At 43.1% G+C, this 288358-nt stretch overlaps 10 protein-coding genes across 21 annotated transcripts in view; 5 read left to right on the top strand and 5 right to left on the bottom strand.

Moving 5' to 3' along the window:
• The window catches only part of LOC308233070 (solute carrier family 12 member 7-like), a gene marked incomplete at both ends in the record, with an annotated part of 55541 nt that extends 26771 nt beyond the window's left edge, over window positions 1–28770 (top strand). The window contains 18 exons of one of the 2 annotated variants that reach the window (XM_080639630.1): window positions 1–167; window positions 1238–1336; window positions 2014–2071; window positions 3825–3999; window positions 6254–6372; window positions 7559–7657; window positions 9540–9659; window positions 11759–11863; window positions 13762–13930; window positions 16394–16589; window positions 16910–17079; window positions 17194–17325; window positions 19023–19130; window positions 21681–21797; window positions 23972–24153; window positions 25602–25616; window positions 28080–28213; window positions 28679–28770. The exon at window positions 1–167 is cut by the window's left edge and continues 1 nt beyond it. In XM_080639630.1, coding sequence (XP_080495756.1) covers window positions 1–167; window positions 1238–1336; window positions 2014–2071; window positions 3825–3999; window positions 6254–6372; window positions 7559–7657; window positions 9540–9659; window positions 11759–11863; window positions 13762–13930; window positions 16394–16589; window positions 16910–17079; window positions 17194–17325; window positions 19023–19130; window positions 21681–21797; window positions 23972–24153; window positions 25602–25616; window positions 28080–28213; window positions 28679–28770 — 2257 coding nt within the window. The remainder of the gene's footprint in view (window positions 168–1237; window positions 1337–2013; window positions 2072–3824; window positions 4000–6253; window positions 6373–7558; window positions 7658–9539; window positions 9660–11758; window positions 11864–13761; window positions 13931–16393; window positions 16590–16909; window positions 17080–17193; window positions 17326–19022; window positions 19131–21680; window positions 21798–23971; window positions 24154–25601; window positions 25617–28079; window positions 28214–28678) is intronic. The other variant, XM_080639631.1, reaches the window with a different exon arrangement.
• A 4356-nt stretch (window positions 28771–33126) lies between these two features.
• LZTFL1 (leucine zipper transcription factor like 1) lies at window positions 33127–41947 on the top strand. The gene is made up of 9 exons (XM_080610875.1): window positions 33127–33218; window positions 33779–33973; window positions 34450–34510; window positions 35330–35398; window positions 36883–36948; window positions 37073–37150; window positions 39430–39603; window positions 40261–40364; window positions 41162–41947. Exons 1-9 carry the CDS (start codon window positions 33142–33144, stop codon window positions 41178–41180), a joined length of 843 nt encoding a protein of 280 aa, XP_080467001.1. The 5' UTR covers window positions 33127–33141; the 3' UTR covers window positions 41181–41947.
• Window positions 41948–46471: 4524 nt separating this feature from the next.
• SLC6A20 (solute carrier family 6 member 20) lies at window positions 46472–61078 on the top strand (the record flags this gene model as incomplete). Its single annotated transcript, XM_080610331.1, has 11 exons — window positions 46472–46592; window positions 50572–50712; window positions 51859–51950; window positions 52560–52787; window positions 54040–54150; window positions 54712–54953; window positions 56763–56925; window positions 57358–57562; window positions 58551–58710; window positions 59656–59821; window positions 60929–61078. 11 exons carry the CDS (start codon window positions 46472–46474, stop codon window positions 61076–61078), a joined length of 1779 nt encoding a protein of 592 aa, XP_080466457.1.
• A 1252-nt stretch (window positions 61079–62330) lies between these two features.
• Window positions 62331–69655, bottom strand: SNRPD1 (small nuclear ribonucleoprotein D1 polypeptide). 3 transcript variants are annotated; one of them, XM_080610168.1, is made up of 5 exons: window positions 69029–69171; window positions 68215–68519; window positions 67593–67669; window positions 64598–64789; window positions 62331–62502 (listed from the first exon to the last, which is right to left on the bottom strand). In XM_080610168.1, the coding sequence occupies exons 2-5, from the start codon at window positions 68226–68228 to the stop codon at window positions 62426–62428; spliced, it is 360 nt and encodes a 119-aa protein (XP_080466294.1). In that variant the 5' UTR covers window positions 68229–68519; window positions 69029–69171; the 3' UTR covers window positions 62331–62425. The 3 variants fall into 3 exon arrangements, with proteins under 3 accessions (XP_080466294.1, XP_080466295.1, XP_080466293.1); XM_080610169.1 differs by having other exon boundaries at window positions 68215–68516; XM_080610167.1 differs by lacking the exons at window positions 68215–68519; window positions 69029–69171 and adding an exon at window positions 69559–69655.
• SACM1L (SAC1 like phosphatidylinositide phosphatase) lies at window positions 68533–100474 on the bottom strand. The gene is made up of 20 exons (XM_080610166.1): window positions 100275–100474; window positions 93066–93163; window positions 91409–91483; window positions 88798–88925; window positions 87636–87785; window positions 85308–85367; window positions 83222–83255; window positions 80325–80426; window positions 79482–79567; window positions 79215–79301; window positions 78696–78764; window positions 78499–78578; window positions 76457–76555; window positions 73882–74020; window positions 73588–73657; window positions 73421–73493; window positions 72899–72992; window positions 72727–72819; window positions 71995–72052; window positions 68533–71306 (listed from the first exon to the last, which is right to left on the bottom strand). Exons 1-20 carry the CDS (start codon window positions 100325–100327, stop codon window positions 71170–71172), a joined length of 1785 nt encoding a protein of 594 aa, XP_080466292.1. The 5' UTR covers window positions 100328–100474; the 3' UTR covers window positions 68533–71169.
• A 4889-nt stretch (window positions 100475–105363) lies between these two features.
• LIMD1 (LIM domain containing 1) lies at window positions 105364–134112 on the bottom strand (the record flags this gene model as incomplete). 2 transcript variants are annotated; one of them, XM_080611121.1, is made up of 8 exons in its annotated part: window positions 105364–107573; window positions 108486–108554; window positions 109412–109463; window positions 110488–110618; window positions 112054–112116; window positions 113221–113288; window positions 123133–123234; window positions 133065–134112. In XM_080611121.1, the coding sequence occupies 8 exons, from the start codon at window positions 134110–134112 to the stop codon at window positions 107436–107438; spliced, it is 1671 nt and encodes a 556-aa protein (XP_080467247.1). In that variant the 3' UTR covers window positions 105364–107435. The 2 variants fall into 2 exon arrangements, with proteins under 2 accessions (XP_080467247.1, XP_080467248.1); XM_080611122.1 differs by lacking the exon at window positions 112054–112116.
• An 8118-nt stretch (window positions 134113–142230) lies between these two features.
• LARS2 (leucyl-tRNA synthetase 2, mitochondrial) lies at window positions 142231–203803 on the bottom strand. Of its 8 annotated transcripts, none has more exons than XM_080611391.1 (21): window positions 203619–203803; window positions 200651–200901; window positions 198906–199034; window positions 196137–196228; window positions 193128–193188; window positions 190105–190194; window positions 188609–188752; window positions 181764–181871; window positions 180131–180290; window positions 177069–177173; window positions 174127–174242; window positions 172886–173169; window positions 171426–171548; window positions 169025–169162; window positions 162610–162713; window positions 161273–161455; window positions 159701–159870; window positions 158539–158616; window positions 156276–156387; window positions 148460–148587; window positions 142231–142521 (listed from the first exon to the last, which is right to left on the bottom strand). In XM_080611391.1, exons 2-21 carry the CDS (start codon window positions 200882–200884, stop codon window positions 142342–142344), a joined length of 2739 nt encoding a protein of 912 aa, XP_080467517.1. In that variant the 5' UTR covers window positions 200885–200901; window positions 203619–203803; the 3' UTR covers window positions 142231–142341. The 8 variants fall into 8 exon arrangements, 7 of the variants coding, with proteins under 7 accessions (XP_080467517.1, XP_080467520.1, XP_080467519.1 ...); XM_080611394.1 differs by having other exon boundaries at window positions 171426–171524; XM_080611393.1 differs by lacking the exon at window positions 203619–203803 and adding an exon at window positions 203378–203596.
• Window positions 203804–205627: 1824 nt separating this feature from the next.
• Window positions 205628–213470, top strand: STAG3 (STAG3 cohesin complex component; the record flags this gene model as incomplete). The annotated part of the gene is made up of 28 exons (XM_080611268.1): window positions 205628–205678; window positions 205788–205884; window positions 205964–206040; window positions 206112–206316; window positions 206395–206546; window positions 206621–206694; window positions 206791–206914; window positions 206981–207079; window positions 207160–207239; window positions 207324–207431; window positions 207943–208042; window positions 208124–208235; window positions 208650–208753; window positions 208840–208929; window positions 209041–209130; window positions 209423–209623; window positions 209912–209994; window positions 210241–210328; window positions 210409–210489; window positions 210595–210687; window positions 210760–210940; window positions 211046–211173; window positions 211261–211362; window positions 211743–211888; window positions 211970–212098; window positions 212275–212459; window positions 212573–212760; window positions 213411–213470. Exons 3-28 carry the CDS (start codon window positions 205981–205983, stop codon window positions 213468–213470), a joined length of 3063 nt encoding a protein of 1020 aa, XP_080467394.1. The 5' UTR covers window positions 205628–205678; window positions 205788–205884; window positions 205964–205980.
• Window positions 213471–216054: 2584 nt separating this feature from the next.
• Window positions 216055–219978, bottom strand: ASTE1 (asteroid homolog 1; the record flags this gene model as incomplete). The annotated part of the gene is made up of 4 exons (XM_080610349.1): window positions 216055–216361; window positions 216648–216843; window positions 217870–217983; window positions 218985–219978. The coding sequence occupies 4 exons, from the start codon at window positions 219976–219978 to the stop codon at window positions 216061–216063; spliced, it is 1605 nt and encodes a 534-aa protein (XP_080466475.1). The 3' UTR covers window positions 216055–216060.
• Window positions 219979–223689: 3711 nt separating this feature from the next.
• Window positions 223690–287258, top strand: NEK11 (NIMA related kinase 11; the record flags this gene model as incomplete). Its single annotated transcript, XM_080610513.1, has 15 exons — window positions 223690–223859; window positions 237186–237351; window positions 242837–242955; window positions 247722–247786; window positions 248604–248730; window positions 252924–253073; window positions 253157–253235; window positions 253753–253838; window positions 258214–258333; window positions 260386–260479; window positions 261304–261439; window positions 270360–270484; window positions 272516–272576; window positions 274894–274990; window positions 287054–287258. The coding sequence occupies 15 exons, from the start codon at window positions 223690–223692 to the stop codon at window positions 287256–287258; spliced, it is 1800 nt and encodes a 599-aa protein (XP_080466639.1).
• Window positions 287259–288358: the final 1100 nt, after the last annotated feature.

Here is a 288358-nt window from a genome sequence, read left to right as displayed (position 1 = left end):
TAATCTGTGGAGTACCTATACAGAAAAAGGATCAATAGTTGAGAAAAAAGATCAGCCATCAGTTGCTGGATCAGAAGATACAAAAATGGGTGGACTCCCTTATGTTTTTACAGACATCATGACCTACTTCACAATGCTTGTAGGGATTTATTTCCCATCTGTGACAGGTAGATACAACTTTTCTTCTTGAATGAGGATGTGTACTTACAGCTGGAAAAAAAGATTAAATGTGTGTGTGTGTATGTTTACTGATGACATGTGATATTGCTAGTCTGTGCGTCCAAGTTTTATGTAGCCAGAACTCTCTGGTGCTAGAAAGAAATAGTTAGCAGCTGGTTATTTTAGGCAAGTATAGGACATAAACAAAGCATCAGTTTAAGTGCTATTTTCTGTGTCTGGAATGAAAACGAAAGCTCCATGTGTTACTCAGTGCTTAATTAAAAGAAGATGCATACCTTTATTATATTTTAAACTTCAAATGGATGACAGAACAGTTGAGTATTAAGATGATTGTTTCAGGTATTCAGGTCGTGGTCATATCTGATCCTACAGTTAGGATTTCATTGCATGGAGTCTGACAATGCCTTTGCATTGGAATGTCTTGACATTAACTTCCATGGTTTTGCCTCCAACAGTGGTCAGGAAGTGCTAGGAAAGATGGCAGAATTAGTCATTTGTTGTATGATTTTTCCTTCCTGTCTCAGGATGTGTTCAGAAACATCTTTTTCTCCTGTTAGCTTCAAATAGGGATGTGTACATGTGATGTCCTTAACCACTCTTGTACTTCCTGCCTGCTCCTTTCTTTTTTTTTCCCTATACTTTTGTATATAGTTTATTGATTATGTATGTTCTGTTTAGTAGAAAGCTAATGCATTCGGTCACACTGGCTAAAATTGTTAAATCCCTATTAGTTTATAAGTTATTTTTCTAACTCCTTGGTATTTCCTCATTTAAAAAATGATTCTGAAGTTATATTTGAAAGTAATTCTTATTTTATTTTATCTGTCGCTTTCCTGAGCTTTCTGGAATTTGTTCAGTCAACAATGGATGGTAACACAGATTTCTGATTAAATGAATGTATAAATGGGGGGTTTGTCCAGGATTACGCATTTCTGAAGCCTGCTTCCTTGGTAATGATGTGTTAAATCAGGCTTAAAGTTAAATGCTCCCATTCTATTATTGACATGGAGGTAGTATTAATTGGTTTTATGACATATAAACTTGGTCTCTTTTTAAGGTATTATGGCAGGTTCAAACAGATCTGGAGATCTTAAGGATGCTCAGAAATCTATTCCTACTGGAACAATTTTGGCTATTTCAACTACGTCTTTTATTTGTATCCTTTATGCTGTGACTTTTCTTTTTTCCTAGTGTGCATTCCGTAGGTATAACAGGACTTTTCATTGAAAAGTTCTTAGCTGCCTGAGTATAAAATGAAGGAAATCTAAATGGAAAAGAAATTGTCTAAAATGCAGATATTAGAAATAAGTATTTTTAAAGTAGCTCAGATTTTATGTCTATAGACAAATGTTTCTGTATATTTCTGTATTCTAGTAGTGCTTTGAATTTCAAGATAGAGCATACTTTTAGTGAAGTGATACAGAAGTTTTTATCATTGTGTTTCAGCTGGCAGATTGCTTGGTTGTGATACTCTGTATGACCAGTGAAAAATCATAAAGCAAGCTACCAGCAATAGAAATGTAGTCCTTCAATACCTAGAAGACAAAAATGCCCATTTGCATGAGAAAATATCTGTTCTGTTACATGGCACATGAACTGGTGACTTCCATTACTCCAAATGCAATCATAGAGAATCTAAGCCAAAAGGTTGTAGCAGAGAAGAATTAAAAAAACAAATACCACAAAACAACCAGAACAAATAAACCAACAACAAAAAAAACCCCACTTCATTATCATGGACACTTTAATTTCATCCCCAAGTGAAAAATGATGGTGTTTCTTTTTCTGTCTCTGATTATTTACAGTGCTATCTTCCTTCAGTCTCAGTAATAGATCTCTCCTGTATAGTCTTGTTTGGTGCCTGTATAGAAGGTGTAATATTAAGAGATAAGTAAGTCGTATTCAACCTCTAATTTTACAGAGAGTATGTGTGATCATGGGTTATGTTAATAGGACTTATTAATGGCTCTTATGGGAAATATCTATGTGAAGTATATTGCTTAAGTCAAAACTGGAGGGAAAGTCTATCTGTTAAACTGAAATGGCTGCAAGAACTGGTCAGGTTATTGGACTGTATCCCTTCAAGAAGCAGAAACAGAATCTAAGATAGAATCATAGAATGGTTTGGGTTGGAAAGGACCTTAAGATCATCCAGTTCCAACCCCCTGCCATGGGCAGGGACATCTCACACTAGACCAGGTTGCTCCAAGCCCTGTCCAACCTGGCCCTGAGTGCTGCCAGGGATGGGGCAGCCACAGCTTCTCTGGGCATCCTATGCCAGCACCTCAGCACCCTCACAGGGAAGAACTTCTGCCTTGTATGTAACCTGAATAAATGTTTGAATTCTGAAGATAAATGTTTGAAGTGGAACTGGCCCTAATAAGATGTCCTTGAGAAAGAAAATCGTAGTTAGTATTTGTAGAGCTGATGGGTGCGGGTAAGGGCAGTGGTACTACTTTGGGAGGACTAATATGCACCTGAGGGACAAAGGCAGAAAAAGACTTTTTTGAGATGAAAGGGAGAGTTCGAGAGAGAGGCTGCAGAGCACCATCAGGCCCAGGATTTCCTCTGGATGTAAAGGTATTTTTTGTTTTGAAGTATCAGTTGCAGATCAGGAGTCATGTCAGTTTTCATCCATGTTATTGCCTGAGGTTATTTGAGGCACAATATGAAGCATGAAGGGAATAAATGTAATGGAGATAAGCATGAACAGAATCTCCAGATTTTGATGAATTTCTCCCTTAGGAGAAGTTGAGTAGAGTAAGATGAATCTGTTGGCAGGTTTCACATATTTTGCTTTGCTGGTGTCTGGTTCTCTTTTCTGCTAAGGCCCAAGTTTGCACTGAATCCATGATCTTTCACATACAGTGCTGCCAGTTCTTTTTTGGCTGGAATCTGGTCTAACAGTAAAACATACGGATTTTGGTCTGGTTTAAAGACTGGGAGTTTTTTGGGTTTTTTTTCGCTACTGATTGCATATCTGCCATAGGAAAATGTAGGTCATAAATCTTTCACTGTTTGTCTTTCATCCTTTCTAGTGGTTCCTACCCTGTGTTTCATTAAAAAAACACAGGCAATAGAATATGAATTCAATAGAATTTGGTTAAGCATGAATGTGCAGCTTGCTTTATATACTCATTTAAAAACTGCATCAGGTAGCATGACAGAAGACATGTGCATAATTTGAGATGGTGGTATCTCATAGGTTCTCTATGTTCATACATCAGTGTCACACGCCTTCAAAAGGAAAGGTCAATACTATGTTTTGCAAATCTTCTGCTTATGCCCTAGGGTATATCTGATCTGTAGATCAGACTTCTGCAGTCTGGTTCCTAGCAGTCACGAGGATCTAAAGGATGCATATGTAAATACTTATGCTGTTGGTGTTAGTTCTGTAGTCTGCCAAGATACCTGATAATTTTTGCTGCATGTCTGCCTGGAGGCATCGATTATGTTTTCTTTAAACCAGCAGAATAAAGAGAGTTTGCTTGGTTGAGAAAGCTTATAGTACACAATATAACATGGTGTTTATTGATGAAAAATGCTGTTGTCCAAAAAAGGTTGAAATGTGCATGATGAAGCCATACTAGAAGTTGGTTTAATGCTTACTGATGCTTTTTCTTCTTTCTTCCACCCCTTTCAAGGTTTGGAGAAGCAGTTAATGGAAATCTAGTGGTGGGTACCCTAGCCTGGCCTTCTCCATGGGTCATTGTCATCGGTTCATTCTTTTCAACCTGTGGTGCTGGTCTCCAGAGTCTCACCGGTGCGCCTCGGCTGTTACAGGCCATTGCAAGAGATGGCATTGTGCCCTTTATCCAAGTGAGATTTATGGTTTTTTCTTCAAATACAGCTTATATTATGGCAAATGAGGCATTACTTCTGCTGTTCCTGTAGAACTGTGAGGAAGAAGTTTGGAGCTCAGTTCTAATTGTGAACAATAATAGAACGAGCTATTGTAGGACAAAGTTTGAACGGGGATGTTTCTGTGCAATCACATTTAATTATTTTTGTTCTTATATGTGAAATATAATGGCTCAAAACTGAGAATACAAGTTTTCTATAGTGATAATATATAATATAGTAAATGAACTGAAAAGCAACTATCAAACTGAACTTCTTGACTTCAGGCTGTATTTACAACTTGTTTTTGTGAACAGCATTGATTTAATCTCGTTATGGAACTGCATGATAACTTTGTATCATAGAGATTCAATTTTAGTTTTTATTCATTTTTGTAAGCTGAATGAAGTCAACAATGATGTAACACGAGAAGTGTGTCCCGTGGCTCTGAACATTCAGATTGTTCCAGTATTTCTGTGTGTGTTTTAACAATGAATAAATTGAATTTGTCTCAAAGGAAGTTAAGGGAGCTGTTAAACAGAAGAAAAGGGAGCCCTTGCTCAAAGATATTTAACACAATTGCTGGGCAGCATCTGCAAAAACTAGACAACTAGACTTGAGTTAAAATAAATGAAATTCCAAAAGATAACAATGTCTAGAGGGCAAAGCTGTGATTTCTGTTGATGGAGCTTGGAGTTTGAAAGCTTACCTCGAATTGCCAAGAATAGCCAACAGTTGCACAGCACAATGATAATCTGCCAAGAACAGGTTCAAGTATAAGAAAATGGGATTATATCTGAGTAACTCTGATTTGGTTTGGGGTTTTTTTAAAACAGAATTAGGGGACAGTTGTCAAATTTAGCACAGAGAAAGAAATCACAGATAGTGCAGAAAGTAGCTAGGGCTGAATTTAGGAGAATAGGCTGTTCTGTGTGGAGAGAGTCCTGAAGATGACTTGAAGCACTTGTTTGGTTTATATCATTATTTGATACCTATGTTATGTGACCAAACTTACGTTTGAGGATCGCCTACTTTACCCACACTTGCCTCTGGTGTCTCGAACAGATGTGTCCTTGAGGTCACTGTCTCACATCTGAGGTCAGTGTAGTATGTTGCATTAAAAATGAGCTATTATACTTGGTGACTAACTTAAGACTCTATTCAGGGATATCTGTAATCTATCTTCAGTGAGGGCTAGGTATAGAATAGGAGCAGCTTGATTTGGTTCCTGAGCTTGAGGGAAGCCTACAACAAGTCAACATATTAATGTCCTGAAACCAGGACAGTTGGGTTGTATGGAGAAAGACGAACGAGGAATTGCGTTTTTGTCTGAAGTAATTTGGTACTTGGTGAGGGGGTGACTGTGTGATTCTGTCTTATCAGAGTCAGATTTGAAAGGAGTGAAGAATAGGAAGGAAAAACTTAATGCTGTTTGGGAAGCGAAGGAAAGGGAACCAAGGAGAAGCAGGATGTTGCAAGACTTGAAAAAGTGCTTGCAGTTTTGGAGTGATACAGCTGCTGCATGAATTAAGGAATGAATGCAAGGAGATTAATATAGGGGCAAAAAAAATGGCCTTTTAGTATAAGGGAAGGAAGACTGTATGATAGGAATCTAAGGAAAGAAGACAGTATGCAGAATGAGTGAGGCAAAGAACCTAGACATTTGGAAAGGAAGCCGTTATGGAAAATGGGATTGAAGAGAATAAATACAGCTGGAACTTGAGGTGAGGCAGTTTGCCACCTATCACCAGTATAGCTGGATAGAATTCTCCCCAGTGGAAATTACCACATGCAAAATGATGTTTGGTAGGCTCTGTGCAGGATCATAGGCTTAAATAAATCCTCTTTCAAGATCAGTATTTGTGTTTGTAAGTACTGAGTTGATGCCTCTTCTGTATACTGCAGTAAATACTGCCCTCAACTATATTAGCTTTTTGTAGACTAAGCATGAGTCTCTGATGCACGTTGGTTTTAAGTTACTTAAGTTTATTTCAACAGCAACTGCAGCAGTATTTTAATGCTACAGTCATTGCTTATTTAAGTAGTAATTTTCGTATTAGAAATGTATGGTTTTGCACTTTTGTTTGTGACTTTCTTGTAGTACAGATTGCTTCATTTTTAACCAGTGACTTTTTTTGGTTGCAGTTAGGGTTAGTTTGCAATCTGCACCATATTTCATACCTGCATAATGAACAGCTTTCCCTAATCTTACTGTTTACTTGAATTGAACTAGGTATTTGGTCATGGAAAAGCAAATGGAGAACCAACGTGGGCTCTACTCCTCACTGCTGGTATTTGTGAAATAGGAATTTTGATAGCGTCATTGGACAGTGTAGCACCAATTCTTTCAATGTAAGTATCAGTGTGGTGTTTTGTCGTCTTAAGTTAAATAGTGCTTTGTTTTTAAATAGGTACCAGTTTTTCTGTTTGAAATAATACATGTTAGACTTTGTTTTCTAACAAGTTATATTCCTGTTTGATCCTCGAGGAAATATGAAACAACAGAATGGCTGGAACTGATTTCTGAGACACAAAAACCTTGTTGCATGACAGAGTTCTTGAATGCTAGTAAAAATAAATCAACTTTGAAAAAACTGTATTTTAAAATAAAAGTCCTGTTACTGTAGTTCAAGTGCATCTAACAGACACAGACAAAACAATTTAATGTTTTTAGGTAGGAACTGAACTTTGTTTTACTGACTTAGCCTTGGAAGTTTATCCCATGTGTCATGGGTTGACCCTTGTGGACTGCTCAGCAACACACATCTGCTTGCCTGATGATCCCCCAGTGTGATGGGGGAGAGAATCAGAAGGGTGAAAGTGGGAAAACTCATGGGTTGAGATAAAGACAGCTTAATGGGTAAGGAAGAAGCTCCGGGCACAAGCAAAGCAAAAGAAGGAATTCAGTTCACAATCAATAGGTGGGTGTGTTGCTATGACAAGGAAGGTGGTCACCATGTGTAACTGTTACTTGGGAAAGCAAACAGCATGAACTCCAAATGTGTCCCCCTTCTTCCTCCTTTCCTTCCTTAGCTCTTACTGCTGAGCACAAGGTCATACAGTATTGAATATCCCTTTGGTTAGTTGTGGCCAGCTTTGTCCCTTCCCCTACACTGTTTGCTGGCAGGGCGGCAAGAAAAACAGAGAAGGCCTTGATGCTGTGTAATCGCTGCTCAGCAACAGCTGCAACATCCCTGTGTTATCAGCACTGTTTTGGTTATAAATCCAGAACGTAGCTCGATAAGAGCTACTGTGAAGAAAATAAACTATCCCAGCCAGAACCTGTGCACTGTGATTGTCAGTTGTTTGCTGTGCTTTCTCCAAAGTCTTTGTTTGAGGCTCTCTGTTATGCTAATACCATCTTTTGAGGCCCAGTATTAACTTAATCTACATGTTGTGTTCTATTTGCCACTGAAAACACAGTGTACAAGTCCCTACCCTTTTTTGGTTTGTGTTCAGCCATTTAATGCAAATCTATCTAGTTAATTTCCTATTGGAAAATGCTTTTTGTTCCCTGCTTTTTTTTTTGTCTTAACAGGTTTTTCCTCATGTGCTATATGTTTGTAAATCTGGCTTGTGCAGTTCAGACGCTTTTACGCACTCCCAACTGGAGACCTCGTTTCAAGTATTACCACTGGTAGGGAATATCCCTTCGTTCAGAAGAGTTAAAACTAATTCTGCAGCCCCAAATTGTTGATTTTCCTTCAGTAATAAAGCAAAGCCTCCTTTCTAACTTCAATGAGTTATGGTTCATGCACTGAAAGCACTTTAATAGCAACATTGTTTTCATGTGGATTTTTAGCTTAAATTCAAAGTAACAGTAAGTAAGCAATAGGAGGAGTGTGTTTTGAAACAGGAATAGGGCTAGTAATAGCTGTGATCATGAAAGATGTGGCTAATTGTAGAGGTTTTGGGAAGGGGCTGCAGGATGACATTTAATATTGCTTATAAGCCAAGAGATGTTATGTGTATGTGAGAATGAAGATGAAAAAGTATATAGCCTGTCTTTAATATTGAGGAAGGTTAATACAACGAAATGACATGGGTTTGCCCTGAAAAAATCCTTTCAAATATGCTCAGTAGGCACTTAGTAGTTTGGCATCAAAACCTCCAGGTATATCATGCCTGTATATCATGCCTGTTTCCCAGTCTATCACTGCAAACACCTAGTAGCAGTTGCAACATCAGGAAGGAAAATGGGGGATTGTTGTCTTTTGGGTTTTTTGGGGGGGCTTGAATTTTGTTTGTTTCAGGGGTTTGTTTTGTTGGGCTTTTTTGTCTTTGTTCCACCTCTCCTGCGTAATCTGGTTGTGGCAGAAGTACAGCAAGTGGTGCAGAGTAGCTTAAAAGCTAATGCAGGTGGATACGATGGAGGGTGGCAAGAGGTACAGGGCAGACCATGGTGGGGCAGGAAAAAGAAGAGGGTTGTGAGATGTCAGCAGCAGAGTTTGTAACCTTTTGGCAATAATTCTTTCTGATATTCTTCCCAAAGAAATCAGTGAGCCAACTGATTTGCTGGGTGACTGTGGCATTGCTTCCAGCCAAAGCTGGTATCGGGATGCTTGGCCAGTATTGGGATGGGGCTTTATTCTTATGCGTGAGAGTCTTAGGTTGGCTAAGTCAAGCATGTAAGAGCAGCTGTTCTTTTAGATGCTGATGTCTTCAGAAAAGGTAGAAAGCATTTCTTAGGTTTAAACCTGGATGCATTTTACCTTAATACTTGTATGGTACTAAAGAAGCAAACCAAAGGTACTAAACAAAAGATGGGTCTGTTGACACTCTGTCACAACAGTGAAAGCTAGTGGAAATCAGGTGAAATTCAGTCTAGGGTGTCATATGTGACTGAAAGCATTCATGAAACAGTCCATTTCTAAGCTGATTTACATCTATCTTGAATAATAATGTGGGCAAACCAGGCATGTAAAATTTAATCTGGAGATGCTTCTGTAATTCTTTCAGCTTACAGTTCCTCTTTATAGCCTTTGAAAGATTGTTTTCTGTATTGTCGTCCACTGTCCCGTGTCCTTGCCTAAGAGACAGGCCACAACAGAAGTGGAGAATATAATTAACGAGTAAAATGTAGTTCAAACTAATCAACTATTTTTGCTGGCAGTAACATAATGTTGTTTAGTATTGCTTGAGTACTTTTTTTTTAGCTTAAATTCAAAATAACTTTAAATAAGTGGTAGAAGTGTGTTTTGAAACAGAACTTGTTTGGAGGTACCAATAGAGTTTCAGAATCATAGAAGTGACAAATGTAGTAACACTGTTGTTATATCTAGTTCAATTGTATTAATTATGCTACAAAAGGTTCAGAGTGTTTTGGGGGCTTTTAAATATGTGTAAACTGAAATGGGGATAATGTATTTGTATTTACATTGTAGCTATGAAATGGCCTTTGAAGAAGAAAGGCCATTTAGTTATGGAAGGCTTTTAGTTATGGAAGTTAAGTAAGAAATTGACTTTGTGGAACATTTGCATGCCTCTTTAAAAAAATGGAAAAAAATGGTTTCTTTTAGGACTCTCTCATTCCTGGGGATGAGTTTATGTCTTGCCTTGATGTTCATTTGCTCTTGGTACTATGCTTTGATTGCCATGCTAATCGCAGGATGTATATACAAATACATAGAATATAGAGGGTAAGACCATATATCTTATTTATTCTATATTTAATATCTTTAACATTCAGCAGAAAGCACTTTTGTATAAAGTAGATACAACTGAAGTAATAGAATTAAGAGTATTCCTTGAAACAAGGTGCAATCCTGTCTCTATGAAGGGCTGTAAGTTTTCAGGTTCTCATTTCTCTGGAAGTTCTGTTCCAAACTTCTTGACAGCCAGAAATAATGAAAATAAGAACCAGTAAGTCTGGGAAAATCTCATTTGCGTGGAGATTAGGGTGTAATGTTTTAATGCTGCAGGAACATCACCTTTTAATATCAAACAGCAACATACAGAACTGTTACCTTCTTGTTAATTGATGCTAAAGCCCATAAATGCTCCTCTTTTGTGTGGACTTTAGCCCACTTTTTAGGTTGAATCATACCAAACAATCCAGAGCACCCACCAAAAATTAACTATTCTCTGAAGGCTTAGATTGTCCGTAAATCGGAGCATACTTTGCATTATATGCCTTTGGCAAGGGGCACTTACAGAGCCACACCTGTAAGTAACACTGTGTTACTTAAGCAGGAGACTTAAAGAACGTGCCGAGTTCATAAAGAAAGAAAACCCAACCAAAAAAAAGACCAACCAACCAACATATCCAAACCCTGGTGGTGATTATGATCAGTAATGTGTGCACTTTCCCTTTCTAAGGAAAGACACCCAATGCTGAAAGATTCTAGTCAAGAAAAATAGTAAGGTCTTGGAGCAGGAAATTGAAGTGAGGCCAGTTTTGGTGTGCGATTAAGGACAGGTCTTAAGTGGATCAGCGGGTATAAACTGCTCCAGCTTGTGGGTTCTCCATCTTTTAATAGCTCCATTTCGAGATTAGATGCTTTCCTGGATTGTGACAGCTCCGTTTACTGAGTCAGTCATAAGGAAATTAATTTGCCTATTTTAACCAGGAAGTTGGATCAGAGGGTAACAGCTCTGCTTGTGTGTGTCTATGTGGGCATGCACATATATCAATGTCATACGTATGTGTATACGGATTTGTATACAGACTCTATAAGTGTTGCGCACAGGCAGCACATCTACCCTGGAAAAAAAGATGCTTTTTTGCAGAAACTTACCTTCTTTTCTCCCTGCCTTTGCAAATGTAGGGGCTGATTTGACAGGGGGGAGAGACTTGCCCTGATATGTTCTAGAAACTGCTGCCCGGGAAAAACCTGGGCTTTGATTTGGATTTTTAGATAACTAAGTAAAAGAAACTTAGGTGATTGTGCTCTCTGTCAGGCTACATTTTAATTGCCACATTGTTTTTAATAGCTTTTGAATTCAGTTTGGCTTATTTCACCTAATTTTGAAAAAGGGCTAGAGGTGACAAAGTTCAGGGTGAATTCATGAATGGAAACAAGAGGGAAGACAAGGCAGATGGACCCCTTGCGTAGTAGAATCCTCAGAAAAGAAAACTGTGTTAGCCTAACAGTCCTTTCTTATTTGGTCTCTACATGACATCTAGCATAGCTTTGTATTGGGAGAAAGAGGAGTGGAAAATGCAGGGAGATTGCAAGTGATCAGGAATGCAGATGAAGCCTTAGGCTCATCTGGGAGACAACCTGGGAAGAAAAAGATGTGGAGAAAGCGGTATTGGTGGTGTTGGGGAAAGATATAACACGCTAATCCGTACAAAACCAAGATTCACTTATTCATTCTGCTGCTTTAAAACAGTTCCTTTGAAGTAAGGGACTTGGGATTGGATTAGATGACCTTTGAAGGTCCCTTCCAACCCAGACTATTCTATGATTCTGTGTAGCCCTCACTTATTCATTCTAGTGCGTAAAAGCAACTTAAGTAGCCTCGTGATTACAAATAAATCTTTAGAAATATGAATAAAATAAACCATAATCAATATTAGTAACAATTAATAAGTAGTTCTCTTGAAGGGACCTGACACTACTTCATCTTGCTTAGTCTTCATTCTTGATTTAAATCTGCAAGATGAGAGTTTTTTTCATGTATTCACACACAAAAGTGTTAATTTTTCATGTCCATTTTCCCTAACATGGGAAAATGTACTTAATCTGTATAAATAAATGGGACCCTCTTAATTGAATCTCTTTGCACCCCAAAGAGCGGAAAAAGAATGGGGTGATGGAATCCGAGGACTGTCTCTGAATGCAGCTCGCTATGCATTGCTTCGTGTTGAAGATGGTCCTCCTCACACCAAGAACTGGAGGTAAGCCCTATGCCTTCCACAGTCACATAAGTCTCAAAATAAGGAAATCTATCGGGACTATTGCTGTTAAAGCTAATGCCAAAGTGAAATTCATCATTAAAATAGTGTTTAAACTTGGGCATGGCAATGATGTCATTGCAATAGTATTACTGTTTACTACAATAGTAATTAACTTTGCTGGGAATATGGGCAAACTAAGGTGAACTTAAATCCATGTGGTGTTAACAGAGCTTTTGAAAGTGCAGAAGAACTTTGATTATGTATAGATTTTCAGATTCAAAGCAACAGTTACCATTGAGTCCCACTGTCTCTGGAGAAGAAACTGCAATTCCATAAGTGTTTTGGGTAGCTTTATTTCCTTTTTATTCTATGAATTTTCCCTCTGAAATACATTGTATAAATGTACAAAGGACCCATTATTTGTTTAAATTATTTTTTGTGGCAGTCTCTTTCTACGTCGCTTCATTTAATAGCAATGCTTTCTTAATTTCTTAGATATCATTTAAACAAAATCTCATGTTTGCTCTCCATTTGTGTGTAATGGGGTCAAATGTCCACTACTGTTCTTGCAAGATATTCTTTTTACTTGTTAAACTATCCATTTTCTCAAAGCCAACACAAAAAACTACTTGGCATTTAGGAACAAAAGGACATTTGCAAATTGTCACCTCTGGTGAATAGAGTGCAGGTCAGGAGAACCTGATCGGTGGAACACACAAAAAAGAAATGGTCCCTAAAAGTGGTGCTTTAATCATTATCACTGCTCTGCGATAGCATCCCTGGGTGCATACACATGCGATGTTCTGTTGCCCATCGGTGTAACAGTGTTATTTACCATTTATTGTGGGGTTCCTGATCGTAAGGAGTTACTGTGGAATACATGAATCACTGCTGTTAGATCTGCATCTGAACTGGACCTCCTTGTTATGCCTTTAACTGTGCTGGTTCTGAGGCAGGACAGGAAAATAATAAAATGTTAATTTGGAAAAAGTAAGCAGGTTAGATATTGATTAAAGGAAACAGAATTCATCCTCATCAGGTACACAGTTGGTACTGAACTTGGGGTGCTATCAGTACAGGTATGACTGTCCTTTTGGAAGGACCTATGCAGGTTGAAGACTGGATCAACAAGAACATCATGAACATCCAGGAGGACAAGTGCCAAGTCCGGTACCTGGGACAGGCTTGTCCAATGCAATGGTACAAGGCTGGGAACCTGCTCTGGTAAAAAGGACCGGTGGTCCCCCGTAGGTAGTAAGCCAGCAGTGTTCTTTGGCAGTGCCATGCTGGACTGCATCAACAGTAGCATAGCTAGTATATTGGAAAGTAAATATATTGGGAAAACTAACTAGTAAACATCCGTTACCAAGGAGAAGGTACTGAGAAGATGGGTTCAGACTCCTTATAGACACATACGGTGGGAGAAGGAGAAAACATGATAAAATGGAAAAAGAAAAAAGAATTAAAATTGAGGTGATGCTAATTAAGCAGGGAAGAGGTTACTCAGTGGTGATAACATCTCTTTCTTTGGAGGCTTTCAAAATGCACCTGGATGGAGCAGTAAACAGTCTGGTGTGCATTCAGTGTTTAACCGTGTTTAAGCAGCAGGTTGCACTAGAGGACCTTGTAAGGGTGATAATTTTGATTCAGTAATGTTCTTGGTTCTTTAAGGGAGCTCCTCAGCAGGCTGGTACAGTGGCTTATGCAGGCATTCTGCACCCGAAGAGTTGCTGATATTGCGAGTTATGAATTCTTTGGTCTATAGTTTAACGTTTTCTGTTGAACTGAGCACTATATCTGCATTTCATTAGTTGATAATTCTAATTTTCCAATCCTTTCTTGCTTTTCTACATGTATTTGTGTGTGATTAACTTACTTTTATTTTTATTTTTTGGCAGACCTCAACTTTTGGTCTTGTTAAACTTGGATAGTGAGCAGTTGGTGAAACATCCTAGATTGCTTTCTTTCACCTCTCAGCTGAAGGCTGGTAAAGGACTGACTATTGTGGGCTCTGTGCTTCAGGGAATCTACTTGGATAAATGTACAGAAACCCAGAAAGCTGAAGAGGTATGTACAAGACAGCTTGCAAACACTTGGAACTTCCATTAGTATTTAAATGTTTCATCTGGATAACTTGTATCTTAGAACAGACTTATGACATATTGGATAAGCCAGCAAGTTTTACCCTCAGCACAATCAATGATTATATATACAAAATAGGTTGGTGTATGTAGCAAAAACCAAAGAAGTGATAGATTTTTAACAAATTATACGGAAACTGATTTATTTAATAAAAAAAATAACATTTATCTGACAGATGCAGATGTCATAATTTCATCCTCTGGATGATATGATTTTCTACATTGTCCTAGAAATACATAGCAGAGCTAGGATTAGGAGCGGTCTTTACTGGAATCCTACTCTGCTGCTTAACCATAAACAACATCCTCCTTGAAATCCTTTACTTTTTCTCCTTTTTTTTTTTTAGTTTCCCATTTATTCTGTATCTCCAGAAAAGGTAGGATGAGGTAGGGAAAAATAGTAAGTCGTCATATGATTTAAGGTGACCTCTAACTGTGCTTAAAACACACTGAATCTGAATGTTTCTTTCTGTTCCTTTCCCCCTGATAACTTCTCTGTATTTGACTGGACTGCCCAGTTGGAAATAGAAACCCAGTTTTTATGGGAAGCCCTTAAAAATACCTCAATTTTAATTAGTCCCCTTAAGGAAAAAGGGAAGTTAATAGATTGAGCTTCTGAAGACCTGTTGTTCATTCAGCTTGGTCTTTCAACGCAAAGCAAGTTTCCCTTTGTGTTTAGTCTTAAACAACCTGTGTACTACATTGTTTAATCCAGTATCGGGTGAATTCAGTATAGGTAATTGTATTTGCTTACCTGTGCAAACTCTCTTGGCTTTATGGAGTGGGGAAACATTTTTAGAAAATACCATGTTTCATGTATTTTATTGAATGCTATTGAAAACTCCATTGCCTTTAGAAAACTAGGATAAAGCCTACTCCAGAAGTAGGCTTTGATTGCCACTATATCTTCCAAAAACAGTGAATATCTTCAGTCTTGTTGAAAAGAATATCAGTTGAAATGCCTGCTGTTTTGATCCAAGTCATCTTCAAAGCTGTGTAAAAATGCCTGTGATTTATTCAAATAGATGAGTATTTGAAACGGACTTAAAAAGCTAACTGCCCTGTTTCCTCCCAGCTTTCTGTTGGGTTTTATTTTCTCCCTCTTGGTATTTGGACTAGTCCCAAGTGGCTTTTAAAACAACAAAGTAGGAAGATATACTACTATCACATGAAAAGGCTCCAAGAGAGCATGGAAACAGTCTAGCAATGTTAGACTGTGAAAGTAATTGTTATTAAGCTGTTGTTATCAACATGCATGAGTAGAAAACAAGACTGAGCATACAATGAGGCCAGTGAAAATCTTTAAACAGAAAGTGCTTACCCATGGGGAGCTGAAGTAGTGTTACCTGTAGCTGGCTTAACTTGGTATCAACTACATGGTTGAGAAAGGAAACAACAACGAATTTAAGACACACCTAATCCCCAGGTTCGCTAGAAAGTCAGACCTTGGTGTTAAGATCAAGGAAACTATTGCTTTTGAAATAGGAATGAAGATGACATGTAAAAGTTTGGTTTTGGAAAATTTCAACTAGAAAAGGCTTCTACCAGAGTTGTAGGAAATCAAGATTCTTTTTCATTCACAGCTTTTGGTTTTGTTTTAAAAAGAAAAAAAAGCATCTTTTAAATGAGCAAAGCGCTCCTATTTAAACCGATACGTGCTCACAGGTACTGTTTGCACAGGCCTGTTAGCTTTGCTGCCAAATTCTCTGAAGACTTCTTTTTCTTCTTTTAAAGATGTGCCATGAAAACAGTAAATTCCAAAGCTGAGGTTCCCTACTCAACCTCGATACCATTTTGAGTGCTACTTTTAAATTACTTCTGTGTCTGTATGTTTGTCTGTGTTTAAATGAGTCTCATACTGAAATTAAGTCGGTGTGGGAGATTTAATCTGGTCAGTTTATCGTCATTATTCAGACAGTGATTCCAGCTGTCTCCTGCACATCTGTTTACCATGTTGGGAGCCACTATAGAACTGGCCTCCTACTGTCAAAATGTTTTAAGGAGCTTTGGCAGTCTCTTCTTCTAAAGCCCTTGGCATCACATTTTTCCTAACCCTTCCAATTCCAAAAGGAAGGACTTGCTATTCCATACCTGAGGTCAGTCAGCAGTTTTGACTTTACCTGAAGCAGTGTCATTTATCTTTGTCAATGTGTTTTTATTCATATCTTCTTTGGGAAATAGAAGGCTGAATAATTAAAGTAATGAAAATCCTGTGTGTGGTGTTTTGGGTTTTACTTGTCACAGAATCATGTTCATTCTCTTGGAATTAGCAGTTTCTTAATGTTGGTTGTACACTGCAGCTAATGATGTGTTCTTACTTAGTGCTGTTATGGTGTTTATTACCAGTGTTGCTGACTGTATTTCCCCACGTGTAATCTTCCTTTGGCAGAATGTTAAGGCCTTAATGGGAGTAGAAAAGACTAAAGGCTTTTGCCAGATTGTGGTGTCTCCTAATTACAGAGATGGAATATCCTATTTGATTCAGTCGGCCGGGCTAGGAGGGATGAAGCACAACACTGTCCTGATGGCATGGCCACAGTCATGGAAGCAGACAGAAAATCGTTTCTCATGGAAAAATTTTGTTGGTATGTGTTTATTGATTTTCTCCTATGCATTTGTACTACAACTGTGTAACTAATCTATTTGCTGTGTGGAGATGTGATGCACAGCGTCCAGTATTGAATATTTCTCCACATCTGATATCATGTGGTGCTGGTTTTCTCAGCCCTCAGTCTCTTCAGCCTTTGCTTTTCTTCTTGTTCTCCTAAGCATATTAGTCACTAAACCCAGGGTGTTCCTGTTCCAGCAGAATCTGGGAGAATTTAAGCTTCTGTATTTAAAACAAAGCAAGAGCTGCAAATGAAAACCAGAAGTTCTCAATCAGATATCTTGTTTTCCCTTGCAGATACTGTCCGTGAAACAACAGCAGCTCAGCAAGCACTGCTGGTGGCAAAAAACATTGACTTATTCCCAACAAATCAAGAACGTTTTACTGAAGGGAACATAGATGTGTGGTGGATTGTTCATGACGGTGGTATGCTGATGTTACTGCCTTTCCTCCTTCGGCAGCACAAGGCAAGGACAACAGAAAATAGCTGTTGTTTCATTTTCTAGCAATGAATGGTATCATCTTGATAGTTAAGTATGGTGATAGCAATCACACATTGTTGTAAACTCTCTTTTTGATAGGTTTGGAGGAAATGTAAAATGCGTATCTTCACTGTCGCGCAAATGGATGATAATAGCATTCAAATGAAGAAGGATCTTCAGATGTTCTTATATCATCTTAGACTGAATGCTGAAGTGGAAGTTGTTGAAATGGTATGTTACTGCCTATCTTTCTTTAGGTGCAATGGAGACTCAACTTGTGAATTCTGTGATTCGTTGAAAATGGATTTAGCATTTTTGAAACTAAGAGATGTTAGCCCAAAAGAAAAGGGAAAGATTGCAGCCTCACTAAGAACAATGAGTTTTAAAGCCAAGATTACCTTACCGTGTCACAATGCTAGTGTAAGTTTAAATGGTTTTGTCAAGTAGAGTTGAGCCATTTTGATGTGTTAATGCCCATTTTATTTATCAGATAGTTCATTCAGTAAGAAAAAAGCTTGTTTTTTTAGCATGGAAGGCTGAATGTGCTTAAAGTAATAAGCCATAACTTCCAGCATGAGAGAGAATGAACATACCCCTCTTTCCAACTGCTGTATGAATATCTCTCTGGAATAAGGAATCCCAAAGCCCCCATGGAGCGTATGTCTGTTGTTTTCAGCATTGCCAGCCTCAGACCACGCCAGACAGCAAGACAATGTAGCTAGAAATCCACAGATCAAATAGTGACAAAATTGATTTTATAACAGTTTTTCCTTTATAAATGCTGGCCATAAACTGCTAAAGAGAAAGGACTAAAGCTGTAGTCTGCCTAGACACACTTTTCTTGGCAACAGAGGAAAAGCTTCATTTCCAGTATCCAAACGTGATAATGTCCAAAGTAAGCCAAAAAAAAACCTCTTTAAAACTCATTCTGAAGTGGGATGGAGATGGGTCCACTGGTTCAAAACTTCTGTTACCACCAGTTCCTAGGGAAAAGAAAAGCCCTATCAAGAAGGTTTATCATGCTGCTCAGCCATAAAGCAGATTTTAAGAATAGTTAAAATTACTTATAGAAGAAAAGTTACTTGGAAAAAATGTGGATAGGATTTTGAGCGAGGATGTAAGATAAATGCTTTCTTTATTTCACTTTTTGTTTTGCTTAGAATACTGAATATAAAAGACTAAAATGCTGTGTCATGTGCAGGTGAAAGATAGTGAGCAGAGTGCCCTAAAAAAGGCTCACCCATGGTTGGATTTTGAGCAGAAGGACAGTATAGGAAGCACAGTTTATTCTTTTCTTATTAGGCTTGCATTTAACCCTGAGAATCTTCCAAAAGATGAGACGTGTCACAAGTCAGTGACAGTTCAGATGATTGCTATAGATGTTTACACTGTTTTTTAGCTTTGAGCTGATGTGAGAATATATGCCAGAGTTTCTTCATAAAAGCTTCTATTTGCACGTTTCTCACTGGGGAAAGGATGATGTGTTGCTTTGGCTCTAGATAGTTTGTAAGGAAACAACTCTGTGCATATGCTCATGAGGCAGCAATGCAGACCCAGTGAAAAGAAGCACTTTCAACCCTTCCTCATTTCTGCAGCCTACTTGGAACACAACAGTGTAAAGTCTGCCCTGAGTACCTCAAATTTAGCTGAAAATCATACTGATATTGGTATAGTTCATAGAATCATAGAATCATAGAATAGTTAGGGTTGGAAAGGACCTTAAGATCATCTAGTTCCAACATTGCTGTTTGAAGAAGTTTCAAGAATGAGGACAGAAATGATTGGTCAATGGCATGCTTGGGATTACTCTGATGCTGTAAATACATCCAGGGCTGAACGAATGCAGGACTGAATGTGGTACATTGAGTAAATGTTCTTTTGAGTAGTACTTTTCTCCTGATGTTTCTAAATGCCAATCTCTCTTGCAGTTTGAAAATGACATTTCTGCGTTCACCTATGAGAAAACATTGATGATGGAACAGCGATCTCAGATGCTAAAACAGATGCAGCTGTCAAAGAATGAAAGGGAAAGAGAGGTAGGGGCTTGGCCTTGGCAAGATGTTCTGTGATAAATCTGAAAGTATTTCTTGGCCGTGGCTTCTAATCAGCTGCTTCTGCTGCTCCCCTGCCATTACTAGTCACTGGTGGTATTTTGCACGTTGTAGTCGCAAGCTTCATGCACCTGTATACTAGTGAATATTTTAATATTAATTTATTTTAAAGCTTTTTTCTTTCTTTCTTTCTTCTTTTTTTTCTTCTACCTTCTCATTTATCCCGTTAACTATGCCATTATCAACACTTTTTGAATGATGTAAAAGGTATTGAATGCTTTGGCTTTTGTATCACTTAGTGACTTCCCTCCCCATGCCAAATAAGAGATTTCTCCTGTGTTTAACTGGATTCATAAAATAACTAGAATTTTGTCTTGTGTATTTTTTTTTTTTTTCTGTCTACTGATAATTGTAATTTATTTTAGGTTTGTTTGGTTTTGGGGGTTTTAATTCTCTCCTTATTTGTTCCTTTTTTCCATTTCACCATATTTTTTTAAGGTTTGTAAGGATTCCTTGTGTTGCTACAACAATGTGCTGCTCTAAATCCTCTTTCTTCTCTTCTGCATTATGGTAGTTTTCTCTTGATTTCAGCCTGCCTCACATCGTTTTAGTAAAACACAAGGTCTCCTGTACTCCTTACTCAGTGTTTTTAAGGTTTTCCTCATTTCTTTATCGAATACTAGTATTTTACCAGTGGAGTTTAAGTGATTAGTCAATCTACAGTAGCCTTTAAAGGGTTTAACTTCCTCATGAATGCTTTATGAGTAGCCCAAGGACCTAAAGCTCTGTAGTCTATAGCATATAAATTGTAGTGGAGACAAGAATTTATTCTCAGCTCTGTGAGTTGGTTGGGATCTGCACTACTGCAGAGTGCAGTTTGCTTGGAAGTCTTAATTTCTTTCTTTTCCCCTTACCATGTTGGGTTTGGTTGGTTGGGTTTTTATTACTCATTTTTATCTGAATGTAGCCATCATCATTATAGCTTCAGCTTGTTCCTCCGTATCAGACAGGGTAAAATATGAATGTTCAAAATACCATTGAATTTCTTTCATGTTCTGAAGTAAAATCCTTTATAATTCCGAGAACACCTAGTACTTATTTCCTGCCTTATCCAAAAATAAAAGCTCTATCCGTGTGGTGTTTCTGATTGGGTATATTAATCTGCCTCTTTCTTTCATATGTTCATCAGAAAATGTTTAGTCATGCCTTCACCTCTGGAGCTACAAATTGAGTGTAGGCACTCAGTGTGCCAGGCCTTTTCTTAATCTGATCATCTTTTACATGAGTCAAGCCATCCCCTCTGGCTTTATGATGACCTCAAAAACATTTCTGTCATTAGTATCACTAGTTCAAATCAGCTTTGCTTTTGTTTTCATTATTTGTCTCCAGACAATCAAATATAACCCTGATAGTGCAACTGTGAATTGTGCTTGTAGTTTTGTTTCCTGTTAACACCTAGATTAGTATTTTAACCTCACTTTTGTGCCTGTACCTCTTCAAACAAGGTTCAAACCTTCGCAAAGAGGAGAATTTGGTTTTGTACAGCATTCTTTTGCTGTTTCCCTCATAGGTATGCTCTTATCCCTGAAGCATCACCCCTCACTCTCCTCTTTTCCATCACTTTTTAAAACGGAACTTTATTTGATCCTGCCCCTGGGCTTTCCTGTGGAGCTGAGGCATGGGGGCTCGTTGGATTTTTTTGTTTCCTTTTTTGAGAAACTTGGTTTAGGTGCTTCTATTCAAGTGTAAATATAACACATGCAAACTGCAAAACCTGAAGGCTTAGGTGCAACTGCCAAACATTTACTGGTTTTTGACTTTGACAATAGCACCGCAAAGATGAAAGAAAATGTACAGCCTCATTCACTTCCTTACTGCCCTTCCTGGTCGCTGTTGGCTTCCTTCTCTGGCTTGTCCTGACTAGTTGGGCCAGGCAATGATGTTGTTGGAACTGTGAGAAGGTGGCAGTCTTCCTCCCACCACTTGGTGTTGGGATGTGCAGCGCAACTGCGGTCGTGCAGATTGCTGCTGCCAGGTAAGATTGGCAGAAATGCGGGTGCATGTATTGTGTATTATTCACAATAATAGTTTGTGAATCACTGTTTGGAAAATACATCAGTGTTCAGAGTTGGAAAGCAGCTGTCTCATCTGCTTAAATGTTTTTTCATACTTCCAATTGTAACTGAATAAAATCAATTTATCTGAATCATCACATATGTGCAGGGATGTGACCCTCACAAACATGAATAGTTGAGGTTTCCATATAGACTAAAGGATTTAATTCACTTCCCATTTTTACAAACCTCTGTAAGCAAACTTCATAACTATCTGCTGAACATTTCAGAAAATGTCCCATAGTATATATAAACAAATGGCATGTTTATGAAAACAAAGCAAGTTTAGAACAAGCTATGATACCAAATGTCATCTATTTAAATGAAGACAATTTTTATTTTGAATAATATCATCATTTGCTCTTTTCTGTAGACTGGGTTTTGGGGGGTTTTCTGGTCATTGGTAACCTTTTTGTCCCAGATTCAGAGCATCACTGATGAGTCTCGAGGCTCAATCAGAAGAAAAAGCTACTCCAGTCCACAGTCCATTGGGCAAGATGCGGAGGCACTGCTGACTAATGATTGTCGAGAGGAGGAGGTAGCTGGATATGTTACTGGCTAGATAGATTTTCCCATTGCAACACTTGAAGTGCCACTATTGCAAACTGAACTACAAATTAACAACTTGATCACTCATTGTTTTGGAAAAGTTCTTCATAAATTTAAATTCTATTATTTTTCTAAATTCATTATCTTACCCTATATATTGTTCTCTAGATTATGCTTTTGCAACATGGATTATGTCCTCTTTTTCTCATGCTTACTTCCCATATGAGAAACACTTCTGGGAGTGCCTGTTTCTCTCAAGAGCCAGAAGCAAATTGTTTCCCTTCCTTCTATCTCTTAAAAGTTTTAACAGTGGTTGTTTGGTTAATAAGTATGTTTCATACTTCCACAAAGCATTGCCTTCCCTTATAGTTCCTGGTTTGAAGTACTTAAGCTTCTCTGAGACCTTATATATATATCTGCTAGGGCTTTTTAAGGAGATTTCCATGCTTATGGACAAGCCATTGTTAATCCACAAATGTCATTACTGCTTTCTGCATAGTGAGTTGGAAAGGAAATGGACTGATGTGATCAATGGTTTTAGCGTGCACTTGAAGTGTTGCTCTTATCTAAAGGTGTGTTAGCCTAGTTTGTAGAAATGCTGTATGCCTTTCTGTTTCCCTTTCTTTGTGAAGTGTGAGAAGAACATGCTGTATTTCATGCAATTAATTTGGTATCAAAATAGCACTAACAAAAATGTGCCCTTGTAGTCTTTGCATTTTTATAAGTGTGTGCTGTAGCTCCAGAATTTCTCCTGGCTTTTCTGTCTTTATAAAAATGGCAAGCTGTCTTTCTTTGAAGCCTACTTGTACTGGACTCACCTTCCAGTTATTAGTTTGACATTTTAGCTCATTGGATACTGCTGTATGGCACATCAGATACCTGCATGTGTTTATTAGCTTTGTCATTCTCATGGTAGAACTGTATTTACAGTAACTTCTCATTCATAGTCTTGACTCATGATTTAATCTTCTGGGGAGATATGTAAACCATCAAAAGAAATTGAGATATATGTAAACCTCAGAATTTAACTTTAGGATTTGAGAATCCTTAGGGATAGGGAATGGGGAAATTATTTAGGAGAAATACAGAAGCTCCTGGGTATTTAAGAAGAGCTGCAATTAGAGTTTGTGAAGCAGTAGGGGAATCACTGTTCAGAGATAGAAGGTAGTTTTGTCATCTGCTTTGATTTTAGTCATGCTTTTGACTGTGATCTGAATGAAACTGATTCTTCTAAATCATCACCTATGGAGGGACATGACCATCACTAACGTGTGGTTGAGGTTCCCAAATGAAACTGGAGCTTCAACTCGGGATTTAAGAAGTCTCTGAAGAGACTTCCTAACTGCTAAAGATCTCGAAAAGCCCAAGCAAATGAAAAAACAACCACCTCCCAAAATAGAACACCCCAAAACACGAAACAATCCTCCCGTATACCAATTCACTTATTTAAGAGTCTAAGGTACTGCATTTGTGTTGCTTTTGGTGGAAATAAAGAAGCCTATGGACAAAGGCAAGTAAGTAAATAATGTCTTCAAATATTCCTTCCTTCTTTCCTCAAGAGGAGTAAGGGGGATGCAAAACAGGGAACGCAGGAGTTTGTATGCATGCGGGAACAACAGTACTATGTTCTTAAACCTGTGATTTGAGTTTCTGCTGTTCTGAGGGCTATCTCTTTAGAAGGCCGCTTCGTGATTACATTGATTGGCTTTTTTTCTGTAATATGCACTTGCATGCATAAGTAATCTAGTGGAAGGTAGCGAGCCTGCAATTTGGCCAGTCTAATGTTGTGTTACTGGGGTCATGCTGGTAGTTCAGCTGAAGTCGTGTGAAATGGAAAACATTTAGGACAGTAGCTGAGAAAATAACAGTGTAACTGAAAAAGCTTCCATGGCAAAACCCCCAGTGTTAATAAAGTACTCTTTGGCTGGATTAGCCTCATTCCAGTTCATTACAAAATAACATCCCAGCCCAAACGTAATCTTGCAGTTTCATTTCATGCTGAAGTCAAAGCAGTGTGTTAGTTGTTCACAAAGTGAGGTGCCTTTTTTCTGTACTGCCTTCTATTCCACTGCTATGAAATCACTTTTCAGCATGTTAATACCGTGTAATCTACAAATGCTCTTTGTGGCTGAATCTTGGGGTGATGGTTTGTTTTGTGGCCAGGCTCAGCTGATCCATGACAGAAACACTGCCTCGCACTCAGCTCCAGCAGTCAAAGAAAGCATGGCTGCTGCTGCGCCAGAAAAAGTGCACATGACCTGGACTAAAGAGAAGTTTGTAGCTGAAAAGCATAAAAACAAAGATTCAAATGCATCTGGCTTTAAGGATATTTTCAACATGAAACCGTAAGTATACACGTGATGTCTGGAGTTTTCTATTTGACTGAGTGTGGGGGTTTTGGTGTTTAAGAGATTCTGGTTTATTTAAAGTTGAGTATAAATATGATCTTTCCATGCACTACACTTAAATGCCATCTTCATGAAACTAGCATGGAATTGGGTGGAACAGCAATGACTGTAAAGAGCCATTCACCAAAATGTGGTGAATGAAGCTTAAATGACGGACTTCAAGCTCTAAACTCAACTTCTGGATTGTTCCAGAAAGCATATATGTTAAAATATTTAATAGCTTTTGGTTCTCTCTCTTCCTGTGAGAGATAAATAGTAGATAATAATAATGATAAATTATTATTAGTAGTAATAGTACTAATAATAGTAGATATTATTTATCTAGTAGATATAGTAGTAGATATAATAGTAGATATTATCTACTAAAATAGTAGATAATAATAATGATAAATTATTATCTACTACTAATAATTAAAAAGTAGTAGTAATAGTAGTAATATAGGAGTAATAATAATAATAATAATGGTGATAATAATTTTAAACTGTATATCATTTCCCTGTCTCTATTATTGTGTTGTATTGGGGTGGAGGGCGTACCAAAGAAGCGGATAGATTCTTTCAAGACATTTAGCTTATGTTCTCGGTTTTGAGTGGAGTTTTTGGGGGTTGGTTTTTTGTTTTGGTTTTTGTTTAAAAGATGTTCAGTCCTCATCCTGTAAATGAAAGCAAGATTAAACTTGTGCTTATATGTATGTCTTTTTATGTTTCCTGTTGAAATATTCCTCAATGTCTTTTCTTTAAAGAGAAGTCACTTAATAGATAACAGCTACTGCCTTTGTCAAGCCTAATGTAGCAGACACAAAACCAGTGACAGAAAGACATCAGCTTGATTGCTGCTTCATGCTGTGTTCAAGCACATACACGTACGCGTTTTCTCTGACTTCTAGGAGAATGCAGTTAAAAGCATGGCCTAGACTAGCAAAACTGTGGATGTCAATGGAAATTTTAATATTTAATGGAAACAGTTCTTAAATCTAGAATTTGCACACAGAAGATACACCTAGAATCAGCCCCTTAGAATCCTAAGTTGTTCTGTGGGTTTGCTCCGAGCTCTTTACAAACTGTGTACCTTCTGCAAATTCCAGACATCATCCTCCCATCTTCCTTCTGCTCTAAAGCACGGTTTTTGTTCTGGGCTGCATTATACTTGAATTCTTGAGGGAAAAGGGGGGGGGTGTGTCGAAGTGTTAATATCTTGGAAATACTATTATTTCTTTAGAATTGTGCAAGACACAGACTTCAGATGTTTTAAATTCACTATATGTGGTTGGGGGTGGGAATTACGTTTCCAACTTGGTGTGCCTGTACAACATGTTGTTGAATTAGAAACATACCTGATGCCATAAATATATTTTTTCCTGTTCATTTGCTTCCCTTCCACGTAGAGAATGGGGAAATCTGTAAGTCTGAATTTCATTTCACTTAAGCAGCATAGGCTGTGTTCCCTGGTTCTTGTGGTCCTGTCCATTGTATGTGTGTTTCCTAAATCATAATTTGCAGTATGTGTATAGTTTTGTACCTTGTTTTATACACTGCGATTTAGAATTTATCACTGAAAAATACTCATCATGACCTGTTAATGTTCTCTTCTAAATATTACCCACTTTTTGTTCAAGGTAAGTCACAGAACATGTATTTTACTTTCTGTAAGAATGTAGAACTTGAGAGTACTCCTTTGCACCAGTATATTAATGAGTTTTCTAATTAACTACATTAAAAATCATGGTTTTCTTGTTCTGGGAAAATGCTCCCCATTGTGAAATAACTACTGGGACAATAAGGATAAATTTGTTCCCAAAGGGAATTTTCATGTTTCATCATATGCCAGTTCTTGCCTCCCTTCTACTAACCCGTGCATGTGTAGAAATAACTGGAGTTCAGATGAATACTGGGTATGACAGCATACAGAAATGGGACACTACAGCTCTCTGTTCTTGGGTGGAACTGACTTGTGACTGCTCTGCTTCTTTTCAGAGCCCAATGTTATCTTCATTTTGTCTGTTCAGTAAGTTGAGCTTCTCATGAAAACTGAGCTTACTTTGTGTCCCGTGTGTGATTTCAGTTCTGCCACTACTTGAAGGATGAATTAAGTTAGTCAGCCTTGGTTCATGTTGCGCTTTTAGGCTCAGTTTGATCTTTTACTTCGGTGCTGAATTCTTGCCCACTCCATTGCAAATTTACACCCCTTATACTTCCTCTGCATTTTGTCTTTAATTTAACGGTGTTTCTACTTTAATAGTTACACACCTCTTCAGTCATACACTCTTGCCTCACTCTTCATAGTTGTTCTTTGGTCTTTTCAAGCTGCTGTTCTGCTTCTGAAAAACTGAGCTTCAAGTACTCTTTTGTTCATAGCATGGTTTCGGTACAGTTCGTTTTCAGAACAGATGGCCGCTGGGAAAAAACCCAGCAAACAGGACTTAGGAGAACACAAGTTGCTCCCATCGTTCTCCATCTTTCTCAGCACCCTGTGTTTGAATGAACCTGTATCTAGCTGTTGTTCTCAACTCCACACTTACCTATAAAACCTGAGGGTAGCCTCACGCCGCTATAAGATTCTAGAACTAAGTGTAGCCCCCTGAAATGATCTCTTGTAGTAGCAGAACAAAGTTGGGCATTTCCTTTTGAAGTTTGGGCCTCCTAAATGTTTTTCTTTTGGGAAGAGAGCTCTCAATTAGTTCTGGTTTTTGCTTTAGCTGATCCAGTGCTGGGATTTGTGCTGTAATTTTGATTGCTGTTAGTGGAGTTCATAAGATGCCAGCTTTGATCAGCTGCTTCAAAGGTCTTGTATTCTTCTGCTATTAGCCTGCCTGTTCTCTGCTATAGGACAGTGTGTGAGCCTAGCTGAGCAGGGTACAGTTGCGCTTTTAACTGAGAGACTACTAACTAGTGTGCCAAAATACTGCATATTATAGAGTGATACTTGTATCAACATACCAGTATCTCCATTTTTGAGAAGGGCTGTCACCCCGTTTCCAAGGTTCCCTTTAAAATGACACCTGTGAAAATCTACTTTTGGGCAGTGGGTCTTCTGGATCCACTTAGGTAGAGTCTGTATATTCTTGTTGTACTGTAGCATATGACTCATTTCCAGTCTTAGCTAGATTTACATAGGTAGCAGTTTCTCAGGAACTCTAAGGAAACTGTTCTTTTGTTCTGAAGAGTGACTAAACCATCCAAGGTTGGCCCTAAAATATGGAAATCTCTGAAGTCCTAACAGTTTCTTCCTCTTGAATGCAAATCTGTGATATTTGTGAGCACAAGAAACAGCATAGTTAATACTGATAGTGTAAGGGGAGAGGCTCAGATTCAGTTCATTCCTTGCTACCTTACTCAAGACATAAGAACTATTAATTTCATCAATTCTGTGCTGTTTCTGAATTGTCTTTACCAGGCTTATAGGAATCTGGTAATGTCTCCAAAGGAGCGTGAGGGAAATCTTGTATTGTACAACATACATAATCTTTCCAGTGCATTCCTTTAATTCCTTTGTTTGGAATTTCCTGTACAAATCCAGTTACTTTTTATATATAGTTTAATAAGCTGGACTAAATTTTGCTTCATTGTTGCAAAAGATCGCTGACAATGGGAAGAATTGTGCATTTTGGCAATGTGCTTCGAATTGCTTGAATTTCAGAGTTAAATGTTCTTTTCAAATGTTAAAAAAGAACAAACCCAAAAAACCGTCTTTTAAACCTCAGTATTGCATTTCTTATAATTTATTTTGAATGTGTAAAAATACTGGTGTCCATGAAAGCAGCTTATTCTGTGTGCATATAGATGAAACTTATAAATCTGAATACATAACATATAATTCAAATACATATTGTGGAAATACTTAAAAATGTTTGTTTGCACGCTAGGAATCAGTCCAATGTGAGAAGAATGCACACCGCTGTGAAGCTCAATGGAGTAGTGCTTAATAAATCACAGCATGCTCAGCTAGTCCTCCTGAATATGCCTGGACCTCCCAAAAACAGAAAAGGGGATGAAAACTGTATCCTCTGCTACACTGCTTCCGTATTTCTTGACATTTGCAATTTGATTTTTATGCCTGTGCCATTGTCTGTTTGTTAGGATAACCATTGGTAACCATGGTGAGCATAAGCTTGCCTTTAAGAAGGCAACTTTTGATTCCACAGTTTTAAGAAGTGTTGATGATCGGGGAGGTGGGGATTGAGTCAATGAGAAGCATTCCTAAACATTGAACTTCATTTAAAATCTCTCTTTTCATCTTTTGTGTAGGTGAGTAGGGCAGAACTAGAACTTTCACTCCAATTAAGCCTCATTTCCACTTGAGCGAGCAGGTGGATTATGTTATGGGACAGTAAAGGGTGACACAAGAAAACTCCTTCAGGAAATTGTTGAGCTTGATTTTTGCATTATATATCTGACTTTGAAAGATATCGGTGGCTTTCTTGTTTCTTTCCTGAATAAATTCCTTGACTTAATGATATTCCAGACATGGAGTTTTTAGAAGTTCTGACAGAAGGTCTGGATAGAGTTCTCCTGGTCCGAGGCAGTGGACGTGAAGTGATCACCATTTATTCTTAACCTGTTTGCTCATTTTGGTCAAATACCCCCCAAATGAGAAAACAAAGATCTTTGCCACAGTTGGAGCAGCTTCATTAAGAGTTCTAGTGCATTGAAAATTACCTGCAAGCTGAATCTTCTGATGATGTGTTCTGGTTTATTGGTTTTTTCTGTTAAAAGGTTATATTTAAATTATATTTTAAGAAGATAGGCTTATGTAGAAAATATTTCTGTAGTGAATGAAAAACGGTGGCTGGGTTAGAATATTCACACGTAGCATATTCTGGCACTTGTTAAACTGTGGTGAAACACAGGAAAAATTAATGCAGTGCTCTGTTTAAACATCTAGAAATGCAAGCAGTTTTTGATTGGTCTAATCTTTGTTCTGCATCGAAACAAAAGGGAAAGATTTTAGGAGGAGTTAGCTTCCTCCTTTACCAAAATGCTGCTATGTTGCTTCTGTTGGGACTAGTCCTGGCCCAGGAAACTTCAGTCAGAAATACAACCAACCACTCAAACACGTATATTATGTGCATAGAGTGTTTCCCTGAAGTTCATGATTTGCCACACTTGTTTTAAATAACATTTCTCTTTTTAAAGTACTTTGGTAGGTGAAGCCTCCCAATGACAGTAATAGTAAATTGGCAAGTTGTGTGGGGTTTCTTCATGAGCTACTAGCGGTTATAGTATATATATATATATATATATTGCATAACTACACCAGTGAAACCGGAAAGCATCCAACTCGCAGGAAGGCTGTGGTACAGTAACTCTGCCTGGCTGCAGTCGTGATTGTAACAGTCGATAAACCACAGCAAGTTGGTTAATGAAGTGCAGTCTCTTGTTTTCAAATATGTATATTTTGAAAATGTCCTATGTACGTGCTGCTGTTGAAAATAAAATCTGCTTTTCTGAACTGATGGAGCCCGTAAGTGTGCTTCATTTGAACTTGTTGAACAATTTTGTGTAAATGCTCAACAGAAACTTTAATGCTTCTGTCGGAATTCTGCCTCTTTTTGGACACTATTAAGTTTTCTAAATGTTGTTTAAAACCTAAAGGGGGGGTTATTTTGAGTATTGGAAGATGTTTCTATTCTAAAAAGAATGGTTTTATTTAAGCATATATAAACTATTCTTTTATAGTACAGTCGACACCTCTGTTACTCAGACTACGATAGCAGGGCCCAAATACCCAGCTAGGCTCACGTCCAGTGCTTTTATCATAGCTCTCTTGGGCAAAGCAAAACAAAGTTATAAACAGCAACAGCTGAAAGCAGCCCATTACCTGCCTCTGCAGTTTGATGCACATCAACAGAAGGAACACAGAAAGATAATCAGATGAGCTATTGAACTTCAGATGGTTCACAAACACTGCTGGGACACACTAAAAGGCAATTGGAAAGGCATGCTGAACACCAGAAGGCACTGGGTGTAGGTTTAGTCTTAAGGGTAGGTTTAGGTTTATGTATAAGCACTCATAGGTACCTTGGGAGCACACCAAAGTCCTCCAAGGCCCTTGGGTACAACAAAAGACACATGAAGGCCCTGCTGCCTGACCAAGGAGGCATTGGAAGATTTGCACAGCATATGAAGAAGTACATGAGAAGACATTCTCAGACCACTGGGGAGAAAAATGTAGTCAGACACCTCTGGTGCAGTCCAAACGGCTCTTTGTTTTTCCTGTAACACATTAAAAGGCACCTAAGAGGTCCCTGGTGCAGGGCCATATGCAGGCATTCATAGACAACTGTGCTTGGCTCTTGGTAAGAGTAATGGTAAGGATTCAGTTTAGGGTTAGGCACTCAAAGGCTGCTACAGGTGGGGTCTTTGACTGGTTTCCTTTGGTGATTTTGGTTTGGGGTTGTGTTTATTGTTCAGTTTGGAGTTTTTTTAATGGCTTTGGGGTTCAACTGTTTCAAACCAAGGTTGGGAAAGTTGGGGGGGGGTTACTGGCTGTTAAAAATGCATCTGTTTAACAGTAATTCCATAAAGTTTTAGTGCTGAAATGCCTTGAAGATGAGAGCCTTTATGAGATAAGATGGCCTGATTCTGTGAGGTAAATGTTTCTTATTCATTGTTCCTTTTAAAGAACTGATCAACAATGAGATGTCATTGGTTTAGCCCTGAAGAATCCTTTTGAATATGCTCATTAGGCATTTCACTAGTTTGGCACCGAAACCTCTGAATATATTGTGCCTGTCTCCCAGTCTGTCACTGCAAACGCCTAGTAGTAGTAGTTGCAACATCAAGAAGGAAAATAGGGAATTGCTGTCTTTTTGGGTTTGCTGGGGCTTTGGGGGGATTATACTTTACCTATTGCTAACACCGATGTCTCATCCCTAACACATGAAAATGTGTATTCAGCCTCAAATTTCTCTCACAGCTCTGTTAGCACTCACTGTTCTTTCTCTCTATAACCGTCTGCTAGGTTAGGGTTGGTTAGATTAGGTTTAGGGGTTAGGGTTAATGTTAAAGTAAGGGTTAGGGGTTGGGGGGGGATAGGGTAAAGGCTAGGGTTACCTTGGGTTTAAGCCATTAGGGTTATGATTAGGGGTAGAGTTAAGGTTAGGTGGGGTTTAGGTTTAGCCAGTAGGGCTAGGGTTAATGTTAGGGGTTTACTGTAAAGGTTAGGTTAGGTTCAGGGTGAAAGTTTGGGTTTAAGCTGTTAGGGTTATGATTAGGGGTTAGGGTTAATGCTAAGGGTTAAGGGGTTCAATTTAGTGTTATGGTGAGGGTTTGGGTTTAAACCGTTACGATTGGGGTTTAGGGGTTACGGGTTAAAGTCAGGGTTACAGGCTGGGTTGTAGGTTCGCCGAGCGGGTGGGGCGAGTCACGTGAGCGATCCGCCGCCAATCGGAGCGCAGCTCGGGCCCTCGCGAGGCTTCGTTCTCCATGGCAACCGTCAGCCCGTAGGCCGCGGTCCGGGCGCCGGTGGAGGGGCTGCCATGGTGAGTACCGGAGCCTCCGGGCTCTGTCGCTCGGGGCACCGCAGCGCTGCAGCCGGGGGAAGCCGCTTCGCGTTGCCGTGGCCCGGCCCTGTGGGCAGGGAGGCCGCCCGTCGTCGTGCGGGAGCCGATCATAGCGGGCTGCTGCCGCCGCCGTGACCCGTGTTGGGCCTTGCAGAGAGCAGTGGGGCTGGGGATGTTGCAGGATCCAGCGCCCCGGCTCGGAGATCACGAGTGACTCTGGCCTGCGTTTATGTATTTATTTATGAGTTTAATTTCTTTTGTGGTGCTTTCTGTGTTGTGAGGTGTCAGCACTGGTGATGGCATGTCTTCCCTTCCATCTGCAACGAGCGGAAACCATTTATCTAAAGAACAGCCAGCAACAGCAAAGGAAACATTAGTTGAGCTTTTCATATGATTTCACGTTTGCAAGATGTGGAACACTGTGGGAGCCATCAGACTTGAAACCACGTTGTGAGAGCTTGTTTTATCTACTGCTGTTGGTGTCTCCTACACTGCCTTTAATTTCCAGGCAGTCAAGATCGGTGCTCAGGTTCTCAGTGGTGTTCTTCCAGTATTGCATTTGCAGTGGAGCAACCCTGTGCAGTTGGATTAACAAGGACAAGGTGCTAAGGTTAACTGCCTGAGTTGCTACATGCTGTCTCCAACACCAGCAATACTAACTACTAATACTATAGTCAATAAAATGGACTTCACCTTTGGTTGCCTCAGCTCTGCAGGGACTCTAGTCATAAACTCACATTCATGCCCTCTTGTGCTGCCTGCATGAGTGAGATTTATTCTAATAACATTGGCCATGCCAATACTCCCTCTTTTGAAATAGAGACGTACATAGAAAGGCCAGTTAGCCAGGTATAAAACCACTTCCATCTAATTTGACCTGGGGATGTTTTTGCTTCTTGGCAATAGGCTATTCAGAAACAAGTTCAACTTACCACTTTAGATTGTATGGGAAGCCTCAAGATTTTACATATAAACTGACACGGAAGCGTAACATACTTTCCCGTGTGGTTTTGTTAGTACCTCTATTAATGATACATCATTTAGCTACATTATGTACTCATAACAGAAAGACAAATTTATCCAAGAGCTTTCCGTCCACTACAGTCCTTCTGGTTCTGATCCCCTGATTGTGTCTCTGTCTGATTTTGTATGACTTTCCTGAGGGTACTGGTCACTTGAGGCCCTAATTCCATGTACTGGTGCTTTTAAAGGGGGAGCAATTATGTGAGGTATATATAAGGATTACATGTATGAAAATATGGTTGTTTTTTACTGTGCTAGCTAATGTGCATAAAGACTAGTCAGAAGGCAAGTTTCCATAATGGTTTTGCTCCTATTTACTTAGTGTATGTTCATCTTATATCCTTGTCCACAGGCAGAGCTAGGCCTTAATGAGCACCACCAGAATGAAGTCATCACCTACATGCGCTTTGCTCGTTTCAAGCGCAGCCTGTGTCTCAAGACAGTGGATTCTTGTTTTCAGAACCTTAAGGACAGCAGGTACCATGGGGGGTACTTCTGAAGAATAAGCCAAAATGTGCTAGCAACAGGTGCAGGCTTAAATGCTTAATGGGGTGAATTTTCTCTGCTTACGCTTGTATAATGCTCTTAGTGAGGAAGAAAGACCCAATAATGTTCCAAATGTTACAAATCAGTTTTAAAAGGACTTGTTCGGAATCTTAGGAATTAACGTAGATATTGTCAGCATGCCATTGCTTTACATTTTGCTTCTGATGTCTAAAGTTGATGCAAGCCTGCAGCAGAAGTACTAATAGAATAGAACAGAATCATAGAAATCTCTATTACTTCTGTGGCGGGCTTACATCAACTTTAGACATCAGAAGCAAGATGTAATGTCATATTGGTGATTGTAATGTTTCCAAGAGAAAATTTAAGTGCAACAACCAGTTAATAGTGCCATGGTCATTGTATAACTAATAGTGGATATTTTCAGCAGGACATTGCAATAGATAAGGTTGATATCTGTATAGTGAGGTCTCGTAACAATGCAAAACTGTTAACCTTTATTGAACATGACTCATCTTGACTCTTCTGTTTAGACTTGTTGAGGAGACCTTCACAGTCGATGAGGTGACAGACATGCTGGATGGACTGCAGACTGTTGTACACAGTGAAGTGGAGTCAGAGCTCATAAACACAACTTACACCAATGTGTTAGTTCTGCGGCAGATCTTTTCGCAGGCTGAGAAATGGTACCTGAAGCTACAGACAGACGTCTCTGAACTGGAGAATCGGTAACATATATTAGGCTGTACAGAATACCTTTCAGTAATTAGAAAACTTCAAAGTGTTGATTATTCACATTCTTTTCCTAACCATAGAAACCAATTCTTTTACATTGTATCAATGATAAGTCTTCCATCTATATAGTATCTTGATACACAATAATTTCACATTTGTTAGGAAGATGTTTTTACTGGTAATACTTGAATTAATCAGTTAAAGAGCAAGTGATAGGATTTGATTAAAACCCTTTTGTTTTCTGAGTAGATTATATTTTAATCAAGGGTGCTAAATCGTATGGTTCTAATGCATATACCATGCCATTTCATGACATGATCTGTTGCATTTACTGTATGTGCATAGGTTCATTCTGTACTTGTAACGAGAATCTTACATGCAATAAAGAGCATAGCATCAGCATAGTAAAATGTGTTTCATAACATAGTTCTTCTAGTAAATAATTGCCTTCCTTCTTTTTCTTTTCAAGAGAATTATTGGAGCAGGTTGCTGAGTTTGAAAAGTCAGAATTTGTATCTTCGAACAAGAAGGTAGACTTTTATTTTAATTAAATCATAATCATGTCAGGTGGAGTCATGGCAGGTGTTGAAAATACTTAGTACTGGCTCCTTGTGCTTCAGAGAGAAAAAACTAAACACAAATAAAGCCACCTTTTTCAAAATAAATAATCTTTGAAAGTCTCCAAAAAGTGGCATTTTGCAGTCCGGCACCAATGCTCACACTGAATTGCCTTGGCTGCTTCCAGATTGTGGGTTCTGCACATCCAGGGCATGCCTCATAATCCTCATCCCAAAATCAGGCAGACTAGGGATGTGTTGGAGCATCTCATTCCCTTGGAACTGGGACATTTACTTGCCACAGCATGGAATCAAGAGCTGAGAAGACTCCTCAGTAGAGCTGTGACTCTAATTTATCTTGCATGATTATGGTTGCACCTTACTTGGTTTGTAGTGTAAAGGTTAATTACATATTTAGTTAAGATATATTATATTTGAACACTTGAAACACTGTTTGGAGCTGCGTAAATATTTTGGACTTATAATCGCTCAAGTATTTTTTCCATTTTCCTTACTCCTTTTTCTTTTAGTTGCTGCAGCATTGGTAGTCTTTTGTAAATTGAGTTTTGCAACCCTTTTATGTCTCTGTGCATTGTTTTTGTTTAGCTTTAGCTGAAAGTGCAGAATATAACTTTGGAGCCAAGAATCTGGTAAAAAAATGAACTAACAAAAAGTGGTTTACAAAAGAAAGCCAAACTGACTGTCAGTAGTTGTTTTAGAGATTACAGACGTACCTTTCTTCCTCTTAGAAATCTGTATAATTTACATTTTTAACCTTTATTATTTCTTTAGCCCAGCACAGACCTCGTTAGACCAAAACTGGCTCCATTAAATGAAGGTGGGACAGAGCTGCTAAACAAGGTAAGAACTTGTCTGTTTCTGCAGTTGTGATCAATGACCATTCTGCTTATTCAGCTGGACTGAGTAGCTGTACAGCAATATCCTTATAACATGCCTGTTGCTGTATAGGTGTCAAGGCACTATACCCCAGAATGTAAATGAAAATGCTACTAAATTAATAAATATTATAAAGCATCTGAAATTTATTGTGTGCTTATGGTCTCTAACATGTATTGCAATATTGACCTTCCTTTTGAAATGACATTTTGGCCTTTAAAATTATTCGGTTTTCCATTTAATGAGGTAAATTAGTAGAAACCAGTGTTCAGTTTATTCTATTCAGTTGGCTGGCTTTCCAACAAGGAAGTAAGTTAGGATATGTAGCTGGCTGAAATAATCCAGTTATTAAACATTTTCTGTATCGCTCTAAGTCAATCTTATTACATTCAGTCTTTTTTCTTTTGTGAGTTGGTTAAATTCCTCCTAAAGAAACAAGCATTTGAAGAATTTGGAATTGACTAGTTTCGAAAACATCTCATTTCCCGCTTGCTAAAGATTTTCATAGTTCCAAAACACATTCTACTATTTAGGGTTATCAATAGTTTTTATTAGGTATTTAACTTGTTTGGTTCAACTGAACTTTCTTCAAATGCCACACTTCTTACAATACACTTCTAATTTATGAGCAGACAAGATATTTAGCGAGGAGTTGTGTTTTCTGTCTTCCAGCCTGCATTACCAAAATGATCCATTAACATAATTAAAGCGGTCAAGAATTCAGATTTGTATTTCACTTCTAGATCAATGTAGTTCCCTTTCAAAAATAATTTCAAAAGCTGTTTCAGAACAGTTTATGTGGAATTTGTGCATCTGATGGCTTTTTTCTTTCCCTTAAAAAATAACTCAAAGTTATATGGTGACTTTACTCTGACTGATAAAATATGGTTATCTCCTGTGACACAGAACATGTTCAAGAACTATGTAGATGAGGCCCTCAGCGATATGCTTTAGTGGTGTTCTTGGCAGTTCTGGGGTGATGGTTGGACTTGATGATCTTAAAGGCTTTTTCCAGCCTAGTTGATTCTATGAGACACAGTAACACGGTATTTGCCTCTTTTCAACAGGAACTAAATAAATATTTACTTACTGGTTGATTGAAAACATAAATGATGAGCAGCAATGAGACTTGTCTCTCTGAATATGCAATTTTCTTTATTTAATCTTGATACTAACAAGATTTTAAACTTGCAAATCTCAGTTCAGTAAAGCATATGACACGTTTAAGTAAGCAGCCCTATATATTACAGTGCAATTGGAGACTTCCATTTTTGCTGACTGAGGCAGAAAACATAATAAATAAATGGATTGCTGATTTCTGATGAAGGCTGTTTTGATAAGTTTTGGAGCTTTCCTAAGCTATGAAGTGTGTTTTCTTACCTGCAGTGTTTGGAATATTCAAAATGGCATGAGTATTCACAAACTTCTTTTCATTCATTAACCCAAAGATAGTTGCTTCTCTCCAAGAAGAAAATGAAAAATTGAAGACCAGACTCAAGACCATAGAAACACAGGTAAATTGGATACTTAATTCAGTTTACATATTCAGAATTATCTAAATGAGAATCCCATGGTTATTATTCTTATGTTTTCAATTAAAATATGTTTCGGAGGTTTTACATTTTCAATGTATCACAGGCTACGGCTGCACTCGATGAGAAGGCCAAGCTAGAGAAGTTACTGAAGGATTTACAGATGATCCAAGGTGATCAAAAGGTACATATAATTAAGATTTCCCCCACTACCACGGCTGTTTAACACAACTGTTGCCTGTACATCTAAGAAGTTGGTCTGTATGGTGTGTTTCTTTTCTGGCAAATACAAAAGTTCAAGTTAGTCTTGCAGTGCTCCTGCTGAATTTGTCTGTTCCTGCTGATCTGTCAGTCAACAGATAATCCAGAATGTTAGTTGATGTTATGACATGTATTTTGTGTCCCATAGACCATGATAAATTATGATCAGAAAGCATCATTCCAGTTACTATCAGGAAGTAGTATTGCAGAGTTCATATTCTCAGGGGTGATAATTGTATTAACAGACAAAATGTATTTCTGTTTGTTTCTTCCCATTTTACTAATGAAAGAATCGTATCTGATCTGGTTTTTATAGCAACAATAAAACACTAATTCTTTCAAGCACTTGTTACACTTGGCATGGACAAGACAGACTTGTGGTTCTCAGCTCAGGCTTTAAAAACCTGAATACTTATATGGAAGTATCCAGTGTCCTATATTCTTAAGCATCAACTGAAGCTTTGCTGCAGATGAGTCAGATGGCAAATACTTGATTTTACATAGTTCTGCCCATATCAACATACAGTCAAAATGGCTTCACCTTTATTTTTACTACTTGAGGTTATTGTTTCTTGTAAATGAGGATTCAAACATGGTGAGTTGCTGCTGCAGGGAAAAAGCCCAAAACATAAGCTAGAAGACTGCAGGTTGACATGGATAAATCTATTCAGGACACACAGTACTGGTTTAAGTTTGTACCTTTATTTTGTCAATAATATGAATTTTCTAATTAGAAGTTTGTTGATGTGTGGTTTTTTCCCCTGAAATTTAAAGCATTTAAGTTTGAATTTTTAACAAAATTAGAACATTTTAATCCCATCATTTTGAGAAATTGACTTTTTGAAGTTGCCACAGTATTTCCAGATTTGGAAGTGAAGTTCCGAGATCATAAAACATTTCCACTTCAGTTTTCATATTTTAATCCTGATTTCTTTTTATTTTGCTTTCTAACTGGTTTATGGTATGTACTTGGCTTTCTTAATATGTTGTAATTTTATCTAGTTACTTTCAAAATCTGCATTCAATCATATTATTTATTAGGAAACTTGATTTAGAAGTCATGGAAAATATTTTCTCTGTCTGTTTTGTTAAGCCTTAAATTATTACAGGTTTAAAATATTAAAGGGGTTCATTAAATCCTGGCCAGTCGTGAGTGTAGTTTTAAAAGAAGAAAATCTCATCCTATTTTGTGGTTAAACATTAATTGGCCTCAATGTCAGGGCTGCTGGGTATCATTAGCTTTCATGTCCTAATTTGCTGCTTCTTCAGCTCTTACATATTCTGTCTACAGGCATATATACGTATATTGATGAAACTAGCTAGTAAGCAAAGTAAGCTTTTCTTCTGTAGAGGTATTATTATCAACTGGGTTCCTATGCTCAAATCTTATCCTCCACACAGAATGAGCAGACCTTGCTTAGTTTTAGTTTTGTGTTCTTTTTAAGGTGCTACTGGTTCAGCCTCATCCTTAGTATGACACGTTTGGGAGTTTGAAGCTGAGCTTTTGAACCTGAGAGGGGTTTTGTTCTTTGGTTTTTTTAATGGAAATCCATAGAACAGTTACATGAATATAATGTTTTATGACCCAGAACTGATGGCCAGAAGAGCGTGGATTGTTTCTTTTCACAAGGAAACAGGAAGGTTGCTTCATAAGCAACAGTGGAGGCTCTTTTTATGATGCATGTGAGAACAGTGCAGTATTGGTACCTGATTGATGATAGTACAAGCCTTAACACTTTCGTCCTTTCCTACCTGTACTACACCAATGGCTTTTCAGATGCCTGTGATACTTTACTAAGTAATTTCTCATTATATATTTCATCCTGTGGCTTCACCTAATTCCTAAAGAAGTGAAGTAGAAGAACTTGAAATCTCAGCTTGGCAGAGAAGACATTCCAGCCATCTCTAAAATGCATTGATTAACAATTTTTTAAAGTTCTAAATTAGTAAGTGCTTTAACTATTTTTCTTTATTTTAGTTAAAGCACTTTGAATTTAAGCTTTACAGGAATAACTTGAACATAATTATTAACAATGAATACGTACCCACTTTATGTGGATTTTTGCACTTGACATTTGATTTTGAAATAAAATATTTGTATTTCATTTCATTTTATTATTTATTTTTTATAAAATTATAATTTTTTGACATTTTATTTCTTCTCTGGCATTTGACACATAATAAATATTTCTTCTGTTGAAGACTAATGCAAACCAGGATATCACTGAGCTGGAGAATAAAGTGGCAGCTTTGAAATGCCAGTTTGAGAAGACTTTGAGTGACTCAACTGCAAACCAAAAGTTCTTGGAAGAGGACTTGGTGACAACGAAACATGACTTGCTGAAGGTTCGGGATCAGCTATCCACAGCTGAAAAGGTTAGCATGTTGTAATGTAAAGATGAGATCCTTGCTCACATTTTAACTAACTAGTAGTTTAACAAGCATACGCTACAGGATGCAGAGTTCACTGAGTCACACTTGTGCCTGTGTATTTTTGTTATTTCAGTGGAAAACCACATTATAAAATAACAAAACCACAACTAACTGCGTGATTACAACTAGATGAATCATAGAATCACAGAATGGTTTACGTTGGAAGGGACTGAAGATCATCCAGTTCCAATCCCCTGCCACGGGCAGGGACACCTTCCACTAGAGCAGGTTGCTCCAAGCCCCATCCAACCTGGCCTTGAATGCTGCCAGGGATGGAGCAGCCACAGCTTGTGTGGGCACCCTGTTCTTAAAGGGGTACTTAAAAATTTCCCCTTTTTTCTGCTAAGGAATTTTGGAATGAAAAGTGTAGCCCCAGTCTGCAGAAGATTTTTAGTCTGATTTAATTAGAAAATCAAGTTTCTGTTTCTCTGTCTCTCCCAGTAACCTCATTTGAATCTACTAGCCGACCTCATCTAAATTTGACTGAATTAGAGAAACCGCTGGCTTGAAACTTGAGGAGGAAAAGAAAGTTATTTTTTAAGAAAGAATGTTAGCCTGGGTTTCAGAAGATGTAAATAATGTGTTGATGTTATTATGTAGGAACTGGAGAAGAAATTTCAGCAAACAGCTGCCTATCGCAACATGAAAGAGATTCTCACTAAGAAGAATGAACAGATAAAGGATCTACGTAAAAAGCTTTCCAAGTAAGTGGTGCTGTTCTGTCCCAACAGGATCCTGGTTCTAGATCCATGTTCTGCTCCCATTTGTTTTTTATTAATGTGAAGCTGTCTTCAAAACAGACTATAAATTTTCCCTTAAAATCACTTCTAGTAGGCTGTTCCCTGATTTTTGGCCAGCCAGTCCTTTTAATGCATGTTAGGTCAACAGGACCGATGTGTGCAACAGCAGCTACAGTGTAGCAAATAATGGGAGAATTTAGTATGGAGAGGATGCAGAATACTCAGGGGTGTAGTAGATAAGCCCCCCAGCTGCTACACACAGAGATATAGATGGAGATGTACCAGGTGCTTTGGCATTATCTTATTTCTTCCACATTTGTTTATGGGAATGAGAAGTCTGCAGGGATAAACCTCTATTGAGTAAAGAAAGATGCAGCCTGGACATTACATTGTGTTGAAGGCTTGCGTTCTGCAAGTGTCAAGTGAACTTTGGCAACGTGGATACTTAGACCTAGGCTGTAGGAGGACAGAGGTGGAACTTAAAACTTCCATTTAAATTTCTGTCTGGAGTTTGAGATTTGTGGAGAGGTTCCTGGTCATTCCCCCATTCTGCTGCTTGGTAAACTGGCCCATTCTAACAGGAGAAAATAGTCCATACTATTTTGTGACTTAGTCTGCTCTAAGTCACACACTTGGCCTTGATAGGAATGTGTCACTAGTGGGAATAGTTTATTCCTTGGGTTTAATACTTTCTTCAGAGACAAAATGTCTCTAGGGTGTTTTCTGCTGTTTTAATGATGTATTTTGTTTTTAATCTTCAGATACGAGCCAGATGACTGAAACACCAGAACCATCTGATCTCTCAGAAGCTGCCATAGAAAGAAAAAGTAGACTGAGATTATTTTTCAGTGATTTTTGGGTTGAATAGTATATTTTTTGCTTCTAGTGCTTAAAACAACTTTGTATTAATACTTAGTGACACACTCCTACCTTACTTCCTTGTAAACGTTCGATTTACAGGTTTCTATAACCTGATTAGGTTCTGTAGTCATGTTGTTCACCATTGACATTCCTTGAGAAATAGCGAAGAGGAGCTTATTGAAGAACTGAGATCATTCCCTACGAAGAAAGTTTATTTTTGTTAAGAAAAGGAGAAAAAAAGGGGGAAGAAAAAAAAAAAAAAAAGAGGCATTAGGATTTCTTGCTGTCTCTGAGGTAGAAACTCAGTTACTTGTCTATAGTTAACGTAGCCATGAAGTGGCATTATCTGTGCAAATTCCAACAGTGGAAGTAAAAAGGAGGAGGAAAAAAAATGGAACGTGCTGATGGTCAGTAACATTTTGCTAGAGAGTGTTCATTAGATAGTGAGGTAAATATGCTTTCTAGTGGAAACTCTGGGCCCTTTCAAATAGAGACACTAACTGAAGTTAGGCTTTTTCACTTGAACTTAATTGAAACAAATGTGAACATCAGAAGGCAGGTTCTGATTTTGCCAGTATTCTTAATGTTAAGATGATAATCTGAAACACATAGGAAGGTTGCTAATGGAGCAACTTTCTTGGGAAATAAGTTATTTTGGATGTCTTCATCTCCTTTCTTAATGTGACCTCACCAGAAAACAGCTTACTTCTCCCAAGTATTTTACTTGTAATCCTCTGCCTTGCGTTTATTTGGCAGCCTCTTAGTAGTGCATTCTACTTGTTCATCTGTCCCTGTTCATATGTATGTTGTATTCTATTACAAATAAAAACATCATGTTTTCTAACATTTGGTCCTTAAGGAGCTGGTTTCTATACGAATGTTTTGTATAGTTTTCTTTTTAATATCTGTAGAAGGGAGCAGCCACTCAGTGAAGAATCTTCCTAGAAGCATGAACGTGTAAAATACATATCCGTGCACAAAGCCACACCACATCAAACAGCTGTGAAGAAGTGTACCAGTGGCAGGGCTGGGAAAAGGATGCTGTAGGTGCGTGCATTGTCTCAGGAGCTGCTTGAACTGAAAGGGATCATTTTTCCTTGTTTTTTCTCAATGGGGAAACCTGTTAAGATTGCTCAAGCAGTGATGCCCCACTCCCATCTGCCATACACTTGCAGGCTGTAATTTCTTGTGTTTTCCTTCTTCCTCCACTGGTCAAGCAAGGTTGGTTTGGGATAAAGGCCTGTGTGCAGCATGGTATGTTGCTGCAGCGCAATAGTAGGTCTTTATGGGGTGGCAGTCCTTCTGCAGTGTCGGTTAAACTCATGAAAGGTAGTATTTTGCCCCTTGTAAGGTCACTAAAATGTTAAGTTCTAATAGGAATGTACTTAAATAATGGCTAAATAAAGGTCTTGTGTGGAGCTCTTGATGGAAACCAGATCATCTGTCAAAGAGGATATACCTGTCTAGACCTGAAGTATTATACAGTAACAATTCTCTTTTTGTTGAGCGAGGTACAGTATTTTGCCACAGTCATCTGCCAGGCTCTTAGATTTCAATCCAGCCACAATGCTCTTAAGATTCCTCAGTTTGATTTCCCTTTTCTGGTATTATCAAGGATGGCTCTTGGCTTTTGTGATACCAAACGCCTTCAGACCACCGTGAAGTGATTCTTAATGCCTCAGGAAGAAAACATGAATCACCTTGGGGTGGCAGGTGGCTGAATGGATCAAGCTTTAAAAAGCTGAATCTGTGTAGGAGGATGTGCCTTTTAAAATGTATTAAAAGAATAACTTAATGTAATTTGAAAGGAAGTTTGTATGTGAGCAGGTAAGGATTGTTATCATCATTATTACTGTATTTCCAAATGGCTTTGAGCAGATAATATGCCCATTGGGGTTACCCTGTGACTGTTAACTTTGACAGTGTCCTAGTGATTCCTGCGCTGCTCTGCCTGCCGTCAGACTCTCCCTGAAGGCACCTACAGCAGCCCTCCTTATCCGAGTCTCCTCGCAGACGTATCCTGAAGCGTCAGGCAGCCTGTTTGGAGCCAGCTCTTCACCAGATGAAGGTGAGCAGATCCACACCGTTCTGTTTCAGCGGACTTCGTATCTGGAGGCGTTACTTTTAATTATCATTTTTAGGAACCTGTTAATTAACTCTGTCCGTGTTGAGTCTCGGTGACACCGGTGCAGGACTGACAGGGCAGCTCACGGCTGACTGCTGCTGGTGAACAGGAGAGCTGCCCAGAGACCTCCCCAAACGGCAGGCAAGCTTTAACGAAGCACGAACTGGCAGAAGACAGAGACATGCCTGAATAGGCCGGGTATCTCTTTCATTTTAGTGAGGTGCCAGTGTGTGACTCTTCTTTGGCACAGGTGGGATCTGAGCTCTGTGTGATTCTGTGAATCAGAGCTGTGTTGGGTTCGCCTTCATGGAGGGAGTACCCTCAATGACCACACCATCAGAAGAGGGATACAGGTGTGGTGCTTAAGAAAAGCAAGGAATGTAAGAAGAGGACCTCTTCTCAGGCATGCCTTTCTTGGGAAGCTGAGGTAATGCAAATCACTTTTAAGGTAGTTAAGAGGCTGGAAATGACTTCAGGGTACATGCCTTAAGGGCATCATCTGCAGTTTGGAACTAAGAAGCAAGTAGCAGTGATGAGCTGGAAGGAATAATTGCAATCTTGATAACTGCTTAGAGGAGTAACTGTAATTGCTGATTGCACGGAGCAATCACGCACAGTTGTCGTGGCCTGTGAGGTGTTGAAGGTCTGGAAATTCAGCTGGATTCTTTCTTTCTCCTCAAGTAAGGAAATATGGAGCTTAGAATAGCAACTGTGAACAGTGAATCCAAACAGCAAAAACATACATGGGAGCTTCTAATCTGCTTCCCTTGATAACATCACTGAACATTTGCATAGGCTGCAGAGACTCCTTCATCACTTCCCTTTGGTGCTCATCTAACATGCTAACAGCCAGCGTGTTTCCATTTGGAAGCAAGTGCCTCCAGGAATGGCAGATACCGAACACCAGAGCTGACACCCCATAGTAGTTTGTGATCCCAGCTGCTTATGAGACCAGCATTTGTGAGAGAGGAAGGATTCATTTCATTGCACCTGAACTTCCTGATCTGGCCTGACCCGAGCTGAGGACACCACCCCTCTCTGCCTGCACAGCTTCCCCAGTCCATTAGTAACCTAGCTTGAAATATAATGGGAAGGAGGTACAGAGGCAAGGAAATGTTTAACTTGATTATGCTCATCAGTGGCAGTAATCTGTTCACACAGAAGCATCCCCAGTGCTCATGATGTGCTGTTTTTTAAGGCTGTCCTGCCTGCAAGTTGCTAAATGCTCTAAGTTATTTATAAGCACCATTTGTAATAAATCCCACAAGCAGTGATTTGCATTTAACTTCCTCATCATTTGCAATAGCTTTCATGGTGTGGGACAGCTGACACATCTGTAGCTTTTCAGTGAGTTGTACAGCTCGTGGGTCTAAAACCACCTTGGGTTTTTCCTTCCAGCAGAATTTGGGGTTACCCATGAGACATTTCCAGCTAGCCCTTAGGTGGCATGCTGCAGTTCTGCAGGCAAGACAACAACTGCTAGGATGTTGTCACAAGCTCCCTCGAAACAGTGCTCTGGAAGGGTTTGGCAAACCCTGATGTTTTCATCCATTTCTAGCAGTGTTAAGACACACCGTGAAGAATGGATTCACTTATGGAGAATGAATTCAGTTATGGAGAATGGATTCACTTATGGGAGATGCATGAACCTCTCATAGTCCCTTCTCCTATCATGCAAAAAGGTGGCATCCCACGTTGTCACTGTTATTACAGGTGGTCAGCAAGTCCCCCAGCGGGGTTCTGCTGGTCTCAGCAACCTGCACGACATCCTCAGGAGCTTGGGCTTGCGTCCAAATGCCCCACAGCAGGGATTTGCACTCGCAGCCGGATGCCTCAGCTCTGCCAGTATCTGTGGGATGCTGGAGCAACACACATGGAGCAAGTCCCTGGCGCTGGAGGAGTGAGGCTGACAGAAGCTGAGTGAGTCTTATTTGGCACCTGAAAGGTGCCCAGTGCTGGCCTGAGACTAAACCAATACATTTAGACCGAGGAAGGAAGCTGAGTCCTTGGACTTGTTCAGCCCCTTTTTATTCCTACAGATGCTGCTGGCAGCCTCCTTCACTGGGAGACCTGTGTGAAGTGGTTGAGCTCAAAGTGTACCTTGGCAAGGACCCAAGCACACAGGGTTCATGTTCAGACCTGACACCTCAGTGTGCGTTCAGATGACCCAAAGGCCTCCGAGGTCCTTCTGCCTCCACAACGGGCCACAGACACCTTTTCCCAGTGGCCTTTGTGCGTATTTGGTCCTTCCTGCTTGAAAGTGTTTTAAAAGAGCAGCTCCTCAGAAAAGTCCATCTGCAGCAGTGGGGTTTGAGCATGAAGGTGAGTGAAAAGAGCCAGGGCTGTTTCACGCTCTCTCACACACAGAGCATGTAGAGGGAGGGTAAAATTCCCAGGGGATCAAACTGAAGTGTTGTTCTCAAGGCTGCAGCAGGCTGGGGATGTGCACGGCTGATGATAGGAATTGCCTCATGGCCACTTCTGGAACTGGAGAGCATGCTGGGCTGGTTGGGGTGAGCATCAGAGGCAATGGGATGCCCAAGGAGACCTGTTCAGGGTAAGGAACACTGGGAATAAAAGGCAGCTCTGACAGCCACGAAGTCCAGTCCTAAAGGTGTGGGAACCCCTTTCCTGTGCTACCAAGTCCAGGCTGGTGCCTCACACATGTGAATGCCCCTCCTAAGGGAGAGGGTCCTGTGGGGAGGAATGTCCCATTTCCACAAGCAGACTGCAGCCCCAGTGTTATTGCTTCCCAGTGTCAAGTTGGTGTGCGAGCTGATCAAAATCCCTGGGCTCACATCCTTCCCAGAAATGCCAGTCAAACCCCAAGCAGCTATTCACCCAAAGTACCAATATTATAGTCCTCTGTGTGTCTATAATCTATTTACCAGCATTCCTACTTCAGTATGTGCCTGTTAATAAGATTAGTAATTAAAAAGCTTGATAGGAATTGGCAAGCAGAGCAAGGGGAGCCTTTCCCTCCCCTCCAAGCCGGGCTGGCGTGGAGTTTGAGGCAGGGCTGGCAGAGTACCTAGAGGAGTGAAGGCAGGAAGGCTTGGCTGGAACCTCTGCCCGCAAGCAGGCAATGGAGAAATCCCGGCCGCTATGGGACAATCCCCTGCAGTTTGTTTTTGCTTGCATTTCCTACGCCGTGGGGCTGGGCAACGTGTGGAGGTTTCCATACCTATGTCAGATGTATGGAGGAGGTGAGTGTGGTTTATGTTTCTTGCTTCCCTTCAGGCAGAGTGTGGCAAGCTTTAAATCCCAAAGGATGCTGTCTGTGCTAACATCCTATCCACTTGGCAGGGCCCAGGGCAGAGGAGGAGGTCAGGCTTTTTGTTGGTGTGCAATCTCTTCTATTGCTGCTTTGGTTTAGCTATTGTCTAGCCTAAGAGATCCAGCCCAACACAGCAACACACGTTTCCTAGAAGTGCAATGAAGTGGGAAGGCCTGTGTTTTCTAAAAGGATGGAGGTAGAATGAGAGATGTGGGACCACATGATATTAATTTCTTACTTTCTTGCCCCATTGAACCACCCTGAAGGCATCAGAAACTAGTTCAGTCCCTTGTAGCTTCAGGTGTGGGCACTTGGAACATATTGGGAAGGGGAGATGCTTACACTAATTTAACTTAAGGAACAGGTTTATCATTTTGAGTTTCTGTCATGACTGCGTTGTCTTTTATACAAAGCCTTCATTTAGGAGGTGATAACTTGGCTGCAAATCTGCCTTGAACTTGGCTGAAACTCCTTACTCAACAGGGGTTCCACAGCTAATGCCTCCTGGGAAGCACTGAAAACAAAGGGTAATTCTGTTGAGGCTCCGAAAGAAAAACCCTTTGGAAGTTTATCTTCCTCCTAGGTCCAAACTGGAGAGAGACGATGTCTGTATCATACAGCAGCAAGAGATGTCCTTCCTTAGAAATCAAAAGTCAGTTAATTAGATTAAACACCAACGCTAATAACCTCTTCTAGCATACAGCTACCACTGCTTCATACTCATGTTTTGAAGAATCCTTATAGAGAGCCTCTCTTTATAAGACATCCCAGTTTTCTGCTGCTTCTCACACTACATCTGTTGCCACAGTGTTGGACCCATCTCAGTCGTGCATTAAGTGACGTGATGAGCATCTGCTCGTTTGCTTTTGGTCTGCTTCTGCCTTTTCTTCCTTTGAGGATGAAGCATGCTGAGTTATTTAAGTGGTTTTTGCTTGTTTTGTGCTTGTTTTGTTGGCTTGTAGCTTCCTTCTAAATGCACATGTGGTGGTAGGGGTTGGGTCATGCTGGGTTTGGAAAAGCCAGCACCAGGGCTGCATCAGAGCTGCTCTGTGGGATCTGATCAGGAAAAGCCAGGTAATACAGTGGGTGAAGTTACAGTAGAAGCTAGATGCTACAGTGGGTGAAGCTTTCTAAGATGTTTCAGATAGCAGAAATGATAGCCGTGATGCAATTCCAGGTGTGTTACTCCTCTACATAGATGCTTTCAAGGATGAAGACTTCAAGTCTCACAGTGAAGTCCACCACAAAGCTTAAAATGCAGGTGTTTCTGTACACAGCCAAACTGCACGTGATGGGTTCACCAGCAGCATGGGTTCACCATGGCAGGCACCAAAAGTCAGGCACGGGGAGGCTTTGCATGGTTTAGGCTTAGCAGCCATCAGCAGTGGTGAAAAGTCTGTGATGTAACCAAAACTGGGCCACTTGATTAACCTGGGGAAAGAAAAGGGTAAATTAACCCTAATGTTTTCTGAACAGCATGTTTTTATAGGGATAGCTCCTCCTCTGTTTTATGCTCCCTGGTTAAATTCCCAGGGGAGAGCAGCTCTCCCTCCCGTGAAGCCAAAGCTCCTGACAGCAGGCTTTGCTTTTCCTGTTTTTCACTGCCTTCTGGCAAAGGATTCCAAGCATCAGGACAAAACATCATTTCAGGAGCTCAAAAGCTGGCTATGCCTGGCACTGGGCTTAGGGGGGATGCCAGCAACTGCTCGTTTGGCATCTTCCTTGCAGAAAAGCACAGAGCCAGTCCTTGTCCTGCCCAGCAGAGCGGTAAACCCCTTATCACTGATGATACCCAAACAGGGTATTTGCAGACCTTACAACCTCCTGCCTTTCTGTTCATCAGCAGATTACCTCTTCCTCACTGCTGCACTCCAGAGAGCTCGACCTGAGCAGAGCAGGGGGTTCAGACCTCATAGGTGCAGTTAAGTCTGCCCATGAGCAGGCTGGGCCAGGCTGGAATGGGATGGGTTTGCAGCACGATGGGTGCTCAGCAGTGCTCAGCAAGGAAGCCCTTGGGTACCAGGAGGGATGCTGAGCAGAGGCAATGGTGCCTCTGGCCAAGCCCAGTGCCATGATCAGGCCTGGGGCACACTCTACATGGGCCAAGTGCAGGGGGCTGGCCTGTGGGCTGGTTTTTCAGGTGGCTGGTACCATAGGGAGCAACACTGGGTGTAAGTGAACAAGGAGGTCACAGCAGATAAAGAGCTGGTTCATATGGCTGCCCTGAGGCACTTGCATGAGGCATTTTGGTTCTACCCTTTAGGAAAAGTAACAGGATGAGGGGCTTGGAACTAGATGAACTCTAAGGTCTCTTCCAACCCTAACCATTAGAATAGACATCAGGAATGAATTCTTCCCTGTGAGGGTGCTGAGGCGCTGGCACAGGGTGCCCAGAGAAGCTGTGGCTGCCCCATCCCTGGCAGTGTTCAAGGCCAGGTTAGACACAGGGGCTTGGAGCAACCTGGTCTGGTGTGAGGTGTCCCTGCCTATGGCAGGGGCTTGGAACTGGATGAGCTTTAAGGTCCTTTCCAACCCAAACCATTCTGGGATTCCATATCTGCATGTAAAGAGGGTGCAGAGCAAAGGGCAGGAGGTTCAGCCTGAGCCCTCCTAGATGCAGGGGGACGTTGGGGTGAAGAACAAGCCTGAAGGCACTTCTCCTTCCAAGGTGCCAAAGCCAACACTGTCCATGTAGCAACACTGCTGGGAGGGCCTAAGCCTGACCCCCCCATGGTACACAGCAAATCTCCCTTCGGTGGCTGCCGGGGCAGCTCGCACCCGGCCGGGCCAGAGGGGCTGTGCGAGCTCTTAACCCTCTGACGGCTCCCTTGCGGCACAGGAAGTTATCTAACAGGGTAACAAAGGGGTTGTTAATAACGGGAGAGCCAGGAGGGGGGAAATTAATTCCCAGAATAAACAGGATTATTGCCCAGTGTTTATTCCCAGCTCTCTGCCCCAGTCGCTGCCGGCATTCATTCCTGCGCGGCGCTGCACGGAGCCCACGGCCAGGAATGTTAATGCCGCAGATTAAACCCTAAATAAGAGATGGTTACGTCACCATCTGTGGCTGGCTGTAAGCAGGGCAGCAGGAAAGGCTCCCTGAAGGTCCTGGGCTCGCCTCAGCCCAGCAGCTCGTGCTGCAGTGAGCCCCGAGTCCAGGACAAGGGTTTCTTTTCTTTCTCAGCTAAAGCGCATCCTGATGGCCAGGCGGGAAGGTCCTTTCTGCCCCCTCACCACCAGTTTGCCCATGCCTGCTGCTTCCCTTCCACGGGAGCATCCCTGTGGCTCTCTGTGCAGGTGAAGCAGGGATGAGCAGACACAGGGTGGGAGAAGGCTGTGCTCCTGCTCCTGCAGGCAGGGCCTTTGGGGGAAAGCCTTCACGGGCTCAGCATGGGGAAGGGGTGAGAGCATTTTGGGTTTGTTTTGGGGGTTTGGGGTGTTTTTAAGCCAGGACAGGTGTCAGTGGTTACTCAAACCTCTCCATTCCACATGCGCTTTGCTGTTACTTTTCCATTGAGTGCTTTGGCCACGCACAAAGTAAACCTTTCCCTCGGCCTCTTTCTGTCATTATCTGTCACAAGGGTTGGCCGCAGTCAGTTACCCTTTAACAGCCCCAGCCCCCAGCATTGCTCAAAGCGAAGCATTGGGGCAGCGCTGCCACGCACACTTTAACAGCAGAAACCCCAGCTCTGCCAAGGGCTGTGGCACCTTCCCATGTCCAGCGCCCACCGGCCTGTGGGACCCCACCGGTGAGATGTCCCTCAGGGTTGAGCCATTCCCTCCATACACAGGGTGCGGGGCAGGATCCGTCCCCAGCCAGCTCCTAACGGTGTGATGTGACCCCCAGTGGTGATGGTGTTATTCTGCTGCCCATCTCCTCAGTGCCATCTCTTGGGTTTTCCCTGCAGGAGGCTTCCTGATCCCCTATTTCATCATGCTGATCGCAGAGGGGATGCCGCTGCTCTACTTGGAGCTGGCCGTGGGGCAGCGCATGCGGCAGGGCAGCATCGGTGCCTGGAAAATCATAAGCCCCTACCTCTGCGGTGTCGGTACGTGCTCGGTTTTCATCTGGAGCTGTAAGTGCATGGGGCACGCGGGTGAGTTTTAGACAGAGGAGAGCTTTGCCTTGCAGAGAGAAACCAGGTAGGAGCTGGGGTTTTACTGGGTCTCCCCAGGCTGAGCAATGCGTTTCCCCCCACACCTCCTGGCACGTGTTTCCCCTGCCCCTTGCGGGGCATTGGGGCCAGGCCCCAACCCACCGTGCAGGGCCCCTGCTCCTGGAGGTGTGAGTCCTCCTGCCCTCAGTCACAGTGGGAAGGCCAGCACAGAACCCAGCCCTGGGGCTGCCTGCACTGGGCTTTGACCCCAGGAGCATCTTCCCAATAAGCTCAAAGTTGCGTGATCAGACTGTACCTTGATTTGCTGCCTTTGCCTATCATTTACTGATCGTGGAGTCAGCCGGGTTGGAAAAGCCCTTTCAGCTCATCCAGTCCAACCGCTCCCCAGCACTGCCAAGGCCACCACCAACCCATGGCACTGAGGCCTCGTCTCCACGGTGTGTGAACACTTGCAGGGACGGTGACTGCAGCCCTGCCCTGGGCAGCCTGTTCCAATGCCTGAGCACCCTCTGGGGAAGGAATTGTTCCTCAGCTCCATCTAAACCTGCCCTGGTGCAGCTTGAGGCCGTTTCCTCTTGTCCTGTCCCTTGTTCCTTGGGAGCAGAGACCGACCCCACCTCACTCCATCCTCCTGTCAGGCAGTTGTAGGGAGCGATCAGGTCCCCCCTGAGCCTTCTCTTCTCCAGACTGAACCCCCCAGGTCCCTCAGCCCTTCCCCATCACACTGTGCTCCAGGCCCTGCACCAGCTCCATTGCCCTTCTCTGGCCCCGCTCCAGCCCCTCAATGTCTCTCCCATAGCCCACTCTTAGCTACATTATTATGTTATTAAATGACCCTGATAACCCAAACTATCATTAATTGGCTTCAACGCACATTTTTAAGGCTGTATTGAATGTTCACCCCAGAGGGGCTAAAGTGTAAATTCCAGGGCAAGATGGCTCTGAGGGCAGCAGGAGGCAGCTGCAGCAGTGCGAGCCTGCCCTGTGCACAGGAAATCCCCCCCATGGCCACTGTTATGGGGTCTTGGCTGTTTTGGGGTGTTGCCATTGACAAAGCACCTTCCTTTATGCCCACAGGCGTTGCCAGCGTCGTCGTCTCCTTCTTCCTCTCCATGTACTACAATGTGATAAATGCCTGGGCCTTCTGGTACCTCTTCCACTCCTTCCAGGTGAGTGGGCCCCTGGCAGCGTGGCTTGGCCTTGCCATGGCCACAGAGGGTTGTGGTGGCTTTGCACTGGTGCTGGCTGTTGCATGGCACCGTTCTCAGCTGGGAATGGGGGGCCTGAAAGCCCCAGAAACCCTCCCAGGGCTTCTCCGGAGGGAAAAATGAGGCCATGATATCCCCTTCCAGCGGCTCCCCGGGGGCATTGGGGTGGCTTCTCCTCACCATGAAATGCAGGTCAGGGACAGCCCCATAATGGCTTGCTCGCATGTGCCTTGGTGGCCATGGTGTCCAGCACCATGGGATGGGTCTGTCTGAAGGCAGGGGAGATGGTTGGCCCTGGGGGAGAGTCATTCCCAGGTTAGAGCATCAGAGAGGCTCAGTCCTCAGGGAGAGGGTCTGGCCATTATCCCTAGGGAAGAGGGTCAGGGCAGGCTGTGGGAGCAGAGACCTCAATGTCTCGTAGAGAGAGGCCCATCCCCATCCCCAGGGAACACAACGTGGACACGAGCAAGCCCTGGGCACAAAGCCCCGCTCACCTTCATCCCCGCTGGCACCTCGGTTCTCCCTGTGTGCTGACAGCAGGAGCTCTTCCTCCCTGTCCCTCCCTCCCAGGACCCCCTGCCATGGGCTACCTGCCCCCTGAACAGCAACCGCACCGGCTACGAGGAGGAGTGTGAGAAGACGTCGTCCACCCAGTACTTCTGGTACCGGCAGACCCTGAACATCTCCCCGTCGCTGGAGGCCAGCGGCAGCGTGCAGTGGGAGCAGGCGCTCTGCCTGACGCTGGCCTGGCTCGTGGTCTACCTCTGCATCCTCCGCGGCACCGAGTCCACCGGCAAGGTGAGAGCTGGGCACAGCTCTGCTGAGCCCCACAGGGACTCTGCGTCAGGGACTGTAGCGATAGGACAAGGGGTGATGGGTTCAGACTGAAACAGGGGAAGTTCAGGTTAGATCTAAGGCAGAAGTTCTTCCCTGTGAGGGTGCTGAGGCGCTGGCACAGGGTGCCCAGAGAAGCTGTGGCTGCCCCATCCCTGGCAGTGTTCAAGGCCAGGTTGGACGGGGCTTGGAGCAACCTGGTCTAGTGTGAGGTGTCCCTGCCCATGGCAAGGGGTTGGAACTGGATTACCTTAAGGTCCCTTCCAACCCAAACCAGTCTGGGATTCTATGACATGGGGAGGATAAATGAGTGGCTGTTACCTGGGGTTACAGCATCTCCCACAGCCCCACTGCCTCTGCCGCTCTCTTAAGCTGCAACCGAAGAAGGTTCAACCAAAACATGAAGCGATATTGATAGAAATAACCCAGACAAGTCCTTTGAATGCAGCCACCCCTGCTCCAAACCCAGCCACCAGGCTGCTGGCCCTGCGGAAAGCCACCCAGCACAGCAGTGCTGCGGCAGGGGCAGGAGACATCTCTTCCTCAGTCTTTGCAACAACAAGAAGACATCTACCAGGCATTGTCAGTCACTTTTTATTCACAGCAGAGGTTGTGCGGAAGCAGGGGGGGAAGCAATGTCCCGGCTGAGCCTGCACTAAGCAGCGAGCTGAGGGCTGTAATCCCCAAATCGTCTTAGCCAAGCACAGGAACCAAGAGCCTTTAAACCCAGAGCAACTTCTGAAACCTGCTGCAGCCCTGGGGCAAGAAAGAGAGAAACAGTCAAGGAGCATTGAAACAGCAGCACGAAGGCAGGGGCTACCCCTGCTTCCCTTCTGCAGGAGCAGCAGGGGGTTTGGGCAGTTAGTTTTAGTGGGTTTCAGGTAGTTTTTGTGTATGTTTCTGGGTGAGCCATTGGGGCACATCCCAGCAAAGGGAAGGTGATGAGATTCTCTCTTTTTTGTTTTGCAAGTGGCTTTTTCCAGCGTGGAGATTGAACACTTAGATTCAACTCCAGGGGGTGACCATGGAAGTCAATGGAAGGGTTTAATTCCACCCCCATCTGGGTCACATGAAGTTAGAGTCCTTTTCACATCTGAGTTAAAATTGTTTCATTCAAGTTTGATTCTGACCTTCTGTGAGGTCTGAGACTGACCATAGCAGATGAGCTCTGTCTTATGTATTCCTTAGACCAAGGTATTTCTCCTCCTTCCGCCAGGTAGTCTATGTAACAGCCTCCTTGCCATACTGCGTTCTCATCATATACCTCATCCGAGGATTAACCCTTCATGGAGCTGTGAATGGGCTTATCTACATGTTCACACCAAAGGTACACAAAATCTGTACTGAACTGCTCAGGAAATGCTATTCATTACCAAACATGTAGGGTTTTCAAAAGGTGGTGCTGCTGCTTGTGCTTGTATCGAATGTTTGCAGCAGTAGCTTAGGTCAGGCAGCTGGAAACCCCAAATGGGAATGGCTGGAGGCTGTTCTGCCACAGTGCCCATAAGCTGCTTGCTTTCTCCTGCCCCAAAAGACCTGCCCATCAACACAGGTTGCCCAAAGAAGTGGTAAATGCCCCATCCCTGGCAGTGTTCAAGGCCAGGTTGGACAGAGCCTTGGGTGACATGGTCTAGTGTGAGGTGTCCCTGCCTATGGCAGGGGGTTGGAACTGGATGATCTTAAGATCCTTTCCAATCCAAACCATTCTATGATTCTATAACCTGTAGCGGGTTACTGTCAGACTGAGCAGTAACCCTGCCCCAAACCCCACCTCTGAGCTAAAACAGGCACACAAAGGGGCCCATCCCCATCCCCACAGGCTGGAAGGGGCAGTGCCGGGCATCTGTGCGCAGCCCCACACTCCTGCTCTGCACATCTGCCTTTGCAGCTGGAGCAGCTATCGAACCCCAAGGCATGGATCAGTGCTGCCACGCAGATCTTCTTCTCTCTGGGGCTGGGCTTTGGCAGCCTCATCGCCTTCGCCAGCTACAACGAGCCGAGCAACAACTGCGAGCGGCACGCCATCATCGTCTCGCTCATCAACAGCACCACCTCCATCTTCGCCAGCATCGTCACCTTCTCCATCTACGGCTTCAAGGCGACCTTTAACTACGAGAGCTGCCTCAACAAGTAAGTCCTGGCATTCTGCTTGTTTTCCACCCCAGCTGGGCAAGTGGAAGGGAAGAGGGGGAGGTAAATAAACAACAGCGTGGAGCGCTGCCCTGAGACCACCCCTGATACTGCTCTAATAAAGCTAATGGTGCTATTTAAAGTGATGAAGGCTAAGATGAAAGGCCAGAGGCAGCTTGACTTTTGACACCTGGTTGCGCCAGGTCAAGAGGGTGTTTGTGTTGTGGAACTGAGTGTATAGGATGGCTAAAGGAATCAGTAATAGACGTGATCTTAATGGAAATTTCTAAGTGTGTGATTCAACAGAACTCAATGGCAAGGTCCACTCCGTTACATACAAGATGAGATCATGTCTGGATTGGTAATGATTTATACAGGATTAAAGTGATTCACACAGAGTGGAATTGCAGTAATGTGTATAGAAACTGAAGGTACAAAGGAATAAGGGAGACCTTCCTGTTGAGTGACAAGGTTCAGACGAGATCCCCTTGCTTTGGCTGGATTTAGACGTAGTATCAGACTTGGCCAATGGTTTATGTCTAAGGGATGACAAATGCAATTTAATAGAAGTCTGTGTTGTTAAAATGAATCACAAGGTTTCTAAGACACTTGAGTATTGAAGCTAATGTACATGCACTTACACTTAAGTAGCTAAACTAACACAACACAGCAAGATGGAGATGTGTGGATATATAGATGTATAGATGTCACTGCACCCAAGAGCAATCTTTAACAAGTAATATTACTGGTATTACTATATTATTATTAATAATAATATACTCATGTACTCAGTACTCTCAAGGGGCAAACGTTTGAGGATCAGTGAGCAGCAGTAACGGCCCAGGCAGACAATCCCCCTATGTCATAAACTTCGAGGGTTTAGGGGCTTTGAGAGGTGTCCACAGTCCCGAAGAGCTCAAAGGGGCTCTCTTGGCACCACTGTTTATAGAGGGTGAGATGAGTGGCTTTAGTCAGTGTAACTTTTCATCCTGGTGTAATGTCTTTGTTGGGAATGATTTACCATCTCCAAAGAGCTGATGTGATAAGGGAGTATCCAGGCCTTCCTGTTATCTGCATGGTCCTTCCTGCCTTTGTTAGGTGATTTGGAGTTAATGGTCAGGAGGTGCCCAGACATCCAACTCCATGCATTTATGCAAAGGCTAACAGGAATTCTTAGGGAAGCAGAGTGGTCCAGGAGAGAGTGGGGGGATAGAGCACCACAGTTTGCCTGGGCAGAGTTTACCTTGTCCTGGTATATGCTGTGGTGGGTATATGTCCTGGTATATGCTGATTACTAAAACATGGAGATGCTCAGATCCCTCCTTTAAGGCTAAGCCCTTTGCCAGGAGCTCAGGCTCCTAGGCAGTGATGCTCTGGAGAGGCCCAGAGCCTGCAGGATCAAGCCCTGAGGTAGCAAGCTCTCCTGCAGTGCTTGGCACAGCAGCAATTACACTCTTATTCCTATTTTGATGGCTTTCAATCTATCTGCTGATCAGAGGGGAAATGGAGCTGCTGAGCCCTGCTCGCTGCCAAAAGGCTTGTGAGATCAAAGGGGAAGAGCTACTGATCAGCACTCAAAATACCTGCCTGGTAGCAGCAGTGTGGGTGCAGGAGCTGCTCATTCTGAAGCAGAGATGAACACAAGGTCATCTATGTCCCAGCATGATGCTCCCACCTAGGGAGACTGGAGCCCTGGGGCTGGCAGAGCATCCCTTGGGGATGGGGCTCATGGAGAAGGGGATGTAAAACCAACCTCAATTTTATCCCTTGGTCTGGAAGCCAGGATTAAATTCCCGTGGTCTTTCCCAGGGTGATCCTGCTGCTGATGAACACTTTCGACCTGGAGGAAGGCTCTTTGACGGCGGACAACCTCAGCGAGATGAAAGACTACCTCATGGCCACGCACCCACGGGAATATGCTCAGTTATCACCACAGCTTAAGAACTGCAGCCTGGAAGCTGAGCTAGATACAGTGAGTCAGGCCACCCTCTCCTGTCCTCACCCCCAGCCCAGGCAGCACCACGTGAGGCTAGGACCTGCGGAGGGACTCATTCCCACACCTCAGGATGGGATGGGATGGGACAAGGGGGCACTGGCTCAGCCCACCAAGAGGCTCACTTGGGTCATTAGCAATGGAGCCAGGTGTTGATGCTGTCCTGCTGGCTCTGGCTGAGGGACAGGACAGGACACGAAGGTTTGGGGTGGATGCTGCGAGCAGCACGACACCATTTCCATGCAGTGTGATTAAACCAGCACAGACCTCATCTGCCTCTGCTGTGCAAAACACTCCCATGGGTGGATTTTGCTGTGGCACAGGATCCGTCTCTTATGTCCCCATTGTTATGTCCTTTATGGAGCTGAGGAGCTGCCAATAACTCACTTCTTGTCCCCTTCTCATCATCAGGCTGTCCAGGGGACGGGGCTGGCATTTATCGTCTATTCCGAAGCCATCAAGAACATGGAAGTGCCCCAGCTGTACTCTGTGCTCTACTTTGTCATGCTGCTGATGCTGGGCATCGGGAGCATGCTGGGAAACACGGCTGCTATCCTCACACCGCTCACCGACAGCAGGGCCATTGCCACCCGCTTCCCCAAGGAGGTCATCTCAGGTGAGTGCCCACCATGGCACAGAGAGGCCACCAGTGAGAGCACAGCTTTGCTGTTCCACTGCTGCTGAGGGCTCCTCTTTGACATCAGGTGGAGCAGGGAGCATAAAACATGCTGCCCAGATCGGACAGCACCTTCCCTTGGGAGCTCTCAAAGAACAGTGCCCAGGGCAATCATGGCTGTGTTTGCACACCCCAGCTCCCTCAGACTGGTGTCTACTGACCAGTGGCAAAGGGCCAGGACAAGTGTCAAGACACCTGCGTTGAGTGACTGAGAGTCACATCTCCAGTATCTCAACTGTGAGCCACCTCAGTCTTTGGCCAAAAGCAATAAACACTCCTATTCAGGCACGGAAATCAGTTGTCCCACCTGAAAACCTTTTAGCTGAATGCCCAGCAGTAACAGCAGATGCTTCACACACATAGAACCACAGACTGGTTTGGCTTGGAAAGGACCTTAAGATCATCCAGTTCCGATCCCCTGCCACACTTCACAGGGAAGAACTACTTCCTTATATCCAACCTGAACTTCCCCTGTTTCAGTTTGAACCCATCACCCCTTGTCCTATGATGTCCCTGATGAAGAGTCCCTCTCCAGCATCCTTGTAGCCCCCTTCAGACACTGGAAGCTGCTCTGAGGTCTCCACGCAGCTTCTCTTCTCCAGGCTGAACAGCCCCAATGTTCTCAGCCTGTCTCCATACAGGAGGTGCTCCAGCCCCTGATCATCCTCATGGCCTCCTCCGGACTTGCTCTCCATGTGACAAGGCTGTAGCCAAGACTGTTGTCTTGACCCTGCTGTGGTGATGTGCTGTGACTGCAGCTCTGAGGAGGACAGACCAGCAGAGCCACACACACAGAGACGGGCCTTTCCAAAGGGAAAAATAATCACTTTCTCCCCTCCGAAAGCTGCCTCCCAACAGGAATCACCAGACATCCCATGAGCTTTTGGTTTTCCAGGTGTAACAGCAGGGTCCCGTTTGCCCCACGCAGGTGCTGTGTGTTTCATTAACTGTGTGATTGGCCTCATCTTCACCACGGAGGCTGGGAATTACTGGTTTGACATATTCAATGACTACGCAGCCACCCTCTCGCTGCTGCTCATCGTGCTGGTAGAAACCATCGCGGTGTGTTACATCTATGGGATAAGAAGGTAAGAAAGAGCTTGGACCCTCTTTTCTTCACAGTGGGCTAGCTGGGGGAGTGAATACAGAATAAACACCTCCTTGGGTGAGATGTTTCTGCTGCATGTGGTATTTGCAAGGTGATGGGGTCTCCCCTGCCCTGCAGTCTTTTCCAGTGCCTTGGGTTGAGGGCTGTGTGGTGTCCAAGCTGTACACATGGCTCCCTGCTTTCATCTTTGGTCTCAAGGACACCTTCCACCAGAGGTGCTTCTCCTTTCACAGTGATTCAGTGTGAGCACAGTGCTGCAGGCCTGGTTTCAAAGATCCACACACTTCCCAGGTCAACCCTTGTGGGTAGAAGCAAGATTCAGCACCAGGAAGGTTTTAAGCAGCAGAGGTGTTTATGCTCAAGGCACCTAAAGGGAAATGTTGTAGCATTTGCACTGTTTGCACACATACCGTGCTAGCAGACTGGCACCTACATTGGTATTCCAGTCTTGATGAGTTCAATGCCTGTGAGGTGGATCCAGGCTTCCTGTGTGGCTTTAGGTACCATCCTCAGTATCTTCCTCATGGACAGTTGAGTAACAGTGGTGAGAACAACTCAACCACACCAAACCACGCGGTGTCTTCTGCACAGTATTGAAGCATCATTGCTTTTCTCCATCTCCTTCCATCAGTAACGGTCTGAACTCGGACTTCAGGACTTTTCCTGCTGTACCTATCTCTACCTACGCTTCCTCAGTTTGGGATCCTCTTGGAAGCCTTGTTCTCTTACTTGATTTCATTCTCACTCTGTGATCCCACTTGAAGAACAACACCTCTCTGCTCCTTACTTTTCTGGCCAACTGTCCTCCACTTTCCCATCTTGCTTATTTAATTCTGCAGGTGGCTTTGCAGTAATCAAGATGAAGGTATGGACATGCGCAGCTGTTCTCAACATGTGCTTATTGTTGGTTTCTTCTTAAACACAGATTTGAGAAGGATCTTTACACCATGATTGGACGCAAACTCAACTGGTACTGGAAACTTATGTGGGCTTTTGCCAGTCCTTTGCTAATTATAAGCCTATTTATATTTTACCTCACCGACTATATCCTCACGGGAACACTGCAATACCAAGCATGGGATGCCACACAGGTAAAACAGTTTTGGGTTAGGGGTTGTTTTTAAACTTCCCTTAATTCCTGCAGGGAACTGAGCCCTCCTTAATACTACATTGTTCTACAAAACTGCCTCCTGAAGGGTGGAAGCTGGAGCCAGGGACATGCCTTAATGTTGTGGAAAGGTAATCCAGGGAAAACATGACCTAGTGCAATGGTTGTGTAAAATGCAGTCATTTCCCTCTTGATTCTTAATTGTACCTTTCAAACAGTCACATTTTGTTAATGTTGAAGACCCAAATACCATCTTCAAACTATAAACAAAAAAACTATTTTCAAAGTACAGTATTTTGAACAAATTTAGTGGTGTTTTAACAGACCCGAGCTGCTGCTGGAAGAAATAATAATTATTCATACTAATTATTATTGTTTCCATAATTACCATACACATTTTTCTTCACAGAACACTTCAGTGCAAGTTCTTCCCTGTGAGGGTGCTGAGGCGCTGGCACAGGGTGCCCAGAGAAGCTGTGGCTGCCCCATCCCTGGCAGTGTTAAAGGCCAGGTTGGACAGAGCCTTTGATAACATGGTCTAGTGTGAGGTGTCCCTTTCTATGGCAGGGGGTTGGAACTGGATGATCCTTTCCAACTCAAACCAGTCTGGGATTCTATGAATGCTGAGCTGTGTATTTATCACAGTGAATTACAATTGGCTAAGTAATCACTGTTTTCATAATCTTTTCTGGTAACGTTCCTAGCACACACAAATTAAGACACGTTTTCCTGGGACCTGTGGCAGTCCTGGCCTGGTGACTGGGTGTCAGCATGAGCCCACAGGCTCCAGGAGAGGAACACAGAGACCTGACAGAGATCAGGGCGAAGCTACCTCATTAAGAAAAATCAATCAAGCCCAAATCTGGTCTTTCCCACAGCTTGTATAAGTTAAGTTTCCCTCAGTATTTCTGTCAGCAGCTCTGGTTTTGTTAATTTTAAGCTTGTAGGGTGGGACAAAGAAAAGTACTGAGGGCAGCGCTGGTCTCCATGGGTGTCCTGTTTTGATACACACTCACAGCTTCGCTCCAGACCCTGCTCCAGGACACTGATAGAACCACCCCAAATCCAACTCTGCTTCTCCCTCTTGCAGGGGCAGCTGGTGACAAAGGACTACCCAGGCTATGCCCTGGCCATGATCGGGCTGCTGGTGGCATCATCCATCATGTGCATCCCCCTAGGGGCACTAGTAACATTTATAAGGAAGAGACTGAAGAGGGAAAGTGTTTCAACCACTGCCTGAATGCCCACAGCTGGATTTGGGAAGACCTTTACCCCCGTCGCCAGTGGATGGGCACTTCTGGAAGACAGCAGCAACCATTATTTGTAGCAGCTATTTCTAGAGTTGAGAATTGTGGGTGCTATATTGACCAAAAAGTGCTCTTAGGAGGTTCCACAGTGGCTTGGAAAAACAAAGAGCTCTTCTGTAACAAGATGAAGCTTTTAAAAAGGCCTCTGTGAGAGAGGGGAAAACACAAGAGCAGCTCACAAAATGCTAGCACAAATTAACCAGCACATCAACCCTCTATACAAGGTTAGGTAGTTCTTTCCCTCTGTTGTAACACTGCCTATGGGGAAACGTGAGCAACCAGCTAAGCATGTTCCTGAACCAAAGTACCAGCAAAGACCCTTACCATTCCAGAAAGCCACTACTAAGCATGCATGTTATTTGGAATGACATGTTTTTCATCAACAGATGCAACTGTTGAAGTCTTGCAACGTGAATGTGACAATCCCTTTCCTACAAGGGAGAAGTCAGCAGGATGTATTGGAGATAAACGCGGCTAGAACTGCTTCTTTGCTACTTGTGTCCAGCAAAGCAGTTTATATGTACTTATATACACATAGATATACATATATATTCATGAGCTGCAGTTCTCTCACCTCCAGAAGTAGTAAACTTCCAATTCCAGTATGTAACTGTGCGCTGTGCTGTACTTTGTATTTTCTAGGGATGCATTTTAAGTACACTGGAAGAAATCTGTGCTAAAGCTGCTTTACAAGCCTCACCAAACAAAAGCAGGCTGTAGGATTAGCTTTGCCAATGTTCATGCCCAGATATAGTCTAACCGTGAGCTGTAACAATCCAGCTGTTCCACAGAACTGGTTCATTTCCCTATGTGACCATTTTATAAAGAAAGCAACATGTTTAAATTGTAAGCTTCATGTAATAAAAACCCAGTAAAATTATAGTTGTGAACTTTAAAGAGGTTACTCTGAAGAACAACATTAGAGACACTCATGGGATGCGGGTTCTTAATATAGTGTCTTACTGATATAACCATTAGAGGATGGCAAATGCCTTATTAAAGAGGGATTAATTTCAAACAAACAATGTTAATGGCAACCAAGACAAGTCTCTTGCTCTGGGGCAAAAGGCAAGAGGCAGTTGTATGGCCTTTAGGGGTGGGTGGAACCTCGATGATGACAACCACCACTGACACCACGCGCCGCTAGCCCCAGGCTTCACTAACAAAGGAAAGACACTTTTTCACATCCCAGTTTATTAAAAATGGATACCATAAACAAGACCTGTACAAAAAAATATTCGAAATTGCCCACGATTTGATAACAGTTGCCTGGTGAGAAGTTACCGTCTTGGGCCTCCTCGGCCTCTTCCACGACCTCGGCCTCTGCCACGGCCTCTGCCACGGCCTCTTCCAGCAACTGAGCAGATGAAACAGAAAGGATAAATCATGTGAGACTCACTTTCACCTTGATTAAAACATTCTCTATCAAGCATAAACAACACACATACTGCTTCCCTGTGATGAGGTATTAAGTTTGTTAATGCTCAGTAAGTTTCAGGCAGTATTTCCATCATCTGTGTTAGCTTTTTCAGTATACCACTGCCACAGACTACAGTCTTCACTGCACAAAACAAGGGGATATAACAGTTTGCTGCTCCCAAATGTAAGGTAAGTCTGACAGACAACTTATTTCTCTTTTTCTTCATCTTTTTGAGATAATCTAGTTTTTCAGGCATCACAAAAGCATACACAAGAGTAGTTTGGTACTATTCATTACAGCGTAAAAGACGTTTTTTCTTGCCACAGCTCGCACTGTGGTTCATCAAGTGTTCTGCTAAGGAAATATGGTGAGTTTTAACATGCTGTGAGATTCCCAAACTCAGCCTTTCTCAGGCACATTTTGAAAGGATCCCACCCCCAAACAGCTCCCAGTTTTCAATGATGCCTCTCCCGAGTTCCGATGTGCTTCTTAGGCCATGGGCTCAGCTGTGTGCTCCTGCTTTCAAAAACTGCTATTTTATGGTAAACGGAAGGCAGAATCACAGAATAATTGAGGCTACAAGCAACTGCTGTAGGTCTTGTGATCCAAATTGTGGTAACGTGATTTCACCCCTTTCTCATAAAGGGGTTTCTTTCTCCTAAAGAAACACGACCTGTCCCACCAGGTCTGGTTGATTTCAAAGAAGCCTGTCAGTGCAGGGCTCAGAAAGATACTTCAAGTTCCATGGAAGTGGGTGGCTGGGTAACAGCCACACTCCAGCATTCACATTTAGCCAGGAGGTTGGAACAATGCCTCTGTTCCACCTGACCCTACCTAGGTTAGAAATGCCATACAGACAGAGCAGAGGCACAAATTAGTGTGAAGGCTGGTGGCACTGGGTTTGCTGGCAACAGCCTGACCCTGTGAAATACACGAAGCATCAACACCTGACTGAATGATTACAGCACCTACATGCATCAGCAGTAATTGCACTGACAAAGTGCTGGCACACTCAAGACCCCAGGCACACGTTCCATGTACGTATCTCAGCCAGCACCCTGCCTTCCACCAACAGTCTCATTTGCCAAGGACACGCACCGTGTTACACACTTCTGAAGCCCGAGGGCATTTGCAGGTTAAGGCAAAGCACAGCACAACACAGCAGCGGTCTGAGAGTGCTTCAGTCCACTGGAGATGCAAGGAGGATGAACCTGAGGTAACTAGCGCTATCACAGCTCCTTTCCTCTCTCCAAGATAAAAAAGAGATAGTGCTGTTCTTGTTCACATTGTGAAGCTCAGAAAAAACCCAACCCAACCACACTCACTCCCTCCATGTGGTCAGATTGCTTTTAATAGATGTGAGAGGAACAAAACACTTTGAGGAGCTTTATCCTTGTTCTCTATAAAGGGAGTGGCCATACCCCTTGTACACTGTGATGCACACACCACAGTGTTCCTCACACCACTGCAGTGAGGTAGGCACACCAATTCGTAACATACACATGGATCAAAAACCACAGATCCAAATATCTAAACACTAGCTACAGGAGAAATGGTACCACATTTAGAGCACAATTAGCTTTCACTTACAACTTACTATTTTAAAAGTACACAGATTAACTGTTGGGCAAAACACACAGTGCCTGAAGACAACCTATAGACCTTCTGGGGTTTACTGGTTATTAACCTTAAACAGTGTGGATTAACACTGAATTGCTCTCTAGACTGTCAGGCTTCTAGAGAGAAGGTTTTTGTTCAACAGTCCTGTGATTAAGATTTACTCAAGCTTAAAAACACATTTTTTTAAACAGATGTATAAAAAGCCGTACCTATGACTGCACATGAAAGAAAGCTCTACAGATGCTAAGGCGGGGAAGGCAGACTTAGCCTGTCCAGTGTCAAACCCTCTGAGATGAAAGAACTAGCTGCCAAATGCAGATACTAAGACATGCAAATCCGATGCCTTCAGATTCAGAGTGCTACAATGCATACAAAGGCAGAGCGAACACAGATCAGGAAAGCACAAACTAACCTGCTTCTCTTTTCTTGGATTTCACTTTTGGTTCAACATCCACTAGCAAAGTATCCAGAGGCAAACTGTCAGGCAGGATGAAGTATCGGATGTTATTCCCTCGAATACTCAGCGTCTCCAGCTGTACAGGTTCTCTGTTCTTCAGTGTCATCTTCACTGCCTTGAGATGTGTGTTCATACTGACATCCACTCCTGAAACAAAACAAGTCTGATTTCAGGGATGAAAGGCTTTAAGATGGTCCCTTGTTGGCTGGTTTTATGCTCCCTAATTTAGCAATTGCTGCCTTTAGCACCTCCTTGCTAGCGATTTGGATCTAGGCAAGAGCCATTTTGTAAATGGTTAAAACAATTCCTTTGAACAACAAGTAAACTGCTGCTTATTACAGAACTCTAATACTAATCTTTATACGCCTTCAAAGAGAAGCAAACCAGGAGGAAAAACGTTTTCTGTAAGCCTTAGAAAAATCATAGAATGGTCTGGGTTGGAAGGGACCTTAAAGATCATCCAGTTCCAACCAGATGGAAACTGCCGTTCACAAACACCTGCTAATTCAGTGACACCCACCCCAGCAGTTTCTACTCGTTCCAACTCCTGCACAAACAACCCTTTGTGCTAAAAATCAGGATAGTCTCGTTCCATAAACGCAGAAAGACAAACTGTAGGATGTCTTACCAAGATAAATGAGTGAGGAGCAGGCCAGAAACAGAACCACCACTGTGCTGTGCTTATTCCATAGATTTTTCTGTCCTCTCCCCTTACTTCCAGGTTTTACACAGCTCTCCAGCACCTGCACTTGGTTGGTGCAAGGTTCACATGACATGAAACCTGCCTGCTCTGGCCAACCCACACCCCAAGAAGAGATGGCCCAGCAATGATGGACGCAGTTCATGCACCAGTGTAAACGGAAGATTCTCATGTTAGAAACACAGACTGCATGAAGTTTTTACAGAAAATGAGAGATTCTGATCAACAATTAAGCCTGCAAGAGCACTGAGGCCAGGAGACAAGCAGTTTGCTTGCTTTCTATCCAGCTGGGTTCAACAGAGCTTGCTGCAATCAGACACCAGAGTGGTGCCTTCACGTCTACTCAAAGCTGATGGATCTGGCAGAAAAATAATGTCCGTTCCAAACTTTGCCAAATGTCAGCAGATTGTTACTGGCCAAAAAAGCACCTCAGCAATCCCCAGGAATACAACTCTGCCAAGTTTGAATTCTATTTTGTTTTACTAACAGTGCCTGGGCAGAAGGGCTTCTAAAAGCAGCCTGGGGTGAGTGAATGAAAGGAGATCAAGCACGTTCATCAGCATAACTGTAAGGGTTTGCTTCATCAAATACAATGTGCTCCATCTACATTCCTGGTCATCTCTACAGCAATGCTAACACGAATGTTCTCAGAACAAGATCACTCGCTGATACTATTAAAAGCAAACAGAATAGTCTGCTTATTTTTCAGTACATGAGAACAATATAATAAACCATAAAGGCTTTTTCTGCAACAAAGAAGTTTCTGACAGACAATAACATTCCACGAACTTACGCAAAGGACCTCTGGCATCAGCAGGAGACCAGGTTCACAGCACCAGGACTCCTTTTTGCCATGTATCCCCCATCAACCTCTGTGTTTTCAAACCTGTTCCATGCACTCAATGTAAATATATGCAAAGATGTATTCTCCCCTTCTGCTGTGCTCTGGGGAGATCCCCCTGCAGTCCTGATCCAGCTCTGCGGAAACAACACAAGAGGGACATGGAGCTGTTGGAGCGAGTCCAGAGGAGGCCATGGAGATGCTGTGGGGGCTGGAGCAGCTCTGCTCTGGAGCCAGGCTGAGAGAGCTGGGCTGGTTCTGCCTGGAGAAGAGAAGGCTCCTTAAGGGGAGACCTTAGAGCAGCTCCAGTGCCTAAAGGGGCTGCAGGAAACCTGGAGAGGGGCTTTGGACAAGGGCCTGTAGGGACAGGGCAAGGGGAATGGCTTCAACCAGCCAGAGGGGAGACTGAGATGAGCTCTTGGGCACAAGTTCTTCCCTGTGAGGGTGCTGAGGCGCTGGCACAGGGTGCTCAGAGAAGCTGTGGCTGCCCCATCCCTGGCAGTGTTCAAAGCCAGGTTGGATGGGGCTTGGAGCAACCTGATCTAGTGGAAGGTGTCCCTGACTGTGGCAGGGGGTTGGAAGTGGATGACCTTTAAGGTCCCTTCCTACCCAAAACAGTCCGGGATTCTACGATTTAGAAGTTCACCTTAACAAGAGCAAAAACGAGCTCAACAGAAATTGTCTGCCTTTTTAGATAAAAAGGCTGAAACCCAAAATTTCACTGATTTTAAGACCATACCAGCACTTAACATGTGCCATCAAAAAAGAAATCCCTCTTCTAGCATTCCGCTGCAACGTTTCTATTGTTACTGCACCTTCAGAGATGAAAAGTCAGATGTACTGAGACACCTTATCAAAACTCAGCTGTACCTCCACCACCAGCTTGATATGGCAGTAAAACTGCCTCACCAGCATCATCATCCTAAGAGAGCATCACACTTCCCACAGCTTGGCCAATGGTTTGGAAATGTTTCCTTCCCTCACTTCCAAGCCTGTTTGGAAGTGAAGGCTGGAGCCCAGCTCCCAGGATTACAGAGAATGTACTGCCTCCCAGCAGCACCTTATTCACAGAAAGCTCATCACAGAGTAAGTAGATCAGCAGCCTAAGATCAACCACGGGTGTATTTGGCCACCAGTATGTCAAAGACAATCTGCAACTGACTGAAATTCCAAGTGCTTTCATGGTTGGCTTTTCACTGCTCTGCACTGCAACTTCTGCCAGTCTGGGCTCTTCTGTAACAAACACTCCCCTGCCTGCACACAACGATGTAATTTACAAAGAACACCTCCTGCATCTCCCAGAGAAGGTCCCCGCAAGAGGGAGTACAAAACAAAAGAGCTGGGTCCAAGCCAGTCGTTAGCAGATGGGTAAGAGGCAACGCTCCGCTGCAGCCTCCCGCCCGCCGTACCTGTGATAGTGCCATGCACCTGGGTCCCGTTCTTCAGCTCAATGGTCACAGTCTCATGGCTCAGCTTCATTAGAAACCTAGGAATTAAAAGCAAATCAAATGGCTCACTCCCATGTAAAGCCGTTTGTGTTTAACGTCCCGTTATGGAAAAAAAGATCTGCCCGAAGTATTCCCACATCCCTAGCTCCCAAAGGCTGCGCGCTCGGACTCTGCGGCAGACGGTCAGTGAAGCATTACGCGAGAGCAAGGTACAAACCCCCGCGTCTGGCCAACCACCGGGGCCTGGGGCACCGACTGACAGACACTGCTCAACCCAGCACCCCCAGGCACACCGTCACCGCACACAGACGGGAGCGTTTAAACCCCGCTACCGCCTCACGAAGGCAATTCTAACCCAACATGGCGGGGTTTCCCCCCGAAGGGTGGTACTGCTGAGCTCCCGCTCCGCACGGCCAAGGCAGCGGTACGGGAGAGAAGCCCCCCACCGCCAGCTAACGGGGGCCGGCGGCGGAGCGCCCCATGGACCGGGAGCGGGGGATATGGGCCCGCCGGGCGGCGGCTGAACGCGCGGGCCTGCTTCCCGCCGCGGCCTGGCACCGGCAATCCGCCTCCATCCGCTCACCTGACGAGCTTCATCGCGGCGGGAGGCCGGAGCTCCGGCCGGGCGGTCTCGGGCAGGGGAGCGGAGGAGGCCGCGCCGCGGGGAGAGCGGAGTCCCTCGGCGGGCAGGCCCGGAGGCACGGGCGCGTTACTCGGAGCAGGCCGCGCCGCCGCCCAGAAGCGGCCGCCCAACGCAGCGATCAATGGGCGGAAGCGCCGCTGCGCGCGCGCGGACGAAGGTGCACCAGCGCCCTCTAGCGTCCGGGAGGCCCCGCCCGCCGGGGCAAGAAAGCCAAGCTGTTTCCTAGGAGCTCCCAGCTCTTCCTGCTTTACCACATTAAAAAAATACATTTTAGAGAAAAAACACTTAATTTTAAACCCACGGCCCAAGGTTACAGTTTGTACTTTATACAAATATTGTATACAGTTTTGTACAGATTTACGTATTTCTTAAGAAATTAATAGTAACTTTGTCTGTGTGTGTGAATTTACCTGCATGATGAAAGCTTATCCATCTAAAACATACACACAAAGCTCTGTCAAATGCTATTTTGTCACTAATTCAGGAAGGCCCAGCTCAGAACCTCTGTGTCTGGGCAATCACCTTTCATGTTTGAGTCTGTAACAGACCAATGACACAGTGGAAAAAACCCCAAACTTGAGAGAGCTGATGTGTGCCTGCAGTAGGGGAGGGAAAGGGAGATGACAACTTCCCCTTTCACCCCGAGCACCTACTGCTGTGGTCAGTGAAAACCCTGAGGTTGTCCTGGCAGAAGCAGAGCAGAGGAGACACTTGGGACTAAACATGAGGGAGGTTCAGCCATAGTGGTCCTTACACAGAGATCCAGCCACGGTGACGAAGACTGGAACGTGAGCCCAACACCAACACCAGGGCACAGGCACCAGTACTGAAGCAGGGACCAGCAAGGTCTGCAGCTGTAGAGCCGAGAAGGAAGCAAAGCGTCCTTCCAGTGAGGAACTGTTCCCTAAGGATTAGTTTGGGAACAGCCACTCCAAAGCACAACACACACCACGGACCAGCTATCTAGAAAAGTTGAACATTTTATTGTCATTTATGAGAACACCGTTTGTGATTTTAGAAATACAGACTCTATGCAAAGCACTGAAATGCAGGTGCTTTCCAACTTCCAAAACCTGCGCTACTCCACATCTTACAAACCTTTTATATTAACGATTCAAGTTCGGTCTTTGCTGCAACAAATTCTTCACCAAAGATGCAAGGATTTAGGTTCTAGACTGCAAGACAACCACACCAAGTTTCAAATGCCAGAGAGCCATCAAAACCGTGCCTTTCAAATGCAGAGTCTGTGGTGTTCTGGGACTTCCAGCCCGTAATGGAGCTCACCTTTGAAAACTTCAAGTTAGAGGGTTTTCCAGTTAACTGCCAACTGGTATTTCCGTTACAGCATCTAGAAGCAAACAGATACTTTGCAAGTACTAGTGCTTATGAACAGGTTATGTTTACACAGACCCCGGAGAGGCCTCCGGAAACATTCAAGGTTAAAATGAACAGTTAACAGTTGCAAAAATCTGTACATATTTTCAGTTGTAACTCAAGGAAACACCCAGAGTCCAGTGTTTTGTGTTCTAGCCTCAACTGTGCTCGTCCCAGCGTTCTACATGTTCCTCCTCCCTTGCCCCCCTTTTAAATGGTACACTCACAATCTGAATATACAGCTGTACTTACAGGAACTATTAAACAAAGCACAGCGCCTTAAGCAAGTTCCATGGCTGGTTTGGAACAAACCATAAAAAATAAGTGACAAAAGAGTTTAAAATTGGTCCTCAATTAGGTTTACTTACGGGTTTTTTTACAGCTTGGAAGCGCTAAGTTTAAAGACACACATTTATTATTGACCAGCACAAATGATTCTGCAGCTTTTTGTCTTTTGAAGAGTATGTTACAATATCATGCATGAGAAGCAAGCTGCTGCTCCCAAGTGCAAACACAGAGTTTAGACTAAACACGTTCTCCTCCAGTTGTTATTCCTTCTTTCATAAATTTCCACATAACCAAGAATAGAAGCAGCTGACAAGCAAAACAATATGGAGTTCACCTTTCACGTTGCGACCCATTCTTGAAGTAATGGAATACTTTGGACCTTTAGCATAAGGAAGGTTCAAGAAACACTGCAAAGGATTTTTACATTCTTCGATCTCATTTACATCTTTAGAAAGAAAAATTCTGTATTTTAACTTGCTAACTAACGTATCATCTGGAGACTGTAGTATTGAAACAGTGCAAGACATCTGCAACTTCAGGAACATCCAATTACACTGCCCTTTCACCCAACAATGATGAGTAGAATATTGCATCAGTCCTAGATTAACACGACAGGACAAAAGCTCATTTTAGAAGAGCATTAGGATTCAAAATATCTTTTCTACTTAGTGAAAAGAATCCACACACGAATATGCACAAAGGACTCCTTAACGTGGACTTTTATCACAATAAATATAATACAGCTGTACGTCTTGGAACAAGACATTTTATTGGTGTGAAGCTGTATTTATTCAGAGACTAGAAGCTCCATTATTAATGCTTCAACATCTGAGTATTCTGATGCACAAACAGCATCAGAGCTCTCACCTGTCAAGCCAGAGACCAAATACTCAGCTGAAACAGCCCAGACAGACTATGAGCTGACACAGTCCACTTATGCCCTAAAACATTCCAGACACCAAGATGCTGATTTGCATCTTTGCACCACCTCAATAAGAGTGGAGCCCACTCCACTAATGCAATATTCCAAAGACCATTGCAACTAAAGACTGTTGAGTCAAGTCTCAGTTGAAAGCTGCCACCACCACCATAAGACACTATTTTCTCTCCTCCGTCCCCCCAACACCGCCAACGCTAAAAAGATCACTATTCAGTGTGGAAAGCAGGTCAGTAGAGACTCCAAGTGTGGCTCGAGGAATCCTCACTACCAAGCCGCTTTCCACACACACAAATTCAGTCCATCTTCTCTTTCTGGACCAGCTTGGGTGCATCTACAAAATCCTTGCCATTGTAAAGGATGATGGCAAAAGTTCCAGAGCTTGCACTTCCCCAGAAAAACACATAGGCCATTGTCTCAGTCCATGTATCACCTGTTAAGAGTCAGATAAACATTTTAGGTTCATTATCTCCAGTTACTACAGAGAGAGTTTTTTAGTACAAAAGCAAAATATTCCAAGCCCTCCCTCAGAGATCTGCAGACAGATGAAGTCAGAAGTCCTTCATGGACACTGGGGTCTTCTCTTTCTCTATTTCCCTAACTAGGAAAACTCTGTCACAAGGTTCTTAGAACACTTTGAACAGACAGCTACAGAAGTTGGAGGCCAAGAACTCTATGGGCACTGATGATAAAAAATTCAAGGCAAAAGAACACAAATCTTCACAACTCCCAACACAGATTCAGATTACAGATACACACACCAGAACAGGCTTATGCCTGTATCTGACACTTCTGAACTGTCTTTCTGCCCTACGCCAGGTATTATTCTGGGGATTCATCCAGCTATAATAATACTAGATTTCTACTTTGGTGCAGCTAAATCTGATGACAACTATCTGCCCCTTAAATGACTTCTACAAAAGTTTTAACACTATTTTCTATAGTAGCCCAGGTTTTTACACATTAATAATACAGTACTAGAGCTCAATCTTCAGAACCATGCTCAAACACCTTTAAGTATGATGGAGAAGCAATTTTATACTTAATAGTTTCTGGTAACCTTTTACAGGAAGTCTGCATACAAGCAAGCTAATTCTGTGCAATTAAAAATAGTGACTTACCAGCCATGAGCAAACAAATAATGCACATGGAGAAAGCAACCACCATAATAATAGGCAACTGGGGAAAGAGAAAAAGAATAATCATTTGATATAGCAGCACATATATGCCTTGATTTCCTTTAAGATGGGTTGTACTACAAAGCTATTTACTTGCTTTGCAATGAAGTTGCTTTAATTCCCGATTCACCTGTTGTCAGGTACAAAAAAATTTGGAAGAGTGTGTTGAATTAACTGGGTTAATTCTTAAAATACACCTTCTGTCTATTAAAAGAGAGGTTGAGATTTGTGGTTTTAAGAAAAAGAGTACACCAGCCACTAGTTAAACCCAGAATGTCCCAAATCCAATTCCACAAAATAAAAGGGTGAGGAAGAATAAAGAAAGTGGGGGCTTTGTGTTACAGTCTGTGCATGAAAGAATGAGAAGAGATCTTCACAAGCTGCTTCTGCAGAAGGAGAGAGTCACTGGTGGCGACAGAGTTTCTCCCTTTCCACTTGATGAAACACATTTTTAAAGAGCAGCAAGCAGCAGGTTTTTTTACAATACCTCAACACACTCCATTTTCTGTCAAGGGAACAGGCTGGGTTTAGTCCTATAAGCAGGTATCATAGAAACATAACCAGATTATAAGGACACTTCATCACTCGATAGACAAGTTCTACTTAGTCACATGAAGCAAGTGACTGAAAGGTTATAGGTGTTTCTCCAGTCATGAATAAAGTCTGCATACTCACAGCTAAGAACTTCCAATCTTTCTGGACGTGCAGAGGACTAGCAGGTTCTACTTCATCCACAGAATAATTCCCAAGAAAAAGATCAATTGCATCCTGGAAGAGAAAGGGAGAGCAAGAGCTAAAATGCACAACAACACTGTTGCACTTCCCCACATTTAAAAGCCTAACTTACCTGCCTAAATCCATCAGAGAAGTTGTTCTTATAGTAACGTATTAATGAGTTCCATCCATCCATTATTAAGCCCCACTGAGTTCTCTTCCCAGTTCTGCAAAAAAGAGTTTTGAAAAAAACATTTTAAATAGGTTTATAAATTCAGGAAGATAATTTCAGATTTACAGTTCTTTCATGGGTTTATGTTTAATAAGTGTATTTACATGGAGGTATTCATCTAGTGCTGCCTCTGCATTATTACCACACAATACTTGTAACTACGTTTGAAAGTTACACTTCTCTCCCTCCAACAATATAAGTGTGCCCTGAAGAAGCACATTTGCTTGGGTTTATTTCCAGATAGCCTTTTTCCCTTTCATATGAACGAATAGTGTTCTGTAGACTTCAGTCTGACATTTTACCAGTTGAGCCACTGCAAAACTCGTTAATAGCCTAAGCCCCTTCTCGGACACGAAGGCTTCAAGAAAATCCCAAACATGCCAAAACCAATCCAGAAGGCCTTTACAAGAAAAGCTGACTTGCCTTGTGTAGTCTGTCTTTAAGGCACCAGTTCCAGCATACTGTTTGGCACAAGCATTAGCATTGTCAGCCCATGCTGTGAATAGGAAAGCATTAAGAAAGATTAAGGAAGTTATGTACTCCGGTTGGGAAAAAAAAGTGCAATTGTTTGAACTCTACAAACAGCCTACCATTTTTGTAGATTTTCTCAAAGTCTGCCTGCTCTTCAATTCTCTGTCCAACATGCAGAATACCAAGCCTCTAAAACAAAGAGCAGATTGAGGCTTACTAGGAGTTCACTAGAAAAATCAGGATATGCTATTAGAAAAAGGTGGATTTATCAAAGCAGAGTCTGGCTAATGCGTTTCAAGTAGCACAGTGACTCAAATATGCAAGCTCTTATTGCTATGTTAAAATTGTATTTCAGTTCCAAACAGAAAGACTCTCTCCTCTTCCTGTGTGTTAAACAAGAACAAAACATTTACCTGAAGCTGGGCTTGAAGAGATCGGCGTGCCAACAAGCTCTGAATCACATTAGTCCGATCAAGGCAGTCCATGCAGTTACTGCGGAATATTCCTTCCTGCTGAGTCACAATTTTACCATCGGAGTCAACTAGAAAATAACTAACATATACAATCCACTTCAGTATTTATAGATAACAGTCCATATAAACCACGTCTTTTCAGCAATCAAAACACAGCTGTCTTGAGCACACAGAGTGCTTAGATGTGGCTTTGAACTTTGAGGTCACCTTGAATTCTTCCCCTCCAGCACTGGAGACTAGCATTGATGTATGAACATCTTGTAATCTCAGGCCACCTTGCCCTTCTAATTGCACTCTTCTAACTTAGAAAGCCCACCAGCAATAGAAAGTTACGTCACTGGGAAGAGCAGATTGAGGTATAAAATCAGAGCCTTAAATTTTACTTTTTCAGTTATGGCAGGGTCCCAGCTCCATGGATAGCAAGATCATTAACACAGTGTAACAGCAGAAGTAACCAGGTTTGTATATATGCAGTCACCATGGCATAGAAGAGCCATATAAACTCTGAGGCACACTTCTTCCAGGAAGATATTCAGATCTTTAAGGTTTAAGTTTGAAAACCTGCTAGTGTCACTCTCCTCTCCATCATGAGAACATCTGGGGGAACCAGATGTCCTCTCCTACAACAGCATATGCTAACTGTTGACTCAATCTTTTTAATTAACTAAACTAGATGTCTTGTAATTGAATTGAATACTGAGCTGGTAAAACAAATGCGCTGACCAAGTTAACAGCTGGATGTGTGAACAGGACAGAACTATACTTGCCCTTCTGCTACAGCATGAAACTTCCAGTTGCCTAAAGACTTACATATCATTTTCTGTTAGTCCGTTACTCTGTTATGTAGTTATGGACTCTGAATGCGGACTAGCATATGATCCACTGTTACTGCACAGTATTTTAAGATTCTAAAGTCTTAGAGCCATGCAGAAGTAAAAAATCAAGAGCCTTAGAAGTCTGTGCATTTACTTTGATCAACTTTATGTTAAGAAGACCCATTTTTGTCTTTCCTGGACAATCAGTTTTGTTAAACCATGTTTTACATTGTTGTATGATTAAAGGAAACCAACACCTGTGAAATCCTCATTTTCCCCTTCTTCCAACAAGCTCTGCCTAGAACTGATATTAGGATAATCAGTATAGTTGAAGAGTAAAGCTATTTTATTAACCAGAAGTGTTAAGTGCTGCATTTTCTATAGTTGCTCTAAAAACATTTCACACATCCTCACCCCCTCAAACCCAGCAAGCCAGCTCTCTGACAGGTCTTTCCCAACTGGATTTAACCTGTGGAAAAGAGAGTTGTTTACTTCCATTGAACTGTTTCCCTCTCTCAGGGTTGCACAACTGTTTCCTAAGAATATCAGAACTCAAGACTTTTCTGTTCCTATTTAAGCAACCATCACCCTAGATGAAACAGAACAAGGTATGGTAGAGCCAGCCTAATCCTGAGGAAGAGCCTTCACTTTTGTATCTTGTTTTAGAGACACACAGCTTCATGGGATTCAGTATTCAGTCTAAGAATAAAGGATCCTTGCTGAATGGGAAACCTACATGCTTATTTCTCCTTATTCAAAGTGCTCAAATCCAATTCATTTGTCAGCTCTTCATGTATTTTTCTGGGTGGTAGGCAGAGAATATTCACTACCATCTGATTTATTTATACTATTCCTATAGCCTTCATTCCAGGCAAGAGATTTCATTCATGAGACTCCTGCTGCAGCCTACAGGTCACTTGAGGTTTTTTGACAGCAGAAACCACTGCCAGTTTTATAACGTTTTAGCTGATATACTTTGCGCTTTAGGTACCAGACTTTAGGAACAGGAAGGAAGCAATCAGAAAAGCAGAACAAAGGAAACAGTTTCGCTAGCAATCTACACGTCTACAAGTAGAAAAGACCAAGAAGAGCTTAAAACACACTTGTGGGACTACAAGATTTAAGCTGATTTAGACAATTAGTCTAGTTTTATGACTCAACAAAATGAGAATGTTTCCTTGTGGGTTACTTATGTTAGCAAGGGCTAACAGTCAGTACCAGTGTCAAGGTCTGGAGCCACAACCACATGTGTTAGAGAAAACACTGCCAAAGAGAGAGCAGGTGCTGGTGGAAGGAGTACTAAGTGTTGGACACTCAGTAGCACAGTTTGCTGTCAACACAGGGAATTACTATTGGATGAAAAAAAATATCACTTAAGCAGACTACTTTTGTTTAATAGCTTATTGCATGCTTGCTCATTTCTTTGTCTAACCTTTTACCCTAAGGCACAAAGGCAACCCTTGAGCCACAATGCATGGCTGCTACAACTCCCAGAACCATTTTATTGGGACATACAAAAGGCTTTACATCTTACCCACCACCAGATCTCTAACCTTTCCATATGGAAACACTAATGCATATGGAAAGCACCTACTTTACAGAAGACTACATGTCTGGTTTGTTGTGCTGACTCAAGACAAGAGCAACTATGAGAAAGTGGTCTCATTTTAACAGTACAGAAACAAACTGCAGAGCCTTACCTAAACTCATCCTGCTGTTCTGCTAGTTGATCCATCAAAATTTGAAGTCGATCCCATCTCATCCGACTGCACTCTTTATGGAAGTCAAATGCTACATATCTGTTCAGAGAGAGAAGCATCTTTTCAGATTAGGTATGTACTGCAGCGAAGGTCTCAGAACAGCCCCCCTCTCCCCCCGCCCATGGAAAGGCTGATCTATAGAACAGATAGCGACAGAGGATTTGGTTTTCTTTAGGGACAGCTTCCAGCAAGTATCTCTGGATTTTGTCAGCACTCTGTAACCTTCCTGAGGCTGCATCCATAGTGTGCACAGTGACAGCATTTACATTTCCTTACAGGACACCACTAGTCTGGGAAAGCACACATTGAGTTCCAAGTTACCCATTCTACCTTCTGGCTAGTATTTTCCCTCCAGTAATTACAGAAAGGATATGAACCCGATTTAATCTCTGATTCTTTGTCCTACTCTCTTTCCAAGCAACAGCACTGGGAACTTCAGTTCACTTTCGGAAGAGGCTCAGGTATTGAAATGCAACATTCTTTGCTGGCATGCAGCATAATTCCCTTGACAGCTCTCTAGAAACCTGAGACAGGTTCTGTCTGAACAGCTAGCCTACTCAGTCATAAGAGAATTAAAGAGCTACTGACTTGGAACAAGATTTTAACAGCCAACTCATTTCTGGTGAGAAGTGATCTAGATGAGTGGTGCTTGATTCATCTTTCATATACAGACACACACGTGTGTATATATATGCTGTGAATTAAGGGACATTACATTCCTCCCCCAAGTCTTTATAATCCAAAAGTTACTATTCACCAAGTTTTCAAGACTAAAGATGGCATACACTGAAGACAAGTGTTATTCTGGCAGGTAAAGGCCATCAAAACTGATTAACAAAGAAAAAGGATTTTGGCAGCATTAAGAAAAACGTGCTGGTAAAACACTACTTTTTAACGCATACAGAACATCACTAAAATACACCAGGAGAGAATTTTACATCTTGGTTTCCACCAGGAGACTTTACAGCAAAGGTGCACAGAATTCCACAAGCTTTGTACAGCTTGTTGGTATCAATACCAACCTAGGTGTGAGAGTGAGAAAAGAGTTCACCTCAGAAGTGGTCCTTTTTAATAAAACCAGAAGGAAAATCCACACCCACATTCCAGTAACACACAAACACACCTCTGAGGGTAGTAAAAGAAGCCGTGGTGAAGGCAGCAGCAGGGCATCATAGAAGCAGAAAAAAGCTTGGGAAAAATTCCAAGTACGTCAGGATTTATCGAGGCATCTTGATTATACTCTATGATTCCTTAGTAATGCTTAGACAGAAGTGAAACCTTCTTAAAACAGGATGCCTTTTTGCTCACAAGTAGAGAATTTTATCCTTTGATTTACATCAGTGACAATAACCCTTTACAGTCATTTCAAGGAAAAGGAAGAGGTAAGTATCTGTGGGAGCTGGCTACTTAGCCCTCCCTCCAGAAGTTCGTGAAAGCAAGCACAGGCAGGTTGTAGAACTGCACTGCACTCAAGATTCCCACAAAGATAAGGAATATCTCTTATGATTAAAGTGCATTCTCCACTCTCTTGTCCCACTGTCCCACTGAGGTTGACATTTAAACTACATGCTCCCCTTACCGTTTTCTCTTTTACCTCAATACTGGTTTGTTCACACCCAGCACTCCCTTACTAAGTAGCAATGTAACCAAGCCCTTTTGCCAGAAGCTAGTCTGCAGGACATGATTTCTTTATCCTAAAATGCAGATCTTCACAGTTCTCATAGCATACTATTACTCCAATACTGGTATTACCATTGCCTCTGAGCTCCCTTCTTTGTTTTGACTCCCTTCTTTGCCCTCTTCACATTCTGCTTAGAATGTGAGCTCTGCGGTAGGAGCATTGCCTATCTGCAAGCTACTTTATGAAAATGAAAATAAAACTCAAACACATCAGGCAGTTGGTGAAGGCCTCCACAGAACCGATCACTTGGAGGCAATGCTCAGCTTTTAGCACAGAATGTATCCTTTCATTTCACACGTACCTGACCATCCCGTTTGCCATGTTGGCTACCATTTTGGCAAATGTTTGCTCAAGAGGCTTTTCTGAACCTTTTTGGTTAACCTGGGAGGAAGAAAAAAAAAAACAAAAGTAAAAAGAAATATATATATAAAAGATTATTATTCAAAAGCCTGCTTAGAAGAACATCAGCTTTTTCAGGAAGAACAAGGGAAAGCATACCAAGTTGACAATCATTTGCTTTCCGTAGCTAATTATTTGCGAGTCAAAATGTCTTTGGAAGCCATCCATCTGGAAGAGAAAGGAAAAGTAGCACACATCTGTCAACACATTTAAGAGCTATGATTTACAAGAGATCTCGATTATCATCTTTTTGACAATACCACATAGGTAGTAGCTAAGAAGCGTTTGATGTTCTCTGTTGTGCTAATACATTTCTACTTTCATCCCCCCAGTCCATTCAGCTTGCCTGCATGCGCATGTCACAGATAACAAGTATTGTGCAGCTGCTAGAACTCCTGCAAACAAGTACCAAAGAGAAACTATCCCCATTGATGTTTGGGCTTTTTTCAGTCTCTGAACTCACCTTGAGTACAAGGCTTCTTGCTACTTCCTTTTAAAAGTAAAGCTCAATCCAGGACTGCTGATTTTTATTCCTCTGATTACAGTTTGTTATTTTATCACACAAGCACGAGCCCAGAAATATGTTTAAACCCCAAGACACAACAAACACTCACATACATGATTTACTGACTTGCTGATCTGTGGCTTTGGCTTATACTTGAGGTTTGGTCTTTGAGACCAGAAAAAAGGAATTGATCCACGGGTCTGCAAAAGAATGGAAAATAGTTTAAAACAACAAAACACTTATAAACTCACTTGCCATTTCAAGATGAAGCAGACTGGGTTAGGTTGTGTGCATGCACATCTTGTATACAATTCATATCTAGAAACACAGAGCAATCCCGGTATCTTAAGCCAGTGAGCACTTCTTTACACTGACTTTACCTGAACAAACGATGCCTTGCTGCCCTTGTAATGCACAATTTGTTCTGTTTCAATGAAGTTAGCAGCATGCCCTTCTGAATCAATACCTATGAAGGAAAAAGACCTTATTAAGCAACTCTGGCTGCAGAACAGTGACAGTGTATCAGCAAAAGGCTTCCTTCCTACCCTTCCTTAAGCACTCACAGAAAGCATGAAAATACCACAGAGCTGCCTGAAGATGGTAAATTAAACACCTCTGGCAAGAATTCAACATCATCTGTACCAAATTTAACTTGAAGAAGCACAAATGTGCTTAACACATTTTGATATTTCTAGCCATAGAAATTGAGCAGTTTAATACAAAATAAGATGCAAGTGCTTTGACACAGAAATATAATTCCTAATTCAATAGCAATGGCACTGCAGAAACCAACCAATTTCTTCAAAAGCACGTATGTTGGGACTAAGAACAGAGAAAGTAATTGAAATCTATTTCCTTGTTCACCTTTTAACTTGAAACAACTAGAGAACAGGGCGCCAGTGGCAGCATCAATGATGCCGTTACTGAATTTATTGCCAGGGCAAGATGGCTGTTACACACTTACATTTAACTCCTCCCCATTAAAGTGTTAAAAAGCCGTACAAAGCTTCTGCAGTTCTCTCTAGAATCAGTTTCAATATGATACCAGAACACGCTTCATATCATATGGGTTCCTAATATTTTCTCTGGAGCAAGGACCTCTTGAGACAAACTAATACAAGCATTTTTTGTGCAAGCCTTTACACAACAAATACACTTAAAAGGCGAGTCACTTATAGCTGGAATTTGCTTGATTTTAAAAAGAAATCCATTTGCTATTTTACCTCTCACATAGTAGCGCACACCAGCCCTGAAACAGCTTCTTCTGGAAATCAGCAGCCAGTCAAAACACTTGCCATTAATAGAACAAGAGTGCATCGTGATAACTAGTGAAGAACATTAAGGAAAACCCCAATAGTTCATTAGGGTATTTTTATATATTAAGAGGTAGGAAACATCAAGGAACCAAGTGACTACATTCAAAATAATCTCTGAACATTTCCCACACCAATATGTTCAACACCAGCTGAATATTAAACTTGAGAGCACTGGGATCAGTATGCGCACCACAAAAAGACAGGCCATAGGTGATGTCACTGATGAACACATTAAAGCTGCCAGAACTGAGAAAATGGGCTTCTAAAGAAGATTAATGTAGTGTTATGCCCGATGTATGTCACTGACTGGACAGACTGCTGAAGTTCTGTTCAGTGCTACATCCATCTCATCCACAATTTTATTAAGCTGTCTGAACAGTTTCTTGCTCCTACTGCTTTTAACAAGACAATAGCACGTCAGAAAGGCTTTTAGAACAGCGAATAGCTTGGGCTATTACACCTTGCACTTGTACATAACAGACAGCACATGTACAGCTGTCAGAACAAGCAGTAATGCAGGCTGGCTTTCAAACCCATGCCAAGGAAAAGAATGAACACGTCTGCAGTGGATGCTTCTTACACAAGAATGGTTTCCTGCTTAGGCTAGATATCCAAAGTGGCAGATACTCCATAATCTCAGATTAATCAAACAAACAGGGACCACTGACAGCTAGCTTCAGCTTGAGAGCCTTGTTCTGTGCTGCTTCTAATTGCCTTTATTCGGACTACAGTAAACAATCAAGTCTTAAGAGAGATCACCATTTATCATGAATAATTTCCCACAGGCTTTCATCCTTTGCCCCTAGAAACTGAAACCCACAACTCTGAAGCAAACACACAATCAAAATGACCAATTTTTGCAAGCTGCAGTATTCATAGAATATATAGAAAGGTTTGGGCTGGAAGGGACCTTAAGCTCATTCAGTTCCAATTCCCTGCCACGGGCAGGGACACCTCACACTAGACAATGTCACCCAAGGCTCTGTCCAACCTGGCCATGAACAGTACTGGAATACTGCAGACTTCCACTCTTTGAGGAATTTAGGTACTTTGTCTTAAGGTTGGTAAATAAAAAGAACATACATCTTGTTTACAAATAGCCCATTCTACCATGAAATCTAGACTCTACATTAATGATTCAAATGGGACAGAAAGCAACCTAACATGTTGAAAAGCACATTCACTGCATACATGCAACATCTTGATTTATGTATGTATTTGTGCTAATACTGTTTGTAAAGAACTCCAAAAAACAATACAAATTGGTCCTACATTATCCAGCATCTTCTCATAATTCATAAATTGGAGTGTGAAAAAGAACTATTTCTCTGCTGTCCTGGAAAATTACTGCCGTGTCCTACCCCTTTAATTCAACACACGTACAGCCAACAGCTCCCTGCAAGAAAGGTTACCTCTATAACCAGCACATTTTCTACCTGCAGTCTCTGTCTCAACTGAAATGGCATCTTGCTGTTGGCTACTTCCGCACAGATAAAAGGAAAAGGCATGATTTATTGTTCTTTAGAAGGGTTGGGGTTTTTTTAAGCAGTAAGGGAAATATTAAATGTAGTTTAGGCTTTAGATGATCAAAGTCTTGATTTACCCAAGTCAGTCCATTATTTCTCATCACTGCAAGACCCCAGATCAACAAGATATATTTAAGTTTGGGGATGATGGGAGGGAAGAAGTTTTGATTTTACTGGCACTGTGGCACTGTACCAGTTCTGCTTAGGGCACTTCCCAGCATTTTCATCACTAAAAATTCCGTTTCTCTGAATTCATGGGTTCTCTAAAGGTGTTTGGTTAGTATTAGAATTACAGCAATACATACAGGACTTATGCTAATTACTTATACAGTGAAAATAGGACAGAGGAAGGTGTTAACTGCAATCCACCCAGACTCTTCCACCCAGGACCTACAGGATAAGGACTGGGTTGCTTTGACAGCTCCCTTTTGCTATCTTTCCTTGCCATTCCACCTACTCTTATGACATTTTCCATTAAATGAAGTCACAGGAGAGGGGACTGGAGATCTGCCAGCTGCTAACAGTCCTACCAGAACAATTGATTCCGTCTGGAAGCTGTTCTCTGCAGACACCTGAGGGATCTTTGCAATGGAGGAACTAAAGAGAATGTGGCATGAGTTGCTCTATCCAGTCTTGCAGGTCCTTTTCATGCTGCCAGCGCAGAAGCATCTGGGACTTACTGTTGATCACACGCTGCAAGAGGAACACTTCTTCCAGAAAGCATTAGGTTTACCTACAGCACAGACCCCTTCTCAAAAATAGACTCATTACTGCCTTGCTAAAATGGCTGTTACCCTAAGTGTTAGTGCAGGAAAAGCAGCTGGTTAGGAGAAGCATTCCAGGAGCCTTCAGCAGAACTTACCCTTTTATTCATCAACAGGAACATCCATAATCACTCCTTCAAGTCAAAACTGTTCTCCCTTATTTTATATCCAAAGTAAATGCTAAATGAATGTATCCTTATAGCAAGATAGTAAGTACTAATGCTGATGTAAGAGCATTTGCCATGTTCATCTTAACTTTCAATCTCATTGAAAGGCAGTTATGGAAATCATACCTGTAAAATTAAATGCATTAAGCCTTAAAGGCAGAATATTCAAGCATATTAACATGAGTGGGCTATCAAGCAATATCTAATGCTCACATCTGAACAAACTACAACTTCATTCTGACATTGTGGTCTATGTTATAGTTGCTAACATAGCCAGTTGAGCAGTCTCAATAACAACCACCTTGCTGTTAGATTCCCATAGTCAGCCGTACAACACAAAAGGATACATCCATGCATCACTGGCATAGCAAACCTATGGATCTGAAACACATATAATACATGTTAAATATACTAACCACTAGCAGCCAAAAAAAGATAAGTGACTTTGGCTATGAGTTTTGTGATAGTTTCATGTAATTTATAGCCTTTAATTTTTGGTTTGGGTGCGGGAATTCTTTCCAAGAAAGACACATTTGAGGAAGACAGCAATAGAAGTAATCCTTATTAGCAGCAGGGAAAAAGTGAGAGCCTAATCCTAATAAAGCAACCTTGACAAAAACCCTCAAGCTGCTTTTGTCCTCCTCCATATGGCATCCACTGTTCTACAAACATGACAGATATAAAGCAGCACAAACTGAATACCTTATGATATGATATTTGCTGTACCTCCACAGTAGGATGTTAAGTAGAGACAGTCAACAACACAGGAATATATCTCTGCAATTAATACTTGAAATGCGTGTTCCAGTGTTGTTCCCATCCTACCACTCCTGAATAACTTGGTCTTTCAGGAAAATTTAAAACTCAGATTTTCTAATACTGGAACTCAGAAATGCCACCACTCATCACCTGAAACTTGCTAGAGCAAACCACCTGTAGTCAGTAGCAGTTCATGCTTCCCCTCAGCTATCTCCCTTCTCTACTTGTGTGTTTTGCCTTCTGCATCTGTTTTCACAAACCAGCCACACTTGGCTTTCTTTGCTGTTCCCATCACAGCTTCTCTCTCCTTTCCCAAGCTTTGTCTTCATAGCACTACTCAAACAGTACACCCAGTCACATGCCTCCAAAATATGCACGACAGCCCTTTGGTAATTCCTATCTTCACATTCCAGAAGCACTGCACAATCCAGCCTTTTGGAACAGTGCTGTCTAATGTAAGAGCACATTTCCACAGGTTACTGAGACAGAAATAGAAGCAGTGCGTCATTCAGTTCGATAAACGTGAAGTACCAATAGAGATAAAAGGTTGCTGTAGTGCAGACAATTTGAGAAGTTCAGCACACATCTGAAGGATATGTGCTTTCATAGAATGGTTTGGACTGGAAAAGACCTTGTGATCATCCAGTTCCAACCCCCTGCCATGCGGAGGGACACCTCACACTAGACCATGTTGTCCAAGCCCCATCCAACCTGGCCTTTAACACTGCCAGCGATAGAGCATTCACAGCTTCTCTGGGCAACCTGTGTCAGCGCCTCAGCACCCTCACAGGGAAGAATTTGTTCTGAGTAACTAACCTGAACTTCCCTTGTTTCAGTTTGAACCCATCACCCCTTGTCCTATCACTACAGTCCCTGATGAAGAGTCCCTCTCCAGCATCCTTGTAGCCCCCTTCAGACACTGGAAGCTGCTCTGAGGTCTCCATGCAGCTTCTCTTCTCCAGGCTGAACAGCCCCAATGTTCTCAGCCTGTCTCCATAAGGGAGTTACTCCAGCCCCTGAGCATCCTTGTGGCCCTAACTGACAGCCACGTGTAGTAGGAAGCAGCTTAGATCAGGCTGGCCATTGAGGTACTACAGTTGTGGTTCATGGTCATGCCCTTGTATTTGCTGGACTAAGTGAATTCAAAGGTTACACTCCTCTTAGTCTTCATTTGACACAAAATGAAAGATTCTAAACTGTCAGTTCTATTTTTAATACCAGCTTTATGACCTATTCACTAAGCAAATGGAATTTAAACTGCACCCAGAGAAAGATGCTAGCCAGTTTTGGGAAAAAAAGTTATGAGCTGAACCTTCCCTGTACCTAAAGTACAGATTATTAACAAATAAGTAGTTAAACTTCAAAAAGCTTGAAAAGCATATGCTGTGTAGTGTAACTTCCCCTCTGGCTTAGACAAGTATGGTGTCAACACAGCATCTTCAACAGCAGACATTTCCAAGAGCCAGCTTTACTACAGATCGTACTGAGAACATTGACATAAAGTTGAGAGTCTGAAAGCAAAAGACTGTCACTGTGCTAAAGTAGAAGATGAACAGCCACGTTATACTAGATTCTGGCTGTCTGAAATAAGAGGCCTAATTACAGGGAACTGTTGCATATTTAGAGCAAAAGTATATTCATCCTCTATTAATACAATCATTACAAAGCATTTACCTCTGGTTGAGCAGCAAATTCTCTAAGAAGATGCCCATTCCACACAAACCGTGGATCCGCCTGCAGCAAGAAAGAAAAGTCAACAGGTTTTTAGAGACTGTCAGTTCTATATAATCCAGCTTAAAGCAACATCATAGTATCCATACATTGCACAAGTTTAGGGGAACAGCTGTACATGGAGATGGAATGCCTTTCTTCCATCAGCATCCTTCATATCCTCAACAACAATATAAATAAAATCAAAATAGTTAAGAGAAGCACAATTCTCTCCAATCTTTCAGGATGCTGCCTGACACTCGCGGCGTACTTAACTGCTAACAACTGAGCTGCAGCATTAGAATAACATTCTGGTCTCTGCCCTAAGTAAGCAGGCCTTGAAAAGTGCTCTGAAATTGTAACTACAGTAGCAAGGTAACACTCAAAGTGGGCAGAAGGTAAAAATGCATGGAGTTCTGTATGCAATAATCAACAGTTCTGACAATTGGAAGTTAAACAGTACTTGTAGTTTAAAAGAAGTCAGTATTTATATTCTGCTGCATAAATAATCCTCTTCATTTATTTCCTATGTCTAAGTCACCTCAAAAAGATCCTGAGCAGGTTGCTGAGCACATTCCAGGATGCTACCAGATTAGTCACAAAAGTGACATTTGCTGCAGAACACAGGGAAGGCTCTGGAATACATCTCAACTTTAAGATGAGGTAGGTAGACAATACATCACCGAGGATAAGGGTTAATTCAAGCTCAGTGTTGGAACGTTCCTTTGTCTAATAGAAAACAAGAGATACAACTATCTGCCAGAAACTGTTCAGATCCTATTTGCAGTATCTTGAACTAGTGAAAGAGCAAGATACAAAGCTTTGATGCTTCTATACTGGGGCCATTTCCTTCTACCAGTACTCTTTCAAAACACTAAAATACACACAAGTAAGAAACCAAAACTACCCACACACCAACTACAGGCCAATCTCCTCTCGTGGAATTGAACTGGAGATGCCCAAATTTGCCATCATCCATTAAGTTAAGCCATTATACTGCAACGACGAGTGTGAAATTGCATTAGAATTGCTTTAACCTTCTAACATCTGAATTTACTCAAACCTGATGCTATTACTGATGCACAATAATGTGCTTTGCCTTTCAAACAACCTTCTGAAATTCCTCAATTTTAAGTCAAACCAATTGTTTCATGTCAGCAACCGCCCTCCCTGGCAAGTTCGCTGCCAGAACAGCATTTGACAACACAAAACAGTCCAAGTATAAACTGATTTCTAAATTGATTTTCTTAATCTTTGAAAAGCTGCTGCCCCAGCTTAGTTTCAGTATCTACGAGGCAACTTCTTGTGACTCCATTGCCACCTCTTCAGCAAAGGAAGAAGAGGTGCTATTGACTTCCAAGGTTTCAGTATTTCAGTGTCTAGGCAGTTTAGACCTGATTTATGCTGCAATACAGCATACTACTAGACGAAAGCTTCTGGAACTCTGGAAGCACCAGAGAATTTCAAGCTCAAATGCATTTGGCTGTGCAATTCTGGTATCATTAAGACAAAAGCAGCATATTAAATTCACACTTCAAACATAAGAAATAGGCCTGTTTTAGACAGAATACCTCCCAAGGCCAACAGGCATAAACCCTACAGTTCAGTTCCACATGATCTTGGAAAAGAGTATGAAGTCGAGTGCCATTTAATCCACTTTTGGGCAAAGGGTTAGGACTCATCCACAACCCCTAACAGTTAAGATAGAACGCTACAGTGCTGAAGAGATTTGCGTACTGAAGCATCATAGACCAGCAGATTCCACCCTTGTTCTAAGCAATGTACGAAGCAAGCTCGGGTTGTAACTTGACTCATTGCTTCTTTTTTGTCTCTCTCTCAGTTCCTTTTTCCCAGAGAACTGCCCCAGTACAACCCAATTAACCAGCTCACAGGGATGGCTTGTTACAGTTCAGCAACTGTGCTATTTTTTTCTACTTCAGTTATAAGGATTTGCTTCCAAGCAACATGTAAATCTGTTTGACTTGTTTAAATTAATGATTTAAATAGGAAAGCCATTTTTAGTATAACAGAAGACCACAAATGTTTTACCAGTATCTGCTACCACTTAGCATACTAATTGATTGTAAAAGACAAAAATGAAGGTTTCAGCTCAAGTGTAACAGGACCGTGGATTTCAGCAATATCATCCTAAACTTCACATAAAGTTTCCTTTAGTTTGTGCTGGTTTGTTTTGACATCATTTAAACATCAGCTGCATAAATGAAACTTAAGCCATGCAGAGCTGACTGACAAGGTTCGGGGCACAGGCATTAAGCAGAAGTATATCCTTACCCTCTCTAGGAGGCTCATTTCCTGGAACTCTGGGCTCGTGTTGGCTAACCGTTGGAGAGTGTGCGTTAGGTCGTATGTTGTTGAGAAGTAAAATCCATCCACGCTCAAGACATGATTTAGCATTGATAAAAATACTTTATTGTCCTGCAACTGTTGAATGAGAGAAAAAGGACAGAAGAGCTCTCATTTATTACCATTGAAATACCTTATTCTTACAAGCTCCTGCTACTTTCTGAAGTGACAAGATGCAGTTTACTAGTGTGCTAGCACATGACATCCAGATTGTTCAGAGATAACCATAGAAGAAAACCATGGGATTGCAATTTTGGTAACAGTTTACTGATAACTGAAAGCTAGCACACTGCAACCCAATTCTACAAGAACAGTGGAGAGCAGAGAACAGTCTCCTGTGAGGTAAACAGCTACTAATATTAAACTAATATTAGCAACTGCCAAGCAAAAAGGAACACATTTTGCCTGAAAATTATTCAAAAAGCCAAATGAGATGGCAATGCAAATAAAGGATACAACTTACTGTCAGGATTACGCCATTAACTAATCTGTGTTGGGTTCAAGTTTTGATTAACCTCATTCCTTTCCCCGAAGAGCATCAGATTCCTCTTCAGCTCCATTGGTTAGACACCTTATCTACTCTCTATCAAGCCCCAACACATCTGTTTTATACAATCTCCATCCTTTCCCTCCCTCTCAAAAAAAAAAGGAAAAATCAATTCTTCCCTGCTGGGTAATTATGTAATGGATCAATTCCACAAATTAAGCAAGACAGACAGATAGATGACAGCAAGGCAGCTTATCATAGGGGACATCAGAATAGCAAAGCTGTGAGAAAGACTGAACAGGAAGAGCATAGAGAAGAGCGTACCATCATAGCAGGGGGAAAAAAATGCACAATATGCAGAACAAACTCTGGGGATGATACTCAAAATTGCACAATGTGAGCTTGTTATCTTGAATGGCACAGCTTTATATTTACCTATATCCAAATACTACATCAATTATAGCAGCCCGAATAAAGCAGGAAAAAAGTGTAGCTTAAAGAGCTTCTAAAAAGAAACTTTCATAGTTTCATCAAATTAGGTCCTGTGGTAATGGACATTAACAAAAGATAATCCCCCCACAATCCCCTCATGAATTCACCTACCTGAATATCAGTTAAGTGCAGCATGGTCTTTTTGTAAGAGAGGATGTCAAAGTCTGTTGCTTTCCAGATTGCATGACTGAAAATCTCACCTACTTTTTTCTTTTTTGTTATTACAATAAGATATGTGCCTGTAAATCAGGAAGAATAAAGTTAAAAAAATCCATAAATAGATGCACATATTAAGAAAAGGAGCTTACAACCATACCCTGTAACTATAGAACTATAACCAGAAAACTGAAACCAATAGGAAAGTGTGAGGTTTCTTCAACTCACACCTAGGACTTTGTTCCTAACAGTAAGGGGGCTGGAGCAGATGCAAAACGCACTTGCTAAGCTACCCACTTCTCTATGCTCACAGATCTTGAGCTACTCATTAAGTTTAAGGAATTACAAAATGGATTACAAAAAGTAGTGTCAGCTACTCAAACTGCAGACCAGAGACTGTCTGAAAGTCTTTAGGTTTGCAAATGCTGAAAGAGGCCAGTGGTCTTGAATGTAGTTTGGAAAGCACTGAGCAAGTCTGAAATGCATGAAAGGAAGCATGCTTCAGAACCCAAAACCCCTATTCATCTTATCCTAAAAAAGTATTTATCCTAACAGGTTCAAAATGGAAGAAAGAGAAGGGGGGTTTCTTTTTAATAATTTGACAGGAAGTTCAGTGTTTTCTTGGTTGCATAAGTAACAAAGAAAAAAAACCATAATAAAGACAAGTCACTCAAAGCAATTGATTTACACTTGCTGGTAAACACAACATACTCTTATTTCTACCTATCATATTTCAGTGCCAGCTTGGTTTGGAAGAAAAAGAATACTTTATCAAATCGGATATTGATGGATAAAAATGTCTCACGATCTACATCTTATAACCATTAAATGCTTACTTACAACTTCCATGGAGCAAAACAGCGAGGGTTTTTTTTTTCCATGCAGAAGCACAAAACCCCAATCCAATACACTTTTGTACTGGTGTTATACCTTTTAGCTGGACTATTTAAGCACTTCAGAAATGCTCTAGCATGTTGCATTTCAAGTTATAAGTACTGCTTTTGGCTGGCATATCAGAAGCATCCAGATACCTTATAAAAGCAGCACATTCCATCCACAGCTATGCCACAAAGATGCTGCACAAATAGATACATATGATATGAATTTTCAATGCCTTTTCCTATTTGGGTATGCAACCTTCTGCTTGAGACTTCAGAGCTTCAGATATTAATTCAGCAATTTTCCCCCTCCCCCTTAACACTGTAAATAGGTGAAGAATATTTATGTTTGCTAAAGATGCTGCATTGCTAGACATGGAACCAGTTTTACAGATGATAAACTACCTAACACCACAACATCATTTACTAACAACGCAAAATCATTTACTTTTAACTGATGTTATCTTCAGTTTAACAGCTAACAATCATTACAAACAATCACTGCAAAGCTTAGGGGATGGAAAGAAAAAGGCTATTTTAATAAGCTGCATACTTCTATATTTTATATAATATTCTGTTATTACCAAGCCTGTAATTTGTGAAAATTCCCCTTTGGGGTAATTCAGTTTTAAAACAGCCAGATCTTGTCAAGCACCCAAGACACAGGTGTCCATTATATCGCTCTTACTCTACAAAATCCACAATTCTTTAGAATATGAGCATATAAAGTTTTAAGACCCTGTCAGAAGTTTACTGCATTTAACACAGTGATACTTTGCTTTGGTTGAGAATACTGCAATGAGTGAACTTAAATCCCTTCTATGTATGGAGACATTTATTCAGTATGCATGCTCCTTATTACATCATTTTTCAGACTACTTGAGTCTCAAACTCTAATAAAGTCTATACTAAAGGTCTTTTGAATAGCAATTCATAAATTGCTGTTCAAAAGTTGCTATTCAAAAGACCTTTTGTATAGACTTTATTAGAGTTTGAGACTCAAGTAGTCTGAAAAATGATGTAATAAGGAGCATGCATACTGAATAAAAGTCTCCAGATGTAATGTCTGGAAGCTCAGACTTTACACATCAGGCTTATTTGTGGCAGTGACTGTTTAGAGCTGAACACCACTGAGATACCTAGAAAAAGCAGACAGCTTATTCTTACTTTATCCAACAACTGCCTAAAATTTAGAATCGTTCCAGTCTGTCCTTTTCCTGTTAATGTTGAGCTTTCTTTGTATGTGCAGGATAGTTGGAACACAACCATTACTTGAACTGCTGCATCTACTAATCTATCACCCTGTCACTCAGTTCTGTACCAGGATTACTGAATTTAAAGTCAAACTTCACAACTCAGTATTTGACTGTTCCACCAAATCCTGCAACTAAAACAGTTATGAAAAGTAAATTATGCGCTTTGCACACATTTGAAATCTATGCCTTAAAACTCAACTAGCTATCAGTTAACCCTTCCTTTAGAGCAGCTACTGGTTAAAGAGTACATGAACATTCGTGATCAACTGTATTTGGATACCTCCATCCTCCAGCAGCCACAAGGAAAGGCCATCATACTGATGAAAGTGTAACCTCAGGTAAGTATTCAAGATACTATTTTTGTCTTTAAAGCTTCTTCAGCAATATATATTGCCTAAGTATTTTTAAAGAGCACAGTTCTCTTTTCCTTACCTGCTACCAAACGGATTGTTCCCAAAATACCATATATAGGCCTTGTAACAGCTGAGGGGGGAACATCTTTCTTGACTGAAAAGCAAAAGAAAAAAGCATCATCAGAACTCCGGACTGCTTCTTTCATGCCTATACTGGAAAACTATTAAAGTAGGTTCGTCAAAGCTTCTTGGTCACATCTCAAGTTTTGCTGGTCTTAAGTTTAAGCAGCAATACATCAGATTTCCAAAGCCTAATGGGGGGTGGGAAGGAAGGATATGGAAGCATTCTAAACCAAGTTCTATGTTTAATCAAAATAGTCATTCAATTGAATAAATTCAAGCTTGCTCACATGACAATACAGCAAGTAAACTCCTCAATAATGTATTGTCCTGCCAGCTTCCAGAAGCTTTTTGTTTTGAAGCCATCTAGACATCAAGGACACACAAACCATAAATGCTTGTACCTCCCTCTTCCGACTGCTTCTTCTGAGCCTCAGTCTATTTCCATCTCAGAGACCCAGTTTACTTTTTGGTCTATCTCTGCAAAACTACCAAGAACAGTATAGATTACAATACTCCAAACAACATACCAAGGGACCTAAAAGGTATCCAAATATCATTTAGAAGTCTTAGCCTGTTAAACTCTCCTCTATTCACATTTCTAGAGTAACAGAAGGGATATTAAAGGAGTTCAAGAAACACAAAACACCCAAATCAGAGTTAGGTATTTTCTCAGAGCTTGGAGAACAGAGAAAGACAGCACTTGTATTTTCCTTTGTTTTAAACACCTTGCAGGCTCATCTGATAAAACACCAGTCATGAGCACAGATGTGAACTCACAAAAGACTAGGGATGACTATATTAAAAGAGTTCTGAAGGAGAAACTGAAATACTACACTACAACAAAAATTACCAGTGGGATGGGCACACTGCTCTTACATGAAGCACACAAGATACATAATAAGAGACTGACTGCTTTTATATTAGTATTACTGTAGCATTTTTGTCTGTTTAGATATTAGTAATGCTCAGGTACAAACTCCTGAAGCACGGAGGAGGAAGTCACTCATTGCCTTAATTTCACGTTGTCATTTAATTCAAGTTCTTTGACTGAATTTGTGCTTTAATTTCACATTCTTAATAAAGTACATTTTGAAGACCTCAGCATCAGTATGCTTAACACTACTTGCCCTGACATTTGAATCCAGATTTCCAACACAGAACTAAATTTACAGTGAGGGTTTTTTTTACTGTTGTTGTTTGTAGAGGCTTTATGAGAATTCAGGTTTCAGTATTAAAAGACAGCACTGGGACAATCTGGCAAAACCTACAGAAGCCCAGTGTTCAGCACTTCCCATGTTTGGGACTTGTAGCACCAATCCCAACTAGCTTGAATGACTCAGATTTTACTGTCATGATGGGCAGTCTTAGTAAAAGAAAGAGGCAAGCACTATCACCCTGGTTACCCACAGCATCAATCCCACAGCAAAAAGCCATTTCAAAGAAAGTTATTTGCAGGATGGAATGCAAAGTACTATTTTAAAACAGTAACTAAAGATAAAAACAAATCTCCCAGTATCAATTCACGGTGCTGAAGATCTTCTGGGAGTGCCCAGAACAAAACAAACAGAAAGCATGAAGAAGCCTATATTGTGGAATGCTGGTGAGGGGAGTACCTGTAAGAGTGACTTCTGTGGAGACTCTGTCAATAGCAAGCACATCATCTGCTCCATCATCGCAGGCTTCCACATAGAACTTCTCTGGTGTCACATGCCTTTAAGAGAATGGATAGGAAGAAGAAAGTTGTTTAGCACCACTTACTTTGGCTTTATTCATTCTTCACCACCTGAAGACAGAGTAAGAAATTTTAAACCTCATTTCAGCTGCAACCCCCCCCTAAATTCTCACTGGATTAATTCCCAACAGCCACTGATACTGACAGTGCAAAAAAGCAAGTCAAGCTAATCGGGTACTGCAAAACCCACCGTCTGTTTCATAATCTTAATTCTTTTTTATTACTAAAAGTTAGAGACATGAAAGGGAGTTTGGGTACATACTGGTCCATTTCAACTCATATAAGCTTGAACTATGTCACTTAGAAGTCTGGTAAGCCAAAAGCAAACTTCAAAATCAGAAGTTTAGCCAAGCACTTTCTAATATATCAGAAACTAATGCACCACATCCCTGATACAAGTCTAATAAACACAAAAATCATGTCCAAAGTGATAAAAATCACTTGTTTCTCATTAGTGTGTTTGAAATATTGTAAGGATCCACTGGAAACAACACAGGAAAAACGGAAAAGCTAAAGTGGCAGTCTAGTTTATTGAAGCAAGTGTGTCAACGTTAGCAGATCTGTTAGCCAGGTCTGTGTAACACGCGTGGAGTAACCTGTATCTTCCCTATTGGAGACACACTGACATCCTGTTCAGACTTTATAGCTACTTTTCTCTTGAAGAAAACTCAATGCAGTACAATGCTAGCCATAAAATTAAACACAGTTTTCAACAATATTCCTTAAAAATACACCTGTTGAGATACCTGCAAGCCAGACATGTTACACTGTGCAACAACACAAGAGTTATGCAGGAATTACTTGTAGCTGCACACAGGAAATGCAAAACAAACAATAAACCCACTCTTGAACTAGGGTTCTTAAATTTCATAATGAGTTCTCTTAGTTTAAGGCTTGACAAGACATGGATCAGAGTTTTAAGCATCTTGTTCTGGAAACTTACTCTACAGGATAGATATTTTTAGGCTCCTTCTCCCTAAATAGCTCTTGCATTCTTTCACATCTTCTCTTTTTTAATCCATCAGAAAGCTGAATTAGAATCCTAATTTAGATCACAAAACTCCTTTGTAAGAGATCTGGAAGACCTCCTTTAACATGTCTAACACCCCACCTTCCACCCACTAAAAGCAGGGCCAACTTCAAAGTTTATTCAACTTTAAAGTTAAGCCTTATTTCTTTGGGGATGTTCTGGCACTCCGTAAGGACAGAGATTCTACAACCTCTCTGCACAAGCAGAGGAAAGCCAGGGAAGTCCAAATGCTTAACTGAACTGAAAAAACAAACACCACAACAGACCATAAAGCAACCCTGTTCATCAGGTCATTTAACTTCTTCAAAGAGAAATTAGTCTGCGTCCTAATACGGGAAACACACCACGTACCCTTTCTAAATCAGCCTTCTTAATCTTTCATGAGTACTTATAAAATGCCTTATCTCAGAATGGTTTGGGTTGGAAAGGACCTTTAAGACCATCTAGTTCCAACCCCCTGCTATGGGCAGGGATCTTTGAAACTAAAGCCATCAGAGTAAGTAATACAACCATGAAGTTTGTTGTACACTGAAGCCTTAAAGCTTTCCCTGTTTGTTTTGCATGAAGTGCACATATGCACCCCTGGCTCTCTAAGAGGGTTTCATAGCAATAATGGGAACTGATTTTACAGTGAATGGCGAACAAGCTTACAGAGATAGAACAAGCTTAAGGACATTTATAAGCCCCCAATTTGTTAAAGAAACTCAAATCAGGTTATACTATTTAAGATGCAGTCAGAAACCTACGGCTTGTTGGCAGGACACAGGAGCAGGCATTTTTTTTCCACCTAAAGCAACCTGCAGCTACTTAACTTCCACTGGTTTAGCTGAACAGTCAGCTTTTTCTAAGAGGTCAGTTGATACAGAAAAATCCAGCTGAAAAGGGGGAAAAGGCACTGCAAAGTTTCATACTGGACCTGTTACGCCTTTAATACAGATGCTTACGCATTCTTCCTCATCTACATTAAGCAAATAAGTTGAAGCGTCCAAAGTAGTAGCTTCAGGTTTTGAATACTCTGTATCGAGAAGACAACATAGACAAGACACCTACACTGACCACACAGAGCATTTGTATCCATGATCAGTAGTTTTAAAAGCTGCTCTTCTTATTAGAAAGTGCAAATGGTCATGACTGTCCTACAGTCTCAGCACTAAGACTCACTTGCATATTAGTTAAAGGCCGTTTCAAACAACAGGAAAAGCTTACAGGTACAGAATATGTCATGTACACAGACTTGATATTTACTACACTCCAGAGTACTAATTTCTTCCTGATAAATGTGAAGTCTGTTATCCTCACCATAAGCTAAGACAAAGGAGAGAATTAAGGCTGCCACTGCAAATAATACCTGGTTTTCCTTTGTGCCATATGTTCTGCTTCAGTAGACCAGACCCCTGCTTTTCTCTCTCTCTCTCAAATCCTAGCGCATATTTTGTCTCTTGCCACTACCATTGACTGCCCTTGTAACAGTTTATCACCACCTTTATCTCCTCTTACACAATGCTTGTATATTTCTAACTTTGCTTAAACTACATTTTATCATCAACACACATGAAAGAAAGCTTTGCAATCAAAATCCTTCCCACAGTCGGCTCCAAGACAAGATTTGGTGACAAAAATGTCAAGTGATTCCTGGTTTCAGTTCAATGGACCAAACTGGCAGCTCTAACTGATGTCTGTGAAGTTGAGAGAAATAACTTTACGGTGATCCCAACAGGGGGATCTCTAAGAGGTTTCAGCCCAAACGTGGATATACAAACCTACCAGTTACCAGAACTAGGCTAGTAGTCTCATTCTTGTTTAGATGACCTTTTCAATCATTAAGACTATGGTAACTGAGATGATTGCCTCCCACTTCTTTCAGGAAAGAAGCGGATGAGCACTGCATACAAGAATGGTATTTTCCCACAGACCATCCTCAGTACCAAGTCTGTATGCTGTTCACAAGCTTAGAAAGGTAACACAAATGCTTATTTTACTGATCTGAGGAGGAGATATTAAGTGCTGAAAGAAGGATTACTCATAATGACTAGAAATCACAGACTAATTCTATTCTTCTAATAAAATACGGAAAAGATGAAAGTCTAAGTGCTAGTATTACATAAATAATAATAAAATCAGTATTTTCCAGAAGCCCATAATGTCAGTAGTTACTTTTGAAACTGGTTTTCATACACCAGGCCATATTCTGCTTTTGTATAACCTTCATATTTGACACCGGAACCTTCCTTCTCCTTGGCTACGTTGTCACTGCTGTCTGTAAGCATCCAAAACCATCAAGAACTCTTAAAAGCAACACCTGGCTTCCATTACAGCTTAACAGCATATAAAGTCTTCACCAAGTCTGAGTTCCTCTCATTCACTTTTATTTTAAATACAAAAAACCCCTGACCACCATTACCATGGCCTATTTCTCAGTGTTACTAAAGAACAAAGAGAGTGATAAATGGAAATATTTGACATTGATAATGTAATTCCTGATACTACTGAAAAGCGAAGGTATTAAAGAACTGCAATCACCAAATTCATGTTTCAAATATTACTGAAGGTGACTTGAAACTCATTTTGAAATCTTCTCTAACTGAATTGTGTGGACTGCTGCCAAGAGGTAAAGCAACTTACTCAGTAGATTTAACTCCTACAATTCAAAGGTGAGAAAGAAAAAAAGTGTGATTCCCAAAATAACAGAGACACAAAAGAGAAGCAAAAGAAAAGCAACAGCCACTGCTTGCTTACACCAAGTGTAAAGTCAGCTTCATTTACAGTTAAGTGAGATAGTGGTACTTTTTATTTGTGTATTTGTTGTGAAGTTACACTTCGTTAGTTGGATTACAAAGCAGTGCTGTATACCATGAAGGTGATGCAGAATTGCATCCCACATTTTAATTGGGTTTATCTTACAGACAAGAATACTCCTGTGTTCAGGTAGTGCATGAAAGAAGATCCATTGTGTTCTAATGGCAACTAAAGATAGTACTTCACTCAATACCACTTAAGCCTTCTAGGCCTCAACAGCCAAACCCTGACTTCAGTAATTGATTATTTCACCATAAATACTTAACATTGCTTTAATGCAGGAACCTCTTCGATGTCAACCTCTAAATACTATAATAAAGCAAGCCAAAGCACGCCCTGTACTGTGCAGCAATGCCTTTGCTGTACTCAAGCTACCGAAGTGGTCTGCAGCAAAATAATAGGAAAGACATTAGTATATGCAGAGTCTCAACAGTGTGTTAAGTAACAGTGCCAACACACTGATGGTTTCAACACCCCTGAGATTCCAGATTTTCTAGGTGAGCAGGTGTGCTAATTATACATCTACCATAAATATTACTCCTCAAGCAGAAACAGCTCAAGGAACTGGAACATCTCCCATGGAGCAGTAGTTGTTGCAGGGAGAAGAAAGGGAATATAATGCCAGGATTAAAGAAAAACAGTAATGGAAATACCAGAAAAAGGCATGGATTAAAGGCATAGCTTTATAATGGCTATTCCCAGCTAGGTTTTGCTTAAGATGACAAATAATTTGCTGCGTAAGTTAATGCCCTCCTCAAATAACATCCCTGAGCTTCACTGTGAAAGCCATTTAGTTCAGCAAGAAAAGAAGGATATATACTGTTGTTTCTAGAAGTATTACCCAAACTCAGTTTAGAGAACAAGAAACAAAAGAATACAAAGACAAGTTGTACTTTTGGACTTCTCCCCAAATTACTGATGAATTGGACCGGTAGCTTTACCACCATCCACTAGCTTGCTACCTGCAACAGCTGTCCGAATCTACAACTTGTTCCTGAGGCTATGAGAAGAAGCTAAGTAAGTATAGCAGTGACACAGATGACATCTATGGGTAGCAGTTTTTAGGTTAGCAGTTCTCCCCAGTAACTGCTGGTGTAACTCAATTAGCGCCAACAGTAGCGCAGACATCAGACATCAGCATTTTTACTGGTATCACCTGAACATCAATGATGACACTGGTCAAGGCTTGAGTTGCTACTTTTGATAACATGGAAAACATGAGGTTCACATTGAAAGCTAGGATCTGGTACCGAATGTACAGAATGGGACCCTGCGGAGCACCACAAGCAGTGAAGCTCCACACAGGGCCACCAGACTACCCAGAAGAGGTGAGCTGCAGAATCTGACGTTTTCATAGAGAGAAAGAGAAGTCAGTTAAAAACCCACAACACTGTCACCACTAAACCCCCACACTGGAGTCTAGCCTGGATCTCTCAGAACAATATTCTCCTTTGACCTTGCCAACTGGTAAGGGTGACTCATCACCTAAGTCATGGTCCTGTATCTTAAAACGCCTGGTAGAAAGTCTATAGGCATTACGATGCTTGGTGTAATCACAGGGAGAAAAGCCCATTTTGCAGAAAGCAAAACAATTCTGTTTTCAAGTTTATAAAGCAAAAAAACTCACGTTAAACTACATTTGAGACAGCCTCATTCTAAACAGATCAAAGCTTACTTTTAGTTAGGATTAAACTTTAAATGAGACAATTCCTTACTATCCTGTATCCAGAAACGTGCTTTTAAAGAGACTCTCAGTAGGAATGACTGCACTGCAAGTCACACAACTGCTACTCATACACCTCACCTTTTCTCCTCTGCAGGCAAAAAGATCACAAGTTCAGCTTAAAGAAACACAAACACTGTTTAGGAGACAAGAGGAAAAAAGAGCTTTCTGCCAAATAAGCAAGTCTTTCAACCATCACTGAGGATCTTACTCCTCAAATCATCTCCAGTGTCTGTATAACCTCACTTAACTACCTAATCAAAATAAGGAAAGAAGCCCAGTGATTTCTAAACACATAATGGTGTTATGACAAACTGTTTACACAGATCTCTAAGGAAGACCTACAGATGTTTGCTCTGAATCCAAAATATGACTGTCAAATGAAATTTAACAGAGCATTAAGCACAGTTAAATCAGGCTTAAAAATCACTTTCAGATCCTGCTGCCTGAAAATGGCATCAGTAACTCAATTACACACTTTCAAGCTAATATTTAGAGGTCAGAAGCCTGGGAACGCCTTTAGGACACACAAGGACATTTCACTGTTGGCTTCAGACAGTCATGGAGAGCTTCATATAACCACAGAATAGTTACAGATGGACCTTAAGATCATTCAGTTCCAACCAGAGTCATCTTTTCACAAGGTGCATCCAGCCAGCATGAGGACATGGAATGGAAACACCTCTTCAGATTTAACTTTGCATTGCTTTGGTTATGCAACATCTTTCACTATGTAAAAGGCAGGAAGCAAATGTACAAGCCCACAGGGTTACGCTCTCCTCTAAACCCCTTGTTTTAACAGAAAAATAAATTACCCCAGAAACTTACAAGGATTTATTTGGGCAGTCACAGTAGGCACTACACAGCGAGAGTCCCACAAGTTCAAAATCATCAACTGGCACCAAAATAAAGCTGTGCTGTAAGAGACTGATGGGTACGCACACCTAAAGAACCTTCTGCGGGCAGGAAGCACTGCATATACAAAGCTTTCCATTCGCACCAGCGCTCGGCTGCTTACAGAAACCAGCTATGAGGGAAGCAGGCGGCAGTCGGGACTCCCCACCACCTCCTCTGTGAGCCCAGCGGTGCCCAGGGCAGCGCACCGCGCCCAGCACACCCAGCACCCGCACTCATCAGCCTTCCACAGGGAAGCGAGACCGACACCCGAGCCGCCAGCAGCGCTGCTGCCGTGCTATCAGATGGCCAGCCAAAGAGGAGCGGAGCTGTACCCGCGGCCAAAGTCCTCCTCCTCCTCCTCCTCCTTCTCCCGCTCCGGGCCGCCGCACGCAGCCGCTGCCTCGGGCCAAGCCCTTCGCGCTGACCCGGCCGTCCCGGCCTGCCCCACCCCGTCCCGGGGAGGCCCCGAGGCTGGGTGGGACAGGCCGGGGCACCCGCTTAGCGAGGGCCGGGCCGGGCAACGAGCCGCCGCCGGGCGCCCGGGGACACCGGGTCCGTGAGGGGAGGGGACAGGTGACCGCTGTCCCAACGGCCGGTTCCGCTCGGTGACAAACCGCCCCCCCCACTCCCGGAGGGTCACTCACAGCTTCAGATTGGCGTAGGCCGCCGCTGCCGCCGCTCCCGCCGCCGCCGCCATTCGGTAGCCTCCTACTGTCCCCGGCTCCGCGTCTCTCCCGGCCGCTCCCTCCCCTCCACACTGAGGCGGCCCCGGCCTTGAGGGACGGAGCCCCACGCAGGACAAACGGCCGCAGGAGCGCGACCGAGCACCGCCACCGCCCGTAGGGGAAGGGGGCGGGCCTGGCCTGACTGGTTCGCACCACGATTGGCTGAGCCGCCGAGCTCTGCCCCCGCCCCCGGAGTGGTGCAGGAAGCGGTGGGGATTGGCCAGTGTGCGAGTGGGGCGGTAAGCCACGCCCGAGTGGGTGGGGTTTAGGCGGGGAGGCCGCGCTGAATTGGCTGCCCCCTGCAGGTTCTGTGTTGAAGTACCTGTGGGCAGGCCCCCTTACTCGAGCAGGGCCAGTGGCGCAATGGATAACGCGTCTGACTACGGATCAGAAGATTCTAGGTTCGACTCCTGGCTGGCTCGGCTGCTCTTTTTCTTTCTCGCGTCCAACCTGAACTCCATCCTTAGGGTGCTGCCGGCATCCCCTCCGCTTTTGGGCAGCTTCTCCACTCCTCCGTAGACCCACTGTGGCCTTCCCCATGTGCCCTGCACGTCGGGGGGTACTCTGGAGACCCCTAGAAAGCATTCCGGGGTTGGTTGTGCATTAGAGGTTTGTGCCCTTGGCAACCCTCAACACAGGATGCTGTGGGAGAGGCTGGTGTCCATCTGGGCTTAGGGAGACACCCCCAGACATGGGGCAGGCCTCCTGGCCGATTTCCCACTGGATCCAGCCCTCTTGGTATCATCCCAGATCTGGGCATCATTGCCCCTCTGGAGACATTCCAAGCCTGCCTGGACACATTCCTGTGTAACCCACTCTGGGTGGCTCTACCCTGGCAGGTGGGGTAGGACTGAGTGATCTCCAGAGGTCCCTTCAACCCTGAGGATCCCCTTGTTTTGGGAAGCTTGCCTTGAGGAGGAGGCAGCCTGAAGCATAATTACCCTCACTCCTATATATTTGCTTCATTTTAGCTGATAGCTCCATGCTCCTTGGTGCTGCTGGACCAGCATCACTTAAGCATCCCATCTTCAGGCATGGGGTTGGAACGGGATGATCTTAAGGTCCTTTCCAACCCGAACCAGCCTGGGATTCTATGAGGTATCACAGTCACTGGTAGCAGTGAAGCCCGTGGGGCATCACATGGCCACCTACCTCCCAGAGCCACAGGAACTCTCTCCCCAAAATCCCCTATGGAACCATCCCCACCAACGCCACAGAGGAGCCCCCCCATGCTGTGACTGGAGCGTGCTGCCACATCCCTTCCCAGCTCTTCACACTCAGGTCTCCCCATCGGGATGCAGGAGCAGGACAGCCTCCAATGGGGCTGCAGCAAAGACCAGTGGCCTGGGAAGGACTGGAAATGCCCACTGAGGAGGCTTCCCCCTCCAGCCCCTGCTCCAGCCACCGATGAGGGGGGACAGGAGGAAGGCAGAGGCTGGGAAACCATAATTCCACAGCATAACTGCCTCCCTGGGGACTCTGGGCGATGGCAATCATCACTCTAGGTAAGACTTGACGCTGAGCATTGCTTTACCATATTGCCTTTAATCACCAAAATCACAACAGCTCCCGCTGCCGGCCTTCATTCCTGTATAAATATGTGACAGCACAGAAGAGGGCTGTGTTCAGAGGTGGCTGAGGGTAGTTACACCACCACAAATCCTCAAACACTCTTTCCCAGAGCTGAGCTTTGAAGGAAACAAATGAAATCATTAGTACCGTTGAGAACCATTAAGCCAGGCTCTGGATTTGCTTCCCGGATACAGAAAGCCACAGCCTGTGGGAGCATGCCCAGGTCTGGCTGTGCTCCGCAGACCTGCTGCGTGGGGACAAGGCTTGGTGCCACCAGGGCTGGGAACCGCAGCCTGGCCATCCCTCCACCTGTGGATGCTCCACAGGGCATCCCTGTGGTCTGCCTTCGTAGGGGTCTATGCTGTGTATTTTCACGTGGAGATAGATTCTTCCCATCTCTCAACTTGCATATGGCTACGTGAGCTTCTGGCTGCCCTGGAAGAAAGCAGGGTGAGGGGTTTTATTGCTCCGCTACTCCTTAGGAAAAGGGTGGGTGAGCAGGTCCAGGCCCTGTCTGGGCTCACGGCAGGATGCAGGAATGGAAAAGAAGAATGAACACACAAATGTTATGTGATGAGAAACACAAACACCCTCCCAGCTTCTCCCAGTGACACACAGGCCTCAGACGATGAGGGAAAATGGATGTGGATCTGGTCATAGCCCTTCCCTGCCTGCAGGTACTGACTCCAGAGGTGTTTCCCCAGTGATGTAGCCTGGGTCAACTTGCTCTTATGCTCATATGCAGAAAGTTGCTCAAAATGCATCTACAGGCACTTGGCATGGGCACAGAAGTGTGAAAGGCTGGGCTCTCACCTCCATGGGCGCAGACACAACAGCACACATCACCCCAAAAGTGAACACAGAGCACACAGCCAAGGCTGGCATGGGAGAAGAACGGTCCAGACCAGTGTATGCCAGTGCACTTCCCCCCAAAACCCTCTCTAATAAACGTCCAGGAATATGGTAACCAAAAGCAAGTCCTTCACATCCTTCTTTCTTTGTGCACCCCAGAGCTGCAGAACATAGTTTATCAAACAGAAAAGCTGGCAGTTCATTCCAGTGATCATTTCAAGGCCACTCTTAACACTACCGCAGATTCATCCTCAGGTACGTCTTATCTGTAGTAACACCACTCTGCCAGTGATCCAACACTGATGCGTGCACACACACACATGGATCGTCATGTACATGTGCAGCCTTACTGGTTCCAGTGGGACTGAAGTTCAATGCAGATGGAGTTCTTCACGTGATTCTCTTAGCAACAGCAGCAGAGTACAGAGTCGCTGTAGGTATGATGATACTCAGGTGATGTGGAGCTCAAAGCATGTATCAGTTTCCCTTTAAGTAAGGCCCCAGGTTTGCTGTTGCTGAAATAAGAAGGTGGTCAAATTTCCAGGGAAGTGCAAAGTAAGGACTGAATTCATCAGGAAGCATGTGCTGCGATTCCCCTCAGGGCTGTCAGCTCATGGGACAGACATGGAGGTCCCAGCAGCACTTATGGACAGACCCAAACATTGAAATTCAGGGATGTCAAATACCTGATAAAATCAGCGCAAGGAGAAAGCATGGGAAGATAATCATTTCTTTCTCTCGGCAGCCAGCCAGACCCATACCCACTCTTTCCAAGTCTATTTTCCCCCTTTCAAGGTCCAATACTGATGAAACTGCACCATTTCCAGCCCAAGGAGCCGTTCACTTTGTAGTCAAAAGATCTACAAGTAAAATCATTGAAGCCCTGGAAGACTGCGAAAACATTTTAAAAGCCCCCAAGCAAAACTCAGAAAGAGGCACAGACCTCATCAGATGCTCCTCACAGCCTGCCTGAAACTGCTGCTCCCTGTGTTTAACATCAGTTTCCTCAATCACTAGAGCACGTGTTTCTTACGTTTTAAATCACACACAAATGTCTATAGCTAGGCCTTTTCACCAGCTTTTGTGCAAAAAACCTCCCTATTCAAATGAGGTTTTGTGTTAACAGCATGATCTGAATGGGAAAAAAATCTATTAAGCTCTGGTTCCTGAAAGCAAGTTCCAGAGAATTCACTTGAGGAACTATTTGCATGTGAATTGCTCATTACCAGCACAATGGGACTTTCAGGGGTCCCTAGCCCTAAAACCAGCCAGAAAAGCACTCTGGGGGAGGAGATAGGACTAAGTTTTCATGGCATGCTTCAGCATCTCAATAAACAGACAGCAGGGTTCATATGAACCCAATGCAGAACCCAATGTGTATGAGCCAGGAGACAGGCAGAATTGAACACCTTTCCTGGTGTTCAAGGCCAGGCTGGATGGGGCTTGGAGCAACCTGGTCTAATGGAAAGTGTCCCTGCCCATGCAGGGGGCTGGAATTGGATGATCTTAAGGTCCCTTCCAATACAAACCAGTCAGATTCTATGACTCCCCCATCCCAGACCCACTGTCAAGTAGCTGCAGAGCCAGAGACAAGCTGGGGACAATCAACAGGGACTCAAGACACCCACAGCCTTGGAGAAATAATGAGCTTCAATGAATTCTAACTGCCAAAGATGAAAGCGGAGCAAGTCAGCACACGCAGGGAAATGCAGTAAATGCTTCAGCTTCAAACCCACAAGCTCACATGCTCCATTTTCAGTAGCGTCACACTGTAGTTTCTAGCTCTGTAAACACAGGAAAAGAGAGCATTGGCACTTAATAATTTACACAGGACCTCAAAACTGAAAGTAGGGCAGCCCTCATTTCCCCAGCGCTGAGGGATACAGGATGGATCAAGGCCAGGTTGGCCAGGGCCTTGATGCCACCCAAGGTCTAGTGTGAGGTGTCCCTGCCCATGGGAGGGGGTTGGAACTGGATGATCTGAAGGTCCTTTCCAACCCAAACCAGTTTGTGACCCTATGGCTGGCAGGAGTAAGGAGACACTGTGTGGGTGCAGCTTCCCAGTGATCAAAGGGGGCTCCTCCAGACAGCTCACCACATACAGGTTGCTTGAGGATTTCTGTGAAGGAAAATGGCTCTTCTCCATCCTCCCTTCTTTCCTGCAATTTTGGGGTTGTGCAAGAGTGAGGCTGTAGTTTAAACTGCAGCGAAAAAGAAAGCATCAGTCCCACTGGTGTTTTCAGATCTTTCCAAAACAAAGGCCAGGAAATGCTCTAAAACCCAAGAGCTAGCAAAAGCATGAGACACAGAATAGCTGATCTCTCACAGACAGTAACAGGCAATCAAGGCTGCTGTTTCCAGCTCACTTCCAGAAGCCACTTTGATACCTTGCTGCCAAAGGAAGTTCAGGGACAGGACCCACCTGCTTGGGAATGAGTTATTTACCAGGTGTTATGTCCCACCTCTGACAGTCCCTTCTGACAGTCCTAAGAGCACAGTCACACCTTGAAATCTGCTCCCATCCCTCACTACCCACCATTTGGAGTCTAAATTTAAGGCCCTATTTGGGGTCAATTTTACCCCCTCTTAAATCACATGTACAACTCTCCAAAGATAAATATGCCCCAGAGCCATATACACTGCATTGGGAGTTTCCTCTCTTGAGCTTTCAGTCTCTCACTGAGGGGCTGCAGAGCCAAGCTACACCAGAGCTAGAGCTTTTGGTGATTCTCAGCACAGGACTGACCTCCAAATGTGTGCTGCCATCCCCAAGAGGAGTAACAGCAGACAGAGGTGCATACAGCTGGATGCGGCAGAAGGCTGGATAGTCTGTTGGCCCCATCAGACTCCATGCCAAAGCTTCCTGAGGTGTGGGCAGTTTGGGATGTTCACATTTCAGCCAAGGCAAGCCATACAGACGTGTTGGAAGGTGCTAACATGTCACTGGTCTCCATTTGTTTTACCATTTAATACTTAGCACAGCATTTTGTACCGCACAAATTGAAGGCCCGTGGTGTGTATTAGAAGAGACAGGCAGCTTGTGGCTACCCAGCACCCCAGCTGCTCCTGGTGGGTACACGAGGGACTCAGTCTGACTACATGGTGTGATGTTCAAGCACCTACATGTATGCTACTGATAAAAGAGGTCTGGTTGAACCATGGTGGGTTCTCAGCACAGGCGCATTTTTTTGGAGTCCCAGTGCCACTGCTCAGCTAATTTATTGTAGTTTCCTCACTAAAAAGATCTTCAAGAATGTCATCCTCTTACCAGTCAGAACCAAATTTGCATCTTTAGCATAGACAGATGAGGATTTAACTCAACACAATACGTTAGAAAGAGTAACTAAGAACCCCAAATGAACCTGAGGCTTTAAATTAAGAGCTTTCTCGTAAAGAAAAACTTTGTACCTGTACACGAGGGGCCGCACAGCTTTGGTACCTACAGAACATGCCCTGCAGGCACACCTATCACCTAGGTAACACAAACTGCGGGGGCACGTTCCTTTGAGCAGGAGTCAAAAAGAGAAACAATTTGCCTTTCTGCTTTAGACAGCAAGGGTCAAACTCTAATCCCTCTCTCATATAAGCTGTTGTTATTCACGGGAGCACATTTGTTTATACCAACATACTCCTCTGAGTACAGCTTGTGGAGCTGGGCTCTAAATCCCTGTGAAACAAAGCCTTCCTAAGGACCTCGAGCTCTAAATAAGCACCATTATGAAATGGCTTTGTGCTGGGTAAACACCATGGAAAAGAGTGGCCAGCCCGGGGGCTGAGCTGTGGGGACCAACTGGGAAACTCAGGCAAGTGTCTGTGTAGGGAGAGCTTTCGCTCTGCAAACAGGAATGAGGATGGATTTCCCCCGTGTCCACACTTTCAGCATCCTGACCTTTCCTTTCCAAACATGATGCACTCTTCACTCAGACACAGCAGGCTGGCTCCTGTGTATCATGCTGACATGCAAGCCCAGAACCCCAAGTCATCATGTTAGCTCAGCCTAGCTTGCTCCAGTCTTGTATTCTGTTTGAAATGGGATGCTGGCCTCCAGCTGCCAGCCAGCATGCCTGGTTTGTGCTCGGAGAGTTGGTGCTTTCACAGCCAGGCTGGATACCTGGGAATTAACTGAAAGGTCTGTGTGTGCCATTTTGCACAGACCCCTTTCTTGTCTTTTCCTAAAGAATTAATAAAAAGAGAGTGTCTAAAAACTGGTATTAAAAGGTTGATGTCCTTTGGGGAATCTGATGAAATGTGCTTCTCAGGAAACTCTTAATGTAAGACTGATGCGATAACCCCATCAGGCAGGCAGACAGATAAGCCAGCCTCTGGCTTTTTAATTGTGCATGGCACCATCTGAGTTCATAGGCACGACAGCAAATTGTGCTTTCACTGAAGAATCTTCCACAAGGAGCTAAGAGGAATCTCCAGACAGCAGAAAAAGGCACGTAGAAGTAAACCAGTTTAGGTAACACACCACATTCTTGGTCAAGTAGACCTGGTTTGATACAGCTGGAACTCACAAGCATAAAATCCCTGGGAATCCAGCAAAAATCTCTCATATCCTTTTACAGGAACATGCACAGTAAACCAATTGAGGGTGGGGAGAGGGAGCTCATGTAACCATCTTCTGTCCTGGCTTTCTGATGTCAGCCGTGCAGGCTAGTAGTGGTGCTGGTATGCAGCTGCTGGCATTGTGCCGTTCTCTATGTGTTTCAGATGACAGGAATGACAAAGCAAGTGTTCATCCAGTGGGTAACAGCGATGCCCGTCCTCATCGTTCAGTTCCAGTCCACAGTCCTGCAAAGAGAAGCTCAAATTATGAGAGCATGTGTTCATCTCCCAGTGTCAGCTGGGGTCTGGCTTCCAGGAAGGTGATTCTGTGACAAGGACAGAAGACACCCACCCAACAGCTCCTTAGTCAGTCCAACATGTGCCATGAGAAGGAAAGCATCTGACACAGGCATTTTGAGGGGCAGCCTTGTACAAATTTGTATTAAGTAGCCTTACTGAATAAGCTTTATCTTGTGGCGAGGTGCAACCCTATGTATTTTAAACATGCTTGTGTCTCCTTACACTCTGGGGTAGGATTCACCTCTTCATGTTACATTAATTGCAGTAGTAGCGATGTGAAACCAGTCTGCTGAGACACAGCCTCTTTTCACTGCATTATGAGCACAGGGAAAGAAGACATCTCTTTATTTTAATTCACAGCAGAGTATGAAGGCTCTCTGGGAAGTTCTGCACAGAGACCAACTGGTGTTTAAGAGCTGGCATCTCTTAGGACTTTTTGTGCAGCCATATCCTTTCTCCAGTCCCAATGACACATTCATTTCCCACGAGACTAAAGGTAACTTATACCATAAAGGATCAGTCATCACTTTAGCACTTTCGAACAATCTGACTCAGAAATCAGATACACTAATGGATCTGGAGCTCAAGGCTTCTGAAAGGCAGCAATAAACCTCATTAAGTCACCACATTTCCTTCATTAACAAATAAGCTGCCCATAACTTTATGGATAGCAAATGAAATTGCAAAAACTTCTGTACTCAAGGAGACATTTCTCAGCCACTGATACAAAGGACACATAACGCAAGGTTTGAATTGCTCATCTATGGCCATTGGAAGGCAGGAGATCTATTTCCTTCTTAAAAATAAAAGTAGTTATCACTATTAAGTGCTCACTTCCTGAGAAAGCTGCTGACCTACCTCGCAGTGATAACATTCCACATGGTAATCCTTGTCCATGGACACAACCCGAATGGTCTCATCAGACCCCTGCAAGCATTCAAGCAAAACAGTAATTACAAAGGATTGCAGCAGGATCTGACACATGCACTCTCTTCACTGCTTCCTGCAACAATGGGAATGTCGAGGAAATGAATGTGGGCTGCTGGTTGGACACCCCAAATAAATCCTGCCACCTGCAGTTATTTTTACAGTAAAGCTTCATCACCTATTGACCGCAGATGTCCTCTAAAATGCAACACCAGAAATGTAACATTTTCTCTGTTTAACAGTCACATCTATCTCAAATCACACATTATGGAGGCTCCATCCCTTTCAGTGTTCAAGGCCAGGTTGGATGGAGCTTGGAGCAACCCGCTCTAGTGGAAGGTGTGGTTCCTCTAGACCCACTCTAGTGGAAGGTGTGGCAGGGGGTTGGAACTGGATGAGCTTTAAGGTCCCTCCTAACCCAAAATTTCCTATGAATCTACGAATATTGATTTGGTAATTTCAGTATATCACATTTCTCAGCATTTTCAATTAGTTTTGCCCAAGATTCATCTCCTCCAAGTATTAAAATGAGTTAGTCCCCGAGGGGTCACACATGTCATTCATCAGTGCCACCAGCATTTATTGACGTGAAGGAAGGGTATCCTGGGCATAAAACTAGCAGCAGTATAATCCTGCAGGAGATGAAAAAAGCAGCCTGGCTCAGCAAGAGCAAAAGAAAGGTCACATCTCAACAACAGCATAATAGCTCAGGTCAAAAGGTTACACTCTGGGGGAAGTAATCATTTCTCCCCATCCACAAGTATATTTGCCTTGACACAGGGTCAAGTGTGAAAGAGAGCAAGACCTGAGACATGATGCTTCCTCCCTTAAGGGCACATGCAATAAAAGGCTCTCACCTCGGAGGGCAGAATGGGAAGTCCACATGCTGCACATTTTGGAGCTAAAACTCTGGAAAAGCAACAAGAAATTGAAGGCAAGTTATGGATCAACATAAAAAGAGAGGCCTGTGTGTTGTCAGTGATATGATGAAAAGCTGCAGCTGCAACTAACTTATCCACAGGAAAGCTTTGCATCCCAAGATCATAAATTCATGTTAGCATTGACTGTAAGCAATGCTTGGCACACGTTGCTCAATCAGGCAAAAAGAGACCTTATCTTTTACATTCAGTGCCAGAAAAAACAACAACCCCCCCGTAAAATTCTTGGCTGCTACTGCGAGATTTAGAAGAGAAAATGGGGAGAAACCAAGCAGGACCCATCCCCAGAGAAACACATCAGAACATAACATCATATGATAAATAAATAACATTGCAATGCATATCATTTCAGAACAACAGTGGCACATAGAGGCAACTCTCATCTTGGCACAACACAGAATAGTTCCAGCAGCTGCCTGGGCAAGACGTAATACTCTGCCTGCTCAGAAAACCAAGCAAAACAAGCCAGGACACTCAAAATGTACACAGCTCTAATATCGTAACTACCAGCAAAGAGCGTCGCCTTTTTATTTTACTGTCTAAATGACAAGTGATTTTAAGTGGATGTATCAGCTGTTGAATTTGGAGCTGGATTAAAGTTCTGCTTTGCAGGTTCAGTGGTGATTCTTTATAGGCAAACTCAGCCCTTCAACTACTCAAAAAGTAACTCACGTTGATTTCCACAGGCATTCACAGACCTACTTTAGAGCAGACTAACTTCTGACATCACTGAACACCTCCTGACCACTGTTCCTCACTATCTGTGCTTTGCAGAAGGGGCAGTTGAAGCCCAGGGGCGAAATGGCTTCCTCAGAGTCACACAGGAGTCAATGGCAGGACAAGAAGAGAGAAACCTGGAATTTCTAGGGTCTAGCCCTATCCTCAAACTTGTACCTTCTAACCTGTCCCTATTTTACTAATCCACACTTCCAAACTAGTTGAAAAGCTGAATTAGAGGCTTGTTGATAGGAACATCTCTGCTATTTTGTCCTTACTTGTGGTAATCTCTGACACAGTAGATTTTGTTCTCAGAGTCTACAGTGAATGGCACACCATCCAGACACTCATTGCAGACCACGCATCGGAAGCAGCCTGGATGATACGATTTCCCTAGAGCCTGCAGGATCTGCAACAAACCGAGAGACAGGAAAAATGCATGTGAACAGCCAGTAAAGGTGAAAATAACAAACGCACAGCTTTATACCAGGCTGCATGTTCATCAGCGGGGCTGTGTCTCTTTTCAGGCACCTCATCTGAAACATTGAGTTAAGAAGGATGGAAAGGGCAGCTGGAATCAGTGTATATCACCTGGTTCCAGTGAAATGAATTATTAGCATGGATAAGAAAACAATTTAGAGTCTCAGTCAGGGCATTTAGCATTACAAAGGATAGAAAGGATAGAATTTAAAGGAAAGAAAATAATTTCCAAAGCCAACAGGTGGAGAATACTTAGGAGGATCACAAGGCAAGACATACCAGGCCAACAAAAGGAAATACATCTCTATATTCTCCGTGAGAGGCTGAAACAAATACTACTGCTAGGTTTTCATGGTTCTTTAGATATCAAAGAGCTTTGCCTGGCTTCCTAATTTACACAGTCTATGGAAACCGTTGAGATCAACAGCTGCAATTCACTTGCTGGCTTTGGGGCAGCAATTACTACTTGGAAGGCTGAGTGATCAGCCTTTGGAGTATAAAACAGCTTTTCCAATTATAATGCTTTCCAGTGTAAGCAGGCAAGCAAAGATAGCGAAGAATAAGCATTAGACAACCCTGGGAGGCATGCTGTGAACTGACCACCCAGGAATTCCTCCTTTCTTTGCCTCAGTTGTAGTTTTACACCACTAGCTACATGATCATGGATTTGTCTCCCCCTGAATCACTCACATCATGGTTGAATGCTGCCCAGTGCTGGCTAAAGAGCAGTGCTGAGCCATGACCCACTCTGTGTACATGTTGAATGGATGGTGCCTGTTGTAGGCTAACGAGAACTGCCTGCTTCAGCAGGATGCCCATGCACCTACTGAAGAGTTTGCAAGGACTCACGCAGATCTAAACTGAGGTCTGGATCACATATTCTGGGTCAACTGGGTCAACTCTGTTCCCCAGAGTATCAGCACCCACAAAAACCAAGTCAACAAGACAGTAGCTTTATCCTGAAGGCACATGGGAAGCCACAGGTTGACTACAGGAAAGACAGGCTCAGCAGAGCCACACTGATGCCCTATAGCAAGGGAGTACTTTGAAGCAGGAAGCATCGACAGGATCATGCAATACACTGCCCAGGGAAGCCCAAAAGGGTATGAAAGAGCCAAAGGCTCTGCTTTTAACATGCACTGAAAACAGGCAAAATCTCTGCACCATACACAGCAGGGTGACAGCTTCACCTCCTTGCAAAGACCAGCAAAAGGATGAGTGGATTTTCTTTCTGCTATCAGTCTCCCACTGGGCAGACTCCTAGATGATAACAGACACTACTGGCTATGAATACATTTTGCTTTTGGTGCATTCTTCCAAAAAGCTGTTAGATTTTTTTGTCTCTTAAAGCAGTTATCACTTACCATGTCCATTATCAAATGACCACAAATGACACATCTGTCAGCTGACTGCTGGAAACCAGAATACTGCAAGGACAAAAATGAATTTCACAAGGGTAGTTGAGCATAAGCAACAGCACATTGTGGGGTGTTACTTGCATGGTCTTTTCCTGTATTCCATACACAAGCTAAACTTTCCAGTGCTTTTTTCAGTATATGCAAAGCTCTGGATGGGTCCCCAGAAGATAACCGGTGGGGACACCAGACTTCCAGTGTTCAGAGGGAGTAGGAGTTTCTGTAACTTCCAAGCTCTAAATTTAAGTTTAATTAAGTGTATAAATAAATACCATAAATACACATGCAAATAAAGCATCTACTAATAAGACCTACATGCTTATTTGATCACTTGAATCTACAAGCCAGGAACTTACTTGTGTTTATCATGTATTAACATCACAATATCTACATATATAGGCTCATAAGCCAAATTCTTCCTCTGGTTTCACTGTTATAAGTCTACTGAAGCTTCTCCAAGGTCCATGGTATTGTCCCAGCTCCCTGTTAGGGTAACAATCAAGTCTGGCCCAGAGCAACATGTTGCTGGTGTTGCCGATGTATAATGGTAAGGAACTGCCTGTCATGTCCACAACATGCACCTTGAACACAACACATCATCTGTCTGAGGTTTTGGTCCTGTCTGAATAGTAGAAAACTGGAAAAATTAAGTATTTTGGATGCATTTAGCCAATCTTTCCATTTGCAGCCTGTGTAACATAGACTGACGAGAGCAAAGAAGATGAACTCTCTTCTCTCTCACAGAAATCCCTAGACTTACCCAATAAGTAGGCAAATACAACTTTTCTAAGTCTCAATGAAGGCTTAATCTATCAGCACTCAGGGCTAGAAGGGTATATGGCTTTTCATCACATCCAACCTTTATCCCAGCACTGCCAAGGCCACCACTAAACCATGTCACTGAGGGCCTCATCTACACAGTTTTTGGACACTTCCAGGGACACATGTGGGCATCCACCATGGCTAGAGCTGGGCTTGCGTAGATGGTGGAGCAGAAGGATCAGGCAGGATGCTGGACTAGAGTTGTGTGAAACCCAGGCAAAGCTGAGGCAGAAAGGCTGTGTGTCTGCTGGGGAGGCTGACATGTACCAGCACAAGGGTCAGCTGTGTGCTTACCAGGAAATCTTCTTCACAGAACACCTTTCCATTGACAAAATAAAAAGCTTTTCCCCTCAGCTTTCGACCTGAGAAAAAAAAACACAGAGAGAAGAGAAAGGTAAGCAGAAAGCACAGAGAAAATGTGAGCAAAAACTGGCTGCTGAGAAGCAAACAACCATGAAGACATTTGAGCATAGCACAGCTGGAGAAGAGCATCCAACCCCAGCACGCTCTTCCCAGCCTCCAGCCTGACTAACTTCATCTCCTCTTCCACTGGCTGATGAACACGGATGGCTGGATCCAGGCAGCAGTCCCACCTGTGGGCAGGAGGAGGTTGCTTTGCAAACCTGGAGCACCTCCTGGCAGATCATAACACAAACTAACCTTGGAAAAGCAAATGAGGGTACTCATGCTGGAAAAGACCTCAGGAGATGAGCAAAGAGGAAAGACAAAAAGGCATGGAGCGTGTGATCCATACATGACATTGTCTCTCAGAATGTCACACCTAGCTGTTCCTCTAGAAGGTGCCAGGTAAGCCGCTGGAATACCCAACCACCCAGTCTGCACACAGCAAAGTGCAATACCAGGTCCCTCAACACGCTCCTCTGCTCCCCACCAGCACCTTTGTCACTGCAGCTGCCAACAAAAGCTGGAAACCATTTAAATGAGTGGGTTTTTTTCAAACCAGAGTGTTGTAACAGAGACAGGATGACAAAGCTTTTCCAAGAAAGAACTCTACATATGAGGAAGATTTATATTTGCTGCAGCTTTTGTGTTTATGCCTCACATTCACTGCCTGTTTTCTGTTCACTAACTATGGCAACATCTGCTCATGATGCCACCACTTCTTCTGAGTGCTTCCTCTTAGAGGAAAGGGCTAGGTTTTGTTTGCTCATAAAAGCTGCTCTTACCTCTTTGCAGCCCAGATTCCCTATTCAGCCAGGGGTTTGAATGCAGCCTATCACTGAAGTGGTTCTGCTTGTGCTGCTTGGTCAAGGAGCCCTAAACACATGCCTGGAGGCAGTGCCTGGGAACAGCAGGAGCAGGACCTGCTGCAGGCTGGTTTTGGGACCTGCCAGGCACTGCTGGAAGGAAACAGGAACTGAGACATCAAAAGCTTCCTGCTTGATATGCTACACGTGGCATATATCATAAAGTGATCATTGACTGCTGGGTGTACAAATGCTAATGGCACACTGGATGGGTCTGGAGGGCACATCTTGGTGCCTTACGGCATGTACATACCTGGCAGCCTTCAACGAATAACCATGCTGGTTGCCAAGCTTTCAGAAAAGGAGAAGGCCAAGTAAAACCACTTCATAAACTACAATCTTTACTGTCTCCTGTGCACACCAGAGGGCACTCCCAGGCTGGGAAACAGCTCCCGCTGCTCCTCGGGAAATGGAGATGCTCCAGAGGAGCTAGAAAGCTTTGCCAGTGAATTCAGCCAGACCAACATTCCAGCAGCAGCTCTCAGTGCCCTGCCCAGGGCTCAGCAGCACAGCAGGTGGAGGACGTGGCAGCATGTTTGTCAAGGAACCAGCTCCAGTCTGCACATGTAGAATGGTTTGCACATTCTGCTGGAGAAGAGAGGGCTCAGGGGGGACCTTATCGCTCCCTACAGCTGCCTGACAGGAGGATGGAGTGAAGTGAGGTTGGTCTCTGCTCCCAAGGAACAAGGGACAGGACAAGAGGAAACGGCCTCAAGCTGCACCAGGGCAGGTTTAGATGGAGCTGAGGAACAATTCCTTCCCCAGAGGGTGCTCAGGCATTGGAACAGGCTGCCCAGGGCAGGGCTGCAGTCACCGTCCCTGCAAGTGTTCACACACCGTGGAGACGAGGCCTCAGTGCCATGGGTTAGTGGTGGCCTTGGCAGTGCTGGGGAGCGGTTGGACTGGATGAGCTTAAAGGGCTTTTCCAACCTTACTTACTCCATGACTCTATGCAGGAGCTTCTTGTCAGTTTAAAGCCATTCCCCTTGTCATGTCCCTACATTCCCTTGCATAAAGTCCCCCTCCTGTGTACCTGCCCATGCACAGGTTAGCCTGGCATGCTCACCACCAGTTGCGGAGTCCCAGTTTCTGAGGAGGGGAAGAAGAGGCATGGGGATATGTGCGATTTGCAGCACCCTCGTCAGTGGTAGTCATAAGCAAGTTAACAATGAGTCTAATGCATCATGAAGTTCCCCCAAAATCTCCTGCTGATTTAAACTGGGATTTGGCTCCTAAAAATGAAAACCAAAACCCATTTGACTTTGATTTTAAATGACATGGTAGTGTGGGCTCCTTTTTAGTGCAACAGGCAGGTGCCCAAGCGACTTTCCACCTGGATGTCTCTCCTTACAGACAAGCCCGCAGTGGTGATGAAAAACATACACATGGAGCTACGCAATGAGGAGATGCTTCCCTGGACTAAGGCTCTGGCTGGTGCATGAGCAGAAGGGAAGCCGTTCCAGCAGGAGGGAAGGGGTTTGGATCACTGCCATCACAGTCATTCTTGCACCGTGACAAAAAAAGCATTTACCAGCCATTCTGCACCCGGTGTATTTTTAACCCCATGACATTAGCAGGTTAAGATTGATGGCAACAGCCCTTCAGAGAAGCTGTGCTGTGTCTGGGCTACTCGTCCAGTTGAGGTATAAACCCCTTTATAAAGGGTTCATAACTTGGCTGTTGGTGTAATATGGGCCCATGAAGAAGAGATGCTGACACCAACAGCACTTTGAGGTAAGGGGGGGGGATGATTTCATTAATTCTTTTGGGGAAGAGGTGGTCATTTTGACTATTTTTTGCTCCTCTCCATAAATCCCTCCAAGCCCCTGGCAAAAGTGAAGAGGAAATGTGCCAAAACCACCACGAGTCATCAGGTGCCCTGCAGCCACCATGGGAGTAGTGCATGCAAACAGACTCTGCTGCTCTCAGCCTCTCCCTGCCACATCAGGATGGACTTCTGCAGCATCCCTTTGAGGTGAGGAAGCACCTCCTCATTGTACACGTGGGAAAGCAAGATGCAGGAAAAGCTCACTTCCCCGGGCTGCACTGGGGACTGTCCTGGTGGAGCTGGGAAATGCACGTTCTGGCTGCAACCACACCGGTAAAACAAACAGCACTGAGACTGCCCCACAGCACAGAGCAGGGGTCAGCAGATCTGTCCCTGTGCTGAGCTTCCTGCCACGGCACAGTGCCTTAAGTTAAACAAGTCCCTTTCAAAGTGGTACTTGTCACTGTGTGCCTGCAGAGGCTGGCACAGGTTTAGCTTCAGCACATAGATGCTGTTGGAATTACACCGAAAGGAATGTAAACGGCCTAGAAGGAATCACATATTCATCACTGCCTACTTTAAATATGCATTACTTTAATACATGCATCCCACTGACTACAGAGTCGATCTCCTTTGATAAACCCAGGAACATTCATGCGTGGCTTGCTGCTTTCAGGATCAATTGCACTTAAGCTGCTGGCTCCTGACCATACTTCACTTTCACTCCATCCTGAATTTAGCTAATGTCTCACCCGGAAAAATTCAGACAATTAAAATTCTTTGCCATTTCAACCCTACCATCTTTACCTGCTGTGACGATCCCTGGTTCCTCTCCCATAAGCCCTGAGCTTTTATGTACTGCTCATCCCCCACACGTCTGTCTGATCTATTTAGCTGTGGGACATTCTGGATGACCTCGAGGTCCTTTCAGCACCAGTTTCAGAGTATTTTGAAGCTTAGTCACTAGTGCCTTCGTGTTAGAATAAACACACTTTGCCTAGCAGCTGAAAATAGGCATACCATCAGGCTGCACTCCCAGGATGCTGGTGCTTTTGTCCATCATTCTTTCAAATGACAGCTCTCTTCTTTTGAAGTTCACAAAGAGGGGGACTTGCAACAGCCCAAGGAAAATGCTTGGAGATGGATCATTTACTTGCTGGGGAGCTGGACCCAAGTTTGTCTTTTGAAGTCGCTTTTCCATTATTTATTAAAAGGACAAAGGGGTCACAAACCCATGTTCAAAGACAAGAGACTGCTCTCAATGCATATAATGGTACAGGGTGATGTCTTCAATTTCTCTAAGTGTGGAAGAGGCCTCAGTGCTTACTGAGCTACTCAGAAGATTATTGTAGGTATCATTAAAACATTGTAAGAAGACCTTAATAGCTTTCTAACCAGACGGGAGGATGGAGTGAGGTGGGGTCAGTCTCTGCTTCAAGGAACAAGGGACAGAACAAGAGGAAACGGCCTCAAGCTGCACCAGGGCAGGTTTAGATGGAGCTGAGGAACAATTCCTTCCCCAGAGGGTGCTCAGGCATTGGAACAGGCTGCCCAGGGCAGGGCTGCAGTCACCGTCCCTGCAAGTGTTCACACACCGTGGAGACGAGGCCTCAGTGCCATGGGTTAGTGGTGGCCTTGGCAGTGCTGGGGAACGGTTGGACTGGATGAGCTGAAAGGGCTTTTCCAACCTAGTTGATTCTATGATAAGAAATCCCCTAAAATCTTTACAGTACAATTAATCCTATGCCTGTTCTTACCAAAATGCAGTACTTTGAAGGTGACATTATGAAATAAAAAGACCAGAAAGACTGGAACTTTATTCCATTAAAGGTTTCAACCTTTGTTCTCACATTGTTCTAGTGATTTCAGACTTTCAGCCAGCACTGAAACACTTGCAATCGACTCAAACCACTGAAATGCTGGTGAAGCCCTGACTGCATCCCTTATTGGGTGCTCTGAACACCTGCACCCTTCCAGGCGGGATATCTGCTGAGGATAAATGGACCATGCCAAAGCCCCTCCAGCTCAGACCCCAAAGCACTGAAATCTGGCTGGGAGAGGAACAAGTCCTGTCATCCTACCGGGAGAGCTGCCTTGGCATTTCTCATCTATGGCAAGCACTTCTTGTGCCAAACAGTGATTTCTCACCACCAAGCTGAGAGATTGAAAACAAAAAGTCAGCAAGGACAAAGCAGCAATTTAGACTGGAGCAGAAACATGCACTGATGCCTTCTCTCCCTCCCAAGCTGTAAAGTCGGGCACATCTGAATCCTTTCTGACATTACTTTTGCTAAAAATTATATCCATAGTTTACTACACAGACTCTGGTATGATAACTCTATTGAGGGATGCTGAGTGCAATGCTACGCACTCCCCAGTGTAAAGATCTGCACATTTCTCATGTGTGTTGATTGGTGTCATGGGTTTATATCCAATTACAGGCAGTAAATGCTGCCTCCACTAGAAGAGCTGGCAGCTTCTTCATCTCAAGATAAACATACACATACATGTGCCACAGGGAAATTCACATGGCAAGGCTGGCTGTCCTGCAGCCTGGCACTAAGTCACAGAAAAAAGTGACTTTCTACTTGTAAAGTTATGAGGGGTGCCAATAAAACCCATGGCTTTGTTGTTCCAGGGATTATATACCAATACAGGACATGCATATCCAACATAATTAGCACAAAGACAGCAAGAGCTGCACTGCTTTAAGTAGCCATGCTTTATAACCACTGCAGCCAGACTACTTAGCCCAAGCAGGGGGCTATGCTCCCAGACAATATTGCTTTGGTAGTTTAGCTACTTCATCTAGTAAATGACACATAACTACATTGTGAAATAGTAAATAATATATATTTATATATATATATACCCAGAGGGTGGCAAGAAACAGCCAACTGCCATGTGATTTCAAGCTCTGCAATTGTCACAGCAGCCTTGTTACCCTTACACAGACATCAGCATTCAGCTGAGCTTACAAAAACCAGAAAAGAGAAAGTAATGCAGTGATTTGCCATGTCAAAGGTCAAATTCTGTAGCCTGGCAAGCATGCAAGCTTTCCATCTCTTTGCAAGATGGGTCCAAAATCTGCTCCTCGCTTTGGCTCTTCTGCTGTAGCTCAACATTGAATCTCCTTCAAACTACCTTGCAAGCAGTTCTTTCTTTCTGACTTCCTTCCTCGCCTACTGATTTCCTTCACAGTCATCTCGGACACTTCCCTTGCACTTTTTTAGCTTTCAGATTTCCTCTGAGAATCAAGTGGCTCAAATACAAGATCCTTATGCTTTGAATTATGCTGCTAGCAGAGCTAAAAAGGTCTGTTTTCCAGGCAACCTGCAGCAGTTGGATATAAGCCTGGCTGAATACACTAAAACACAACAGGTTAGAGTAATACTATCTAGTTAAATCTTTTATAAGATCTCCTTACTACCCAAGTAACAAACATCAGCATGAGGAAACACCTACATCTTTTGTGTTCTGAGGAGCTATTAATAGAATCACAGCATCATTAGGGTTGGAAGGGTCCTCCAGCTGAAATGGTTAATGAATAACAAACCATTTGACAACTACCACTGTTTGTTCCAACAAACTGAAAAGCAAACGAAAAGAAAGCCAAGACGGAAACAGACACCTTGAGCTTGCAGGAAACAGTTGTATGAGTTTCGAGGAGTTTCTTTTTTAACCTACTTTCATGGCCCTCCTGTAAAGCAAATATAATTTATTACTAATCCTGCAGAAAGAGGTTTTTTCCTCCCTCCCTCTCCAAAAAGCTGCCTTGTTTATGTCTCTGCCATGTAACAAACAAGAAGATAAATGAGACATTTATGCCAAAGTAATCATTCTAAATCTGTTGTTCTGACCTCTAAGCCAAATTTTCTGCATTACATGCCAGTGGCTCAGATAAAACAGTACATTTTTTCCCCCTGACAACTGAACCCTGTAACCTAGCATAGCTCTGCTCAACAAACTGCTCTATCACTGAACATATGTATATCGGTGTAGGAAATCTGGTACTATGAGGTATCATCCCTCACACACACGCTTCTTAGACCCTCTCAGTTTGCTGTACCAGGGAAATCAATGCACATTTGGCGACAAATCCAACTATGAGCAACATTAGAAATCCGCACTAAAATGAAACCAGCAGGACAGAGGATATAAATATCTGGAGGACAATATGCTTTACCTTAATAGGTAATTTTGCCTATTTTACTTATTGGGGAATATTCAACGTTCCACCAGAGCAGAAATTTTAGGACTGAAATCATGAGCAACCTCGACTTCTCAAAGACAAGTTTGTACTGGATGGCGTCCAAGCTGAACTCCACTTGACCTTAAAAGCACTACTTACTTTTCGGCTAGAAACCAGTGTTTCCACACAGACTGCTCAAGACGTGCTTTGCAGCTAGACACACACCACCACCCAGCCAGATGTTTGCTTTTCTGTCAGATAAAATGGTCTCATCATATTTACTGCAGCTCCAGAGATGACAGAAAGCCTGCAGAGAGGCATGCTCTCTCTCTGGGTGACAGCAGCATTTTCACTAGCCTTTTGTGCTTGGTTTTCTTCTTTCCATTTGTAACCCTTTGCCCCAGCACATCATCTCAGCACATTTCTCAGTTACAGCCTGGGTAAGAGAGAAGATGGGCTTCACTTTGCTAAACTTGGCTTATTTCCGTCTTTCTAAGTCTTCAGCTGGCACCCACACCTTTTTGTCTTGCATTGGAAACCTTTGGAAAGGGTTGCCTTTTAGAATAAGCAACAAATAGCCACTCTATCAGCCCTCACCAACCCACCTCATTAGAAATAGGATCAAGCTATTTTTTAACCAAAGACCATGAGAAGTAACCACTGATTACCTCTGCAACCCCAAGTACCTCTCTAGCACTGGCCTCCAAATAAAGATGGTAAAATCCATTCTAAAAGGAGGATTTGAAGTGTTTCCTTCTAAAGCACCAGTTGCACAGTAGTAATTTTAGACATTTAAGTCAGCTTGAACCTGCTGCTGGATTATTTTTAACAGGAGCTTTGTGTGCAAGGGCAGTTCAGAGGCTGCCCAGACATGGAGGGCAAGAGGCCCCTGAAAGCAAAGCCCTGGCTACAGTCAGGAATCCTCTCTGCAGGAGAGGATTTTGAATTCATATATGAGAGGACAAAAGAGTGAGCTGCTGACTTCTGAGCCTTTAGGAAAGTGCTACCACACGCAAACACCACCTTCTCAGTCTTCCCGTCTTTGATCAGACGGCAGTGCAATGCTCTACTGAAAACATAGGTAAGGCAAGGCAGCTGGTGTTGGACAGCTGGGAAATGACCAGAGTTCAAGGTTCAGCTATTATTAAAAAGCATACACATCTTCCTATATTTATTCCCACTTTACAGCTCCAAATAAAACACATGCAGTCCCAATGAGCTTACAACTCTAAATACAACACAGGAGAAAAACCCTAAGACTTATGTGGGAAAACCAAATAGACAAGCACCACAAGGATTGTTATTACCTTTTCTGACACCACATATACAGCGAAACTTCTAAAAACATCCTACTAGACCTAGAGTTAAGCATAACACAGAAAAAACACTGTCTTACAAACACAGCTATGATTTGAAATCAAGCTGCCCGTTCCTCACCCCAGCTCTATCACAGAACTCCTCAAAGAGCCATTTAGGGCTTACACTGCGGCATGCTGGACACTGCAGCAAGTTCGTGTTCAAGGCCAGGTTGGATGGGCCTTGGAGCAACCTGCTCTAGTGGAAGGTGTCCCTGCCCATGGCAGGGGGTCGGAACTGGATGAGCTTAAGGTCCCTTCCAACCCAAACCATTCCATGATTCTATAAGCTTCCAATGTGGGTCTGACAAATGGCTGGGAGCTCAGTGGGGCCAGCTGAATTATTTACCTTCCTCAGGGCCCATCATTGTTGCTCCCACGTGACACTTTGGCACAATAACCAGCTCCCTCCCTGCAATCACCAGAAAACAAGCTGGCAGAGACATGCCCTTCATCTCAGGTCATGGCTCCATTTCTCCAGAGAAAAAAGAAGCAGGATGTGTAACCTGGGTCATTCATGCACTTGGATGCTTTGGCCAGAGGTCCCTCAGAAGAGCAAAATGATTTTAGTGAGTAGAAGCGAAAACAGTCACTGGATGGACTGTGCAGCAGTTCCATGTGAAAAGGTGCCTCTGATACTCATGGAGTCCACTGCCAATGCCCTCGGCACAGCACCAACCCGGGAGCCCTCCCTGGCGCCTGCAGACTGAAAAGCCAGAATGTCTGTAAGTCTGATGTGACAAATAAATGTCACGTTTATGCAAGTCAAGGTATATTCACTGCCACTTTGAAAAAAATCCTCTTACAAGTAAGGAAATGTGGCTGAGGAATGAAAACAACTGCTCCCCATACCAGAAGGCAGATGGACAGCACAATCCAAAGTACCTTTTCTACATGCCTTGCAGGAATCACAGAACCAACCAGGTTGGAAAAGCCCTTTCAGCTCATCCAGTCCAATCACTCTCCAACACTGCCAAGGCCACCACTAACCATGGCACTGAGGCCTCGTCTCCACGGTGTGTGAACACTTGCAGGGACGGTGACTGCAGCCCTGCCCTGGGCAGCCTGTTCCAATGCCTGAGCACCCTCTGGGGAAGGAATTGTTCCTCAGCTCCATCTAAACCTGCCCTGGTGCAGCTTGAGGCCGTTTCCTCTTGTCCTGTCCCTTGTTCCTTGGGAGCAGAGACCGACCCCACCTCACTCCATCCTCCTGTCAGGCAGTTGTAGGGAGCGATCAGGTTCCCCCTGAGCCTTCTCTTCTCCAGACTGAACCCCTCAGGTCCCTCAGCCGTTCCCCATCACACTGTGCTCCAGGCCCTGCACCAGCTCCAGTGCCCTTCTCTGGCCCCACTCCACCACTTCAATGTCTCTCTTGCAGTGAGGGGCCCAGAACAGAACACAGGACTTGAGGTGCAGCCTCATAAGTGTCCAGTACACGGGGATGATCACTGCCCTGGCCCTGCTGGCTACACTATCTCTGATACAGGCGAGGATGCTGTTGGCCTTCAAATCCATTCAAAACCAACAACACAAATAAACCACCTCCTTTTCTCCCCCCTCCTCTCTACACCAGAAAAATGTCAAGCCAAAGCACCAGTGGCAGTCCAGACAGGGGATACTTACTGCATGCTCCGCAGGTGAAGCAGGCATCATGGTAGAGGTTACCCATGGCCTGGCAGGCCTGGTTTGCTCCATACACCCCCTTGCTGCACTTCACGCAGGTACCTGGAAGAGAAAGAGGAAGAGAGAGGTCAGAAGCAGGACCTGCAGGGGTGGCTGGGTCACTGATGGATGGCCACACCTGTAATTCAGCATGGTGGCTCAGCAGCTTGGGACCAGGGGGCTCACTGAAGCCACAAGATGTAGCTGACATTGGTGTCACCACCTTGAGAGATACTGTTAAGAGTGGTCACAACAGTCATCAAGAACAGCCCTGACTGGCCACAGTGACATCTCCTTCCTTCTCCCATCCTTCCCTACAACCTTTATACAGATTTAAAACCACTTAAGGATCCTCCCAAAAGCCTGGGTGGTAGTAAATGGTGCTCAGGGCTGTTCACAGACCAAGGGTTCCTGCTACTTACTGCATAAAATAAACTTGTTGGTTGCAATTGGTATGAGGAAAACACACCACCTAGTCCCTTTAAATCTTCAGCATTTCAGACCCTGGTCACATCTGCTGAAGGCCCTAAGGACTTCCCAATGAAACAGAGCTGGACTACCTGATACTTGCCTCTCTTCCCCCTGTCAATCACATCTGAACAGAGACTGCATGTAGGCGCTACCTACAGACCATGCATCCTGTCCAGACGTCCTTCTTGCAGGACAAGGCAAGAAGGAGATCAGCTTTGAGGAGAGAATACCTGCTGCTGATGGCAGGTGAGTGGGTGACTCTCAGGCAGCCCATGGGGCAAAGGAGAGCCAGCGGAAGCACACACAGTCAACCGGCTATACGCTGTCACAAGGGCAAGTCCAAGCTGCTCCTTACACCCAGGCTTTCCTGCCATTGCCATCACCTACAGACCAGGGTCAGCTCTGGACCTCCAGAGGAGGGAGAAGATGATCACACTCAGCTCAGTGTCTTGCCAGCACAGCCAAGCACATTTCCACCAGCACCCACTCTGGTGTGGGGCTCCAACCTGAGTGGCAACAGGGCAGATGCACAGTGGTGGTGATGGGGAGGGAGCACAGGGAGAAGACTTCAGCACTGCAGGTTCACAAAGGGTGCTGTGTGTTCACCTGGGGCTTCTCAAATCTCACCACATTTCCATATAACACTCTTTTGATAACAGTAAGAAGTGACAGCTGAGTTTCATGCCCTTGACAGCATCCACTAGCAGGACCTGCTCCCTTCACCTTACAGGGAGAAATGCAGCAAGGCCACCCAAAACCACTATTAGTGGCCAGGGAGAGAAAGTCCTTGTCCAAGGAGAATGACACATCAAGGCAGTTTACTTACTCCAGGCATTACCCTATGATTGCGACAGACCAGTTTTAAAGCAGCATCACCCTCTAAAGCAGCTACCTCTAAATCAGCAACTTCAATCTGTGTTTAAGCAAATAACCCTGGAGCTACGCAAACGGGGTAGGACAAACAGAAGATGTGCTTCTGCCTTTGGTCTATGACAACCCTGTGGATGTGACTTCACCTCCTGGTCTCTCCTTCCACTGCTGCTCAGTCCCAATCTTCCCAGATCCCAAAACTCCCTGGGGCAAGGACTGCCTGTGATGTCTCACTCCTACTGGCCCAGGAAGAGGTACAGCATCATCTTGCTGGAGATCCTTAGTCACACTGTGGTTAGCAAAACTTCACTTCTCTCAGGGCACCACAAGCTCTGGAGTAACTGGAAAAGTCTGGTCAAAGTTAGGAAGAAACCCAACCACCTACTTACGACAGCACTCAAAAGTAACTCCCAACCTCAGCAGCACCACGCTGGCACTCCCAGGGTGCTTAACAAACTCTTCCTGCAGCTTATAGCTACGGCCATCAGTTTTCACATTACAGGGATAAAAATACTCGGGAGCCCTTTGCAGTTGCACACGGAGCTGCTGAAAAGCAGATACTTCATTTTCCCAGAGCAGACCTGGCTTTCTGTGCTGCAGCTGCCTGTGTGCACACATCCAGCATGCTGAAAACTATCCTAGTGCTGCTCCAAGCCTCACTGCACTCAGAGCCAGAGTCCAAACTGACACAGACCTGGAGAGAAGGCTGCAGAGAGTAATGAGTTAGTCTGCTTTGTCCAAACCTGACCTGAACTGAAATGCTAGCTTGGCTGTGAGCCCACCCCAGCAGCAGACTGGCACTGAGTTAGCAAAACTCGTTGGTTCTTTCTGAATCAAGCAGATTTATCTCATTTACTGAAAGAAACATCTTAAGCAGGCAAAAGATAAATCATGCAGGCATTAGAAAAAATACCAAAAAAGACAAGAGAAAACAAGAATGATAAAATGTGGCTTTTCAAATGGATGTGTTGTCCCAGGAGTGCATGCATTCAGCAGCAGCCTGAACTGCTGTGCAGTCATCTTACACAAGAGCTAATGGCTACCCTGCAAAATTCCCTCTTGACTACAGCAATGCCAAGCAGAAAGTTCGGAAAGCAGGAAACCTGCCAGTTTTGCTGCTTAAAACCTTCTTTCCACGACATTCACTAAGCTTTCCACAGAACCAATGGATTTACTGCACTGTAAGAGCTGCATTTTCCCCTTCTCTGTGCCAAGGAGAGGCTGCTCCAGAAAAAGTCACCAGCATGCTCTGATTCCTCCTTTCCAGAAAGCAGCCAGGTCACTCTCAGTATGGATGAGCACCACGAAGCAGAAGGCTGAAGGCAGCAGCTGCGGACAGGCTCAGCACACGTTAAAGATGCTGGCAGGCATCTAAAGCCACTATATAAATACCTTAATGCAAATCCCATGGAGGGCAGAAATTGCCTCTGATGTCTCTTGTCCATCCCATTTAAGCTTTACAGCATAGGCACTACCCCTGTGGTTTTCCCAGCAGGGCAGATAATATTCTGGCCACATCCTGCAGGAGCTGCCTGGGGTCCTGCATCCATACTCAAACCCTCCTCCATCTCCTGCTCCTGGACCATCCCAGCCATCCTTCCTCCTTGCTTCCACTACACGCCCCATTTCATTCCCGATGAATCCACCTATTTAAATATTTATTTCAGTCTTTAAAACATGGAAAATAAAGTCACAGAATGAAAGGGCTTTTAAAATAAATTGACAATGTTGTCTATAAAATCTGTAATGTACTGAATTTCACACCTACGTAAGAACCAGCATTACTATAAATATTTATAGATGTCCTGTGGCAAGGCTGACAACTGAAAAATGGCATTATGGCAAATCTGTGAAGAGTTTATCTTTACTCTTGTATCTGCTAAATCTTACTTGAAAGCCAATTAAATCTCAAGAGCAACTGAAATTATTCTAGAAATGAGCCTTTGGTTCCTCAAAACATAACATTCTGAAGTATTTTACGCAACACGCTTGAGCCTCATCTCTGACACTCAGTGCACCTGGTCTGAAAGGGGAAAAAGAGGTGGGTTTTATTGATTTTTCCTTTCCACTTTTTTGTTTTACTTTATTTCCCATTCGCTCCCTGCTGCCACAATGATCCCGTTCTTCCAGCTTAGGCTATGCAAGGAAAAAGCAATACCTGCTGCTGACGGTGGCCGGTGAACACGTGTGTGAAGCCAGCCTGATGGAAGGCAGCGCAGCGCAGGCCACATCCAGCCCCATCCTGCTGCAAAACAGGCTCTGTGCCCTGCTCCAGTGATTTCCTGACAGAGTGCTGAGTGTGCTTTCTGCTAGCCAGGGAAGAGAGTTAAAATGCTGGCCAGCAGCAGCCGGCCAGCCCCACATGCCGCTGACAACAGTCAGCAGCTCTGGGTGATTTTCTTGGCATAAAGAAGCTTTTAGCAACAACTCCTGTCCTCAGTTGGAGGCAGAGGGATCCCAAGAGCCATGGTTTATGCAAGCAGTGACCTGAGCAGATATCCCCTCTGAAATGACAGCTTGGAACCTCAGACAACGTTATTAAGGCATTATTAAGGAGAAATAAAAGGTTTCTTTTAGCCACCAGGATGACAAGCCCAAAACACATGTGTGGCACAGGTAAATTCACGCTTGAGCACACTGGCAGAATGGGAGTCAGATTTGGAAAGGGAAAGAGATGGGAATTGCTGATTTCGGCTCAATTTCTGCTAGCAGGGCAGCCGGGCCTCGCACAACAAAGGAATCTCTGTTCCCTTCTGCATCATGCGGCAAGTAACTGCCTGTGCTGCTGCTGAGTGCCTGAACAAAGGGACCTTCGGGGCAGAGCTGGGACCAAAAACATGCCCTGGAAGCCACTTCCCAGTGCCTGCTGTATTCTGTCTCGGCACTGCAAACTAGGAGGAGGGCTGCCACTGGGAACAGGCTCAGCACACAAGATCAAACAGGTCTGATGTAGACCTCAAGGGCTGTCAGAAATGAAAGCGAACCCGGTCCTCAGCCTCAGACGTCAGTGCCACCCTCTAAGTTCAACAAGTGCATTTCCAGTTACTGCCCGACTCAAAGCCTTTCCTCTAAGTGTTGCTATTTCATGCTCACCAAAAAAGAGCTCAGTTAGTTACTAATAACTTTTCAGAAGTATCCCCTTTCTCAGCAACATCCAGGAGAGCCAAGCTTTGCTACACATGCTCCTGGTTGGGTTTGCTACAACTGCTGCTTGATTTTGGAGGGTCACACATGACAGTGTGCTGCTTCAGTGGTGAGATTTCCTTGCCATGTCAGTCGAGCTCCAGATAAGAGGAATGCAGCAGCAGGACCATCCTGGTGGTGTGGCTCTGCATATGTAGCTAATGCAGAAACAGCACTTGGAAGAGTAAGTCTGTCCTACCTTTTCCACTTATTCCATACAAGCAGCGCTTCCACGACTAGCCTCACCCTTCTCCATCACACACAAGTGGTTTTTGCCCCCTCCTTACAGGAGGCTGGATTTATAGCAAAGAATGCACAGCCGCACATGGAAGAAACCCCAGAGCCTTTGCACATTCATACCTCTGGTATCATCCTCCCCATCTGCCCAGGCACACACGTGGCTAATCCAGAAGCAGACTCCGATGCCTCTTGGTAGTCCTTCATGAGGACCCTTTTGAAGACACAGCTTCTGCATTTTGAAGAGACAGCTTCTGCAACCCACCTATTTATCCCAGGAGAACCAAGCCCCCCACTTGCACTCACATTTTCCAAAGACACTGCTGAGAAAAGCCTTCACCCCATCATACCCAATGTGATGCTCAGTTCTTTGGGTTTTACTTCAGACCTTCTCCAGAACCTGATGCCACCTCCCTATGGTTCACCTTAAGTTAGTAATTTCTACATCCAATTCTAAATCAGACACACTGCGTGCTTTACCCACTACTGTGCTGTTCCCCACTACTGTGCAATCACTCTTGCTGGAGAGTGGATTTCAAGGAGATCTGGAGGCCCATGTAAGGTTCAGTGCCTGAAAAACCTGGCAGTTTGGTGCCATTCACCACTGGGTGACTGGGTTGTCACTCAGTGGTAGCAAAGACGTGCAGGTACTTCCTGCCCAAAGAACCACAGGCCTGGTAAATGCAATTTTTCTGTACCATTTTTGCACGCCATGTTCCTGACCCCCTGACTTAGCTGCCGACCGAGTACACACTGCCAGCAAAGTATAAAAATGCCATCAAACTCACGTCAGTGACATTTTAAGTACCCTGTAGCAATGTCAGAGATAATGTTAACCCCAGTGCCACATGAATGAGGCTCCTATTCCTTTCAGTCCCCACTGCCACAATATCCTGGCTGAAAGACCTATTGCTCCTCTGTCTCAACTCCTTCCTTCTTTCCTTTTGGTAGACTTTTCCTTAGCTTGCAAGCCCAGCTGAGGTCTCTAGAGGAAGGGAGGAGAAGCACACACTGCTGTAATCGTGAAGAGCCGTATCCCAGGCAAATACATATTTGTTTGGTTCCTTGCAGTGAGATAAGCTTTGCAATCTGCACACACCCACCAGCCCACATGCCGTGATCCTTCCAGCTTTCCTCATTCCACCCAGGACCCACCTCATCCTGCCTCCCCCCTCCTCTGTGCTGCAGGCAGGTACCATCTTTTTACAAGGGCATGTAGTGACAGGCCAAGAGGGAATGGCTTTAACCTGACAGAGGGGAAATTGAGGTTAGATATAGATATTCTGTAAGGGTGGTGAGGCGCTGGCACAGGTTGCCCAGAGAAGCAGTGGCTGCCCCATCCCTGGCAGTGTTCAAGGCCAGGAGCAACCTCGTTTAGTGGAAAGTGTCCCTGCCCATGGCAGGGGGTTGGAACTGGATGATCCAACCTAAACCATTCTATGATTCTACGATTTTCTTCTAGCCTAGGAGCAGGCAGTGATGGATGCCTCTGCTCATTCCCAGTGGAAACATCATTATCATCATCCACATACAAAAGAAACCTCAGAAGAACTTTAATTTTAACCAGAAATTCGCCACCCAGCAGCCCTGAAATTACCCTTGATACCACCAAAGCATCCTGGAGTACCATCAGCAGCACAGTTCAGTAAAGTCCACAGCTGTGTACAGCCTTAAAGTTAAACAAGTTGTGGTTTTGGCACAGGTAAAACACTGACTTCACTGTAGACGAGACCTCAAAAGAGCACTGCGGGCCTTCAAGCTGATCACACCAATTCAGAGGTGCTGGGGTTCCAGGTCTCCACAGGGTTCAGCCATCCAGCTACTGCTCTACTTCTGCCAAGGGGAAAAGAAAACTGCAGACTTCACTAGCAGATCTTACTCTGCCTGACTGCTGGGAAGCATCCCAATATTTCACTGCAAAACAAGATGCCTGGGGCCCTCCTAAAATACCTGCAACTTACAAGCTCTGCTCTAAATAAGAAGGAAGCCAGAACTTGATCAACACCTAACAAATATTTATAACAAGAAAACTATTTAAAGAATTGTTTTTTAAAAAAAGCTCTAGGTAAGGGTGAAGATAGTCCTCATCAGATGGAGACTTCATCTAGCTCTGTGAAATAAGCATGCATAAAACCACGATGTTACGTGTTACATCTCTAAAAACACCCACCCGTGCCTGCAGACCAAGGAGCTGCGTGGTACCACAGGCTTACCTAAAATAATGGTAAAACCTCTGTGCAGATCCTGCTGCCCCTCAGCCAGGCCTATTCCCTACCAAGTCACCTCCACACAGCTCCTCGGTTTGGCTGTGCACCAGCCCGGGTCTTACCTGGAAACTCATCCAGTACCAGTCCTCGCTATGGTGTCACCTCACCTAACTCGAAATATGGTGCTAGTAGAGGAGCTGCAACTCCCCCAATCCCTCCTAGTTAATTGATCTTCCCATTCACCAAGTTAGATGAAGGCTGGTGTATCCAAAGGAACATCTGTGGGATTCAGGTGCCTCACTGCTGGATGGCACCTGGAAACGGTACACCAAAAACCTGAACAGAAACTAAGGTGGCTTCCAGCGACACCTCCAAGGGACGTGAGGCCTCTTCTCTGCTGAATGGGAACCAGCCTTTCTAAGGAGCAATTTCAAGACTTCCCTCCCCCAAGTTGAAGTCCTGGGTGATACCTGAGACTGCTTACGCCCTCCTCAACAGCCCACATAAATCAAGTCAGCACTGCAAAAGCACTCTTGGAGAATCCAGATGCCTCCAGGGACATGTGCAGCCCATGCTGCTCACACAGGCCACCATTAGAAAGGCAGAAAAATGAAAACTCTCTTGGCTTTGTTTGCTTCTTTCCTTGTTATACTTACTTGGAGCACACCAAAGTATTCTGTACAGCAAGCTGGTGCTGACAGATAACCAGACTGTTACTTCTCAGCAGATCATCCTACCCACATTATGTCTAGTCCCCAGCTTACCCTTTCCTAGGTTTCCCTCTACAAACACTCATTTTCACTCAGTGAAGGAAAAACAAGACAGACTGAAGAACCTATCTTTAAAATATCCCTTTGTTACAAAAAGCAGCACCCAAAACTATGAGGGATGTAAGCATTTTAGATAAAACACTTTGGTCATTCACACTTCAGTCCTGGTTTCATTTCCTGCCTCAGTACTGCAAAGCTGTTACATTAGACTTCACTGGGGGAAAGCCTGAAACAAAACAAACTGTTGATCCTTTTTATCACTGTTGTACAGAAGTATTATTTTCCATCCTAAAGTTTGCTAGCTTGAGGGCATGGCATAACAAAGAGATTCAGAACACCAGCTGGGTCCTTTATCCCTCCAAAGGGAGTAGGGCAACTACGAATAAATGAAAATAAAAGTGAGAAAGGGGAATGAGGGCCAGCACTAAAGTACCTTGGTATTTGCCCTTTCCTGCTCCTTGGTCCTCTATAGGGCAGATTTGCTGAGCCTTCCCCCACTCTGACGGAGCTGAGGCTCCAAACAACTTCTTGCGTTGTTCTGGTTTTCCCTCTCCTCCTTCCCAGATTTCTCAGACACTACACCGTGGTGTAAAACCTCCTGCCAGGAGGATGTCAAAGGAATTCCGCAGGGATCAGGCAGCCTCCATTCCCCTCCCTGCCCGGGGTTCACCTATAACTCAGCTGCCTGACCAGCAGAACTCTCCGTGCTGTGCTGCCAGAATCACTCCTGCTTCAGTACACATTTCCCGGAGGACAAAAGCCTCCCCCTGCCGCTATATTCCCATTTTTGAGCACTGCCGCCCGCGAGACTGTTGTTCCAACCCCATCTTTGTTATCAGCTGCTTGTCACAGCCATCAGCCCCCCCCAGACGAGGCTCATTCAAACCGAGTGCTGCCCGCGCAGGACGGAAAGCGCCAAAACACGTTTCTAGCCGCAAACGCTCCGAGTGCAGCAACTCGACACATCACTTTTCTGCGACAGAACGCAGACGTGTCTGCCCTGCCACACGGCTGGATCCAGACTCTGGCATCAAGATAAACAACCCCAGCACAGCCCTCTGAGGGCAAGTACCACTGCCCGGTGCCAAGAAACACATTTTGTCACAGTTTGCAATGAAGCACTCCATGGTCCCTCCAGCTACGTCCCCGCAGGCCAGTGTGAAGCCCATGGCTGCACAGACCACTGCTGAGCCACTCACCCACTGACCCCACCGGACAGGACTCCGTGCAACCCTCCCTCTGCACCAGGTTGAAGAGTTTAATCCAGCCCTGCCTCTACTTCTCTGACCACGGGTCTAAAATCATGATGAAAGTCCATACACTAAGACCTGCTCCTGTCGTTCCTTAAATTAACCGCAGAGTTTGCAGCCTTCCCAGAAACTTTGTCTTCCCTCCTCCCCAAAGCCAAACTATCTCCTCTGCTATTAAACTGCAAAGTGGTGAGGCAGGGAGAGGAAACACTTGATTTGCCCCTAACCTTCTGCCACCCTGGGATGGTAAATCGGTTTAATACAGCAGGACATTTAATATTCCCACTAGGAGATCCTCATATGCAGGTGGTCCCTTTTCACTGCCAAGCACCAGTGATAACCTCTGCAGGAGACATGGACTGATTGAGATTTAGGGAGGACTGTGCCTGTTCATCTGCTGTCTTCAGGATGCACTGATCCTTTCACAGCTGTTTGGAACCAGCACCTGGGGCTGGTGGGTAAATCCTGGCAAGTTTGGGAAACCACCACCCTTCCCATCTCCAAACAACTCCTCTTCAACAGATCCTGCAAGCACACCCAGCCATGGCCACCTCCATGTGAAGTACCACCAAGCCTCCCCTGGGCTCTGTGCCCTTCCCCTACCAAGGAGCAAAGGGCTCTTCGAGAGATGCTGCTCCAGCTTCTTCTCAGCCCTGTCCTTCCCAAAGCTGCTAAACTACATTAGCTTAAAAATTTAAGAGGTAGGCTTAAAGACAAAGGTGTCACAGGAGGAAGAGCCTCCTGTGTCTGTAATAAATGAAAGTTAAAAACAGCCCACGCCCCCAGGCAACTGAGAAAGCAAAACCAAGTCGGCATACAGACAAACACAACCCTGCAGGTGTGAACCCTGCAGCGACACTTCGCAACGAACCCTTTTCACGCCGACTGGCTGACTGCCTTCTTACCAAAGTAATCAGCCTTCGGGCGAGCATCCATCTCCTGCTCTAGGCGCTGGGTCAGCGCCTCCAGCTTCAGCTCAGCTGCCGATGGCCCTTGCTCCGGCTGCGGAAGGAGGGTCTGGCAGGGCAGCTTCACCTTGGCCGTGATGGAGCCCTCAGGGTGCCCGGTGTCCGACCGAGGGCCGCTCACACCCTCGGAGAAAAGCGGTTGTGGAGCATCCGAAGCCGTCACCCCACGTGAAGCCAGGCGTGAGGAGCCCGGCTCGGGGCTTGCGCTGCTGCCATTAGCTCGGTGGTTCTGACCGTGGGCCACCAAGTGTCCGGCTGGGCTGGCGTAAGCTGTGGTGTGCTGATAGTCCACGCTGGGGGCGGCGGGCGCGGAGCTGGTGGGGAAGGACAGCGGGACGCCCTGGTACCACAGGTGGCTGCTGTCCCTTCCGGCCCTGGGGGCTGAGAAGGAGGAGGACCTCTGCTGTGGCAGGGTCCCCGGTATCCCATCCTCTGTCCCAGCCGAGGATGCCGGGGGGGCCCGGGCATGCGAGAAGGAGGATCTCTGCCCGGCTGGCGCCGGCTCATGGCCCTTGCTGCCATTCTCCTGCCCACCACGGTAGGGCTGAGGGTCACTGGGGGTCCCAGCCTGCTGCTCCCTGTGCCCCACAGCGGGTCTGGGGATCCTGTTGGGTTCCGCTTCCCATCCCCAGCGCCCAGCCTGGCTGCCCGGGGCCTCACCTCCATCGTACAGTCTCATGCGCGATCCCTCAGCGGCGGCCGGTGGGGGCTTGGACCCCCGTGCCACAGACAGGCAAGGCCGGGGGGGGTTGAAAGCAGCCCCTCCGTTCAGTGCGGCCATCAGCATCTCCTCCTGCTGCTGCTGCTGCTGCTGGAGGTGAATCTTGGCCATTTTGGTGGCGAACACCCGCCTGGTCTCCTCAAACTCGGGGTTGTTACCGGCAGCTTTGTCCACGCGAAAGAGACCATCCTTGGAGGCCTCGTACATGTTGAGGTCCTCGATGAACTTGCTGGCTTCCAGACCTAGATCGTCGTACTTGGCCATGATTTAGACCGGCTTTTAGCGGGCTGATCCCCGCCTTCCTCCTCCTCTTCTTCCTTCCCGACGGGATCACGGCACAGCTCCCGCCGCGCGCCGCCTCACGCCTGACGCGCCCCTGAGAGGAGGGGGCGGGCTGGGGGGCGTGGCCAAGGGGAGGCGGGGGCGTGGCCAAGGGGGTGGGTGGTGAGACTCCGCCACCCGCCCCCTTGGCCACGCCCCCCAGCCCGCCACAAGTCACTTCCAAGGCGTGAAACGGGGACTAAATAATTTCATAGTCTTTACAGTAGGAAACTGTAGTTTCCTACTATATTCATATATATATACTATATATATGAATCTACTATATAGGAAATAGACTATATTTCCTACTATATTCCGTGATTCATAGAATCACAGAAAGGTTTGGGTTAGAAGGGACCTTAAAGCTCCTCCAGCTCCAAGCCCCTGCCATGGGCAGTGACGCCTCGCACTAGATCGGGTTCCTCCAAGCTGGAGCTGAACACTGCCAGGGATGGAGCATTCACCACTTCTCTGCGCACCCTGTGCCAGCACCTTGGCACCCTCACATGGAAGAACTTCTGCCTTAGATCTAACCTGAACTTCCCCTGTTTCAGTTTGAACCCATCACCCCTTGTCCTATCACTACAGTCCCTGATGAGGAGCCCCCATCAGATCAGCTGTCTGCAGAACACTGTGGATGACATGGAAAAGGATGCTGAAGCCCTTTGGATAGGGACCCACTGCACTGGGCTTGGCCTCCTCCCAGGCTCTGCACGCCTGAGCAGACACTTTGATGGCAAAGCGCCTCCGAAGGGGAATCACAGCCAAGTGACTCAAAGGCATTTTGGTGTTGAATTCACAACGCTTCCAGCCAGCGTTAGGCAGCAAAACACCTTTGAAGTTTCCTGCTCGGATTTATCCTTTCTGTGAGACTCGGGTATTGCCAAGCGAGCAGATGAACTCTCTCCTAGGCTGGAGTTGTAATACTACATGGACTTGCAGACCCTTCTGCTGCGATTAGATATGGTCCCACACTTCTATGGTTCCTGCGGGCTTTACAGCCCATGCCTATTAAGAAATGAAGGGTCCACGACTGCTGTTGTAGCCCAGGACCAAAATCTATGTGCCAGTTAATTAGCTTATTCTAAACCCTATCCCTTGAAGCAAAAAAGCGGGGCTCACTTCATCTCCTTTCTCCCTGTGGGCAAGGCTTACATGCTGCATTTACTCATACAGAATAATGCTGACAGCCTGTAACCCAGCCCTGCTCCACGTGGCAAGGCAACAGCTGGGGGAGAAGCAGCCCTGAGGTCCTGCTTTTGGGACCATCTCAGTGGGAACACTGGGCACCGTGGCCACAGCCTTGTGCTAGGGTAGCACAGCCCTCTAGTGCTAGAGAGGTGCCATGGCCACCTGGACCGAGATACGTGCTCTGGGGTGTTGCAGCAGGAAAGTAATAAAAGCTTCAGAGCTAGAATATAAACAGAGAACAATGCATAAGGCAGAAATATTTCCAGGATGGAGGCTGGCTTGGTCCTTGCAGGAGCAAACACATCTCTCAATAGTGCATTGCATAGGGAAATGATGGATGCGTCTTATGGCTTGTGCCCTTTATCTGCACCAGCTGGGTGCTTTACACCAGGATGATGATGCACAGGGCTGGACGGTAGATAAGAGGGTGGTGGACGGAGGGATGGAATAAGCTGGCACAGGAGACGAGCCCAGAGTGGTGCCGCAGGTGGGAAAACTGGGATCTAGCCGGGACCAGGCTGCTGGGTGGGACATCGTGGACATGGAAAAGCCAAACCTCATCCTTTGCCTTCCAGAAAGCTAGCAGAAAGAGAAAGAGCAGGGTTGGGAGATGTTGTTCCTCCCCACCGCTGCCCTGGGGGCCTCTGCATTCCTGCTCTGCCTGCACATTTAACCCCCAAGCTGCAGAGGCAGCCTGGGTTGTGCATCTGTTCAGAGCAGAAATGGGTCTAGACTTGGATGTTGCAGGGGAACTGTGCTACAGAGCATGATCTCTGCAGGGAATTAACACCAAGAGTCATTTAATTAACACTGATGGCACAGAAGGGCCAGGGCAGCACGGGGACAGCTTTCCAAACTGTCTTTATGGAGCGGTACGGATGCGTCACAAGAAAGGCTTTCAGGGTTGTGATCCTTAACTAACTGCATCTGCAGTGTCAGTTCGGTGGGGACACTGTGTGGGGTAAACTGAGGCAAGGCAGGGTAACCTGCCAGGGCACACCTTGAGGAGCTGAGGGGAGCCATGGGGAATCACAGAGATGCCAAACAGGAGCCCAGGAAGCAGCAGAGAGAGAAGAGGCTGCAGATCCCTGAGCTGCAGTGGTTCGGTCTCCTTGAGGAAGGCCAGAGCTGGTGCCAAGTGCTTGGCTGCTGCTCCAAGGACAGCAGCCTTTGCCTTCCTCTCTCCAGGTACCATCAGCCATGGTGGAGATCCCAGTCCCCCTTCAATGTCCCTCCATGGGGCCAAACACTTGCAGAGATACACCAAAACAACACAGTTGGCTTCGGTGTTTTTCCTACCCCTGCCTGAAAGAACATGGAATGGTTTTCTCCATCTTCCACTGAAAAGAGCCTTTTAGCAGGACAAGAGCCTGCCTGGGGAATTTTCCAGCTCTGTTTCCCTGCCTCTTTATCAGCACATTAACACAAACAGCATCGTGACCTGTTTAACCAACATATGTGGCCCTTAGTAATCATGGGCTGGAAGCACCCCGCAGGTCAGACGACATCCTGCCATCGATCATCGGCCTCACGTGGCTTGGTGGACCTCGAGTGGACTTGCCAGCTGCAGTCAATGTATCCACCCCGTTCTTCCGTGCGTGTCCTAGGAGAAGCCTCTGACTAACAGATGTTTTTGAATGCTCTTTCACATGGGAAAATTGGGAAGCAGATCCTTTTATTGCACCCTTGGCATTTCATCCAGCCACGCGGATCTCCAGGGATGGAGACGTACTTCAGAGAAACATTCGTTTCTAAAAGCTTCCACATTTTTGCTCACAATACTCCCTCGGCTTAGCCAGCCCGGCAACACACGCTTACTTGTATGTCTGTTTTGCAGCAATTAGTGAGGTTTGCTAATTACATTGCTGTGTATTTAGAAACAATTGATTTCCCTTTGTAGCAGAAAACAATTTCCTGTTATGCCAGCTCTCTTAATCTTCATCAGAAACAAACCCAGGCTGCCATTGTCAGTAGTGCCTCATGTTCCTTCACTCTCTTTTCTGCCCTGGTTATGTGTCCTGTTTATTATTCCTGGTCAGTGCACTGGATCACCCACAGCTGCTATGACTCTACATATTTCGCTTTGCATATTGTTGGCACCCAGCACAGTTATGGGAGAGCAACTCCTCTTGCTTGGCAGCTTGTGCGTCTCTTCTGGCAGCAGGAGGTGGATGTATTGGGAGAACCTTGGACCTTTTATGCTTGGTTTTGGCAAGTGTAAAAAACTACTGGTAGATAAGGAAGTGCAGAGCCTTAGATGTGACCGTGGGTCTTGCCCTTGCACCCAACCCAGGGAGCGTGCTTGCATCTAAGACAGCAAGCACAAAGGCACATGTTTCTCTTCATGTAACTGTGTATGTTCTGCTTAGTGTTAAACTGAAGAAGACCAGGCTCTTCAAATACAAGAACTTCTTATGCCCCAAATGTTCCATGTTGAGCGTCACAAGTGTAAGCAGGAAGAATGTGAACATTCAACTTGCTATACTTAAGCTTTTCCCGTTTACATGTTCATTTGCTGAATAAGCAACTCAGCAGCCTATAGTGGAGAGCAGACTGGTGTGGCGCAGGCAGATGAGCATACATGGAAATGTCTCGGGTGTCCAACATTGGGGGGTACTTCTGATGGGATTCCTGTGATCAAAATCTCTCACAGGTTTGGGCCATGTTCACCTGACTGCAAATACAGCATCCACTTGACCTTGACTCAGTTTCCCATCTCTCATGGCCAACGTGAAGGCTGGCAGATAGAAAAACACCATCAGAACTTTGGTCTGCAACATCACTACATCCAAGCAAGAATACTCCCATTCAGAGACACGAACAACTGACAATCCCAGTTGTTCAAACTGTCTGCCTACACATAACACTAGAGGCAGCTTTGGATAGAAGATGATGCCAATTTGCAGCTTTCCAGGGCTGAAACCAGACCCAACCTTATCCAACAACCCAGAGCTTGCTTGAGTCAGAGAAGTGCCATGAGAGACAACGGTTGTGTGTGACTGAGGCCTCCAGGAACAGATGGGGTTAGTGACTTGCAGAATGCTTTGTGGTACCGGAAAGTCATTTTATCCAGGAAAGGGAAAAAAAATCCCACCTTTCCTCTGCATGTCAGGCAAAGATCTCTTTTATCATCTGGGCTGCAGATGAGAGCTCTGCTCTTGTCCTCTCCTGCACAGAGATAATACTCCCATTTCAGTTCTCCTCCTGCCACAGCTGGGACATGCTAAAAACTGCCTCTGATGTACTGTGATCAGCTTTATGCTCCTTGTTTGAGAAATAAATTCCATTTCCATAAAGAAATATAACACACTGCTGTGGTTCCAGCAATGTTACCTGGACTGATAGCATATTCACTGTGCAGTCTATCTGGTGATAGACCTGGCTTCATATTCAACACCTCTTACAGCACAGACTTGACATAACAAAAATCAGCTCTGATTGTAGCAGGATTGAAGAAATGAAGATGCAGAATGAGCACCCAGCAAAACCAGTGTATGTACTTTTCCAGTCAGTAAATATACATAGAAAATCTCCTATCTGTAAAACTGTAATTTAAGTACAAAACAAAGAAAAAAACCCTCAAAAAACTTAAGTAATTTAAGTACAAAACAAGGAAAAAAACCCCAAACCCAGTGATTTCTCTCCCTGTCCTCATTTACAGCCAAGCTTTTAGAAAAATCTCATGTACTGCAAACCTCCTGAAGAAGGAACAGGCAGCAAAGTGCGAATTAACATTCCTTTTAGTTCATGTTGCTTATAAAAGGTTTAGAGAAGAGGAACAGCTTTCTAGGAGGATTTACACTTGAAGGAGACAAAGAGGCTGTCTGACCTGCATTATCAGTGGAATTCCTCCCTGCAGAAGCAACAAGCAGGCTTTTACACTGTCAGAGCAGAAAAAGCCATCATTAACCAGATGTCAGCTCTGAGGCATTACTATAACGGGTAGCTCAGCGAGAGAGCACACAGATTTTATGTTGCTCTAAATCTCCATGTTTGGATTCTGGTGTCAGGCATGGGAAAAATACATGTGTGTACAGGCCCTTGCATGGGTTGAGTTTTCTCAAAGCACAGGTAGGACAAGTAGGCTAGAGCACTGCCTTTGCTAGCGACCTAACATGTAACACTGCTCTTTAGTGTGATGTTAAAAGCCCTCCTGCCTTGCACGGAATAAGGTGAGTGGCACCATACCTGATGGACACAATGCAATTTGATTGATGGCCTGTCAGCTCCTTTCCTTCTCACTCCTCAAGTATCCCCTCCCAGCTGTAAAACCCCCACACTGTTTAGCTCTTCAATGGTACGTAATCTGCGATAACGTTTTAGACCACCTTCAACATAAAGATGCATCTGTACCATGACACAATTAACAACTGTTAAGTAAGAGGCATCTGTGATAATTTAGTTTAAAAAAGGCTTGGCAACAGGCTACATGCAGCCTGTGTGTATCAGTATCAGTCCTATTTAGGAACAGACCACAATTATCTTCAAAGAGAATTGTGCTTCAGAGCAGGTCAACCTTGTAAGAAATGTCAGCAGCTGTCAGGACAAACTCACAGCTCCACATCTGGCACCTCTGCCATCCTTCAAACATACACTTCCCAGGGGATTAGGCTCTGTCAGACTTCCTGCACCATCTCTCTCTCACTTTTCCACCACCTTTTTTCTATCCTCTAGCCCACACTGAATTCAACTTACTGTAAACACGCTGGTGTGCCTTCTGACCATCCACTCTTGGTGGGATTGCTGTTCACCACCTTTCCTTTTATAGCCTGTAGAAGTCCATTCCTTATCTCGATCCTTGCCTGAATCACCAAGTGACATCTACAACTCACTTCCTCCTGCAAGAGCAAATACCAATGGTAACAGCAATAAACACTGTGGCTGCTGCTCAGCCCTGGAGTGACTGCAGCTTTTGGTTAAAGCAAAGTAGGGCTCCTGGGCTTACAACATCTCTCTTCATCCCTGCATATGTTAAAACCTTTTATTTACGCCAAACCTGTCACCTTTCCCCCAGAGGAAAACTATGTTAAAATGGCTCCACAGGCTGTGTTCAACTTTCATACAGGGAAAAAAAAAGCAGGACTGTGCTGCAGATTTTACTTTAAAGGATCTCTTTCACAGTCCTTTCAGGGGCTTCTGGGCAGGAGGTTTGTGAATTAATAACAACATACATGTCAGGCAGACACTGGAATTCAAGTTATTTTAACTCCAACTAAAGGCCTGTGTTTGAATGTCTGAATGCATTCCTTTGTGGCTGAGACTTTTGGAGTCTTAAAACTGCAAAGACCATCTCTTCATTACAAATATTCCATTTCTTAGACATTCTTGTGTCAAAGGACTGCTGCAGAGAAAATCTGCAGGAGTGTGGTCCAGCAGGAAGCAGAAATCAGGAATGCTTTGTTGCAAAGTAGGGACGTGTAGAGCCAAATCTGCTGGCTGAGCCTGGCATCAATCTTATGTACCTACATCTTTGGTACCAAAAATGCTTAAAGCCAAAATGAACATTGGCATTGCTTAGCTAGTACTCACACTGCAGTCTGATCCATCTTGATCCTAGTTCTTAGGATCTAGCGGACTTATTCACTGTTAAGTGGGAGATTTTTGTGGGTTTCCTTCTAATCTAATGCAGAGTCTGGATGACTGCTGGGCTGGAGGGTTAACAGACCTCGGTATTTGCCTACCTGGCTGTTACTGCCAACTTCTTTACTGTCAGAATGGCTCAGAAATGGCTGGCTTACTGGACTATTTAGTTTAATGGCTATTGAAGACATTCTTGCACAATGAACCCTGTAATTGCTCCTCTGGACACCCTTTTTTCAAGTATTTGCTAAATACAATAAACACTTCCATGTAGACGTAACAGCAACATGGTGACCAAACGAAATGGTTGAAAGGAGGCATGAAAATGGCTTTGTTTTATGAAAGTCTGACTGATTTTTAGGAACACGACAGCTGTTTCCACCTCATGTACCCCTCAGAAAAAGAACCCTGATTCAAGTTTTATGACCCAGGCACTATCAGGAGTGAAGGCAAAAAGCAGCTGTCTGCCTTGCTGCTTTCCCCACTGCTGCATTTCTAGCAGCAGACTCATCCCTTTCTTGAATCCCCTGAGAAAGTCTCTGAGATGGCTCATGCGTAGGAAGTAACTTCCATTCTGTTCTGTGCAGAAACAACTGCCAGCACTTTGCTGGAGCTGAACCTCTCATGTATGAGCCAACACAAATATGCCAGTGAGGAAGGAGGATCCTGGCTAGGTTCAGCTAAACAATACGACCTTTTTGTTGGCTTGGCTCTGACACGTATGCGAAATGTATTGAACCACCCTGTTCTGGCTACCTGCTGTGCTCAAGCACATTGGGCAGTGCTAAAGGAAACCTTTTATAATCAACGCTCTGTAGTAACATTTTCTTACAGCTTAAACTCATAGAATGGTTAGCGTTGCAACGGACCTTAAAGATCATTTAGTTCCAACTCCCCTGCCATACGTAGTAGGGACACCATGTCCCTGTTAAATGTTAGTTAATGGCAGGGTACCCAATCAGGAGAGGTAGGAAGCAAAAACTGGCTGAAGTATACCCAACACTTGGTGCAGCACACGCTCAGGACAGTGTTTCAGTCCTGGAATCATATTTATGCCTCTGCATTTAGCCAAGCCAACTTTCCAAGAGGATATACTCCCAAGGCTGAGACTAAAACCCATGCACCTCATATCATTTAGATTCTGTTAACAATCATTTAGTTATTTGGTGCTTCCTTCTCATTCTCCCATAGAATATGGACAAACAGCACCTTACCATTACTCCATTAGAAACTTTAATTCTGCACATTTCTCCACGTTGAAATGAAGATTTAACAGCAACCTATTGTCACAGCATTTCTTCCCCTCTGTGACGTGACATTTCAATAACCATAACTGGTATTTTTGAGTTGGTTTCATCTCGAAAGATTCCAGTTCCCTTTTACAGCCCAGCAGAGGCTTCGCTATTCTTGCACTAAGAAGTTGATAAGGGCAGTTCTGGGAGACAGAAAGGCCTTTTGAATGGTTCGCCCCTGGAGATGCTTGGCTCCAAGTTCACTCTGAAGAACCAGCTCATGGACTTCTTCAAAATTGCGGGCTGCTTGCTGAGGCACAAAAACTTTGCCACAAGCTTTGTTATTGATCTGCAAAAGAGAGACATGAAAATGAGAGAAAAGCACAGAAGTTACTAGAATGGTTTATGCAGTTTCATTTCTTGAACCCAATCCGTCTCATTACACGGAAAGCGGACCAAACTCTCTTTTCTCCACCACCAAACTTTCCAAGTAGAGGCTAAAATTCTCCATACCTCCTCTGTCCAGCTATCATAAGAGAATGAAACTTTGACTCAGGGTACCCAAGGAAAACTGAAGAAGTAGCCATAGGAAGCCTTAGTTTTGCAGATAGCAAGGAGCATGTGACTACGCAACGCGGCGGTCTTTGAGGCTGAAAAACGTGATAGTTATGCAAGCTGAATACTGAGAGTGAACACAGTGGTTTGTCAAGTGGGAATCTTGGTTGGATGTACATCTAGGCTGAAACCCGGAATCCTTCCGGCTGAGCGATTCCTTACAGAGATCCAAATGCAAGTGTTATTAAAATACTTGGCTGAAAAGGTATCAGCAAGATTCATCATTGCTTGTTTTTAGAAAACCAGGCTTTAACTCGCTGTATGCTGCATTTGTACTAAATGCATGACTCATTAAGCCAGCACTGACCACAAAGATGACAACCACTCACAAAATAATGCTTTCCTCTGTGTGGCTGGTTTTCAGAGCAGCTTCCCTATTGGTTTTGCATCAGCAGGGCAGAATCACGTAAGTAAAACTGAGTAAGGCTTTCAGTGGGAATCACCTTAATGTATAAAACGGTCTTGTGAATCCTTTCTGTCATCCAGTAAGGGCAGAGAGTGGACAGAGACTAGAGAGCTTTACTGAGTACCTTTCTGGAACTGGCATCAAGTTCATGATTACAAAAGCTTTCAGATCTGTATGGAATACTTGCAGAGGCTTAACGAACAGAATAGCAATCCCATGATGTAGCAAATGAAAGAATTTGAACTTTTTAATCCAGCTCTATCAAATTACTTGCATGAAAATCTGCTGTAGGTACTGCAGATCTTTGACTTCCAGTGTCAATGCAATGACTTTTCTGTCATCTAAAAGGAACATACATTGCTTCATGCAGCTTGGACATAAAAATACACGCAGCTTGGTTTTCACCTAGATTTTAGCCAGGATATAAATGACAGAGACCTACCTCACTACCTAGCTTGTATTTTACTGAAAAATACAATAATCTGAGCAATCATCTGACAGAGGAAGTTGGGACAGATTTTTTAGGCACAAGATGAAGTCTCAGATGCAGCTGGGATGAGTAATTTTTGGTATTCGGCTAGACTCGGCATTAACTTGCGGTGATAACGTAGGTAGGCTTTTTGCGATTCCTACGTGCATCCGTAACATGGAACCATAGAAGGCTGTCTGTCTTAAACTTCTCCTTTAGTACCTGGTGCAAAGTAAATCCCTTTGAAAACCACAGAAGAGTTAATTTTAAAAGCTTTTGTGAAAAATAAATACAAGTAGTTCTTTTCCATGGGGCACTTCAGGGGAGAAATGCATTCCACAGGAAAAAGAAAACAGTACAACCCAAACAGATAGCCGTTTAGTGATAATATAAAGCACACTTGTCAGCTTGCTGCTAGGACACACAGGCTGCAGTTCAAAATGATGCCTGCTGAGTTAAAATGTCATTTACTGTCCCTGATGCAAATTAACAGGTCCCAGCGAGGGATGTTGGCCAGGGGAAACTTGCCACGCTAGCCTGTTTGGTGCTGTTCTCAACAGAACAGCCAAGAGGTTCAAATCAACTTAGTAAAGAAATGACTGGGCAACCTGACACTGTGTACCTTCCCACAGCATGCTGTGATCCTATCAAATGCTAGCCTAGTGATGATTTCAGCACATTTGCAGCATGGCTTTCATTATATCATAGGTATTGTGATGTAAATGTATTAACACCATTCTTCAAAGAAGCATCTGCAGATTTAATTCACACTCAGTGTTGCAAGCTTCCTATTCACATATTGCTTTAGTTGAGGGGCTAGATTGTCAGCAGGATGAATATCTTCTGATGTGCTTCCATCTCTCTTCTGCATAAGCTTCAGCAGCTCCAGTGTCAGCACAAGAAACTTGGGTGCTGGCAGTTTTGTTTCTCTGACAGAACATGGCAAACTGCAAGAGGAGAAATAAATGATGCTTGGGTCTTCCCTTCCCCTGAGGAAGGAAACGGATGCTTTTTCTTTTCTTCTTCTTTTTTAAGCTGTTTTTTTTTTAAGTATTTGACATTTTAGACTATTTTGGATCTAGAGGAAACTCAAGGGGTTATCAAGGATGAAATGAAATCACAAAAGACTGAAAAATAAGCACCTGGAGGCTGCAGAGGAAATAAAAGGGTTTAGCTCAACTCTGGTATTTTTTTTACCACTGATGCATAATTCACCTGAGAAGTGCAAAGGAAAATAAGTATCTGCGCACTTTGAGGCCTTCCTCATATGCCAAAGCAAGAAAAGCGACACCAACTATTTTTTACTTCAGAAAAACATCGGTTCCGAGACCACAGTTGTAAGACAGAAGCTAAGAGTCCTGCAGCACCTAGAAAATGCGAGGAATGCTTGTCATTTCACCCCAGTGCTCGTTCATAGGCTGAAATGCACACTGCATCTAGGTCAGGTTTTTCACAGCATTAACATTATACAGTACAATTCAAAATATTCAACTTTGAAATAACATTTAGAGTAACAGATTACCAGGCATATGCAGTGAATTGCCTAGAAGACAGACTTTTCAATCTGTATTCTATCGGCTGAGGATGCAGTAACTTGGTTGCTTTTGCTGCTTTGGGTTAAATATGGAAAGACACAACTCCAGCACAGACAGAAATAATGAAGTATTTTGTGTCAAGAGAAATAAAACCAGAATGTCTCAGCAGGCAAATCTCTGGCAGCCTGAGGCAGTTTGATGTCTCGAGAAGAATAGGGTTGTGGCCCGAAGACTCAGTTTGACTGTGCAGCCTTGTGAAGAGACACTGCCTCTTTGCAACTGAGCAATTCCTCCGTCTGTCGAGTGTTTCTTGGTTTAATGAGGGCAATTTATTTCTGTAGGCACACAAAAACCTACAGTGGCAACAAATACTCACATTTATGATTTCCCCCTGCTCCTCCATATTTCCCTTTTGCTCTCCTCTTACAGTAGGAAGCCAGGGATACTCCCTAGGCACTGTTTGAAGGAGTTATTGCCAGTCTGAAAAAGGAACTTGTCTCCCTGGTCTCCCAGTCCCTGCTTTCTCAGAGCTAAAGAAGATGTTTACGTACATCATGTATGACTTAGAACACAGGGATTGCTTTTGCCCTTATTACAAGACTTCTCCACAAGGCTATGGCTTTGACAAAGTCAACCAGGGAAAGAAACAAAACATGATTTTCATAATGGTTGTTTAAAGCAGAATTCGTTTTTATTTTTCTGGTTCCTATTTGTGAGAAGGAAGTTTCAATGTCAGCATAAAAATAGCAGTGAAATGTTTAGAGATTTTCATGTTTGGACCTATAGTCTTAAAAACACTTGAGTTTCAAGTTTTCCTGTATTGCTGAAGTTTTAATTTTAAAGATATATTTAATACCAGGTTTGCTTTACCCACAATTGGCAACAAGTTTCTATCATTACACAATTTCTCATTCATCACTTCCTTATAAATTGGACACTGGACTTTAAGATGTTTGCTAGCTGTGCTTGACGGCAAAGGTTTCTTTAAACCTTGAGGAAATCATATACCTCAGTGAAGATTTCTACTGGTATAAATGAATGGAAGGAGAGAAGGAGGAGGAGGAGGAGGAGGAAAGAGAGAAGGAGGAGGAGGAGGAGGAGGAGGAAAGAGAGAAGGAGGAGGAGGAGGAGGAGGAGGAAAGAGAGAAGGAGGAAGAGGAAAGAGAGGAGGAGGAAAGAGAGAAGGAGGAGGAGGAAAGAGAGAAGGAGGAGGAGGAAAGAGAGAAGGAGGAGGAGGAAAGAGAGAAGGAGGAGGAGGAAAGAGAGAAGGAGGAGGAGGAAAGAGAGAAGGAGGAGGAGGAAAGAGAGAAGGAGGAGGAGGAAAGAGAGAAGGAGGAGGAGGAAAGAGAGAAGGAGGAGGAGGAAAGAGAGAAGGAGGAGGAGGAAAGAGAGAAGGAGGAGGAGGAGGAGGAGGAGGAAAGAGAGGAGGAGGAGGAGGAGGAGGAAAGAGAGAAGGAGGAGGAGGAGGAAAGAGAGAAGGAGGAGGAGGAGGAAAGAGAGAAGGAGGAGGAGGAGGAAAGAGAGAAGGAGGAGGAGGAGGAAAGAGAGAAGGAGGAGGAGGAGGAAAGAGAGAAGGAGGAGGAGGAGGAAAGAGAGGAGGAGGAGGAAAGAGAGAAGGAGGAGGAAAGAGAGAAGGAGGAGAAGGAGGAAAGAGAGAAGGAGGAGAAGGAGGAAAGAGAGAAGGAGGAGAAGGAAGGAGAGAAGGAAAGCAAGAAACCCACAGTGAATACTAGGCTAAGTCTCCTTTTATTCTCAGCTGATACTTGAGTCCACCTCCTTGGTTTGGGAAAACATGTCAATTAAAAATTTCCTCCAAAAATACGTATTCTGTGGCCTTTGCTAAGGATGTATGTTGAATGTTAGACAAAAATCAGTGTTTTCGCAGCATTTCTCATTCTGATCAAGTGGACTGACAGAGAGATGTGGCAAGATAGGAAATTATCTGCAAAGATACTTTCATTAAGGAAATCTACAGCAACATTACTTCCCCTAATCCAACCAATCTCTTTCCTCCTCAAAAAACCCAAGCTGAACAATAACCTAACGGCCTTACTCCTACTCGAGGGAGCTAACAGAATAAATGGATTATTTCTGTTCCTCTTACACACACAGAACATACAGTTTTACAGGACCAAACTACATTTATGTAAAGGCTCCATTTCATTCAGTGACTGCACAGTATATTAAAGGTTATTCTTTGGTGAACAGTGAAAAAGGCAGGAGTCCTGCAGATCTAACAGTATGCAACTACGTATTTACAGACTTTCATAATAGTCTGAGCATGAAGAACTTACAGAATAGAATTACAGAATTAACTATGTTGGAAAAGAGCTTTAAGATCTTCAAGTCCAACCTTCACCCCAGGACTGCCAAGACCACCACTAAACCATGTCACTAAACCTGCAGGCAAGTTGACCAGGAGTCAGTTGATGGAAGGGCTGAGACACTGCTCATGGATCCCACATGCTTAGTTGGAGGCAGCCTTTCTTATAACTGCAGTAGCACTTGCTGCTACTGTGCACAATCTAATGGTAAAGCTTTAGGATGCCTGGGAGCTTGCTGAATACAGACTAGTTAACCAGAGACATAGGAAAATGACAGTAAACTACACTGTGCATATATACATATGTTGGAAAATTACAGGTTAACTAAAGGTAGTTATATGCCTACTCTTCTACCGAACTGCTGGCTTTTTTCCTAGACTACAACAGTCTTAGAGCTCAAAGAGAAATTGGAATGTAGTTATAATGTTTCCATGATACCTGGTTTTCCTCAACCTCATTCCTGCAACGTGCCAGAAATTCATCCCAAGGCAGACAGGAGCCATCGTTTGGCAAAAATGACAGCAACTTAACCCAGCTTCTGATAGGTTGTATTAAGCAACCATAGCACTACAGGTACCACAAGAAATGTCACCTATGTATACATTTTTGTACAGGGCCATTTTTGCTCTGTCAGCCAAAAAATCTGGAGGGACTTGTACTTTGATCATACTTTTGACTGCACCGTCCTTGCACACAGCTGTTCATTGGTCAGATCTCCACAGGTACCAATATGCAGTCACTCAAAAACATTTAGATTTAGATCATCTCCCTTCCAAACTTCCTACATTCATTTCATTTAGGAAACCATTTTAGTTACTCAGCATAATGGTAACTGCAGCTTCTAGTCCCTCTGGAGCCACCTAAGAAGGGAAGTGACTTCCACAAGAGCTTGTAAAGCATTAGTTGGCCACCACTTAAGCAGACGAAAACGCTCTTACCAGAACAGACATCTCCACAACATCTGACGGCTGAAGGTACTCTGGGTCTACTTTGGGCCAAGACTGATGCAGCACATCAACATCCCAGTGATGATGAGTACAAAGTTTATTCTGCATGTGTGCCAAACCTGGAGAATGAAACCAGCCAAATATTCAGCTGTACTGTAATCAGAACATTCGATCTGTTTGACAAATAACATCAGAATAAAGTTGACTTTAAAAGCAAGTCCCTGAGGAAGAAATAACATTTGTTTAGATCGTCATACAGCACGCTGTAAACAGAGAGAGAGCTATTTTGGAAGTGCTTGTTTCATACCATGCATAGCGATGCTAACATGAACGCTGTGAGCACATTTTAGGTGTGGATTAGCGCTCTGTAACTTTGCCAATAGCTCAGAAGACCACTGTTTGTGATTTTAAGTTGTAACACTGCAACACAGGCTGACCTCTCCTTCCAGAAGTCAATCATAATACTGAGGGGCTTTTCCCCAATAACACCACCAGTTTAGAATTTTACTAACACCTCAATCAAAATGCTAAACAATAGTGGCTTATTATTTCCCCATCTGTAATATCCTGTGTAGCTTCTAAATTTATAAGTCAAGTGAAGTATCTTTTCTCATAAACTGAAGGTGTCACATAACAATACCTTGCACAGCTTGCTTTCCCTTCACATATGTGCATTCTGAAACACTTCATCCTTTGATTTTATATAAAACTGCTAGAATAGCTAAAAGTGATTTCCTCGTATTAAAGAGGTTTTTCTCTCCCCAAGACAATTCACTCCTGATTTGTTCAAGTAATAGAATAGGATGCAATTAATTCCGAAGCTGCATTCTTTAACTGAATAAAAGCTTTCAAGTGGGGTTTATGTTGCTGTTTACTCCAGCTGTAGGGCAAAACAAAAAGATTCCACTTAGCAAGAGGCTGTCATATGATCAATACTGATGAAGATTGCTCTTGTGATTCTCACAAAGGCAGAGGATTTTAAAACGAAAACCACTCCCTGTGTATAAATAAGAACACAACTAAAACCTTCATAAGCACATGCTTCATTCAGAACTGCAAAAGGTAGTACGTGAAGTCTCATCTGATTTAAGGAAACTCTAGCAAGAGTGTAAAGAAAACCCATCAAGAGAAGATTTCACTGTTGAGACTGAGGTACCTGAAACTGTTCAAAACACAGTACAACAGCAGACATAGGAGCAAAACCAACCCATGCATAATGCATACATGAATGTAGATGGTTTGTTGAGACTACTACAGTGAGTAACAGCAATCGGGGACATAAGGAGAAAGCAATTTACTCCAGAAAAACCTGCCAGAGTTTTGTCAGCACTCTTTCAGACAAAGCACTTTGTTGAGATGACACACAACCTTGCTATTTGCTGATTGATTCAGAAAGGGGCAGCGGGACACACCGATGGGACCTGCTTCCAATGGCAAGCAAGAACGTGCACATCTCCTTAGAATAACAGCTAAGCCACAATCTTATTAGGTAAATAACTGAGTGGAACACTTCAATGGATCTGGTTTTGTGTAGTTTGTTTTCCTCTTGCAGCAGTAGCTCAGGAACTCAAAGAGCAAAAGATAGGAACCCAAGCATTAGTGATTCATTATCACATTGACTTTAAAGACAACAGCTGCTAGCTTCTTCCCTTTTTGGCTTTGAACAGCCAGATGAGCTCATTTCTTTCCAACTGATCACATGCCTTGTGGCAGAAGCATACATACTGGCCACTCCTTACTTTCCTGTTGAAGTGGATCCTTCTAACTTTTCAAACCTCATGTTCTGATATAAGTCAAGAGCTTTGAACCGTGAAATCAAAACCAAGGTCACTTTTAATCCCCGTGGAGGCCTAATAAACCTACTAACAGAAAAAATTACAACTTATTCTGAAGCAGATAAAGTGTGACTAAGCACAAAGTTGATCTTTAGGTTCATTTTCTTGCTACGAAGTGAGCTCATCCATGTTAAAAAAGAAAGTGCAAAAGTCAACAGAATTAGTTTCAGAAAACAGAGTTTGACAGGAAACCAAAATGAAGGTGTTGGTTATGCTGCCTCCTTGCCTTCCTGCCTTAATTCACATTTTGTGAGCTGTAAACCGCAGAAAACGTAACAATTTGGGCTGTATTTTCAAAATGAACACACACACACAGGGGCAGAAACTTCACTGCCATGATTCAGATGGTCCACTTGTTAGGACCCAGGCAAAACCCTCCTCCAGCCTTCCCACTTGATTCTGAGACACTACACCAAAGCACTCTTTGAGAAGTTAAAAACTGAACATTTCACAGACTTTTATTTGTGAAAACATTAAAACCCTACTTTACTGTCTCATTGTACTGGAAAAGTGCCTAGTGAAGTACACATAATGAAGCAGTGTGCAACTTGCTTTGTCTTTTTTTGATGTGTTTTGCTTTTACAGCTATAAATTCTCTTGCAGATACAGGACATAAAGCAAACAGTACATTTTTACTTACTGTAACCTGTCTACTTATATGTACACATCTGTACAGCCACACAGGACAGATCAAAGGCAATACTTGTGCTCAGTCTGAAAGCCTGATCCTGCTATTGGATCCGCTTCAATGCACTTTTACTGACTAGCAAGCTCTGATGTGATTATGGAGTAAACTCAGTAAGCACCGGCATAGAGACATTAACAAAGCAGAAGAGGCAAGGAGGATGGAAGTCTCAATGGGCGATGAAAGGAAGTTAATGAAGGCATCTGAAGCAATGCAGTGTCAGAGTTTAGGACTAGGGATTTTCTAATAGGAAATCAGAGGGAAGAGCATAAAATGAGTCTGACAGAGCATTACCCAAATGCTGATGGTAACTTTTGGATTTAGCTAAAGTAAAAATCCACCATGCCAGCAGACAAGCAGTAAAGTCATTATAAAGCACAGAGCAGAAGAATTTAAGGGTAACTGTAGATGCATCTGGGTCAGTATCTTACTTGCCTTTGCAGTCTCTGTTACTGTGTTATTTGTTCTTGATATTCTTTTTTACTATTTAATGAATCTTCCTATTTGACAGTAGCATATCCAAAACGCCTTTCTGCAGCCCAGGAGGAATAAGTCTGTCAGTGATATGTGAAATGGTCTGCAGGCTTAAAGAACAGTAACAACTGTTTCTAGACAGCTCTGAGAAAAACTCTATTATACCACTGGTATAGTAGTACAGAACTGGGTTGTGAAAAGCCTAACCATTCCAACTCTAAAATGTGTTTCCAATTCAGCAAACTTCATGCGAATTCTTTCAACCTCTGGAAAACAATCTGCCTTCCTCTATTTGTACGAACTTACTGTCCTTCATTGTGGGTTACTACTCAAGGAAGAAATAAAGCATTTTTCGTTAGTTCCAAATTGTGTTTTTTCTTGGGTTTGTGAAAGGGGATTTCTGCATTCAGCTTTTCAATTAAAACCTTCAAAATTAATTAGCTTCTACTCAGCTCTACTCTTTACAGACGCCTTCTTAAGCAAGGACTGAATTCAGACAAAGACATCCTTGCAAAAGAGCTATTGTAGTGTGAGTTAAGAGAACTATACCATTACAAATTCCAATAATATGTTTCATTTCAACATATCTTAAAGATGTTTATCATCAGGGTATATCTTTCATGTGCTATCCCTAATAAGAATTTAACAACTCACAATAAGCAGTTTCATATCCTTGTCTGGACAGCAAAATCCTGTACTACTACAACCTAAAAACAAAAAACCTCTCAAATGGTGTCTGTATATTCCTCAGATACAAGGTTTCAGGAAGGAAAGAGATTTCCTCATCCTGTTAGTGTTCATAAACTGCCAAGATATCAGCCGGATGAACTCTTCCCACACCGAGGGGCTACAGTCGCTTTGTATGTCATTAAGCGATAAACCAGTGTATTCACTGCACAATTAAAGACCATTAGGTTGAATCACCAAGACACTGTTCCTCCTCTAATCAGGAGAAAGAACTCCTTCACACACAAAATATGAAAGCATTGGGTTATGACTGTTCAGCTGCTGAAAGGTGAGGCGCTGATCAAACAGCATTCAAGCAGCTTGTCCTTCATTCAAACTAGATGTATTAACTGCCAATACTGAAGTATGCTCCTTAATCCGCTCACAAAGAGACTAAACATTTCTACCTGATGCATGAAAACAGGATGGTCATATATAAACTAAACCCCATGGGAGAGTAATTCTTCAGCTGCAGAACAGAAATTGCTGTCCCTTGACTCTATCTAATTTTACCACAACTATACTTAAAAGTTGCATGTTACATCAGAAGCATCCTTGGCATGTCAAACAGCAGTTCTGACTTTGCAGTTTATTGACATACTACCAAAGAAAACACAGTGAACTGGAAAGCTACGATTTCAAATGAACCCTGATGCAACTCTTACAAAGCAGAATAGCGGTATTATCATCAAAATTACTTATAGCACTGATGTTAGTCATTACTTTAAACATCAAGCAAAGCATCTTTAACACTCTAATATATCCTTTGCAACTTGCCCAATATTTTCGTTAGCTGGTTATCATTCAGACTGATTTGCAGTTAAACCCAGCTATAAGGAACTTTTTCTGCTAACCAAGACGATGCCTACATACACATTTATACACTTGGCCAAGTTTTAATTTGTACAAGCTACTGTATTAGAAAACACAGATTTGCTTATTTTCTTTTTACATGTTGTTGTGATCTGTGCCAAATAACTTTAAGGTTGAAATGGAAATCAAGTAAATAAAATATATTTAAATATAAATGCATTCAGAATGCAAATACTTAAGAAAATCTGTTAGATACTTATAATTTATCATAGCACATTTTGCAGTTAAATGTTATTTTTTTTGAGCAAAGGAAAATATTTTATGTAAGTACCGAATAAAACCAACAGTATCAGATATTTTTGGACATAAGAGCCTTCAAGTTTTTAATATTTATAGATGCTAATCTCTTTGCCTAGCTTTTTATTCCAAAGCTAGAATAGGAAGGAAGGTTGGTTGATCTTCTTTTCCCCCAGTTTCCATAAGAACTGTCATTTAAACTGCAAGAAATACTATTTGCACCAGCAGAAGAGCTTCCAGTTGTCAAAAGTAATGTTATTACCTCTACAAAGCCTCATTCCAGCTGCTCAGCCACAAAATTCTATAGATCTGTCTCTTCAAATCTTAGGCTGAATTAAGTATTCCAATACATGAAGTCAAGGTCTTATTGTAGCTTGTCATTATTCCACATTGATTTTTAAATTCTATTGTACTTTCTACTTCAGTGTTTCTTGACCATAATCAGTGATCAGAAAAGCATAAAAGAAGAGGTTACAATGTAACAGTATTATTCATTCTGTGAACAATGCAAACAGTCAAAATTAGTAAGAATGCTCTTTTCCATCAAAAAATGCTTAAATACAAAAGGAAGTGTAACGTGGTTCAGAGTTAACACAAGTCACTGCTCCTATCAGTATTCCTACTCAAATGCAAAATTATGTTTGGTATTAACTGCAGGGCTTCCAAATTTCCCTGTTCCATTTTCCCCTGTAGAAGGAAAAATGCTCCTTATTTTAATCACTAAACCAAGCAACACGTAAAGGCTGCATACAAGTTACTTTAGAATGAAATACCAGTATTTAATTAGAAATGCATTGCTTATGTGTTGCTTATTACTGGTGTTACAGCAGCAGCAGAGGCTTCCATCAAGTGTGGGGGTCCACTGCTATATGTGCTATTTATAGAGCTAATTACTTAGCTTTTCCTGAGAGAGTTTACGAGAGAGGAAGCAGCACTATCCCTACTTTCAGATGCAAAGTCAAGGTACAAAAAGAGAGACTTACTCTGAGTGTGTATGGAGAACTAAAGCATAAAGAAAACTAAAGTATTTAGAAAGCTATTATATATTATATTATATTAGAAAGGTATTTAAAATAAGAAAGCATCATCACCTATACATAATAAAGTTTAAGAAATTGGTTCCATCACAAGAGAAACAAGACTTGGTGGAACCAGAGTGCAATTTGAAATATGAATGTGGGAAATCTTTCTTTAGACTATAGGTGTTTGTCACCAGAAATCCAAATCCCAGGACAGAACTGTTGGCTATTTCAAAATAATATAGTCTCCTTACCATAGTAGTTAAATGTATGTATGTTCTCCCGATAAAATTGCTTAATAACTTTGACTGTGCTTAAAGAGATTGTGATTTTCATGTTTAGTCCTAGAATTCTTCTGACAATAATCACCACACAGTGAGGGTTTTTATGCTATTTGCACTGAATTATAATGCATAGTCTGTGGACCACACAAGCAAAGTGTTATCTTTAAATGCAGACAGAAGCTGAGGACAATGGACTCCCAGTTCTTCTATGCTTCCTTTTCAGTCTTGCATCAGGGAGAGATACACAAAATGTTTATCATTCTCCAGTGATTTTAGTACTACAAAAAAAGACTTGCTTCTCTAGTATTAAAACATTACAAGGTTAAGCTTTACGTTTGACAAGTTACATTAAGACATTGTAGTCTTCTTTGTCATTGTATCACATGTATTTGACAATTCTGTATTCCTTGACATGTATTTGAATTCCAAGTTCACAAGGCACTTTATGTTTAAGTAATTAGCCTGAATCTCTTCTGCCTCCATTCCAAGCAGTGTGGAAAACAAAGTTATGGCAATTACTTCCATTCAAGTATAATTCTAATTATAGTACACAGTACTTCATAATGTAAGAGAATATTAACCAGAAATAGCTTTTTCCAGGTAGATCAAGTCTGATGCCACTCTTTATTCTAAACACTTAAGCTTGCATTAAGACACCCTAAGAACACTGGAAATAAAAACACAGAAAAAAACCCACTCTTCCTAACACATCTTGCTATTCCCTGATCTCTGCCTCATGTTACTGCTGTGAACAACAGCAGCCTTTCTTTGGCACTGAACATTGTTCCAGGGCCATGCACAACTCTCAAATAGAAGCAATTTACTAGCTCTGCTCTGTAAACACTTGAATACACAGCGTTTTAGGATGACAGTTGAAAATAAAACTGTTAAAACTGCATCCAAGAGCTAACATTAGGTCCAAAACCACACAGCAATTTGTGGCTAGTCTTAATGTAGAATATATTCCTACCTTCCCACATACATCTTGGGACTTCTCCCAGTAAACCTTAAAAGCAATTGCTGAACTCCAGCATGCACGTACCTTATTTCACTTGCTTTAACTGCACCAAGCAACTCAGCCCACTTGGGATTTAGACCTCAAGGTTTACTACTGTGACAGACCTTAAAAAAAAGAATCCCTGCCTGCCATTCCTGCTCTCCACGGGACTGATCTGCAGCACAACATCCCTCAGCCTTCAGAGAATTCTACAAGAGTTGGATTTTGATTGGACATTCCTTTATACTTTTTAGTTTACAGCCCTCTGCCATGGTTCTCTTTACCTGAATTCCTAAAAGAAATATTTGTAGTCCAAAGACTCTGAAACAATTGTTTGGAAAAGTGCTGTTTAGCTCTTCACACTGCCATCCATACTCAGGAGCAGCTGGCAGCTGACATAGGAATTCCTTATGCAAGCCCTGTCTTGATTTCTTCCTTCTCCCTTTCCCTGCCTAATCTGAAGGAATCCACCTTTGTATGCAAGGGGAAAGAAACTAAAAGCAGAAAGATCTGAACACCGCAAGCTTCAAGTTTGTTTAGGAATTACGACAGAAGGTGACAAGATAGACGCAGAATTCAGGGATAAGTATGTACTTATGTTACATGTACTATGTTACAGACATTTTTTGCAAACCTTTTGCCTGGAACATCAATATAAAGTTTATCTGTATAAATACCTTTCCACATCTCTGATGCAATGTGTGGAGCCATAGGTGCAACCATAATACAGAGTGAAGCCAAAGCATCTTCAAATTCTATGCTGTGGAGAAGAAGAGGCCGGGAAGCTTGCTAAGCAAAAGATAAGGAAAAGAAAAGGAATTGTTAATATTCTGAGGTGGAGGTAACGTAATTTAATTAAGAAGAAAATACAGTAGTGAAACCTAAAATTAGTATCTATGCTTAGGACAATGTAATTTCACAATAAATTGGAAACGTATGAAAAGTTCTGGAGCATTAAAATCACAACTCTTGGTCACTGAGTGTTCTCTAACACTTGGAAGCTAAACCTGAAGAGGCTGATGCAGTTCCTTAGGAATCTACTCCAGTACCGGAGTCTGAACACAGACCCATGTGGCACTGAAAAACATTCTGAGTGCTGCCACTTCTAGAAGTGCAATCTTAGATAAAACCAGAGCTATCTGAGAAGAGGTGAAGTATTTGTATAAGAGAGTCAAACTGTGCAGAATGCAGCATGGGGTTTGTCGGGATAAGGTTCAGTTGTACAGGATCCTAGAGTAGCTTAGGTAAAGCTGAATTGAGTGACAAACTGAGGTTTTACAGTTGAAGGAAGCTTTGGGAATGAAAAGTGCAGCACAGCCTTTTACAACTTGATGTTCAGATTGCTTTGGTAAAGTGTTCACCTTCTTTAGTACAGAATATCTTCAATTTCTTACAAATGGTGCTATATAGGCAAAATCTGAACTTTCATTCTCCTATTCGTTTTGTCTTAAATGGAAAAGATAAGCACTAAAAGTGGCCAGATGAACTTCTTTTTTGTCTGTTTCATAGAATCATAGAATAGTTAGGGTTGGAAAGGACCTTAAGATCATCCAGCAGCTCCAACCCTCTGCCATGGGCAGGGATGCACACACTAAACCATGTCACCCAAGACTCTGTCCAACCTGGCCTTGAACACTGCCAGGGATGGAGGTCACATTTCATGGTAAATTCAGATTCTGCATTTATTTTGCAATTTGCCCCCTAATGAAACAGCACAGAAAACCATGTCAACTCATGAGAATTATTTGGGGGTGTGACGAACACCCATTGTCATGTACTAGAAAACTGTCCAAACCCAGCCATTTGTTTGACACAAACCACAAACGTTATCAGATGGCATCTTCTTACCGCTGAGACTAGTTTTAGTAACTATATTTAATCCTCACCCACCTCCCCACTTCCTCCTTTCAAATGAGAGTAGAAGAGGAAGTGTCCACGTGCTATACGGAAACTTGTTCTTGAAAGATATTGCACTGACTTCTTCGGTTAAGAACTATGTCAGTGTTCAAACATCTGGCTGTCTATAGGACGCTGTTTGTGTCCACCAGCCCAAATGCGTATGAATCTCTGAGCTGGAGATAAAGAAACGTGTGTCATCTTCCCAGTACTACGCATTATCCCAGACTTAAGTTAGTCAGTACAGTCCTTGTGTACATCCTCAAATTCCTTGACTTTGCCAATAATCTCCTTGGAATCCATAAGGTATAAAATGGTATTTCAATAAAGAAATACATCCAAATTTTTATTTGATTTCTAGTTACTGTTATATACCTGAAGGATTGCCCAATCAGATTTAATAGTAACAAAAAAATCACAATGACAGTTTATACCAAGCCCAGCCATTCTATGAGTCTATGATTATATTTGATCTGTTGCCAATGGCTGATAAACAAGATAATCTAAACAAAAAGCGCTGAAGACTTAAGTCATTTTTACATTCGTTTTAAAAAATGGGACTCTGCAAACTCTATTACTAGCAGGCAGTTCCAGTGGTGAAGGCTGGCCCTGAGGAAGGTAAGATTATGTGTGATCTTCCTTGCAAAGAATAACCCTTTTCCTTACATCAGAATGTTTGGTAGTTCTATAATGCACCACTATATGTAGCTACATATGCAAGCTGGTCAAAACCAACAGAGAACAAAGAACAGAGCTAAAAAAAATGTATCCTTCTGAAATTACAGGATGCAGATGCGAACATCAGAACCTAGAGGCTCTAATACCATCAAGCTCTTCCTGCAAAGCTGCGTATTTCAGAGTTACAGCGACACCAAAACATGCGGCTTTTGAACTCAAAGAGGCTCCCAATTTAGTAGCAATGTTTAGGACAGTAAATGGTTTATGGAAAGCTGGACTTATAGCTCAGGCAGCTCCTGCTTTGTATTAAGACTTAAAGGGACAGGGTCTGAGAGAAAAATACTTTCATTAATACCATGTACTCACCTGGAGTACGTTGGTGAGGCTCATCAATCGGGAAATAGCTGCATTGAATAAATGATCCTTTGTGAAGTACTCTGTCACCTTTTATTAGAAGAAAAGGTCTATCACTAATTACATGAAATCCTCAAACATGGCATATTGGGCTTTTAAATGAAAAAGAATTATTGATAATCAATTTGTGCAATATGCCCATCTTACCTCTTACATGAGAATCATATGAGATGCAAACATATCACATATGCAGTCACACGTGTGTATGGGAAAATCATCATCATCATCCACAAATTCCACCAGACCAGGTTGCTCCAAGCCCTGTCCAACCTGGCCTTGAACACTGCCAGGGATGGGGCAGCCACAGCTTCTCTGGGCACCCTGTGCCAGAGCCTCAGCACCCTCACAGGGAAGAACTTCTGCCTTAGATCTAACCTGAACTTCCCTTGTTTCAGTCTGAATCCATCACCCCTTGTCCTATTGCTACAGTCTCTGATGAAGAGTCCCTCTCCAGCATCCTTGTAGCCCCTTTCAGACACTGGAAGCTGCTCTGAGGTCTCCATGCAGCTTCTCTTCTGGGACTTATCAGCCCCAGTGTTCTCAGCCTGTCTTCATATGGGAGGTGCTCCAGCCCCGATCATCCTTGGGGCCTTCTCTGGACTTGCTCCAACAGCTCCATGTCCTTCTCATGTTGAGGACATAATGTTATAATCTCTTAGGGACATTACGTTACCTTCCCTGTGCTTCTACAAGAGGCCTTCATACTTGTAAGTCCAGTTATGCTTGTAAAAGCTTGTCCATAGATTGTAAGATCATAATTCTAAAGTCTGTTAAAGAACCTGGAAGTTCCCTCACCACAGGGTTTAAAATATTTTTCTATGGATAAAAGCTTTTCCTGATTTAAGATAATTTTGCATAGATTTATGCTTCCTTTTGAGTCTTGGATAATAGAACTGACACTAATCACAGCATGAGCCAACACATAAGAGATGAACAATCATTTCAGTAATTTTTTGTTTAGGTAAATAGAATTAATTGTACAGAGAATAATTCACTTAATTCTTAGATACTCATGTGGGGGCAAAACTTTTGGCTCTGTAAGTCAAGCATGAGGTTTTAGCATAAGAAGCAACTTATTCAGTCATTTACAAACTATGTCAGTGTTTCTTCTAACCTCAGAAATCACCAGGTTCTTCTGCTCCCAGATCTTTCTGGCTTCAGCCTTCTCTTTCTTTTTCAGAAGCTCAGGATTTGGCATGGTTCCTGACACCCTTGCTTCAATAAGTTTGGTTACAAGTGTCCAGAGGCGCGTCTGCCATCTCTGAACGCCTGGCATAGCATCAGCTGAGATTAATGAAAGATGGCAGAAACACATTTCAGTCACAAGGAATGAACACAAAATTATACAGAAAAGTGGAAGGGGAACAGAATGCTAGAATTAAACTTTGTTTATTTGATTTTTAAGGTACCCACCCTGGAGCAGCTCATATAGAGCTGCTCTATATAGCCCATACGATGGACCTATGTTGAATAAGTTCATGGAGAACTGCCTCCTGTGGGAGGGACCTCACACTGGAGCGGGAGAAGAGTGTGAGGAGTCCTCCCTGGGGAGCAAGAAGCAGCAGAGACAACGTGTGATGAACCAACCACAACCTCCATTCTCTGTCCCCCTGCCCCGGTCAGGGGGAGGAGGCAGAGAAAATCGGGAGTGAAGTTGAGCCCAGGAAGAACAGAGGGGTACAGGGAAGGTGGTGTTAAGATTTGGTTTTATTTCTCATTATCCTATTCTGATTTTCATTAGTAATAAATTGAACTAATTTCCCAAAGTTGAGTCTGTTTTGCCCATGATGGCAATTGGTGAATGTTCTCTCCCTGTCCTCATCTCAACCCTTGAGCTTTTCATTGCATTTTAGTCCCCCTGTTCAGTTGAAGATAGGGAGTGATAGAGCAGCTCTGGTGGACATCCAGCCAAGGTCAGACCCATCACCAAGAAATCAAGCTTGCTTGATTTCTTCAATTTAAACATTCACTATTCTGTTATCATTAAGAAATTCAGACCAAAGTTTGAAGATTTAAGATATCCTTTTTACCTACTTACCATTTCCCTTCCTGCCCCCCCCCCCAAAGTAACTTTAGGCAGCTAACATCTTTTGCTCACATTTTCCAGCCCTCTTTTAACAGAACATGACTCCCAAATCTTTCTTTGTAATTCTCAAGTGGAAACAGGTTGGTTTGAATGACTAAATGCATTTTTGCTAGCATTATACCTGCATGTGCTTAGCTTTCTTTATTAAAGTCTAATCACCAAGCTCTAGTATACTTTACAACTAAAATTTTGTACCCACGATTCTCACATTTAATTATTCCAGTTTCAAGGTGGAAAAATACAGCAAGGAGACTGTGCATCACTGAATTTGCTGCTTCAGAGGGAATTATGTACCAGTGTACTGTTAGGGATGCATGAGTTAAAGCCTGATTCCAAGAGAGTGGTATTTTTAAGAGACCTTTTCACATGCCCAGCTTTGTACTGTTGTGATTAGACTGTGACAGAAAGCCAAATGAGAAAGCTCACAAAGCCTCCAGTACTCATTATACTTTTTTGGATTCAATTGTTCCAAAACTTGGGCATCAAGAACCACATTAATTTTGTGCTTAAAATATAACACACTAGGAAAAACCCAACCAACTAAAACCCCCCAACAAACCAAACACAAACCAACAAAGCAACAGAAACAATCCAACTTACTTTTAGCATCCCACAAAATATCTTGTTCTGGAGGAGCAGCGAACAGGATGTAAAGACGCAGGGTGTCAATGCCATACTCTTTCACTATTTCTTCAGGGTCTATTCCATTATGCTTAGATTTGCTCATTTTTTCCCAAGCAACTTGAAGCTTCTCACCAGTTTTTAGGTGAACCGGTTCAGTTCCTAAATATTAAGTCATATGCAAAATATGAGAACAAATTTGGCTCACTTGTAACAGCAATTAACTTTGTTCCCTAACCGTAAGAAGAAACAACTATTTCTAGTGGGTTTTGTTTCCAACCAGCTTAAAGAGGAAAAACACTCACTGTAAACACCCTCTTCCCTCTTAAGGTTTCCCCCTTTAACATTTTAACACCACTAACATGCCAATTCTTCCATTACATCATGATAGAAAGTGTCCTTCTACCATTTGGAAGCTGTATCTGGCACTCATGTGCTACCATGACAGCCCCTGAGATTTAAGCATTGTTAAAACCATGCCATTTAAACCATTCTAGATAGGTGTACTGATTTGGTACAATTCTGACCTGCACTTAGCTTTTACAAACACCAGATTTATAGGTGTTTGTTTGCAATTGCAGTAAGTTATCCTGGCAAGAACATGCCTTCTGTCACATTAATTTAGAGATGGAAAAGGGCATTTACACTAATAAGGGTGCAACAAAGCAAAACTATCTGCTCCAGAAAAGCCCTACCTTTCCTAGATGAAAACAGGATAGCTGACAGTGACAAACATAAGGGGGTTTGTACACAGGAGAACAGCAAAAACATGGCTGCACAGAGGAGTGCTCAAGGGAGGCAAATATGACCAAACCACTCTTGTTGCTACAGGTCCCCAAGCCAGGACTTGCTGCTCCAGTTTATGCAGTGAAAGCACTGAAAAGAACTTGAGAAACAGCACTCTTTCCTACACATATTTTACATTCCTAATAACTACTGAATACTCAAACATGTGTTAGCTTTGCCATGATGCTTTTATAGGTAGTCTGTTTGCTGGGACTACGAGCTCCATTCAGCAAGCAGCTGATCACTGTCTTAACAAAACTGACTTCCGGGTTTTTGGATTCTACTGGAGCTAAAACAATACCATAGCAGTGTTTCTGTTTGGATGCAGTTCAGAGCTGCTGGATTAGTAGGATCTGTGTGCACTCAGCAGTGCATCTGAATCCAAAACTCACACATATCACTCTCCAGTTTAAATATTACAAGGATTGATTTTCTCTTCCAGATTTTCCCAGCACTGAGAACTGTACACTGAAGGAGTCCCTGACTTTCTGGATGTACCTATGCTGATTTTCCCATGCAGTCTCTCTTACCAGTGAGATCAACCTCTTCTCTCTTCAGACACTGGCCTGTTGTTGTTAGTCTGAACGTCTGATTCTTGATAAGACCTTGAACCAAGAGCTTATGGAAAGGCTCCCTAAGGATGGAAGGAAAAAGAAACTTGTCTGTTGAAAAGAGCTGTCAAAAGCATACTTTATGATAAGCCTCAGGTGTTGAGCCAATCAGGCACAATTACTTAATGAAACAAGAATTTCAAGTTGACTGTACATAAATGCTTGTCACCTTAGAAAGGACTTTGTGCATTTATTCAGTGTGGCTGGCTGGCAAGTGTAAGTATTGATTTCTATTCTGCACACATTCCTGCATCCTGATTTAGTACTGAGTTATTCTAACGTCACCTTTCAAATTAGCATATGCATAATACACAAACATTTCTTGGCCACCAGTGCCATTTCAGTAGCTTCAAGCTAAATCTCCATGTCTAAAAGCATTCAAGCACCTGGCCTCACTGTCTTACAATTTAGTTCTATCTCGCTGCACATTTCTTTCTATAAACAGAGAAGACGGTTTCTCTAACACAAGCACTTGCATGCCTTGTCTGTTTGCAGGACTAGCCATGAAGACCTAGCTGTAAGAAAAAAGTACGCTAGAAAAATGGCAATGTTGGAAAGTTCATACGTCAGTGGATCAACTTTTTTTAGCATCTTGAACATTAAAACTTTCCTTTTCTAGCAAAATTTACATCTGAAGAGTAAACTGTTCTGCACTGTGTGTATCATATGGCTAGAGAGAGCCTTAAAAGCACCAAAGCTAAGGGCGGCAGTGCACTACACTCTAAACACTGCTCCGTTTGACTGTTGCGGCCACCTCCTTTAATGATCCTGCATTTCTAATTCACTGAGTCAGATGTCTGTGGCTGTTTTCACTGAAAAGGACAACAGAATTCATCTCTAGAGGTTTTGCTCCCCACCCAGTAGGTCAGGAAAGCAAGGCAGACCCAACAGCAACTGCAAGAAGAGCAGGGGCCAGGGAAGAAGCGTGGAGGCAGACCCAGAAGGCATACACAGTCTGGGAGTCTTCTCATGGGATCCTCCAACACAACCATACTGCTGACCATCATTTTGGAGGCCACGCTAATCAGCACTGGTTACTCCTGACTTATACCTCTTAACGCTCACATGTTTGTGGCTCAACATTAAGTAAGCTGAATCCTCCACACCTCCCCCTAACCAGGCCCCATATATCTACCAAAACAACTCCTGCAAAGAGGATGCATGACTCCTATTTACATACTTCTTAAAAAGCAAAAATAAATCCATCTGAAGAAGAGACAGTAAAATCAGACTTCTACATTTTACTTCACACATGCAAAAAAGCCATAATCCAAAATACTACTCACTTCTAAGGTGTTATTTTAGTATTTTACATTATTAGGAAATACAAATAATATGAAAATTTATCCTGTGATTTAAATCACGGTAATTTATTTAATAATATTCTTTAATAATATACCAGTTATGAATGTTTTAACTGTACTGAAGCAGATATCTTCCAAGTACTAGCCTTCAAGCTCTTTTGATGACTCTAAAGTAAGGACATACCTGAAAGAAAAGCCTTCAATTGGGAAGAAAACATGACAGGCTTCATACTTTATCTCCAACATATTCATGTTTGAACATGAGTTTCCTTCCTTGAATATTTTCTATACTTAGAAGTATACTGTGCAAGTACTGGCACATAGTGGCTCATCATTCAGTCATGAAGCTGTACAAGTCTCTGCCATGCCACCTAGTTTCATCAACAATGTTAAGAGCAGCAATTCAGGCACCTCTAGAAATATTTTCTAGACAATGCTTCAAAGGTTGCCTGCAAATCCTGCTTAGAAATAAATTAAAGGAACTTCAGGAGAAGTCCAATTTAGACAGCACAAACAAGAAAAAGTATTTCAAAATAAGAGGCAATAATTACCTAAAATCTCAAAGAATTATCACAAATTATCCAAGTGAATTAGAAGATGAATATCCGGAACAAACCCCTTGAAATCCTATCAGCAAATGGTGGGAAAGGTGCTTCAGGAGATAACTGCTCAGGAGAGTTTCTTCTACAAACTAAGGACATTACACCAAGGAAAAATAAAACCAGTTGCCCCCCTCTCATTCACTACTTCGGTCTGCTTGAGATCCCAAGCAGTTATTGAAATAGCTACACTTCCTGCTATCCAAAATAAAGCTAATGAGGTATCCAGAACTTCCAAATCAAATAGGGCTCTCCCCTGGAAGTGATTTTTCAAAGAACACTTCTTTTTAATGACAAACAGCTAGTTCAGATCCTACACCAAGTTATTAAAAGCTGAAGGCAGGAATGAGCATTTCCTATTTTTGTTTACACTGACAGAGGCTCCAAAAACGCAATATAAAATACATTACCAAGTATGGGTAAAAAACACCCCACGTGTTCCTAGTGGGAGACCGCAAGAGAGGGGAGATGTGCCCAAAATGAGAAAGGCAGAGCCCATCTAATAAACACAGGGCTTAGAAACAAAGAAAGAGTACTGAATTTCTCCTCAAGTGCACAGTGATTTTGCCAGGGTTGTGGTGGCTCCATCTCATGGTCACATGCAGATGTTACACGTTAATTTAGATTAATAAAAGACACCTGAAACTTTCCCCTTTGAAGACACTGACATGTTTCTTGGCTGCAAAATGGAGCTGCCAAAACACTGAAGCACAGAAGGTTGGACGCAATTCTGATCTAATTTCTGCAGCACCCAGTCATAGCCTGGTGTTATAGAATCACAGACTGGTTTGGGTTGGAAAGGACCTTAAGATCATACAGTTCCAATCCCCTGCCACGGGCAGGGATATCTTCCACTAGAGCAGGTTGCTCCAAGCCCCTGTGTCCAACCTGGCCTTGAACACTGCCAGGGATGGGGCAGCCACAGTTTCTCTGGGCACCCTGGGCCAGCGCCTCAGCACCCTCACAGGGAAGAGCTTCTTCCTTATATCTAACCTGAACTTCCCCTGTCATAAACCCCTCCTGAGCTGTATCTCTGCCAACAACTGAAATTAAGCGATGTTCACACAGACAGACATTCTGGCACAGCAAATGACAAAACGGCTTGAGTTTCTCTGAATGCTCCATCACATTTCAGATTGTAAGGATGCTGGAATGGGATACACCTTCACCTGCTTGTGAAGTTTGCCTCTGCCCATGCTGGAGTATGGGCACTGTGGCCTTAGGTTTGTGTGCAGCTTTTGTTCATGTTGTACGTCAGCTGGGATCCCACCTGCCTGACATCTCTGGGAAGGATCAGATGTGCTAGCTATGAAATGGATAATCCATCTTTCCTCCTTTTAGTAATGTTCATATATAGGTTCCTCTCTATGACAGACCAATCTCTCTATATAGGAGCAAGCAGTGGATGGATCTGCTCAGTGCCACGTCATCATGCTCCTTGCTGTGCTCTGTGCAAGGGGAGTAGCAGGAGTTTCAATTCAATTACAACTGACCTGTCTGGAAGGACTCTGGAGCTTGCAACAGTGATAAATAGCAGACTCAGAAGAAGGGATATCCCTAGCAATGACACTCACTGCATGTATTTGCATCCTGCACCTTTAGAAAGGTTGAAAGATTCTGATGTGCCGTAGAGTGAGGCAAGCTGAGTCACTGCCAGCTGAGTTCAGGTGTTGTGAAACCTTATGTCAGATCAAGCTATAACAACCTGGCAAACCTGTGGAAGGCCAAAATCGTATCACAGACTGGTTTGGGTTGAAAGGGTCCTTAAAGCTCATGCAGTTCCAACTCCCTGCCACAGGCAGGGACAACTTTCCACTAGACCAGGTTGCTACAAGCCGCTGTGTCCAACCTGGCCTTGAACACTGCCAGGGATGGGGCAATAGAAGCAATTGGAGGATGTGGAAACTGATCATTTTAGGCAGAAAAAAATCAAACAATATTGAACATTCAAGATTTTAACACAGTCAAGAGCTGAGTGCTTTTACTTAAAATCAACACTAGGGATAAAGTCTTTAATGACCACAGAGAAGCTCTAGCACCCTTCCTTTACAAAATAAGCCATTTCTGTCACATACATCTTTTATTCTGTAAGGCAGCTCTGTGAAGATAGTGCCTTTTTACTCAACAGATTTGCCCTCTATCACAGTCAAATCTGCTGACTTAAGTGTCAACAATAGGCTTTGTTTTTGCTTTATAATCTGTCAGGGAAATGTGCTAGATCCCATTTCCAATTCTTCATCAGAAAAAACCAATTACTAAAGTCTAGGGAAGAGTCAAATTCTATGAAACTTGCACTTGCAATAGTACGGTTGAGCAGGTGTAACAGTGTCATCACACACTGGCCATGGTGGATTAAGCTGGAACAGATAAAATGGTTAGGGTTGGAAGGGATTAGATCATCTGGCCCCAGCTGCTTACCTGGCTTCTGTCCCAGCGGTGGTCACAGCTGGAAAGGCTGAATGGCTTGTGAATTAATTCTAGATGCACTTACAGACCAGACTGCTAAGCCAAAATGACATCAATTTGCACGTAACCTGTTACCACATGTACCAATACCCAGAGGGTGCCATTTATTCTGCCTTGTCATTGCATTCTCTATGAAAGCATGTGTGATGTCTGTAAATGCCGATTTTATGTGACACGTGCCTGGCAGTGTTCAAGGCCAGGCTGGACAGAGCTTTGGGTGACACGGTTTAGTGTGAGCTGTCCCTGCCCATGGCAGGGGGTTGGAACTGGATGATCTTAAGGTCCTTTCCAACCCAAACCATTCTACAATTCTATAATAATGGACATCAGATTTGAAGAGTTTGCTTTGAAAATCTAAACTATGAGATTTTTAACTTTTGTTTTCAATCTCATTATTAATAGTCATTAGTACAGAATTAAAGACTATCATAAACATTCCAACAGATTCAAAAGTTAGAGGATAGGAGCCAAACAATGAAAATTTCCATGAATAAAACCTATCAAAACCAAAAAATTACTACAGATTAGTAGGGGTATTCATAAAGAATTTGTCAGGATAGCCGATAACACTTTAAATGGTGGCAGTTCTCCTGAGATATAGCAGAATTTTATGAATTTAAATCACTGAACAAGACCTGAGCTACTACAGGAAGGCTGAAAAAGCACAAGAGGGCAGTGCTTTTTAACATTTGAATGTTTCCCCTCAAAGTTGTGGGCCTCAACACCATCACTTTAAGCTACCTAACAGTAAGCTTGTTGTTTCTAATCACCCTTTTCAGATCTCAGACCAGCCCTTGAGCAGTCCTGACAGAAGACTGAGCAAAAGCTACCTTCCGACCAATGCTAAACCATTTAAAACACATGGTACTATTTCCATATCAAAACAAAATCTTAATTTGAATTCCTGTCTTTAAAGCACCTAATGCTTTAACTTGCATTGAGCTAAAGCAAGCAAATGTCTTGTACAAGATAATGAATTCGTTACAGTCATCTTGCAGTCTCAGCACACATAATAGTACAAACAACAGATCCTAAAGGCAAAGCTGTAACCTATCTTCATATGTGCAGCAGCTCTTGAGATTGTATATGGTGTCAAAGGAGTTCTCTAGTCTTGCAAACTAACTTCTACAAAAGCAATTTTGATTTTCTCTGCTATTGTCACTATACACAGTCACTATTTCTTAAGCCTTTTCATTGAAGTTAGAGTTTTCTTCTGCAATTCACCATATTGATATCAGTCTACACTACACAGCTTTGGTGCTACTGCTCTGTCACAGTGCAGTGTGAACGAAACACATTTGAAATTAATACAGCTACAGAATCACAAAGACTTACAAATAACATAGGTTGGAAGGGACCTTTGGAAGTAACTTCGTCCGAGCCCTTTCTCACAGCAGCCCTAACTGTGGGTTGCTCAGGGCCCCATCCAGCTGAGTTTTGACAACATCCAGTGCTGGAGATCCCACAGCCTCTCTGGTCAAACCATTCCAGTCTGATAAATAACAAATAAATTGACAGCAGATATGTGTACTGCTTTTACTTATCGTGAAGTGTTTTGCACTGCTTAGCTCTAATGCTGCCGTGAATTAAAGGAGTGCTTTTCTGCATATGCAGAGTTTCACTGAAATTAACAGTATTAGTGGCAGGGAGTTACCCAATTCGAAATAATAGCACCACTCAATGTCTGAAGTTAGTAGTTTACTCAAGCTTTTGCAGGCTGAAAATCCACAGCAACATTTTATCACTTGCTCTGAGCCTGTTAATACATAATAAAAATGCTATGGATCTATGTATGCCTACAGAAAACACAACTGACTGTGAGAAACCAAGTAGTTAGCCAAGACTGACAAGCAGGAATATTCAGGCTCATGCACTGTGATGTTCTACCATTGTAACAATGCCCACTAGTGCTCTTGCTAGTCAAATGAAATAGGAAAGGTTTTTGTAGAAATATAAAAGGCTTACTTGTGTTTTGTCATCTTTAGATCATGGCAAAAATGGCTTAAAAACCTTGCATAGAATAAGTGCATAACTGCATGCTCCTTTCCTCCGACGTACAAATCCACAGGCATCCAGTAGTCTGCTAAGTCACTATTAAAGGGCCTGAAAAAAAACCCACAGGTGTAATAAAAATACAATGTGGAAAAGAAAGATCAGCTCTACCAAAGTAGCTCATCATACTTGACTGGACACTACTGAGAGCAATACATGTGTAATAAAGCTTTCATTTTGCTATCAGATCTTTTACATTTCTAAGTGGTATGCTTACGAAATGATAGCCAAAAATTTAACTCCCACTGAGATGCAGAGCCACACAAATACTATGTTCCTATATTTTAGACAAGCAACTACGATCTCACATACATTACCTGAGAAAGTGATGGAAATACTTGCTTTTCTCTTTAATAAATACCCTGTGGCGAGCCTTTGAATTTCTTAGTATTTATCAAGTGTTATATACAAATATATTAGAGTGAAAGACAAAAGATATGCACACTCAAAACTAGGGGTTTTTCTGTAGGTTTTGGGGGGGGGGGGGGGTTGGTTTGGGTTTTTTCAATCACAGGTTTGCATTGTTGCCCTTAGGGGGCAATGAAGCAGTTTAAGGCTGCCAAACACCCCAGAGTCAGATGGGTCATTGCACTCCAACTGAAGGATGCTCAATGAATTTACAGTGAATCTGTCATTCACAGTGTATTTACTATGTCGTTTGGGGTCACCTGTATGGTTTTCTAGCATTGCTTACTACTTCATTAAATATTGTTATGTGTTCTGTAATGGACTCCTGCCTGCAAAATACCGTATGTATGTGTTTTTAATGCATACTTTGTGGACCTGTTCCAGCAGATGTATGTGTTTGGTCAGTCTGTTTGATTATTCCACCTGTAATTTTTGTAAGAGCAACACCTTTTTTCCTCACAGATGAGCCCAGAAGAAAACTGTGGATCTGGGATTCATGTCTTCAGTGGAACAAATCAAAACCAACCTGTTCAAAGGGTTCCAAAATCAATGGAGTAATTATCCCAAATTCTAGACCTGTGAAATACAGCTTATGGAAATAAAAGACTTACATCTAAGCAGCTTAGCTAAAAAGTCCAAATAAATCAAGTTGAGGTAGTGATCTAATGCAGAAGTTCATACAAGTGTTCTTATTTCAGTATAAACCAGATTTAGCTACACTAAGCTGTTACTTTGACAGGTGGGTGCTACATCCAACTAGTTCTTCAACTTTGGGAAAAGTCCCTCTTGTCCATGCATAAGAGAGTATTTTAAACTGTCACTGAAGGGGAAGCAACGAGCCTGACTTAATAACATTAGTAATAAATTCACACTATCTCTAGGAAATAATTAACACGAAATAAAAGTGTTCATAGAAGATTTTTCTTTAGTTTAACTGAAGTAGTGCTGCAAAAATAACTGCCCAGGCATACTAAATCTCTCAGTATGTGGTATGTACCCAGAGACTGCTCTGGACAATAAACAAACACATCCTCATACAGCCCTAGCTGATGTATCAGGATCTCAAAAATATCTTTTTCTCTTCCTGAGACTACATAGTAGAGCTGTTCCACTAATTCTTCTCTGGAGAAAACAGTGCTGTCAGCAGCGCTACTACAGGCACACTATGAAGCAGAAAACCAGCTAAAATGATTACATTTACCTTATGCACTTTCTATGCTGCAGCTACTAATACCCAGCATGTGAAAAACATCCTTTCATTATTTATGCATTCAGTAGAAGTGCCAACATAGGAGGAGCCTGCTGTGATGCCACTTTGCTTTAGGCTTGTGTATGAGGAAGTAACAAGTTACTAGAGCTCAGGAGGAGAGAAATGAAGGTGCTGTTCTTGGCAGCTGGGTGTTACACTGGACTATTCCTCTTCTAACTGGTGGGAAAGCACTGTCTGTCCACACACTGAACCACTCAGTGCATTGCCAGGGAGGGCAAAGTCCACGCAAGTAACTACGTTCTCTGAGAGTCATGGTAGGCTGTCATTTTTCATGGCACCCTCCACTAAGGACAATCTTTAACACCTCAGCTGAAGATTTCCTCTGTGCCCTCTCATGTAAACTTCTGCCCCGTGCCCTCTAGCTCCTGTGCTTACACAGTTGCATCTATACATCTTGATCTTGTAGATCTCCTGGCATGGAAGCAACCAAAGGCCACTTTTGTAGAGCAGCTCCTAGTCTCCCCTGCACTGTGCTTAGGCCTGAGGGCAGGCACAAAACTGGGGCAGCACAGGGGTTTATGCAGTCTCCTACAAAGGCAGTTACAAGCCAGAAGCACCAGAGTGCCTGGCCTCTTCCTTCCCTTCTACTCTGTGAAGGGACTTGTCCCCAACCAGCCCTGTGCCTGTGGCCCTCACCTCTCCATGTTGTGAGGGTCAGTGTACCTCAGGTAGTACCAAGCCGAATCCACAAATGTATCCATGGTATCGACTTCTCGCCGTGCCGCTGCCTTACATCTGAGCAAGAGAGGAGGAGAAAAGCTGTATGTAGATAAGTGACAAGCTTGGGGAAAAAACCAAACAACTGTGTACAGAGCGGTCATGAAGACATCTAGTTTGAAAAGTGGTCTGATCACTCGGAAAAGTCACAAGCTCAGAAAAAGTCCAACACCAGCAACAGGGCCATCTCTCCTTCCCTCTCCCTCCCAAATCAAACAAAATGCAACCAAAAAGAAGCCTGAACAACTATCATAGAATGGCTCTGGTTGGAGGGGACCTTAAAGCCCATCTAGTTCCAGCCCCCTGCAGGGGCAGGGACACCTTCCACCAGATCAGGTTGCTCCAAGCCCCATTCAACCTGGTCTTGAACACTGCCAGGGATGGGGCAGCCACAGCTTCTCTGGGCACCCTGTGCCTACGCCTCAGCCCCCTCACAGGGAAGAACTTCTGCCTAAGAGCTCATCTCAACCACCCCTCTGTCAATTTAAAGCCATTCCCCCTTATCCTGTCACTACATGTCCTTGTCAAAAGTCTTTGTGAGAAGGTACAGCAACAGCTCCTCTACAAGAGCTACCTGCACATCACTGTCCTATTCCAGAACACTTAGCAAAAGAAGTAAGTAGAGCACAATCACCTGTACACTATCCAAAAAGGTATTCCTTAGACTTGCAGCCAGCTGGAAGGCAGGCTTAAATATTAAAAAGCCACAGCATTGCACTGCACTGCTGACGAAAAACTTCTCTGGGACAAAAACTTCCACCAGTTCTTTCTGCAGAACCTGCATGCAAACTTCCGTGTACACAGTATCTAAGGAGCCTTCAAGATTAGACAACTGATCTCTCCCCATTTTAGGCCATTTTATTTCTTAAACAGCTGGACTAAGAACAATAAAGATTACAGCACTGACAAGATGCATGTATTTACTGTCTCCTCCAACCTGAATTACATGCTGTTATCTACACAGTGAATGTGATTCTTCATGATAAAGAAACATATAGCAGAGAAAACACTTTATTGTTGGACTATTGCTAAGAAAATGAACATGATGCTAGTTTCTTTAACAAAAGGAAGGTTTATATGAACTCTGTTGGTGAAAGATAATGAAAATTACTGTAGTAAATGAAATGAGAAATACTGTTCAGAAATAGGAGGCAGGGGAGAAAATAATTCTGTTTTCACTGTTTTCTTAAGAACAAGGAACTTTGCTTCAGCTTGCTTATGAAGAAATAGCAGTGGGTGTCTGTTATAAAAAGGACCCTATGCTGGGTCAGACTAAAGATCACTCTGGAGTGGTATCCTGTCTCAGAGTGGTGAGCACAAGAAACAGGCAGGTACAAAGCGATCTCTCCCAGCCTGCATTCCATGCAGCACTGGCTTACCTCGGGCAGGAACAGTTCACCCATTCTGAAGCTGTTTCTAAAGGTGAGGCTCCCTTTCCTGTGAAGGTGGTGACATTGGGCAACACCACAGGTAAGTCTTCATAAGGTACAGGGACAGCACCACATGTCTGGCAGTGAATGATCGGAATAGGTGTTCCCCAGTATCGCTGTCGAGATATTAACCAGTCTCTTAATTTGTCACTCGTTAGGTCTCCACCTATTCTTTTCTTTTTAGCCTGCTGGGTAATAGCCTTTAGAGCCTCCTGCCGAGTCATGCCTGTGATCTGATGAAAAACACAGAGAAGCAGCACCAGTGAACATGCAAGAACAAGGTCACAAACGCAATTTCTGAGAGTCAAACTTTATGAGCCTCATATAATTTCGCCCTTCCAACTACAGTCTCTCTTCAAGAGACTACTCACATACCAGCTACTCATTCAAACCTGTCTGCTCAGAAGATAATGTTCTTGATGGTCTGAACAGAACCAGACTGGGAGTCCTGTAGACCCCTTCAGCCCTTACTGGCAGATACTTGCGTTTACTGCTGATACCTGTAATCAACTGCACCGTGCTGAGACTTCCAGAGTATCACCCAGCACAGGGTGGAGACTGAGGAAATGCAAATGGTAAAACAGCTTCCTTTCTCCTGTGTTCATTTTAGGTTTTTCTATTCTTGCTTTTGCATACATCTTAACTCCTTAGACCCTGTCATATAAGAGAATATGAGCTTTGTGTGTGCTTTCAAATGCATTTTTTCAAGAGCATTAACACCATATGTATCTTGATTAAAAGTAAGATCTATGTTACTTCAAGCAGATGTAGAAGTAGTTAGTACTAAGTTAGTAGTTAGTACTAGTTAGTAGTTTAGTTAGCATAAAGGCTTACACCACACTTCAGTAAATGTGTGGAAACAGGGCTAATATGTTAACTTAAAAATCTATTGAGATGATGAAATAAGAATCAACTTTTAACAGGGGTTTAATCATTCAGTTTCCATTATGAAACTCAGTCCAATACTGTACATTCCTCTCTTGTACAAAAGGAAAGAACTCATTTTATTGCTACAAAAGAGCCAACATATTTCATCATTAAATTATTACTAGAAATTTGGTAGCATAACCCTGGCTTGATTCTTAAACAAAAAAAGTAAATCCCTTTAATCATACAAAGTATTTGGCACTCTTGAGTAAACAGATTCAGTTTGCATCAAGTTGGAAAGAACTCCATACTTGTATACCCACCTCTGCAGAATTAATGACTTTCTCCAAACCATCTGGCAATGTCTCAATGACTTCAGTAAAGGAAATGCCCAGATTCTTAGCAACGGCAGCATCTTCTGCACTAGTACTAGGAATTCCTAGGAGAGGAGAAAAAATAAATCACTTCTGGGATTGACTAACATGGATATCAATCATCAGTTTGATGACAAAACATTTGATTTCAATAACACTCTATAATGACTTATGTTTGCCCAAGGGATTTTGAAAGTCTAAGAACAATAAAAATGTTTTCATGTTCTTTAAGCAATGAAATTAGAGCAATAATTATAAACACATTTTCTCAGTTTTTCTGTAATCCAAACGTTCATTAATGTCCTGCCTCAGAAAAGGCTGCAAATTTGGTGGTTCCAAAAAAGCCTAAAAATAAAACTACAAAATCTGGAGAAATAATAGAATTTTCAATACAGTTATATTACATAAACATTATGCATTTTAAATAATACAAATTTGAATTCTATTTGCTACTACAAGAAACACACCAGCTGAAACAGTCCTCTTGTTTCAACAGGAAATTTAACTTCTAATTTCTTGGCTTATGAAGATGTACCACAACACAACAGTCTCTAACATTGCTATCCCTTTAACTCACTATGAAAGACAGGATTTGTTTATAAACTCAGGAAAACAACTCAAATATGGTTAATTTTCTGTTCAGAAACTAACAATTGAGAGCACTTCTTACTGCTGTCCAAGTCAGTTATATAAAGACAGTCCTTAAGGGCTCTGATGCTGTCTTTCCCTTTGCATCTTATTATTTGGGAATGTCATACATAGTTCTACTTTACAGGACTATCTTTCCGGATGAGTTAAGAGATTTCTTACCTTTATTATCACATGTAATCTAAAACAACACTGAGATACTAACAGATGGTTATTTTTCCACAGAGGTAAATCCTTCTGCATATTTTTTCCTTTTAGGGAAATACTTTGAACAATCCCCCACAATTCTGCCGTCGTTAAAAGGCGAAGATACTTATTCCAACAAGCTAATGCCAACATTAAGCCAGTGAAAACTACAGAGAAAACCTCTCAAAATATTGCCGAGCCCATTACAATTATTAACACACAAACGACTTTATTCAAAACCAGTTTAACAATCATCTTTGTTCAGGCGATGAAATGCCTGCTATACATTAACTCTGTCAATATATGGAAGTTTGGAAGCAGAGAACTAAGGAAAACCAGGCAAAACTCCCCTGTGAAACTCCTTAACTATAATCGAAATGGCTCTTGCCATTTCAAGGCCCTATTACAGAATAATGTATGTATTTATTTTCATTTGTCAGAGAGCCCTGCAGCCTGCAATAGGTGGCTTCACAATTTGCTCTACAAACGGGAAAAGGCAGCTCCCACTTTTTGGTCTTCCTTCATTTGAAAAGATGATGCTATTCGTGTACATTTGCAAAGCTCAACAGCTGGCAGCCAGAACTTCCTGGGAAGAGCTGGGCTGTTACCAAGGCCAAGGTATGTGCCAGTGAGCAAGCTGGAAGCTTTTAATGAAAAATAAGGTTAGGTATCTCAATTATCTGGTTACATGAGGAAACATTCTGGTTCTAAAACCAGATTCACTTCTGAAGTGTAAGATGCAGGCATGTTATAAGGTATACAGCCCAAATGGATAATTTCCATCAGTGTTGTGAGGGTCATCCAAGACATTTTTGAACAGTCAGCTGGTTTTATTCATAGAATCATAGAATAGTTAGGGTTGGAAAAGACCTTAAGATCATCCACTTCCAACCCCCCTGCCATGGGCAGGGACTCCTCACACTAAACCATGCTACCCAAGGCTCTGTCCAACCTGGCCTTGAACACCACCAAGGGATGGAACATGCACAACTTCCCTTCAGTCCACTTGTTGTGCAGGAGCAACCAATATTGGCACTGGTGTAGAAAAGAGAGTAGCAGCTCCAAAGCAGGAAAGAAGTATCAACAGGGAGGCAACATAAGGGAGTTAAAGGATAAGGAAGGTAGTGGAAAAGGGGAAAATAAGAGAACTATTTCTGAGCAGGACTGCTACAGAACATTGCCTGTAAGACCATAGCAAAACGCAAGAGTAATCAAAAAGCTCAAGTGTGTGTAGATTAAAATGGACACCATTTTAAGAAGCTAGTAGTACAATTTTAGTTAGAAGGAGAATCACATCATCTAACCCTATATACTCAGCTGTCCAAGTTGAGGAGCTAGGCTTTCCATGCAGGAAAGGAGTAAGGCAGGCTGCTTCATAAGGCCAACTTTGAGAACAGAAGCCCATTTCAGATGACTCACAGCATGTTCTAGCAACACCTTTCCTCCTCTGTTTATAGATCCTCAATCCTAAATAAGGCACCTTCTTCCTTTAGAAAGAAAGGATCCAACAGAATTGTCCATAACTACCTGAACAGAATCATTATTTTGAATTATTTTACTGACCTCAACCCAGACATTATCAAAGTCAAACTTGGAAATTTTGTACATTTACTGTCTGAAAACCAGCTCTATGAGGATGCACAGAATTTGTGTAAGCATAAGGCACAAATTGAGCTAAAAGTCTGGGTTGTTTGCAAAATACTTGTATGAAACAATGATGCAGCTCTCCTTTGATTAAGGATTATGAGAGACAGCCAAATGCATGCACACTGTGGGTAATCAATCTTCTTAAGACATGCAGATCCTCAAATTTAGCTCATTAAATGTACTAATTTTATAATATTTCCATTCAAATTTATCACCCTGGAAATCTCTTCTCCCCCCGGATAGATTCCACATAATTACTTTTCCCTTCCTTCTTCATTAATGAAGAATAAGAAGGAAGAACAGAGTTCCAAAGTCCAGAAGAGAGCTGCCGTGTCCACAGATTTACAGTATCCTGTGCTCCAACACAGCAACTGAAGACTATACTACTCCACTTACACATTGTCACATACCTATTTTAGTATCAAGATAATTCTCAAAATTGGGTTTTGCTGAGATGACTACAGGAATCTCTTGATGGGTGAGCAAATTCACAGCTGTCACTGAAGTGAGTGAGTCTGAAAACAAATCGAATGATCGTGGTAAGTAAAATACGACAGATGATACGCTAAGAACATGACTTATTGTTAGAGCTCAGTTCATCTTAAATATGCATGAAATTGAAATCACCTTTTTGTTTCAAAAAGAAAGAAAATGAAAAGCCTAATCACGTTTCTAAAAAAACTCATGATTATAACAAATACCTGAACAAAACAGAGGAAGATCTGGATTATAATGAAAAAATTGAGTCCTTGGCCCAAATGCAGGCCTGCTGCAAAGTTGTATGAATTTGCTCTAGTAAGCCCTGAGTTATTTACTAAAATGCATTATAAATCCAGTTATTCAGATGAAACTGAAGGGGAGCACCTATCTTCTTACAGTAGAACAACAAAGCATGAGAAATATTGACCAATATAAAACCCAACTAAATAACCTATTGATTTCCAAACAGAATATTCATATTAGAGATGAGACTATGTCCACAAAGAAGGGGAGAGACAAGAGGAAAGAATCAAGGGTGAGAACTGTGGTAAACTGGAACTGATTTACCATGCATAGCTAGGGTGGCTCAGCAAGAAGAAAATCAAAACTGAACACTCAAAGTTTTGAGGCTTCAACCTCCAGATTTTGATTTGTTTCTGACTTTTTCGGTGCCTTTAAGTTGATGATAATTAAAATAATCACCATACAGACTGCTAAGAGCTTCTTTTCACCTACCTTCATAGCTGAGCTAAGGAACGCCTTAGGTTGTATTGCAATGCATAAAATCTGCTCGAAGCACAGTAACAGCTTCATAGAGAACAGGGCTACTGTATCCCATCACCCTTCTTAACATAAATGATGTATTTATTTCTGATTACTACTTTTTCAAATTTCAGGTGTCTGACATAGCCATACTCTAGAGAAAATTTCTCACATTCAAATCGGTGCAAAGAGCTCCTTTCCTTTGCTTAAAGAAGTACAAAAGGAATCATTTCACTCTTTTAAAAGCCTCTTGAACAGGAAGCTGAGCGGCTAGGACAGTCTGCTCTTAAAAATAACTTCTCTCTTTCACCTAGAAATAATTTTGATGTTATGCTGGAACCCAAAATAACTCCAGTTTATGAAGGCACTCCTCCTTCTGCTCATTTCCTCACATCATTATTATAATAGCTGCAAAGAGATGATATTACAGTTAAAAATGTAAAAGAATGTATGCACAGTATTATAATGAGATAAACATTTGGCCCTTATGTTGTTCATTATTGCAGACACCTCATGCTGTCAAAGCTAGACTTACCAGACTCTAAATTTACATACATTTTTCTAGGCTGAAAACCTGAATGTTTGAAAACTGGTTGCTCATCTCTATATAAATAATAGTAGAGTGCAGCTCTCTCTTTTAGGCTAAGAGTAAAGGTATTAGAACTTCAAGTTACTTTGCTATACAACAGCTTTTTTTTTCCTCTCCTAAAAAACATGAAAACGTACCCTCTTAATTATTTAAATGAGAATACAGTGAAGAAGGGAAGTTACAAGACTACCCTGTTGAAAAGAAAAAATGATAATGAATTACATTAGAATTTTAAAGTTACTGGTGAATATTTGTCCAAAACCTTGGTTAATGTGATGCTCTATTCAAAGCCATGCAAAACTTCTTTTTTATTTAATTGACATTGTTATCCCTTCATATGGCCCATGGCTAAAATGCAAATCTGAAAGTTCATGCAGAAATTCTTCTTGTGTTCTCTTCTTTGGAAAATACAGCTCTGTGCCTCTGAAATGCTCAAGAAATAATAAGAAAAATCCTCCAATTTCAACTGAAGTAATCATAATGTATTTACAAGTGGAAGGAGCACACAACAATAGCAGAGTTACTAGAATTGTGCCTCTTTTTTGAGGACTTAAGACTGTCACTATTCTGAATAAGAATTTCTTAATTTAGCTCAACCAAAAAGTGAAGTTTATTGTTAACAGACAAAAAAAAAGCCTTTCCAAGTGCTTCCATGCAAAAACAATACATAAAAAAAATATACTACTGTCCTTACTAAAACCAAGCTTTGCACTTATGTGGTTTGGCTAAAGCACAAGACCCAACAAAGATACCAGCACATGTACAGATATTTGTTTCACGTGTATAGATATGCGTTTCTGTGGTTAGTGCTTTGATTTGGCTGAACTTTAAGAACTGCAAACTTGTCCCTTTATTCCTTAACTAGAATTCTTCAACCTCTGCTCAGCTCTGAGACAAAGGCTCTTCGTACTCAACACATTCAGGCTCCATTTCTTTCTGCTAGCAAGCAAACTTTAAGAATACAGAAATGAATAAAGCAGGTTCTGGGCAACCATCACAATTTCCCACAAGATTCCAGCTTCACTGTTGCTGACATGCAGAATTGGTGGTAGGAGCTTTCACGAAACCAGCTAAAGAATTACCACTTATTTGTATCCTCTGCACAAGCCATGACCTGCCATATGGCTACTCTGAATTTACTCCATTAGTCTTGTATTAACCAAGGATTTGCACAGCAGAGTATTATTTTGCTATCTATCAATGATCCACTTTGCTATGTATTAGTGATCTCTTGCCCTCTTATATTCCCTACAACACGATAAGATCATGATTGGTGCAAGAGTTGGTTCTGCTGGTTTTGTGCACGTGAATAATTACCATATGGCGGTGAGATTTTCCAGTGTGCTGACACAGAGCTTGACTATTCACTTCTGTTACATGAGGAAACAAGAATCTGTTCCATTGCTTTTATATACTATGAAGTGTTAGAGCCATTATAAAAGGATGAATTCTAACATAGCGGCTCTTGCCACACGTGTAGCCAGAACAGGCTGATGTCATCCAGTTTGACATATACAAAGAATCAAAAGACCTGTTCCTTCTCAACAGGAACAACTCCTGCTCAGACTGACACACACTGTCTGAAGATCATTCTCTAAAATTGCTGTTCTACAACAAAACACAGTATGAGAAAAATATCACCTTTCCCTGGGATGAACTCCCTCTGAAAGACTTCCTTAAGACTGCTATTCCCATGCAACAGTCTGTGAGTTGGTAAGATATATACATGAGAAGCACCATAAATAGCTTCAGGTGTATAGGTGTAAGCTGCTAGCTTCTCTCCTGTTACTTTGCCATCAACCTGAAAAAGAGCAGAAAATGTCCCATTGGAAGTGCAGTGGGTTTAAGATTCCCCTTCCTTTTTATGTATTTAACAAATCTACATCACTCTACAGAAAGAGACAGTTCTCAGTATCAAAGCCAGATGCATTCCCACTATAAGGGGTTTTCCAGGCTCAAACCTTGAGAAAGTTCCTCTGCAGCCTTGCCTCAATTTATCCGAATACATCTGTATTTTTTCTTTCTAAAATCATATGTAATATTACATTGTGCTACTGAGCTAGATTCAATCCTTAGTTAAGTAACTGAAATCCTATTCACTTTTAATATGCATGCCTTGTTTCCAAGATACAGAAATTCTGTTATCTCTGAAATCTAAAGAGGATTTCAGATGTTCTCAGTCACCAGGCTTTCCACTACACTTCTCTGATGAAGTCAATGCTGCAACTTACATACAAGAATAATAAAAGGTGGCACAACATTAAAACAACTGGACACAAAATATAAGCAATAAACTTACAAGACCACTTCAGAATTACCTCCTGGCAAATTACTATCAAAAGACTTTATATTTTAGGTCAATTAACTGTGGAGCTTATTGTGGTCTTAGAGATTTTTCTACAACACATTTACACATGTTTTTAGAAACAACTGTTAAACCAACTTAAATACAAAAACGCACCTAGCAGTGTGCAATTCAGAGGTATTAAGAACATGTAAGCTGTCTCAATCTGACGTTCCCCAAAACGCAGTATTTTAAAATAAGGAGCTACTTCTAAAATGTTAGAGCAGAGTAAATTAAGCACAATAAAGCTCTGAAGCACAATGGCTGAAATTCCATCAGGGTCTCTGAAAATTCCTTCTGTCATGATCATATTTGAGAAGTCTTCTGCATCTCTTGAGAAAAACAGGAAAAATCTGAAGTCCTTCTGTAGATAACTATAAATTTTTTAAGGTTTCTTTTTCCTTCCTCTCCTTTCTTTCTACCTAGACTTCTCTGTAGGTCCATCACTACCTAACTGACTGGTCTTCGTTATTTTAATTATGTAGCAATTGAAATAATTATGTAGTAAATGAAATAATGGACAAATGCGACTTGCCTGAGATCAGCCTGGATCTGACACAAAAGGTGCTGTGCAGAGGAGTTAAAGCCCAACTAGAACCCAGCTGATCTGTGCAATGCCATTTGATGCTGCTCTTGGCACTGCTCCCCTAAATGTCCTGGCTTTTTATTATTAGTTGGCAGAAATATACACAGCCAATTTGCATCTGATCTTGCACCTGAACACAAAGCCTTCCTAGAGGAGGATAGCAGGGAGTATTTCTTAACCCCACAACTGGTGTTCTTCAGAAATCTGTGCTGGTCTGGGCATGAACGTAAATTAGTCTCTTTTAGTACATTTCACGCTATCTAGATCTGAAAATCCATTTCCATCACACATTTCAGGGGCTGTGATTAGCCCAACCAAGACAGCACCATTGAAATTTGACTCACCTTTAGCAAGAAGTCAAGAAAGCATCCAACACAATCACCTATCCAATTTGCTTGCATTTCTTTTATACCATACCACTCAGGGAGGTCAGACAAAGCATCAAACATAGCCTGATGCAATAAAAGAAAGAATGAGGACATTCAGCTTTTGTAAGCATACAGATTAAGACTGTGGTTTTAATTGTAACTAACAGCAAAATGATAAGGTCCTGGAAAAACCATAGGATGAGGTGTTCTTATACTGCTGCTGATGCAAATCCAGAGGTATGTCGTCTCCAACAAGGACTCTGCTGCTACTAGAAGAGGCCTTCCTTTTGACTGGAATAAAACTTCAACACAGAGAAAAACCCTTAGATGAAAACAAACATACTCCTGAATGGGTGTAACTTGTGGGAAGTCTAAGTGACCTGTAAGCTACATATACATAATATATCCATATGAGCTACAAATACATACGAGATATGCTTGCAGGCATGAAGCCTATGTTTGGCTTAGTTGGTCTAGACAATAGCTTAGAGATGGTAGTCAGGCAAAAGACATTTATATGTCCTAAACTTTTCAAGCTCTGACTTAAAATGGAAAAATAGAGTTTCCAACTGCCTATGTGTCTTTTGTGTTTCATATTGATACTTTGCCAAGTACAACAGGCTGTAAAATTGAGTGGGATCTTTAAGTGGTACCATCCTATCAAAAAGAAAAACAACAAAACGCCCAAATTGTAATAAAATTGTAATACTATCCTACCAAAAAGGAAAACAACAAAACACCCAAATTGTAGTAAAAGGATTCATTTAAAATTCAAAATACAATAATAATATAATAATTATAAGCAACCGTCAACAAAGATGGCAAAGGGTTTAGAGAACAAGTCCTGTGAGGAGAGGCTGGAGGACCTGGGGGTTCAGTCTGGAGAAGAGAAGGCTCAGGGAGGACCTGATCGCTCCCTACAACTGCCTGACAGGAGGATGGAGTGAGGTGGGGTCGGTCTCTGCTCCCAAGGAACAAGGGACAGGACAAGAGGAAACGGCCTCAAGCTGCACCAGGGCAGGTTTAGATGGAGCTGAGGAACAATTCCTTCCCCAGAGGGTGCTCAGGCATTGGAACAGGCTGCCCAGGGCAGGGCTGGAGTCACCGTCCCTGCAAGTGCTCACACACCGTGGAGACGAGGCCTCAGTGCCATGGGTTAGTGGTGGCCTTGGCAGTGCTGGGGAACGGTTGGACTGGATGAGCTGAAAGCTCTTTTCCAACCTGGTTATTCCATGATTCACAAAGTCAGCATCGCTAAACCTCCAAGTTCCTCATATTCTACAGAATATGAGAAGGATTTGTGTTTTAAATGTCTGTACAAAAAAATCCAACCAGAAAACCAAAAAAAAAAACAACAAAGAAACTTATCTGTATGGCAATGGTCAGTTAAAGTGGCAGAATTTTGTAGGCCCTGTCACTTCCTCCAGTATTTATATTAAACGCACATATACTAACTTGTTGCTGAGAAAAAAACTGAGATGATTTAAGGCAAAACTTGAGGTTTCAAAGTTGTTTCTACTTTATTTTGTTAAAAAAAAGAAGATAATTTTTCAGTTATTTGGATGATTCTTGAAAAGTAAAATATGGAAAATATTGTATAACATCAATTTAGCAAGAACAGGGACTCTGCAAAGACTACCCTTACAGATTTGGATTTGAAGACTCAGCTGACTGCATAAAATACTCATAACACCCCTTTACAGGTACACACAGAAAATACTAACATCAGCCTACAGATTCACCTGGGTAACCATAGCAACTAAATCCTTTAGCTTAAACATCTTAAATGATCAGACAACAATCTGAGTAACAATGTCATCAGTTAAGGCACTGCACTTTTATCAAGGAAATCTGTCAAGAGAAAAATAACAATTAAAATATTCTTTAAAAATCTATAAAAGCTGCTAGACCCTTTCAGATGTACTTCACAGTTTAAAAAGGGGGTCATGATAACTTTCTTACTTCACATAACCAAAATGCTTTCTGCTAGGTGTTTAAATCATCCCTGGCACCGCCAGGCATGGAGCATTCACAACTTTCCAGGGCAACCCATTCCAGGGCCTCACCACCCACACAGTAAAGAACTTCTTCGTTATATCACAGTATCACAGTATGTTAGAGATTGGAAGGGACCTCAAGAGATCATCTAGTCCAATCCCCCTGCCAGAGCAGGAACACCTAGATAAGGTTACACAGGAATGTGTCCAGGCGGGTTTTGAATGTCTCCAGAGAAGGAGACTCCACAACCTCCCTGGGCAGCCTGTTCCAGTGTTCTGTCACCCTCACTGAGAAGTTTCTTCTCAAGTTTAAGTGGAACCTCTTGTGTTCCAGTTTATACCCATTACCCCTTGTCTTATCATAGTTTGCCATTGAGAAGAGCCTGGCTCCATCCTCATGACACTCCCCCTTTATATATTTATATACACTAATAAGGTCCCCCCGCAGTCTCCTCTTCTCCAAACTATAGAGACCCAGCTTCCTCAGCCTTTCCTCATAAGGGAGATGCTCCACTCCCTTAATCATCTTTGTCGCCCTGCGCTGGACTCTCTCTAGCAGGTCCCTGTCCTTCTTGAACTGAGGGGCCCAGAACTGGACGCAATATTCCAGATGCGGTCTCACCAGGGCCGAGTAGAGGGGAAGGAGGACCTCTCTCGACCTACTGACCACCCCCCTTCTAATACACCCCAGGATGCCATTGGCCTTCTTGGCCACAAGGGCACAGTGTTGGCTCATGGTCATCCTGCCATCCACTAGGACCCCCAGGTCCCTCTCCCCTACACTACTCTCTAACAGGTCGTTCCCCAACCTATACTGGAACCTGGGGTTGTTCCTGCCCAGATGCAGGACTCTACACTTTCCCTTGTTATATTTCATCAAGTTTCTCCCTGCCCAACTCTCCAGCCTGTCCAGGTCCCGCTGGATGGCAGCACAGCCTTCTGGCGTGTCAGCCACTCCTCCCAGCTTAGTGTCATCAGCAAACTTGCTGACAGTACACTCAATTCCCTCATCTAAATCATTGATGAATATATTAAATAATACTGGTCCCAATACTGACCCTTGAGGCACTCCACTAGATACAGGCCTCCAACTGGACTCCGCCCCATAGACTACAACTCTCTGGCTTCTGTCCTTCAGCCAGTTTGCAGTCCATCTCACTACCTGATCATCCAGGCCACACTTCCTCAATTTAGCTATGAGGATGCTGTGGGAGACTGTGTCAAATGCTTTGCTGAAGTCAAGGTAGACCACATCCACCGCTCTGCCATCATCCATCCACAATGTTATTTCCTCATAAAAGGCTAGGAGGTTGGTCAAGCATGACTTCCCCTTGGTAAAGCCATGTTGACTGCCCCTCATAACCCTCTTATCCTTGACATGCCTTAAGATGGCATCAAGGATAAGGTGTTCCATCACTTTCCCAGGGATGGAGGTGAGGCTGACCGGTCTATAGTTACCCGGGTCCTCCTTCTTGCCCTTTTTGAAGACTGGAGTGACATTTGCTTTCCTCCAGTCCTCAGGCACCTCTCCCGTTTCCCAAGACTTGGTAAAGATGATGGAGAGTGGTCTAGCAATGACTTCCGCCAGTTCCCTCAGCACCCGCGGGTGCATCCCATCTGGACCCATGGATTTATGGATGTCCAGATTGCTCAACTGGTCCCTAACCCATTCCTCATGGACTAAGGCAAACCGCTCCAGTGACCTGACTTCATCTGAGGTCTCAGGAGTACAGGGTTCTTCAGGACTGCCTCCGGCAGAGTAGACTGAGACAAAGAAGGCATTCAATAACTCTGCCATCTCTGTATCTTCTGTCACCAGGGCACCCATCCCATTCACCAGTGGGCCTACCTTGCCTCTGGTATTAGTTTTATCAGCTATGTATTTGAAAAAGCTCTTTCTGTTGTCCTTGACCCCTCTGGCCAGATTTAATTCTAAGGAGGCCTTAGCCATCCTAGCTGCCTTCCTACATCCTCTAGCAGCAGCCTTATATTCCTCCCGAGTGGCCAGCCCCTCCTTCCATGACCTATAAACTCTGCTCTTCCACTTGAGCATACCCAGCAGTTCCTTATTCAGCCACGCAGGTCTCCTGGCCCTCTTCCTTGACTTCCTACGTGTCGGGATGCTCAGCTCTTGAGCTTGGAATAAGCAATTCTTGAATGCCAACCAACTATCTTGGGCCCCTTTACCTTCAAGCAGCCTTGCCCATGGGACTTCCCCTAGCAATTGCTTGAAAAGGCCAAAGTTTGCCCTGCTGAAGTCCAGGGTTGCAATTCTACTTGCTATTGTACTGGTCCTACCACACAAGATCCTGAATTCCACCATCTCGTGGTCGCTGCAACCAAGGCAGCCCTCAACCCTTACTGCTTCGACCAGACCCTCCTTGTTAGTGAGGATGAGATCCAGCAGCGCTCCTCTCCTGGTTGGCTCATCCACCATTTGCATGAGGAAGTTATCATCCATACACTGGAGGAACCTCCTGGACTGTGGCTGGGTTGCTGAGTAGTCCTTCCAGCAAACATCAGGGAAGTTAAAATCCCCCACGACGACCACGGCCTGTGACTGTGAGGCCGCTCTCAGCTGCTTGTAGAAGGCCTCATCAACTTCCTCACCCTGATCTGGTGGCCTGTAACAGACACCCACAACAGTATCGCCCCTGCCAGCCTGCCCCTTAATTCTCACCCACAGACTCTCAACTCGCTCATCCCCTGTTCCTGGACAGAGCTCAGTACATTGTAGCTGCTCTCGCACATAAAGAGCAACCCCACCACCCCGCCTGGCTGGCCTGTCTTTCCTGAAAAGGACATAGCCCTCCATGAGTATATTCCAGTCATGCGAGCTGTCCCACCACGTCTCTGTAATTGCCACCAGATCATAATCTCCTGACTTAACACAGGTCTCCAACTCCTCCTGCTTATTTCCCATGCTGCATGCATTGGTGTATAGGCATTTCAAGGAGGGAGCTGAGCTCACCAATTTCACCCTAGCATTATAGGAGGCCTCCCGGTCTTCATCAATCCTAGAGTGCTGCCCCACTGGGGCAAGCCCAGTTACAACCCCATCCCCCTTCGAATCTAGTTTAAAGCTCTCCAAATGAGCCCTGCTAATTCATGCCCCAGCATCCTTTTGCCTCTGTGAGTTAAACCTTTCCCACATGCCATCATCCAGACTGGAGCCTTATAAAACCAGCTGTTATCAAAGAACCCAAAGCCCTGCCTAAAGCACCAGTCTCGTAGCCAATTGTTTACGGACTGAATTTTCCCATACAATCCCACATCATCACCGGAAGATGGAAGAAGCGAGGAGAAGATCACTTGAGCCCCAGACTCTTTCACCATCCGCCCCAAGGCCCTGTAGTCTTTCTTCATCCCCCTCAGACTGCGGGAAGCAGCTTCCCCCCCACCTGTCTGGAAGACCAGCAGCGGGTAGTAGTCTGTTGGGTGCACCAGGCTGGGGAGCACCTTGGTGATATCCCTGATCCGGGCTCCAGGCAGACTACACACTTCCCTATGATGAGGGTCAACTCTGCATATCGGGCCCTCTGTTCCTCTCAGAAGGGAATCGCCTACGACAATGACTTTTCTTTCTTTCTTGTCAGAGGCAGTCTTGAGGTGCGAAGTCGACCGCCTTTTCCTATGTGACCTTGTAGTTTGGCCTTGCACCACATCCTCACTTACCTCTCCATCAAGATCCAGGGCCTCAAACCTATTACTGAGGGGCACCTGGGGAAGCAGGGCAGGAAGGGAGGAAGGTTGCCCACGGTTCCGAAACTTGCCCTGTTTAAGTTTGAACCCATCACCCCTTGTCCTACTGCTACAGATCAAAGTTCAGGGTCAAAGATTAATTTTTAATATTTTCTTGGGAATAACTTTCTCAATCTGTACTTGAAGCCTCAACACAAAGAACGCTCAGATGGAATAAAAACTCCACCCAGATAATACAGGAAGTTGATACTTTCACCTCAGAGAGCACAAAGCCCAAAATGTTGTTGAAGAATTCCTAAGTGTGGAAGCTACACTGTTCTATCACAATCAAAAGTTGAGCTCATAACAAAATCCAGTGTTTAAATAACATGGAAACATTTTTAAATTCCAGAAAATCAAAGACAGTATTAAATAAAGTAAACCAGAAGGTCCAATGAACCTTCACTGTTTATGCCATTCCCATAAGTCCAACAGGTTGGCTCAGTGAACAAGTTTCTAGTTCAGAGATTGCACAGCTAGACACTCAAACTGTGCAGAAGAGCACTTGATGGCACATACGGCATGACAATGTTTGAATGTAGAATTAGTGCACCCACCTCTAATTTATGCTTTTTGATTTCTTCAAAACTTAAATCTCACACCTCTTATTTAGATTTCAAGGATAATAATTTTTATATACATGCATACCAAGGGATAGCTCATGCATATTTATTGTAGTGATAGGACAATGGGTAACGGGTTAAAACTTACACAGAGAAAGTTTAGATTGGATATAAGGAAGAAGTTCTTTACTGTAAGGGTGGTGAGGCACTGGAATGGGTTGCCCAGGGAAGTTATGAACGCTTCATCCCTGGCGGTGTTCAAGGCCAGGTTGGACAGAGAGAGATGGGAGGACTCGGGAGACACGGTTTAGTGTGAGGTGTTCCTGCCCATGGCAGGGGGGTTGGAACTGGATGATTTTAAGGTCCTTTCCAACCCTAACTATTCTATGATTCTAAATTATTATTTAACTACATATTACACAAACATGTACATATATTGAAGACCACGTTCAGCTGGATGAATACTTTTGAATACCTCTTCTAAGTGATAGCGCAAGGTCCCCAAATTATATTCTCATACCTTCGCATAAGCTGTAGTTTTGATGAACCACTGTTTGAGGTATTTCTGTTCCACTTTTGCTCCTGAACGCCATGAGCAACCGTTGTCATCCACCTGCTCATTAGCTAGAACAGTCTGATCCACTGGATCCCAATTCACCAAGGCCTAAAAAGTATTGCAGGAAGAAATAATATTCTCAGCAGCTATTTCAAACTTCAGATACCAAAAGAATTATCCAGAAACAATCCCTGGGCCACTGAATTTTCTACATTTTTCATAGCATCCATTTAAACCTTTTACATTTCGCCTATCTTTTATCTGTGACTTACCAGTAATACCACACCATACCTTTTATAAAAGGCTTCTAAAAATTCACTGGGAAATTACAAGCAATCAATATATTCCATTACTACTATTTTCTAGATCTATTCTAGAATTTCAGAAAACACAGCTTCTTCAGTAATGATACAACACATTATGAAATTGGCACTCCAGCAAGTTAGGACATTAACTATCGAATCTTTTTGCTGGTTTTCATTTAAGATCTCTGAATACACCCTGCCTATGAAAACTTGAGAAGTTGCTCAGTAACACCCTTCTATTCCAAATGCCACCCTTCACCATCAGCTTCTTTTGCTGAGTTCAGAGTATAATTACAGTACATCCCTGATTACATCCTATCAGGTTTCCTGGTTTCTACGGAATACAAATGAAATGTCAAGGCATATTTAAGAAATTTTAGTTTCCATTTTAAGTTAGAAACATTCATTAAATTTCAGCTTCATTTAGGCACAGCTGTTCAGGTATTTTGGACCTGCATTGCCTTGGCTATGCAGAAAGTTGTTTGGAATGCTCATTTCATGTCTTTGTTTTACCTTCTCCTTAAGAAGTTAACTGAATCCTTCCCTTTCCAGATAGCCTGATACATGTTATTTAGAAAATAGTATAAGGTAAATAATTTCTTAACATACTGCTAACAAATAAACAGCTACGATGGTCTGTAACTTCTCATATTTCCATAATATTTTAGAGATCACAATCAGGTTGCAGGAATTGGATAGTTCAGCACATAATCTCCAGTTATCCTATCCAATCCTATCAATTTTGAGACTATATCACACTAATGTTACACAGTTAAACAATCTCATTGTTGAAGAGACTCCTAATGATCATATTATCCTACATGCTTTCATAGGAGGGAAGTTAAGATTTAGTATAATCTGCGTTAAAGCCATGAAATAAACTAACAGAGCTGTATTTGGATTCCGCACTTCAATATAAATTACCAACAATAAGTATTTCTGATTTGCTAAAACACCCATTCATGTTAGTTACATATAAAACTTAGCTACATATATAATGCAGTCATATATAAAATTCATCCTATTTTGCAGAGATTTAAAACCAGTAGAGGACAATCCACTTAACAAATGTGAATGGATTATCCAGAAGCGAGCCACTGTCATGAGCGTTTTGAATTAGTGTACCTGTAAAGTATGGTCAAAGTTTGTACCTACCTCTTTTTGATACACTATCCCAGCTTCAAAAAGCTTAAGAAAGAGATATTGTGTCCATTTGTAGTACTCTGGTAAGCAAGTGGTCACCTCCTGTAGAAATGAAGTAGAATAAAAATCCCTGGAACTATTCTTACTATTTTCTTACAGCATTTTAACTTAATTAACTCAGGAGTGTACAACCTACAGCACAGAGAACATATAAATGTTTGTTTGGGTGTGTATTTATGTACAGCAACCATTTGTTTAATGTTTATAATGAGTGATATTCACTTGCACACAAAAACAGAGAACATGGGCTTTGTGCGGGTTTGATGTGCAAAGTGAAGTTTACCTGTTAACATTGAATCTAAAACTTCTACAGAATCAATGTGGATATAGACATAAGAACAGAAGATGAATGGAAATAATCACAGCTGCCTTGCCTAGGAAATAGCAAATCTGTCTGGGGGTTGGACTAGATGACCTTTCAAAGTCCCTTCCAACTCAAACTATTCTATGATTCCAAAACTAGAAAGAAGTCACCTTAGCCACGCTGCCTCTGTTGCTCACCAGTGAAAAGCAGGAACTGAGCCTGTCAACTGCTGAGAGGCAGCTGGAAGCAGGCTGCAGAGAGCAAGCAGACCTACAGCTGAGGCAGTACATACAGGAGGATAGTAGAACAGCTCTGAGGAACCCAGGCTTCAGACGGAGAAGAGTGTGTGGAGCAGAAAGAGTGGAGTATGGGGTAAGACTCTAAACTTCCAAGGTGAAAGACTTGCGAAGGATATAGAATCATAGAATCAGTGGTGTTGGAAAAGACCTTTAAGATCATCCTTTAAGTCCAATCATTCCCAGCACTGCCAAAGCCACCGCTAACCCATGTCACTGAGGGCCTCGTCTCCACGGTGTGTGAACACTTGCAGGGACGGTGACTCCAGCACTGCCCTGGGCAGCCTGTTCCAATGCCCAGGCATTCACTCTCTGTGAAGAACTCTAATAGAGATCTAACATAGAGGAATGGGTTCCCTCCAGCATATATTTGCTAAGTTCTGTGCTCTGACATAATGAAGGAGCACATTTAGGCAACACCAATGAAATGAAATTAAAAACAAACTCCCATTTTGTATAACAGGTTAATTACACTAACCCATATATTCTTTCATTTTTCAACCAGCACTAGCAGATTTGTTTGCATGGTCACAGTATCTTGTAAGCCACTGCTTTAGTGCCACACAAGTGTAGAACAATAAGAAAAACATTCCTTACCTCAAAGAGTTCACTTTTAAGATAAGTACCTGCAAAGATGCTTGAGTTAGCCCAGATGCAGTACAGCTGAGGCAGTAAGATGTTCTGCCCAGCCTAATTAGCCATGCAGAGAAGAGGCTTTATCAGCCTGGAAAATTCACTTTGCTGCAGCTTAGCCATTCTGCTTCCAAAGGTAGTTCTTTCATGGCTAGCTCAAACATCTGTGCATTTAGAGATCACATAATACAGATATATTTCAGGCATCATACAGTTTTTGCAATGAATAAACGTATCTACTTCTAACGGTTACCATTCAGGTCACACACCAGTTAATAAGGCAGGCTTTCTAGGTAGAATAAGTCACAGCTAACTTTCCAAACTTCTTTGTGTTTTGGGGAACACTTTTTTTTAGCGGTTTCAAAATTTTACCTTTCCAAAACACTAACTATGTACCCCTATTTCAATTTCAGTACTGTTTAAATGGGGTAGTTGTAAAGCATCAAGGCACTTCGCACAAGTACTCAGAAATCAAAGTTAATTAACCAAAATACGGTTCACTAGAAATGTGAAGGAAGCCTCAAAGAAAAGGCATAGACTTGACGAGTGACTTTTCTTTATGTATGTATTCAGTATTGCCAGCTCTAAACCTCTTCTTCTGAATGGAAGGGTTAAATAAAAGCTACTTTTCTTGAAAGGCAATCTATAACATTCAACTCCTGTGTGTTCCATAATAACGTCCCACAAGTATGATTTCAATATTGAAGTATTACTGTATTACACTTACAGAAAAATCTGAGATACCAACAGTAAGAAAATAATTGTCAAGAATGTGTGCAGTGACCCTTCCCCAACAAATCTTTTCAGAGCAACTTTTTGGCTACCAAGAAAACTAAAATCTTACTAAAAAATCTTGACATATACATGACATCTTAAAATATAGTTTTTTAGATGTAAGATTAACCCTCAAGATTAAAGAAAACAGATGGCAGGTCTCAGAGTGCCAGAAAACTAATCCTTTTCCTTTTCAGATCTACAATACTGCCATAAAAATCCAAAATTAGCATCTCTAACACTCTATTCAGAATCTTATTAAGGTAATAAGCAGCAGTTACTGCTGAGAATGTAAACGTAGTGACTGATTCTCTTTGATATTGTAAATGTAGTAACCCAACAATTCCTTAAAAATTGATATCTTTTTTTATCTTGAAAATTATATTAGCTTATGTCTGATTACGTTAGCTTGTATTTGGTAAGGTTTTAAGATGAACACCTGATTCTCAGGCACTAGTGTTTTTAGGTAAAATTTGTGTTTTCCAAAAAGGTCATGATAGAAACACCTACAAAAATGCAGGCTTATGCTCCAAATTCAGAATAACAGAACCAAACCACCATTTCAAGTTACTAGCTTTCAACCCTTGAGTATATTCTAAATACAAGCACATTGAAAAAAGCGCTCCTCAAAACACATACACCTTAAACATATGCTGTTTCATACATATCTATTCAGACTACTGCTTAACTTCTAAGATATAATACTGCTACTTTGAAACAACCGAAAACGCAACCCAAATGCAAAACTGAAATTAAAGATTCTCCTAATCCTTGACATTCTCAGGTGATACCAGTGTGTCCAAAGCTGTAAAAAACTTGAGATAAGACTATTTTACAGTTTAACAACTTAAACTGGTCATTTTCAAAGGCTTCTATATTGTCATATGTAAAATAGTGAAACTGAATGCTTTTCCATGTTCCATCACACAATAAAATAAAGCAGAATCCCTTAGAAAAGGAAATCTTACCCTTTCCCATGTAAAAGACAGACCTAGCGCATCAAACTGTTCTCTCATGTGTTGGATATTACTGCAAAATAATAATACAAAATTAACTTAAATACTTCTGCTGTGATTATATTTATAATCAGGTGCTTATAAAGTTCTGAGAAATCAAAAGCACTAATTAACCTCTAAACAACACTATTATCTTACTAGAAGTCATACTCAAGGAACTGCCAGACTACTCATATTAAATAATACTTTGCAAAGTCCCTAGTGTATTCTGGTTCAATTTCAAAGCTGTGTATTACACAAGACAACAATTTTTCTTCTCTTGATCTGAGCATAACTGAAAAGCAAATATAGTACCACAGTTTGAGGGAAACACCCCTGAAGCAGCACTTCTCATTATTTTTAATTACCTGTACTGCAGCTGAGCCCTCTGAAATCTTCACAATGCAGTAGGCTGCACTTTCACCATCACCTTAATCCTGCTCTATTCTGGCAGTGCTATCTGGCTATATTTTACTTTGACTTTGGTGTTTGTGTGTCTTTAGGACAAGCTGAATCAGCTTTTCCTTCAATTGAAAACATGCCCTATATAAGGTGCTCCAAAAAAACCTCCCCAATTTTCCTGCTTCCTTCTGATCAACAGGCTGATCAAACCAATACTGCAGCTGCAAAAACAGCAGAGCCAACGCAAAGGAGGTGGTGGGAACATATGTACTGGGAGGTGACAAGGAAGCTCTAAACTTCTGGTGGCAGCACAGCCATGAACTTAAGTAAACTGCAAAACTGTAGGGATAGAGCTTACCCCAGATGGGTTATACTAAATGTAAACCAAGATACATCAGAACACACAGTGAAGCTTTGGCTTGAAAGTGTACTAAACACAGTTTACCAGTTTAGAGTTTTCTACTAACTAGTGAGCTGGTGTGAATTGCTTAAAAGTTTTTATGGACTTTTAACTTTCTACTAAAATGCATAATGTCAGATAAAGCATCACCGAGCCTCACAGTGGCTAATTTGACAGTCATGAAGCCGAGCATTTAATTCTCACCCAGAACGAACTTGCACTGCTGAGTAACTGTAACTGAGTAATGCAAGTGTCCAGCATTAGCAGCCACAGAGCCCCATTTACACCAGAAAAGACCTGCTGTACACCCCTCCTGGTATGTGTACCAGGAAATCCTCTTACGGACTCACAGCTTCCACTGGGAGAAGCCATCCTTTCAGCAGTACTGTTTATATTAAAGTCCCATTCAAAATGAACTGTACCAATAATAAAAATAATTCAAATTTCAGTGTACTTTCAAACTTCTGCCACTATATTAACTCTTAGTAACAAAGGTTCCTGTATTTTCTATAAGTAACTCAGTCTTCAATGTGGTTTACGGGTTGGGGTTTTTTTTCCTTAACTTTGAGAATATAAGAAGTAATAGTCAATTTGAGCATTTTAAATCACCTCTTGAGAAAATTAGGATGCTCTGAAATTTGGTTGCTCACTCCTGAAATAACTAAGCTCAAAGGCTTACAGTGTGCCCCCTTTTACAGGTGTGGCTGACTCTGCATCAGGAATGACCAAAGCACATCAGATTGCTATCACATCATCCCAGCTCCACTTTCAGTTCAGTCCTCCCTGCTGCAGGCATGAGAAACATTCAGGACAGGGGCAGTGGAGAAGATAGGTGACAGCAGTTACTACAGAGGTCAGAATTAAAACTGCCTGTGTGGTAAACCATCTCCCTTCCTTAGCACAATCAAAATAAAAATAGGTATGTAAATATTTTCCTATTTGGATGTTACTATAATCAGTCCCAACAATGATGCGCTAACTTTTCTCAGTCTGTTCTAATATTGTTATCTAGCTTAAAACTAGACTATTACTCTCTTCAGTACTAAGGAAATTTTCAATGCAAGATTTTCTTCCAGTATAAAACACCTTGTACTTGTAACTACTACCTGAACTACTGTAAGTGTATGAACAATGCACACTCACAAGAACAGAGGAAAACACAACAGCACAGAGAATACCAGAAGAGAATCAGCTCAGACTGTGCCCTGCCACATGCTTTTTTGATGTGACCTAGACAAACTGCTAAGATGAAACAGGCTGAGCTGATATGGGTTTTTGCTATTGCAGTTGCTGCCCCACATGCTCACTGCTTTTCTTTTGAGCCAATCCAACTCAGTCAGCTGTGCATGGTGACTCTGCAGACTCCCTCAAAAGAAAAAAAACAGGGCTTTGTGTCTTGATAGTAACTGGTTCTCACACGTTCTTATCTAAACCATACATAAAGGAAATATTTAAATGAGCATAACTAACTCAGAATTTGTGTGTGATGCACATATGCGTTCTCCCTAAATTAAGTCAGTTGCCATCCTATTTTAGTTGGAAAAATATCAAGTATCTTGATGTGGAACCAGAAGCACTATCAAAGAAGGAAACGGATCAAGATCCAGAATGCTACCACAGCTAGATTACTGCATCCAGAGCACGACAAAGGGCTTTACTTAAGATCGGTTTCTGAGTCATTTATAGAAACTATTAATTTAAATCAGTATTAGGGGAACATAACACTGAATTCTACTTACCACTTTCCAAGACCCAGTCTCAAAAGCAAACTATCTTTTTCCTCTTTTGCATGGTACTGAAACTGCTAATAAATCTAACCACATTGCTCAATTTTCAACTGTGTATTCCATACTAAGATTTACCTCACCATAATGAAATTCTGATTTATTTCTTACTCGCCAATTTGAGTGTTTGGGAAATGTCACTCTTTCAATATTCTACGTTTTTACAATTTAAAATCCATTGAGATTAAAACCTTAAAAATCATCCTGATACATTTCTTTTTCAAAACTGATTCCTCTGCAAAGTCCCATAAGACACCGGTAAATAATCCTGCTTCTTTCTGTACTGGATTTCTTCTACTCCTACACTGGTTTTGCTCTGTTTTGTTGGTTTATAGGCACCACAGTACAGGTATTCACAGTGGAAATGTCATATTACTTAAATTCATTATAAACTACCTTTGTGTCCAGCTTGCAGGGTGAAGCCCATGTTCAACTGCAGCATTTTCTGCTGGTAAACCGAATGCATCCCATCCCATTGGATTTATCACCTGTCAGCAAAAAGGAAATACACAGTCACACAGGCCTCCAAATAATGTACAGTGGTGTTGCAGCCAAATGAATGGTGTTGTTATTCTTTCCTACGTAAGTGCATATTTTATAGAAAAAATAATCTATCAATTCAGTAAGTATTCAAAAACCCTGTTTAATAGGCAAGGAAAGATAGGCCAGTACTTAAGATGCTGTCTTTAGACACATATATATTCGATATGTGATAAAACCGATCCCATTTCTTACACCTACAAATGTGCTATAAACTCAGTAATTACGATTTAAGTTACCCAAGTTTAACAACAGCAAAAGGTGATTGAGTAACATTTTACAGGTTGTTAGAAATAAAAATACTTACCCCTTAAAAATGTATTTATAGAAACCACTTGTTCTTTGGTTGCATGTAAGCAAACAAGCACTAACCAAGCAAGGCTGGCAATACTAATCTCATAAGCTACCTCCATGTGAAAATCCTGTCCATTTCAGAAGCACAAGAGCTCTTTTTGTCACTGGTTTGAATTATTTTTATTCTTCTTTGCCACAGCTTTCCAGTCTTCTGTCTTCAACAGATTATTTCATTCAAAATATTTTATAGACATCTTTATAAAGGTTCCCTGGGAACTAACTCCATGTAAAAGCAACAGGATTTAACAGATGCAACTCCACAGCATTCTCATTTTCAATACTGAGTTAAAATGAAACTCTGCTGGTGCAGCAACAAAACCAAAGGTATTAAACTGTGATCAACTGTGATTCAAGCCAGGGTCCACGCACAGCACATTTGTGCTGTATGTATCTAATTGAAATCGGAATGCTATTCTCTCTTACAAGTTTTCCCTGTTATCAGACAAATTATTGTTCCTCATATCACAGTGTCAGGAAATATGACTTCCTAACTCCCTGCGTTCCCACATTATAAGCATTACATGGAAAATCTCATTTGGAGCCTAAACCACTTGTGAACACCCCATTGAAGCACACACACCTCTCCCTCCTCCCACCAGTGATCAAAACTATTGGTATAAAAGAGAAAAAAAGAAAGGTAAACTCCACGTGAACTACAAATCTCAACAGCATTTTTTTAAGGGCACACTGAAATACTAGTTTCTGTAGTTCAGCTCTTTTTCACCATTACTGCTGCTGGTGACCTGTTTCTGGACAGAAACCATGAAAAAAAGCAGATTTTCTTTTCCACGTATAATACATATTTTCTCTTACTTGAACCCCCTTTGTTTAGACAAATGCCCCACACTTGCACTCCTACAAATGCCTTCTTTTACTACAAATTGATGCACATTAAGCAAGATTAATTTTTGTAACATTTGGCTTCTGAAGATCCCCTGGATACAGATAAGCAGCCAAAAGCAAGACAGAGTCTCATTTCTCATGCTCATGAGCAAAAGGATGTGGGAAGAACAGCTTCATTACCAGCTCCAGACTCCACAAGAGGCTGACTGATGCTCCAGACAGCTCACACGCAGGCATTTTTTCACATCAATGCTTGCACAAGTTATCTGCTCACACAGATCTTCCCAATTCTAGCATGTATATTAAAAATATCATGCAGTGTATTAACTTGTCACATTCAAAAGGCAGGTCAACTGAACAACCAATAGCATTCTTCAAGTTAAAGGACTGAAGTATACTAATGCAAGTTTCAATCAGAAACCTGAATGTAAAGAGACATTAAAAATACCCTCAAATTAATCTCCAGGACAGATCTATTTAAGTAGTTACTATAGAGATGAAAGAACATGCACAGTGGTTTAGAAAATGATTTCAGGTTTACTGTCTCTTTTACTGTACCTACATGAAGTGATGTGTGACATGGCCCATATCATCTCTTTCAATACCTAAAAGGGTCTGCAAGAAAGCTGGAAAGGGACTTTTTACCAGGGCATGTAGGGACAGAACAAGGGGGAATCATTTTAAACTGAAACAGGAGATTTAGATTAGATGTTAGGAAGAAATTCTTTACTATGAGGGTGTTGAGATACTGGCACAAGTTGCCTGGAGAACCTGTGGCCACCCCATCCCTGGCAGTGCTCAAGTTCAGGTTGGATATGGCTTGGAGCAACCTGGTCTAGTGGAAGGTGTCCCTGCCTGTGGCAGGGGTTTGGAACTGGATGAGCTTTAAGGTCCCTTCCACCCCAAACCATTCTGTGATTCTATAATTCTGTGATTTGACTTGTAGCAATCATGACAAAAGGTTTCCCTCCCAGCTGGCACAGAGGTGCAGGACATCCCTGAGTCTGACAAAGGACATCGAGCAGCTCTCAAGAGCAGAAGAGGTGAAAGAAGTTGACTTCTGTGGTGCCTCAGTTTTCTCTTGCCAGCTACACATTTCTCCCACCATGATCCCACCCAGACGGCAGCAGGATCTTCAGTCTTAACACTGTGCTGAACATCAATAGACTCAGGTAGCTGATACAGCATCAGTTCTATCATTGGAGATAGCTTCTAACAAAGTGTTATCAACAGTGAGTTCTGAACACCATCTGCTCTTAAAAAGTCTCAAATGTCAATATTCAAAGCTCCACAGGTCATTATCGACACATCTGTAGCACACATTCCAACTAAACCTTCACCTTCATGGATTTTGAAAATACTAATTTCCTGACCAATTATATTAAAACTGCAAAAACCCACCCAGTCCTACAAATGATCTTTTCTTACCTGCATCCCTCTCATTTTCTGGAATCGAGCCATTGCATCACTGATGGTGTAGACACGAACGTGGCCCATGTGAAGCTTTCCAGAAGGATATGGGAACATAGAAAGCACATAAAATTTTGGTCTTGATTTCTAGAAAGGAATTTTAGAAAGTTGTAAGCATGAGTTTGCATTTCACTTGACTAAATACAAGTGCACATTATAAACTACAAGGTACTGTGAAGAGAAAAAGGTTCTGCTGGAATCTTCATCAGATCAAGCTCTTTAGAGACAGAGATGTAGATGTTTTACCAGACTTCGCTGTCATCTCATATATTCATACGGCACTTGAAAATTATGTTTTTAATCAATTTTTACTCAACAAAAGATTAACAGAACTGCAGCTTAACAAATCACCACTCCCTACCGTAGCATTTGTAATTGATTATCTATATGCTCTTAGTCTGTCTCACCAAAACAAGAAAACATGACAGACTATATTATTTACTCCAAAGAAGTATTACAAGCACTATTTTGCATAGTGAAAAGAAAGTAAAAATTTCATTTAGTTAGATTTGAGTAAATTGACAGAAGTTACACAGAAACCAAATGTTATTTCTGTCACATAAGTTATTCCTAATGCATCTCGATTACCATTCAATTTATCACCAATACATGCTTGAAAAGTTCCTACAGTATTTTTCTTATGTTAATAATGAGGGGAAAAAAAGGCAGCTTTTAGTATTTTGAAAAGAAGTCTATTTATATTTACCAAATGTTCCTTCTTTATCACTTTTCTCCAATTCTAGCAAAATCAGAAATAATGTGAAAACTTCACTGCAGCACTACACACTGCCTCTTAAAACAAGACATTATTAAATCTACTTCAACTGTAAGGATAAAAGTATCATTAAAAATACAATTTAAACTTATCAGATGTATGATATATGATACCTATGCATTCGTATATTTTCAGATATTAGAGACAGAAGCCTAAATTAATGCTTTCCCTGCTACTCTATGCCTGCACGCTATTTTCATCTCAGTTTTCCTCCTCAGAAAAAGCAAACCCCTTTTCTGTCTTTGACACTTTGATATGTCGAGTTTTTGTTGGAGAAGGAGCATACCTCAGGAAAGAAGAAACAAAACGGAACGGAGGCACAAAAATGTTTTTATACCTATGTGAGTGAGCATAATTGTGAAGGCAAAGAGAGTCAGAGACAGGGATTACCACTGTTTTCAAGATTTTTTATGGGAAAGCTTTCCTTTCCTGCAAGTCACTTACTATTCCTATAACACTGTAAACCACAAAATATCCTTAAAAAATCGTCTTCCCTTAATATGGATTTTAATGAATCACAGTGTGCAGTGTAATAGAGTTGGCATAACCATTAGGAACAATATCTTGAGAAAATTGTTTACAGAAGTTGCAAACATAGGTGTTTTATTTAATACTTTAAATAACTAATTCCTAAATGTGGTATACTAAATGAAGAAAGAATTGATTACTTGAACACTTGCTAAATTTACAGGTTCATACTTTGCTTATCGTCGTGGTTTTCCCCAAGTTTTTTTTAATTATTACTTTTCCACCTATTTCACCAACTGTTTTTAATAATCTACTATTATATGAAAGTATTTTCCCCTGAAACATAACATAACATACATCTTGGCATTAGAAACTGACTGTAATAAGTAAGTTTCAATTAACTTCACTCTAAGGAAATAAAAATACCAAACATAATTTCCAAATGTCTCATAATGCTTACATCAGTTTCTGAAATTCTGCAGAACTGATCCTTTATTCGTGGGAACCACCAATTTTCAACTCTTTTCCTTGTCTCCAAACCATAGGTTTTTTCCCATTTCCCGGTCTCACTGTAAATAGTTCTGACACAAGCAGGAACTAGTCTTCTCTGCCATTTAATTAATCCCATGAAGCCATTCAGTTGTCTCTTCAAACACAAGGAACAAGCACCACCTGTCTGACAAACCGACTGCATTCTTCAGGTTATGATTTCTGAAAAAGACAAAAATATGTATTTCAGTCTACAGTGTATGTCAGGAATTCAGTGGTTAATACAGTTACAAGAAATTTGGTAGCTGCGAAACATTTTAGCCTGATTTAGACACTTGGTTGTTTTTATGGTACGTGCATTTTATCATCATGTGTTTGAATTATAAAAGCATTTATTTTTTTTAGCCAACAGAATTAACTGTGCCCCTTGAATGGAACAAAACTGTTCTGTTAGATGTCTTCTCTAATAAGAGACTAATCTTGCATTCAATCTCGCCTAAGAGCGGGATCAGTTAGTTGAAGGTGCTCAGCTTCAGGAAGATGAACAGGAGAAGATGATGCCTGTGTTAGTGAAAATTCAGAATCAAATAGGGAGAAGGGGAAGTTGCATGAAATTATACTGAAAAACTACTGAATTTGTCATCACTGAAACGAGATGGGGGAGGATAACTGTAATTAGTAGATTTCAACTAGATATTCTAAACTGACTTTTGCTAAGGCTTCCTCTTTCAACTAAAAGGAAAAAATCAGCTAAAAGAACTCCTCAAATGCTTTAGAGTGAGTCTTCTGAAATAAAACTACTCAATGTGAGAAAGATCAAACAGTCCACATGTTCAGGATCTGTCTCAGTAAGATATTTGCTGATTTTACTTCCTACAGTAGGAAATACAGCATTAAACAAATCCCAGCCCCTACTCTGAGATTTCTTCCTCATCTTCACCACTAATTCCTTAAAAAAAACCCCAAAAAACCAAAACTCAAACCAAATTAAATAGTTTTATTTTTTTGTATCAGTGTTTTCTATCCTCTGTGGTTGGGGTTTCTTTTCAATTTTTGGTCTGTACACTTGACTGTTGTATCAAGCCTTCTATTTCAGTAAGCTCATAATTTTCCTTGCAGAGTTACATCAGTAATATTTCTGTGTAGAGAAGCTCCATACAACAAATGGGTTTATTTATGTGTTTCCCATACGACAGCAACATTATCAGTAGAAATAACTGCTGTAGCACCTAAATTCGGTCCCCAGTAAGCTAGTGAGATTTATACTTCCTTAAAATCCACCTCATATGCATACAGAAGCCCTCATTCCCTCTCATTACATACCTACAGAATTGTACCTTTCCTCTCCTTAGCTACCAAACAGGCACTTTCAAACATTTCTTTTTCCACTTAAATGTCAATCTGGTGCTTTTATATTTTTTTGTTGCTTATCTCTATAACCTCTCTCATTTGTAACAACAAATCCAGGTCTGAACTCAAGATTCCCAGTGCAGATGCCTGAGTATTGAAGAGACACCTAATTTCTCCCCCCCCCCATAATCTTATTAACTCCTCTCAAAATCAGCAAGATAAGCACTGTTTTGCTTATTTTTGTTAATTATTTCCTTATTACTTATGCCTTACTTCTATTACCTAAATTTATTTTACAACAGAAAGGAGTACTGCCTTGTGGCAGACTACTTTGAGCATTGCTGATTTACAAAATACCTATTGTAAAATACAACAGTTATTCACATCTGAATCCTTTGATGAAGGCAGACAGAAGAGATACAAACTAGGCCCTTGTGCACAGCTCAGGAGAAACCCACCTGCCAATGTCACACCTGCCAGGGCACATTTGGGTGACCTCAGGCCCTACACATCATACGAGCAGTGGCCAGAACAATGGATGCAAGCTGGAAAGAGGACACAGCCTGGGTCACACTACCAGAGCAAAAATCACTTAACCACATGGACTTCCAGGATGAGAAAGAGATCTCTTTCCTGCTGCTGGACACAAGATGCAACATCAGCAAGTCACAAGTTGGGCCAAGTAAGGACATACAGAAGATATCCAAATACAAAAGATGTGGCACTAGGTGTTTTTGTTCTTCCAGTGTTGCGTGCATGGGACTAAGACAAGAGTCTGCCTTCCCACCACAGCTGAAGGCATCCCAGCCTGCACTGTGGGGGTCTTCGAAGCACCAGGTTACAAGCCAAAACTAAGAGCAAGTACTGACAGGACAAGAGGGAATGGCTTTACACTGGAAGAGTGTAGACTAGATATGAGAAAGAAGTTCTTCCCTGTGAGGGTGCTGAGGCGCTGGCACAGGGTGCCCAGAGAAGCTGTGGCTGCCCCATCCCTGGCAGTGTTCAAGGCCAGGTTGGACACAGTGGCTTGGAGCAACCTGGTCTAGTGGAAGGTGTCCCTGCCCATGGCAGGGGCTGGAGCTGGATGAGCTTTAAGGTCCCTCCCAACACAAACCAGTCTGGGATTATACAAACTCAGCAGGCGTACAAAGAAGGGAGAAAGGAGCTGAACTGACAGAGAAAGAAAAGGCGAGTTCCCGCTTTGGCAAGATACAAAATGCACATAGGAAAGGAGGCCCTTACTGAATTAAGATATTGAAAACTGCCTGGTAAGGGCCAGCACATTCCCTTCACTCTGACACTGACTGCCAAATTCCTTTCGCTTCCCTACGTCTCAAGTTTGACTTACACAACAAACCACATATCTCCCTACGTTCCTCCCCTCCTCCCTGCAGTTTATTAACAAAGGCTCTGTGGGACTGGGAGCCGGCGGGGGGAAGAGCAGTCACGGCGGGACACTCGAGGGGAACGCTGCGGGGCACAGTGCCGCTGGCGGAGCCGGCAGCAGGACGGCAGGGGAAGCATCGGAGGGTGACGAAGATGAGCGGCGGCAGCCTTAGGTGAACCGTTGGCCTGACGGGACGGCTTACCTGCTCGCTGGAGCCCTCTCCCTCAGCTGCCTCCCTTCGCCCTGGGCGCCGCCATCTTTACTCGTTGTAAGGGGCGGGCAGTCGCTCCGACCTATGTGGCGCCTCCGCACCGCCAGTAGCGCATGCGCAGTGTGCGGCCAGGTTGGGCTTGAGCGGGTGGGCGGAGCTCAGCGGCTGCTGGAGCTCCGCCCGGCCCAATCCGGCCCCGCCCTCCCTCCTTTTATAGACATCTCCCCGCCCCACCCCCTCCTTTTATAGACATCACGCTCCCTCCCCTTCCTTTTATAGCTGTAAGGGCGCCATCCCCGCCCCGCCCCCTAATCTCACAGGCCCCGCCCCGCCCGCAGGGCTTCCCCCCCCCCCCCCCCCCCCCCCGCGGGAGTTTGGGATGTCCCAGCGGCATCATTTGGTGCCCGTGAGGAGCTCGGCCTTTCACTGGGGCTGCTCCACTCCTGCGCCAGGCTGGGGGGGGACAATGCGGGCGGGTACAGGGTGCAGTTCGGGATCCCGCCACCCTCATGCGATGGGATGGGGACGCTCATCCCACCCGAGACGTCCGTGGGGCACCCCCAGGGTGTTTTGGGGAGCAGGGGTCAGGTGTGCTGCAGGGTGAAGCGATGGTGCCGCAGACCCCCCACGGTCTGCGGGCAACAGCAGGGGGTGAGGGCACCTTTATTGGGGTCCCCTTGCCCCCCGACCAGCCTCATCCCGCTCCGGGGGGGGGAGCATCGCTGCGTCCCCCCCATCCGCTCATATCCATACCCCCCCTCCACCCCACCGCATCACCTGTGCCCTCGGTGATCTCTGTCATAGCCCCCCCGGGTCCCGGTGCACCCCCTCGCATCCACCGCGGACGCAGAACCGCTCGCTCAGCCCCACCGGAGAGGGCCGTGGGCGGGCTCAGGAGTCCTGGTGTCCGGAGGGGTCTCGGTCTCCGGGGTGTGCACTGCGCGGTACTGGGAGGCACGGGGCAGGAAGCCCAGGGTCACTGGGAGGCCGTAGGGGTGCCGCGGGGTGTGCTGGGCCGGTCGTCGGTCGCTCGGCGGCGAGAGGCGAGGCAGGACCGGGCGGAGGGGCCGGAACGTACTCGGGGAGGGGTTGGGCAGGCCTGATCCCCAGTTGTGCCCATGGGGGCTATGGGTGGTGGGATGAACCCACTGAGTGAGCCGGGGGGACATGGGGTGGCGTGAGCCCACCGCACAGTGACCCGAAGGGAGTTGGGGCCCTGACTCCCCTGAAGTGACCTCGGGAGGGTTTGGGTGGGTCTTAAGCCCCCACAGTGTGACCTAAGCGGGGTTCCTCACCCCAAGTGTGCCCATGGGGTGTTCGGGCAGGCCTGACCTCCCCACACAGTGACTTGAGGGGATTTGGGAGCGCCTGATCCCATCATTGTGCCCCGGGGGGGTTGGCACCTTCCTCCTGTACCTCCCCAAGGGCCGTTTTGCGCTCCTCGGTGTCCCCAGGCTGGGCTGGGGGGGTGGTTCTGGGTGCCGGGGGACTCCCTAGACTGTGGGGTGTCAGGGCTGAGGCGCTCCCCATTGCGTGCACCCATTGTGCCCCCCCCCCCCCAAGGCCTTGCTGTCACCATGGTTCCCTGGTGCTCATCCCGCATCCAGGGATCTGGCTCCAGCTCCACACCGGGGTCCGTGGGGCCATCATCGCCTCCCTCTGACACCTCGTGAGTGACCGGGGGTTAGGGTGGGTGGGGAGGGCACCCAGAGCGACCCCTTCAGCCCCCCCCCCCCCCATCCCCGCAGGGACCTCGCCAACGGTGATGACTCTGGCAGCAACTTTGAGGCCACGCTGCGGCCATGCGGCAAACGGGAACCCCAGCAGGGGCCGAGCCACAGCCATGTATGTCCTGACCCTCCCTGCTCCCCGTTCCACGTGTGGGTGCCATCCCACGGCATCCCCAACCCGCCCTTCAATGTGTCTGCCCTCAGGTCGGGAAGCGTCCCCGGGTGATGGAGCCAAACGGTGACTGCAGCAGCACATCCACAGTCAACCCGGAGCCGAACACCCTCTTTGAAGCCATTAAATCAGCCAAAATCGCCGTGGAGGTAACCTCAAACTGGCGCAGCACTCCCTGGGGATGCAGGGCCGCATGGGTGGGGATCTGGGGGGAGAAGGGGGGTTTGGGGGGCTCCCAGCCTGTTTTTGTACTCACAGACAGTGGTAGATGACTGGTTGGAGACCTACAAGCGAGACCGTGAGACAGGGCTCTTGGAGCTCATCAACTTTATTGTCTGCTCCTGCGGTTGCCAAGGTCAGGGTCCCCAGGGTGGAGGGGTCCCCTCAGTGCTGCTGGGGGGACCCCCATTTCACCACTTTCCCTCTCCCCACAGGTGTGGTAACACCAAAAATGTTCAGGGACCTGCAGAACTCGGAGATCATCCAGCAGCTGACGGAGCAGTTCAAGGAGGTGCTGGATTGGCACGGGAGTGGGCGATGGAGAGGGGGGGATCCCGCTCACCCCATCCTTGTCTCATGTAGGATTCATCCGAGTATCCCCTTTCGCTCAACACCCGACCCTGGCGCCGTTTCCGGGCTGGGTTTTGCGAGTTGCTGACAGCAGTGGTGCAGCAATGCCAGTACAGCATCATCTATGACGAATTCCTGATGGGTTCCCTCATCTCCTTCCTCATCAGCCTCACTGATTCCCAAGTACGGGCTTTCCGCCACACCAGCACCCTGGCAGGTAGGCAGCACCCATGGGTGGCTCCCCTTGGGCACCCCATGGAAGGGGTCCCGGTACCCACAGGCATTGTGGCCGTAGCCATGAAGGTGATGTCGGCGCTGGTCAAGGTGGCGTTGGGCGTGAGCGTGCACCAGGAGAACAACCTGCGGCAATACGAGGCCGAGCGGAGCAAGGGGCCCGGCCGCCGCGCCACCGAGAAGCTGGAGGCGTTGATGGTGAAACGCCAGGAGGTGAGGGGCAGTGCTGCCAGCATGGTGATGGTGGCACGGGCTCCTGGTTGAACCGCGCTGCGTCCCCACACCAGCTCAGAGAGCAGCAGGAGGAGATCGAGAGCATGATGAACGCCATCTTCAAGGGCGTCTTCGTACATCGCTACAGGTTGGTGGCTCGGGAGTGGAATGGGGGGGTCTCATGGGTGGGGGAGAGATATGGGGGTGAGCGGCAGGAGACCTCCGGCATTGCCACGTGCTGCAGGGATGTGGTGCCAGACGTCCGAGCCATCTGCATGGAGGAGTTGGGGATGTGGATGAAGACCTACGCGGCTTCCTTCCTCACTGACAGCTACCTCAAGTACATCGGGTGGACCTTGTATGACAAGGTGGGTACCGATGGGGGGGGCACGGGGGGGTGCAGAATGGGACCCTGTTGACAGCTGCCGCTGCAGCAGTGGGAGGTGCGCCTGCAGTGCGTGAAGGCATTGCAGGGGCTCTACGGCCACCGGGACACGGCTGCCCACATGGAACTCTTCACCAGGCGCTTCAAGGTGAGGGGGCCTCCATGGGGAGGGTCCCTTGGGTGTCTCCCCCACCCCCTGTAGGGTGACACCGATGTGTCCTTCACCAGACACGCATGGTGTCCATGGTGCTCGACAAGGAGCTCAGCGTGGCCGTGGAGGTGGTGAAGCTGTTGACACTGATGCTGGAGTGAGCGTGGGGATGGGGTTTTGCAGGGGATGGGGGAACACCCAAGAGGCCTTTGGGGATCCTCCCACCCTTCCTTCTGCACAGGAACATGGAGGAGGCGCTGACGGACGAGGACTGCCAGAGCGTCTACCCCATCGTCTTTGTATCCAACCGGCCTCTGGCCACTGCCGCGGGGATTTTCCTCTACCGCCGGTGAGCAAGACCCGGTACCCAGCACAGCCCATCCTAGTGCTGCTGTCACCCACACAGAACCCCCTAAAACACCGAGCCTCCCAAAGCGTGAGTCAAGGCTCCATTTCCCTGCCAGCTCCCCTCATCCCAGCCTCGTTAGTGCCAGCATTAACGGGAGCAGGATGCCAGGGTGGCCAAATCCAACTGGAACCACTTGTGCTTTTGCACCAGCCATGTGTTTATCTCAGCACAGGCCTATGGCATTGGCGGTGTTTGGGTTGGCACACCTGGAGCAGAGGCAGATGTGATCCCCTGGGGCACAGGGATCAGGACATGGCCCACAGTGAGGGTCATGGGACCCCTCTATCCCTGTCCCTTGGGTGTCCCCCAGCTCTGTCCCCAAAGTGGGCTGTACGTGAGACCCCCCTGTCCATGTCGCTTGGGTGCCTGGTGCCTGTGTGTCCCCCAGCTCTGTCCCCACACCAGGGGGGATGTGGTACCCCCATGTTTGACTGTGTCCTCGTGTCCCCAGGCTGCTGAATCCCCAGAAAGGTGCAGGCATGGACACATCTCATGACAGGGACAACAGGACCTTCTTTCAGGTCCTTCTGACCTTCTTCATCGAGATCGAGGTGAGGATGGCCTTGGGGAGCCAGGCGGGACACTGCGGTGGTCCCTGCGTGCCGTGACTCCCCTGTCCGCACCATCCCCAGCTCCATGAGCACGCAGCCTACTTGGTGGACAGCCTGTGGGACTGCGCCGGGCCCCGGCTGCGGAACTGGGAGACCATCAGCACTTTGCTGCTGGAGGAGTCATCTGCTGGGGGTATGGTGCTGCTGGGAGACACCAGAACTTGCTGGGTTATCACAGAGGAGGTACTGGGAGGCACTGAGATGGCACTGGGAGATCCTGTGAGAAACTGGGAAGCACTGGGATGATGCTTTGAGACACAGGAAGGCACGGGGATGGCACTGGGAGGCACTGGGATATGCTGGGAGATGCTGGGTGACATTCCTGGGACATGTCGGGATGTTACTGAGAGATACTGGGATGTCAGTGGGAAGCACTAGGACAGCCATGGAACACTCTGGGATGTCCCTGTGTTGGCTATGTCATTGCCACCACACTGGTGGGCAGCCAGGACTCATACTGGGATGTATTGGGATGCCCTGGGTTTGCAGATGGGGAGGTGCTGGTTGCATTCCAACCCTCATTCCAACCCTCCCCCTCATTCCCCAGGTCTAGGAGACCAGCAGGAGAAGGCGCTGGTGTTGATCCTGGCAGCCAGCGTGGTCCAGGCGGCTGAGGGGCAGCCACCTGTGGGCCGTGAGCCAGCCAAGAAGGTAACGGGGCTGGGAGGGGGCAAAATTGGGGGGGGAGGGGCAGTTGGGAGGTTCCCCCCCCCTTGACCCCCTCTTTTTGTCCCCAGCCTTCATCCCGAGAGCGGAAGGCACAGATGGAGGAAAGAATCCGCCTTACCCACTGCCTTATCCCGGCTCTTCCCAAGCTGCTGGGCAAGGTGACGGGGAGGGGGGACACCCCACTGGCATCCCCAGGGGTTTGGGGGAGTCGGTGGTGACCCCCCCGTTGTCCTCCTCATCCCCTCACTGTCATGTCCCCCCCAACCAAGTTTTCGGCAGATGCTGAGAAGGCGGCTCCGCTCCTGGAGGTCTTGTGCTGCTTCGATCTCAGCATCTACTGCACTGGGCGGCTGGAGAAGGTGTTGTCCCCTGGTGTCACCCCTCTTCGTGTCACCCCTGGGTAGTGCCCGATCCCCCCAGGACTGGGGCTGAGTCGCTTTGCCCCTCAAAACTGTTGGGACAGGGATGGGATGCAGCGTGTTCCCCAAATGTCCCCTTTGGTGGTCAAGTGCCCCCCATCAGCATGCTGTCCCCATCACCCCAGGGTGTCCATGGCTGTCCCCATCCTCACAAGGGGGGTCCATATGCCCCCCCGTAGGGGGTCTCTGGGTGGCTTTGTCCTCGTGAGGAGGTGACGTTTCTCTCCTGCAGCACCTGGAGCTGGTGCTGGAGCAGCTGGAGGAGGTGGTGCAGAAACACACGGAGCAGACGGTGCTGGAAGCTGCATCCCGCGCGCTCCATGCACTCTGTGACCCTGAGCTGGCCCTGCAGCGGCACGGGGACCGGGTACGGAGCCGCCTGGCTGACCAGCTGGCAGACAAGTTCAACCAGGAGGTCACTGAGATGCTCCAGGTAGAGGGAACAGGGACATGGAGCTGGGGACAGGGCGGGGGATAGGGACAAAGAGCTGGGGACAGGAACTTAGTTAGGACATGGCTGGGGACAAGGACATGGAGCCAGGCTGGGAACAAGAGAGGGGCAAGGACCTGTAGGGATACTGGTGGCCTGGGTAGGGATGATTGGCAGGGAAAGGCTGGTCTAGGGAGCACTGGATGAGGGAGACAGCAAGGGGCAGTGGGGAGTGGGGTGTCCCCAGCTAATTGTGGGTCCTCAACCCTTCATGGGGTGTTCCCAACCCCTGGCCCTGTCCAGGCTTCATCCCTGGACGAGGAGGAAGTGTACAGCATGGCAGCCACACTGAAGAGGATCTCCATCCTGTTCAAGTGAGTGGGAGGCCACATGCCACTCCTGTGTTCGTGTCCCCAAGGGTCCCCTGGGTGCCCTCATTCCCTTCTGCTCTCCATGTTCTTATCCCCTGCCATCCATGTCCCCATGTCCCCTGTCCCATCTGCTCCCTGTGTTGCTGTCATTCCATCCCCATGTCCCATGTGCTGTGCCTCATGCTCCACATGTCCCCATCCCTGTCCCCCATGTCCCCTCACCCTGCTGATGTTGCTCTGTCCCCACAGCGCCCATGACCTGACTCCCTGGCAGCTCTTTGATCCCTGCACCCAGCTCCTGCAACGTGCCGTGGACACGGGCGAGGTGCCACCGCAGGTACCACCCTGGGGACACAGCGCTGGGGACACACTGGAGACACAATGAGGCACATCCCTCACCCACATCCATCCCTGCAGGTCCTTGTCCCCACCATCACCTGCCTCTATTTCCACATCCTCTGGGAGCTCTCTCGCTTGCCCAGCACCGATGTCCCTGAGGTGAGTGGCCACCAGGACAATTTGGGGTTGGCCCTGTGTCCCTAAAGGCTATTGTGTCCCTAAATGCCACCATGTCCCCAAATGTTACCATGTCCCCCTGCCCAGGAGCAGCTACAGAGCTTGAAGACCAAAGTTACCACCTTCAGCTCTCTGTGCCACAGCTGCCTGTCCGATGTGGACACTGGCGTCCGGGAACAGGTACACAGGGACCTGGAGGGATGGGAAGAGATGGAACCAGCCCTGATGCCAAGCCCATCCTTGTGTTCTCAGGCCTTCAGAGTGCTCAGCGACCTGCTGCTGGTGTTGGGGCCACGGCTGCCAGAGGATGGGCGAGAGGAGCTGGCTCCGCTGGTGCTACGTCCCGATGCTGAGCTGCAATCCCAGCTGGCCGCCTTCCTCATGGACCACGTCTTCTACCCTGCTTATAACCACGAGGAGCTCTTGCTCACTGGTAAATCACTGGGTGACCCCCCAGCGTCACTCCAGGGTGCTTGTCCCTCCCTTAATTGTCTCCCCTTAATTGTGCCCCCCTTATTGTCCCCTTCTGTCCCCATAGAGGATGGCGAGAGCCGCATCGAGAAGCTGCACCAACGCCGGGTGCTTCTGGCCGGCTTCTGCAAACTCATCATCTACGGCGTCTTGGAGCTCAGCGCCGCTTCCGACGTCTTCAAGCACTACACCAAGGTAACCGGGTGCACCAGGGCGGGTCCCCGCTGTCCCACTGTCCCCACAACACCTCGGGCACACTGGGTCCTGTCCCTCCCTCCCCAGTTTTACAGCGATTATGGGGACATCATCAAAGAAACGCTCAACTTGACCCGGCAGATCGACCGGCAGGAGTGGGCTCGCACCCTGCTCCTCAGCCTGCAGCAGGTTGGGGTGATGGGGAGGGGGGTGTGTGTGTGTGTGCTGGGGGGGCCTGGGGCGGGCCTGGGGTCTCCAGAGGGCTCTGGAGGGCTGCGCTAGGGAGGTTTGTGGGGCTCTAGGTTGGGTGGATGGGGCTTGAGGGAGAGGTCTGAGAGTCTGGGGGTACTCCAGGGGGCTGGGTGGATCTGAGGTGGTCTCCAGGTGGGTCTGAGGGGGGCTTTGGGGTGCTCTAGGGAGGTTTGGGGGGCTCAAGGCGATGTGGATGGGGTTTGGGGGGGTGTCTTTGGGGAGGTCCAGGGATCTGGGAAGCTCTGGGGATGCTCCAAGGGGGTTGGGGGGGGAGGGTTTCCAAAGGTTCCCCCCTAACCTTGTGCCCCCCACCATAGCTGATGACAGAGCTGCTGCACCAAGAAGGTCCCAACATCCGGATGACGGAAACTTTCACAGAAATCCGGGACTTGGCACGAAGGTTTTCCCTCTTCTTCAGCCTCCACCAGCTCCGAAGCCGCCCGCTGCTGCTGTACATCCACAGGTACAACAGGATGAAAATGTGGGGGGAGGCAGAGGGGATTTTTGGGGTGTCATCCCCTCTTTATACCTTTATCCCTGCCAGGGAAGGGATTCTGTTCGCTTTTCAGAAGATCCCGGGCTCAGAACCGGGATTGCCACCACTCAATTTACCCTTCCTGGAGGTGCTGAGCGAGTTTTCACCCTGTGTGCTGCACCTGGATAAAGCTTTGCTGTGAGTTATTTGGGGGGGGCACCCTAGGGCGGGGTCTGGGAGGGTCCTTTCAGGTCTATTTGGGTCCCATTGGGGTCCTCAAGGTCAACATGGGGACCCTCGGGGGATGTGGGGTGTCTGTGTGCCCCCCCAGTACCCCACTGACCCCCCCCCGTACATTTGTCATCCCTCCCCAGCTTAGCCTACCTGGACAAGGTGTCCCGGGAGCAGCTCGGGGTGCTGGCACCAGGTGACACGGGGCAGTGGCAGTCCCTTGTCACCTACCGCAACTCGCTACAGCCACAGGATGGGGGGGGGACGGGGGAGAGCAGCCGTGGTGCAGCGCCCACCCCACACCCCACCAAGAGACCCCGCCTGGAGGGTGAGGATTGGGGTGCGGGGGGGGTCAGGGGTCCTGGGGGTTGCATCACCCCCAGCACCCATCTGGGTTCGGTGGGGTTGGGGGGGTCCTCATGCTCAGCATCCCCCCCACAGCCCCCCCGCAGGCCCCCGACTCCAGCCCACGGCCAAGCACGCACCCCTCCAGCCCGGCCTTGACCTCCACCATGTTACGGGGTGACCCCCGGCCCCCCAAGCTCTCCCCTCGGCCGTTGTTCTCTGGCTCCATCCTCTCCTCACCACAGCAGCAGCTCCATGACCGTGTGATGCAATCGGGTGACCCCGTGAGTGAGGGGGGGTACGGGTGGGGGCCACTGGGGGGAGATTGAGGGGTTTGGGGGCCTCAGGGTGCTCATTGGAGAGGAATGGGGCTGCTGGTTGACTGGGAGAAGCAGGGAGGAGAAATTTGGGGTATTGGAGGGCACAAGGTGGGCATAGGGCAGGCAGTGGGGCTGTTGGGGGCTCGGGGGGCAGCATGGGGGGGACTGGGCTGCTGGGTGGGGCATTGGTGGGTGCTGGGAGGCACTGGGGGGGGGACCTGGAGGGTGCTGGGGGGCTCAGGGAGGGCAGGGGGGTATTGGGGGTGTTGGGGGTCTCGGAGGGGATGAGGGGGGCATGTCTTTTGGGAGCTTGGAGGGCAGAGCATAGGGTAGGTATTGGGGAGGGGTAGCGCTTTTGGAGGGCATGGGGGGGTACTGGGGTGTTTGGAGGGGGACACTGGGTCTGTTGGGACAGGTCAGTCTGGAGGGGTCTCTCCACTTTCCCTCCCTCTTCTACCCCAGCCACAGCCTGATGGTGGTGGAAGAGGAGGAGCAGGAGGAAGAGCAGGGAGGCGAAGAGCAGGAAGAGGAGGGCAGGGTGAGCTCCTCCTGCCAGGACCCCCTCCAGCCACCCTGGGGTGCCCAACCTAACTTGTGTGTTTCATCCCCCCCAGGGCTGCCTCTGGGACGTCTTTGACAGCGTGTTGAACATGAAGGTGATCTTGGAGGGGTGAGGGTGCGTTTGGGGGAGCCTCCCTCCCCAGTTTGAGTGACTTCACCCAGTTTGGGTGACACCCTTTCTGCACCCTCAGCCCCAGCATGGGCGATCAAGGACCCCAGGCCACCTCCCTGCAGTGACCCGGAGGAGTTTGGAACCTGTTTACCACTGTTACGAGACCAAATTTGGGAGGGGTGGGGGGGGTTGTACCCCCCCACCCCCCGTGGGCCAATTTGTTGACAGTTAATAAATAGTTGTTTGGCAACGGCTGGTGATGGGGGGGTTCTTTGGGACGGGTGTCAGAATTGGGGTCCCCCGGGTGCGGGTTGGTGGTTTTTGTGGGGGTGTCAGGAAGGGTTTTGGGGTGTGTCCCTGCTTCAAGACGTGGGAGACACGTGAAACCCAGGACACCCGTGGGACATGCGTGAGACACCCCGTGGTTGAGAGTAACACTACCCCAGTCCCGGAGGCAGCAGATAGCCACATGCACCCAGGACCACCAGCTCTGTGTGTCTTTAAACCAGGGATCGTGTTTATGTCAAGTGCTTTGGTATTCAGTGAATAGTTTGTGTGTAAACCAAAAACGTACCCCCCTCACCTCAGTGTGCCCAGGGACACCCCGCCTCCCCCCGAGATACAAGGAGGTTTTGGGGGCCTTGACCCCCTCAGCCCGCTGGTACTGCTGGATCCAGTCCCAGTCTCAGACTTGGTCACTGGTTTATGTCTAAAGGAGTGTGTAGCACTGGCACCTTCTTGTCCAAATTTGTCCTGCACTCCAGTACTGTCACAAGGGGCATTTCCTCCAGTCCTTTACATTTGACCAGGCTGCAGTGTCGCAAGAGAGATGAGACCCTTGCTCCTCGCCAGCACACCAAGTCAGAGGGTGATTCAACAAACCTACTCAGGGACCTGCACTGACAACATCACCAAGGCAAACTCCGAGACTTACACAAAACAGGCTTCAGCTGAAGTCTTTTATTATACCAAATACAAGTCTGCAACAGGATAAGGTTCAGAGATTGCTGGTTTTACCTGCAGGACCACAGAGAGGACAGTGAGGAAGTCATGCCTATCACCACCACAACAGTGCACTGGTGGCAATATCACACCAACCAAGACTCCCTGATTCCCATCCATAAGCTGATCCGTAGACTGGAGAGCTAAGGAGTGATCAGCAGGACCCACTCACTCTTTAACAGCCCCATATGGCCCATGCAAAAGTCTAGTGGAGGGTGGAGACCAACAGTAGACTACTGTGGCCTGAATGAGGTCACGCCAGCACTGGGTACTGCTGTAGTGGACATGCTGGAATTGACTCAGTGTTCTTTGCTTCCTGGATCCCTTTGGGCTGCGAGGTGGAGCCTGCAACGGGGCTGCTTCCCAGAGGAAGGAGTGAGGAGTGTGTGACAATGTCGAGCAGATGCTGGCTGGATTCCCTTCCCAGCAGCAGCCCTCCACACACAACTGGCACCTGGGACCAGTTCAACTGCAGCTTTAGTTGACAACAACCAACAAATCCTCTTTTATCCTTCCAGCTGAGCTCTGTAGGGAATGGGTTGCTCTATTTTTCACACTCTTCCATGACATTTTCTACCTGCCAAGTGATAAAAACCATTCTTCTACATTAGTGCAGAATTCTACTGTTTTAACAATTCTCTTTTAACGGTATATGTAATGACAAGGTAGTTGTTGGTTTAGTAATTTGGTTTAAATAGGTCTTCCAAATAAGGTACTGTATTTATAGCAATAATCGACCTTAAGGTTTTAGTAGCTGCCTTTCCCTCATCAACCAGGCTTGTCACCTTATCGTAGAAGATCAGGTTGGTCAAGCAGGACCTGCCCTTCATGAGCCTGCGCTGATTGGGCCTGATCCCTCTGTTTTCCCACACATGCTTTATGATTTCACTTAGGATCATCTGCTCCATGACCTTCCCCGGCACTCAGGTCAGGCTGATGGGCCTGTTGTTTCTGAGTCTTGCTTCCTGCCCTTTTTGTAGGGACGTATCACACTGCCCAACCTCCAATCCCCTAGGACCTGCCCTCTAGACCAGGACCACTGACAGAGAGTGGCTTAGCGAGCTCCTCTGCCAGCTACTTCAGCACTCTGGGGTGGTACCCATCCAGCCCCATAGACTTGTGTATGTCGAAGGGGAGCAGGAGGTCACTAACCATTTCCTTCTGGCTTATGGGGACTTCAATCAGCTCCCCATCTCCATCACCCAGCTCAGGGGACTGAGTACCCTGAGGATGGCTGGTGTGACTATTGAAGACTTAGGTAAGAGCAGCATGAAGTACCTCAGCCTTTCCCTCATCCTCCGAATGCTCAGGAAAGAATTCCTCTAAAATAGTCCAACTCTGAAACACTGAACAACTCTGCCCTCATTTTCATTCAAGACTGATGCCTTTAAAAAGCAAACCAGAACATTTATACAGCACCTCTTTGTAAGTGTTAGTTACCGAAAAGTAAATAAAATCCCTGAATTGTTGGTAAAGACTGAATCAGGAACTTGTGTGAGAACAGCCAGGCAAATTCCAATACAGTCACCTGTCTTCATAGAACTTCTTTCATCTGCATGGCATTAAAAGTTAGTCCAGGAATAATGCTTTCAGTCATCCACTTCAAGTGCTGCAAACCTATTAACACTGCATAAACGCTGAGCTTCTGGTAGAGCACACCTGATGGCCTTTTTTTCCTTACTAGATGCTTTCTTCTTTTTGCAGGACTCAGATTTAGTCTTGCAAACATTGATCTTCTCAAAGAAGTCTGGAGATACAGTTGACTCCACTGTATTTAACAGATCCTGATAAAGCTGAGTTATTTTTGGAGAGGAACTAAACAGATTTTCCACTGAAGGCGTTGATTCAAGCTCTTGAAACAGTCTGTGCACAAGCGTCCCAGTGTAAAGCCTGCTCAAAGGAAGGAGAGAATTCTCATTTAGAATAGCACCTCAGCAGGACAGGTACAGGAAAACATGCTGCTTAATGAAAACACAGATCTTAACTACATCCAGCATCCAGCAGCGCGCTTCTAAGGGACACCTATTCTACTTGGTATTTTCCTCCATATGAATATTGTTAAACAAGGGAGTTCAAATGTAGTAAAATTGGCCAGAGGGTTTTGATAGAGAAAATGAAACATGAACCTATCCCATCAAGGGCTTGTGTGGAAAGCCAAGCTCTGAAACATCCTTACCTACTTAGGTCTGGCTCGGTGAGAGGACTGCCAAGTAGCTGGTTGAGATACAATCCCATCTGAAGACAGCACTGCCACTGGCAAAAACTGTGTCCAGCATCTAAGTCAAAGTCTTTATTTTCCAGTTTCTTTCCCTTCCATTTTAGAAATTCATTATATGCAATAACATCATCTTCAGCACATAAACCTGTGGCATCTAGGTGATAAATAAAAAAATGACATGCAAATAAATGTTCTGCTGTGAACAGTACAAAAAGTATCTGCAATGTGTAGGGTCTTCAAACCCCCAGGTCTGTTTCAGGAAGCATTAGTAATGTAGTAATTAGTAATTAGTAATCTGTCTCAAACTGAACTGTAAGATGTAAGATTGTGTAAAAAATTCAAGCATGAATATCCATGAGAATCTCAAATCGTGAAATCAGGAGTTCTATTTGTTAGGTAATTTGCTGTCAGTGGATCAGTTCCAAACAAGGTTTCCATCTCGCTCCCACTCACTTAGGAAGGAGCTGGCAACCCCGACATTCCAGTTTCTATGAACTGGAACCTGAAGAAACCGTGTTACCTCCGGCACGCCTCATCTTTGCCATCAAATGAAGGACTCCTACAGGAAATGCCACTGTGACTTTAGGAGGTATAAATATTACTGAAACAATCTCTGTCATACTTTGCAACTTCCAAACTCTTGCAATACACAAGCAGGTAAAGAGTGTCCATGCAACTCCATTTGTAAGTACAGATGACAACAGAAAAACTCGCGAGGAAAAACACAAATCAGACTGCATCAACAATAGGTATTCTCTTTTGATGCACGAGTGTGTTAAGCATATTCTTTTATATCTCAATCTATTATATCTAAATCTTTTAGTCCTAAAGAAAGCATTGATAAATGCAAATCAATGTTTTACAACATGGCAATGTCCTGCTTTACCTCTATGAAACGTTAAATTGATGGCTAGCACTGTTTTTCTGCTCTATCAATGCGAGGAATGTGACACCTCAGGATGCAGTGCAAATCCGTGCCAATTCATCTGAATTTAGATGATCTGCCATAAATGAGGAAAATGCAATTCTGGGCTAGATTTTCATAGCAGCTGAACACCTGAACTGTATTCTTTGGACACATACCTAGATCATTTGTTATCCTGTGCAGTTCTCCAGATACTATCATTAGAAGTAAAGCCTTTAGTTGATGCAACTTAACTTTTGGCTCTGAACAACGTACCCAGTAACACGTTACAGCAACAGGAAGTTGTAAGTGACTGGGAACAGGTTCCAGGAAACTCATTTTCACTCCTAGAGTCTCCAGCAAAAGCATCTGACAGCGTGACATGGGCACCTGAAAATAAATTGGAGTGGAAAAACAAAGGTAAGAGACCATTTGCTGTGAGCAATTTCCAAAAGGCAAACAAGCTTGTTTTAAACTAGGCAGTAGTTCATGGTTTTGATAAAAAAATACTGAAGTTTCATAGATCCCCCGAACAGGAAATATTTTTAAATGCTATTTAAGCCTTAGAAACGATACAGCTAAATGTTGGGTGAAGGAGAAACGCATTTTATTTCACAGGTGCCAAGAGGTTTCAGTCTTTCTGCGAATCAGGTGATTTAATTCAAACTCCTATGTAAAAGTTGCCCCACTTGGAACACCTTGTAACCACAATGCATTCAAACTACTTTGGTATGGTAAATAAATACACATATATAAAACTTCATGTTGTGCCTCTTAGAAGTTGCCTTACATCGCATGCTTTGTGAGAGGTAACGTTCTCGAAAGGAATGTCTACAATACTACATACACAGCACTACACACAACCAACCTGTCATATCATTTGTCTTGGTATATGCGTTTGGGGAGATAACCTGTGTAGCCTTCCAAGGCCAAGCTGAGAGCCCTGTAGGTCCCTCTGTATTAAGGAGTTACTTACTGAGGTGGCTTCCTTCAGGCATCGCAGTTAGCAACCAGCTGGCAAACTCGAGTCCCAGCTGTGTTTCGTCACTGGTGAAACACCGCTAACCCTGACCTGTCGTGACAGCCACTCACCTCCACTAACTTCTCCAAAGAGAAACTATCACCACAAAACTCTGTGGGTAGGCTTGCTGCTTGAACAAAGGTTTTTCTAAGTGTCTTTTGGAGCCTGCTGAATTCACAGAAAACCGGCCGCTCGTTGCTTCCAGAAGCAGTTTCAGCATTTTGAGATGCTTTCAGCAGCAGTCCATAGATCACTTGTCGAATGGGCAAAGCTGTGTTATGTGCGCTAGGTCTCTGCATGTTCTCCACCTGAACACGGAGGAAAGTGCTTCTCAGCACCAGGGCATTGACGATGAACGGGGCCAGCTTACCTTTTGCCAAAGCATCGAGCACCCACTGTGGCAAGCCCGCTTTTCTGGCGGCCTCACATTCGTATGCGCTGCTCCGAAAGAAGTCCTCCAGCTTCACGTCAGACGGGGTATAGTCCTGCATCGAGGCGCACAGCAGGTCCCGTACTTCTTCCCTCTGGTGCTTCTTCACGTACCTCAGCACACTGTCCACAGCCTCGGCGGGCTCGCTGAACTGGGACAGCCAGCTCAGCAGCCCCCGGAGGCGGGCGTGCTTCCTGCCGCCCCTCCGCGACCTCACCGCGCTGAGGAACGCCTCGAGGGCCGCCAGCTCGATGTAGTCGTTCCCGCACATGACGGCGAACAGCGGGAGCAGGCTCTTCCTGAGCGCGCCGAAGTGCCCGCAGAACCTCTCCACCGAGAAGCAGCGAGCGGGGACGTAGCGGCCCCGCGTCCCGTCGTCCCCGCCGCACACGCTCCGCCACTGGAAGTGCGTGAGGGGGCAGTACCCCCCCGCCAGCTCGAAGACGCAGAAGTCGCTGTCGAGGGACAGGACGGGGCAGCCCCAGCGGTTGGCCAGGCCCGCGATCTCCCGGTCGGCCTCGGCGAAGCACTGCACGAAGGGCACGTCGAGCCGGCGCAGCGCCTGCAGGAAAGCCTCGCGGGTCAGCAGCGGCACCACGCACCCGCCCTCGCCGCGGGAGAGCCCGTGGGCCGCCCGCAGCCGCTCCGCGGCGCGCTCCTTCAGCGCCGGCAGCTTGCGGTCGTCGGCGCCGCGGCCGCCGTCCAGCACCACGAAAGGGGAGACGCGGCAGGCCCGCAGGCTGCCGAAGAAGTCGCGCACGGTCGCCGCGAAGAGGCCGTATTCGCCGCCGCGGCGGGGGTCGGCGGCGGAGGCGAAGCAGAGCTGGTGGTAGAGGCTGCTCCCGTCGATGACCAGCTTGGTGTCCCGCACCCGCAGCTCGGCGCAGAACCCCCCGCGCTCCTCCACGAACCCCGCCAGGCCCCGCACGCCCATGGCAGCTCCGTCACCGCGCCGGGCGTGCTGCTGGGAGCGACAGGCGGAGCCCGCCCGTCAGAGCTCCTCCTCCTGCTCGCCGGCGCTCACTATGCGAGCGCCGCTTCTCCTAGCGACGGGGCCGCTCGGGAGCAGCGGCTGCGGTCGCTTCCTCTTGTGCCCCGGGCTGGCAGCGCCCAGGGGAGCCGGAGGACCCCGAGGAACAGCAGCCCCCGGCGGCAGGCGGCCCTGGCGCTGAAGGGCAGGAACCGGCGCGGAGATCGCGTACCTGCGGGCGAGTGCAGACGGGGCGGGGAAGCGCCGCCTTCCCCGGAGGGGTGGCGAGGGAGGCAGGATGGGGGTATGCCGCCCTCGGCCCTCTGTGCGGGGGAGCGGGGACGGCTCATACCTCTGTGTGAGTGTGTGTGTGCGCCCTCGGGAGCGTGAACCTTACCCGCTCTATGGACGAGGTTAATAACGTCTCTGGGCTTGCCCTCGGGGGTCTCGCTTCCCGAATGGGCGTCAGGGAGGTATTGGTTAGCCGCTTCCACAATCGACCACATTTGACCTTGTTTTACCATCACCTGAAAGCTCCTTTGCTACCGACACGACCAATAAAATCTTCATAGTTATCCTTCCTCTGGGAGCGGTAAAACGAGGAGCCAACCAAAATGATGCTACTTTAGGCTTGGCTGGGTTTATAAAGGTGTTGCAATGGACCCAGTGTTCAGGAAGTAATGTTGGGGGCTTTCTGAACAAAGTGAAAAACCAGGAATACTTCATCCTTTTATTTCCAGAACATTTAAAGGAGCAATGAAGCCATTGGCAGGGACAAAATCAAGGTAGTAAATACCGAAGGTATTTTACACATAAACCCTCTGATAAATATTATTTAATATTAAATATTAATAAATATGAAACCTCTGGAATTTGTACTGCCAGGAGCAGCAAATGCTGATGTAGCACAGGGGTTCTTCAGGAGCTGAAAGAAAACGTGATCGAACTGGCAAATGTCCTTGCCTGGCAAAGAAGGGTTTCTCTTGGAGGCAGAAAGTGCCAAAGCGTGTTAGCCGTTGCTAAAGAAACCTAGAGGAAATTAAACCCAGGATCTTACTTGCATAAGCAAAGGAAGGTTGGGGGAAGAAGCAGAGGGGCTGTGTGCTTAGCGTGTGTAGGTGGAGCTATGAAACCCTGAACAACAGCTTTGCCTTAGCTGAGAACAAACAAGTGAAAAAAGGAGGCTTCAGCCAAGGAAGAAGGAAAAAGAAGTGATCCAGGCAATGTGATTGCGGTAGTTTGGTGTCAGCAGCTGCCAGGCTCTGGAATGGGGCTTGGAGGGGAAATGAGGAACATCAACTGTTTACCAGTGTGTTACTGGATAGGGTATGCTGTGATTTTTAAAGACAAGAGGGCTGGAGGGTTGATTCCTTTGAGTTACCTCTATTTGTTCTGATGTACTGCTGCTTGGGAAATACCTACTCAGTGGGATAAGATGGACATTGGTAAGAAAATACATGGAAGGTTGGGGCTAAAAGTTGGAGTGAGGTAGGAGAGGCCACCAGTTCCTATGTTCTCAAAGAATCAGCTGGTGTTAAGCTTGAGGCAGGCTCTAACGTCTGTTGGTTCTGACAGGGTATCTCTTTCAAGCGCAGTGGCTCAGCAATCCATCTCTTCTGTGCCTGCGACACCACAAGGGCACCCACTGGCCCTTGGCATGTAACACTATTCAGCAGTAGATAGCAAAGCATTTCACAAAGTTATATGATAGTTATTAGTAACTGTTATATATGAAATTGAAGCATCGAGAGCAGCAGGTGAGAGGTAAAGCACAACCATCAGACTCAATGGGGTTCTTGATCTCAAGTGTGATACTGTGGTGTAAAGGATTGTGATGTATTCGTAGGGCCAAAGTAAGTATGAAAATGTGAAGGTGAGCAGTGTTAAGTGACTCTTCCCCAGACAACAGGAACAGAGCGCTCAGCAGTGTTTGTAAGCACAGTCATTTCTAAAGGTTATGTGTTTCAAAGCTATTCGGTTTGGAATTTACGGAGCCACCCATAAACCAGCAACTTCCTAGGAGAAGAGAATAGTAAATGAAAAATACTCAAGCTTCCCAGAGCTGGCAGTGTACTATTTTATGGAGCTCATCTTCCTGCCTTCCCCCACTCTCAACACCAGCCATTTATGCTTCTTCAGACAGATTTGGTGTTACAGAAGAAGTAATTTTCTGCTGCCATTTGCATTTCAAACTTTTTGTCACTCTTAGGACCTGGAAGAGAATACAGAAACAGAACCTCAGGAGTGCTTTTGTTTCCAAAGCAGACAGGATTTGTATCGTTGGTAAGATGGTAATTACAGTTTGGCTGTATTTCATGACATAGTGATACTACTACATCAGGCTGCTTGGTACAGTGTGACAGCAGCTCAGGAGATGGGTATTAAATTATGTTCTTGCACATACACGCTGTTGTTGTAAGATGCGAATTTGTACCTTTAAGTTAGTCTCTGTGTGTGTTAGGAAGTGAAGGTGGTGACATGGATCCAGTAGTTATACAGCTTTTAAAATGAATCAGTTTGTCATTTCTCTTCGAAAACATCAAGAAGCAGCATTTTGATGTTAAAATGCTATGGTGAGCAAACCCAGTGTGCGCACACTGCACTGCAGCAGACAGTGCTGATAGCAGTATTCATTGTAGGGTCTGACAACATCTGTATTTGTTCCAAAGGATCCAAGCACAAATGATGCAGGTAGCATTATATGTAGGCAAAGTAATGTTGTTTAATCGTGTGCAGCAAAACACCTACCCTTTATCATTTGGAATGAGGAAGGTTGAGTAAACAGTTATTCAGAGCTCATGTTCAGTTATTGGAAGCCACACAAACACTAGAGGTTGGCCTTTGTGGTCCCTGTGTTTGCATAATGAGGACCTCAGACAAGAGTTCCGAATCCAAGTGACATTGTTAGAAGGGTGGGTCAGGAGAGAATTGTTACAGCAAAGGAGGAATGAAGAGCTTCTGGCACAATTGGGTTTTACTGAAAGCCTGTGGACATGTGGGCAGCATGAAACTCCAGTTTTAGTGGTCAGTCACACAGAAGCTATGAGGCCAGCACTGAAACACAGGGTGAAATCTGAGGGCAGATGGAAGAGCAGAGAAAACAGCTTTGTAGTTATAGATGGGAGTGACTCTTATTACAAGTGGAGAGTATGCTTCAGTATACACAACGATCATGAAACACAAACTGACTTGTATCCTGAAACACAGAAGCTTTTGGTGTCAGGTACTGGGGTGGTGAGGAAGAGTGCCATTCCTAGGGGAACTGTCAGGTGAAACACAGGTGTAGTTATCTCTGCAAACAGCACTTGAAACTTTTAAGTAAACTAATGTATAAGCACCTGCATTTAATTCCTCCTGTGTTATCAGTTCAGCGAGTGCATTTAAGGCTGATTGAGAGGATGGCTGACAACCTCACATCAACATTATCTAGAGTTTCTTTATCAAGTCTGCTGCCCACAGCTTAGCAACTAATGACTCCACTTAATTTGTCTTCTGCTGCAAGCTGAGTGCTGTAAGCACTGCCATAGAATTAAATGAAGACTTTAATAAGAATGATACCGTGACAAATAGTGTTTTTTAGTGTTTCAAGTGTTTCCTGTGAGCATCCGTGGAAGAGTGAAAGGATTGGAAAGCTGTGCTCTAGAGAAATTTGTGTGGTTTCTGTTACACAGAGAAATGCTGAAGTTTCAAGAAGCTGCTAAGCATGTCAGTGTTGCCAGATTGAATTGTGCTCGCTCAGACGCTGTGATTGCTAGAAGATACACTGTTCAGAGGAAACTTGGCAATGGAAGCTTTGGAAGCGTGTATCTGGTTTCTGACAGAAAAGCAAAACAAGGAGAAGAATTGTAAGTAAACCCTTCATATACTTTGAGTAAAACTGATTGGAACGCATTTCCTGCACTGTAGATGTTTTCTTTGTGTCTCATCTCTCAGTTTGGTGTGCCGTTGTAGCCTTAACTGTTAAGCTGTAGGGAGGACATAAGATAGGTGCAGACTTTATGCAGACTCAGCATTTCAGCTGTGTCTGTTGCTTAAAATGGTTTATCTGACATGTCTATCTTATTGTGCTTTTCTCTAAGTCCTGTTTAATTTACCTGTGCAAGGCAGAGTGGAGGTAGGAGAATCTCAGACCCTCATCCCCATAGTGATATGCACCTTTGAAGCTTTGTAACACAAAACCAGTCAAAGTATATTTAACTTACCTATACCCCAGTGTCGCACCATAGACAAGTTGCTAATGCAAGATATACACTGTGGAAAAGACCCTTGTATTTACTCAGAACAGTGGTAAATTTTATCATTGTCCTGACAAGAAGCAGGGCAAAGGTATATGAGAGGCTTCACAAATTTGCTGCTTGTCTTTGTAACAAAATCGTTTGTTAAAGGCTTAAAGCTTTATACTTCATAATTTCTCACTCTTAGAACTCAATATAGTGAAATGTAGGTCTTCACGTATTTGCTGCTATAGCACAAGCTGCCAGACCTCAAAACCAAGGAATGTGGGCTTTGCCTTTAAGTAGTTACTATCTCTGTGAGTATCAGGTGGCATGTTCTTTTTTGGTTTATCGGTCTCTTTTTGTTACTACAACAAAATTTAACAAGCCAAGGTGCTAGTGCAATACTGCAGTTCATCCTGCCCATCACTAGAGGGTACTTGCGTATCGCAGTTACTTATTCCTCAAATGCAGAAGGATGAGCGTATTCCCACAACTTTATATCACTGCTAACAGGTGACAAAAATACTGGCCCAGGTGAACATGGAAACTCAGGTACCATAACTAGATAGAGAATAGATACTTTCTTCTATTTAAAAGTACTTGTTTCTTACGGTGGTAAAATATACTAGAAATCACATTCTCCACGCTACTTTGAACTCAGAAAATAAGCTCTTACGAAAGTGTACTGGTTACTGCTTCTGTTCCATTTTTAATTGGGAAGTACGTATATATATTGAATGAAAGAATAGGTGGTTATGTTTTTTACTCATCTGAAAGCACTTTGGCAAAAATAAAAAGGAATTGAGATATTTTGGTCCCAAATGACCTCAGTGGAAATAGAAGCCTATTTGTATTGTTTCAGAGATACAATCATAGAATAGTTAGGGTTGGAAAGGACCTTAAGATCATCCAGTTCCAACCCCCTGCCATGGGCAGGGACACCTCACACTAAACCATGTCACCAAAGGCTCTGTCCAACCTGGCCTTGAACACCGCCAGGGATGAAGCATTCACAACTTCCCTGGGCAACCCATTCCAGTGCCTCACCACCCTCTCAGTAAAGAATTTCTTCCTTATATCCAATCTAAACTTCCCCTGTTTCAGTTTGAACCCATCACCCCTTGTCCTATCAGTGCAGTCCCTGATGAAGAGTCCCTCTCCAGCATCCTTGTAGCCCCCTTCAGACACTGGAAGCTGCTCTGAGGTCTCCACGCAGCTTCTCTTCTCCAGGCTGAACAGCCCCAATGTTCTCAGCCTGTCTCCATACGGGAGGTGCTCCAGTCCCCTGATCATCCTCGTGGCCCTCCTCTGGACTTGTTCCAACAGCTCCATGTCCTTCTTATGTTGAGGACACCAGAGCTGCACACAATGCTCCAAGTGAGGTCTCACGAGAGCAGAGCAGAGGGGCAGGATCACCTCCTTCGACCTGCTGCTCACGCTGCTTTTGATGCGGCCCAGGATACGGTTGGCTTTCTGGGCTGCGAGTGCACACTGAAGCCGGCTCATGTTCATTTTCTCATCGACCAACACCCCCAAGTCCTTCTCCACAGGGCTGCTCTGAATCTCTTCAACAGGGAGATGATACAGAGCATCCTGAGATAAATACAGTCTGAACTCAGCCACAGAGAGCTCCCTGAAAATTGCTATAAAGTGCTGTGAAAGAGCATAGCAATAAGTTGTAAGAATACAAATTCCCAAGAAGAGTGACATCTTGGATATTGGTACAGGAGCTGCTTGGGGCTATCTTTTTCAATTTTCCATGAGTGCAATATCTACTGAATGAGTTAATGCAGAGACTGACAGTGGTTATGATGTAATTTCACGTGTGCTCAGCAGAGCTTTTGCCTTATTTTAGAAACAGTTTTGGGGCGTGTTTTGTACTTTGCTAGTCCTCAAGGATCTTGGCTGTCATGATCAAAGTGTTATACACAGAGTTGCTTCAGCCTGGGGGGGAGAGAGAGATGATTATTTGGGCCATGCACGGCCAGGTTGGATAGGGCTTGGAGCAACCTGCTCTAGTGGAAGGTGTCCCTGCCCGTGGCAGGGGGTTGAAACTGGAGGAGCTTTAAGGTCCCTTCCAAGCCAAACCAGTCTGGGGTTCTATGAATCAAAGATAGAAGTTCCTGCAATTTATGTGGAAACAGACAGCTGAGTAGAGAACAAAATGGATGCTCTCAGAAAGAGAAAGGCCAGAAGCTGGGAGACTCTTCACAATGAAAGAAGTTTCTCATGCACTAGACAGTCCACACAGGAAAAAGATCATCAATTTCCCGCTGTTTTGGAAGAAACTATGGTCAGAATTTATATCATCTTAGTTAATATAAGAGTTAAACACAAGAGATGTATGAAAGCAAGCTGCTTAATTCCTGTTTACACAGGGTGGCTTGGTTTGTGTGTTATGTGGTACTTTCCCTGTTAGATGCTTGCAAATCTTGTTTTGAGCCAGGTACTGTACATTCACTAAACCCAACATTGAATTGCTTAACGTTGACGCTGTCTTTCCATTCTAGTGAGCTCTGGCAAATTTTTATCTCACATTGCAAAGTAATTTAGCTGATATGTAACTCGAGTCCAGATAAGTGTTGGATGCTCCTGCAAGTATTTGCTGTGGTTTTTAATCGTTTTCACATTAGTCTGAGTCAGATTAGGACTGAGTTTAGGCCTGATAGATGGGGATGAACATCACTAGGTGCTTGTTAGTGGAGTTTCACATATTTTTAGAGGCTCTGGGTTTGGCTCTTTTAAGAAGAAAAAATGGTAGCTTTATTCTGGGTAAAAAACTACACCTTATGTGGTTTTGTTCATTTTTCTCTTTTTCTTCTGTAAAGTTGCACCTAAGTGTCACTTTTTTCTTCTTTACATTTGTACAATTTAATGTCACTAGCAAAGGTTAAACAATGCTACTCAGCTACTTGGTTAGACCCATGAATGCCCACTACTGAACACTGTCCATTCTGAATGGCTCTTTGCATGCATTTAGCACCTTTATTGTTCTGGGTTGTAAAAGCACTTTTCAGGGCTGTGAAGTGGTTTTATCCAGTTTTCAAATGGGCATTAAACAGGGAGATTAAACAGTTTGCCTGTGCTCGTGTAGCAAGGCTGTGCGGAATAACTGGATCACTGCTTGAGAAACTGTTCTTGGTATCTTCATGTTGCTAAGGTGTTAGCAGAACTTTCAGTTACACTGTGGGTGTTTAATCCTCTGCTAGAGCCTGATATCATGGGGGCCAGTTCTATAGTTTGGAAACAAGCTGTTCTGTATGTGGCAAAACAGATGCCTAGTTTCCTGTAGACTTGCATCCTCAGTTCTCCTAAGCCCTACTTTTCCATCACATGTTAAATGCCCCCTCTTTGCTTTTACTTTCCCTAATTGCAGCTGCGGGTTCTCCCTTCCCTCTTCTACCCCTCCAGTATTTGTATTTTCCCTCTGCTTTCCTTCATTAGCGGTTGCAAGAAAAGCAGGTCAGGCCATGGTGGTCCCTGAGCGTGTGCACTGGTGAGATGATTGATGTTTACTACCTACCTTCTGTTCTCTGCTAACATATAGTATGTAAGTGCTTTGGAGAGTATTTGGTTTTATCTTTGTGGGGTTTCTTGTGTGTCTCGTTTGGTTGTTTGGTTTTTCTTTTCCAGATTAAGACTTGCATATGAGTTTGCAAAAATCTACCTTAGTTTTTGAGGAGCTTTCTTTTGTTCCTGGACATCATGGACCTGGAGCTACCCGAAATAACCAGATAACTTGGTTTGTATAAAGGAAGTAGCAGGACTGTACCAGCATTTTTACAGCAAAGAGTAATATCCCTGCAGTCACTTCTATCCTAGTCTCCCAGAGTAAGTTATCAGCTAATTAGAACAGGTAATTGTGGTTAAAGACCAAGTGTTATATGGCAGAGTTTTATGTTTAGCAGTAGTCTTCAAGGGCAGTTCTATCACTTATAGACAATGAATGTCCTAATCAATTGTGCCAAGTGAAGCTCTGGTTTAAGTTTCACTAAGTGGAGTACGCAGTAGGCAATAGGGACTTCTAGTTCATAAATATTCACAAGGTGCTTTATGTCCCTGTGGTGGAAAGCACACGCTGGGAAGTGCCCAGCTCCCTGGACTGCTCCCCTGTGTGGTGATTGTGGGGTGCCAGGTCAACTTCGGCATCTGACTTGCGTTGTGCCATTAATCCAGACTCACGCTATGATTCCTTGGAAACTGTGCACTTTGCTAAATAATTTATCATGTGACTTTCAATTATTAATGATTTCTTATAACAAATGGAATAGAATCTAAGGATGGAAGAGTTCTGTGACTTGTGAATATCCAAGCAACAAACAGCGGACTGCTGTGTCGTCAAATCCGTGTGTTTGCTGCCTGTTTGCTTCACTGAAGGTATTCCAGGGGAATGCTTTTTGGTACTGGATTGATTAAAACAGTAACAAATGACTCCCTGCCAGTGGTCGTGTGCATGTTCATCTAATTGTGCTGCTTTCGTTTTCCCTTCTCCCTCGTTTAATAAAAAAATCCTAGAAGCTAAGACTAGAATCTGTCAGGTTATTTTATATTTGTGAACAGATATTCATGATCTCCTTGGAAACTGAACAAAGGTGCATTTCCTATAGGACCTTCCTGATTGCTGCTTATTTTTAAATGAGCTTTTCTCAGCGAGCCATCTTTTGCTTGGTTCAGTGAAGTGTGCCTCTGCTCCTTTGTGTAAAGCTCCAGCTACCACGTATCCCATTATAGGGACCCTTCACTGAACAGTCCTGCTGGATCGGAGGGCATTTCGACTGACTTGTTGAGGGAACCATGCCAACAGCATCACGGGGACCCCTCAGCGTCCACTTTATTCGAGCATTCTAACCACGTCTTTGATTTATTGAAGTGGGAGGCAACGTGCCTTAAATAAAGCATTGCTTGGGTTTACTCTCAATCTCATTCCCCCTAGAGCTGAGCTCCTGGGAGCTGTGCAGCAGCACCCGCCACATTTGGATCTTGTGTGCGGGCAGTGAGGGTGATGATGGTTGAGGTTTGAAATTGCTTACGAGCAGCACTTTCAACACTGAGCGGAGAATTGTCCTTAAGCTATGGTTGGTGAGTTACTGGCTCCTTGAGGCACAAGGCTGAGACAGATTTTAGTGATTTTGTAACTAATCAAATGCCTCGAGATCACTTCTGTCTCATTCACTTTGCTGAAATGGATGTTTAGGTTTTAGCATTTGTAAGCTAGCTTTAGTGGGAAAATGCAGAGATGCAGAATTATTCCTTTAGACTGAACTGTGACCACCTGCCTCAAAGATACAGTCTGGTTTTGCAGTGTTTGAAAGCACCCATCAAACTGCCTTGTGTTACTCTTGCTGGCAAAGTGTTTTCTCTTAAGTCTGCATTACGGATGTTGTGACTCCTATGCAGAACGAGCCTCCAGCTCTTTGTTGCATTCAGTCCATTGTTATGAGAAAACTGCTGCAGTGGAATTCTGGGTGGATTTGCTGGACAGTCAGTGCATTTTTCATTCCTTTTTATTTATTCATTGTTGGTTGTGCTGATGTGACACATTAGTGAGTGTGATTCCCAGTTCAATGTCCTTCTTCCATGCATTGCATTCTAAATAACATCATGTGCTCTAAAATAGCTTCTCAGTGTTGCTGGGGGGTTGCTTCAGTTCTGGATTTCATGTGTTTCATGGATTTCTAAGACCACAGGATCATACTCAGGAGGCCTAGAATGTATGAAAAGATTTTAATCTAACAATAGATAGAATTAATTTCCTCCCTTTGCCTTTGATTATAGACAATGTAGTAATATCCTTTTGTAAATCTAGAAACTCTGCCTGTATCTCTTTCTTTCTCTCCCCCCTGCCCTTTTAATTCAGTACATCTCAGAAATAAACACTGAAGGAGATGCCTGCTGGAAAAGGACACGTAGGAGGAGTGAATTTTCCCATTCAAGTTGCAGCGATTAGTATTTAAATGACTTGTGGGAATTAGTTCCGCTGAAGGGACTGGACTGTTGACATAAATATCTGTGCAGCATTGAAAGGAACATAATTCTGCTTACAAATATGTTTGCATTCGGGAAAGAAACCGTCGAGTTTTGCGTTAGGAAATGGTTTAGTTGAATTTCTATGGAATGCATTCTTATAGCGGTTATCAGTGTGTTGGGTTTCCCTTTGCAACCCCTGGTTTTCCAAACCGTCTGCTTTCTGTAAACTGATGCACGTCGATCAGGTGATAATGAGGGTCTTTCCTCAAAATTTCTAATTGAAATTAATGTCAAAATGCAACCTAATTCCTCTACAAGGAAAATTCCTTGAAGGCTGGAAGTTGAAGAAATGCAGCATGTCAGTCGCATGGTGTTTAATCGTATTATGACGCTTGAAAACGAAATAGTTCTCCTGTTTCTGGAAGGGGACATTACAATTAGCAGAGAGCAGTTAGTAGTGAAATGCATCAAGTATGTGTAATGAAATCACAATGGAGACATGCCTGGATTAGATGATTCGATGTTTCATGGAGTTAAGTCTTCAGAGATACAGAGAATGAAGAAATTCTTTAGTCCTTGTCACATTCCTCTCCAAAATTCCGTTCTGGTTAGTGATGGTGTGGCCCTTAATTACATCCTTAAACGAGAGTAGGCAGAAAAAACATGAATGAACAGTAGATGGTGATAATGCAACATGTAGAGATGAAGAGTTGCTAAAACAGGTCCATTCACAGGTATTTAGTCTGTAGCCCATAGTAATTGTTAATAATTTACCTGAGTAGACACTATTTTTTTCAGTTCAATCACAGTCCATTACTATTGGATTTAGAGCTGAATCATATCAATAGACTATAAATCTAATTACTTTTTTTGCTTTTTCATTTCTGTTTAGGAAAAAAAACCTGAAAATATGGCTTTAGAGAGAAATTCTTCCTTTATTAATCAGTGCCCACTTCTATTTTGTAATTTGTAATCCAAGTGCCCAAAAGAATGATTCAAAATAAACACAGTCTAAGTAATGTGAATGGATGCTTTTGTGCGGTAGTAATACGGCTTGTTCAGTTCTGTGGGGGATAACACAAGTGCTCTGCTTGCCTTTGTATCCCTTGAAGCTCCTTTATTTCAACAGTGTTCCCTTTCATGCTCCAGCAAATGTATTCTGTGTTTCTTTGGGATCCTAATTAGGAACTGTTAATTTTCAAATAGCCATAAAGCGTTTCCATCATGACCTGAACTGTTCGGTGCCCATGTGTATGTTAGGGCATTTGAACATTAGGCACCTCAATGAAATGTTTGGAGGTGCTCTAATTGTGACTTGCAGGTGGAAATGAAAAGTGAATCATCCATTTCACATAGAAATTTACACCATCTCATCGCCATGCAAAGATAAGCACAGTTAAATTCAGGTGCTTATTCAAAGCATGAAGTGATATTTAATCCATTTACAGATATTACAATGCTCATATAGCGATTGAATTCTTAGTGGTTAAGTCAGGGGTTCTCAATATTTCTGGATGTTGATGCAGTGCATGAATAGGCTGTTTTGGAGGATGGGAAAAAACAATTGTTGATGGCTGTTACGGCTTTACTAATACATCAATAGTGTTCATGGGGATGACAAACGAAGCCCAGCACTTGATTTGAGGAGTTGTGCAGCAATACTTAGGATTGAAATGGGTTTATGGCTTGAGTAATACGTCAGTAATGGGGATGATATAAGGAAGCCAAGAGACGATTTGAGAAGTTATGTAGTAATGCTAAGGTTTGAAACGTTTTGGTTAATGACTAAACATATGTATGTAAGTAAGAACAGCAAACAGCACTCATTTCTTTTTCACTGGAAGTGTGGAAATCGTCTTGATTTTCCTCGAGAAATCATGTGCTCTTAATTTACTGTGTTTTTTTCCTTACTAAAACCAGGTATTCATGCTAGGTAGGACTGGTTTGTGCATGGTGACTTTTTGCATTTCATGGTTTCACCACCTGCTTCTTTCCCTGCGATAGATGTGTATCTTTAACATGTCTGAGCATGCAGTTACTGTTGCTCCAAATATAATGGATAAAATGGAAAGAATGGTTATCTGAATTTCTGTTAGTAAGGTGTAAACTGCAGGAAAACCAGTCACTGATGCCGGGCAGAGAAATCTGGTAAGACTATTGGTAATGGGATAGCTGTGTGTATGATGGGTAAGGATTAGATGAAAATTACAGTGGAACTAAAATATCAGCCCAAGTGAGGGAGTAGATTCCAGGCAATAGGGTGCCATATGAAATCCTTGATATGTGGTATCCTTGTTACTGAACTTCCCAAACAGCTTTAATACTGTGGGAGCTGTTGTACAGACCGAATTTGTGTATAAACAGCCTTAACGTATACATACCTTAAGGTGCTGAAACACCTTGCTGTGGCCTTTCAATACCTTAAAGGGGACCTACAAGAAACCTGGAGAGGGGCTTTGGATAAGGGTGACAGGACAAGGGATATGGCTTTAACCTGCCAGAGGGGAGACTGAGATGAGCGCTTAGGCAGAAGTTCTTCCCTGTGAGGGTGCTGAGGCGCTGGCACAGGGTGCCCAGAGAAGCTGTGGCTGCCCCATCCCTGGCAGTGTTCAAGGCCAGGTTGGACACAGGGGCTTGGAGCAACCTGATCTAGTGTGAGGTGTCCCTGCCCGTGGCAGGGGTTGGAGCTGGATGAGCTTTGGGGTCCCTTCCAGCCCGAATCATCTATGAGGGTTGTTGCCTCTTCTTCATTTTGGTCCCCATTTTTAGTATGAGACCTTCTCACTTTGCCATTTGATAAACAGAATCTAAGACTTCATTAGTTAGACAGGCAATCCTTTATTGTTTATGACCAATTGCAGACCTAATTACAGAGCTGGTATGAGGTGATAACGTTTTTCCAGACTCACATCTAGTCCTTGTACTGAGGAGTTATGAGGATGAAGATACGGTTCTACAAAGGTCAGAGTGGACAGAAATATGATACACAGTTGTGGGTTATGCCACAAGTCTCTATACTGATGTCTTGGAAATAGGAACTAAATGGGATGACAAGTTCCCAGCTTTGCAGACTGCTTACCTGCTAGCAGCCCTTGATAATCTCAGGTTGCAATTAAAACTGAACAACTGCCTGTGTAAAATGAGGTGCCTATTTGGTGACAAAAATGCAAATTTTGATCCTATATTCCTAGAATGCACTTTCTCTTTGCTATTCTCGAAGACCTGTTTATCTTGACATGTAAAGAGATAGGTTTCTTTTACTTCATTATCCGCAAGCAAGTGTACCTAGTTGATAATTCATGTCATGGTTTGGTCCAAAAGCGGAGTGCATTTTGGGAAAGGCAGCCTTCTTTTAAGAGTTGCATCTGAGCCAGTAAAGCAAATTATGTAATAATAAAGTGTGTCATCAGCATAAACAAATAGCAGATGGTTTGTAAAACGTTTAATTTGAGATCAGTGCAAACAGACTGAGATAAACACTGCTGTGGAGCATTGTCAGTCACTAGTGAAGCTCGAAAAGGGATTCCCACCGTGTGTCCATGTCCTGGAGGATTCCACCTTCGTGCTTGTTTTCTCTTGGTTTAAGTCTCTCATGTAGTTTTCCCACTGCGATGCTATTCCCTGTACCATACTCAGCTTCCTGTAGGACTGGGTGTAAATAGTGAAGCTGGAGCTTTTTGCTGTTACAATGTGAATGCATTCACTGCAAGACTCAGTTGTGGTCAGTTCGAGATCAAGTTCAAAGAGTCTGTGCTATTAAATTGCAAGGCTAGGTTGGTTGTTTTGGGTTTTTTTTTTTTTCCCTACACAGTTAAAATCTAGAGGGTATTGTTCTGTATTTAAGAAATTTGCTAGCGCTTCTATAACCAAGGTTTCTGGTTGTGTGTTCACTGCCATTTTATCTTGTCTTTAGGGACATTTATTTATAAGAATAAATAGATAAATTTAAATTAGTGCATCTCTTTCAGCATCATATCAAAAGGGGTAGTTTTAAGTGTTGTATTTGGAAGGCACCTACGTTTTAGTGGTTTTGCCTGTTTTTCAGTATGTACCACTTAGGTCTATGATTTCTTAGGTCATGCAAATAGTTTTGGACCTTTTAAATGCTGCAGGAAATACAGGCGCAGGGTTTATGAAGAATCTTGACTTTCAGGTGGACCTGCTCTTCTCCAGATGGAGTCTTGACAAAATCTTAACAGGTCAGGCTATTATTCCCAACATTCATACTAAATGTTCATGTCACAAGCTTCAAAAGGTTTGCTTAAAATACCTTGTGTTACCTATGCTTCTAAACTGTTAAGTGCATGCAGACTTTCAGCAGATGATACACAAGTGCTATGGCTGAATTATGAGCAATAGTAACCTACCCTTTACTATAAACCAACCTTAAAATGCAGGTGTTTGGACCATATAAACAGAAACACTGTCTCCTTCAAAGCATAGAGCTGGATTCTCTTGGTAGAGAAATGCAGTCAGGATTGTTTAGCTAGGAGATGTTTGTTATTTCTTGTGGTTTCTAACCTTTTTTTATCAGTTTATGGATCTATCTGACATCAGCAGAGATGCCAAATTTGGGTTATCTTACGAGTCCTGTAAATCACAGAAAGTGCCCATTTTAGCTGCCTGGTTAGGTGGAAGTTACTTGTGTAAATACTGAAACGGGGTAGGGTACACACTCTTTAAGTGTTTTGTGCATTGGAAAGTATAGTTCATTTATACAGATGAATCTCTGCCTGAAGACTTTTAGCTTCATGGTTTTCTTCTACAGCTATCAGAAAAGAGCCACTATAGATGAGGAGAGTTGTCCATTCTTTCTGTGAGGCTTCTGAGACTTTCACATAACTTTTTGGTCAGTACTTAATACAGAGGTTTTTTAAGCATGCATCTGAAGGGGGGCTATAGGGATGCTGGGGATGGACTCTTCATTAGGGACTGAAGTGATAATAGGACAAGGGGTAACGGGTTCAAACTGAAACAGGGGAAGTTTAGATTGGATATAAGGAAGAAGTTCTTTACTGTAAGGGTGGTGAGGCACTGGGAAGCTGTGAATGCTTCACCCCTGGTGGTGCTCAAAGCCAGGTTGGACAGAGCCTTGGGTGGCATGGTCTAGTGTGAGGAGTCCCTGCCCATGGCAGGGGGTTGGAACTGGATGATCTTAAGGTCCTTTCCAACCCAAACCATTCTATGATTCTGTGCATTTTCAATTTTGAACTGTATTTACTGAAGTAGACATTAAAAAGTTTGCGTTTAACATGGAGTCTTATATTAAATGCAGTAAAATCAGACCTTATCTACATACAGAAACAGTATGCACGTACACCAGTGGCATGTGGATATGCTTAATCTCAATTGCGTAGATGCACACAACTTACAGCTCTGGATATGAATTAACGCTGCGTAGCAGCAACCCAAAACATGTTTACAAAAAGTGCATTCTCCTGATTTCTTCTTCTGGGAATGAATTTATATAAGAAAAATGCCTGCCTTGTTGTGTGACAGCTGATGACAGCTTCAGAATCACCCGGTGACTAAGATGACAAGCTATCCCTCCACATCCACATAGGAGGCTTTTATAGTTGTCTTGTGTATACAAGAAACTTGTCTTGAGTGGTGTTTTAAAAAGGACTCACTGCTTGTCAGTCCTGTGATGTGATCTAGATGAAGGAAGGGGTAATGTCCCCACGTCAATGATGAAAAGATTGCAGTATGTATTAACCTGTCTGTGTAGCATGCAGCTTGTCTGGAGAGATGCAGGCAAATCCAACAGTGTATTCTGTTCATCACGCTGCCAGATGGGGGTTAGGGAAGTTTACATCGAAATTCATGAGTTGTTAGTCAGAAACTGATGGGTGAGATGAGGAAGAAATCTTTTTATGAAGAAATACAGCTTTTTTTTTCCTTCAATCAAGCAAATTACTGTAGTTTTATTGCTGTCATGTGTAACTACTGGGACTTTACAAGCATGCAGTGTTGAACGGGGTAATTACTAAAAGGACTGTGAAGACACCGCTTCAGTGTGGGACTTACCTTCCATGTGTTCAGAAGTTATTGGAAATTCATCACTTTGGTTCAGTAAAATGCTATGATATTCTCTAGTAGTCTTAAACAGCACCTTCAGACATAGACCACATAGATCTGTACTTCGGTGCTGGTAAAGGAGGTGGAAGTGGTATCCCTTTGTGTGCTGTGTGCCTCTTTTAAACGCTTCATCAGGAAGATCACAGCAAAACAAGCTTCCTCAAGCGTCCCTTTCTCCAGGCCAAGCTGACAGTAAACTCCCCAACTCCAGGTTCTTGTATAGAGCTAAGTCTGAACTGTAAATTCTCCTCTGACACATTCACATTCACAATGCTGAACACTGAAAACTTAGAGTCCATCGAAACAGTAGAATGAAGTTTCAGCCACAAATCCGGATGTGCTCTTTTTGCTTAGGGGTTCAGGCGAAGGGCAGGCTGATTTTCAGGGAAAAAGGAAGAGGCATCCTGAGTTTATAGCCAGGAAAACTCACGGAAATGCTACCTTCTGTGTGATTTTCCTCATGGTTCCATGGAGAGACTGTGGCAAAAGCCACAAAACCAGTTCCTCGCTGCTTCTTATTTCACACATGAATATCGAGCATATGCTCCGAGTGGGTTTGAAATCACTTAGACTTGACTTTTTATTTATGTTTGTTATTATGCATTAATCCGTAGCACTGAAAACATGTCATGAAGGGAACGGTGCAGTAGGGAACTAGTGGGAAAAATACTTGGAAATGGTATATTTAAAATGTTGTTTGATCGCTATGGTGACTAACGTATTTATTTGCATTTTAAGGCATTCTTCTGTTTGCCCATATTTTCCTCATCATTTCATGTTGCCAAATATTTGGTTTGTGTTATTTTGCATTTCAAGAAATCACGATTATTTTTTTTTTTGAGCATTACATGATTTTATATTTGATATTTTTCAGGTTTGATTAATACAAAGATTTCTTTTTTCCTCTAGAAAGGTTCTAAAGGCAATCTCTGTTGGAGACTTAAAGCCTAATGAAACAGTTGAGGCAAATCTGGAAGCACAGCTACTCTCCAAATTAGACCATCCAGCCATTGTCAGATTTTATGCAAGCTTCGTGGAGCGAGATGGTTTCTGCATTATCACTGAATACTGTGAGGTGAGACTTGTAGCTTACTTTGGAGCAATGTGACAGGATGTGTGCTTTAAAACAGTGTCTTAAAAGAAGTCTAGCCCGGTCTTTTTAATGTTTTAATTTGATTTAGTTTCCCTTTGTTTCTTATGGTATTGCCTGCTCCTTGTTAGGTGTATCTCAAGTAAGCAATGTTATCTGCTCACAGGAGACACACTGCTCACAGGCAAACAAACCCCAGAGGAGGAATTTTTAAACACAAAGTTCATTTTGTTCACTGTAATCAGCATTGGAAGAAGGATTTAAATGCAGACACATTGCCAGATCTGTGGGTGAGCTCAGAAAGGTTGTGCCATGTACTACTGATAGGTAAGACAGGATGAGAGGAGTGGACATGGAATGAAATCTGATGTAAATGAGGAAGGGAGAACTCGCTTGTGATTTGGAGGGGATTACAAGAAGCTTAAGCCTGATCATGTGGATGATGAGTTTGATAGCAACATTGTCTTTATGAAGTGAAGAATAGAGCAAGTCAAAGACCAGGGTGTAGCAGATCCAACAAATATTAAAGCAGGATGTACTGCAGTATAGTTACCTTTCTTTTTTGACTCCAGCATTTGGTTTAAAAGCTAAAATCTGTCTTGAGTCTTTAAAATAGGAATTTAAACATAAAAAAAAAAAAAAAGCCAGCTTTTTAGGGGTTTATGAAAAACAAGTGTCTCTACTGTATTAAATATAGATGTACCTGCAGCAATCTTTATGCAAACCTGTGAAGCAGACTCCTCAGTTGTGCTCTGATAGACATTTCAAATGCTTTGGAAGCTAATGACCTTGGACGGCTGGGTTACCTGTCCACAAATCAGACTGGTATCAACTAACCACATTTCTCCAAACATTTGGCTTTGGTGTGTATAATTAAAGAAGTCCAGTTCTTGCCAGTCATTGATTCCTTAGAAGCTCTCTTTGATGACAGTTAAATGCCTATTTATTGCTGGGATTCAATCTGAATATTTATTCAAGTATTATTTTGACAGCCATGTAGAAGCTCTTTGCATCCTTCCTTGCATGTCTGACAGCTGGGGCTTGAGAGTGTTGCCAACTCTCTGTGGAAATCCAGCGCTCAAGACTGAAGGATTATTCAAACTGCACAGATACTGCCATACGCTAAGATTAATTTCCTCTATACTAGCAGTAGAAAGTGGGCCAACATGAGATCAGTTAAGCCTATAGAAATAAAGGAGCCTCTTTCAACAGCATTACAGAGCTGGAGCAGCTGCTTTGGTCCACTGCTTTTCAGTCTTTTTCTGTCTCTCTTTGTTTTTAGCTCTTTCCCATCGGAGGTAAAGTTGCAGATGAATAAAAAAGAGCATGATAGCAGTCACCAGGGTCATCATAAGCTGCTGTAGCACCTCAGTATTTCTTTTATCAAGTCGACTACCCTGCATGAAAATGTTTCTGTGCAGAAACATTTGGAACTGGGAGTCAGAAACTCAGACACGTAAGAATGTATTAGAGCAAGGCAAAGGAAGGAGGAGGAAATGGACGTGTTCATTGTGCACCTGAATCTTTCCAGGTTTGAGTCCACTAGGTCACGCCAGAATGAAAGTTGGGAAAGGTCAGAAGCCCATCTGCGTGGACCAAAAGGACATAATAGGTAGTATCATTGCATTTAAGCAATTGCAGTGTATTTAATCAAATGTCCAGATAAAGAAAGTACAAAGCAAGTTTCATATAGTGCTTTTCTATTTTAGTTAGAGTATTTTCAGAAGACATGCTTTCATATCTGAAGGGGGCCTATAAGGATGGTGGGGAGGGACTCTTCATTAGGGACTGGAGTGATAGGACAAGGGGTGATGGGTTCAAACTGAAAGAGGGGAAGTTTAAACTGGATATAAGGAGGAAGTTCTTTACTGTAAGGGTGGTGAGGCACTGGCACAGGGTGCCCAGGGAAGTTGTGAATGCTCCATCCCTGGCAGTGTTCAAGACCAGTTGGACAGAGCCTTGGGTGACATGGTTTAGTGTGAGGTGTCCCTGCCCATGACAAGGATGATCTTAAGGTCCTTTCCAACCCTTATTATTCTATGATTCTATGATATTGACTTATCTATAACCTACCTTTGTACGTGGTGGGATTTGGATCTTTTTAACTAAAAGATGCCGGATTAAATCACACACAAATTGAAAATGAGAAAAATGTATTGCTACCTGATCCTTGTTTGGAAGTCTAGCTCATTTAGTTCCTCATGCATAGAATAATTACCAGATTTGCAGTAACTGGTACTCTTGGGCAGACTCAAAACATAGAATAAACATGAAGTTGGCATGGAAACAGAGCTATCCCCTGAGCCTTCTTCTGTTTGCTCCAAAGTACTGTGACTTATTCATTAGTCACAGTGCTTTGTTAATTCTTGCATGAGTAGCATAGAGTGAGCCTCCTGCACAGCTGCCCCATGCTATACCTGTCCTGTGAACAAAAGAGAACATTGGTCCCTGTTGCTCAGCTCAGTGTCTTTTATCATAACTGAATTCATTCAGAATTACAGAAAAGAAATATGTGTTCTGTTTTGATCTTGTTGAGCTTCTTTTCCTGAATCAAAAGCTTGCAGGCAATATAAATACTGGCAGACAAGGCAAATTTCAGCCAAAAATGTGCCTTCATGAGCCCTGTAATGTAAATTTTACTTCAATAAAATACAGTTTTTACAAAGTCACTTAAAAAGTTGCATAATTTGGTTATTGATAAGCCAGAATTAGCTGTACTTTCCCCCCAACAATTATTTCTGTCTCTTTACTGTGCTTTCAGCTGTGATGTGAGCATACATACGCTAAAGAAATCTCAGCAAAAGGAGTAACTAAAGCAATCAGTGCCTGTTCACGTTAGCGGCTCTAGATGCTAGCTGTTTTAAATAGATTACTGGCATGTTTGATATTCTTGATATTTAAATGGAAACTGCAGCTTGGAAACTCCCTATGTACTTAATTTGTTAAAATACATTTCTTATGAAGTTCATTATACTGACTGTCCCAAATGCAAAATCAGGTTAACAAACTTCTTCAAAGTTCCATGGCAGCAGTGTTTCATCTTCTATGATGTATTTTTTGTTTTCCTTTTTTAGACAAAAAAATCGAGGTGAAATTAATTGTAGGACATTGATACCAGTCTTTTCTACTTGAAGCTAAAAGCCATACAGTAACTTGAGGGCATGTGCAGTACTTTATTCGACTGCTTTTGTTCGCCTTAGGCTTAAAAAAGGAAATATCCCCAACCTAAGAGAGTATTCACTAGCCTAGATCTGTAGGTCCTATACTTCTTTTCTTTGCATCTTTCATGGCAATGTGTGATAGAGACAGGGGACACAATGGGACAGGGAGAAACGATAATTGTAGGCTGCTGCACTTTGTCCTCTCCTGGACAGTCCCTTGGGGCCAGTAGCCAGCTGTTTGAGCAGCCCTTATAGCTGTAGCCCCTCTAGGCTATTGCTGCAGTTGGCTCTGGGTTATCTGTGGCAGCCAACTGGAATAGGTGAGTCATTTCCATGGCAGGGGGGTTGGAACTGGATGATCTTAAGGTCCTTTCCAACCCAAACCAGTCTGTGATTCTATGATTATGTCCAAGGTGCGTGAGTAGGCTCAGGCACGGCCCATCTGGCTGCCATGCAGCAGCATCCAGCATCGATTTGTCTTTCCTTCCTCTGCTTTGCTGCAAGCAACCAGGGGAAAGCTGCTGAACATTTGGAGTTGCAAAGGGGAAGCAGCTGCAGAGAGCTCTAGGTTCCCAGAAGAGGTTCCCTGTGGGCTGCGGCGGGGAGGCATATGGGGAGCTGAAGCCGTATTCCCTTCCCTAGTGAGCAAGATGATTCAGGCATTGCAATTAGAAACAATTGCAGGACATTGTCAGGAAACACATTTTTCATAGATAACAAAGCATTGTCTTTTTGTTTTGACACTCCGCACTTGAATGTTGTAACAAAGAGACCACAGAGATTGCTATAAACTCCCTCGAAGTACAGGGCAGAAATGCGTGGATCTGCAAAGACAGAACCAGCTTATTTTGTAGCAGCAGTATGAAGCACTGTGGTGTTAGAATCACAGAATGGTTTGGGTTGGAAAGGACCTTAGGATCATCCAGGTCCAACCCCCTGCCATGGGCAGGGACACCTCACACTAGACCATGTCACCAAAGGCTCTGTCCAACCCGGCCTTGAACACTGTCAGGGATGGGGCAGCCACAGCTTCTCTGGGCACCCTGTGCCAGCGCCTCAGCACCCTCACAGGGAAGAACTTCTGCCTTAGATCTAACCTGAACTTCCCCTGTTTCAGTTTGAACCCATCACACCTTGTCCTATCGCTACAGTCCCTGATGAAGAGTCCCTCTCCAGCATCCAGCATCCATTTCTGTTAGGAACAGAAAACCAAGAAACGCTGAAGTGATCGTAAAATGTTGAGAATCAACAGTGCAGAGGTGGAGAGGGTTGATGGGGGGAAGTGGTGGTACAGGTAATGCTGTATAGGCTAAACTGTTTTCTTGTATATGGCACATGAAACGTCTCATTTTATGCAGAATGTGTAATGTAGAAGTAATGATTTATGGAGAATAAGCGGTCCTGATGTGAGGTAGTTATTCACTAGAGTACAATGAGACTCAGTCTCTTTTCCCTGAGGTTAGCTACTTCAACACAGTGCTTGCCACTAATGAGCATTCTTGCAGACAAAATCCATTTATTTTATAAACTGGGTTGACAATCGTCTGTCCCTTTTTAGCAAAATGAACAGTTTTGATATAATTCTCCTCAAACCCCTCTTTCATCGTGCTGGTTTTCAACTGATTTTTGACAAACGTCTGACTTGGAATTTGCAAGTAGTCTTTTCCTGTATGTATTTTCTGGTTTGTTTTCACTGCCTCCTGTGTGTCATATTGCTCCATTTCTAGCGTTGCTGCAAGGTCAAGTGTGGTTTTCATAGAGTATTGACAATAAGACATGCTACAGAATCTTGAAGCTTCAATTTTCTGCGGTTTCTAGTAAAAGTGAGTTTGAAAGAGTGGCAAAGTGGCGTCGTTAAGGACATTGTGTTTTATTGTCAAGAGAACAGCACGGTGTCTTTTACGCTGATGCGTGTATTTCAGCATAGTAAACAAGAGGGTCTCTTGACTGTGCGGTGTCTGTTCCTTTGTGTTAACTATAAAGAGAGTTTGAGGTGACCAGCTCAGAGGCACATGTCTAAAGCTGGGTGACATGAAGTGAAAACAGTTGAAGTACTTTGTTGTTTTGTAACACTAAGATAAAACTGACCTGCTTTTCCTCTGCAGCCAGATTGTTTGATCTCCTTTTGATTCTCAGTTGTGAATACTTTTGGTGCTGGGAGAGTTCAGAATCCATTGCAAGCGTGAGTTTCATAGACTGCATGGTAGGGACCCTGCAGGTTTAAGAAAGCAGAGTCCTGTACGTTGCTGAAGAAGATAACACTTGAAAACCTTACTTTAAATGTACAAATATGTTGTGGTATTTTTCAGGGTGGAGATCTAGACTTCAAAATTCAAGAGTACAAAGAATCTGGGAAGATGTTCACTCAAAGACAAATATTAGACTGGTTTATACAGTTGTTACTTGGAGTCAACTATATGCATGAGAGGTACAGTCATTTAATATGAGAGTGTTTAGCTTGGAAGGGGAGGGAGTAGACTTACCAACTAGTTGCAGATACTGAAACAGAAACGAAACTGTATGGGTTGTATTGTATTGGTATAAAGTCCTGTTCAACAAACTGCTCTAGCATATGTATACTGCATGTATCGTATATGCATATGTAGTATATATATACATATATAATGTGTAGTCATACACCTAAAGTACAATTAGTTATCTATCCTGCAAGAACACTGTGTATTATATCTTTTAGCAGCGCAGTGATAGATGTCTTTCAGTGTTAGGCATGCTTTTTCTAAGAACCAAGTGAAAAATTCACAGCAGAAATCATTCAATCTTGTTAGAAGAAAATGGATTAAAAGGTTAAAATAAAGTCATTTTTCAAGGCGGGGACAACAAGGATCTCTTGCAGGTATTTAATGTGGAGGATCCAATATATATGCTTGAGGTACTCCCAGTAAAACCAGTGAAGTTACATACATATGTTCTTTGAAAGCAGACATCCCTTTAACAGCATATCAAAGATCAACCTGAATAATTACTGCAGGTCATGCAGACAGTGGTGTGTGGAGATCACACTTGGTTTGAGCAGGGGCAGATACAGGTGAATATCTACCTGATCACCTCTGTGAGCATAGTTCTTGCCTGCAATCTGATTAGGGAGGCTGACTTCGGTGATTTAAACATTTCCTTCATTGTCAGGATATGCATGAACCCTCTTTTGTCCCCTTCCTGTGTAAAGTGCTGTCTCCTTTGAGGTAGGTGAGACTATTTAGCATGGTATGAGGGAGACTGAGTGCTGTGCTGAGCCAGGAACCGGTGGCCACCCACATTGAGAGCTGGAGGAATGACTGAGTAAAGGGGAATACCAGGCTCCTTTCCTACTAGCTTTTTGAAAGTTAACCCGGTTTTCAGCATCTCCTTTCCCCTGTCTCCTCCCTGTTGCCTTTTCCTATTGGCAGCTCTGAAATGTCACGTTAATAAACAAGACAGAGAATGCTTTCTGAAGAGAACTGTAGGCCAAAAGTCCAGGCTGAGCACTGTAGCCTAAAAGCTGAACTATTTGGACTATTATTCCTATTAAACTCTTAGAAATAAGAATGTCACTGCTGTAATGATTGTCTTAGCAGAGGCCAAGGATGGTTGTTGGTAATCACCCGCATGTTTTGGCGAGATGAGCTAATCTGCCTAAAATAATCTCTTAAATTATTAATACAGCCGGGAGGAAGAAGATGTTTATGTTTGAAGAGTAGGTTACACCCACAGTCTGGAGATGAGCGTTCAGATTGTTTTCAAGCTGAATGTAAACTGAATCCATAGTCTTTTATCCTGCCTGAGTATTGAGGAAACAAGATTTTGTTGAAAACACCAGCTTGGTTGTTGATAATAACAACATTGCATTTGGATTAGATAATCACTGTAGGTCCCTTCCAGTTGAAGTGTTCTATTCTATTGTATAAGTTATTCTTTTTGTCTTTTATTGTATTTCCTCATGCCTCTTTTGTCTCGTTTTCCCATACATCCCCTTTGTCTACTCTTCTCTTTATTTTTCCTCATCTTCTACTTGCTTTCAAACCTTAAAAAGAAAATCTTACAAATGAACTTTCTTTGGTAAGTATATGTATTCAATCACTGCATTTCCTGTAAAGTCATTAAATTCTGCACTAAGAGCATCCTGGTCTTCCAAACAGCATTTAATTTTCATTCCATGAACCACAGCTATTTATTAGCACCTTACCAGTTGCATACAAATGACTTGAGAGTTTTATTTTATTTACATCTCCTGTATTGCATTTATTGTATTATGTGTTATTTGACTGTATGCTTATTAGGAAATTTAATCCTTATCTTATTAGTTTAGAGCCAAATAAAAGCTTAAATCATAGAACCATAGAATAGTTAGGGTTGGAAAGGACCTTAAGATCATCCAGTTCCAGCCCCCTGCCATGGGCAGGGACACCTCACACTAAACCATGGCACCCAAGGCTCTGTCCAACCTGGCCTTGAACGCCACCAGGGATGGAGCATTCACAACTTCCTTGGGCAACCCATTCCAGCCCCTCACCGCCCTCACAGTAAAGAAAATGGAACAGATTAGGCTTAAAAGAAATTAATTTGAGTTACTGAAACATAACAACAGCCCTCCGGTGTCTAGAGGAGTCAGACTTGATTTCTTTAGTGATATGGAGAAGAGCTGTAATATGTGTTTGAACTATGTTCTAATGCAAAGAAAACTTTTCCCTAGAATTAGAAGCTTGAAGCGTTCATTACCTGTAGGTTGGATTTCTCGTGCTGTTCTTTAGAAAATCCAACTGCTGTGGATAGAAATTTTAATTCCAGAGCAGCAAAAATTATTAGTTCTGGGTTTAGACACAGACTATTCACTTTGCATCCTTCTTGCACAGCTTCAGCTGAGTTTCACTCTTTGAAAACTCTTGTGCTGGAAACTTATTTTAAAACCAGACTTTTTTGCTGCTTCAGATTGTTTTTCTTTGCCCGTGATGCCTGTTAGCTCTTAAAAAGGGGCTATAAGAAAGATGGGGAGAGACTTTATAGCAGGGCCTGTTGTGACAGGATGAGGGGTGATGGTTTAAAACTAAAGAGAGAGATTCAGGCTGGATGCGAGGAAGAAATTCTGTACAATGAGGGTGGTAAAACACTGGCACAGGTTGCCCAGAGAGGTGTGGCTGAACCATCCCTGGAGACATCCCAGGCCAGGCTGGATGTGGTTCTGGGCACCCTGATCTGGTTGAAGATGTCCCTGCTCATTGCAAGGGGTTGGACTAAATGAGCTTTGAAGGTCCCTATATATACCCGAACTATGCTATGATTCTGTATGCTGGTAGAATAAAGTGGCTTTCATTGAGAGACATCATCATGAGAAGTTCCAAAGAATTACCGCAAGTATTTCTTAGCCATGTTAATGTATGAAAGCATAGTTATTGTTAATGCAAATAATGTGCATAACATTTTAGTCAATATGATGCAAGCTTATATTAGCGTTGCATTCTAATTCAAACTGATGTGAACCAAACATCATCTTCTTATCAAATAACATCCTACTGAAAGCTTTCTGGATAATGGATAGTTTTTATACTTCAAGATACCTGTTATTCAGATTACAGATATCCAGAAAACTTTTAGGTTTCAAGAGTCTGTGGTTATATTTCTACAAAGTAATAATAATAATAATAAAGGTTAAACCCCACCAATGCTTAACAAAAGCATGCAAGAACAATCTAACTCAGTGAAGTCAAGGTCCTTCAAGGTTCTCTATGATGAATGGTAAGGAAAGAATGAATCTAAATTAACAGCCAGATTTATATAAAACTATGTGCATAATATAGGCTTAAGAAATAATAATGGATATAACCTTACTTCAATTTCCTTACTGATGTAATGCATGATGACCATACATGTATTGCTCAAGCAAGTTGCCAAATAGAGAACAAATTCTTTCTGAACATTACTGGAGGCACGCTGAATAAAACTTTCTTTTTACCCCATGTGCAGACCTTTCTCTACAAGCATTACTTTCAGACAATAAGAATAATAAAAGCTAGAAAGATTGCCCTAAGAAACATAAAGAACTCTTTTCTTTGACCCATAAAAATAGAAATGCTTGCTTTGCATGCTCAGTCTATGTGCATACTACAATGTCTTCTAGTTGTCATTTTTCACTTTTTTTTCCTGTTTGTGAACTGAATATATTGAATTTATTCTTTTTTAAATAGAATTTGAGATAATAATTGAGGATTCCTCAAGAACAACTTAAATCTATTATTATATTTGTTTTTCCTGCCCCCATCTCAAGAATCTTAGAGCATCAGTTGCTTTCTTTCGCTGTTGTAAATAGGTGAATGACTACTGTGTTTGTATAAGTAAATACAGTTTCTGTAGCCAGTATGTACCCAATGCTATTCTAAACTCCTCCTGAGCAGAGCTGATAACAAACACTGTGTGTTACCAACACAGAAGTGGATGAGTTCTAGTTTAGTTGAGGTTGTAGGGAACCCTTTTGGAAGAGTTATTGACAAGAATTAATTGGGAGCATGTTTTGTATACTCTAGAGGTATTTTATTTTCCTAAGGGGCTGGAGAATTACTGTCACACATTACGATTTCAAGGAATGGAGAAGATGCTGTTTGTCCCCACATGGTGTGTGGCTTATGATGTTGCTTCAGTCTTTAATGGAAAAATAAGTCTGTAAAAGCTGGCTGCTCTTTTTCCTTTGATCTGTCTTTGTTAAATTTTTCTCTTCCACACCATTACTGTAAAAATCTGACCTACTGCCCTCCTCTATATACATATTTGTCTTGCAAGTAATACATTTTCTCTGAAGGAGAGTTCCTTGAATAAGAGAATCTCTTATTGCTGTTTTTCTCACCCTTTATTCTACTGGGAGACGTCTTATTTTCCTGACAGAAAATAAGATGTAATGCTTTTAAGAAGAGTCAGATAGGAAGACTTGCCTTTTTCTCTGCAGCTCATGTTGAGTCTGTTTCTGTATTCCTGGAATCCCTGTCTGCATTCTTATCCTGGCTGGTTGGGTTCTCATCCTGTGTGTGAGTGTCAGTGAATGCATCTCTGTGTTGATATACCATCATCTGTGCATTGGCACTTACAAGGTTAGACTGGAGCAATGGTGGGCTGGCCTTCTTAACAAGGAAGCAAGTTAAATACATGAGGTATTTGATACGTGACTGTGAATGCTTCAAGTTGGATGAGGGTGAATTTCCTTTTATATTCCAGGCGGATACTTCACAGAGATTTGAAAGCCAAGAATATATTTTTGAAAAATAACCTGCTTAAAATTGGTGAGATCTCAATATTTTTTAAAGATACATTTTAGTATGATTCCAACAGGTGTTCTATCAGTAAAGAGATTTAAATAAAGTCATATCTGATATAGGATTTTGATTCGTGGTTAAACATGTATCTGAAGGGGGCCTACAAGGATGCTGGAAAGGGACTCTTCATTAGGAACTGTAGTGATAAGACAAGGAGTAACAGGTTAAAACTTAACAGGTGAAGTTTAGATTGGATATAAGGAAGAAGTTCTTTACTGTGAGGGTGGTGAGGCACTGGAATGGGTTGCCCAGGGAAGTTGTGAATGCTCCATCCCTGGTGGTGTTCAAGGCCAGGTTGGACAGAGCCTTGGGTGACATGGTTTAGTGTGAGGTGTCCCTGCCCATGGAACAGGTTGGAAGTGGATGATCTTAAGGTCCTTTCCAACCCTAAATATTCTATGATTCTATGTGTTTGACGGGCAGACACAGGAACATAGACCTAAGGAGGTAGTGAAATCTCCACCCTTGGGAATGCTCCAAGCTTGACTGGATCTGGACCTGAGCAGCCTCATGTAACTCTGAAGTAGGCTGTGCTTGGAGCCAGAGGTTTGAATCAGACGACCTTGTGGGGCCTTTTAAAATCTACATCATTTTATAGTTCTATGATTTTGTGGTGTTTTCATTTAGAAGAATTACAGAAAAATATGTTACTATTTTTTAAAATACTGGCAGGTTTGGGGTTTTTTTTACGCAGTTGTAACTTGTCTAATAATAAACACAAAGAGTTTATATGAATAAGCATAGATTTGTATGACTAGATTATTGTTTCTGCTGTTACTTTTAGGGGACTTTGGAGTTTCTCGTCTTTTGATGGGTTCATGTGATCTGGCAACTACGTTTACTGGGACACCATACTACATGAGCCCAGAAGCACTGAAGCACCAGGGATATAACACAAAATCTGACATTTGGTGAGTACTCAGCATGCCGTTCCGGTTGTATTAGGCATTTCTTTTCTACGTCAGCATTCGATATTATTTAGGAGCTAAAATTATTCCATGACATTTATATCATATGTTGTGATTTGAAGGTTTGCTCTTTATGTTAAGAAGCATGTAGGTTGGTATAATTCTGGGTTATCTAGGATTTCAAAGGGCTGTAAGATTCAGGTCCAGTCTCTGCCATGACACAGGATGGTTGTAGACCGAGTTTGGAAGGGGGAAATCTTTTTCCTCCTCATATTGAGACAGATAAATGGAATGAAGCAATTTCTGTGAGGTTTTTGAGTGTATGGGGAGTGATTCCTGCCTGAGAGGGAAGCAGAAGGACCTCCTTAGGAACTGAACTGAAAAGCAGTGGCAAATGTATAAAGGAAGAAGGTACTTGAAAGGGGAGCTGAAAATGAGAATAACTGGAGTGTTAGGACAGAAGCAAAAAGGCTCAAAGGCAGACAGAAAAGTGCCAGTTTTGCACTTAGATGGCACAAATTATTGGGATTAAGACTTCTGAAGTGATGATTAGATAATCCAGTTGCGAAGCTAAGATCTGTTGAAAGACTTCAGGAAACCTTTAGGTATGCAGGTGTTCTTGCAAGCTAAGGTGAAGAATGATTTGCTTTTTGATTGGGGAAAATATCTGGCTTGTTTATACGTGCGTCCTGAAAGATTTGTGTTTTAAGATGGTAGCTAAAGCTCCGGTGTTCTTTAGTTCCGTCATAGCATTCTTATATAAAGTGGGCTTCGTTTCTTCTCCAAAGAGGTGGCTTTTCCTGTAGATATGCAGGAAAAGGTTCCTTTTAAGTGAAAGAGTCATGAGGAGGTTAAATTCAGAAGCATATTCCTCATGGACTCTGCAGTCAGAGCAAAGGCGTTCTGATATCTTCAGACTGAGAGATGTAAGTCACAAAGGTTTATACATTACATTATGCATTACGTTATTTGTAATTATGCATTTACATTATTTACATTATTATGCATTTACATTATTTACATTATTATGCATTTACATTATTTACATTATTATGCATTTACATTATTTACATTATTATGCATTTACATTATTTACATTATTTGGCTTTTGGAGCTCAATTTAAAACACTAACTTGGATCTTACAGCTTTTGAAGAACTGGAACATAGTTTGGAAAGATCAATTAGCACCAAAAGCTTCAGGGTGTTTTCTTCTCAGGAGAAGCTGGAGGTCTGTCAGGCACTATTGTGGAGAGCCCATCCAGGAACTCTGTTTTATGGTGTACATAGGCATAAATACTTCAGTGTGAAATGGTCATAGATCCATTTTGCTGAAGGGTTGTTTAGAGCCTGAGTCAAACGTATTCATGAATACAGGGAGCTGTCAAACCAAATGTGCTGGTTGGATAGTTTATTGTCCCGTTTAGAGTTTTATAACACTGGCAGTTACACAAACTAAGGTTATAAAAGCAATTAGATTACAGGTTTGGGTCATGTGCAGATTGCTTATGAGAATCAAGAAGCAATTTTCTCTTGCTTCTTACAAGATGCTTAGGCCAGAACTGTAGAAACACAACTGAGAAAGGCAGTCTTGAGGCAAAAGCTTGGTGGTAACTCCCTTGGGCAATTGCAGCCTTGCTCCGGGCCCCAGGGCAGCATTTCTCAGCTTAGGAGGCGCTTATTTAATTTCAGAGAATTGTATGCTGCAGCAAAAACTTTATTCTTTTTCTCTCATTTTTCCTTTTCCCCTTTATTTTTCTTCCATGGAGCAGATGGGGTTTTCCCTGGGTAGCCTATTTACAGCCCTGGCTGCAGCAGAATGCCCTGGGTGTTCTTTTCTTCTTTCTCCAAAGCCTCAGGTGTAGTCAGAGTACTAAACTGGATGAATAAATAGGCTTCCCTGATGTGACAAATCCTGTGCTCCTAATGGCTCATTGAACAATTTCTAGCTGCCAGAATCAAGCAGCCTCCAAAACAGATTGATTCTACAAAATGCAGTTACAGTACAGTCTGTCAGATTGGGATTTTCCTTCCTTTTTTCTTCCCTCAGGCTGGTTTCCATTTTTATTTGATGCTTTTGGATTCCATGTGTGCTGGGGGTTTTTCTTGTTGTTCTTTTTCACTTGCAAGCGTTTTCTCATGTAGTAATTATCTTAGAGTTTGAGCATATATCATAAATACAGATAGAATCGTAGAACCACAGAATGGTTTGGGTTGGAAGGGACCTTAAGATCATCCAGTTCCAAGGTCCTGCCATGGGCAGGGACACCTCACACTAGTTCATGTCTCCCAAGGCTCTGTCCAACCTTGCCTTGAACACTGCCAGGGATGGGGCAGCCACAGCTTCTCTGGGCACCCTGTGCCAGCGCCTCAGCACCCTCACAGGGAAGAACTTCTGCCTTAGATCTAACCTGAACTTGCCCTGTTTCAGTTTGAACCCATCACCCCTTGTCCTGTCACTACAGTCCCTGATGAAGAGTCCCTCTCCAGCGTCCTTGTAGCCCCCTTCAGACACTGGAAGCTGCTCTGAGGTCTCCACGCAGCTTCTCTTCTCCAGGCTGAACAGCCCCAATGTTCTCAGCCTGTCTCCATACAGGAGATGCTCCAGCCCCTGATCATCCCTGTGGCCTCCTCTGGACTTTCTTCAACAGCTCCATGTCCTTCTGATGTTGAGGACACCAGATCATCATCTGTGCAGTCCTGTTTGCTGATTTTTAAATTTTAAAAGTTGCTTAACCGTTAAATCTTTACAAAATCAGGCAATATTTGATGTCCCTCAATAGCTGGCCTGTACAAAGCAGTTCTTAGCAAAAATGTTCTGCTAATTGTTTTCACATACTGTTTGAAAAGTACCAGTGAGCGAAGCCTGCTATTCTTTCTCCTCTTCTTTATTTGCATTGTATGTAGAGCTTGGATTTCCACTTTAAAATTACTTGCCCTTGTTCTTTTATCAGCAGACAGACAGAATCAATTCCTCTTCTTTAACCCAAATGAATAATTGAAACTTTATTCATTATTTGCTTTCGAAGATAGTATTTATATCCTTTCCATCAAAGCCATTCACCTATATGTACTTTTACTTATCAGTATGCTTTATTTTCATACTGCTTCTGTAAATTATAAATACCACAATCAAATCCTACATGAAGAGTGAAGTGGCTCTGATATTTAAGTTGGTCACTTTGATGAGTCTGGTCCTGTAGCTGGCTCTTACCAGCATTTTCTCTGACCTTGATCAAGTGCCTCAGTTCTCCTGAGAGCAAACTGGAAGTAACACTGAGCATCCTTCAAAGCCTGCAATCTCAACTCTCCTATGTTTTTAAAGACATTTGTCCAACAGAACTCCGTTGAAGTGCAAACTTTTATGAATAGTCAGGATATAAATTATTATGAGGGTGTTTGTGGTAAGATGTTCAACTTGGTGATCTTTTATGATCTCCGTTAGGACTGGCGAGTAAAAGCCTGGGGAATAAGGTGACGGTAAACCAAAGACCCTTTTAAAGCTGTTTGCAGTCTTTCCTCCTGTTTTTTAGTGATTTAAAACTAACACTGGTTCTTAGCTTGATTTGCAGACCTGCATGTTCAGATTTCTTCTTTGCTTCTCCAAGTAAAATCTCACAGAAATTTGGCTTTAGATGTTGCAATCTGATGCTTTTATCCGAGAACAAACTGATTTCATAACCTATTGTGAGTGTTTGGCTAAATGAGTGAAACCACACCAGCAGACACTTCTGCTATTTGAAACTGGCATTATTGAATATCAACTTGAATTTTAGCCTCAGTTTATTACCAGAAATCAATTTGCAAAACCAATTTAAACAAACTCGTGTCCAAACACTACTGATCTTCTCAGCCAGTTGCTAATTCTTAATTTAATGAGTAACCACATAAGGTAGTTAATATGATAGGGTTTTGCTTTATTTTTACACGCACTTATATACGGATACATATGGATATGTGTGTTTACATGCAGAATTTATGTACACTTACAGAAACAGAATGATGATATCTCCTGTTTATAAAGTTACTAATTTGTGATCTGAACAGAAATCCTTCAGATGGAAAGGATAGCGTGATAATGAGATATCCTCTTCCTGGGAGAAAACAACTGTGATTTCCCTTACTACGGCACTATGTCACCATGCATGCTGCTTCCAACCATATTGCTTACACTCCTCCTGTTATTTTATTCTTCAAGGTCTCTGGGGTGCATTTTGTATGAGATGTGCTGTATGAACCATGCCTTCACTGGACACAATTTTTTGTCTGTGGTGTTAAAGATTGTAGAGGGAGATACCCCTTCTCTTCCTGATAGATACCCAAGCAAGCTGAATGCTGTGCTGTGCAGGTATGATGTTCTCTTTTTATAGCCCTTTTCAAAGTAAACTTGGAAAACCACATACTGATGACTTCTGGTTTTTAACATTTCAGCATGTTGAATAAGGACCCTTCTTTGAGACCAACAGCAGCAGAGATCCTTCAAATCCCCTTTATTGATGAACAACTAAAGGTATATAAGAAAAAGCTTCAGCCGTATGCTTACTGTTTGAGTGTGTATTGTGCAAAAGCAGAATAGAGGCAAAGTAAATGTGTTGAGGAAAAAAAGTGAGATGGGAGTTCATGGGAATATTAATCCAGGGGAATTCCAGAGCTAAATTGCAAATATGCCTGAGGTAGTGATGCAGTGAGAAATGAAGCTCCTGTCATTTTGCATCCTGAATGAATCCCTTTATAAATGTTGTGAGCAATAAGGAGAACGGGCATTTATGTGTAACAAGTGCAGATCATTTGGGCCTGGGTATATATAGTCTCTAAACTGTTCTGGTTAGTCCTAGTTTTAATCACAAACAGAGCATCTTGCTCTTGTGGCCCCTGCTTCAGTATATATATTGTTTGGTGTTCTGAGAAGGAGGGGAAGGAAACTGCTCAGTCAGTTTTTGCATTACAATTGTACTGGGTCATTGCTGAAGAATCCGTATCACTTCAGCCTCAGGTGTTGATACCAGTGCTATCTTATTTCCTTGCAGAGCATGCAGCACAAGTTCACAAACATGACTATGAAAAACAAGGTACTTGACTGGCAGAAAGAAGCTGCTCCCATTTTTGATGCTGTGTAAGTATTTTTAACTGTTTTATGGGCAGAGAATACAGAATCATAGAATGGTTTGGGTTGGAAAGGACCTTAAGATCATCCAGTTCCAGACTCCTGCCATGGGCAGGGACACCTCACACTAGACCATGTCACCCAAGGCTCTGTCCAACCTCACCTTGAACACTGCCAGGGATGGGGCAGCCACAGCTTCTCTGGGCACCCTGTGCCAGCGCCTCAGCACCTTATATCTAACCTGAACTTCCCCTGTTTCAGTCTGAACCCAGCACCCCTTGTCCTATTGCTACAGTCCCTGATGAAGAGTCCCTCTCCAGCATCCTGGTAGCCCCCTTCAGACACTGGAAGCTGCTCTGAGGTCTCCACGCAGCTTCTCTTCTCCAGGCTGAACACCCCCAATGTTCTCAGCCTGTCTCCATACAGGAGGTGCTCCAGTCCCTGATCATCCTCGTGGCCTCCTCTGGACTTGCTCCAACAGCTCCATGTCCTTCTTATGCTGAGGACACCAGAACTGCACACAGTGCTGCAAGTGAGGTCTCATGAGAGCAGAGCAGAGGGGCAGGATCACCTCCTTTGACCTGCAGCTCATGCTGCTGCTCATGCAGCTCACTATATGGTCTGTATATACACACTATGTATAAAATTACAGTCTTGCCAAATAATATAATGTTGTAAACACTTGTGTTGTTCTCATAGTGCTTAATATTTAGAGGAACCCATTCCCCAGAAATACAGAGGAGCCATCACATTAATGAGATGCATGATTAAGATTCAGGGGGGGGAAAAAGGATTGGCTAATCAAGTCTTTTTATTATGCAACTGTGTAAATTGCACATGCATGTAGTTATATGCACACATTAATTCAGTACTCATTGGCACGTAAATTATGACCTTTGTCTTCACATTTTGAAGGTTTAAATCATCATTTTAGTTATGTCATGATAATTTATAGTGCTGCTGTTTGTACAGCTGCTAATTATTAAGTGTGAAAGCCATTGACATTAAACTAAAAGCGTTTATACTTAAACTAATATTCAGCTCATATGTCTGTAGGATACTATTATATTATCTTGTAACTACTGTGAGAAACTAAGACTAGCCATTTTTCTTGGCTCTTACACCAGTAATATTTGCACTTGATCTCTCTTTTAGGCACCGAATACATATGGGAAAAATGAATTGTATTAAATTTCAGTGCTGCACTGATTAAAGCAAATGTCAGCATGGGCAGCTTCATTTTGCCTTTGTAAATGAGCTCTGCAGTTTTGATGGCTGCTCGCCCTCCCCTTTGCTTCCTGTCCCTGAGGTTTCTGTACATGGCTTTGCTCTGTTAGAAGCTAGCGTGCTCAGTATCAGGAGTCTGTGGTCCTGTGTGGATGCACTGGATATCCCTGTTTCTTCTTTCCTAAATAACTGCCAAGACTTCAACAGTGGTTTTTTGTGACCTCTGCTCTTGGAGAGGACCCACAGTTTTGTGGCTGTGGTCACTTTGTAGGTGTTGCCAATTCTGCTGCTCGCAAGCATCCCTTTGGGAGAGGTGACGAGCTTCAGCTTTTCCAAGGTGTTATTTATGGGCTTCAGCTTTTTCAAGGTGTTTCCTATCGGTTGTAGGAAGAAAGCAGAGCAAAGACAGTGTAATTCTACACAGCAAAATCTTCTGTCCATCTTTTTCACCCAGTGTAACTATGGGGAGTGCAGCTGTAAAGCTCTTATCTCTAGAAACTGTGGTTTGGGTTTCCACCCTGTCACTTCTGTTGCTGCTCTCTTTTGTAGACAGATGAGTCCCTGTCTTTTTATTAGTACAAAGTTCTACATTTTGGTATAAATAACTACCTTTAATATAAATAGGTTCTTGAACTTCGCAAGCATAGAATTAAAATGCAACAATAAAGGATACCTGTATTGGCTAGGAGCAACTATCTAATAAATAACAGCAAGTTTTTTGCCTTACTGTTCTGATGGTCTGCTAGAAGTAACCATTTGCTCGTATACTGGGAATAGAGTCAGACAGGTAGATACGCAATAGCCAGGGAGTATTAAATGTATCATTTGTCTATGGCTGCTGTATTGAAGTTGATTCAATTAATTTTGCACAGATTCCTGTCTCTTCAAATTAAATATAGTTAGCTGAAGAGATGTTCCTTAGAGATATATACCTTAAATAGTTTGGGGGCACTGAAATGTTGCCCAAATATTATGCTAACTCTATCTGAATTATATTGGGTATTTAATGCCTATTGAAACATAAAATATCAGAATCTTCACAAAAATTGTAATCCATGCCTTTATTTTGTGGGTACAAGATTTCACGTTCTCTCTTTGAGGAAGCAGTACTTTTACCTGCTAAATACATACACAGACTCCTACAACAGTCTGATAAAGCCACTTTCTATTATTTGTGACATATGCTGTGTTCCATATCTGGTCCATTGTCATTAGTTTGAATGTATTGAGTCCAAATGCACATCATGTATTGACAGAGCTATCATAGGAGGAGGACATTCATGTGTATCCTAGACTCTTTACCTGTTCTTATTTAAAAGTAAGTCTGTGGTCTCTAAGATGAAGAGCAAGTTCTGGCTGCAAACATCATGTTCTTATACGTGTGCTAAAAGGAAATAGAAAACCAGCAGCTTCCATGCAGAGGTTCAGAGTTCCTAATAATTGTGGAGCAATGGATGACAATTGGTTTTGTTTGAGCATGGAAATTTACCTTGAGGTTTTCAAATTCAGGGCATCAGTTTGACCACAAAACAATATCGGAGGAGAAGCTTCGCTGTAAACTATCTTCAGATGTGTTTCAGTCTGATTATTTTTGGCACAATGTTTGGAATATGAATAAAATCATCATCTTATTATGACTTCCGCTGTATTTGTGAGAATGTTACCTGTTTGTATGGCTACTGGTAGCAAAATGCCAAATAATTGCTGCAATCCCAGCTCTAAACAGGAAGCCAAATGAAATTAAAGTACCTGAGAAATGGTAGAGAGCAGAAAATTGGAGGAGAAATAACTTGAACATAGTGAATTTCCCACACCTGCTGTAATGAAGCAATACTGCAGTCTGAGTGAGTGTACAAGGAGCTGCTTGTTATGGTGTACTCCTTAATCACTGCTACTTTATATTTATGATTCTTCTTTTCTTACCAGGCAGTATTTTTTGCCATGTATAGTTGAATCTAGTTTCTTCTGGTAAAGGCCTCTAATGGCTTCCTTTATTCCAGTCCCATGCAAGTCATACATTTTGAATAATGAAGTATAAAACCGCACAAGTTCAGTTTCGACTTCGATGCAAAATAGTTTTTTCCCCCAAGAGATTTTTATAATTTAAATTAGATTTTTTTATAGGGGACAAGAAATATGTCTACATTATTCATACTTGAAGACTTGGTTCCATACTTATGAATAATTGAACTCTTCTTTGTCCTTAGCCTTTCATATTTCACACTAATATTTGTATCTTTACACTCTTTCCCTCTATAGTCAACATTTGAAAAGCATAATGAGAACTTCTCATTTATTAAAATCCTGATTTCAGAATGGTAGTCCAGAAGGAGTGTTACAATTTGTGTGGTAACAAAACTGGGCTCTTAGATGATCAGAAGTGAGTTTATCTCAGAAGAGCAAGAATAGTAACTTGAAATGAATACTTGGTATCATAAATACATGGTATAATAAATATCTATTGGTGTAAGGGAAACGTGACTGCTGAGGCATTTCAAACTATGGTTTGAGATATGTAATTACTGCAGGACGGGAGATAAAACTCTGAGATTAATATCCATCTTCCGATACAGGACTCTCCTCTGTTGATAAACGCAGCTGAGATACATATGCCAATAATTCATGCTCAGCTTTCAGAGATGGTCTATGGAGACCATTTTACCGGTGAATTATTATTGATTAGGACCAGAAATTCGAGAGGCCAACATGATAATTATATCTCTCATGAAAGACACATTAATGTTCTCCTCTTCTCTAGACAGCTTGTTACAGTCAATGTAAAATGTATGGGTTATGTTGGTTTTTCTGTTGTTCTCATTTAAAGACTGCCTTCGTACTTGGAATATGCTCAGTAATGAAGCCTGACAGGGTAAATATTTCACTGTGCTTCAGCATTTATTCTTTTCAGGAGCTGAGTTTATTTTTTTTGCCATTTTCACCTGAGATGCCGGAACTGATTCACTCCCTTCATGAGTCTCAGTTTACATTCATCTGAACAGAGACATTTGCTTTCCAAATGAAAGCCTATTTAATCTGTTCTAGAACCTGTGGATTTCTAATTATTCCAGTTGAAATGTCAACTATGTTTCAATATCAAATCAAAGTAATGATATTTACAGTTTTATATTAAGATGGGCTTGCATGTATTCAATTCCAGGCAGAGGAAAGTTCATCTGCAAACTCTGCAGGATCTGTCTGAAGTACAGAAGATGACACCACGGGAACGCATGAGGCTGAGGAAGTTAAATGCTGCCGATGAGAAAGCAAAGAAGTTGAAGTAAGTTGAGCGTATCGCTTGCATTGTGCCCTAGCCATGCACTTTACCCATCCAGCAGCCTAAGCAGACAGTTAGAACTGTCAAGGCAAAAACAGAAATAGAAAAGGTCTTCGGCTATTCAAAGTGAAAGGGGATTTTTGGATGAGTTAAAGAATTTTATGTAGAACAAAAAAGAAAATCAGAACATTAGCCCCAAACTGGTACTTCGAGCACTGTGTTTCTGGTTAAATAAATGTATGAGAGATCTTCAGATGTGTTACAATAGGAGACTTTTTCTTAATGACTTGGTATTTTAAGGATTGCACAATTAGAGGAGCTGGACATTCAGTTACAATCCAGCTTTTGTCAGTTGATTTGGCCGAAGAGATTTGCCAATAGATGTTAAAAGCTCAGAGGATAGTCTTATCAGATGGGCAGATGAGGGTATTGGACATGTTATAAAGGCTTTATGTTTTATGTTTTTTTATTGAGTAACACATAATAAAGGGGGGGATTTGAAGGAGAATAAGTACCGTTTCTGAGTGGAATATGAGAAACAGGTGGAAGGCTACATGTCTATGCATGGGTTCGTTTTCTAAATAAAGAGAAGAATATGCTGTTTTGATGACACACTTGAGCTTTTCACAGTTAGAAATATCCAATGTTTCATTTGGCATGAATGAAAATGGGAAAAGCACCACATTAAGTTTTAATTTTTAATGGTTTCTTCAAAAGCATTTTTGCAAAGTGCAATGTAAATGAACAAATGTTTACTTATTTATAGAGGGTAACAGAGGGAATACTTATTCTTGATTGCAAGAATCAGCATCTTAACCCTGTTGTGCCAAAGCAAGTCATCAGTTCAGTAAAGCAATGATGTCCTAGTACAGAAGAATATTGTCAGGTGACATGAAGTCTAAACTTACAGCCTAAGGAACTCTGCAGCTACCTAGGCCTGCAAATCAAAAGTAACCGCAGTTGAGCAGAAGTGCTCTGTAAAATCACATCTGAGCATTACTTGTGCCAACTTGTGATGTCCCTACCCAAAAGTTACAAACAGAAGAACTAAAGGCGTGAATTTCCCTTTGGAAAATACCAATGGCCTGATGAGCATTTATGTCTGTCTGTCTGACACTTACTATTGCATTTGATACTGGAGATGGTGTGTAAATTTATTCTCATTTAAAAGAAGTCTTCTTGAATTGAAACCACTGTCTGAAAAGTATTAAATTCAACACCTCTTCTACATGGTGTTTTCAGTAATGTGGTAGGCAAATTTTTGTACTTATATGAATTTTATAAATAGGAAGTCTGTCTCACTTTTTGCAAATGGTGTTCTAGTTTGCTTTTCATTTTCTTTGCTTTCTTGCATTTTAGTGTGTTCTGGTTAGATTTTTTCCCCAGAAAAAAATGAATATATTTATTTTGTAATATAAAGGCAACATATGAATCTTCAAACCTTGTTCTCAGTCATGAACCTTTAAAATGGATCTGCGTTTAGCTCTGGGTTGTTGCCAGCTGACTCTAGCTGCCAGCATGTGAAGCATTGCAAAAGCAGTACCTTCTCTGATTAGAGATCTGCTTTCAGCAGTGCAAATCTAGAGATGGATGGGAAGGGAGTATAGTGATGGAAACTGAAAGACCTACTTAACATAGCAGCTGGCTTAAGTAGTCCCAACAGAAAAACACAGTTGACAACTCTTTCCACATGAAGTGTTCACAGCACACAAATGTTGCATGCCTTGTGTTCACCTGAAAGGTCCCTAAATGGTGCAAGAAGGTCCAAAGAGTTTAAAATCTTTGGAACAACCAAAAAAGACCGGGACTAATAATTTAGTATTTCTCAATTATATTATACAAGTTGTGACCCAAAAATATAATAGTGTTTCGGAATTAAGGCCTGAAATCTCTTTGTGAGTTCACCAAAAGTAACCTTGAGATGATCAGATGCCTTGAACAGTTGGCACCATGGGAGTCTGATTATGGAATTTGGTTTTCCACAACTACGTTTAGAAGATCCCTTTGTCTGCTCCCTGATACCACATCCTAACCAGAAATATTCTGGATTTACAGACAGCTGGCAGAGGAAAAATATCAAGAAAATATAAAGAAAATGCAAGAATTCAGGTCCCGTAATGTTCAGCAGCTGAATGTTGATGTCCTATTTGTAAGTAATGGGCTATTGCTTTGGAAGCCTTGTTTATGCACATTCGGTGTACAATACTTCTCTGTTTCCCACATGTTTTCTTTAGCACGAGAGACAGAGTCCTGTTCTGAGACTAATCATTTGAAAGTGCATCAAAGTCTGGACCACAAGGTACACTGGCTGTACCTTGTGGATCTGTGATGAGGGAAAGTACATTCACTTATTCAGATATGGTTTGACATACTCTGTATTCATTGCTCAATTTTCTGTTATTAAGTCGCCCTTGAATCTAAATCTGCTATGTGGTATAGACTTACTTAGAGTCTGTATGATATCAGAGGTCAAAATACATTCAATTTCAACGTAAGTTTAGAATTGTAATCCTTTAAACACTGTAATTTGGCAGGGCTATGGGTTCTTTTCATTTGATTAGTTGAGAATATTAACATTTCAACTGGCTTTTTATGAAGAATGAAGTCTTGGAATGACTCCCAGTGTAAGCTTTAAGCTATCTCTAAAAGAAGACAGGCCTGTTCAATTGTACCACCACATTTTATCACAGAGAACAGCGTCAGTTTGGAAATATTCAGTGAAAGCATCACAGAAATAATGAGACATTACGTAGTTTTTTTTCTCCTACCTCTTCTTTCATATTCACTCTAGCTTCTATTTACCATTGTGTTTGGAGAAAATAACATGTTCGATGTGTCCCTACTATATGGCTGAATCAGTATTGATCCTAATACAGGTCCCAGCAATTGTGTAGCTTAGGACAACCACTATATTGTGATCCTGCTGAAAGCTCTAACTCTACCTATTTCCCCATGCTGCTTCATTTGACTAAGGAATCTGATGGGCAGACTTCAAAACCTCCAATTCATTCTCAACCAGCCATTACATGCGACTATACGTTCACAGCGCATGATGAACCAAGGGGAAATGAGTCAAGTCAACTCTGCGTGTCTGAATTTACAGACCATGGTAAGAATTCCAAATTTGATGTTGAAATAGAACTTCCTATCATGAGATATGCTGACTTAGAAAGAAATAGCTTTAACTTTACACATATGAAATGACCTGTGTTAGAAAAGCATTTCCTGAATCATCTCTTCAGTGCAAAAATGAGAAGAATTCAGAGCATTAGCACCTTCGATACACCTTGATGCCATTTGCTTTATCTGTAATGATGAGAGAAGCAGATGGAAACTCCTTAAACAGTGCTTATCGATACTGCCATCAAATACCTATTGTCTAAAGAGTATGAAGTACTGTATAACATGTACTTTTCTCTAGAGAGATGACCAGATAGTCAAGCTTTTCAAAAAGGGTCAGGAGAATCTTTTTAAGAGCACATTTACAAGTGTTGTTTCTCCAGTGTTCTGGAATAGTATCATACTTTCAAATACTTAAGAACCACTGTGTAACCATTATATTGGTGGAACATTTGTAATCAGGTTAGAATCTTGCAAGAACGCGTTAATATACTTTGAAGTATGAAAACTACTTTTGCTACTAGCTCTGCCTTCTAATGTTTGTTTAAGCACATCTATGATGGTATATGCGAATAAATACAAGGCATCAACATTAGTTTGTGGTGGAGGTGGGGCTTTTTAGTAGCAAGTGTCTTTTTTTGTTCAATATAGCTTCATTTATGTCTATGTGGTTGGCTTGATATTCCGCAGTATAAGGAGGGATGACCTGTGTAGGAGAGAACCCAGCTGCTAGAAATACATCCTAAGGGGAGGATGGATGTATTTCAATTGCTTGCAAATAGAGGACCAGAAGAAAGCAGTAAATGTGGGTGGGAGATGTACCAGATACCTAAACCAAGATACCTAAATAGAAACAGAAAAACATGCATGAAAAGAAAGAAACTGATGTTTTTGCCTTTAGAGGTCATTAAACTATTAAACTATAATGACAGAAATTAGATGCATTTATATTTGTGATGCAGAAGCTGGGTCAATCCATTGTATGAAACTGAATGCATGTTTAATTGCTTTTGCCAAAGCCTCTGACATTGAAGTGGTGGGTTCATGGCAGAAAAGCATTATGGATAGGCAAAAGAAATTACATAGTTTCTCTTTGCTTTGTGAATAACTTGTTATTCCTGAAACTGGCGTCAAAGCTGTTACTTACACTATTCAGTACTCACACTCTTCTTTAAACATTTCAGTGCAATCGTGCATGTCCATCAACTTCATCAGGGACTGTAGTGATAGGACAAGGGGTGATGGGTTCAAACTGAAACAGGAGAAGGTCAGGTTAGATATAAGGCAGAAGATCTACCCAGAGAAGAACTGTGCCCAGAGAAGCTGTGGCTGCCCCATCCCTGGCAGTGTTCAAGGCCAGGTTGGACAGGGCTTGCAGCAACCTGGTCTAGTGTGAGGTGTCCCTGCCCATGGCAAGGGGTTGGAACTGGATGATCTTAAGGTGCTTTCCAACCCAAACCAGTCTGGGATTCTATGATAAGGAACTAGTGACATGAAAAGAAGAGACAGCCTCAAGCTGCACCAGGGCAGGTTTAGATGGAGCTGAGGAACAATTCCTTCCCCAGAGGGTGCTCAGGCATTGGAACAGGCTGCCCAGGGCAGGGCTGCAGTCACCGTCCCTGCAGGTGTTCACACACCGTGGAGACGAGGCCTCAGTGCCATGGGTTAGTGGTGGCCTCGGCAGTGCTGGGGAACGGTTGGACTGGATGAGCTTAAAGGGCTTTTCCAACCTGGTTGATTCTGTGATTCTATTTATGTACAGAGACAAAGCATGAGAGGGAGAAAGGAATTGCTAAAAGGCGTTGTTAACAAAAATGAATAGCAAGAAAGAACATATTTACCTTGATTTTCTGAGTGGTTTGTTTTCTCTGTCTCCTGGGGAAGGGGTTCCTCCTGATTTTTCTAGTTGTCATGTATACAGATAGGGGAGCTCTGGCAGGCAGTGACAATGAAAATGACACCGTGCTGCCTTTCAAGCACCTTTTAAAGTCCGGCAAATCAAAACATTTTCCAAATATCCAGAAATTCTTTTATTACCAATGGACGAATGAAGAGAAAGAACAAGATAGTGATGTAGTCAATAACGGGAGCATTTAGTGAGCTTTGGGAGCCATTTCCTTTATGCACAATGAGGCCCTGTTATTGTAAAGGTTGCCCTATTATTTGCCCAGTTTCCAGCAGGAACAGAGCAAGAACTGTAAATTAGAGGAAAACTTATCATGAAGCTACCTTATGCCATCAGCTCTGGAGGTAGTTCTTGAGTTCTTATTGTATGTTTTGATCATTCAGAGCATACTTTCAACTAAAACCTCAGTTTTCCTGCTGAATCCGAGCGAGACTGCCTGATGCTTTCCCTCTCAGTCTGATGACAGCATTAGGAAGTAAAGAGTCCATGTGTTAAAGCAAAAAGATGGTCATTTGCTTCTCTTCAAGATTCACTTCAAGAAATGCCATTTTTAAGACATAGACTGAGGATTATCTTTACAACTGGGAGTTACTGAAAGAGTAGAAAACAAATAGGAATGATTCGGATCCAAAGTGGCGTAAGCAGCTGTGAGTCTGGTCATAGCAAAGATGTGAAATGCACTTAATTCAGATGTAAGCAGTAATGTCAGTTATATGTTGAGCAAGTACAAAAACAAGTAAATGATTGCAACCAAGCAAACCCAGGGAAAAGGTATTGAGACCTTAAACACCTGGATGAAATGAAGTGGTGAAAGTCATCGTATTTACTACATTGCAGGGGCACACTTTGCGCTGTGGAGCAGACAAAATAGCAGGAGAACATAAACCTATTCACTGAGGTCGGTTTCTCATTTCCTCCAGCCAGTTGCCCGACAGTGACATGCACTGCAAGCTAAGCTGGTAGAAACTGCAACCTGATTCAGTATTTACAGCTGCTTTCTGAGCAAATTGGAGTTGGAACTCCAATTGCAACTGTTGGAACTGATTGGAACCGGCAGTTGGAACTGGCTCCAGCTTCCTATGTCACCCTAATTTGGCCCAGCTCCCCAGAAGAAGTCTCCACGCAGCCATGCACCCAAATAAGCTCTCCGAAGGCAACAATTCTAGGGAACAATTCCTTAAACAAGGAGAATAAAGCTTCAGTCAAATAAGAAAGAGTGGGGGGGGGGGGGGGAGTGGGGGTGCTGAAGAGAAGTGGAGAAGTCAGTGTTTTATTTTCCCCTTTGTGGCTAAACCTTTACGGTACAATTTCTCATTCAGGATGATGTAGCTCAGGGAAACATGCCTATGTTTTCAACCTCTCTCCTAGTGACAGTGCTTCAGTTCTTTCCATTTTCTCCCTCGAAGGCAGAAATCCCTTTCTTTTTCCTCCCTCTGTGATAATGGATGCACTGTTCTGAAGAGTGCTGGTCAGCCCTGTTCACCTCCTCCTTTTGCCTGTGGCTTGTGAAAACGTGTGCACATTGCAGGGGCATACAGAAACGGGCACGCTTCTGCTAACCTTTGGAGTGTGTATGTTGGATACGCGCTAATAGATCTGGGGTAATTCTAAGCAGTTTGTTTGTGAAGCATCATGTAACCACAGAAACATATCTGAGGTCGGAAGGGAATGCTGGCAGTCTAGTCCACCCCCTGCAGCTGCAGATGCAGAAGAGGAATGCTTTGCTCTGCTCCTGCCTCATTCCCCAGCATGGCTCATGTACAAAGCCATGCAGGGCAGCAGTGCAGATGTCTGTGTCCTGGCCACCTCTCTTGACTTTTCAAGCTCTTTGTAGCAGTATGTGGTAACAGAGCTGTGGTACTGATGCTTTTTAGTGTCTTGGTTCATGTCACCGTAACATTAAGAGTGCATTGTCTTATGACAGTATATGTTTGTCAGAGCAGTTGAATGATCTGCTCCTCACATTGCTGTCTGTAGCAGTGTGCAGACTAAGGACTGTAGCTACGTGGAACTATAGGATTCTTTTCCTTTAGATGGGAAAGTGCCAGCTGAGAAAATCTGCCTTTTCCAGAGATGCGATGAAGCCTTGGGATTAAAAAAGCACAATAGTCCCTAAAAGCTGAGTTTTACTTTGTTTCTGTGAATACAAATGGTGAAAATGAACATATGCTATACCATTCTATTTTCCTTTTTCTTCTTTTCCCTTTCTTAAGTAAAAGAGGCCTTACTTACTGTCTGCATGCACTGGAAGATGAGAATGCTGCATCAAGGCACCAGTTATACATATAGCTTCAAGACAAGAGAAAATTAAAGATATTTATCAAAGCATTTTCATGTTATTGCCAAGTTGCCATGCTCCCTGAAACAAGCTTTTGGTGGATTTAAGCAAAATATTGCAAGTATCACATTCCTTTGTTTTCTGCATAGCTTGCCTTCTTGGGAAATAACTGTGCATTTATGATGTTTTTAAATAACGGGGTTTTATCTTTCCTTCCACTATTAGCATCATGTTAATATAGAAAGGAATCTAAAGGGAATGTTATTGTTCAAAGCTTCTTTTCTCTCGAATATCTAACATCAAGTGTCTCAGTACTATACCACCGAGCAGGGCAGAAGCAATAGCTGGGCTTGCTCTGAGTGAAGTGCTTTGGAAGGAAATAAAAGGTACTGTGGCTGGCCTTAGAGCAAGATGCACAGCTAGATAAAACAGTGTATTTTCAGACATCAGTTGGCAGATACGAGGGTGTGAGGGGCAGAAGCAGCTGTAGAGACTTTCCTTTGTGTTCCATATGGAGCATGTAAGTGTGCTGTACCAGAGGGAGAGCAGGCACTCAAGGGACGAGTGTATTAAAGCCATGTTTGGCCAGCTGGCATTGTGTTAGAAAACTTTACATTGGATATTACCATTTAGCAAGGGTCTACAAGGAAAGCAGAATTCCTGCCTATACCATGTGTATGCCACATGGGGACTCACTGTGCTTGGGTAGGTCAGGAGTGCTGTGTGAGCAAGGGGGTCCAATGGGCTACAGTGTCAGGACCTTCTTAAACATGATGCTGTTCTCCTGGACCAGGTTTTGAAACAAAGAAGTACCCTGGTTTCGGCAGCAGTGCTTTCTTTCCGGTTTTGACATGATAGACTTGATGTTCACTTCACTAGCACTGATTTTTCTTACCCAAATACTTTCCAGGCATGAATAGGTTTAATTTCTGTTTTATGTCAGTACAAAGGGCATGCTAGGCTTTGCGAAGGCATGGCAACAAAAGTCAACCAGATCTAGTCCAAAGAGCATCATTTTCGTTAAAGCTACTCCTCTGAAAGTGCAAACCGAGGAGTTTTCTTCCATGCTACATTACTAAGGTGTGCAGCTGAACTGGTAATATTCAGGGATGGTGGGAGTAACTGGCCTTTTGCTATGTGGTTAGTGGAAACTGGAGGTGTATATGGATATCCAATGGGAAAACTCAGATAGCAAATATTCTGGAGGATGGACTGCAGATGTGGAAATGGAAGCATATGGGCTCCAACCTTCCCTGACAGTGCCTTCCCTGAGCTGGAAATACCAACTCAAGTTACCTGCAGTTAGATGTCACTAGGACAGCACGGGTACGGCTTGTCATGTGGATTTATGGTATATCTGCTGTGCTAAAGCCATCTTATGTGTTCTTGAAATTCATCTGCTCATAGGTCTCAACTACGTAAGCTGTTCTGTATGCAAATTAATTCTGCAGAGAACCAGAGATGTGCCTTTGCATCTGTAGCATGCAGAGGACTAGGAGTTGACTCTGCTTAGTAGCACCCAAAGAACTATTATATGGAGCCAGATAGTCTAAATGAAAACATGGATGTTTTGAAAGCACCTTCTTTAAAGATGCTTGTCATGAAACCAGGAGGTTGTAAGGACCTGTATATGGGGCTAAATCCCAAGTTCCCATCCACTGGACAAGCTGTATTCTTTCAGAAATGGCACTTGGAATGGTTTCTAAATCACAGCTGGTAAACTTATGTACCCTGGAACATCAGTAGCGTCTGAACTAGCATTGAGAAGTGTATTACTGAGCTTGGATTAGCTGGCCATATATGAACAGCTGTCAAAGCAATTTAACAAATGGTGAGCAATTCTGACAAGGATACAAAAGCTGGCTTGGAAGTGGGATACAGCCAGTGCCAGCCTTTCCACATAGTTTGGAGGCACCAGCAGTTTTGGATGCTCATGGGCTACTCACAAGGTATAGAGCTTTACCTTAGCCAGAGCAGGCATTTTTAAGTTGCAGTTATGAGTAAAAAGACTGATTCTGATACCTTGTTTGGCTGGGAAGGGGAGGATTTTTAGTGCTTTTACTACTTTTAAGTACAACAGCAAACAGATGCAGAATGTGGGAGAAGACAACTCAGAGAACACTAGTGTAGTCCAAGGTTTGTGTTATCATAAATAGGCTGTTTCATATGTATTTGAATGAATAAATACACATAGATAGAATGCAGATGAACCTACTAAAATTAGACTAATCACAGAAATGACAGTGTCTCTGCAAGAAAGAAAAATGACTTCATTCTGCCTGGAAAAAGAGATGGATCTTCATTTTACAGCGTTGGGGGTTTGGTTGGTTGGTTTTTGCGTTTGTTGGTTTGGGTTTTTTTCAAAATAAGAAAGCTGAAGAATAGAAACAGGAAGAATTAGAAATGGTGGCAGTGGAATATGGGGCTGTTTTGCAGCTTCTGTAAGTATCTTCCAGTGTGTGAAGGGGGCTACAAGGATGCTGAGGAGGGACTCTTCATCAGGGACTGTAGTGATAGGACAAGGGGTGATGGGTTCACACTGAACCAGGGGCAGTTCAGGTTAGATCTAAGGCAGAAATTCTTCCCTGTGAGGGTGCTGAGGCGCTGGCACAGGGTGCCCAGAGAAGCTGTGGCTGCCCCATCCCTGGCAGTGTTCAAGGCCAGGTTGGACACAGGGGCTTGGAGCAACCTGGTCTAGTGTGAGGTGTCCCTGCCCATGGCAGGGGGTTGGAACTGGATGAACTTTAAGGTCCTTTCCAACCCAAACCATTTTATGATCTTAAAACGGAGAAACCTGAGTGAAAATGTGTGAGAAATTTGGAGGTAAATCAAGCTTATAATAAAAGAAAGTGGTTTTTACAATCCTTTGGTGGCAGTAGATGTCAGAGATCGTATCTCAGTGGGAGAGCTCGGCCACCTGGTGCTGCAGATAAACACATTTTCACTGAGTTCTCTTTCCTACACCTTAAATATTAGAAATATTCTTCCTGCCCAGACTCCAAGGTCTTTTGTTGGATTTTGATTGTATTCCCCTTTGAGTCCTTCTTTTGATATTTTTTTTAATTCATGTGACTCAAGTAAAAAATGTATTAAGCATTTTTTATGTCTTATTGTTTGAATTGGATTTCTTTCAATACAGCTTAAGTTGGTTTATATTTCTTTCAAGAGGTACGTTTAATTGGGGAGAATGGCACAAATCAGCAGTAGCTAAAGCTATGATGATTTATGAGAACTGAATATTAAGCGTTTTGTATTTTCTTAGAATCATAGAATGGTTTGGGTTGGAAAGGACCGTAAGATCATTCAGTTCCAACCCCCTGCTATGGGCAGGGACACCTCACACTAAACCATGTCACCCAAGGCTCTGTTCAACCTGGCCTTGAACACCGCCAGGGATGGAGCATTCACAGCTTCCCTGGGCAACCCATTCCAGTGCCTCACCACCCTTACAGTAAATAATTTCTTCCTTATATCCAATCTAAACTTCCCCTGTTTAAGTTTGAACCCATTCCCCCCTGTTCTGTCACTTCAGTCCCTAATGAAGAGTCCCTCCCCAGCATCCTCTCATCTTCAACTAACATTTCTTGTAATCATGCCAGGCAAAGACAGAGAGCAGACATTTTCCTTTTGAAAACTGCTAGCATAAAAACATTGTTCCTGGGCTTGGATGTAGCTTATCTTGATAAGACAGTAAGGGACTGCCTAAAATCAAAGCATGGCGCTTAGCTCTCCTGGAGTATCTCTCTCTGAATGCTTAGGGCTATTGATGGGATGTCTGGCCAGCCAGGCTCCCTTGTCTTCTGATCCTGCCTCTTGCTGCTGAGCCATGTCTCCTGTGGGCAGCTCTTTGCTTTGCAGCTTTCTGTCTGGAAAAGTGGGAAATGTGCTGTTTTATTCATATAGTCACCACAGTCCAGCCTCTGCTTGGAACTGAACACATGCTTCAGGGCTTCTGCTGAGAAAGGTCTGCTCCCTGAAGCAGATGCAGTCAGGCCTCGAGCTGTTTCACTAACTCCTTACTTACAGAGCCTGGGAGGCTAAAGGATTTTGCCCAGAGCAGAGCGGCTGGAGGGTGCTTTCATGATGTGATGAATGTGTTGAGTTTTAATAACAATTACTGTACTTCATAGGCTCGTTGGCTATGTTAATATTGCACTTACTGCTGTTGCTAAAACTTGTGATAGTCATAAATTCAGAGAGCGTGACACCCAAGTATGCGTAGCTGGGCTTCACCAGTTTCTTCTACTCCGCTTTGCTTTTGCTTCAGGAAAATTCCTCTGTCTCTTAAACATGTGCCTGCTTTGTAACACGTTCCATTTAGCTCAGCAGTTGTGTCCACTACAGGTTACGTTGTTAGAGAAAACCAAACTGGGCCATGATTCCGGTTCACAAAAGCTGCATTCAGTTCCTGCTTTGACTAGATGATTCCATGAGGTCCCTTCCAGCCTGAGTTATTCTCTGGTTCACTGATTTCAGTCCAAAATCAATATAGATGCTTTAAGGTCATTAATTTACACATGATGAGGATCTGATCTTTTGCCAGAGACAGCTTTAGCACTGCTTAGCATGTCATCAAAGATGAACATTTTAATCGGAGAAGCTATCCCTTGATTTCAATCACAGAATGTGTTGCTAGTGACATAACATGGGTGCTATAAAATCCCTTTAATCTTTTTAAGATCATACATTTTTTTCTAAGTGCTATAAAGTCATAATTGTCTTTAGAGATCCCGGAAGACCCAGCAGTAGCAGAAGAATATTACAATGAAGAGTTTGAATCCTGTTCAGAAAGCAGTGAAGAGGAGGAGGATGCGGAAGCGTCGCAGACTGTCTCTAAGCCAAATCACCAGGTATATGTGACCTTTGGGAAAACAGTGTACACTGAATGCTCGTTTTCCATGGGAAAATTAAGCTCCTTCCAAGATTTTGTCCTACTGACATTACTGAAATTGGCTTGTGTTAGGTATGTGTGTTTATATCAATACCATGAATTATATGTGTATGCATATGCCATTCTTCGAAGACATTAATGAGAAGGATTCTCACATTCCTTCAGGACTAAGGATAACACTCCCATGAATGCCTTAGGGTGGATTTTTGTTAGTAAACTTCCTTGTGACTGTAAAGCACTCAGAGTGGGGTTCTGTCATGTGTTACCTATGGGTAAATCGAGTTAAAGCTGGAAGTATACTTCAAGCATAAGCTCTAAGTTCCATCTCTAATTCCTCGGCAATGTCTAGTTGCCACTTCTTCCTCCTGATGTTAGGCTTATTTTTGCGGACAGTGTGAGCTGCAAGACTTGACCAGTGGACCTATAAACTTTCCCAAGAATCTCAGAAAGTGCCAATGGAGAGAAAACTTATTGAAAGGCTTAAAGTAGCTTTATCAGGTGAGGCTGCCACATGAAAGTCTTGGGGATTGCAGCCTGAAGGAGGTTCAAGATTATTGGAAAAGGCACCTAATTTAGATCTGATCAGGATGAGCTGAGCTGCATCTTGTCTCCAATGATCAAGTCTCAGTGAAATCAATGAACTTAAATGCCCAAGTAATTTCTGCAAATTGATCTTTCTAAGGTGTTCAGGAATAATTCATTTCTCCCCTGGGCCCTTGTGTACAGTGCCTCTGAACAGTGCTGTCTGGTTCTGCTTAGGATCATGTATGTTGTCCCTTGTTCATGTGCAAATTTTGCAGAACAGAGTATGATGGGCTCTGCATTTCAGGGAACCAACCAAGCACATTTTCCCTCCTCTCTAAATTATAATTGACTTGCACTGATTTTTGAAAATTTTGGACTAATAGCTCCTTTAAATGTAGTTCTTAAGGCAAAAATAAAATATTTGTGTGAGAAGTCAGAACCTCTACCATAGTAGCACGGAGTCCTGAGATTGTCTCACCAGTTAAACCTGTATCATAGAACCACAGAATGGTTTGGGTTGAAAGGGACCTTAAAGCTCATCCAGTTCCCACCTCCTGCCACAGGCAGGGACACCTCACACTAGACCAGGTTGCTCCAAGCGCCATCCAACCTGGCCTTGAACACTGCCAGGGATGGGGCAGCCACAGCTTCTCTGGGCACCCTGTGCCAGCGCCTCAGCACCCTCACAGGGAAGAACTTCTGCCTTAGATCTAACCTGAACTTCCCCTGTTTCAGTTTGAACCCATCACCCCTTGTCCTATTGCTACAGCCCCTGATGAAGAGTCCCTCTCCAGCATCCTTGTAGCCCCCTTCAGACACTGGAAGCTGCTCTGAGGTCTCCACGCAGCTTCTCTTCTCCAGGCTGAACACCCCCAATGTTCTCAGCCTGTCTCCATATAGGAGGTGCTCCAGCCCCTGATCATCCTCGTGGCCTCCTCTGGACTTGCTCCAACAGCTCCTTGTCCTTCTGATGTTGAGTACACCAGCACTGCACACAGTGCTGCAAGTGGGGTCTCATGAGAGCAGAGCAGAGGGGCAGGATCACCTCCCTCAACCTGCTGCTCACACTGCTTTAGATGCAGCCCAGCACATGGGGGGTTTCTGGGCTCAAGTGCACACTGAAGCCGCTCATGTTCAGTTTCTCTTTGACCAAAAGTTTACTCAATTTACCCTTTGGGGAAGGAATTGTTCCTCATCTCCAGTCTAAACCTCCCCTCGCGCAGCTTGAGGCCCTTACCTCTTGTCCATCCACTTGTTACTTGCGAGAAGAGACCAGATTGGATATAAGGTCATTCCCAAGCCTGATGTTTTAGGAGAAGGCAACAGGAAAAAGTCCTGAGCAATGTAGACTCTTTGTAGTTGAGTGTTGACATTCACTGGTGTAAGCAATAACCTGTATGTCTGTGGGATACTTCTATAAGTTTGTGCTCACACTAATCCTTGTCCTTATTTAATTTTTCCGCAGGACAGTGATATTGAGGCAATGGTCAAGTATCTGGAGAGTGTCCTGAACAGTAGCTCATGGGGTAAGATGATATCTCCTCTTCAAATGTAAGTTATTAGCAGTCTGTATTCATTATATTTCAATTATTTCCATTTTGCAACAAAATAACTCAAAAAATGTGACCTTGAAAATTGCTTCTTCCTTCAGCTACTGCAGAGAAGTATAAATATGCCAAAAGAAAAGGCATACACAGTTAAGTGCTTATGATGAATATAATAGAGCCATAAAGCATGATGGCCAGAAGTGCAGAATGTTCTAACAAAAGCTTTTGATAACTTGGCTTCTGCCATATTCTCTCCAGAGGAAAATATTGAAGGATACAAAAGTTACAGTTTCTGGTACTGGTAGTAATAATAGAAAACTAATTAAAATATTAAAACACAATTTAAAATGATGATCCAAGTTTGGATAATATTTATTTCAGTTTACAGGATCTCATTCCAGGCACAGAAAAATCACTGGGAATTCAAGGTTGCAATTGGATAATAAAATCCCCTACAAATTCTGTCTGTAAATGTAGAGTTTGAAAGCCTGGTTTCTCGCTAAAACAACAAAAGAAAAGCTAAAAAGGAAACTTCTATGAAAGCAGGCTATTTACTGAGGGTGACATGGTCACTGTCCTTGAAGACCATGGGGTTGAGCTGTGCCAGCAGGAGCGTGTATGTAGGTTGCTCTGAAGCCCAGCAGAGTTCCCAAAGGCTCCCAGTGGAACTGCAGTCGTGTTTAGCTGCTCCATTTACACTTGTTCAGCTGGGATAAACCTGACTCAGTATTATCTGAAATTAGAATATGAGCTCTGAAACTAGAATATAGGGAAGCCTGGGAAGTCCTCCTTGTAGAGGTTCCTCCAGTGCCGAGCTCTGTTTCACCCTGCTTGTAAGAAGCATGGGCTGATGGGAAGAGAAAACCAAAGAAGAAAAAGGATGAAAGGAAGTAATCAAAGCTGTGGCCATCATAGTCTTGGAGCCACTGGTCACTTTTTGAAGAAGCAGAGTTCCTTGTTCTGTGTTGACGGATGGGCAGGCAAACTGCTTGAAGCTGGGTGCACAATATGTTATTAATCAAGTATCTGCTTCTAAGAAGATACCTCCAATACAGAAGTTGGTGTGGGGCGTGAGTCACCCCAGGAATAAATCTTGAGGTTTGTTGTAGCAGCAATGGGTAAAGCTCTTAGAAGTTTTTACTTAAGAACTCATTTGTTTTAATGACTAACCACACTTCTGCATCATCCTCCCATCGGTAGTCCTTGCAGCTGCCTCATAATACCCAGAAAATCCTATTTAAATGGAGAGGAAAATAGATACCAGTTTGCTTTTAGAGAATAAGGTTTTTTTGGCCAACTGCAGTTGTAAAGAGTAGACAAAGTATAAGTTATTTAGCCCAGAATCCCAGAAAAAACAAGAAGGATGTCTTTAATAATGAAACGTCAGAGGAGAAGGAGGTGTTGTAGCAAGAAATAAATTGAACCCACTAAGCAGAATGAGTATCCTGAGCTCTCACTACTGTGATATATCCTGTAATAATAGTAATACCAGAATTAGGTGAAGCCTGTGGTTAAATGTATTCTCTTAAGAGAATACAAATATTGTATTTTCCTTAGACCACTGGTGCTCAGGGCATCCATTTTTTATTGCTTCTAAAGCCCCGAAGCTCCACATCTGGACCTTAGTTCCATAGCAACTCAAAGAGCAGCATGCCACCCAGTAAGTCATGAGCATTGATTTGCACAGCACTTGGGGTTTCCTCAGGGCTGCCCTTTAATTTCCCAACGAAACTTCTTTATCAGCCAGCTCATGCTCATTTTTCTCCTGTGCCAATCCTTTTCTTTGACTTACTCAGTTCTTCCCTTCCCTTTTGCATACTCCACGCATTTCTTTATAATTAGAAAAAGAGATCCTACTTTAGCTTTCGATTTAAAGTAATAATCAAGCTAAAGGAGAGGTTTGCCTCTTAGGAAGAAGGTTATTGCTCATCTAACCAAGTGCAAGAACAATGGAGGAAAACTTGTATTGTCTAAGCAAGTTTCATTTTGTTGAATATTTTCCTGTCCCAGCACTTCCTCAAGTGTCTGTGCTTTCTGTTGTAATGTAATTCCGTTTGTGCTACAGAGAAGGAAAATTGTTGTTCCAGTTCTGGCGCCTTTAAGCTATAAATCTACTTGTCCCTCAGAAAGAAGTTTCTCTTAATATGCATTTAATAATCCAGTCCATCTTTAATTAATGTGGCACTACCTTGTGAGAAACCAGAATAGTCGTCCTCCTTCTGACTGCCCTTGACTCTGCAATAGAGCTCAGGGGATGAAGGTGAATAAGGTTATTTGTCTGTGCATTGATTTGTAGGCTCGGGAACTGTCACCGGCGTGTCTCCAGCGGTGCCCCAGGGATCCAGAGCTCTCAACAGCACTATGGCTGAGACCAAACTGAAACGCATGAGGGAGTAAGTAACATATTTATGTGTTACCAATATTCAGACACAGAGGATTGATTTGAAAAAATACAGAACATAGCAAGGAAAACCATGTGTTGTTTCCCCACCCATCAATAAAAAGAAGTGGAGGGTACAGTATTCTTTGTAGACTGGATGCCTACTTGCCTCCAGGGAGGATGAAGGTTGACTGTGACTTCTGATTCTTTTGTAGTAATCTGCACAATCACTGTCATCCTTCCAGGATCCAGTTTGCCTTCACTGCTGTCAGTGTCATTTGGAACTTTGCTTGCTTTATTAGCTCAACACATGCTCATAAATCACTTTCAGATAGTCATGTTCTCACCATGTTTGCGCTTTCACCCACACTTCATTCTTGCCTGGAACAAAAGACTTTTGTTTCCCGTGATATGATGATTTAAAACAAACATGATTGTTGCTGTTGGTCAGGATTTTCAGATAACACAGAGTAATTACATGTGCAGCTCCCTTTGAAACTCATTGTTTAATTGCTTTCAGCATCATTGAAACCCCAGCTTTGTTAATAAAGATTTCAATGTCTTGATAAAACAAAGATCTGTGGTTCCTTTCCAGAATGTACTGGTTACTGTACTGTGAGCTTTTATCTTGACTCAGTAATTTATGGCCTTCCAAGATTTATTGCTCCCTAATTTAGGTACTGATCTGGCAATCATAATGCTCTCTATTATTTATGAACTCAATTTTTCTCTGCAGGGTTGCAACATTCAACTGATCTCAGATTGTACAGTCTTTAAAAAGGGCAGTTTTCCCTTCTGTGGGCAGACAGTGCCAGGAATATGATGGGTGTTCTCAGAATACAAATAAGTTCAAACAATTAATACCAGTAGTCCTTGAAGTGAGCCCTCTAAAGAAAATGAATGCACCCACAACAGTGTTGATTCTGATCACAAATGACAGTGCCAAATGCACCATGTATTCAAGGGAAATGCCCACCAGGTTTATGCCAGATAGAAGTTGTTCAGTTTTATGCTATTTCATAAAATAAGCTGCACTTTGTAGCTTAGCCTTTATTGTGCAACCGGTCAGCAGGTGTCTCAGCCTGCCACTCTGATTGCTTTCCATTCCCTTTTCTTGCAAAGTACTTATAAAAATCAATAAGTGCATCATGTTGTGCCAACTAGTTGCAGGGTGGGATTGTTTAGTCAAAATGCCCACTAATCTTACAGCCTTCATCTTGTGTTCTCATGGTTACAGGATAAACCTTACCTGTTAGAACTTCATGGTTGCTGCCTTTAGGGATGAGGTATGGTTTTGGAAACAAAAGAAGAAGAGCAGGGGAGGCAATGTGGAAGTGCAGTGAAATCTGTTTAGGTGGCAAGTAACTGTAGAAAGAGAAGTATGAAGGCTTGGGATTTGCATCATTTTCAGATGCTAACAGCAATAGATTCTGATGAGGGAAACTCATGTCATGAATTACTCAGAAAGTAAGCGTTCTGCCTAACCATTACCAGTAACATTATTGAAAGAAACTCTTATTAGCTCTGATAAAATGATAGGTTCATGTAAAATAACACAGAGTTGAACAGGAAAAGGAGCCTTTTAGCCATTTCTAATTGACGTGTGAGTGGTGTGGGCTTGCAAACAACTGCAGCAGAACAGTCACTTGACAAGATATGATGTGGTCATTGCTTGAGTTATCACAGTGCTGCGCTGAAGGCGTTCTTTGACAGTAGAAACACTTGCTCTTTATCAGAGTGCCAATATAGGTGGCTTTTACTGTATTATTATGTAGGACTTTATACTGATACTCATGTGAGAGGAAAGCTGTGCTGAAAGTCCTTGCAAGAATGTAGAAGGAAACCACTGATGTTCTTGAATACAGTAGGTAAGAGTCCTTGATCTCCTCCTATTTTAAGTAAAAAAATAGCTCAGGGCTCAATTTAGAGGCAGACTGCTAGTGTTTAAGATTCAGTCACTAGCTTTTTTCACTGCAATCCCTGAATATTTTCCTTGACATCCTCTTTCCAATTACTATTGCACTCTGTTCCAGCATTTGGAATTGCTGTTCTGTCAGTAAGAGTCATGATAAAATCACCTACTCCTGTGACAACAATTTCTAGTTCATTGTACTTAGTAAAGTATTCATTATAAAGTTTACAGCAGCAGAGATTTAGCTTTACCTTTCAAGTGGAGTTCATTCTCCCTGCTAAGATTTCTACTTCAAGTGCTAAGGATTTTGATATGCAATGTTGATAGGAAATCTCCATTTCTTGAACTAGCTCCCACAAAGATTATCTTGAGCTTTTTCTCATTATTCTCCTTCCCAGCCTTGCATGTTAACAGTGATAAGTCAAGCAAATATATGAATCAGAGTTGTGTGACTCATATTCCTTGTATTGGGCTTTTAGACTGAGGAATCATGTTAGATGCAGGAAACAGGAGGAGCCATTGCTTGGTATTTTCTGTCTTGCCCACCATCTCATTCTCATGGTGGTTCCCATTCTTGATGGTACTGGGTAACGTGGTGCATGCCTCAGTCTCAGAAGCTTTACTCTCACATGGTATCCAGAGCCAAATTATCTTCACCAGGGTATCCACGAGGTAAAACTAATGACTGTTCCACAGATGCTCCCCTATGGAGTCTTCCCAACTATTTCCGTGGTCTTTTTATGAGAACATGCATCTCGGAAGAGAACCACGCTGTTCTTCAGAAACAACTCCTCAAGCCAAAGCATTTTTTGTCCTGTTATTGTTATAGCACTTATTTCTTTTTCTTTCACTGAGGTCAATACAACTTGTCCAAGTCTTCTTATAAGATGTCCAAAGCTTTGGCAGTAGCCCTTGCCTGAAAGATTGGCTTTGTCCCTAAGGAAAGCCCTTCGAAGAGTCATTGTAGCAAAAGCCTTATGATGCATCTCAAGTCCGTGCAGGGCTGCGTGATCTAAAATGGAAAAGCAAAGGTGAGAAGTAATAACAAGTGTGTACAGAAAACTGTGGACAAGAACAAGCCTTACTAAGGGTTTTAATGCAGTTGGCTGTATCCACCGTTGCACCTTCTTAGACTATGGAGTACTCATGTCCAGGGAGTGAAGGCTTCCCCTTGAAGCTTATTCAGCACTATAAGTCAAAATTCATTTTCTGGGCTTTGTAAAATCAGGATTTGTGTTTTGTGGGCTAATTTTTGAGTATTGGAATAGGTCTGGAATAGAAGGTACCTCTTGTTTTTTCTTTCCTGAAAATATAATGTAGAAAATCAAGAAAAAACCCACATAACTACACAGTATTCTGTGCTCCTTTATGGAGGTATCCATGAATATATACAATGAGTCCTAGTCCTTTTAATAGCAGTGAACTTTAATATGCACTTCAGAATTCAATAAAATGTATGCCAGTAAAAGGAAAAGGCTTTTATGCCCCAAATTTTTAAGTACATTAAAATCCTTTAGCACAGCAGTAAGCACCTTTTAGTCAGTTCCTGAAGTCTTGCACACAGCAGCATACCACGATCAGGCAGAAGATTTCATCACCGCCTGCTGAGTGTAAGTAAAGCCATCTTTCAGAAGGCATGGAGAAAAGGCATTTGGTGATATTTTTATTCTGTTCCTGTGAATGCTCATAGCACTACTGGTTCAGAGTCATGAGCAGTATGCAGATGTGCTGCTTGTTCTTGTGACGCTGGCGTCGAATGCAGCCTTCATCTTTAAAGATCAGAAAGAAAGGTCATACTGAAGTCATTGATTAGGCTCTGGGCATTCTTTAAGATAAATAGTCCTAAAAAGACTAAATTCTAAAAGACATTCATTTCTGCACATTTTTTAACTACCACAGTGAAGAAATGGATTTAGTTTTTTATTAGATGGTGGGTGGACAGTCCTAGGAATTCCACTAGGAATGTTGAACTTGTCTTTATGTGACCAAGCAGGGAACTCGGTTCCTGCTCCTATCAGCGAGAAGTGAATGCTGCTGGCTTGTGAATTGTTACTGTCCCAAGGCAACACCTGAGAAAGCAGGAATGGGTGAAGCCTGGGCTCTTCCTGCCTAAGCAGAAATGAAGGTGAGTGAGGCAGTGGCTATTGCCCTACTGTTCTTATACTGTTCATAGGAGAGTAAGAGTTCTTTACAGCAGCAGTAGATCCCCCTCCACTGGTAAAGGTTGCCCTGAGAAGCTGTGGCTGCCCCATCTCTGGCAAACCATTCTATGATTCTAACTATCAGGGGGTTGGAACTAGATAAGCTTTAATCATAAAATCACAGAATGGTTTGGCTTGGAAAGGACCTTAAAGCTTATCCAGTTCCCACCCCCTGCCACAGGCAGGGACACCTCACACCAGACCAGGTTGCTCCAAGCGCCATCCAACCTGGCCTTGAACACTGCCAGGGATGGGGCAGCCACAGCTTCTCTGGGCACCCTGTGCCAGCGCCTCAGCATCCTCACAGGAAAGAGCTTCTGCCTTAGATCTAACCTGAACTTCCCCTGTTTCAGTCTGAACCCATCACCCCTTGTCCTATCACTACAGTCCCTGATGAAGAGTCCCTCTCCAGCATCCTTGTAGCCCCCTTCAGACACTGGAAGCTGCTCTGAGGTCTCCACGCAGCTTCTCTTCTCCAGGCTGAACAGCCCCAATGTTCTCAGCCTGTCTCCATACAGGAGGTGCTCCAGTCCCTGAGCTTCCTCGTGGCCTCCTCTGGGCTTGCTCCAACAGCTCCATGTCCTTCTGATGTTGAGGACACCAGAACTGCACACAGTGCTGCAAGTGGGGTCTCACGAGAGCAGAGCAGAGGGGCAGGATCACCTCCCTTGACCTGCTGCTCACGCTGCTTTTGATGCAGCCCAGCACATGGGGGGTTTCTGGGCTCAAGCACACACTGAAGCTGCTCATGTTCAGTTTCTCATCGACCAACACCCCCAAGTCCTTCTCCTCAGGGTGCTCTGAATCTCTTCTCTGCCCAACCTGTAGCTGTGCTTGGAATTGCCCTGACCTAGGTGTAGGACCTTGCACTTGGCTTGGTTGAACTCCATGAGGTCCTTACACTCTTATTGTATATAACTATTGACTTTTCAGAGATAACTACTGTATCCTTGCATGTCCACATTCAAGAAGCAGCTATATATTGTGCTGCTCTTCAGACACATGTCTAAAACAAATGCATCGATAACCAAAGCAAAGGCCATCAGGTATGTTTTAAATATGCCTTGTATTTTCACTTGATCTTGATGAGTGATGTTGAATGAATTAAACTCATGACTTTGAAAAGATTTTTTTTGCATGCCATGACACTGTTGGAAACCAAGGTATTGCTTAAAATCATTCTAGCAAGGCTAGGATATCTTAGGATATGTGTAAAGTGACTGCAGCCTGAGGAAGTGCGTTACACATAACTCTTTGTGGGCTCTAAACAGTGTCATTTTCACCTCCTGAAGAATTGCTGTATACAAGCAAATTTGGTTTGTCTCTCATTTTTAGTATTGGCAGTAAATTTGTTAATATAGAAGACTTCCAAATTGCAATATTCTGGTTTGATTTAAGTGATCATGTTTTGTTGTGATTTTTTTTTTCCCTGTGGCAAAACCTAAAAAACCCTTAATAATTACATTTCTCTTAGAACAAACCCTATTCTAAACTTGTAGTAGCTGGAATTCAAGTAGGAGCTCTAAATTCTCATTAACGCTTCTTCCAAGAGCAGGTGTCAGCTTCAATTCCTATTTTATCAATTCATTTATCTCAGAAGATGAGGTGCACGGAGAATATGAGTGTTGATATTTCTTCAGCTGCATGTCTGCAGCTTTTAATAATAAGATCCTTCTCAGCTCATGGGAAAACATGTCCTAAATATGCTTTAGATTTTGCAGGTCTGTGAAGCAGGACATCAGAGAGGTTTGTTTGCAATCAAATTAAGGTGCTTTAATTCAGAAATTATGAAGTAATTAAGGATGAATTGTGAAAATGATCTTTGTGTCTTCAAGTAAAGAAATCTTCATTCCGCAGTAATATGATGGAAGTCAAAGCCCATTGAGGCTTGAAGGTGAAGGCAGGGGTTAATATTAGCAATTCAGAGCTTCCTTTACTAGCTTTTATATAATAATGCTTTTCAATTCCCTATTTCCAAATCGCTTTTCTTAGACTTTGCCATACTTTTCACGTGGCAAAGACTGAGCAGCTGTCAGAACCAGAAAGGTGTTGCCCTGCCTTTAGAAGTAAGTTCCTAACCCATAAATGATGGACCTTAAAATGCGCTTCTCCTAGCAGATCTCAAAGGGTCTGTATAGAGCAACTTGGCAAGCTTTCCTGCAAATGCAGTTTGGACCCAGAGCCATTTCTTTCAAGTTTCAGAGAAGTTTTAATCATTCATAGGCAGTAATGCCAACACACCGAACGACAGGGAGATAACGTGAGAGGAAAGGGACCTTTTGTGTTGGGATGGAGATAAACCTGTTTGTTTACTGGTCCATGAGATTCTGTAGCAGATACCTGAAGGTTTTCTGGTACAGTTAGAAGGCAATATTTTGTATGAGATCAAAGATACGTGATTTCCTGGTTCTTTTGCAGAGTCATTTCAGGAGATAAATGTAGCAATCTTTTTCTCCAAGATTCATGTCACTACTGGTTAGCTGCAAAGTGGCACGGTTCTACTCTGTTTGAAGGGGAAATATAAGGTTAATAAATTAACAGCTAGAAAAAGCATGTTTGAGGACAAATCCGAGCTGGCTGTATTGATGGGAATTCTGAGTAATAATGCTGGACTCCATGGGGATACCCTTGAGCTAGGGAGAACAGAATTAAGTGACATCTGCTGAAATTATACTTTTGAAGGGCCATGCACTTGCTTTTGTGCCCTGTGAGCCCTAATCATGACAGATTTGCCTCCTACTTTACAATATAGTTGGCGTAGGATACAGGCAGCCTGGCTGCATCAAAAGGAGAAATAAATGCCCACTGGAATGGATAATCCATGTCCAGGAATCTTGTTTTTTACCATTTACACTGAGGTAGCCATGAGTGACATCACTATTTTGAATTTCGTGTGGTTGGCTTAGGAGCTGTGTGTTTGTTGCCTGCTATGGCAGAGGTGAGGCATTCTTGCTGATCCAGAGAGACCGTGGTGTAATTCTGGTGTGACTCAGCAGCTGCAGAGCCTCTCCTTGCTCCCAGGCATGGACCACATTGAGCTCTCTGAAGGCACTAGTGAAAACTCAGTGTTTGAGAGCAAAAAGTGCAGTTTCCTTTGAGGGTGGATGAGGGAGAGCAGAATGATTATAAATGATAGTCACTATTATGCCGAATGGCATTTGAAAACGAGAAGCTTGAAAACCCCCTTAGCTGCTGATTTGTGTCATAGTTATCCTTCAAGGCACGCGGTGACAAACTGCTGAGAGATATTAACTTGGCTGCTAAATGCCCATGGAGGAGCACCAGCTTAAGCATTAATCTTGTTTTGTGGCTTTTGTCGGTGTTGCATAAAGGTAGGTGTATTGCAATTGATCTCCAAACCAGAAAGGAAATGTTAATATGTAGCTAGTGGCAGAATAGTCAAAATAAAGACCTATGGGATAATAAAAAATCCTTTGTTCACCCAGGGAAAGATTTACAACTTCCTCAGCTAGTTGAGGACACAACATTATTATATTGTCAGGTTTCAGTAATTTTACACTGATGTGTAGGAAATCAACTGCAAATCACCAAATAGCCTGTTAAATTCATTTGGGCCCAGATCCACTAGATGACTGTGAACATTTCTAGACACCCTGAGTATAAAATTGCAGTTCTCAAAGCTCCTATTCAGCTCCCCCCTAATGCTGACAACGCGAACAAGCGGTAAGTGCCTATGATATTGCTGATACTCGTGTTGCTTCTTGCATGCTCAGAAGCACCTTACCCTTGAGAGAACCTATCTCATGCCCAAACTCTTGATCTCATGCCCAAACCCCATCATTACCCACAAATCTGTTTGCCTCCATGGCCTCTGGGGCTTGTTCCAGTTCATTTTAAGTGTAGATTGTGTGCTGCACAGACACTGGCAGCAAGAGGCATTGTTTTTCAGACCACAGCTTCCATGGATGACAGTGTGGGGACTGGCAGTATCTTCTGTCCAGCTAGTAGTAGGTTGATGGTTGCAGCATGCCTCCAGGCTATGGAGGTCCCCAGCCTGTGCCTGGAGCATTGGGAATGCTCTCTGCAGACAGGAGTGAGGGAAGCTGGGCTCACTGTTGAGTCTTTTGAGGTTTGCAGTGAGAAAGCACATTCTTTGGGCACTCACTCACATGGGGTAACCTGGATATCAGTCCCAAGGACTGCAGAACCCCAAGGATTGCTCATCTATTTTATCCAGGGACTGTTTCATGCAAATGGCATTTGCCCAAACCTCCAGTTTTGTCCTTAGTCCTCAGTCTATCCAGAGTTATCCTCCATTATAGAATCATAGAATAGTTAGGGTTAGAAAGGACCTTAAGATTGTCCAGTTCTCTTGTGTCCCAATACATCTGCTTTCGTACAAATCAGAGTGAAGGTGAAGAAGAGCCCTTCATCCCTCAGTCTGACTGATACTGCTTTGAGAGGTGTGGGTTTGAATTCCATTTTCCCCCCAGGTTTCCAGCTCTCTGGATGAATGCTGTAGCCCCAGACCCTGGGACAAAAGGGGACAACGGCGTACCTATGTGGTCATGTTGAATTGCAGCAAGTCCTGAGTTGACAGCGGTTATTCCCAACTTCAGGAAAGCCAGACAGGTGTCAGATTTAGGGTATGACTTTCTTCAGTTGTGGTGGGCCAATGCTCTTCTGGGCTGCCTGCATTGAACAGGGAGCACAGGATTCAACCACAGAGCTGTGAATGCCATTGCATGAACAAGATGCTGAAAATTAGGAAACACAGTGCTCAAATGCCAGCAATGAATGAATCTCTCCTTATATCTAAGCCTCTGTAATACACTGGAGCTAGAGAATGAACAATCTGTGATGTGACATTTAGCACATTACTGTATATCATCTTGGGTCGGACCCTTGGTTGGCAGAGCCTGATGTAAGTCCTTTGATTTCAGCATAGTGAAAACCAATTTAAGGCAGTGTAGAATGGGGATCTGGCCCAGAAGGTTTGTTACGGGAATGAAATGCCAGATGTCAGGTATCCCCTTTGCTCGTGTGGTCCTGGCTGAGAAACAGATGATGGCTCATTTCTGGTGGAAAATACTGAGTTTGACAGTGAATGAGCTATAAGATGGCATAAAGAGAGTAACTGCCAGTAAATCAGAAAACGTTGCCAAAAGAGAGTGTAAATGGGAGCCCTGTACTTGCTCACACAGCACATTTGGTGGTAAGGCTTTTAATAATTTCAAACCAGTAATGCAGGTGTCCCATATTTCATGTGAAACAGAAGTAACTGTGAACAGGTCAGTGCAAAATCCATAACTGCCTCTGTAGGACTTCTCATGGATGGACAAATATCCCTTAGCATAGGATTGGGGCCATAATGGGCAAACCTCACTTTCCAGAAAGCCACTTCCCCCCTCCCTTCATCAGGATGATAGATGCACTCAGTAATGTCTATTTGACATTTACTGTCTTAGATACCACACTTGTGTCTCTGTGATAGAAGACGTGTGATGTGGTAGCAGCCTCGCATTAATGCAGCTCTCAAGTCCAAACAGAGCCTGATGTCTTCTTTTGTAAAAGCAGATAGTAATTTTTGTTACCTACCCCTTCATTTTCCACCTATGAACACATTCCCCATTGTATCAGCTGTTATACAGATTAGCTGATTTGCATGCTCTGCCAAGCTTAACCAAGAAGATATAAGTCTGCAGGTCACATTTATTAGCAGAAGCAATACTCCTGGGGGACATTTGCGTCATTTTTCATCTTTAAGTAGACAGGACTGCCAAAAAATTAAACATACTTGTCTAAGAGGGAGAGAGGAGTCAGTAAAAGCATTAGTGAAATAGCAGTGATTTCAAAATCGCTTCTTATGTATTGATTTTAAACCATTGGAGAGAAATACTGTGATATTTCTGGTAAAGTGTTGGGAAGAAATGTACATTATTTGCCAAGCAAATCCCAAGCTACATGCTTTCTGTGGTTATCTAATCCCTAGATTTCCAGAGTCTGAGAATTAATCCCTTCCAGCAATTCTAGTTTTCCCCTAAAAAGCACAGTTGGTAGAAAAAGAGGGGCAGTTTCTAATTACAGGAAGCAGGACTGAGTCAGGTCTGCACCTGCAGAGATTCCAGCTTGGACCTGTGGCTTCCGATCCTGGGTCTTCGCTTTCTCTGCCCCAATTCCCAATCCACCTCTGTCGGGAGCCAGCAGGAGGGGTGATGTGTATCCAGAGGGCTGGAATCATGGCCGGGCATGACCGAGCTGTGGAAAAGCAGAGGGCAGACAGGATGTGAGGAGATGCTTCCTTCTTGTGAGATCAGAGCAGTCATGTGGGATATCCTTCAGGCAAAGGTACATTATTAGATGTATTGTGCACTTTCACCAGCAGTAGGTCCTAATATATATAACAACAGGGTTTTTCAGAAGTATCTGTCTCACACGCAAATAAAGTGGTTCTGTATCACTGAGAAAACTGGGTGCTTTCATATCAAATGAAGTTTGAGAAACAATGAAGTTAAATTCTTCACCATGGTTTTCTAAGGATGGAGGAATTGACATGATGTGGAAGTTTCACTGGCTGCAGTCTCACTCTAGCAATGTTATTCCTCAGCAGCAACAGGATGGCTAGAGATGAAAAAACAGCTACCCCTTTAGCTGGATGATGCTATGGGGTTAGAACAGTTTGCCTTGCCCTGGTGTTAGACATGTACGACAACAGTAAGAAATCAGCATGAGCCCAGGGCACCAGGCAGCTCCCCACAAGCACTGCCCTTCAGGCAGGAGCACACTCTCTGCTCACAGTGAAGATGTGCTCTGCTAAAAGAATTACCATAAAGCAAAGTGCTAAGGCATCAATCCTTGTAATACTTGAGAAATACGTGAGAGCATTAGAATCTAAGATACCATTGGTTTATTTTAGTATTTATTGAAGAGGTCTTCATGCCACGATAGATTTCCTGCAAAAGGAGTGATTGTCCCACCTGAATACTCTTGAAATCCTAGCAAAATGCTGCTTACCACAACGTTACCTACCCAAAATAAGACACGTTTTAATGCAAATTGCAGATGTTCCTGCAAGGTGATCCCAATTAGTCCAGCTCCTTTCCTAACTAAGTGAAGAGCATCATCACCCCTAAAATGAGCCAGTTCAACACTGTAAGACAATAAAATCTCTATTGCTCTAACATGTAAAGGTGTAGTGAAAGAAAACAACACAAATCCTGGGTGTGTGCAGAGCGGGCAGATAGTTTCTGATATGCTGAAGGGAAATTTCTCACTTTCATCCAAATATTATGAGCCCATCACTGAGTGGAAAATCTGGTGTTAACTGTGGCTTGTGATACGTGAGTTTAAAGATGTTTGCATTTAGAAACAGAAGCGCGGTTCACTGTCTTGCTGCTTGCAAATGGATCTTCTTTATAAATCACCATTAAGGTCCTGTGAGTGTATTCTCTGCCCCTGAATTACAGATCTGTCTTCTAATAAAAGGAGAGTGCTGCAGAAAACAAGTGTCAGTCAGCTCCTGCTGAGCTTGTGCAATGGTTTCCTTGTTATTTGATAGAAGCTAAAATAAAGCAACGAATCCTGAAGTGTGTTTGTTCACATAAAATGCCACTGGTGTATGTCTGCCTGGGGTTGCTCCTTTTGGTTTTGAGGCAGCCTAGAGGCAATAATACATGTTTGTATACCAGGCTTACTGTAGATAAAACGGTACATCAGATTCATTATGAAAAGGAGTCTTGGTTTGTAATGACAACCATGGCCATGCTTCCCCATGACTTTAATGTGGTCAGATTTTTACTCCTGGCTCTTTCTATTACAACCATAAAGAAATTCCCCAGGAAACTTCAGTTTCTTGTACTGTCAGCCAAATTAGGTGCATCAGTATATCATTTTAATCAAAGGTAGCTACAACAGGTAGAAAAAATCAGTACTAGCTATTGCTTGCGTTAATGTAGAGTATGAATTACCTTTTACTTGACCGTTTTCTCATACTTGTCCCCAGATCTGCCATTGGGAAGCTGGGAGCAGAGGTGTTTGAGGCCGTGTACAGCTATCTCAAGCACGCAAGACGGCAGAATGCCAGTGAGGAGGAGATCAGGAGACACCTGGAGAAAATGGTTTCTAGAGCAAGCGATTGCTTTGAAGTGGATCAGCTTCTCTACTTTGAGGAGCAGCTACAGGCTTCAGAATCACATCTTCAGCTGTGAAAGGTGTGTCGATAACAGTGCTAGAAAAGGTAAGGGGGAATAAAGGTGTCTTCTTCAGGTCAGCCAGCAAGTATGGAAGGTATTTGGAGGAACCACTGAAGTTAACGTAGTACATAAGCATGTGGGTAAACTCCATTTGAGAATCCACACTGCAGTGAGAAGTGCGTAACTATGGTACAGAATACAGGGACAGGAAGGACAAATGTTTGCTTGTTACTATTCCCTGTTCAAAAGGACTGCCTTTAATCTCTGTGACTTTCAAGTGAGCTGCAGATACACGTTCATAGTGTATATATATATATATACACGCATATGAGTGCTCAAATAGACAAGTATGTATATCCATAGAGGCAGAAAGATGTCTGGCCATCCACCATATGTGTGTGAATGTATAGAGGCAGAGGCATGAGGCCTGAGCTATGTCTCACTATGTTAGATAGGAATCCTTACTGCAACTCTTGAGAGTTTTGGATCAAATTCATTGTACACAGATGGAACAATAAACTGATTATTTTTGGCTTGTACATGGATACGGGTAATGTTTTTTCTCATGTAATGCTTATCCTCCCTTCTGCATATGCATCAAGCTTTTGCTAATTTCAATTGCATATCATGCTCTGACTATATACCTGATGTTTTCCTTCTGCCTCTTCCTTCTTTATTCTGCATTCCGAGCTTCTTCACCGATCTGTGTAAAACACTAAAGGATAGCAGTGGTACAGTCTACAAAGGGATCTCAAATGAATTTTTAAGCATTGAACCATTATCATAATCCTTATGCTTCCTGCTTTTCTGCCCCAGCTCTTAAAGGACTCGGGGACTGAATGAGATAAATTAAAAGAAATTCATAATATGAATATAAAAAAACATTGCTATTTGACCTGAGGTTACTTACAGCTAAAGGTACTGATATGGACAGCACACTAAACAGTTCTTCTGATCCATCTTTGTGACATGCTTTAAGAGCCTCAGAGGAAAAGGTAAGTTGAGTCCTCTTTATCTCGGCAGCAACACAAACTGAGGAAGCAAAGGACATGCCCAGCTACAAAACCTGTGGCATTATAGTTCTAGCTCAGAGAAACTCCTCATCCTTCTCACTG

The sequence above is a fragment of the Psittacula echo genome, assembly GCF_963264785.1.
Source record: "Psittacula echo genome assembly, chromosome: 2".
Lineage (NCBI taxonomy): Eukaryota > Metazoa > Chordata > Aves > Psittaciformes > Psittacidae > Psittacula > Psittacula echo.
Note: the sequence above shows the minus strand (reverse complement) of the source record. Positions and strands in the feature narration are given on the sequence as shown.

Excerpts from the sequence above, each read along its gene's own strand:
- LARS2 (XM_080611391.1), bottom strand. The coding sequence starts at position 200,884 with ATGCAGTCGGTTTGTCAGACAGGTGGTGCTTGTTCCTTGTGTTTGAAG. Across the intron at positions 162,714-169,024 it reads CTAAAGATGACAAAACACAA|GGAGCCTTTCCATAAGCTCT; the intron begins GTAAGCCTTTTA and ends TTCCATCCTTAG. Across the intron at positions 156,388-158,538 it reads GCCTCACCAACGTACTCCAG|CAAGCTTCCCGGCCTCTTCT; the intron begins GTGAGTACATGG and ends TCTTTTGCTTAG.
- LZTFL1 (XM_080610875.1), top strand. The coding sequence starts at position 33,142 with ATGCGCTTTGCTCGTTTCAAGCGCAGCCTGTGTCTCAAGACAGTGGAT. Across the intron at positions 33,219-33,778 it reads CAGAACCTTAAGGACAGCAG|ACTTGTTGAGGAGACCTTCA; the intron begins GTACCATGGGGG and ends TCTTCTGTTTAG. Across the intron at positions 33,974-34,449 it reads GTCTCTGAACTGGAGAATCG|AGAATTATTGGAGCAGGTTG; the intron begins GTAACATATATT and ends TTTCTTTTCAAG.
- SNRPD1 (XM_080610168.1), bottom strand. Across the intron at positions 64,790-67,592 it reads GGTGCATGGCACTATCACAG|GAGTGGATGTCAGTATGAAC; the intron begins GTACGGCGGGCG and ends GTTTTGTTTCAG. Across the intron at positions 62,503-64,597 it reads ATCCAAGAAAAGAGAAGCAG|TTGCTGGAAGAGGCCGTGGC; the intron begins GTTAGTTTGTGC and ends TCATCTGCTCAG.
- SACM1L (XM_080610166.1), bottom strand. The coding sequence starts at position 100,327 with ATGGCGGCGGCGGCGGGAGCGGCGGCAGCGGCGGCCTACGCCAATCTG. Across the intron at positions 85,368-87,635 it reads AAATGAGCCTCCTAGAGAGG|GCGGATCCACGGTTTGTGTG; the intron begins GTAAGGATATAC and ends TTCTTGCTGCAG. Across the intron at positions 72,820-72,898 it reads TCTCTGATGGATTTAGGCAG|GATGCAATTGATCTTTTTCT; the intron begins GTAAGTTAGGCT and ends TTTCTCTTCCAG.